General features: G+C 34.9%; 1 protein-coding gene across 1 annotated transcript; it reads left to right on the top strand.

Annotated features, from left to right (window-relative positions):
• Positions 1–108,739: 108,739 nt before the first annotated feature.
• On the top strand, positions 108,740–264,499 carry LOC148951783 (uncharacterized). The gene is made up of 4 exons (XM_089088715.1): positions 108,740–108,762; positions 190,951–191,271; positions 215,118–215,289; positions 263,929–264,499. Coding segments are annotated over exons 1-4 (747 nt in total). The 5' UTR covers positions 108,740–108,760; the 3' UTR covers positions 264,181–264,499.
• The last annotated feature ends 23,859 nt before the right edge of the window (positions 264,500–288,358 follow it).

Here is a 288,358-nt window from a genome sequence, read left to right as displayed (position 1 = left end):
TAGGGCTTGCTCCCTCCATGACAACCAGATATAATCCATACATGGAATATGATCTAGATGCAAAGAGCACTTTGAAAATAAACTAAATTCAACTGTCCTCCCTAACCCAGCTGAGCTATCCAGTTTCCCCATATATGCTACCAACCCAATCCTACCCCCTTTGCTCTGAAACAGAAGTAGCCATCAGAGATGTGAGGACTAACACAGGTAAGTAGGGAGGCCTCTGTAGACGCGGTACCGACACATGTGCTGCCATCTATAATCAAGTCTATCGCCGACAGGTTATAATTTATTCAAGGATTATTGATCCACTAACGGGTCAATGACTCCTTTTTCAAGGTCGATTTATTTATTGTTTCTAAGTGTATTGACTCCGGGGCGAAGTTTGCACATGCGCATTGAATTCTAAAGGGGCAATTTATTGATCCACAAGAGGGGAACTAGTTTTCTGAGAAATTGATTTACATAATCGGCGGGGAATTATTAATCAACGAAGGGGAATTAAGAAACAATATGGCTTCATTGATATTTAGGTCTGAGAGATAAATGGTCTTTAGTGACATAGATAAATTAATATTCTATTTTTAAATATGGCTTCTCTGGTCTTTTGGCTTAGCGATAAATTCAGGAATTAATATTCTTTCGAAGTCTTAATAATGCAACTTGATTCTTGATTTCATCTCTTGGATAACATAGATTTAAGATGTTTCGAAGTGCAAGAGATACAGAGGGGAATGCATATGGCTTCACTTAGGGGAAGAGATGAACCATTTAGTTTGCAGTGCATATGCAATATTCAATTTAAAATTCTTTAGGTCAGAGATATAAATTAATATTCTATCGAAACCTTAATAGTGTAGCTAGGAACACCTTAGAGATGAAGACAAATTGAATATATTTTACGCGGGAAATGATTTCCTAGGAATTTCAATTGTGACAGCACAGGGATTTTTTTACTCATTTTTAGCGTGCTTTAGACATAGAAAGGCCCACCCCCTCCCTACAACTTTTTGGGCCCCCTCCCCCATTTTTTTTATACTTTTTAAAGTTTTTTTACTTTATTTTTATTTTTTTAACATGATATTTTTTTCAACTTTTGTTTACATGTCTTCGAATGAGATAAAACATACTTAAAATATAAAAAAATCACATTTAATATTTGTACAATTTGTTAGAATGATAACAATTTATCTGTTAGAAGTAATAAGTTTTCTGTCAATGATACCAAATTTTTCTTAGAAGTAATAATTTTTTCGTTTAGGATAGCAAGTTTTCTGTCAGAAGTAGCAAGATTTCCTTAACAGTAACAAATTTTCTTTTCGAAGTATCAACATTTTCCATTAATACTAACAAACTTTTACTTAAAACTATCAAATTTCTCTTAGAACTAAAATTTTTTTCCGTTCATGATAAAAAGTTTTCAGTCAAAAGTAGCAAGTTTTCCTTAACACTAACAAATTTTCTCATCAAAGTAACAATTTTTTCATCCACACTAACAGAGTTTTAGTTACAGCTATCAAATTTTCTTAGAAGTAACAATTTTTCGTCAGTGTTAACAAATTTTCTGTTAGAACTAACAAGTTTTCGGTCAAAGATACGAAATTTTGCTTAGAAGTAAATTCTTTCGTTTCTGTTAGCAAGTTTTCTTTCAGATGTAGCAAGTTTTTCTTTCACACTAACAAATTTTCTCTTCGAAATAAAAACTGTTTCCTCAATACTAATAAACTTTTACTTAATGTTATCGAATTTCTAACAATTTTTTCGTTTATGATAACAAGTTTTCTGTCAGAAGTAGGAAGTTAACAACTTTTTCGTCTAGGATAATAAGTTTTCTGTCAAAGATACCATATTTTTCTTGAAGTAACACTAACAAATTTTCTCATCGAAGTAACAATTTTTCGTCACTGATAACAAGTTTTCTATAAAAAGTAGCAAGTTTTGTGCCAAAGATACCAATTTTTTCTTAGAAGTAACAACTTTTTCGTTTATGATAACAAGTTTTCTGTCAGAAGTATCAAATTTTCCTTAACACTAAAAAATGTTCTTCTCGAGGTAACAACTTTTTCCTCAATACCAACAAACTTCTACTTAAAACTATCAAATATCTCTTAGAAGTAACAATTTTTCATCAGTGATAATAAGTTTTCTATAAAAAGTAGCAAGTTTTCTACCAAAGAGACCAATTTTTTCTTAGAAGTAACAAGTTTTTCGTTTATGATAACAAGTTTTCTGTCAGAAGTATCAAGTTTTCTTTAACACTCAAAAATTTTCTCTTCAAAGTAACGACTTTTTCATCAATACCAACAAACTTCTACTTAAAACCTTCAAATATCTCTTAGAAGTAACAATTTTTTCGTCATTGATAACAAGTTTTCTGTAAGAAGTATCAAGTTCCCTGTCAAATATACGAAATTTTTCTTAGAAGTAACAGCTTCTTCGTTTATGATAACAAGATTTTCTATAAGAAGAAGCAATTTTTCCTTAATGCTAAAAAAATTTCTTTTCGAAATAACAACTTCCACCTTAATACAAACAAACTTCTGCTTAACACTATCAATTTTCTTTTAGAAGTAACAATTTTTCGTCAGTGATAATAAGTTTTCTGTAAGAAGTAGCAATTTATCTGCCAAAGATACCAGATTTTTCTTAGAAGTAACAATTTTTTCGTTTATGATAGCAAGTTTTCTGTCAGAAGTAGCAAGTTTTCCTTAACACTAAAAAATGTTCTTCTCGAAGAAGCAACTTTTACCTTAATACTAACAAACTTTTACTTAACGCTATCAAATTTTTCTTAGAACTATAATTTTTTTCCGTTAATGATAAAGTTTCCTGTCAAAAGTAGCAAGTTTTCCTTAACACTAAAAAGTTTTCTAATCAAAGTAACAATTTTTTCCTTAACCCTAACAGAGTTTTAGTTACAACTATCAAATTTCTCTTAGAAGTAACAATTTTTCGTCAGTGATAACAAATTTTCTGCTAGAACTAACAAGTTTTCTGTCAAAGATACCAAATTTTTCCTAGAAGTAAAAATTTTTTCGTTTATGAGAGCAAGTTTTATGTCAGAAGTAGCAAGTTTTACTTTCACACTAACAAATTTTCTCATCAAAGAAACAATTTTTTCCTTAACACTAACAGAGTTTTTGTAACACTAACAAATTTTCTCATCGAATCAACAACTTTTTCCACACTACTAACAAACTTCTACTTAAAAATATCAAAAAGCATAATTATACTTAAAAAGCATAATTTATTTCCGTTCATGATAAAAAGTTTTTTGTCAAAAGTAGCAAGTTTTCCTTAACACTAACAAATTTTCTCATCAAAATAACAATTTTTTCCTTAACTCTAACAGTTTTAGTTACAGCTATCAAATATCTCTTAGAAGTAACAATTTTTGTCAGTGATAACAAATTTTCTGTTAGAACTAACACGTTTTCTGTAAAAGACAACAAATTTTGAATTAAACCGAAAATTTTTTCGTTGCTATTAACAAGGAATTGTTCAGAGGTGACTAGTCTTCCTTTGAATTTAACAGTTTTTCTTTTAGAAATAACCAATTTTTTCTCCATACTACCAAACTTTTACTTAATACTATCAAATGTCTCTTAGAAGTAAAAATTTTTTCGTTTATGATAACAAGTTTTTTGTCAAAAGTAGCAAGTTTTCCTTAACACTAACAAATTTTCTCATCCAAGTAATAATTTTTTCCTTAACACTAACAGAGTTTTAGTTACAACTATCAAATTTCTCTTAGAAGTAAAAATTTTTCGTCAGTTATAACAAATTTTCTGCTAGAACTAACAAGTTTTCTGTCAAAGATACCAAATTTTTCTTAGAAGTAACAATTTTTTCGTTTATGACAGTAAGTTTTCTGTCAGAAGTAGCAAGTTTTCCTTTCACACTAACAAATTTTCTCATCGAAGTAACAACTTTTTCCTCAATACTAACAAACTTGTACTTAAAACTATCAAATTTTTCTTAGAAGTAACAATTTTTTCGTTTATGATAAACCTACTGTCAAAAGTAACAAATTAAAAACTTTTTCGTCAATGATAATAAGTTTTCTGTCAAAGATACCATATTTTTCTTGAAGTAACACTAACAAATTTTCTCATCGAAGTAACAATTTTTCGTCAGTGGTAACAAGTTTTCTGTAAGTAGTAGCAAGTTTCCTGTAAGAAGTAGCAAGTTTTATGTCAAAGATGCCAAATTATTCTTAGAAGTAACACTAACAAATTTTCTCATAGAAGTAACAATTTTTCGACAGTGGTAACAAGTTTTCTGTCAAAAGTAGCAAGTTTTCTGCCAAAAAGACCAAATTTTTCTTAGAAGTAACGATTTTTTCGTTTATGATAACAAGTTTTCTATTAGAAGTAGCAAGTTTTTCTTAAAACTAAGAAATGTTCTCCTCGAAGTAGCAACTTTTACCTTAATACTAACAAACTTTTACTTAAAACTATCAAATTTCTCATAGAAGTAACAATTGTTTATCAGGGATAATAAGTTTTCTATAAATAGGAGCAAGTTTTCTGCCAAAGATACCAATTTTTTCTTAGAAGTAACAACTTTTCCGTTTATGATGACAAGTTTTCTTTCAGAAGTGTCAAGTTTTCCTTAACACTAAAAAATGTTCTTCTCGTAGTAACAAATTTTTCATCAGTGATAATAAGTTTTCTATAAAAACTAGCAAGTTTTCTACCAAAGAGACCAATTTTTTCTTAGAAGTAACAACTTTTTCGTTTATCATAACAAGTTTTCTGTCAGAAGTATCAAGTTTTCCTTCACTATAACAAATTTTCTCTTCGAAGTAACAACTTTTTCCTCAATACCAACAAACTACTACTTAAAACTATCAAATTTCTCTTAGAAGTAACAATTTTTCATCAGTGATAATAAGTTTTCTATAAATAGTAGCAAGTTTTCTACCAAAGAGACCAATTTTTTCTTAGAAGTAACAACTTTTTCGTTTATGATAACAAGTTTTCTGTGAGAAGTATCAAGTTTTCCTTCACTATAACAAATTTTCTCTTCGAAGTAACAACGTTTTCCTCAATACTAACAAACTTTTACTTAAAACTCAAATTTTTCTTAGAAGTATAATTTTTTTCAGTTCATAATAAAAAGTTTTCTGTCAAAAATAGATAGTTTTCCTTAACAATAAAAAATTTTCTCATCAAAGTAACAATTTTCTACTTAACACTAACAGTTTTAGTTACATCTATCAAATTTCTCTTAGAAGTAACAATTTTTCGTCAGTGATAACAAGTTTTCTGTAAGAAGTAGCAAGTTTTCTGCCAAAGATTCAAATTTTTCTTTTAAGTAACAATTTTTACGTTTATGATAACAAGTTTTTTTCATGATAAAAACTTCTGTCAAAAGTAGCAAGTTTTCCTTAACAATAACAAATTATTCTCATGAAAGTAAAAAAATTTCCTTAACACTAACAGTTTTAGTTACATCTATCAAATTTCTCTTAGAAATAACAATTTTTCGTCAGTGATAACAAGTTTTTTGTAAGAAGTAGCAAGTTTTCTGCCAAAGATTCCAAATTTTTCTTAGAAGTAACAATTTTTCGTTTATGATAACACGTTTTCTGTCAGAAGTATCAAGTTTTCCTTCACTATAACAAATTTTCTCTTCGAAGTAACAACTTTTTCTTCAATACTAACAAACTTCTACTGAAAACTATCAAATTCTAAGAGCTATTTGATAGTTTTAAGTAGAAGTTTGTTAGTATTGAGGAAAAAGTTGTTACTTCTAAGAGAAAATTTGTTATAGTGAAGGAAAAATTCATATCTCTGACACAAAGTTTGTTTTCATTAACAAAGAAATTATTATTTCAAACAAAAAACGTGAGTCTTTGGCAAAACTCTTACTACTTTTTACAGAAGAATTGTTATAACTGACCATACATTGTCAATTCTAAGGAATATTTGATAGATGTAACTAAAACTGTTAGTGTTAAGGAAAAAATTGTTACTTTGATGAGAAAATTTTTTATTGTTAAGGAAAACTTGCTATTTTTGACAGAAAACTTTTTATTATCAACAAAACTTGTTATTAAAAACGTAATAATTGTTACTTCTAAGAAAAATTTGGAATCTTTCGAAAAAAAACTTAGTACTTCTTACAGAAAACTTGTTATCACTGACCAAAAATTGTTACTTCTAAGAGAAATTTGATAGTTGTAACTAAAACTGTTAGTGTTAAGGAAAAAATTGTTACTTTGATGAGAAAATTTTTATTGTTAAGGAAAACTTGCTACTTTTGACAGAAAACTTTTTATCGTGAACGGAAAAAAATTATACTTTTAAGAAAAATTTGATAGTGTTAATTAGAATTTTGGTAGTATTAAAAAAAATACTGTTAGTTCAACGAGAATATCTAATATTGATAAGGAAAACTTGTCACTTCAAACTGAAAACTTGTTATCATAGACGCAAAAATTGTTACTTCTAAGAAACCTCTGGTATCTTTGGTAGAAAAATTACTATATATTACAGAAAAGTTGCTATCACTGACAAAAAAGTGTTCATTCTAATATAAATATGATATTTTTAAGTAAAGGTTTATTAGTATTAAGGTAAAATTTGTTACTTCAAGGAGAAAATTTTTTAGTGCTAAGGAAAAATTGTTACTTCTAACAGAAAACTTGTTATCATAAACGAAGAAATTGTTATTTTTAAGAAAAATTTGGTCTCTTTGACAGGGAACTTGATACTTCTTACAGAAAACTTGTTATCACTGACGAAAAAATTGTTACTTCTAAGGTATATTTGATAGTTTTATGTAGAAGTTTCTAAGTACTGAGGAAAAAGTTGTTACTTCGAAGAGAAAATTTGTTATAGTTAATGAAAACTTTATACTTCGGACAGAAAACTTGTTATCATAAACGAAAAAGTTGTTACTTATAAGAACAAATTGGTCTCTTTGGTAGAAAACTTGCTACTTCTTATAGAAAACTTATTATCACTGATGAAAAATTGTTACTTCTAAGAGAAATTTGATAGTTTTAAGTAGAAGTTTGTTGGCATTGAGAAAAAGTTGTTACTTCGAGAAGAACATTTTTTAGTGGTAAGGAAAACTTGATTTTTCTGACAGAAAACTTGTTATCATAAACGAAAAAGTTGTTACTTCTAAGAAAAAATTGGTCTCTTTGGTAGAAAACTTGCTACTTTTTATAGAAAACTTATTATCACTGATGAAAAATCGTTACTTCTAAGAGATATTTGATAGTTTTAAGTAGAAGTTTGTTGGTACTGAGGAAAAAGTTGTTACTTCGAAGAGAAAATTTGTTATAGTGAAGGAAAACTTGATACTTCGGACAGAAAACTTGTTATCATAAACGAAAAAGTTGTTACTTATAAGAACACATTGGTCTCTTTGGTAGAAAACTTGCTACTTTTTATAAAAAAAACTTATTATCACTGATGAAAAATTGTTACTTCTAAGAGAAATTTGATAGTCTTAAGTAGAAGTTTGTTGGAATTGCGGAAAAAGTTGTTACTTCGAGAAGAACATTTTTTAGTGTTAAGGAAAACTGGATTCGTCTGACAGAAAACTTGTTATCATAAACGAAAAAGTTGTTATTTCTAAGGAAAAACTGGTATCTTTGGCCAAAAACTTGCTACTTTTTATAGAAAACTTATTATCACTGATGAAAAATTGTTACTTCTAAAAGAAATTTGATAGCGTTAAGTAAAAGTTTGTTTGTATTAAGGTAAAAGATGCTACTTCGAGAAGAACATTTTTTAGTGTTAAGGAAAACTTGCTACTTCTGACAGAAAACTTGTTATCATAAACGAAGAAATTGTTACTTCTAAGTAAAATTTGGTTTCTTTGGCTGAAAACTCGCTACTTCTAACAGAAAACTTGTTATCACTGTCGAAAAATTGTTACTTCGATGAGAAAATTTGTTAGTGTTTCTTCTAAGAATAATATGGTATGTTTGACAGAAAACTTATTATCATAGACGAAAAAGTTGTTACTTCTAAAAATAATTTAGTATCTTTGACATAAAACTGGCTACTTCTTACAGAAAACTTGTTATCACTGACGAAAAATTGTTACTTCGATGAGAAAATTTGTTAGTGTTACTTCAAGAAAAATATGGTATCTTTGACAGACAATTTATAATCATAGACAAAAAAGTTGTTAACTTGCTACTTTGACAGAAAACTTGTAATCATAAACGAAACATTTGTTACTTCTAAGAAAAATTTGATAGTTTTAAGTAAAAGCTTGGTAGTATTGATGAAAAAGTTGTTACTTCGATGAGAAAACTTTTTAGTGTGAAAGGAAAACTTGCTACTTCTGAAAGAAAGCTTGCTACCATAAACGAAAAACTTGTTACTTCTAACAAAAATTCGGTATCTTTGACAGAAAACTTGTTAGTTGTAACAAAAAAGTTTTCATCACTGACGAAAATTTGCTACTTCTAAGAGAAATTTGATAGTTATAACAAAAACTCTGTTAGTGTTAAGGAAAAAATTGTTACTTTGATGAGAAAGTTTGTTAGTGTTAAGGAAAACTTGCTACTTTTGACTCAAAACTTTTTATCATCAACGGAAAAAAATTATGCTTCTAAGAAAAATTTGATATTTTTAAGTAGAAGTTTGTTAGTATTGTGGAAAAAGTTGTTACTTCGAAGAGAAAATTTGTTAGTGTGAAAGGAAAACTTGCTACTTCTGACAATAAACTTGCTATCCTAAACGAAAAACTTGATACTTCTAAGAAAAATGTTGTATCTTTGACATAAAACTTGTTAGTTCTAACAGAAAATTTGTTATCAGTGACGAAAAATTGTTACTTCTAAGAGAAATTTGATAGTTGTAACTAAAACTCTGTTAGTGTTAAGGAAAAAATTGTTATTTTGATGAGAAAGTTTGTAAGTGTTAAGGAAAACTTGCTACTTTTGACTGAAAACTTTTTATCATGAACGGAAAAAATTATGCTTCTAAGAAAAATTTGATATTTTTAAGTAGAAGTTTGTTAGTATTGAGGAAAAAGTTGTTGATTCGATGAGAAAATTTGTTAGTGTTACAAAAACTATGTTAGTGTTAAGGAAAAAATTGTTACTTTGATGAGAAAATTTGTTAGTGTGAAAGGAAAACTTGCTACTTCTGACAGAAAACTTGCTCTCATAAACGAAAAAATTGTTACTTCTAAGAAAATGGTATTTGACAGAAAGTTTGTTAGTTCTAGCAGAAATTTTTTTATCACTGACGAAAAATTGTTATTTCAAAGAGAATTTGATTGTTTTAAGTAAAATTTTGTTAGTGTTGAGGAAAAAATTGTTACTTTGATGAGAAAATTTTTTAGTGTTTAGGAAAACTTGCTACTTTAGACAGAAAACTTTTTATCATGAACGGAAAAAAATTATAGCTCTAAGAAAAATTTGATAGCGTTAAGTACAAGTTTGTTAGCATTAAGGTAAAAGTTGCTACTTTGAGAAGAACATTTTTCAGTGTTAAGGAAAACTTGCTACTTCTGACAGAAAACTTGCTATCATAAACGAAAAAATTGTTTCTTCTAAGAAAAATATGGTATCTTTGGTAGATAACTTGCTACTTTTTACAGAAAACTTGTTATCACTGACGAAAAAATTGTTACTTCTAAGAGAAATTTGAAATTTTTAATTAGAAGTTTGTTGGTATTGAGGAAAAAGTCGTTACTTCGAAGAGAAAATTTTTTAGTGTTAAAGAAAACTTGATACTTCTGACACAAAACTTGTTATCATAAATGAAAAATTTCTTACTTCTAAGAAAAAATTGGTCTCTTTGGTAGAAAACTTGCTACTTTTTATAGAAAACTTTTTATCACTGATGAAAAATTGTTACTTCTAAGAGATATTTGATATTTTTAAGTAGAAGTTTGTTGGTATTGAGGAAAAAGTTGTTACCTCGAGAAGAACATTTTTTAGTTTTAAGGAAAACTTGATACTTCTGACAGAAAACTTGTTATCATAAACGAAAAAGTTGTTACTTCTAAGAAAAATTGGTATCTTTGGCAGAAAACTTGCTACTTTTTATAGAAAACTTGTTATCACTGATGAAAAATTTTTACTTCGATGAGAAAATTTGTTAGTGTTACTTCAAGAAAAATATGGTGTCTATGACAGAAAACTTATTATCCTAGACGAAAAAGTTATTAACTTGCTACTTTTGACAGAAAACTTATCATAAACGAAAAAATTGTTACTTCTAAGAGAAATTTGATAGTATTAACTAAAAGTTTGTTAGTATTGAGGAAAAAGTTGTTATTTCGAAGAGAAAATTTGTTAGTGTGATAGAAAAGCTTGTTACTTCTGACAGATAACTTGCTATAAAGCACGAAAAAATTGTTACTTCTATGAGAAAGTTTGTATTATTGACCTAAAAGTGGTTTGTTCTAACAGGAATTGTTTTATCATTTACAAAAAATTCTTACTTCTAAGAGAAATTTGATAGCTGTAACTAAAACTCTGTTAGTGTTAATGAAAAAATTGTTACTTTGATGAGAAAATTTGTTAGTGTTAAGGAAAACTTGCTACTTTTGACTGAAAACTTTTTATCATGAACGGAAAAAAATATACCTCTAAGAAAAATTTGATAGTTTTAAGTAAAAGTTTGTTAGTTTTAATGGAAAATGTTGATACTTCGATGAGAAAATTTGTTAGTGTTAAGGAAATCTTGGTACTTCTGACAGAAAACTTGCTATTCTAAACGAAAAAATTGTTACTTCTAAGAAAAATTTGGTATCATTGACATAAAACTTATTACTTCTAACAGATAAATTGTTATCATTCTAACAAATTGTACAAATATGAAATGTGAATTTTTTGTTTTAAGTTTGTTTTATCTCATTCGAAGACAAGTAAAAAAAAGTTGAAAAAAATATCATGTTAAAAAGATAGAAAAAAAAGTTAAAAAAAACTTTAAAAAGTATAAAAAAAATGGGGGGAGGGGACCCAAAAAGTTTTAGGGAGAGGGATGGGCCCTTCTATGTTTCAAGCACGCAAAAACAAGTAAAAAAAATGGGAGGAGGGGCCTAAAAAAGTTGGGGGGGGGGCCTTGGGGTTGGGGTAGGGGACATCACAACACTGTTCAAATGGAACTTGTGTATTATAACGACCACAGAGTTTCACCCCAAATCATTTTCTAAATTGTCTCAAACTGTTTCGCCTAAATCATCTTCTTAAATGTCTTAAACTGTTTAGCATAAATCATCTTCTAAAATTTCTCAAACTGTTTCGCCAAAATAATCCCCTAAAAGTAATTTCTGCGTGTTCCTTTGTTTCGATATCCCAGCGTTGTCACATTTGAAATTCCTAGGAAACCATTTCCCGCGTAAAATATATTCAGTCTGTCTTCATCTCTAAGGTATTCCTAGCTATACTATTAAGGTTTCGATAGAATATTAATTTATATCTCTGATCTAAAGAATTTTAAATTACATATTTTATATACACTGCAAACTAAATGCTTCATCTCTTCCCCTAAGTGAAGCCATATGCATTCCCCTCTGTATCTGTTGCACTTAAAAACATCTTAAATCTATGTTATCCAAGAGATGACATCAAGAATCAAGTTGCATTATTAAGACTTCGAAAGAATATTAATTCCTGAATTTATCGCTAAGCCAAAAGACCAGAGAAGCCATATTTAAAAATAGAATATTAATTTAACTATGTCATTAAAGACCATTTATCTCTCAGACCTAAAGATCAAAGAAGCCATATTGTTTCTTAATTCCCCTTTGTTGATCAATAATTCCCCGCCGATTATGTAAATCAATTTCTCAGAAAACTAGTTTCCCTCTAGTGGTTCAATACATTGCCCCGTTAGAATTCAATGCGCATGTGAGTAGTAAGTTATATAAAGCCGCGACCAGTACATGCAAACGGTACAAGATAATAGTGTATACAATATGAACGGTACATTGGAATTGCGCAAGGAAAAGTCATGGCTGAGACACTACACTCACGCGTGACTATTTTAAAAGTTGGCACACTATAATGCATGTTCTGAAACTAAAGTCGAGGTTTTTTAAACTTGGCAATGTATAATGGGGTCATACATGTTTTGAGAGTATAGTCGTAATAATATAATGTGGTCAAACAGGTTTTTTTTTCTTCTGTTTTGTTGTCAATTGCACAATGAATGTACGTCATGAGATCACGTGTACATTCTTAAAAAAAGCTTTTGAATGGCCAAAGCGTTTAGAATTACACAAATCCTTGTCTTAATCATCAGCCTTTTGTTTTCATAACTCAGATAAGACACGTTTAAACTCTGATTACGAACACCTTCTTGCGTAAAAATAACAATGCAACCGTTGATTGTTGAAAGAATTTGAAGCAGTAGATGGTGGTATTGGGACCATAAGGTCCGTATGGGAGATGGCAGGCTCCCTCATGATGTTTGGTATTAGGTTTCTTCCGGTATTGGAAGGCGTGGACGGCAAAGAGCGTCACTTGGCCGATGCCTGGGGAGGGTAGCTACACTGGTGGGCACATCTTTGCTTCACCCGTGTCTGCAAGCTCTTCAGAGGTCACCGTAAAGAGGCACCTTTGTCACCTTATGCGCCAACCGACATGGGAGGAACTAAGTCTAAGTATGTGTACATTTAAGAAAACTAAAAACAGCAAGAATTAATTAAAAAAGATGGAGTTTTCCCGAAAGAAGTAAAAAGGGGTGCTGAAACTTGAAACCACAGTTTATATAATTAAGCAGTAAGTTTACCGCAGATGATTTCTGGATCTTCATTCTCAGTGCGAACAAAAAGCTCCTCCCACTTATTTCTGCACTTAGTGGGTTAGTGTGTATGCGTCAATCAATGAGAAATGGTTACGAAAGTGCATTATTCGTAATTGCGAAAGCACAAAAAAAAACTTGGTGAGTCGGCCAAGTGGTTTGCAACTGTTCCATCTCTACAGGTATGACTTAATTTATGTACAAATGATGACTTAATCTATTATTTATATATAGTGGGCTCAACTGATTGGCCTATTTAGGGTTTTATTAAAGAGGGGCGGGGGGTTGATGAAATTTATTAAAATAAGGAAATTTTTCTTCTTCTAATAACTGGTGGAATAGATGTGATGGTTTCAGGGGCGGATCCAGGATTTTTAGGGAGGTGCAAAATCCTACGATTTAATAAACTTGCTTTCGGAAATAGTTTAATTAATACAAAGTTGCATTAATAAGGTAAATTACACAAATTCCGAGAACTTTAGGGAGGCACCCATCGCCCCCCCCCCTCGAGTTCTACACCTGGGTGGTTCATAATTTTTTTTCCACGTTGTAATATCTATTTTCTACGATATTTGATTTTTAGATAAGACTAGTTTCGTTTTCAATCAGTGTTTTCGTATGAAATGGGCAGACCTTTCCTGAACTTTAAATAATGAACACCTCTGTTTGAAAATCTTTGCACTTTGTGAATTTAGATAGCGATAAGGGTTACTGATTGAGACCAATTTTAGGATTTGGGTTTTAATTATTGGTTGCTGTGGTAAAAGTTGCCACAATAGCCCTATCCAAGAAAATTTCAAACGTGAGTTAAGAAGTGTTTTTCGTAAAATTCTTAGGGAGTTTTCAGAAAATTGATAAAACTTAAAACTGAAATATCAATGCGAAGCACCAAATATCATAATCAAATGTTATCGCTTTATGGCATTGTTCACATAAAACTTATTTTTAACTTGATTATCGTTGTAAATTCATTCTTTGTCTTTCTTTCCATTCTTAAACCAATGTTATATTTACTTTTTGCATTATTACAGCCCACTATATATACATTTCTATAAATTTATATGCAGTGTTACAGCCATACCAATTATTCTCCTTTCTTTTTTATTCTTTAATAATAATTTCTGGTCCTTTTGAGTTTGAGTTATTGTAGGCTTCTATTTCTACTGATCTTAAGTTTAATATGGCCTTTACCTTTCTTTAAAAAACTTTCTTTTTCGTAAAGTTTTCGTAGTATTATATATATATATATATATATATATATATATATATATATATATATATATATATATATATATATATATATATATATATATATATATATATATATATATATATATATATATATATATATATATATATATATATATATATATATATATATATATATATATATATATATATATATATATATATATATATATATATATATATATATATATATATATATATATATATATATATATGTATATGTATATATGTATATATATATATATATATATATATATATATATAGTGTGTGTGTGTGTGTGTGTGTGTGTGTGTGTGTGTGTGTGTGTGTGTGTGTGTGCGTGTGTGTGTGTGTATATATATGTATATATATGTATATATATATATATATATATATATATATATATATATATATATATATATATATATATATATATATATATATATATATATATATATATATATATATATATATATATATATATATATATATATATATATATATATATATATAATAATAATAATAATTTAATTAACCACCATCTACAAAAAGATTATAGAGGAGCACAACAAAAAAGAAAAAAGATACGAAACTCAAACAAATGCAGGTGAAAAACGACGTCTCATCAATCTGACTTTGAACACTGAATTGTTCCGAATGGTCGACCATTGCTTGGATGGCTCCGGAAGTCCATATTTTTCCAGTCGAGGATTCCGGTATCGCTTTGATATATACAGTAAAAATTTTGCATACTTATAGTAGCACTTTAGGATTTTTTCGCAGTCTCTCACTGTCAGCACATGGGATGCACCGGCAAAGTAGATTACATGTGGCTGGCAAACTGAACGATAAATTGAGGCTAGAGATTTCCAGGAGTAGCGTCCGCGATTCGGCACTACAGACCCGTAAGCACGTTTAATGGCGGTAGTTGTTTGCTTGACGATGGATTGCCTGGTTTTACCGATCGTTTCTTCAATCATGATACCCAGATATCGTAGCTCAGACACTGCAGGGACTGCAAGATTGCTGAGGGTCAAAGATTCACTTTTAGGTGCGTTAAAGGTTAAAAGCTCGCACTTCTCTATATTGATAGATAGCCTGATAGAAAGAAAGTCACTGTGGTGTCGACTCAGGTTATCTTGTAAGTCAGCTTTCGATCTACTGAGCAGAAGGACGTCGTCAGCGTATGCAAGGTAAGACAGGTCGGTACCTTGAAGTAGAAGGGAGGGCAAGATGCGGTCCAGAATATTGGAAATCGCATGTTTGAAAATGAGAGGACTAAGAACGCTCCCTTGCATCACGCCTCTTTTCATTTTGGCGGGATCTGATGTTCTATCTTTCCATTTGGCAGAAACTATTGAATTTTCATACCAGAATTTCAACGTTTTCACTATGCTCGCACTTACACCACTCAGAAGTAGAGCATTCATTTCTTGCATCTTGTTGTAGTTTTCAAACGCTTTTGAAATATCTATAGTACACATATAGAGAGGCGACCTGCTTTTCTCTGAGTTCAAGTGTACGTTAGCAAGAAGGTGAGGATCCTCTAGACAACCGAGACCTTTCTGGAATCCAAGTTGATAATCCCCGAAATCTCCAGTATCCAGCTCGGAGAAGATCACATACTCAAACACTTTGCTCAGGATGCAAGAGACTGTTATGGTTCTGTAAGATTTACAGTCATTGGGATTCTTTTCCTTTCATGTTAGGCTGAAGCAGACATGAGATCCTTCGCAAGAAACGCATTTGGGGTCTTCGTTGCATGGCGTGTCTTTGTTACTAGTGTGAGGTCCAGCACATCTAGAGCATCTAGGACTGTTCTTGCAGTTTTCAATGAGATTATCGTAGCTTTGACATCTGAAACATCTTCTTGGGGCCTCCTTGTACTTCGTTACCCGGAAAAAGTCGTATCCAAGCTTGATTCCGTTAGACATGGCAAAGTTCATGGTCAGTTTATTTTGAAAGTCAGTCTGACCGTTTCAATTTGTCCGAAGCGGAGAGCTTCCTCTACAAGGCCTGGATATGCTTTACCAGTTCATTAGCATCAACATCAACGGAAAGTCCTCTTATTATGCCAAACGATTTTTCTTCCCTCAGTTTGCACTTTATGCTGTTTTGGCTGCCACTTGGCAATTTTGCGGAAAGGACGCTAGGGGCCTCACTACAAAAGCATTGGCTTTTAAAACGTCACTGAATTTGACTTGAAGCTTATTATTTCTCAGTTGCCTGACCCCTTGTATGCCATCTTCAGACTGCAGTTGACCAAATGTTTGTAGTCTAGTCAGGGGGTCCATACATGGAGCGTCTTCGACGATTACAGTACAAATTGGTTGCTCGTTGTTTCTTGCTGCTGTAGCGCCATACCTGGGGAGGTAGTCAATTTAACACCAGTCGTATACTGCTTGACCACGGACATAGAGCTCTTCAGATCCCGTATTTCTCCTAGCAGGATAGAGAAATTGCTCTCGAGGACCTGTGGGACTTGAGAAGGATGAGTGATGACAAAAGTTGGAAATCGGATGTTGTTCCGGTCGCATTCAGCTAGCAAATCCAGGATTTCTGATGTCGCTGAATCTTTTGTTCGGCTTTTCGTAGCTTTAGAGGCTCTTTCAGGGAATGTTATCTGAATGAGCTCCAATTTAGCGTCGCGTAATGCTGTTAACTCGAAGAAATCGCAAATCATTTTCGACAGCAATGCTAGATCCAGCTTTCTGTTTGACTGGAGAAAGTTCAGGATTGGGTTGAGATGTAAATTCGTCTGTGCCATATTCAGCGCCGATAAGCAAGGGAAGCGTAGGATTTTGCTACCTATTCCCCACAGTTTAAGGCAGACCCCACTCCCGGCAGGTACGACGGCACTTGCAACAAGAAACCTCCCCTCCTCTGCTTGCTTGTTCGGGAAATCGGCACTGTCGTCTTTTTTTGGGGGGCTTTGGACTTTTGTACCTTCACTACAGCACGTGGCAACACTGCACTTTAAAATTCGGGCACATCTTCAAAAGTTCAAAAATCAGTCTCTGACAACACTGCTCAACGGAGTAGCCATTTTGTTTGAAATGAAAGATCCAGGAGTGAGACGAGATGGAGGTTTGCAGTCGGGATTTTTATCACAGTCGATTCACTGAATTTTAGGGAGTCGGTTGATATGTGATTAACGCGAAATCGGTAGCTTTTACCGTTGACACAATATTATTTCGCAAAGAATAGCTCAGAGACGTAATCGCACCAGGATATATATATATATATATATATATATATATATTTTTTTTTTTTTTTTTTTTTTATATATATATATATATATATATATATATATATATATATATATATATATATATATTATATATATATATATATATATATATATATATATATTATATATATATATATATATATATATATATATATATATATATATATATATATATATATATATATATATATATATATATATATATATATATATATATATATATATATATATATATATATATATATATATATATATATATATATATATATATATATATATATATATATATATATATATATATATATATATATATATATATATATATATATATATATATATATATATATATATATATATATATATATATATATATATATATATATATATATATATATATATATCAGTTCCCATTGACAAGAATTGTCATGTTAAGTGGAAATCTTGCTTTATAAGACTTGCTATGTTAAGTAGAAATTTTGTGTGAATAATTACAGGCACTGGAATAGTCACTCGGATGCATTTGTGAGGCTCGGCCCTCAAAAAAAGATAAGTAATCTTTCTAATTATTATAACTATATTTCCGGATTAATTATGACTTCTGTTAATTTTTCTGAAACTTTAGAAGAAATTAATCGAAAATTGAACGGAATAGAAATAGTTTCATCGCAGGTTCAAGAACTGAGAAACGACTTTCTGCTATTTCGTCGCGAACTGATTCGACAGTAGACAAGATCTCGGAGGATACGTCACAATTGAAGAAAGATTACCTAAGTTTGCAAGCTGAAATGTCGGCTACTAACGTAAAATTGCAAAGACTAGAAAATGAGTCTAAAAAGTGTAACTTGGTCCTGTATAATTTCGATCCTACAAACAGAGGTTCTTCGTTACAAGAAGATGTAATGAGAGCACTCAACTTACATGTGCCAAATTTAGGGCTGAAAATGATGGACATTAGAGACATTTTTCGGCTAAACGCTAAACAAGGCACGCGACCGGTGCTGGTTAAGTTTACAAGTGGTTACATTCGTGATACAATATTGCGTTCAAGTGCGCACCTGAAAAGGGCGGGTCTTGGTGTTAGTCCCGATTATACAAAGCGTGAATTGTCTATTCGTAACCACCTAAAGCCTTTTCTTGAACGGGCTAGAGGAGAAAATAGAGAAGCAAAACCAAGAGGGACAAAGTTATATATTGGTCAACAGTGTTTTACGTATAGCTTTGATAAGCAGTCTGTAGTTGAGGTTACGAATTCCCCTAATATAGAGTCATCAGCGAGTACCATGACCCATATTAAGGAAAATTTTGGGCAAAAGTTTCTCCGTGAACCTGGGTCTTTATCAGTGCCACAAAAAAGTTTAGTAAAGAGTTTTGTTTCTGAAAATAATCGATTTAACCTGGAAGAACCTTGTAATTCAAGATCGCGTTCTGGATCTTCATCCTCAATTCAATCTTTCTTTAGTGTAGTGGAGGAGCTTAGTAGTGATAACGAAATAAATGGGGTAAACAGTGAAACTCCTGTTATTAAAAAAGGCTCCACATCAAATTTTGTCGGGCCTGTGGGGGCTCCCAAACGTAACAGCCAACAAATTATTAGCCCAGATGACCACCTAAGGCAGAAGAGCAAGTCGGTTAGAGCTGACGATCCTAATAAAATGGAGCCTAGGCAGCTATTTAACTCGTCACAACCCATTGACTCAAATAGTGGATAGGATAAGCAGGGCCATGGCGCAATTTACGAGTGTCATTTAGCGCATTGGAATGTTCAGGGCTTTTCGTATCTTAAATTAGAGTGTCTTCTTAAATGTTGTGATTTTTCCGTTGTATCATTAGTAGAAACGTGGCTGGAAAAACAGGATAGAATAGAAGGTTTTTCTTATTTTGGATCACAAAGAAAGCGACCACAGAATGGTAGAACTTATGGAGGAGTTGCATTATTGATAACGAAAAGATGGCGAAGTGTATTTCGGTTGAAAAGTATTTAATGTAATCTAGTAAGGGTGCGTGTATCCTTAGGTAGTAACTCGTTTATCTTTTGTTCAGTGTATTTACCGCCGAAAACTAGCACTTTTAGTGATGAGGATACCTGGGAGATATTAGAAAATGATATGGATCGTTTTTCAGAACAGTTTCCGTCCGATTATTTTATTTTTCTAAGGGATTTTAACGGATATACAGGGGAGGACGAAGGAGCCCGTGAGGAGGAGGTGGGTCTCGAACTAGGAAAAACTAATGGAGTTTATATGATTGAGCCGTCGGTTAGGAGGAGGACGAGTAAGGACGGTCATCGGAGAAAGAATAATTGGGGAAAAAAATTATTGGATTTTTGTGGTAAGCAGAATTTGGTTATTTCGAATGGCAGGACAGGAAAGGATAAAGGAGTGGGAGATTTTATATGCTTTTCGGGTAGATCTCCAAGTGTTATAGATTATGGGGTAGTTAGTCTGGGGCTTCTTTCTTGTTGTGTGGATTTTGAGGTGATGGCGCTGGCTGGGTTGGATCACGTGCCTATTAGGGTTGAATTAGGAGGGGGAGGATGGGCTGAGAGCCGGAAAAAGAAGTTTGGGGCTAAGGGAAAGATGGGTAATGAGCTTGATTGAAGGGAAGGTTTAAGGTTTGATAATGATAGTAAGGAGAAGTTGAAAAAGGTACTAGTTGAAGAAAGAGGGCTGGATTCATTTATTCAGAGGAGTGAGAATATGGCAGGGGAAGGGGATATAGCATGTTCTGTTGGTTTTTGTCGGGGGTTTTGTACAAGATTGGAACTAAGGTGGCATACAGGAGAAAAAATGGTAGAAGTACTGGTTTGATGAGTTTTTTTGATAAGGATTGTGAGGAAAAGAAGAAGGAGGTTTTAGTAGCTTTTAGGTTGCTTAAGGCTAGTAGTACAGTTGATCTGCAAAAAAATTTTCAGGTTATAGGGACAAGCGAAGGGGATATAAAAGGCTACTTAAGTTGAAGAAGAGACGTTCTGAAGAGGAAGAGAGCCAAAAATTACGGGAGAAATTTAGCGTGAATGATACAACGGAGTTCTGGAAGTTAATTAGGAAATCAACAGAAAATAGAAAGTTGACTGATTCAGTCCCTCACGCCGATACCTGGCGAGAATACTTAGAACAAAAATATAAAGAGATATACACCGAAGAGGACGAAGAGAGAGCTGATGAGAAGATGAATACTTTAGAAGGAACAGCCGATTTTGAGTTGGATTCAGAGGACGCTAAACTACTGGAACCGGTTGGACAGGAGGAAATATGGCATGCCTTGAAAAGCATGAGAGGAAATTCAGCACCTGGCATCGACGGAGTACCAACTAAGCTGCTGAAATGGTCAAGAGCATGGATACTGCCAGTGCTTGCATTGATATTCTCGGCAATTCTAAGTACACCTCTATGACCAAAAAATTGGCAGATATCGATTATGATCCCATTATTTAAGAAAGGAGAAAGAAACCTACACAAGAACTATAGGGGGATAAGTTTAGGAAGTTCTATCAGTAAGCTATTTTGTAGAGTCCTTTCTAATAGGATGGATAAATGGATGCATTATAAAGGTAAATTAATTGAATGTCAGGCAGGGTTTAGGGAAAACTATAGTACAATTGATCAAATATTTTGTTTACAGGCTTTAGCTAGTAAATATACGAGGCATAGGAAAAATAGGCTATATACGGCGTTTTTGGACATTAGGGGAGCATTTGACAAAGTTTCAAGGAGTTTGTTGAAAGTGGTGTTGGAGAAATTAGGATTGCCAATTAGGTTAGTAGAAGTTATAATAAAAATGTATGAGTTGGTTAAAGTAGTAGTGAAGGTAGGTATTTCTTATTCTAGGCCAGTTTTAAGTAATGTAGGCCTCAAACAGGGATGCACTCTATCACCGCGTTTGTTTTCTCTTTTTATTAATGATATTGAACAGTATTTTAGAAATAGAAATGTCCCTATGTTAAAACTAATGTCGCTGGAGCTGTTTTGTTTATTATTTGCGGATGACATAGTATTGCTTGCGAAATCGGCTCAGGATTTGCAAAAGATGTTAGAGATTTTGGATAGTTATCTGGAGAGTAAAAAATTAGTTTTAAATATTGAAAAATCAGTTATATTAGTTTTTGGAAATGATGAAAGGGAAAAGAATAAGTTTTATTTTAAAGGGAAAGAGATGAATGAATTTAAGGATTATATTTATTTGGGATGTAAGTTCACAAGTTCAGGGAAATGGAGTGATCAGGTGCAAATAGCGAGTTGGAAGGGTCAGAAGGCTTCATGGGCGTTATTGAAGAGTCCCCTTAGGCATCTAGGACCGGCATATATTAAGCTAAAGAAGAGAATTTTTGAGACGAAGGAAGGCCCAGCATTGAGTTACGGTGGGGAAGTTTGGGGTTTTGAAAAAGGGGAAAAAATAGAGAATTTATTTAGGACATTTCAGGAGACTTTTAGGGCTAAGCGGGAAATTTAATAATCTGGTGTTAAAGGGTGATCTAGGATTATTTTCATTGAGGGTAAAAAGATTGGTTAGAATGATAGGATACTGGGAAAAGGTGATTGGTTTACAGAATAATAGGTTAGTAAATGCAGCTTATCTGGAGGTGTTGCAGGATAGAAGGAAATGTTCTTGGGTTTCCCAGGTGAAATCAATCTTAAATAGTTGTGGGTTATCAGGTGTTTGGAATGAAGGGAAGGGGATAGGGCTGGAAGTAGGAAATGTAGCAAAACTAGTAAAGGGAATGCTTGAAGATCAGGAGATTCAGAAATGGCAGTGTGAAGTCGCAGCCTCGGTGTCCCTCGGCATTTACCGGCAATGGAAGGAGGTCTGGGGATAGGATAATTATTTTAAAGCGGGTTTAAATAGTGAAGAAATTAAGTGGTATATATTAGGGAGGGGTAATTTTCTAGAACTTGAGGAAAGGAGGAAATATTTAGGGAGGGTAAGGGTAAAGGAGGGTCCTTACTCATGCCCTATGTGCGGAGAAAATGATGAGGTTCTGCTTCACTTCATGGCCCTTTGTCCCGAACTACAGGATTTAAGGAAAGAATTATTTTTTGTTATATATATATATATATATATATATATATATATATATATATATATATATATATATATATATATATATATATATATATATATATATATATATATATATATATATATATATATAATATATATATATATATATATATATATATATATATATATATATATATATATATATATATATATATATAGCACCCAGTGGTGCTAGAATATCGTGGGAGGACTCATTGGATCGGAAATTAAAAGTTCTTGTGCCCTTTCTAAGTAACCAAAAAAAAAGAGGGCAACTAGGCCCCCTCCTGTACCATGAGTAAAATGCGATGTATTTAAAATACCAAAATAAAGTTCCTTCTTTCTAAAGATAATTCCGATTTCCTATATTTAAATTAAACCTAGTTTCAAAAATGAAGTCCTTAATCAGCAGAGAGAAACAGTGCAGTCACCCCCAGACAAAGAACGGCAGTATCCAGGCTTTAGATTTCACTAAGAGAGTGAGTAATAAAAATTATGCTAAGTACAATATTTCTAAGGAAGTTTAAACGATAGGAGTCGTGTGAAAGTCTAAATCATCAAAAATAGTTAAGAAAGATTACTGGACGACGGGTTCACATCCTTCTTCCACTCGGGCCAATGGTGAGCCAGTTTTCACGGCGCAGGACTGAAGAGCTTTGTTTGATAGTGGAGTAGAAGTGCTTTTGGGGCTTATTCGTAAATCAGAGTAAAAACCACTCAGACAAAATTCTTATATTCTTCCATCGTTGTCACCGTTATTGTCTTTTGAAGTGACCCATTGCTGTGCACCTAAGTATGTAAGTTCAGTAAATCTATTGCCTTTTTTATCTGTGTTTATTTCATTTTATATGTCTGCATCTAGTCTAATAATAGGTAATTAGCTCGCATGTCTCCAAGGTAAACGCTCCCAGGGAATCGGATCTCCAGATAGCTCGACAAAAAAAGAGGCCACATTTATATGTCTACATATTCAATTTTCTCCCATTAATTGAGGGCGGCGCTAGCCTAGTTGACACAATCTTTAGCGCTATAAGCCGCGCTATCGGAGTACCTATAAAGTGTAAGTCCACAGTTTAAGTTAAATTTGAAACTTGACGCGATCAACCTTCATTACCGCTATCAGGACGGCCAGAAAGCTTTTATTGCTACAAATGGCACAGTCGGAAATTGGAAGAAAAATTGGGAACTGATTACTCTATAAAATTTGTAATTTGAATTTAGTTATTAGAGAGACATATAAGACATATACAGACGTACAAGTAAAGTGATTAGGCCTATAGCCACTATAGGATAAGACAAGAAAACAATTTTATCTTATAGGATATAAAGGCCTCCCTCAAAATATTTTAAGTAAAAATAAATTTATTTTCATTAAATTCAAAAAAAAAAAATGGACAAACTTAATAATTTATTAATAGTGCAGAATTTGGTTAAGAAAAATATAGAAATGGCAAAGTCTATACCGGAATACAATGTTCAGTCAGATATTGACAAATTTAATATCCAATTGATCCAGTTAGTACAACTAACAAAAACAGACGTTGCAGCGTTAAAAGACATGCTCCTACTACGATTAAAAGGCCAGGCCTTAACATTTATAAAACAGATCGAAAAGACCATAGGCAATAACGCCAACTTGCCAATAAATACGGTTGATAACTTGTTAAAAGCATTCAAAGAGAGATTTATAGAAACCAGTTCCATAAATAAATTAAAAAACGGAACAGTGAGCTTTGACTTTTCACAGAACATAAGAGAATACCTTGATAATATACGCATTTCTGTAGAGGCAAAATACGGAAGTGGTTCGGGGCAACTGTATGAAAAAGTCATACTAAATACTTATTTGCAAGGGCTTCCCACAAAACTATATAGAGTGGTAATATCCAAAAATATTCAAACGTTGGATCTTGCAGTACAGGAGGTAGAGCCATTGATCGAAGTTGATACGATGGTTGCTAATCATAGTAAAGCAAAAATAAATAGCTTAAGCGATTCAAACGCGAACCTAATCTTCAAGGGCGATCAGGCATCCCCCAATTACTTTTCGAGGGATAACTCCCCAGTGCCACAAAGAAATAAAACGCAAGAACCCGCTAGGCAGAAAACAGTACGCTTTCAGCCTATCAAACAATCCAATTACGAAAATAACCCTACTATAATAAGGTGCTATAACTGTAATCGTGTTGGCCATATCGTGAGAGAGTGCCACTACGTCCCCAATCACATACCAAAAATTGCTTTTAGTAATACGAAAAATCACGGCCACTATTTTTTTGGCAGAACGAATTTTAATACAGGTAATACAATAGTTTATAATCAGGAAGGGTTACACTAGTCAGATATTTAAGACACGTAACACTCGAGCTTTTATAGCCCTCCCCCCAACAGACAAATTAATTACCGGTTTGAAAACCCAAATACTCGCCAAGGCCAATATAATTCGAAAATGCAATATAGAAATTACGAAAATTTGCCGATGAGAAATGAAAATTTTGCAAGCCAACGGCATTGGCAGTCAGCGCCAGTAAGCGGCACTGACACGAGACATCCACGTTACCATAATAACACATGGCGAAGACAGAAAGACGTAAATCAATTAAATATGCCCACGGAAATTCATATGTCTGAATATCTATTACAGGCACCAACAAATGAAATAAATCCTCAGGGAAACGTTTCAGGCCCCTCAGAAGTATAAATTGGACCCAGAGGGTGCCCGGAATATTTAATAGGTCCAAGACAATATTAGTGCCGTCTTGTAGTGATATTAATAACAAGTTACCTATTTTTAATGATTTCTGTGTAGAAAATATTTACTTTAAGGCTTTAGTTGACAGCGGAGCTACAGTAAACATTATAAGCTCATGCATATTTAATATGTTGCCTCTGCATATTAGGCGACAGAGGAACCCTAATAATCCCAATTTAAGTAGTGTGACAGGCCATAAATTAGACGCAAAAGGTTCAATTTGCCTAAGCGTAAAAAGAGACAATAGGACCTTTATAAAAAATTTTATAATATGCGATAACTTTCCATATGAGGCTATTATAGGCGCAAATTTTCTAAGGCCTAATAGAATACTATTAGACGTAGCAAATGAGAGGATTGTCTACCCAGCTAAGGTAGGGGAAGAAATTTCTACCCTAAGAAGTCGTAACAGAGGTTACGAAGACAACGTAACAGTAAACAGAATTTCTGGTGGTATAATGTCGCAGTATTTTGAACCTCATGTCTTGCAAAGACATGGCATAATTGGAAATTTGTTCAGTTACCCTGAAAGACATTGCAGAAATGAAGTTTATTTAAATAATAAAGGTATTGAATCTGCAAATATAAAAATAGAAGATGTGCGACAGTACAGATCAAACGAAATTAAGAAAATAGCAGAATTATGAAAAAACAAAGTAAAACCCAACGTGACGCCGCAAGATGACGAAATGGCGCAACATAGCGCCAGTATGAATCTAATAAACAATGAAAATAAAGAGAAATATTACGGATTCGCGATAAGGAAAACAAAAGTCCCTCCCAAAACGATGCAAAAAATTCAAATATCACAGATGATTGAGCCGGTGGTTAGCAAATCAGAAATATGGTTTGTAACCCCATCTGAAATACCCGAAAATCTGCAATGCGAGGAACAGATTATATCTTATGACAAAGGAGAAGGTTTTATTTGGGTAACCAATAACGATGAAAATGATACAATACAATTAAAAAGGAGACGTGTTTAGTTCAAATCCAGGTTTTAACGGAGAATGATTTAAATAGATGGGAAAATTCTAAAAGAAACCTAGTTAACGGTATCAAAACTTCAAATAACAAATATACTTTAACTAAATCGCAATTTTTAAACAAATTTAATATGGATCATATTACAGACTTGGAACGTAAGAAAAAATTGTGCGAAATATTATGGAATTTTAAGGATGTATTCTCTACATCTAAAGATGACATCGGGCTGATACAATTTTATGAACATTCAATTTTAACGACTGGTAATCCCGTAGCAAAACAGCCATATCGTGTGCCATATAAGCACAAAGAATGGTTAAAAAATAAAATCTATGAATTAGAAAAAAAATGAAATTATACGCCCAAGTATAAGTCCGTATAGTGCACCAGTGATCTTAATACCAAAAAAGAATGGAGATCTTAGACTCGTAGTAGATTATAGAGCCCTCAACAAACAAGTAGCTAGCAATAAATTTCCTCTACCAAGAATAGATGAAATTCTTGAATCAATTTCAAGCAAAAACAAATTTTTCACTTCTTTGGACCTTACCCAAGGCTACCACCAAGTGAAAATAGCCGAAAAGGATGTCCATAAAACTGCATTTTCAGCATCCGAATATGGTTCTTATGAATACTTGGGAGTACCATTTGGGCTTAAAACAAGTTCAAGCGTGCTTTGTAGACCCCTACTGCACCTGTTAAGAGGATTAAAGAATATAATTCATTTTGTCGACGATGTTATATGCGTGGGAGAAAACACTGAACAACACTTAGCAACGTTAGCTAAGGTGTTCGAGAAGTTCAGACGAGGTAATTTAAAATGTCGGCCTGAGAGAGTAAATTTATTTCAACCTGAAATTAAATTTTTAGGAGTAGTAGTAACCCAAGGAGAGATATCCCCAGACCCTGATAAAATAAAATGTGTTGAAAACCTCAAGCCCAGAACTATGAAAGAATTAAGGGGAATCTTAGGTCTTACTGGCTACTTTAGAAAATTCGTACGCAATTATGCCCAAATTGCGAAACCCCTCACGGAATTAACTAAAGGGAACTCCCAAAATGTTACCTGGTCCCAGGAAGCTCAAACTTCCCTAGACCGACTCAAAAAGGCACTCACTTCTGAACCAATATTGGCACTCCCTGATTTCGAAAACGGAAGATTTGAGGTTACAACAGATGCTAGTTCAAAAGGCATTGGCGCAATTCTTTCGCAAATAATCCCGGTAGAAAACCCTAATCCTCTAGAGGGAACGCCTAAACAAAAACAAATAGAAAAAGTTATATGCTATTCGAGTAGAACTTTATCAAAAGGCGAAAGTAGTTATTCAGCCACAAACTTAGAATTACTATCTATTATCTACCACTTTGAGAAGTTTAGACACTATTTAATTGGTAGAAAATTTATACTACGATCAGATCAAAAAAGCTTGCAGTACATGCGCAAAATTGGAAATCCAAAGGGCAATCTAGCTAGATGAATTATGAAAATCCATGACCTAGATTATGAATTTGAACATTTAAGGGGTAAAAAAATGCAGCTTGGGACTTTTTGAGTAGATACCCAGAAAATATTCCGTCGGGAGCCGAAGAAAATGAAGTTAACGCTATCAATGCTAAGAGCAAACACAAATGTAAGAAAAACAAAGTCAAAGACACAGTAAAAGAAAATAAGATTAACTATTGTCCCTTGTCTTTGGAAAATATAAAAAGAAAGCAAAAAAAGGACGAAATGTGTGTAGCACTAATTGATTATTTTTTGAATGATGATGCGTTACTAGATAAATTCAAAACTCTTAGAAAAGAGATAGATAATTTTTATTATGATCTTGATGAAGAAATACTATGTAGAATCGTGACTGCTGAGACAAATAGAAACCAAACCTCAATAATACCTGTATTACCAGAAAACGTAATAGGGCCTGCATTTGAATATTTTCATTCAGATACAGGTGGGCATTTAGAAGTTATGAAAACGTTCCATAAGTTAAAACAGTATTTCTACGTGCCGTCTGCAATAACAAAACTTAAAGAATTTGTAAGTACATGCGAAGCATGCAACTTAAGAAAAATCCCCCCAGCTTATCCTGCTCCTCCAATGGAAAGGGTCCCGGTAGCAAAATACCCTTTCGATGTCATCTCATTTGATTTAAGTGGAACATGTGAAGCCTTATCTATTTCTAGCAGAGGCCATACTTGTATGCTATTCGTTATAAATCCTTTTTCCGGATTTGCCTTTGTAAATGCATTTACGATTCAAGTCATTTGTGCCACGAGTAGGGCATTAGCGAAATTATTTTAACAATTTGGCATTTCTAATAAAACTTTGTGTGACAACAGGATCAATTTTTTTTAGAAGTAAACAAAGGAATCAATGAATCTTCTTAATATAGAAAAAATGGTGACATCTCCGTACCACTCACAGGCTATTGGTAAAATAAAATACAGCCATAAAATATTTTTGAACGTATTAATTATTTATACGAAAGACAACAGGAGCGACTGGGATAAATTCTTACCTTATTTAACTAACGTAATCAACACTGCTTATTCCGAAACAACCAAAGACAATTCATTTTATTTACTTTTTGGTCGTGATTTTCGAATCCCGTATAATGAGATTATTGAATCTCGGCATATAATAGCTCGGAAGATTACAAACAAGAATTCATAAATAGGATGAGGAAAACTTTTAAGATAGTTAGGCAAGAGTTGGAAAAATTTAAAATAAACCAAGAGCTAGGAAACCAACCCAAAGTCAAGGGGAGTATAAGTTTCAAAGTAGGAGACTTCGTTTACCTAAAGAACGAGGCAAAAACGGAAAGAAAAAAACTTTCCAACAAGTATTCTGGACCGTACAGAATAGTCAAAAGGTAAGATAACGATTATAATTTTAAAATGGAAAACCCCGATAGTGGAAGAACTTACAAGGCGCATGTTAGCCGAATAAAAAGAGCCAAATTTCCAGAGAGATGGGTATCACATCCCTCCTCTACCGAGTCGTCAGATGCAGAAAATGAGCCCCCTAGGTCAAGATTGGCAGAGCTAAAACCCTTTAATTTCAAGCAAGACTACTTCGAGAATGACAGTGATGAGGAGAATTTTGAAGAATTTTTAGCTATGAAAAATCTAGTTATCTCAGAAAAAAATCCCTAATACCAGTAAGAATAAAAACACCAAAAAGTCAAAAAAGTTATTCATCGGGAAGCGCAGGAGATTTAGATTATACAATATCTCCAAAACCCAATTTTTCCCCGATAGAATTTCGACCCCATGTCCCCCCAAAAGATTTCCAGAGGATATGGTTTCCCCTGCAACACCAATAGAAAGGCCCCTGTTATTGCAGGAAGAATTAAACAGAGCTGTAAAAACCCCCGGTATTACTGTAAAGAAAACTCCTCCCGAAGATTTAACTAAAACAAACCTGCGAGAAGCTATGGATTTCCTAAATTTTCCCATAAAAACGAGTCAAATTACATTGCCCGGGAATAAAACTCCAAAGGATGAACAGCAAGGTCAATACCATGATATAACTGTGTCCAAGGTCAAACCTAAACAGTGGACTTCATGGAGGGAAACCCTAGTGCAAAAAATGCCCCATCCTCCTGAGGACATGGCATTGAAACAATAGAGGAACCCCGCAAAAACTCTTGATTCCTCCCAAAGCTCTCAAGAATCTTTCAAATCTCCGGAGTTGAAAACTCAAGGCAAGGACTTAGAGAATAAACCTTCTACCTCTAGAGGAGTAAAAATTTACGAAGGAAGGGCAGGTGATACCTCAAAAAGTGCCACCTCTAAAAGTTCTAATCCGGATTCGTCGGAAACTAGCTCTGAAGAGTCTGACGGCGAATCAGACAATATAGTAGCTAAAGAAATAGGGAAATCAAGACCGACCTCAGCAGCCGCACACGGGAAACAAACGAAATTAAAAGGGCAATAATTTTTTAAAAAAAAATACAAAAAGTTTTACCTTATTTCGCTAGAAATACCGAAAAAGAAAAACCGCAGGAAACAGAGGAGAAAATAGCGACACAGTCAGGTAGAACGGTTAAAAAACCCAACAGATGGAAATATTCCTAACCAATGTAAATACAAATTTCAAATCCCTTATGATAATCAACTTGTGATCCACCATAATAAATTTAAAAGTGTGCAAGTAAAGTTAACAAAGTAAATATTAATGAAAATAAAATAATACTAATATGATTGATGTCAAAACGTTGGTAATCAGGGAGAAAGGCCCAAAGGTAGGAAGCTCGTGGTCGACTGAAAACGACAAGTGGTGTTGGACCACGTTTTGTGGGAAGCCTGGGGAGCCCATGCAGCCTTTAATATGTTGTGGGCGTGCTTGCTCTTATATTTTTCATGAAAAATCGACCCATGTCCCAACCAAGACGGATATTGTCCAAAAAAAAAAATTATCAGTACAGAAGTGTATAATTATATAAGCTGTTCTGTCTTAGTACAGATTATAATTATTTTGTGCCCACACATAACGTAGGATACCAGCGTAATTACGTGCAGCAAGTTTGCTGATTCATGTGTTTTTTACTCGAGAAATATAATGTAAAAATTAAATTGTATAGCGATTATCAGCTACGCTTTAAAGTTATATCTCAACCAGTCATAGAGGTACATCACAACCAGAATTAAGCTCGGAAGTCCTAACTTTACTTTCCCAACCTATCTCATCATAAAATATTTATTCTGTTTTACGTCTATAAATCAGTTTTCTTTGGCCAATGCCACAAAATGATTACATAATAAGAAACAACGTAAGTAAAAAATGAAAGTGCCTTTGAAAAAAAAAATATATATAATAATAACAAAGCAGTATAAAAAAGAATTTTGCAGAAAAATGGGTACAATTAATGATAAATTAATTCTAGAAACAAACAATAAGATGAGGCCTAAGAATATCATCCTAATCCTCGTTGTTCACGCAGTGGCCCAAGATATTGTAAAACATGGAGTAATATTCAAGCATGAAAATTCATTGCTATATAGCCATGACGCATGGAAAATCTTTATGAAATTGGACCCCAAACCTTTCGAGACCTTGTTTCAACAAGTAACAAGACTAGAAAGAAACACGAATGAACTCAAAGAATCGACCAATTCCTGGTGGAACATACTATTGGCCGTATGTTTCGTATTCGCAACGTCCCTGACCATAAGAACCCTATTGACTTTTAATTACGGAAAAATCCTAAGACTAAGAAGACGAAAACCAAGAGAAGAACACGGGGAAACAGCTGAAATGCAGAGGTTAAACCCGGAGCCCCATGAGAACGTCTAAGCCAAGAAAAAGGGAAGACATTAGAAAACGAGTGGGTATAGAGGTCTCCACTCGTCCCTGTTATGTCTTGTTCCCTCATTGTAGTATCGTTTACGTAAAACCGTGTGGTTATGACGCTGCAACATGCGTTTCTTAAACAGCACGGACGTGCGTGAACAATGCAGGCATGAAATATGTTGTAAAATTAGACCTCAAAATTAACCATGTAGCATAAACTCTGTTTAAATGATTATTTTAAATCTAATTTAAAATTAACTAAGTGTTGAAAGAAGTTAAAATAAAGTGTATGTAGTAGTGTATATTAGAAAGTATAATAAGAGACCACACTTAAAGTTGAAGAATTAATATTTTATGACATCGTTAGGCTCAAACAACTTAGAAGAAACTTCTATGTATTGAATTTCCCAATGGGAATCATTTCGTTTCATTATAACCGAATTAATACGTGACTTATTTGTACTATAAATATTTACTTTAAAGAACGTGTGATTCTGCCTCGTTATTTATATTACAGGAAGTGGATGGACAAATTGGATATTGAGCATTACAATGAGTTGCCCAGCACAGATACAACCTAGTAGCATCTATTTTCATCATATCTCAACCAACGAAGAGTACTCACCATAGACACCAGGAAATTTTCATCCCAGCTTCGTCTACGAAAACAACAGTTACCTTTGATCGTTGTTTCTTCGACCATGAACCATACTACGTATCAGGTAACTTTATATTTGAATCTCAGTATCCAGTGCCTTATCGAACTATATAATCAAATAATTGCAGAGAACCCCATCGGTCAGTACAAGATATAAACAAATAGATATCGCCTTTGATACTCATTATGGACCCCAGAATCATTTGACTGTATAGTGATGATATTTAAAGTTAAATGATATTTAACGATATTTGAAGTTAAATGATATTTAAAGATATTTGAAGATATTTGAAGTTGAAGTTAAAGACAATTTGAAGTTTAACTCTGAGAATCCCATCGATCAGTAGAAGATAAACTATGTTTAATGAAGTTTGAAGTTAAACGACATTTGAAAATGTTTGAAGTTGAATTTAAAGACAATATGTTAAAAGAGTCACTATAGTTTGATGACAACCCGTTCCAAATCCAAACTTCAATTACCCCGTGATTAACCTAGGAATCACCGCAAAGGCTAATCGACGCAAGCCATGAGCTAACAATTTTATAAAAGGCACAAATGAACAATTTTAAGCGAGAATACATTCTCTATGTGCCTCAAAATATCCTAAGAAGGATATGCTGAGAAGAAAATAAACGCACACCCAGCGTTCGACCCCATAATGATAAGGCACCCTATGAACTATCAAAAAAAAGGCAGGTGAGAATGAACCCTGATAGCATATGCCAACACCTGTAGTGGGAATCATCATTTTCCAGTTGACAATTAGAGAAAACTTGTCGTCTGAACACAATCAGGCTCGAACTGTTCCATGAAGAAACCATAACGTAAATGCTTCAAAATTTTTGCCAAGACAAAAGGAGTGAAGGACAATAATTTGCGACAGAAGGATGGAGTACACTAAGGACTCGAAGGAGATGAAATAGATGTGAATTTACGTATGTTACTTCCTAATAATTTTGATAACTCAAAAATCCTAATAGTGAAAGTGTTTTAATATTACCAGTGAATATGGTAAACCCAATATTGTTTGTTATAAATCATTCATGTATGTACCGCTAGACGTTCAAGTAGAATTAGGTGTAGTATTATCATGTCATTCATTTAACGTAGCGTAGATAGGATGTAGCATGCCATATAGACAGCAAAATAAAAAAAAAGCCTTGTAAAAAATTGAAAAAAAATCTTTAGTATAGTAGCTAGCCTAGAACCATGAATAATCTTAGTCTGGAAGACAAATTTTAGATAGGGATATAGAATAAAATAAGAAAAGTAATAGAGAAAATTTTTAGCACTCCTGATTAGGCCATAACATAAATATAAAATAATTATGTAGAAGAAACAGTTAATAAATGGTGAAAATTTTAAAAGCCCAAAGGCAAGCAATTACTAATGACGGGGCGTCATTAATTGATGGGAAGGGTAATATGTACCATGAGTAAAATGCGATGTATTTAAAATACCAAAATAAAGTTCCTTCTTTCTAAAGATAATTCCGATTTCCTATATTTAAATTAAACCTAGTTTAAAAAAATGAAGTCCTTAATCAGCAAAGAGAAAAAGTGCAGTCATCCCCAGACAAAGAACGGCAGTATCCAGGCTTTAGATTTCACTAAGAGAGTGATTAATAAAAATTATTCTACGTATAATATTTCTTAGGACGTTTAAACGATAGGAGTCGTGTGAACGTCTAAATCATGAAAAATAGTTCAGAAAGATTATTGGACGACGGGTTTACATCCCTGGTCCACTCGAGCCAATGGTGAGCCAGTTCTCATGGCGCAGGACAGAAGAGCTTTGTTTGATAGTGGAGTAGAAGTGCTTTTGGAGATTATTCGTAAATCAGAGTCAAAACCACTCAGGCAAAATTCTTATATTCTTCCATCGTTGTAATCGTTATAATCATTTTGAAGCGAGCTATTGCCGTACCCCCGATTATGTCAGTTTTATTGATATTTGGCCTTTTTATCTGTGTTTATTTCAATTTAGGTGTTCGCATCGAATATGTGAGTTGATAATTATTTTGTTTGCATCCTGGATAAACGCTCTCAGGAAATTAGATTTCCAGATTGCTAGAGAAAAAAAGGGGCCACATTTGCACGTCTATATATTCTACTTTCTCCCATTAATTGTGGGCGGTGCTAGCCTAGTGGACACAATCTCTAGCGCTATAAGCGGCGCTATCGGAGTACCTATGAAGTGTAAGTTCACAGTTTAAGGTATAATTTTAGACTTGACGCGATCAACCTTCATTACCGCTATCAGGACGGCCAGAAAGCTTTTATTGCTACAAAGAAAATTTTTATTGCTACACTACCACGCTCATTTTTTTACCTATGTTAACTGATCAAAATTTTGAGATTGCCATTTTGTTCAGCATGGTTGAAAATATGATAAAAATGCCCTTCAGGATGACTTAATCCCCCGAAGTCTCCGGGGGGAGGGTTGAAAGTTATGAACTTTGCCCAATATTAACATATAGCACTGGTTATTAGGAAGTATACAGACGTTTTCAGGGGGATTTTTTCTGGTAGCAGGGGGTTGGGTCGGTTGGGGGTTATGTGGGAGGATCTTTCCACGAAGGAAGTTTTCATGGGGGAAGGGACATTGCTATGAAGGGGGCGCCGGATTTCCCAGCATTATTTAAAAAAAAGATCAGAAATCAAATATAAAAAAAAACAAGTTTTCCAACTTAAAATAAGGAGTAACATCAAAACTTAAAACGAACAGAAAATATTACGTGTATGATTGGGTTCATCCCCTAGTCAGTACCTCGCTCTTAAGCCATAGATTTTTTAGTACTTTCATAAGAGCTATTTATTCTAAATAACGGCTTTTGTGATTAAGGGGTCATTTTTAAAGAATTGGAACAAAATTACAACTTTAGCTTAAAGAGCGAGGTATTGACTAGTAGGCGAGCGCCCTAATATACGTATTAAAAATATAAGAATATAGAATTTCGCTACGTAAGTTAATTCGTAAGTTACATGTATTTATTACTAATAAAACGTTCGTAAATAAAATTAAACAAGTTTCGAGAAAGCAATTAAATCAAATAAAATTAAAATTAATGTTAAAGTTCTATTTTAATTATTCATGTAGCCTACGGTGAGTCAAAATCAAAACCTGCATCAATTCTAAAACGTTCAAAAATTAAGTAAAAAAAAAGTTTTTTTTAATGAAAGTAAGGAACGACGTTTAAACTTAAACCGAGCAGAAATTATGCCGTATATGAAAGGGGCTGTTCCCTCCTCAACGCCTTGCTCTTTACTGTAAAGTTTGACTTTCTCACAACTCTATTTTTTTTAAACAATAAAAAACTCCGATCCCTTTTACTTATGAAAAGGGCAATAGAACATCAGGTGTTCTATTGCCTTTTTCATGAGTAAAAGGGATCAGAAGGCAGTCGCTTCCCCCTCCACGTCGTATTTTCCACAAATGCATCCGATAGGAATTTTGAGATAGCCGTTTGTTCAAAAATAGTCCAAAGATTATATAACAAGACCCTCGGGGTTGACACAATCCCCCAGAGTCTAGGGGTAAGGGTCGTAATCTATGACCCAGGGAAATATAAGGTGTTTATGAAAGGGGAGGTCGTTTGAAATGTAGAAGTGGCTCATTCGATTGGTAATGTATAGTTTTAGTTCCCTTTTAAGAGTCAAACATTATGGAGATAAACTAGCCCCCCTCCCTGACATCCTCTTTTCCTGGAACGCATTCAATTAAAATTATGAGAGCCATTTTGTTACCAATAGTTCAAAAATCGTATAATAATATCTTTAGGGTGGACACAATTCCCCAGAACCCATCGGCAAGAGTTTTAAGTTATGCCCAGGGGTATATAAGGTTTTTCTTATAAAAATAGCAATTAAAATTTCATCCAATTTCCAAAAGCTTTTTCTGAGTTTTTTCTTTTTTAATTTCAAACGTGAAATGAAGAGTTATGGTCTAGTTTACTTAAGTTTGCATTAACCGTAGAAGAATCCTTAAAATTTCTTTTGAGGCTTCAACGGGAAAGTGAACGCAAAAAAAGGTATTATTGTGTAAAAAACACAAGACAAGTTTGTTCTAAAATAAGATTAATAACTGATAATTAATATCTTACTTCGCATACGAATTGGCGCGAAAAATAAGCCAATTCGCAAAAATGTTTTAGTCAACAACTACTTTTAAATAGTCCAAGTAAGTAAGAAACTAGTACCAAACTTAGTAGTTGGCTATAAAAAAGACAAGAAAATAAGCTATAAAATAGGAATTAGAATTTAATCCAATTTTCAAAAGCTTTTTCCGAGTTTCTCCTTCCTTAATTTCAAGTTTGAAATCAAGAGTTCTGGTCTAGTTTAATTAAATTCACTTTAACCGTACAAGAAAGGATTAGAATGGATTTTGAGTCTTCAACAGGAAAGTGAACTCAAAACAGAAATTTGGTTAATAACAATTTTGTATATATGATAAAATGGCGTGAACACACTGAAGCTTTCTGATGAAAGACTTTGACAATAAAAGTAGTAAACTATCGTAGACAATTAAAATATCTCAGAAGGGCTTTTGAGTTATTCTTTAAATGTCACCCTGCAGAAACGTACTGGGCTTATAAAGAGAAAAAAAAACTATAAATATGTTTTTTTTTTCACATTTTTCATGTATGAAAAAAAATTAAGAAATTGAAAACCCTATTTTCAAAAGCTTTTTTCAAGTTTTTCGTTCTTTAGTTTCAAGCTCGAAAATGATTTTTTCGCTCCGGCCTAGTTTACTTAAATTTACTTTAACTTTAGAAGTTAGGCTTAGAAAGGCTTTTGAGCCTACATTAGGAAAGTAAACGCAAAATAAATATTTATGTTAATAGCGGTTTTTCATATATTAAACAGTTGGTGGTAACGAAATCTAAGTAAGGAGCGACCCGAGTCAACAGTAACCGAAACTCTAAAAACCGGAATTTTGATACCAATAGATACATCAATAGAATCATATTTTTATGCTTAATTCAAAATTTATAAGGTTCATTAAGTTTAGTCATACTCATCAAAAGTTAAGTGCCAGAAAAAATTTGCTTTATTTTTTGAAAAAAGGGAAAATAACCCCTAAGTAATAGAACTTTAATGAAAATTATAACATAAGATTCAGCGTATCAGAGAACCCTACTATAGAAGTTTCAAGTTCCTATATGCAAAAATGTGGAATTTTGTATTTTTTGTCAGAAAAAAGATAATGGATGTGTGTTTATTTGTTTGTTTTTTGGTTTCTTTTTACCAGGGGTGATCGTATAGATCCAGTAGTCCTAGAATATCATGAGAGGGCTCATTTGAACAGAAATTAGAACTCATAGTGTCCTTTTTAAGTGACCAAAAAAATTGGAGGCAACTTGGCCCCCTCCCACGCTCATTTTTTTCCCGAAGTCACCCAATCCAAATTTTTAGCTAACCATTTTGTTCAACATAGTCGAAAATTTAATAAATATGTCTTTGAGGATGACTTAATCCCCCACAGTTCCCGGGGAAAGGACTGCAAGTTTATAACTTTGCCCGTTGTTTACATATAGTATTGGTTAATGGGAAGTATACAGACGTTTCAGGAGGGATTCTTTTTGTGGGGGGGGGGTCAGAGGAAATGGTTGCAGGGAAGGATCTTTCCATGGAGGATATTTCCTTGGGGAAGGGACATTTCTATGATGGGGGTGTCGGATTTACCAGAGTTATTTGAAAAACAATCAGAAGTTAAATAAAAAAACCATGGATTTTTTCAAAGAAAAGTAAGGAGCGACAATAAAACTTAAAACGAACAGAAATTATTACTTAAATGAGGGGGTTCGCCCCCTAGTCAATACCTCACTCTTTACGCTAAAGCTTTTTTAGCACTCTCAAAAGAGTTATCTATTCTAATTCACCGGCCTTTGTGGTTCAGGGGCTTGTGATTCAACCCCAATTTGAACTTTAGTGTAAAGAGCGAGGTATTGACTTGGGGGCAAACTGCCTAATATACATGATAAAAACATACAAATATAGAAGTTCGCTACGCAAGTTAATTCATAAGTTACGTCAGAACAAGATTTCGAGAAAGCCATTTAGCCAAAAAAAGTAAAATTAATATGGAAATTTCGTTTCGATTATTCATGTACAGTGAGCCAAAATCAAAGCTGCATTATTTCAAAAACGTTCAGAAATTAAATTAAAAAAAAAAGTTTTTTAACTGAAAGTAAGGAGCGACATCATAACTTAAAACGAAGAGAAATTATTCCGTATATGAAAGGGGCTGTCCCCTCCTTAACGCCCCGCTCTTTACGCTAGGGTTTGACTCTTTCACACAATTTTATTTTTCAAAACATTAAAAAATTTAGCGTAAAGAGCGAGGCGTTGAGGAGGGGACAGCCCCTTTCATATACGGAATAATTTCTGTTCGTTTTAATTTTTAATGTCGCTCCTTACTTTCGGTAAAAGGAACTTGTTTTTTTTTTAATTTAATATTGAAAAAGTCTCAAAAACATTTAAGTTCTCTCATGAAAGACTTTTAAAGCTACAAAAAACTGACAATAAGACTGACAATACATGAAAGACAATAAAGCTATTAAACTATCTTAGATAATTAGAATACCTTAGAATTGAGTTTTGAGTCTTTCTTTAAATTTTATCCTTCAGAAACTTACCCCCCTCCCCCGCACACATCGTATTTTGGTGAAACTTTTAAGTATAAGGGTATTAAGGTGAAACTCTTAGGGAACGTTTAGCAGGAGTTACAATTAAACGAAAAAATTGTATGGGTGCAGGTTTTCAAAGAGCATATAAGCAATATCATAGGTAGCACAACTCCATACTAGAAATATTATTGAAACTTGTAAAGGAGCAAATCCGATTCAAGATTAAAAGTTCTAGTGCCCTTTTTAAGAGCAAAAAGAGATTGGAGGGCAAGCAGCTTTTCTCTCAAGCCCATTCATGTTCCAGACGCATCCAGTCAAAATTTTGAGACAACCATTTTGTTCTGCATAGTAGAACAGTCCAACAACTATGTCTTCTAGGATATGGGGCACGTCAACCTCCTACAACAATTATGCTTTAAAACTAAATTTTATTTTAAACTAAATCAAAATGTACTCCTCAGACATCCTCTTGCAAGTGCAGGTGTATTTAACTACTCATGCTTGTCATTCTCTAATCATATTTCTTACATCATAGCAATAAATTCGAGATAAATAGCTATGATTAACCGTGTGAATTGTTTTTTTCCTCTGGAGATCCTAGTTACCCTCTGTATTCCTTTATTTTTCCTTACTTTTCTTATTGCGGATCAGTTTGGGGAAATACAAATCGCTCCTTCACTAAAAAACTAAACATTGCCCGAAACCGTGCCATTAAAGCAGTTTTTCGGCTTCCCCGTCTATATCCAGCCCGTGATTTGTACTCAGATGTTAGTATAGCTCCACTAAATCAAATCATAAATAAAATTAAGCTTATCGCTTGCTTACTCAAGTTTCCGCAACAATCTTTCTCCTCAACTACTAACCTTTTATAATGTTAAAAATTCGGAAGCCCACTGTCTCCGTTCATCTTTTAGAGTCTTTGTAATCCCTAAATATATTTTTAGTGCTGATCAGCTATCTCCCATTTACAAATCTATTATTCAATGCAACAAAATACCCTCAAGTGTTGAACTAGCCATAACTTTCCGCACGCTCTACAATACTGTAACAAAACTTGATAATATAATTTAATCTTTCAACTCTCAACCACTTTGCTTCAATTACCAATGTTTTATTGTTCTTTCTTTCTTTTTTTTTTTCTTATCCAATTTCAGTGTCACTTAATTTTTTTTGTTATGGTCCTTAACAAGGTATCTTCTAGGATCTTTACTGTTATTGATTTTATGTTTTATTTTTAATTCGAATAAATTTATTGAATTGATAGATTGATAACCAACCGTTTCCAAGCCTTGCCTTTCCAAGACCATAACATAATTTGCGCTTTACTGAAAAGAAAATACATTTTAAATGTATTCAGTTTATTACTTTCATAAATAAAAAAAAATATCAAAACTGTAAGGATTACATATTAACATATGTCAATTAAACTGGCAATCCACGGTTGTTTTTTTTTCAGTAAACGCAAATTATGTACGGTCTTCAGAAGGCATGGGGGTTATCAGCCCTACTCATGTTAATTCCTGCTTGTCTTGAGTTTGACTCCGCTACTTATTGTAATGTCTGTTCATTTTGAGTTTCATTTACTTTTTGATAGTGGTTTGGGGTAGTTTCACGCTTGGAAAAGAATTTGACTTTAGCATATATTCCTTTTTTTTTGCTGTCACAAGGCCGTGGAGGTATTTCGTATAGGTTTTTGCAACATGCTTCTCACATGGTTCTTTTTCAATAAACGAGCCATGCGAAACGCTTTGCTTAGGCTAAAAAAAAAAAAAAAAAAAAAAAAAAAAAAAAAAACGCCAGAATCTCCGTCACCAATGTACCGAAGTTATTGTAACCCCTGTACCTCTTCACTAATGCGAAAACCTTCAACAAGAATGCCTGTCTCCATACTTTTAGACGGACCCTTATAGTTCATGAAGCATACATGACTGACGGAATTTTCCCCTTTTTTCACAGCTCTGAAGCAAATATAACAATAATTATTCTTTATCCCCACATTTAATAGTTTTTTAGTGAAAGCGTCAATAATGACCCCTACACATCCTTTGGCTGTGTAGTCATGGCTCTTGCTGCGTTTGTTCCATCCCCCGTCGCACACTACTGTAGTGCAATAGGAATTATTCAGAAACCTGTCTTCGTGAACTGCCATTTTCAGTGACTCCTCTCCGTTCTGCTGTAAAAATTTCCGTCAACGTTTCCATCCATACCGTGCCAACTGCCAATTCAGTTTTCATGAAAGTCTGAGCAATTCAATTCAGAGTTTGCTAAACACCCAAATAGATTAAAAACCTTCACCCCCCCCCCGAGTCCACTTACGATGTGTATGCCTTTGTCTATTATCGCTTTTACACGATTTTTCTTGTTCCTTATACACGACATGGAATATACTCTTTTAGACGTAATCTAAATAATATATCTAAAAGATTCAGATATAATCTAAATAAATTCAGTAATGACCTTATAAAAAAAACTATGTTGATCAATTTAAGAATCATTCATTATTAAAATAAAAAATAATAGACGCGACTGAGACCGGATCAGATGGCAATGTTTTTTTTTTACAAATGAAATAACGAACTGTTACAGAAGAATGAAGAGAGCGGGAAAGAAAGAGAAGAAAAGAGAGAAAGAATGTGGAGAGAGAGAGAGAAAGAGTTTGATAACTAGCCAAAGAGATTTAGAGCCCCACCCACCAAATTCCGACGCGTATGCCTTTGTCTGTTATCACTTTTACACGATCTTTCTTGTTCCATATACTATATTTGGATATGATCTTTACGCTTTTTAATGTATCTCGTTGCTTCTGCCAAATCGGTATTGAAAGCCATCTCTTATGAGCCCCGGGCCTCCTCCTTCAAGATTTTTCTGGCGCCCTCATTTCGCTTTTGCTGTTTTTTTTTAAATAAACGTGCTAATTCGGTGAATTATTGGTATTCCTGTGAAATTGACCCCCCCCTCTCCCTCAAGAAAAAAATGCTCTAGATCTGACTTTGCCATCAGTTGGCTTAGTACAGGGTAGGAACTTAATTTTTTCAGACCCATTACCCCTCTCCCACCCTCTCTGGTAGTAGTATTTTAGTAATACGTTTGACAAGAAAGTTCCCCATATTGCAACAGATTCAGAATTTCCACACTTGTTCAATGAAATTTATAATATAAAATAATATATGTAGCATATTCTTATGTTAATATTCTACATGTCGTTATTTCAATAGCAATATTTTATGCATTACTTTGTTCTGTTACCATTATTTTTATTGTACGCTAGCAGGTCAAGCGTTTAGAGTGTTTAATAAGAAGTCAGAGATGTAAGAAAACGAATTTTAGACATAGATAAAATTAGCAGGTTCATATAAGTTATATTAGAGTCTGAGATATGTTAACAGGGATTTTACCGAAGTCTGAGAGAGATTAAATGATCAAATATTTAAAAAATAATCAGATGTGAAAAATGCAAACACTTGCTCAAGCAAACACAGGCATAGTGAGAAATAGAGACAAAATAAACACCTACAATCACACAGTCAGACACGGAGAACATGCAAACATCCACTCAGACATAATAAGACATAATACGATTAAATTGTGGTTCTTAAAATGTTCCATTGACTGGATTTTGATGGAAAAATAATATATAAATCTAATTTAGGCTATAATGGTTCTCGCTGAATACGCCTTATTAGGTTTAAGCAAGACTTGTAATTAAAATTTTTTATATTTAATTCCAATGAAGTCTTGTGAAGAGACCAGACCAACATGTTTGCAAAGTTGGAGGTCAGTTCCTGTAGAATGTTAAAGAACTTTTCTTTCATAAACTTTTTGGTCTATGAATACATATTTTGTGTTTTATACCATATCCAGCCTCATAAACATTACACATTGTTAAAGGATAAGAAACAGTTCATTTGATTCTTTCTTCTGAACTAAATGCCATTATAATTTTTGTTTACTTCTCTATGTTAAGAGACTTTATATTTATGAGATTTTTAGTGTCATTTCCGGCTTAACTCATCCAATCCCCTCTCCCCTACTGTACTTATGTAGCCCTAGATCAGCATTACTGAAGTTTATTTTATTGAGGCTAACTACGAGATTTTAAAAATATTTGCACCCATTGTTTGATAAGAAAAATTTTGATTAAAAGCTCTAAAATTATAGAACTCAATTAATTTCTCACTCAGTTTGTGCAAAAAAAAAAAAAATAATTATGCCAGATTATAACAAAAACTCGAACCTGGCTGTGGCAACACATTACGAGGCTAATACAAGGTCCTTATTAGTCAAAGAGCGTCGTTAATCAAATACAATACAAATACAACAAGTAACTGAAAAATTAGTAGAATAGACAGCCAATGAGCTTAAAGAATACCTAGCTAACATTTTACAAACTTTCCTCTCTCTCTCTCTCAGAAAACCATCCAATCCCTGAAACTTAAAAATATTAAATCCCGAAAATTTCACTGAAGAAAATAATCGAAAAAAATACAAAAAATTAATAAACTAGAGCTTCTCCCACTGATATTTAAAACAATCTAATAAAAGCATTCCCCAACGAACTATCACTACCCCTTCTTAGTATTTTTAATGATATTAGTAATTCCAAATCATTAACTAAGATGATCTGTTTCTTCATTTTTAATTTTAACACAAGAAGAAAGATTGTTCGACAAATTTTTGAAGTAAAATTGGCAATACAATTCTTAAAATAGAATTTACGGTCGAAAAAATTTTCTGGGACTTGAAACTGATTTTGATTTTAGATATAAACCTCTGTGTTTTGTAGTTGGTGGGTGCTTTTTCAGGAAGAACTGCTCTTGATCAAAATCCAATTTTTTTTAAAGCCAATGTGCACTGCAAATATAAAAGCTGCTGCATTAATAATTTCACTGCTAACTTAATTAAAGGGAGACGGCATCTATTTTACTTTTTTTCCTAAGGTGACGCAAATAGCAGGCTGATGTTCCAACTAAAAGTTTGTTTTGGTTTTGAAATTAGCAAAATACCATCTTGATTTTAAATCAACCAGAACACCAACCCGCATACCTGACCTGAAACCAAAATTTTGGGAAAACCTTCAAAGCCCCCCCCCCCCAGGAAAATTTCTTAACTTTAAAGGACAAAAAACTGAGAAATTTTGTAGCCGATTCATTTTTAAAATTGTCCTATTTATTTTTAAAGACAATAAACACAAATTAGCCCGAATATTCTCGAATCCTTTTAATAAATTTGTCATGCAGCAGCCCTATTAATATTCAGTATATTATTATACCAAGTGAAACTAAAACTGGTGTGTTCAGAAAAGCGGACACCCTATCTCTTCTACGGAACTTTTAATATGGTATTTAAAGTAAATATAAATTATTTTGAAAAGACAAGTTTTTCGAAGTAAAGTCAAGCTATCATCTGTCAAACTCGCTTGTACTAATGCTTTTGTTATTTTTAGTCAAAACCTTAGTTTTGTCAATATATTCATTCCATTTTTTTTATTTTAGGCCATATTTACAGTATATATTTATTATATCATAGTTAAGCTGTTTAATCTCACTCCCTGTCTTATTAGCACAAATATCAAGGAGGCTTTAAGATTGTATCAATACAGTCGAGAACTCTAGATATGATATCAAAAAGGATGATGCCTTATATTAAAATTCATATTTATTAATTCTAAAATTATTGGCAACGTGCCATTTCCCCACACTGTCTCGAACTATAATTTTACTGTTTTATTTTGTATCTCAAATTAAACGTAGAATCTGGCATCAATTCATTGAGTTAATATATTAAGAAAACTATGATCTTTCTGTAAATACTTTATTTACTGTATTCCTATATTACTATATTTACTTTACATTATTATAAATACTTTATGTCATATTTAAATGTAAATACTAATTCATTTCTTCTCATATGTACAATCTGCAGAATCAAGGAGAATTTTGGAAATCATGTTGTACCTTATTCACTATAATGAGAATTCGAGTAAACGAGATTCTAGTTAAATTTTCTAGGTTTGACCTTTCGTAAGCAAAAACTAAAAAATACTGAAAAAAGGTCTTGCAAAATTTGATTAAAACATGAAAAACAAAAATCAGAAAGAAACATCTTGCGTAATTTAATTCCAGCTAACTGGCTATATTGCTGAAAACAAAAGTGAATGCAAAATCCTAGCTTAAAACATATAAAGAACAAAAATGGATGGAGCTCTACGAGATATTGGGTCCAAGAAAAGATAAAAAGGGGAAGAGGAATATTATTTTCTTTAATTTTGGGTATTTAAGTATTTAGTGGATTTAAATTTACTTCAATTGTTGATATGCTAGTCGTGATTTTTGCTATTAGAAAAATAGTGTTTGTAGTAACAGTGTTCTTTCTTTCAGTTAAAAGTTTTTGGACAGAATTTTTTATTATTATTTATGCAGCTGTAGCAGTGGTACCTTATGGTGGCTCATTGATACTGCACAGTTTATTGTATATTTTAAATGAGTATTCTTTTTACATTGGAAGGACAAACGCATCATATTTTTCTGAAAAAGTTGAAGAGGAAATATTCGAAGAAAGTGTGTGCAAATGATAAAGTCATCGTTGCGTTGAATGCTGACAGAGACGAATATTTGAACAATGAAACAAGTAATAGTGGGAATCTCATTGGAAATGTATGTCTGTGTTGTCATGACAGTGAGAGATTAAATTCATTTGGAATACCAAAATCCTTCTACTTTGCTGATGGTGGATTTGCGAGTTTGAGATATCCAGAAAAGATATCACTAAAAGGGAATGCCAACATAAAAACAATATTTGATAAAGAGGGGCAGCTTCTAGCTAATGGTTCTGGTAACATGTTACCCGTTGATAAGGTCCTATCGTCATCTTTCCCGTATTAGTATTCAAATGAAAGCAAAGGGAAAAAGAAAAGTCTACTGCTACACTAATATCATAAACAATATTTTATCGACGGGCCAGAACTTTTACCTGTGTAAAAACCATATGATAATAGACAGTGAAATCTACTGATGATATACCAAGGGATATATGGTAGTCAATGAACATAATAATATCAAAGACGAAACACATATTGAACCTGTAGCTGACACCACAATGAAAATTGAGAATGACTCAAAATGGATTAATGATTATTCTACTGATTATGAAGTAATAAAACAGAACACCTGCACTATCAAGCGAGAACATGATGAATTATCTTATGCAACAGATTCAGAATTTCCACACTTGTTCAATGAAATTAATAGTATATAATATTATATGTAACATATTCTTATGTTAATATTCTACATGTCGTTATTTCAATAGCAATATTTTATGCATTACTTTGTTCTGTTACCATTATTTTTATTGTACGCTAGCAGGTCTAACGTTTTGAGTGTTTAATAAGAAGTCAGAGATGTAAGAAAACGAATTTTTAGACATAGATACAATTAGCGGGTTCATATAAGTTATACTAGAGTCTGAGATATGTTAACAGGGATTTTAACGAAGTCTGAGAGAGATTAAATGATCAAATATTTAAAAAAAATCAGATGTGAAAAATGCAAACACTTGCTCAGGCAAACACAGGCATGGTGAGAAATAGAGACAAAATAAACACCTACAATTACACAGAGTCAGACACGGAAAACATGCAAACATCCACTCAGACACATAAGCATTGTGAGAGAGAGAGAGAGACTAAAAAACGTCTACAAACACATAGAGGCAGACACGGAAACATGCCAACACCCGGTCAGACACACAGACTTAGTGAGAGAGAGAGAGAGAGAGAGAGAGAGAGAGAGAGAGAGAGAGAGAGAGAGAGACAGAGAGAGAGAGAGAGAGAGAGAGAGAGAGAGAGAGAGAGAGAGAGAGAGAGAGAGAGAGAGAGAGAGAGAGAGAGAGAGAGAGAGAGAGAGAGAGAGAGAGAGAGAGAGAGAGAGAGAGAGAGAGAGAGAGAGAGAGAGAGAGAGAGAGAGAGAGAGAGAGAGAGAGAGAGAGAGAGAGAGAGAGAGAGAGAGAGAGAGAGAGAGAGAGAGAGAGAGAGAGAGAGAGAGAGAGAGAGAGAGAGAGAGAGAGAGAGAGAGAGAGAGAGAGAGAGAGAGAGAGAGAGAGAGAGAGAGAGAGAGAGAGAGAGAGAGAGAGAAAGAGAAAGAGAGAGAGAGAGAGAGAGAGAGTGAGAGAGAGAGAAGGAGAGAAAGAGAGAGAGAGAGAGAGAGAGAGAGAGAAACATCTATAATCACAAAGAGTCAAACACGGAAACATGCAAACACCCCCTCAGTCACACAGGCATAGTGAGAGAGAGAGAGAGGCAAACACACCTAAAATCAAACAGAGTTTGAAAAGGAAACATCTGCTCAGAGACACAGACATAGTGAGAAAGAGATAGAGAGAGAGAGAGAGAGAGAAAGAAAGACAAAAACCCCTACAATCACAAACAGTCAGTGTTCGTGGTGATAGCTACCTATCTTATACAGGTAGGCCACGATGCCATCAGTGTTATAGTGGTAAGCTACAACGCCACTGGCGTGGTAATATACGAGTGTCACCACTGATTGGAGGGGAAAGCCCCGACCCCAAATTATAATGTAATGCCCACATCTACCACACTTTTTCTGCAAATGTCGGGTTTGGTACTACCCTATTTACAGTATAACCTGTCCCAGGGTATGATAACGCAATCGAGGGTTCAAATGGCCACGTTCTAAAGCAAAATGTACCCTCCCTGGGGTCACCACTATAAATCTCTAACTCTCTCCTTGGAGGTAACAAACCCTCCTGTCAATATAATAATGACGGTATCTCGTAACTCTATTCCTACCCTGCCTGGGTTCCAGGAAAATTAGTAGACGGTTTGTAGAAAATATCTTCCAAACGGTCACAATAAACACATCTATAAATTCCCGTTACAGACTCCCTATACGGGGTCTCAAAGTAGACTAATTCAAAAATAATAATCTTTACAGCAATGTTCATAGGGATGGACCTTCGCTTGGCCCAGCCAATCATCTCAATCCCCATTCAAAACCCATTCTACTTTCCTATCTTTATCTTTCAATGACTCCAAACCAGGAAGTTCCAGATAGAATTTAGTTCAAAGCTTACTTATTGCAAAACCACTATAGCTTAGCAATAAGACTTTTAAATTGTCATTATAAATAATACTATAGGCAAATCCAAGCGAATGTAATTACTGAAGAAAAACAGGTCATTTATCTGAAACCAAAAGAAACAGGGGTGAAACCCCAACACCTCCCCCCGTAATATAAATGGCCGCCCACGCGCTACCTTGGTCCACCCTTACAAACATAAACACATAACTTCAACTTTACAAAATCCATTGGCCTCTCTCTTCCACCAGTGTCTGTGCTACTACATCCACCGCTTAGCTCTGGATCGGTCGTCATCAACACGTCTCTACTGTAGGACCACCATGGTCTAAATCGTATAGCGTCCGTATTAGGTTTTGAAAGTTGAAGTCCCCAAGATTCGCAGACAATGATTGTGCACAGCACAATCAAAAACAAAAAAAATTTCTCGCTCTCACGAGATTACATTTGAGAGGAGCAGAGAATCAGTTTCTGGTACATATTTGATCAGGCCAGCCATCATGAAAAATTGGCTTAATTAGCCTTTTAATTTCGATCTGTGGAAACAACCCCAGATCTCAATAAAAAAGTAAATTGCCCCTTGGCATAATTTCAAATAATCTAAGGCCGAAAATGCAAAGGCCTGTGAAAACGATAAGGGTACTGGAAATGAAGTAAAATTCTGAGCGAACCATGAATCGCCTTTTTTCTGGGTTTTATCCCATGGGATAGTTAAATGAAGAATATGCGTTGATGCTAATTGAAGATGAAACTTAAATACATCTCCCACTGAATACCATTTTCCGGCAGTAATTGTCGGTTCCCATGAAGAGTAAAAAATATGAATAGGGTTACTGGACAAAGGTTTGGGTGAAATTTGAAGTGACTGGGAGAGGGTATTCCCCAAGGACTCAAGATCAGAGTGAGGCAAAATCTCGGTAAAGGGATCACAACTTGCCCGCCAGTTGTGCATTGAGGAAAAGAGCTATATTTCCTGACTTCCTGCTGGGGATCTTCCCCAAGGGATTCCTCCCTCTCATAAAGGATCGACATATCTTTTGAGTTGTTAATACCAATCTCAGATTCCTTTCCAAGTTTTTCCAATCCGACTCGACATTCCATATCTCCCAACTTTCCCCCAACCCGTTGTAGGTCATTCATCTCTTCTTTGTAACCATCTTGTTTTATTCCCCATGGGTCTTGGACCTCTTTTTCCCCCCTATTATTTATGTTATCGAGGCACAGCCCATCCAACATTTTTTTAATCTTCTGCCATTTCAGGCTGAATCTCCACATTTTGTCTCTTTATTGCATTTATTTGTTCTTTTTCACTTTTCTCAATTTTGTCATTTGCGCAAAATAATAAATCATCGTAAAATCTGATTTGAACTCCAGTGTCCACCATCTTTGACTGCATTACTTCGTTGTAGCTCCGTTTAATATCTCTTTTCTCTCTTTTAGTCTTCTTTATTCTTACCACAGAAACAAATATTTCGTCATCAAATGGGAACTGAACTCTGACATTTTTATTTTCATTTTCTACTAAACCTTCTCGAAATTTCCGAGGAAAAGCGCGTACAATAAATTTCGTCTCTTTTTTCTTTGGTACAATCAGTGTTTCATTTTGGCCTGTACTTGTTAGCGTCTCATTTTCATTATAAGTGTTCTCAAGTTTTCAATTTTCTGCAAAGATAACTCCAAAGTTCTCCTCCTAGTAAAACATCCACTGCTAGCATAGTTACTAAGCCTACTTATAACGTTTTTCTCAGGACCGTACCGTCCTTCTATGCAATTTCTATTCTTACCCAAGCAGACGAGCATTGGTTCTTATCTCCATAATAACACACTGTTGTAATATTATTTTTATGATCTATTTTCGTCTTTTTAATTAGGTCCATTCGCACAAAAGTTTGCTCACTCCCTAAGTCAATTACTATTTCGGTGAATTTTCCATTTAATTTTCCTTCTATTTTATGTGATTTCACAAGCTCGTCAATGTTTCCTTCATTATGGGCTATAGCCCAATTTGTTCTGTTATAGGTCACTTTCTCATCTCTATTATGGCAATATTTATAAAAAAGGCTCTGAGGAATCAAATTTTACTAGATTAATAAACATTTTGAGTATCAAGCATTTCATCTTTCCGACAGGGCGGCGCAGCCTCCCAATTTGTTTTATGGGCCGGTCCACCTCCCCGCCTTGTCAACGAAGTAGCATGATTTTCCGTTTTAGCATTTAATGTGTAATAAATATCTGATAATCTCTCACTAATTGACATTCCCTTACGAGCTTTTTCCATACGAGTTTTTTCCATACGAGCCTGATGATATATTTCATTGGCTTGTCTATCTTTTTCAATTTTGTCCATACGGGCCTGATGACGTATTTTATTGGCTTGACTATCTTTTTCAATTTTGTCCAAACGGATCTAATGAAGTATTTCATTGGCTTGACTATCTTTTTCAATTTGATCTATCTCATCCTATAATTTTTTCATATACTCTAGGTACTTTCTCTCAAAATCCTCCATATTAGCCTTTCTCTCTATCTTCCTACTTTTTCTATGGGCTTCACTCGCTCTTCTCGGTCTTGAGTTAATCTTATCTCCGTCCGAAATTATTTCAAAGTTCTGTTAACTTCAAAATACCTCTTCAGTCTAAATGGAAATTCTTTTATCCTTGTAACTTCTGGTTTCTCGCGAAAAATTGCTGCGTGTCAATTAGCCTGTTATTTTTGCACACTAATTAGTTACATGATATATTGATTCGGAACTTTTCAATTATGATCCAAAAAGGCACAGCCCATAATAGATCTTCATAATTCTTTTAATTTATTCCGTATTTTTTTTTTCTTTATATGCAACCACAATCGGCTACTATATAGGCTAACTCAACTTGTCTCTTCGAAAACGCGGAATTCTTTTACTATCAGGTTTACTGATGGGACCTTTTCTTGCTGCCACCAATGTTCGTGTTGATAGCCACCAGTGTTATAGTGGTAAGCTACAATGCCACTGGTGTGGTAATATACGGGTGTCACCACTGATTGGAGGGGAAAGCCCCGGCCCCAAATTATAATGTGATGCCCGCGTCTGCCACACCGGTTTTACAAATGTTGGGTTTGGTTCTATAAAATCACCTTTTCTCAATTTTCTACCTTTTCTAAAAACTACAACTGCCGTCTTCTTCTTATTTAATTCTAATCCTTCCATATCCAAATATTCCTACATTATGTTTAATAGTAATAACAATAATAACTTAGTTTTGCACTCTGTCGATACACTATAAATGCACTAGAGGAGCACAAACAAAGAGATAAAAAAAGGAAAGAAAAGAAACACGATTAGCTAACAAATACAGTACCAACATGTCTAACGAGAAAATAAAAAGACAAACAAGAGGAAACTTAAATCAACACTAAAATACTGGACCTAACAATCTACCCAGCCGTATATAACAAAGGTTAAAAAGAAAGTCTAATAAATTCCAACATTGGTCTTCAAATGGCAAATAAATCGTAAGCCTCACAGAATAAATCCTATGGCTCATAATCCAATGGCTCATAATCCTATGGCTCATAATTCTATGGTTCAATAAATCCTATGGCTCTATGGCTCATAAAATACACATTATAAACAACGAGATGAGACATTAGAGGCCTTTTTTTCTATTGATTACTAGTTACGTCACGGCGACGTAGACAACTGGGCAATCTTGGGGTTTTCTTCTTCTTACTGTGTACATATATATACATATTTACATACATATCTACATTAGGGTGGTCACAAAAAATCAATGTTGGAATGTTTTGAGGGGACCCCCCTAAAAGCTGCCAATTGGCTAAGAATTGAGATTGGTGAAGTTTAAGCTCAATTGGATAAGGTTAACCCGTGCCTCATCAAGGTTGAATTTTTAAATTTTTATAAAAATGGATTTTTTTTAATAAAATACCTAACAATATTGCAAGATTTAATTACATCTGTTGTCCAAATTTTGCTTTATTTATTTTCTCAATTGGTACATAAAAAAGAGTGTAGTTAAAAATGTTTTCAAAGTAAATACAGCAACAATCCAAATTGAAAATGATGGATTTAGGAGATAAGAAAAGGAAAAAGGTATAAAGAGCAAGAAGAAATAATGTTCAAAATTTATTATTTACAATATAAAAAAGAAAGCATTACAAAAAGAAAGAAGCAAGTAAGTTCAAGTTCAATCATTTTATTATTAACATATACATGTATATAATTGATATAGGCCCATGGGGAGACAAGCTCGAAAAACTAGGCCTAGACAAAGATACAATAAAAATTTTTACGCTACAATACAAAGATAATTACGACGGCAAAGATACAATAATACAACAATAATATGAAAGTAGCAGCTAGTCCAGGATCCAAATATAAATATAAATATAAAAAAAAGAGAGATCAATATTATTAAATATAAATGCATACTAAAAGATAGCCGAGAGGCCCACATTCACTTAGAACAACAATCCAAACAAATAACTTAATCATATTAAAAAGACACTTAATTAAAAATAATCCTGAACTAAATGAAATTTAAGATTCCTTTTTAGTAAATGGATAGAAAAAATTTTATTAATAAAATCCTTGTGAGCATCCCAGCACCGGGCTATTGACACAAACGGGGCGAATTTAGATCTCTCAGTACTATACTTGTCAATGTAGATACTCTTTTTCTCGCGTGTTATAACGATGTAAATCTTGTGATCGGGAGAACAAACTTTGATTGAGGTAATATGTCGGTAATTTATTAATGTCATAATTAAATTTGAAAATAATTGCTCCAAAAGTAAATTGTTGAGAAACTGGAAGTATATCTAGATAAGTAGCCTATATAAAAATGCTGTAGAAGACTTATTTGGAAGTGCAATAGGCGATGAAATAAAAAGTTTGAGGATTCTTACTGCTTTATTTTGTAAAATCTATATTGGTTTAATATGGCTTTTAAATGTAGATAAATATACTAGAGAACAATAATTAATATTAGACTGAATCAGGGCAAAATAAATGCTTCGTAAAGCAGAGTAGGCCAAATAATGCTTCAACCTCCGCATTAAACCAACATACCTTGAAATCTTTAAGCGTATATTTTGAATGTGTGTTTTAAAAGATAATCTTTCATCAATCCTAAGTCCAAGGTACTTTATCACATTCACCCGAGATATTGATAATAGATACTTTGAAGAAGTAACTCGGGTAATACGAGGGCATATATTTGACTTCCTACCGTAAATTATAAAATTAGGTTTTGATAAATTCAAAGCAATAAAATTTGCAGAATATCATTCAAGAACATTAGAAAATGCAGCATCAAGTTTTTCCCCCAACTCCTCGTTCTCTCAGAAATTGAAACTGCCGTATCATCAGCAAAATGTGTGCTGAGACATGGGATTGCCAAAGAGCGGTGAAAATCATTTATATAAACTAGAAAACGCAGAGGACCTAGGACAGAGCCCTGAGGCACCCCAACCATCGAGGACTGAGGAGCAGGCGAAGAGAGAAAATTACCTCCATCAATTCGTTGCTTTCTCTTATCAAGTTAAGATTTAACTAGATCCAACGCCGTTCCGCACACTCCACAATTATCCAATTTACGAAAAAGAATACAATGGGATATTGTATCGAATCCTTTTTTTTAAAATCCAAATATATTGTAGCTGGAATTTCACCTCTATCTAAGCATTCATAAATATATTGGATGAGAGCAATGATAGCGTGCTCAGTATTGTGTCCAAACCTAAAACCAAACTGGGAATTTGTGAAAAAATTAAACGATTTAAGAAAGTCATAGATCCTCTTATAAATTGCCTTCTCAAATATTTCAGAAAATGCTGACAAAATAGAAATAGGGCGGTAATTTGATGGGTTTTCAGGAGAGTCACCTTTGTGAAGCGGAATTATCCTCGCTTTTTTAAAAGCAGACGGGAAAACTCCAGTTTTAAATGAAGGATTAATTATATGATGTAATGGTGAAATTACTGCAGACAATATTTCTTAACAATTATAGAACTAGACCCGTCAATTCCCGCTGAATTACATGGATTTACATCACACACTATTTTTGTTGTTTTAGACCGAGACATAGGTGCAAGAAAAATTGAATTACTTTGAGGAGATGGAAGGTATGAAGAAAAATGTTTATTACTACGTGAATCAAACTGGTTCTTTACTGATGAAACAATTTTCTCTCCTATACTAGCGAAATAAGTATTCAAAGCATCAGCCACTTTCTCCAATTTGTTAGTAGTCGATCCATCTTCTAAACTAATAACTTCAGGCAACTTAGAATTCCTTTTTTTTTTAATAATAGAATTAATTAAAGACCACGTTTTGCGAGGAGAATTTTGAGCTTCTTCGAAAGACTCTTTATAATACCTATGTTTCGACAATCGTATCAGTGCGGTTAATTTATTTTCGAAGATTTTAAAATTTTTAATATTATAATCAGTTGGATTCTTTAACTGCTTTTTAAATAACTGGTTTTTTTTATTAACTGATATCAAAATTCCAGACGTTAACCACGGCCTTATAGGAAATTTTTCTCTGCACATTTTCTTCGTAACAAATGGGCAACTAGAATCAAGGCAGCAATTAAAATTTCTTAGGAAGTATCAGTTGCCACATCTGTATCCTCCGTGGATATTACATCCTGCCAATCCAATAGACCAAGGATTTCATGCAGGTGCTTTAATGTTATTTTATTTATTAACCGTACTTGACGTTCCCTACTTACCTGCGGTATTTTATAAGTAAAAGCTAAATCTGAAACCAGCAGGGAATGACCCGATATATCACTTAAAACAGCAAAATGTGCTCTAATTGGCAAAGATTTAAAAATATTATAAAAGGGAGAAGTAGAACTAGGTGAATTTTGTGTATTTATCAGGCACGTAGGAAGCAGTTATGCAGAAAAGCAAGAAGACAACACACCGACAGACGATTTATTTGAAGCCTTTAGAAGGTCAATATCTAAATATATGGAAATGACAACATCTATAGTTTGAAAATGAGGTTGGTGCAAAAAATCATGGAGTTTAGAGAGGAAAGACTTGGCTGGAGAAGAAGGAGGTCGGTATACTACGCAAAAAACTACATCTTTTTTTCCAAGACTAATTTCAGTTACCATTACTTCAAAAAGCATTTCATCATGAGAACCTTCTAGATTTGCAAGGCGTCGAAAAGAGATACCATCTTTAACTAATACTGCCAAACTACCTTGGCGCCTTGTCAGTCGGTTTTTGAAAGTAAATTGATATCCAGGCAAAGCAATATGAGGAGCCGTGTCTATAAGAAAAGTCTCACAGAATCCAACGACATGACAAGATAGCTTATGAACTACATCGACAAGATCATCCTGTGAACTAAAAAAACCTCTACAATTTAAAAATCCTGTTCTCACAACCCCGGTTCTGGGAAGATCAGAAACCTCGGAAGGTAATTTATATCTACATTTTGAAAAATTAATTAGCCCACCATCATTTATCTCATTTCCAAAAAATTTATCATGGCTCTGGAAAATGGAAAAGTCAAAAGGGTTAGACTCTAGGTCTCTCAGTCTATCCCCAATACAATTATCATCCAATGTAAATAATCAGATTTATGATCAGGACTAGCAGAAACTTTCGCAAAATGCACACCGTCTGAGTCTTAACGTACCAAAAACAACTGAACCCGCGAAAACTATAAAATAATGATGAAAGAAAAAGAAACTGCTTGAAAATAAATAGAAACAAGAGAAAGAAACTGAACTCATTCATTTTAACATGAAATGCGGATACAGAAAAAAATATTGTACTCGATTACTTCATATAAATAGAAACACACAAAAAAGACAGAAAATAAACTTATAATAAGCTACAGAGGGACAAAAAACCTCAAAAGAAATAAAAATAATAGAAACACAAAAAAGACAGAAAATAAACTTATAATAAGTCTACAGAGGGGCAAAAAACCTCACAAGAAATAAAAATAATAGATCCTATGAACAGAGAAACATTACATAAAGTAATAAAAATAATCTCACCAAACGAATGTCATTATTAATCACCGTAACTAGTCAATCTTAGCCCACTGTGAAGACGGAGACTTTTAAAACTCGACCCATAATTTACTCCCTTTTGTTTAATACGCGTAAGATGAACCGAACCCGAATCACGCATGTCCTTTCCCTTGGACAATAGATCATTCCGTAGGAAATTTAGCTTTGGTGGGAGATCATTGCAAATGCGAATTCCACTACCCTTCAACTTATTCACCTCACTGAGAATCGCCTGAATGCTATGATCTCTGTCTAGCGATATAAAAACAGGGATCGGTCGAACACTAGTTTTCCTACTAGTGATGTTTCAACTGCTATTTCTCGCAAGGCGATAACACTTGATAAGAGAAATGTCCTTGGTAACTTGCAATTTGTCAGAAAGAAGAGACTTTACGTTGCTAGTCACTGATTGATTATGCTTTTCAGAAGGCAGACCATGAACAATCAAATTCAACTTTCTTTCTCTCACTTCAATGTCCAGAAGCTTACTCTCCAAATCGTTATTCCGCAATTTTTCTTGCTCTAGATCATTTCGAAGCTTTTTAGATTCCTCTCGTAGATTCGCATTTTCAGCTGATATTTGCCTAACTTCATCTTGAAGGGAAATTATTGAGACAGAAAAACTTCTCTGCTCTGCTAATATTTTATCCAGCAACGCCTGAATCCGTTTCATTCCTTCATCAAATTTTGCTTGAGTGACAGCCATAATGAATGCTATAATCCGCACGTATAAGTCTACACTTGCATCAAATTACGCAATGGCAAAGTCCAAAACAATATTAAATTTAATCCTTTTAACTTGAAAAAGTAATCCGATTATAGGACTTCACTCTTCAATAGCTAGATAAGTACAATTAATTATCAGATTAAGGTGGTAATGGCCTAGATAACGTGGCTTTTGAAGAGTCAGGAAAAATTTTTCGACATTCCGATACAACTTGTAACAGAAAGTGACGTTGTTCTTCGTCTTTTGTCAAACAGGAATTGAAGTCTTGGATTAATTTTACCCCTCTTTCAGCTGTGTCATTGACAACCTTAAAACAGTTCACTATTTTTTTGCTTTTAAGTAATTTGAATTTTCACACCGTGTATCAGGATCCGTATTTAAAAATTCTGTATCAATTTCAAATCTTTTGAAAAAATTCAGAGTTCGAGGAGAAACAAAAAAAATCAATATATTGGCCAATAAATTATCCACTTGATGGAGACTGAGTTTTGCTTTCACATCCCTATTATCACATGTTTTCTTCTTCAATTGGAATTAATTGTAGAATTTTTACAGCCATGCTTGTTTTCACACCTTTATCTACATTTTCATCGAAGAAAGAAAATGCGACTTGCTCAGAATTGAGGTACCACAAATGATTTATCATTTTAGACCGTGCCTGGTCTGCAAGTTCTTTATCGATTTCTCTATATTTTACAAGAGATTTTAAAAATTGTAGGTCTTGGTTGGGGGCCAAAGTGGACTTGGGGCGTTGAACCACGCTTTTACTTAAATGTTTATTAAAAATAAAGAAATGTCAATGATAGCTTTTTTCTTCTAAATTTGTTAATGTAAATTGATCCCTGAAAAGATATATTTTGATGCAATAAATGGCCTTTGCCATCAATCTTATATTATGAATGGCACCAGGTAGTTTGAAAAAAGTGTCTTTTGGGGGTGTACGTCCTAAAACAATTAACGAAAGTTGAATAAACACTTTTTAATCAACCCTTTACTGTCGGTTTTTTAATTGTTCCATAAGAAAAATTGATATTTCATCTGAATTCCCCATTTTATGTCTAATTTTCTTATCTTCAATAGCAGTTTTGAATTTTGTCTTGTCTAACTTCGACCGTCCAGTCTGAAACTTTTTAAAAATATTTGGGTGGGGGCCAGTTGTTGTGCCCATTTTTAAATCAAAAACTGATTTGAGAATAATTTCGAAAATATGGCTGCGACATGATAAATAGAGGATTTTTCTCTATTAATTGCTCCAACAAAACGCAGGCTCCGTTGAGGCGACCAGTATTTACCGCAGTGGTATCAAAACACATTGCCTGGATTTTCTCAACTGCCCCCCCACTGTTCAACTGCTGCAAATACAGCTTTTGCCTGAGTAATTCCCATACCATTTTCAAGCTGAGGAACTCCTATCAACTGTTCTTTATCATCACAACTACTCAAAACTGCTACCCCTTCTTCATTTTCTTGACCCAAAACATCTGGAAGTAGTTTTCCGTCCCAGTGCAAAACAGTTCCTTCTAAATTGGAATTTTTGAATCTACGTTTGATAAGTTCAGTCCTTTGTTTTCGGAATAGCTGTCTGCGAAGTCGTATTACACTTCTACTTACAATTAAACTCTGTGAGTCAAAACCTAACGCCTCTGCAGTAGCTGATATTATTCGAACTGCGTCTCTATCAGAAATACTACATCTATCTAACAATAAAGATAATTGTTTGGTTATAATCTCTTCACTTCCTCTAGCGTACTTTTTTTTCTTTATTTCTGGTTCTCCATCCTCTGTGTCGGGAAAATTCACCTCCATCTCTTGTTGTTCCTCTTCTGTTGATGTGCTGCTTGCTGAAGATTCCAGTTGTGCAATGAAATTTACATCTTCAAAAAAAGGAAAAAACTCATTAAACAGTTACAAGCAATAAGCAAAGCACTCACGGAATAGGTATCAAGTCAAAATCTCAAGAGAAAAATAATAGGAAAACGTGAAAGAAATAGAAAAAATCTCTACTAACCTAATTCGTTTTGTGATTTTTCCAATCTCGCCATATCAGCTGCTCGTCTCTTTTCTCTTCGTTTTTCTGCGTTCACAAAATCCATGTCAACGCCTCCCATTTAGCCAGGACGTCCTTTTTTCTCTGGAGTAACAAAAACTGCTTGTCTTCTTCAATAGTTTTTGTTCATGCATCCTGATGAGCAATATCAAAGAGGTCATCATGGGTTGACTTGAAAGCTTCTACGTTTTTATTTTAAGCTGTGCTTTTAGATCTGTTAGCGTTTTTTTGTAGTTTTCTCCACTCTTCGTACAGTTTTTCAAGCTTTACAACACAATCTTTAAAGTGTTTGGTTGGTATCTTAGCTTTCTCCCAAAAAATTGTAGCGATGGAATTCTTATGTGGCTATAAAAGAAAATGTGGCTATAAAGGGAAAGGGGCTGGGCTTAATTGTGGTCATAAATATTGACCGCGTCAAATCTAATATCGTACCCTGAAGCTGTAAACTTACACCTTATAAGTTCTCCGATAGTGCCGCTTATAGCACTAAAGATCTTGCCAACAAGGCCTAGGCCGCCCTCAATTAATGCGAGACAACAAAATGTGTAGCCATATAAATGTGAATTCTTCTCCTCGAGCTATCTGGAGATCAGATTCCCTGGGAACGACCTTTGATATTTGCGAACTAATTACCTGTTATTAGGCTAGCTCCAGACATATAAAATGAAATAAACACAGTTAAAAAAGCATTAGATTTATTGAAACTTACATATTTAGGTGAACAGCAGAGGGTCACTCCAAATGACAATAACGGTGACTGAGATACAATATGAAAGAATTGCCAAGCTTGAATGGCGAAAAAATTCTATCTGAATGGTCCTGATTTGAATTTACGAATACTTCCAAAAAGCACATTTACCCCACTATCAAACATAGTTCTTTTTTTCCTGCGCTGTAAGAACTGGCTCACAATTGGCTCAAGTGGCCCAAGGATACGAACCCTTCGTCCAATAAATTGTTTTAAATATTTCTGATGATTCAAACGTTCGCACGGTTCTTATCATTTAAACTTCCTTAGAAATATTGTGCGTAGTGCCTTTTTTATTGCTCACTGTCTTAGCGAAATCCAAAGCTTGGATAGCGCCGTTCTTTGTCTGAGACTAACTTCAGTTTTTTTCTTTGCTGACTAAGGACTTTTTATTTTGGAAACTAGGTTTAACTTAATTATAATAAGTCTGAATTACCTTTAGAAAGTAAAAAATTTATTTTGTTATTCTTAATACATCGCGTCTTACTCACGGTACATATTACACTTCCCATCAATTAATGACGTCCCGTCATTAGTACTTGCTTGCCTTTGGGCTTTTAAAATGTTCGCAATTTATTAACTATTTCTTCTACATAATTATTTTATATTTATGTTATGGCTTAATCAGGAGTGCTACAAATTCTCTCTATTACTTTTCTTATTTTATTCTACGTCCCTATCAAAAATTCATCTACCGGACTAAGATTATTCATGGTTCTAGCCTAGCTACTATACTAAAGATTTTTTTTTCTACATCTAACACTGATTACTTTTACATTTCCAACAAGGTTGGGGCTATTCTCCCTTCACATTTTTTAATTCACTTTTTACAAGGTTTTTTTTTAATTTTGCTGTTTATGTGGCACACTACTTTATATCTATGCTATATTAAATGAATAGATCGACAACGCTACACATAACTCTATCTGGACATCTAACATTACATACAAGAACGATTTAAAACACACAATAATGGGTTTACCATGTTCACTGGTAACATTAAAACACTTTCACTGGGGATGTTTGCTACGCAACGTTAATGATAGGATAATGGGATTTTTGAGTAATCAAAGTTATTAAGAAGTAACATATTTAAATTCACATCTAATTTATCACTATTCGAGTCTTTAGTGTACTCAATCCTTCTGTTGTAAATTATTGTCCTTCACTCTTTTCGTCTTGGCAAAATTTTTTAAAGCACTTACTTTATAGTTTCTTCATGGTGCAGGTCTAGCACGATTGTGTTCACACGCTAAGCTTTCTCTAATTCTCAACTGGGAAATGAAACTTCCAATTGCAGGTGTGGGAATATGCTATCAGGGATCACTCTCACCTGCTTTTTGATAGTTCATAGGGTTCCTTATCATTAATGGGTTTAACACTGAGAGTGCGTTTATTTTCTTCTCAGCATATAATTTTTGGCGTATTTTGAGGCACATAGAGAGTGTATTCTCGCACAAAATTGTTCATTTGTGTCTCTTATAAAATTGTTAGCTCAGGGCTTGCATCTATTAACCCTTGCCGTGATTCTTAGGTTAATCATGGGGGAATTGCAGTTTGGATTTCGAACTAGTTGACATCAAACTATAGTGACTCCTTCAACATATTGTCTTTAACTTGTGGGAGGGGTATATTGTCACTGAGGGGTTGGTCACTGGTGTTAATTTTGGTTTCCAGGTCCATTGTTCAGAAATTATCTCGTAACATTTATGGGATGATAGAGATACGAATTTTCCACACAGAGGGGATAGGATGGATTTCGAGTGACGGTCGAAAGGGATTTGACGCGTGAGTCTGTGACACATAAATAGTTTTTGGGGTAATCAAGTATCATGACTATACGGTCATATGGTATATGGGTCCATAATGATTATCAAAGGCGATATTTATGCACTTATATCTTGTACTGGTCGATGGGGTTCTCAGAATTTATATGATTACATAGTTCGATAAAGCACTGGATACTGAGATTCAAATATAATGTTACCTGGTACGTAATATGGTTTGTGGTCGAAGAAACAATGATCAAAGGTAACTGTTGTTTTCATAGACGAAGCTGAGATGAAAATTGCCTGGAGTGTATGGTGAGTACTCTTCGTTTGTTTAGGTATGATGGAAATAGATGCTACTAGGTTGTATCTGCACTGGGCAACTCATTGTAATGCTCGATATCCAATGTGTCAATCCACATCCTGTAATAAAAATAACGAGGCAGAATCACACATTCTTTAAAGTAAATACTCATAGTACAAATAAGTCACGTATCGATTGGGTACATGAATTTTACGCTATGAGACACAGTTAAACATATACACTAATAATGGTACACAAAACAAAATTTTTATCGTGTTATTTATAATAACACGACATAATCCCGCTTGGGAAAGTCCATAGATACAAGTTTCTTCTAAGTTGTCATAGCTTAACGACGATATAAAAGGTTAATTCTTTAACTTTAAGTGTGGTCTGTTATTATGCTTTCTAATATACACTACTACATACACTTTATTTTAACTTATTTAAACATTTAGTTAATTTTGCATTAGATTTAGAATAATCATTTAAACAGAGTTTATGCTACATGATTAATTTTTGAGGTCTAATTTTACAACATATTTCATGCCTGCATTGTTCACGCACGTCCGTGCTGTTTAAGAAACGCGTGTTGCAGCGTCATAGCCACACGGTTTTACGCAAACAACCTTACAACGAGGAAACAAGACATAGCAAGGACGAGTGGAGACCTCTATACCCACTCGTTTTCTCATGTCATCCCTTTTCTTGGCTTAGACGTTCTCATAGGGTTTCGGGTTTAACCTCTGCATTTCAGCCGTTTCCCCGTGTTCTTCTCTTGGTTTTCGCCTTCTTAGTCTCAGGATTTTTCCGTAATTACAAGTCAATAGGGTTCCTATGGTCAGGGAGGTCGCGAATACGAAACAATACGGCCAGTAGTATGTTCCACCAGAAATTGGATGAGAATAATCCATATCTATCATCCACATACGTTAATCTTTGGTCTTCATTTGTAAATGTTGCCCGCCCGCAACAAACCAAACGCTGCTTGAGGGTGAGCTCTCCCCCAGACTTCCCACAAAACGTGGTCCGTCCATTTAGATTTGATTACACAGCTTAATACTGAGTAGGGGATAGTTTCCCTAGTTCATTTGTAGAATATAAGTTGAATTCCATGGAGGAGTATAGGGACGGTATCTCCCACTTTGGGCCTTCCTCTCTGATCAGCAATGTTTTGACATTACTCGTATTATTTTTTTTTATTAATGTTGACATAGTTAACTTTACTTGTACACTGTTAAATTTATTTTGGTGGATCACAAGTTGATTTTCATAAGGGATTTGAAATTTGTCTTTACATTAATTAGGGTTTTTTCCATCTGTCAGGTTTTTTAACTGTTCTACCTGACTGTGTCGTTATTTTCTCTTCTGTTTCTTGCGGTTTTTTCTTTTTAGTTTTTGCTAGCGAGATGAGATCAAATTTTTTGTATTGTTTTTTCAAAAATTCTTGCCCTTTTAATTTCGTTTGTTTCGCGTGTGCAGCTGCTGAAGTCGGTCTTGATTTCCCTATTTCTTTAACTACCATATGGTCTGATTCGCCGTCAGACTCTTCGGAACTAGTTTCTGATGATTCTGTATCATATGTTTTAGAGGTTGCACCTTGAATTTTTGAGGTATCGCCTGCCCTTCCTTCGTAAATTTCGACTCATCTGAAAGTAGAATGTCTATTCTTTAAGTCATCGCCTTGAGTGTTCAACTCGGTAGATTTGAAAGATTCTTGCGAGTTTTGGGAGGAATCAAGATTTTTTGCGAGGTTCCTCCACTGTTTAAATGCCTTATCCTCAGGGGAATGGGGTATTTTTTGCACTAGGGTTTCTCTCCATGAAGTCCATTGTTTAGGCTTGACCTTGGACACAGTTATATCATGATATTGTCCTTGTTGGTCATCCTTGGGAGTTTTATTCTCGGGCAATGTACTTTGACTCGTTTTTATGGGGAAAGTTATTAAATCCATAGCTTCTCGCAGGTTTGTTTTAGTTAAATCTTTGGGAGGAGTTTTCTTTACAGTAATACCGGGGGTTTCTACAGCTCTGTTTAATTCCTCCTGTAAAGACAGGGGCCTTTCTATCAGTGTTGCAGGGGAAACCATATCGTCTGGAAATCTTTGGGGGGGACAAGGGGTCGAAATTCTATCGGGGAAAAATTGGGTTTTTGGAGACATTGTATTATCTAATTCTCCTGCGCTCGCCGATGAATAACTTTTTGGATCTTTTGGCGTTTTTATTTCAGGAAAAAATCCTGGTATTAGGTATTTTTCTTAGGAATAACAGATTTTTCATTGCTAAAAATTCTTCAAAGTTTTTCTCATCGCTCTCACCTTCAAAATAATCTTCTTTAAAATTCAAGGGTTTTAGCTCTGCCAATCTTGATTTAGGTGGCTCATTTTCCGAATCTGACGAATCAAAAGTAAATCCCGAAAAATGGTCTATAACTGAAAGAATACAAGTATGGCCTCTGCTAGAAACAGGCAAGCGTCCGCTCGTTCCGTATAAGTCCAATGAGATAATATAGAAGGGGTACTTTGCTACCGGGACCCTTCCCATTGGAGGATTAAGATAAGCTGGGGGGATTTTTCTTAAGTTACACGCTTCGCATGTGCTTACAAATTCTTTAAGTTTTGTCATTGCCGACGGCACGTAAAAATATTGTTTTAATTTATGAAAGTTTTCATTACTCCTAAATGTCCACCTATATCTGAATGAAAATATTCAAATGCAGGCACTATTAAGTTTTGTGGTAATACAGGTATTATTGAGGTTTGGTTTCTATTCGTCTCAGCAATCACGATTCTACATAGTATTTCTTCATCAAGATCATAGTAAACATTACTTATCTCTTTTCTAAGAGTTTTGAATTTATCCGGTAACGCATCGTCATTCGCAAAATAGTTAATAAGTGCCGAACACATCTCGTCCTTTTTTTGCTTTCTTTTTATATTTTCTAAAGATAAGGGGCCATGGTTAATCTTATTTTCTTTGACTGTGTCCTTGACTTTGTTTTTCTTACGTCCATGTTTGCTCTTAGCATTCATAGCGTTAACTTCATTTTCTTCAGCTTCCAACGGAATATTTTCTGGGTATCTACTGAAAAAGTCGCAAGCTGCGTTTTGTTTACCTTTTAAATGTTCAATTTCGTAATTTAGGCCTTGGATTTTCATAATCCATCTAGCTAGATTTGACAGAAAATTTACCTGAAAGTTTTTTACCTGACAGATGGAAAAATCCCTAATTAATGTAAAGACAAATTTCAAATCCCTTATGAAAATCAACTTGTGATCCACCAAAATAAATTTAACAGTGTACAAGTAAAGTTAACTATGTCAACATTAATAAAAAAAAATAATACGAGTAATGTCAAAACATTGCTGATCAGAGAGGAAGGCCCAAAGTGGGAGATACCGTCCCTATACTCCTCCATGGAATTCAACTTATATTCTACAAATGAACTAGGGAAACTATCCCCTACTCAGTATTAAGTTGTGTAATCAAATCTAAATAGACGGACCACGTTTTGTGGGAAGTCTGGGGGTGAGCTCACCCTCAAGCAGCGTTTGGTTTGTTGCGGGCGGGCAACATTTACAAATGAAGACCAAAGATTAACGTATGTGGATGATAGATATGGATTATTCTCATCCAATTTCTGGTGGAACATACTACTGGCCGTATTGTTTCGTATTCGCGACCTCCCTGACCATAGGAACCCTATTGACTTGTAATTACGGAAAAATCCTGAGACTAAGAAGGCGAAAACCAAGAGAAGAACACGGGGAAACGGCTGAAATGCAGAGGTTAAACCCGAAACCCTATGAGAACGTCTAAGCCAAGAAAAGGGATGACATGAGAAAACGAGTGGGTATAGAGGTCTCCACTCGTCCTTGCTATGTCTTGTTTCCTCGTTGTAAGGTTGTTTGCGTAAAACCGTGTGGCTATGACGCTGCAACACGCGTTTCTTAAACAGCACGGACGTGCGTGAACAATGCAGGCATGAAATATGTTGTAAAATTAGACCTCAAAATTAACCATGTAGCATAAACTCTGCTTAAATGATTATTTTAAATCTAATGTAAAATTAACTAAGTGTTGAAAGAAGTTAAAATAAAGCGTATATAGTAGTGTATATTAGAAAGCATAATAACAGACCAAACTTAAAGTTAAAGAATTAATCTTTTATATCGTCGTTAGGCTATAACAACTTGGAAGAAACTTCTATGTATTGAATTTCCCAAGCGGAATTATGTCGTTTTATTATAAACAACACGATAAAAAAAAATTTCGTTTTGTGTACCAATATTAGTGTATTTATTTAACCCTGTTTTATAGCGTAAAATTCATGTACCCAATCGATACGTGACTTATTTGTACAATGAGTATTTACTTTAAAGATTGTGTGATTCTGCCTCGTTATTTTTATTACAGGATGTGGATTGACACATTGGATATCGAGCATTACAATGAGTTGCCCAGTGCAGATACAACCTAGTAGCATCTATTTCCATCATACCTCAACCAACGAAGAGTACTCACCATACACTCCAGGCAATTTTCATCCCAGCTTCGTCTACAAAAACAACAGTTACCTTTGATCATTGTTTCTTCGACCACGAACCATATTACGTACCAGGTAACATTATATTTGAATCTCAGTATCCAGTGCTTTATCGAACTATATAATCACATAAATTCTGAGAACCCCATCGACCAGTAAAAGATATAAGTACATAAATATCGCCTTTGATAATCATTATGGACCCATATACCATATGACCGTATAGTCATGATACTTGATTACCCCAAAAACTATTTATGTGTCACAGACTCACGCGTCAAATCCCTTTCGACCGTCACTCGAAATCCATCCTATCCCCTCTGTGTGGAAAATTCGTATCTCTATCATCCCATAAATGTTACGAGATAATTTCTGAACAATGGACCTGGAAACCAAAATTAACACCAGTGACCAACCCCTCAGTGACAATATACCCCTCCCACAAGTTAAAGACAATATGTTGAAGGAGTCACTATAGTTTGATGTCCACCTGTTCGAAATCCAAACTGAAAGTCCCCAATGATTAACATAGGAATCACAACAAAGGTTAATAGATGCAAGCCATGAGCTAATAATTTAATAAGAGACACAAATGAACAATTTTGTGTGAGAATACTTTCTCTATGTGCTTGAGAATACGCCAAAAATTATATGCTGAGAAGAAAATAAACGCACTCCCAGTGTTCGACCACTTAATGATAAGGCACCCTATGAACTATCAATAAGCAGGTGAAAATGAACCCCTATAACATATTCCCACACCTGTAGTTGAAAGCATCGTTTCCTAGTTGACAATTAGAGAAAGCTCATGCTGTGAACACAATTGTTCTTGAACTACTCTATGAAGAAGCCATAACGTAAGTGCTTTAAAAATTTTTGCCAAGAAGAAAAGAGTAAAGAACAATAATTTACAACAGAAGGATTGAGTACCCTAAAGACTCGAATTGTGATGAATTAGATGTGAATTTACATATGATACTTCTTAATAACTTTGATAACTCAAAAATCCCATTATCCTATCATTAACGTTGCGTAGCAAACATCCCCAGTGAAAGTGTTTTAATGTTACAAGTGAACATGGTAAACCCAATATTGTGTGTTTTAAATCGTTCTTATATGTAATGTTAGATGTCCAGATAGAGTTATGTGTAGCGTTGTCGATCTATTCATTTAATATAGCATAGATATAAAGTAGTGTGCCACATAAACAGCAAAATTAAAAAAAACCTTGTAAAAAGTGAATTAAAAAATGTGAAGGTAGAATAGCCCCAACCTTGTTGGAAATGTAAAAGTAATCAGTGTTAGATGTAGAAAAAAAATCTTTAGTATAGTAGCTAGGCTAGTACCATGAATAATCTTAGTCCGGTAGATGAATTTTAGATAGGGACGTAGAATGAAATAAGAAAAGTAATAGAGAAAACTTTTAGCACTCCAGATCAAGCCATAACATAAATATAAAATAATTATGTAGAAGAAATAGTTAATAGATGGCGAACATTTTAAAAGCCCAAAGGCAATCAAGTACTAATGACGGGACGTCATTAAATGATGGGAAGGGTAATATGTACCGTGAGTAAAACGCAATGTATTTAAAATACCAAAATAAATTTCCTTCTTTCTAAAGATAATTCCGACTCCCTATAATTAAGTTAAACCTAGTTTCAAAAATAAAAAGTCCTTAATCAGCAAAGAAAAAAACTGCAGTTAGCCTCAGACAAAGAACGGCGCTACCCGAGCTTTGGATTTCGCTCAGACAGTGAGCAATAAAAAAGGCACTACGCACAATATTTCTAAGGAAGTTTAAATGATAAGAACCGTGTGAACGTTTGGATCAACAGAAATATTTAAAACAATTTATTGGACGAAGGGTTCGCATCCTTGGGCCTCTTGAGCCAATTGTGTGCCAGTTCTCACAGCGCAGGAAAAAAAAAACTATGTTTGATAGTGGGGTAAATGTGCTTTTTGGAAGTATTCGTAAATTCAAATCAGGACCATTCAGATAGAATTTTTTCGCCATTCAAGCTTGGCAATTCGTTCATATTGTATCTCGGTCACCGTTATTGTCATTTGGAGTGACCCACTGCTGTTCACCTAAATATGTAAGTTTCAATAAATCTAATGCTTTTTTTACCTGTGTTTATTTCATTTTATATGTCTGGAGCTAGCCTAATAACAGGTAATTAGTTCGCAAATCTCCAAGGTAACTTTCCCAGGGAATCTGATCTCCAGATAGATCGAGGAAAGAATTCACATTTATATGGCTACACATTTTGTTGTCTCGCATTAATTGAGGGCGGCATAGGCCTTGTTGGCAAGATCTTTAGTGCTATAAGCGGCACTATCGGAGAACTCATATGGTGAAAGTTCACAGCTTCAGGGTACGATATTAGATTTGACGCGGTCAATATTTATGACCACAATTAAGCCCAGCCCCTTTCCCTTTATAGCCACATTTTCTTTTATAGCCACATAAGAATTCCATCGCTACAATTTTTTGGGAGAAAGCTAAGATACCAACCAAACACTTTAAAGATTGTGTTGTAAAGCTTGAAAAACTGTACGAAGTGTGGAGAAAACTACAAAAAAACGCTAACAAATCTAATAGCACAGCTCAAAATAAAAAAGTAGAAGCTTTCAAGTCAACCCATGATGACCTCTTTGATATTGCTCATCAGGATGCATTAACAAAAACTATTGAAGAAGACAAGCAGTTTTTGTTACTCCAGAGAAAAAAGGACGTTCTGGCTGCATGGGAGGCGTTGACATGAATTTTGTGAACGCAGAACAACGAAGAGAAAAGAAACGAGCAGCTGAGATGGCGAGATTGGAAAAATCACAAAACGAATTAGGTTAGTAGAGTTTTTCTCTCTTTCTTTCACGTTTTCCTATTCTTTTTCTCTTCAGATTTTGACTTGATACCTATTCCGTGAGTGCTTTGCTTATTGCTTGTAACTGTTTAATGAGTTTTTTCCTTTTTTGAAGATGTAAATTTCATTGCACAACTGGAATCTTCAGCAAGCAGCACATCAACAGAAGAGGAACAACAAGAGATGGAGGTGAATTTTCCCGACACAGAGGATGGAGAACCAGAAATAAAGAAAAAAAGTACGCTAGAGGAAGTGAAGAGATTATAACCAAACAATTATCTTTATTGTTAGATAGATGTAGTATTTCTGATAGAGACGCAGTTCGAATAATATCAGCTACTGCAGAGGCGTTAGGTTTTGACTCACAGAATTTAATTGTAAGTAGAAGTGTAATACGACTTCGCAGACAGCTATTACGAAAACAAAGGATTGAACTTATCAAACGTAGATTCAAAAATTCCGATTTAGAAGGAGCTGTTTTGCACTGGGACGGAAAATTACTTCCAGATATTTTGGGTAAAGAAAATGTAGAAAGGGTAGCGGTTTTGATTAGTTGTGGGGATAAAGAACAGTTGATAGAAGGTCCTCAGCTTTGAAATGGTATGGGAATTACTCAAGCAAAATCTGTATTTGTAGCAGTTGGATAGTGGGGGGCAGTTGAGAAAATCCAGGCAATGTGTTTTGATACCACTGCGGTAAATACTGGTTGTGTCAAGGGAGTCTGTGTTTTGTTGGAGCAATTATTAGAGAAAAATCCTCTTTATTTAGCATGTCGCCACCATATTTTCGAAATTATTCTCAAATCAGTTTTTGATTTAAAAATGGGCACAACAACTGGTCCCCACCCAAATATTTTTAAAAAGTTTCAAACTGGATGGTCGAAGTTATACAAGACAAAATTCAAAACTGCTATTGAACATAAGAAAATTAGACTTAAAATGGGGAATTCAGATGAAATATCAATTTTTCTTATGGAACAATTAAAAATCCGACAGTAAAGGGTTGATTACAAAGTGTTTATTCAACTTTCGTAAATTGTTTTAGGACGTACGCCCCCAAAAGCCACTTTTTTCAAACTACCTGGTGCCATTCATAATACTAGATGGATGGCAAAGGCCATTTATTGCATCAAAATATATCTTTTCAGGGATCAATTTACATTAACAAATTTAGAAGAAAAAGCTATCATTGACATTTCTTTATTTTTAATAAACATTTAAGTAAAAGCGTGGTTCAACGCCCCAAGTCCACTTTGGCCCCCAACCAAGACCTACAATTTTTAAAATCTCTTGTAAAATATAGAGAAATCGATAAAGAACTTGCAGACCAGGCACGGTCTAAAATGATAAATCATTTGTGGTACCTCAATTCTGAGCAAGTCGCATTTTCTTTCTTCGATGAAAATGTAGATAAAGGTGTGAAAACAAGCATGGCTGTAAAAATTCTACAATTAATTCCAATTGAAGAAGAAAACATGTGATAATAGGGATGTGAAAGCAAAACTCAGTCTCCATCAAGTGGATAATTTATTGGCCAATATATTGATTTTTTTTGTTTCTCCTCGAACTCTGAATTTTTTCAAAAGATTTGAAATTGATACAGAATTTTTAAATACGGATCCTGATACACGGTGTAAAAATTCAAATTAATTAAAAGCAAAAAAAATAGTGAACGGTTTTAAGGTTGTCAATGACTCAGCTGAAAGAGGGGTAAAATTATTCCAAGACTTCAATTCCTGTTTGACAAAAGACGAAGAACAAAGTCACTTTCTGTTACAAGTTGTATCGGAATGTCGAAAAATATTTCCTGACTATTCAAAAGCCACGTTATCTAAGCCATTACCACCTTAATCTGATAATTAATTGTACTTATCTAGCTATTGAAGAGTGAACTCCTATAATCGGATTACTTTTTCAAGTTAAAAGGATTAAATTTGATATTGTTTTGGACTTTGCCATTGCGTAATTTGATGCAAGTGTAGACTTATACGTGCGGATTATAGCATTCATTATGGCTGTCACTCAAGCAAAATTTGATGAAGGAATGAAACGGATTCAGGCGTTGCTGGATAAAATATTAGCAGAGCAGAGAAGTTTTTCTGTCTCAATAATTTCCCTTCAAGATGAAGTTAGGCAAATATCAGCTGAAAATGCGAATCTACGAGATGAATCTAAAAAGCTTCGAAATGATATGGAGCAAGAAAAATTGCGGAATAACGATTTGGAGAGTAAGCTTTTGGACATCGAAGTGAGAGAAAGAAAGTTGAATTTGATTGTTCATGGTCTGCCTGCTGAAAAGCATAATCAATCAGTGACTAGCAACGTAAAGTCTCTTCTTTCTGACAAATTGCAAGTTACCAAGGACATTTCTCTTACCAAGTGTTATCGCCTTGCGAGAAATAGCAGTTGAAACATCACTAGTAGGAAAACTAGTGTTCGACCGGCCCCTGTTTTTATATCGCTAGACACATATCATAGCATTTAGGCGATTCTCAGTGAGGTGAATAAGTTGAAGGGTAGTGGAATTCGCATTTGCAATGATCTCCCACCAAAGCTAAATTTCCTACGGAATGATCTATTGTCCAAGGGAAAGGACATGCGTGATTCGGGTTCGGTTCATCTTACGCGTATTAAACAAAAGGGGAGTAAATTATGGGTCGAGTTTTAAAAGTCTCCGTCTTCACAGTGGGCTAAGATTGACTAGTTACGGTGATTAATAATGACATTCGTTTGGTGAGATTATTTTTATTACTTTATGTAATGTTTCTCTGTTCATAGGATCTATTATTTTTATTTCTTGTGAGGTTTTTTGCCCCTCTGTAGACTTATTATAAGTTTATTTTCTGTCTTTTTTGTGTTTCTATTATTTTTATTTCTTTTGAGGTTTTTTGTCCCTCTGTAGCTTATTATAAGTTTATTTTCTGTCTTTTTTGTGTGTTTCTATTTATATGAAGTAATCGAGTACAATATTTTTTTCTGTATCCGCATTTTATGTTACAATGAATAAGTTCAGTTTCTTTCTCTTGTTTCTATTTATTTTCAAGCAGTTTCTTTTTTTTCATCATTATTTTCGAGTACTCGCTGGTTCAGTTGTTTTTGCTACGTTAAGACTCAGACGGTGTGCATTTTGCGTAAGTTTCTGCTAGTCCTGATCATAAATCTGATTATTTACATTGGATGATAATTGTATTGGGGATAGACTGAGAGACCTAGAGTCTAACCCTTTTGACTTTTCCATTTTCCAGAGCCATGATAAATTTTTGGGAAATGAGATAAATGATGGTGGGCTAATTAATGAAAGCAATGAGCAACATCAAAACTTAAAACCATCAGAAATTTTTCCGTATATGAAAGGGGCTGTCCCCTCCTCAACGCCTTGCTCTTTACGCTAAAGTTACTCAATTTTTCACAACGCTATTTTATAAACAATAAAATACTTTAGCGTAAAGACCGAGGCGTTGAGGACAGGACAGCCCCTTTCATATACGGAATAATTTCTGTTCGTGTTAAGTTTTGTTGTTGCTCATTACTTTCAGTTAAAAAACTTGTTTTTTTTTTATTTATCTAAGTAAAGAGCGATATAACTACAAAGTATTATCTACATGGTCTTTGTTGTGTTTTGGAAGGGCCGCTCCCCATAAAACGAGGGGCTGCTGATACTTTAGAGAGGTTCGTTCCATTAAAAAATATAATTTGTAAGACATTTTTTAAACATCGGAAGTGACTGTGATAGTGTGCAAATAGCCCCCTCTAATGCCCTTTTCAGCTACTATTCCCCCTTCAAACTAAAAAAAACAGTAAGAAATTGTGAGATAGCCGTTGTGTTCAAAGCAGTCAAAAGGAAGGGGGTCTTGTTTATTCATGGGTATCAAAAAGGATTAAAGGTATTAAAGTGAAACTTTTAGGTAACGTTAAAATAAATTAAAATAAATTACCGTTAAAATAAATTACCATTTGCCTCCAAATTTCTTTGGTTTTTCGTTCCTTAAAAAAAATTTTTTATTAGGTTATGTGGTATTCTTTGTTTATATTATTCTTTTCCCAGGTTTATAAAAGATCGTATATGTAGCGTCTTAGGAAGGACTAAGGGTACAAATTTGAAACTTTCAGGACTTTTTAAAGGGGATGATGAAGGATGTTTACCGTAAGACGCTCTAAAAGGTGAATCCACAGTATCTTAGCAACAGCCAACGGCAACACATTTTGATTTTTATCGTGTGTTTTGCGGAATGTTGGACTAAATCGAATGGAAATACAGGTAATGTTTTGTTTTTTAAATTGAAAGTTTCAGGGCATGTTGACCAAAATATTGATTTGAAGTAAACGACTTTATGTACATTCTCGTTGTCTACAGCGTGTATCCATTGTTACCAAGATTCTGTTTCTTAGAGTTTAGGTTACTATTGAGCCGCATCGCTCCTTACTTACATTTCGTTGCCACGAACTGTTTGATCCAAGGAACATCTAAGGGTATTGAGGCGAGGTCTTAACGACAAGATAAGAGGATCGTTAAAATAGATCAAGATATACAAAGTGGATCTATGTAGTCAAAAGAGCGTATCTAGTATTTAAGCAAGGGTAAAAAAGGGTAAATATCTAGTATTTAAGCAATCTTGGATTTTCAAAAAGGCGTATGTAGAAAATGAAAGGAACTGTTAAATAAGAAAAAATTGAAACTTCCAGTCTATACTGATACCTAAATAAAAGCTAATTAAAAAAAAAGACACTCTGTGCATGCAGGTTGTCAGAAGAGCATTTCAAAAATATTTCAGAAACAGTTGTAGGTATTAAGTTAAAACTTCCAGGGAATGTTGAAGAGAATGTTGAACTAAATCAATAGACACTATGAGTACTAAATAGTAAAAAATGTATATGCAATGTTTCAAGAATAGTTGTAACTTCTAAAGAATGCTGAGCTGAGGAGAATTAATTACTAATGTTTTTTTTGGCTTTAGTAAACGTCTTAAAGTTACGTGAAAGTTACGTCATTAATGCTTATCAGATTTGACGTAGTTCATGCATGCAACTAGGTCTAGAGTCTGCCTATAACAAAAAATGTATATGCAATGTCTCAAGAATAGTTGTAACTTCTAAAGAATGCTGAGCCGAGGAGAATAAATTACTAATGTTTGTTTTTGGCTTTCGCAAGCGTCTTAAAGTTACCACCGTCTAATGTTTATCATATTTGACGTAGTTCATGCATGCAACTAGGTCTAGAGTCTGCTTATAACAAAATAAAATGCTTGAAATATGGCTGCCATGAAAACTAATTTTGTAACGGTAAAAAAAATGCACAATGAACTTTTAAGTAAAACAGCTTTTAAATATATTACGTTCTTTGTTTGTCCTCTTTTCGATCTTTCTTTCTTTAAAACTAAAGTGTTTATTTTATCATAGGGATACACCTCCTCAGTAGAAATCACTAGATGCATAAGAAAAGATAATGTTTAGTTATAATTGTCCATCACTAGCTTTACTACTGCTAACAACTCACCGCATCACCAAGCCGCCTGAGGCCAACACAGCTACGCACGCTCCTCCTCTACCCCAATCTATTCAAAGCCTCTTTTTTTACACCCGCCCACGAAGTTCCCATTTCCTTTAAATCTTTCTTTATGACGTCCTCCCAACCCAGACGGGGACGACCTGCTTTCCGTTTAGTCCTAGATGGTAGGCCGAAAAGAACAATCTTCGGCAATCTGTCATCCTTCATCTGCACAACGTGCCCTAGCCACCTCAACCTTTCTTTCATTATAGCCCTAGAAAGCGTTATTGAACCACATTTTTCGTTTAGCCTATTGTTTGAAATACGGTCAGTCAGCTGGGTACCCAGAACAATCCTTAAGCAATTTCTCTGGAAAACATCTAGCAAATCTTCATCCACTTTTCGGAGCGTCCCTGCTACAGAGCCATATTTGACCACTGTCATCACTGTAGATTCTAATATTCTAATCTTTGTTTGCAGACTTATCTTCCTATCCTTCCAAACTTTTTTTTAGCTGTGAAAAACACCCTGAGCCTTGGCTATTGTACTTTTGACATCTTCACTGCTCCCATCGTCTTTACTAATAATACTACCAAAGTAAGTGAAGCTGCCCACTTGATCAATTTTTTTCATTTCCCAACGTCACCTTTTCATCTTCCCGAGGCATTTTTTTTAAGTAAGTACCGTTTTGGAATTAAAAAAAGACGTGCAAAGATATTGCAATAATTTTATTTTTACATGAAAGCCTGTACCTTAATCTACTTTTCTAATTAATTTATGTGAATATTGAGGCACTTGTCATAACGTGGCACCAGTTTTTCAATACCCTCCTTATTAAATTCTGCTGCCTGATTTGTATCACAACTGTTTTGAGTTCGTTACCGTCTTGAAGACACTGACCACCCAGGTGTTTCTTCAAGTGCAGGAAAAAATGGTAGTCGCTGGGCGCCAGATCAGGGATGTATGGTGGATGATCCAGAGTTTCCCATTGAAAAGGTTTGATGAGATCTTTGGTCCGATTAGCCATATGTGGACGGGCATTGTCATGCGGCAAAACGACACCCTTACTCAACTTGCCACGTCTTTTGTTCTGGATTGCACGACGCAGATTGTTCAATGTCTCACAATAAGACGCTGCATTGATTGTCTCATTACGAGGCAGAAACTCCACTAGAGATACTCCTTTTTTTTGTCCCAAATTACTGTGCACATGATTTTCCGGGTAGAAATTGTTTGCTCAAACTTCACTTTTTTGGGTGATGATGAATGTCACCATTCCATGGATTGTTGTTTTGATTCTGGTGTGACGAAGGCCATCCATGTCACTCCTAATGTTTTTTCCGTATTTTTCACAGATCTCACGATGAATATCGATCAGTTTTACGCCTTTAGCGCTAAGAAATCTTATAACAGCCCGTACTTCACAATTGGCGGGATTCACGATTGTCGGAGGCATCTTAAACACTCAGTAAACAACGTATACAATGAAGAATAAGACTGTAATGGCGTCAGTGCGTAGACAAGAGATGTAGGTAACCAGCGCGCATGTGCAGAACGCCCACCGTAGCGCGGCGGCGGCGGAATCACACAACGGTACTTACTTAAAAAACTTGCCTTAGTACAAAATTGAGTTAGTACATTTGAGCAAAAGTAAATACAGCCTGGCTGATTGAATAAAACCTTGACTGAAGACTTTAGGAAATATAGTTGCGTCACTGTCAAAAGATACTTAAGAAGTGGCAATCCTTCAGATAAAATTAAATAAAAAGAACAAGTTTTCTTGACTGAAAGTAAGGATCAACATTAGAGCTTAAAACGAACAGAAATTATTACGTATAAAAAGGGGGTCACCACATCTCAACACCTCACTTTTTTACGCTAGAGTTTTTTAGTATGTATAAAAAAGTGTCTTATTGTTCTAATTAAACGAGCCTTGTGTTTCAGGAGTCATTCTTAAAGAATTGGGATAAAGTTCAAACTTTAGCGTAAGGAGTAATGTGTTGAGGAGGGGCGACCCCCTTTATATACGTAATAATTTCTGTTCGTTTTAAGTTTTAATGTTGCTCCTTACGTTTTTGGGGATGTTTCCTTTTTTTTCCGAAAATCAAAAAACTTTCTTAGGCCTATAATTTCGGACGGGTTTCAGACCCAGTGGTCCTAGAATATCGGGAGAGGGCTCACTCGAGCGGAAATTAAAAGTTCTAGTACCGTTTTTGAGTAACCAAGAGATTGGGTTGCAGTTAGGCCTCCTCAGCCTCCTCAGCCATTTTGTTCTCATAGTTTTTTTAAATAATGCCAGGAAATCTGGCCGTACCTCAACAGAAAAAACCCTTCCCCATGGAAATATCCTCTAGACCTATAAAAAGAATTTTGTATAGGAACTATGGCAAATTCCTCCAGCGCATAATTTCCCCTGACAAGTCCACTCCCTGGAAAATTCTCTCCCTATGGAAAATTCCACCGTGGAAAAACCACGGTTTTTCCACGAAATATATGCATACTTCACAATAGCAAATACTATGCGCAAACAATGGACAAATTTTACAACTTAAAAATCTTTCCCCTGGGGCTGTGGGGGGGGGGGGGTGGTGGGTCATGTTATACCCAAAGGCATAGCTATTGGGCCTTTCAACTATGATGAACAAAATGACTATCTCAAAAAATTTTGATCAGATGATTTTGGGGAAAAAGGGGTGGCTGAGGAGGCCTAACTACAACCCAATCTTTTGGTCACTTAAAAATGGTACTAAAACTTTTAATATCCGCTCGAATGAGCCCTCTCCCGAGATTCTAGGACCACTGGGTCGATACGGTCACCCCTGGTGAAAAAATAAATAAACACGCATCCGTAATATTTCTACTGGCAAAAAAATACAAAATTCCACATTTTTGCAGATAGAAGCTTGAAACCTATACAGTTGGGCTCTCTGATACGCAAAATCTGATACGCTGATCACTTGACTTTTAAGGGTGTTTCCCCCTTTTTTGGAAAATCAGAAAAATTATATATTTAAAAATCTATATATTTAAAATCAGCATTAAAAGGCAATTCTTTTGATAAATCTATTGGTATCAAAATTCCGTTATTTATAGTTTCGGTTACTATTGAGACGGGTCACTTCCTACTTACAGTTCGTTACCACGAACTGTTGGATCATAGATAAGACAGCTCTGCACTGTTGTGCTGGTGTCTGGTGGCTTTGAGGTGAAATTAATATTTTATTATATCAAACAGACCGTGGTGGGTACCGTGAGTAATTACTGATTTGGTCCAATAGAAACCAAAACTCTAAGAAACTGAATTTTGATAGCAATAGATAAGTCGAAAGAATATGCTCTTTACCCCGATTCTAAAAGTATATAATTTGTTAAGCTTAATGCTACCCGTCCGAAATTATAGGCCTGAGAATGTTTTCCTGATTTTCGGAAAAAGCAGGAAACATCCCCAAAAACTCAAGGAATCATTTTAAAAATTGAACCATCAGATTTATCGTATCTAAGAATCATATTCTAGAGGTTTCAAGGTCCAATCTGTAAAAATGTCGAATTATGTTTTTTTTTTGTCAGAAGAAAGATCACGAATGCGTGATTATTTTTATTTGTTATTATTATTATTTTTTTGTTCTTCCCAAGGGTGATTATAATGAACCAACAGTCATAGAAGATCAGAAAAGGAGTCATTGAAAGGAAATGAAGAGTTTTAGTGCAACTTTTAAGTGCATCAAAAGATTAAAGGTCAACTAGCTCTCCTCCCACACCCTTAATCCCCGAAGTCGCTTGATCAAAATTTTAAATGGTCATTTTGCTCAGCAGAGTTCAAAGATCCAATAACTATGCCTTTGGGGGTGAAAAGATCCACTTAAGTCTCCGGGGAAAGTATTTCAAGCTAATAAATTTGACAACTGTTTACATAAATAAAAAAAAAACTTTACAAAATAAAAACTTTTTCAAAACGACCAGACATTACTATTAAAGAATAAATGAAACCAAAAACCAGCATTAATTAAATAAACTTTTATTAAACAACCAGAAACTAAAATTGGCTACTGCCCCCTTCCCTAACGGTAAAATTATAAAACCTATTGCGTCATTGGCGCTTTACTGAAAACTAATAATATTGCGTATATAGGAGTATTATATTGGGAAACTAATATTGAAAACTAATTATATTATATTGGGTATACAGGAGTGCCGTTATTGATGGTAAGAGTAAAGATCACCATCTAGTAGTGTCAAGGGTTAATTTAAAGCTGAAATATCGGAAGGGTAACTACCTCCCGGGAAGTTATGGTGTTGGTAGACTACAGGATAAGAATTTGAGAGAAACTTTCCAGGAACAGTTGAATACTAAACTTAAGAGTTTAAAATTTGATAATGTGGGAGGTGGTTGAAATAATTTTAGAAAAATAATTTGTGAAGTTGCTGAAGGTGTCTTAGGGAAGAAAGCTAGAACTGCAGCTAAGAATATTACTGAAAAAACTTAATGTTTCATTGAAAGGAGAAAGGGCTTGTACAAGAAATATCTGAGTAATAGATCATATGAAAACAAAAGGAATGTCAAGAAAGTGGAGAAAGCATTAAAATATGGACTAAGGAGGTGTGAAGTAGAGGCCATGGATAAAATTACCGAAGATCTAGAAGATGCAGCTAGACGGCATAATAGTAAAATATTGTACTGGCATGTTAACAAATTGAGAGGGAGTAGTCAATGCGGACTTGGCCCAGTTAAAGATAGAAATGGTGCCGCAATGAGGAAAAAACTAAAGCGAGATGGGCCGAACATTTTGAGAATTTGCTTAACCGAAATAGAGTTGAAGGAAGAGATATAGAGGAAAATGAAAAAGTTAGTGATGCCTTGGACGTGAAGGAAGATTTGTTTTGTGAAGAGGAATTAGCAAGAGTACTAAAAGGATTAAAGAATAATAGGCCTCCAGGTGCTGATAGGGTGGTAAATTCGTTTCTTAAATATGGTGGCTCTGAGGTTAGAAGCAAGCTACTGAAGATTATGAGTATGATTTTTGTAAAAGGGGAAGTACCTAACGATTTTAGGAAAACTTTAGTTAACCCACTGTATAAGAAAGGTGATAAGAATGAGTGTGGTGGTTATCAAAGTATTAGTCTGGTCTCTGTAGGTAGTAAATTAAATGTAAAATTTTTTTTTTAAACTGAATGTAAGGAGCGACATTAAAACTTAAAACGAACAGAAATTATTCCGTATATGAAAGGGGCTGTCCCCTCCTCAACGCCTCGCTCTTTACGCTAAAGTTTTTTATTGTTTTAAAAAATGAAGTTGTGAGACAGTGTCAAACTTTAGCGTAAAGAGCGAGGTGTTGAGGAGGGGACAGCCCATTTCATATACGGAATAATTTCTGTTCGTTTTAAGTTTTAATGTCGCTCCTTACTTTCAGTTTAAAAAACTTGTTTTTTTTATTTAATTTCTGATCGTTTTTTAGTTAATTAAGCTTTTATTTTGGCTCACCGTCATTGAATAAGTAAAAAAAAATTACATAAAAATTTTACTTTTCTTTTGCTAAATGGCTGTCTCTAAATTTTGTTCTGATGTAATTTACAAATTAACTTACGTAACGAACTTCTATATTCGTATATTTTTCTTCTTGCAAAAAATACAAAGTTGCAGATTTTTGCAGATATGAGCTTGAAACCTATGTAATTGGGTTTTTTGATACGCTGAATATGACGGTGTGATTTTCATTAAAATCCTTTCACTTGTAGGGGATGTTTCCCCCCTCTTTAAAAAATCAGGTAAATTTTCTTAGGCTCGTAGCCTTTGATGAGTAATACTAAACTTAATAAAATTTATATATTTAGAATCAGCATTAAAAGCCCACTCTTTTGATACATTTATTGACATCAAAATTCCGTTTTTAAAAGTTTCGATTACAATTGAGCCGTATCGCTTGTTTTTTTTTATTTTCTTTTTTATTACGTATATGTTATTACGTATATGAGGGGGTTCTCCCCTTAGTCAATACCATGCTCTTTACGTCAACATTCAGAAATTTTTTTTTAAATTCAAAAACCCCTTAATCACATAGATCGTTTAATTAGAATAGATAGCTCTTTATAAAGCACTAAAAAAACTGTAGCGTAAAGAGCGAGGTATTGACTTGGGGGAGAACCCCCTCATATACATAATAATTTCTGTTCATTTTAAGCTCTAATGTTGCTTCTTACTTTCAGTTGAAAAAACTTGTTTTTTTATTTAATTTCTGATCATTTTTTTAAATAATGCTTGGAAATCCGGCGTCCCCTTCATAGAAATGGCCCTTACCCCAAAGAAACATCCTCCACGAAAAGATTCTCCTGAGTAAACCCCTACTCCAGCCCCCTCACCAGAAAACAATCCTTCCTGAAAATGTCTGTATGCTTCCCAATAACCAATACAATATATAAGCAATAAGCAAAGTTCATAACTTGCAGCCCCTCCCCTGGGAGCTGTGGGGGATTAAGTCATCCTAAAAGACATATTTATTAGATTTTCGACTATGCTGAATAAAATGGCTACCTTGGATAATATGTTAACTAGGATAGAGAGAGAGAGAGAGAGGAAATAAAAAAAAATAAAAAAAAATAAACACAAAAAAAACTTTTTCATCTCAAAATTTTAATTGGGTGGCTTTGAGAAAAAAATGAGCGTGGGAAGGGGCCTAGTTGCCTTCCATTTTTTTGGTCACTTAAAAAGGGAACTAGAACTTTTAATTTCCGTTCCAATGAGCCCTCCTACGATATTCTAGGACCACTGGGTCAATACGATTACCCCTGGGGAAAAAAAATAAATAAACACGCATCGGTGATCTTTCTTCTGAAAAAAAAAATGGAAAATTCCACATTTTTGTAGATAGGAGCTTGAAACCTCTACAGCAGGGTTCTCTGATACGCTGAATATGATGGTGTGATTTTCATTATAGTTCTATAATTTTTAGGGGGTTCTTCCCCCTTTTTTTGAAAATCAACCAAATTTTCTCAGGCACGTAACTTTTGATGGGTAAGACTAAACTTGATGAAACTTATATATTTGAAATTAGAATTAAAATCTGATTCTTTTGATGTATCTATTGGTATCAAAATTCCGTTTTTTAGAGTTTTGGTTGCCATTGAGCCGGGTCGCTCCTTACTTACAGCTCGTTACCACGAACTGTTTGATTACTTAGTAATATGATACTTTTTAGACTGAGAGATACCGTAGACAAAGTTTTAAGAGAAGAACAATGCGGTTTTAGAAAAGGTAGAGGATGTGTCGACCAAATTTTCACTCTTAGGTTAATAATTGAGAAGTGCCTGAGTTTTCAAACGCCTTTGGTCCTTAGTTTTATAGATTATGAGCAATCGTTCGATTCTGTTGATAGAAGAGCTTTAGTAAAGGTTTTATCTTTGTATGGTATACCAGACAAATATATTAAAGTGATTAGTGTTATGTACGAGAACAACATTGCTGCGGTTAAGGTAAGAAATGAGGTTATCAGCTGGTTTTGTATTAAATCAGGAGTTAAGTAGGGTTGTGTTCTATCCCCCTTTATATGGATTATTTTGATGGACTTTGTCTTAAGGAGCACAGAAAAGGCAATGGGAGACCACAGAATCAAATGGGGAGGAAAAAGTCTCCTGGACTGAGATTATGCTGATGATTTAAGCATCCTAGATGAAAGTGTGAACATATTGAATGAAGTTTTAGAGGTTTTGCGAGTTCAGGGTGCTAGAATAGGTTTTAAAATAAATGGTAAAAAGTCTAAGTCGCTAAGGCTAGGAATAAGTAATTATCAAAAAGTGAAGTTGGCTTACGAAAAAATTGTTCAGGCGGGCAGCTTCACTTACCTTGGTAGTATTATTAGTAAAGATGATTGGAGCAGTGAAGATGTCAAAAGTAGAATAGCCAAGGCTCCGGGTGTTTTTAACAGTTAAAAAAGTTTGGAAGAATAGGAAGATAAGTCTGCAAACCAAGATTAGAATATTGGAAGCTACAGTGATGACAGTGGTCAACTATGGTTCTGAAGCATGGGCGTTCCGAAAAGCAGATGAAGATTTGCTATATGTTTTCCAGCGAAATTGCTTAAGGATTGTTCTGGGTACCCGGCTGACTGACCGTATTTCAAACAATAGGCTATAGGAAAAATGTGGTTCAATACCGCTCTCTAGGGCTATAATGAGAGAAAGGTAGAGATAGCTAGGGCATGTTGTGTGGATGAAGGATGACAAATTTCCGAAGCTGGTTCTTTTAGGCCAACCGTCTAGGGCTAAACGGAAAGCAGGTCGTCCTCGTCTGGAGTGGGAGGACGTCATAAAGAAAGATTTAACGGAAATGGGGAACTTCATGGGAGGGTGTAAAAAGGGAGGCTTTAAATAGACTGGGATGGAGGAGGAGCCTGCGTAGCTGTGTTGGCCTCAGGCGGCTTGGTGCTGCGGTGAGTTGTTAGTAGTAGTATTAGTAGTAGTAATTATATTGCAATTAATTTCCTTTGAACTTATTACAACTTTGAAAATGAAATAGAAACTACAGTGAAGTACAATCTTGAATTGCTGAGCTTTCAGCAATTAATATCATTATATATCAAATATTCAGTTTCATTTTATCAGCTCTTTCCGAGACTGTTCAAGATAGATAGATAGATAGATTTAGGTAGATAGATAGATTTATTTTCCATATACCAGTAAAATAATTACATAACAATCTACAAATCCCCACAAAGGCTCCATGGCCTGTAGGAGGGGGATTATGAAAAGATCAAATAAACATTAAACATTTAAACGCTTAAGATTTAAACAATATAAACATAACATTAATATTTAAACATATAAACATAAGCATTTGAACTTTTAACATGTAAAGCATTTGCTTAATAAAACGAAAAGAAAAAAAAAATAAGGAGACACATATAATATTCATTAAAAACAAGAATTCGGCTATTGTCCGTTTTCCTAATAGAAGTCTAGAGCTTACTGCGTATTGGGGGCTTTACTAAATGAATTATATTACAAATAATTTATTTTGCACTTATTATAACATTGGAAATAGATGAAAATCACAGTGAAATAAAATATTGACCTGACAAGCTTTCAGCTATCAATATAAATATAGATATATGCAGATATATCAAAGATTTAGTTTAATTTTATTGGTTCGTTCCAAGATTCTTCAAGACACGCATAGTTTTCAGTAAAGCAACAATGACACAAGAAGGTTTATAATTTTACTGTTAGGGAAGGGGGATGTTGCCAAACTTTTGTTTGTAGTTTATTATTATTTTATTTTTAACCCACTTTAAAATAAATGTAAAATAGTGTAGTAATAAAAACAAAAAAAAAGAAAAAGAACAACGACAATCTAACCACAAATATAATCACTAATAAAAAAACGGATAAGACTGTGATGTGGGCCCAACCGAAAACTAGCATCCTGCCTGATCTTCGCTTGCACCGTTTCAAGGGAGGACAGAATTGCTGTTGCACCATAACGACCAACAAGGCGCCTATTGCGCACAGCAAGCGGCAAATACAATAGAAACTTACAGTATCTAAAATAATTAACCTTCATTTGTTTCAGATCATGCTTAGTAAAAAGCGGATACAGCCCAGAAGTGGATAAAATCGCATGGTCACAGAAACTACAGTAGAGTTTAGCAAGACCATGCCTATTAAAACGTCCACGGTTTGCAACTATCTTCGCATAACCAGCTTTAAGCTTATCCTTCGAATCACAAATAAATATACGCCGGATGCTTCCTACGGATTCACATATGGAAATACCAAGCCATTTGATAACAGGGACACTAGGTACCATAAAGGTGTTGCAACTAAGGGGAGTAGCAGGGGGATTAACAGCGTTAAAGAATAAATATTCACATTTCGAAGTATTTAATGATAGGCCTATTTCACTAAGCATAGATCCAACCATGCTAACATTCCGTTCAAGCCTCCTTTTGGAACGACTAACCAGGAGGAGGTCATCAGCATATGCTAAATAAGACACTTCTGAAAAACCAAAAAAACAACTGGAGGGAATCTTATTAATCACACTCGAAATACAAGCATTAAAAATATGAGGCGAAAGAACTCCTCCTTGCCTAACCCCGCATTTAACAGGAATATTTCCAAAAGCACATCCATTCGATTTCAATCTCACATATGAATTCGAATACCAAAAACGTAGCAGAGAAATAATCAATGGGTTTATACCAAGCTGATGTAAAGAATAAAAAGCCTGAGGGTGCACAACACTGTCGAAAGCTTTAGATATGTCTAAAGCACATATATGTAATGATTGACCTTTCGTTTGTGCATCCTTAAAAAGGAGAGCAAGCACCCGATGTGCATGTTGACAAGAAATCCCCTTTCTAAATCCAAACTGATTAGCATCATAATTCACAAAATCAATAATATAAGGAAGAAGCACATATTCAAAAAGTTTGCTAATATTGCTGGCGACAGTATTAGGCCTATAAGAATCACATTTATTTACGTCTTTTCCTCTCTTTACAATTGAGGTAACAGTACCACATAGGAAACTATCAGGCACTAAAGAACAGCAAAGACACATTTGAAAAAGTAGCTGCAAATGTTTTACAAGTTCCCGAGAAGCTTTCCGTAAATGAAAAACACTTATACCATCAATATCAATAGACTGAGACTTCAGCCGCCTGATCGAATCAGTAATTATCTCAGCTGACACAGGAGGGACGTGCTTTTGTTGCATTTTTTCGGGAAGGCACTTAGCAAGGAGTTGGGAATATCGGCTCTGTACAGAGAAATTAACACGGGAAAAAATATTAGTATAATGTTGGACCCAAGCTGATTGCGGAACATTATCACTCTTATAATCAGTAAACTTAGAAGAATTCGTCTCAAACTTCCAATCTTTTGAAGTGTTTGGAAAATTAACTTCAGCTTCACAGACAGGCCGTAGTTTTCTTTTTATAAGCCGTTTTCGTTTTACGTTTAATATCAAAACCAGTACCACGAGAGGGACGCCCACTAGCAATCCAAATACGTAACCATAGCTTGGCCTGATTTTTCACTTTTTTTAAAAGAGGGTCTTAATTCCAAACAAACTTTCGCGTGTTGAACCGAATACGTTCAATTGGGACAGCTACTTGTTCGGTTTTTTTCAAACGTGAAATGATTTGATGATAATACGTATCCAATTGCAAACAAGCACTGGGTGAGGTAACTCCGCAATAGAGGAGGTTATAAGGCACATTAATGGTACTCAGCAGGCTTGCAAGCGTGGCCACATATAGAGGCCAATCCCAACGATTCCAATTTCGCCGTTGAAACCACTTTTTTCTACGGATTGGGGAGCATTTATTACTAGTTTAGATGTGACTGACACACACAGAGTTATGGGTATGTGGTCATAATCTCTTACATCTTCATCAACGTGGACAGTTGAAGTTGTAACACCAGCAGAGCATACACAGTGGTCAAGGTTAGACCGGGAGCCGCTGGCATGTATGTAAGTAAATGGAAGATATTTTGTCAGAATCCGGAAACCAAGGGGGAGGCACTCGAGCAGTGAATCGGATTGGGGGGAGGACATTGTCATGTCACAGTTCATGTCACCCATTAGTAGCCAATCATAACCAAGTTTCTCAATACCCCATACCAAATTTTTCAATTTTTTGCACGCTTTAACAAAATGGGTGAATGACGCAAGATTATTCTTATTATGCGGCAAATAAACATTGACTAGTACAAGATCACCAATCCTGACGGCTAAATAAATATCATCAGATCCGTAACAGTGTGGGGAAAGGGAAGAGAGTTTCCGATTCAGCACGCAAGCCAACCCACCGGAGGAACGACCACGAGTTCTTCGGGCATTTGTAGAAAAAACAATGTGGTCGGGGCTACGTCGAAGGAAATTTACGCTCACAGCCAGGAATAAATGTTCTTGAAAAAGGACTACACCAAATGTATCAAGAAGATTATCAATACAAATGTCCTTATCTTTGGTCCCATTAATATTAAAAGAACAAATAGAGATAGGCAAAGATATCATTTGGCAATACCTTTGGTAGCAATAGCAAGCAACTTGGGAAATCGCAAACTATATGACACATGGTCTCCACCACAGTTAGCGCATTTAGGGGACAACTGACAGGAAGAGTCCTTTGATGATTCGTGGGGATCGGAGCATCGGGAGCATTTCAAGACTGGGCTTCTGCAATTGGCAACTACGTGGTCAGGAGAACGGCATCTATGGCAACAACGCGGGATCTGAAAATACTCAAAAACGTGCAAAAATTTATAATCAACTTTCAATCCAGTTTTAATGGCATTGATCTTAGTTGCAACATCTATAAACGAAATTCTGAGTGCATGGGAAGTTCCAAGCCTTGTTACGTCAGAGACTCCAGGGTATTCAGTAAGGCGAGAGATATCGTAATCAGTGCCTATACCCTTTAATAGACCAAAATATTTCTTTTCGATAAGTTTGGCTTTAGAATTCGCTAAAACTGAGGGCACACCCTTGCAAAAATCATTCACGACCACATTATCGATTCTTACAACAAGTTTATCGTTAGACGACCGTATGCTGCTAATTGCCTCTTGACTGGAGATCTTGTCAATTACCTCTCTATGCTTTGATGGGTTATTCAAAACCTTAGGCACATTCGAGATAACAACTGTGGCTAGATTATCATTCGCGGGGACAGTAGGTAATGCCGGGAAATTCGTATCATAATTTGTGAGCTTAGAATCAATAACTTCTAGAGTTCGGCCAATTTTCTTAATCTTGGTAGCTAAGCGTGAATATGCTACAGCCGGTATGGTAGGAACTTCGGTTGGAAGTCGGATCACATAAATAGGAATAGTTATGTTCTCAGAATCACATTTCCGGATTAAATCAATCATATCTCTGATATTGTTTGTAATTGCTTTATTGTCAACGCGCTTAGGACAACAGTCATCTGGGACTGTAGCTGAATAAAGTTCAATCTTTGCAGTTGAAACAGCCGAATTCTCGAAAAAATCAACCGCATGACTCACGATGATATCGTCGTCAATTCTCGCTTCAAAATTCACTTGGATAAAGTTCAAAACAGGCGAATAAACATACCTGTCATTATCGCTTGCAACACTCATAGTCCACTTTAAACCGGTTTATCTAGGCAGGCAATTCACATCACGTCTTGTCTTGGCAAGAGCTAAATGAATACTAATTAGTGATATTTGTTCGTTTTAAACTTGATTTCCAGATACAATTTAACTTTTACTCGTTTTAAGATTTATATATTCATTTATAGTAGTACCTTATGTATATTTGTTTGCTATGATTGTTTATTTAATTTTTGTTTGTTGTGAGTTTAATTCTTTCTTCATTAGTGAAATATTTTTCGTTAGGTTTAAGCTTGATTTGCATTTTCAATTTAACATTAACTCCTTTTAAGATTTGTTTATTCGATTACATGGTACCTGTTGTAAGTTTGTTTGCTATGATTTATTATTTACTTTCTGTTCGTTTTGGGTTTAATTTATTCTTCAATACTAAATTTTGGTCATTTTGAGACTGAATTATTACAGAAGTTTATTTCCGATGATCTTTCTTTTAATATATTCTTTACTTTTCCTTGGAAAACTTCTTCTTTGGAAATTTTTTTATTATTAATTTCTCTTCGGTTTCGATAGCCGAAGTTCCAAGTTTTTCAAAATTTCCTATTTCAAACCTTTGTTTTCTTTTCAACATCAAAGTTTCAGCAAAGTAACCAAACTAGGATCAAAGTAAAAATATAAATTGTTAAAAAATATCAAAGTAAACAAAGTATCAAAGTAAACAAAGTATCAAAGCAAACTAAGTATCAAAATAAAATAAGTTTCAAAGTACCAAAAAGTGATTTGCATAACTTACAAGTTATCCCGTAAATCAGTAAATCCAAGTATCAAAGTAAAGATACATAAAGATTAACAATAAGTAACTTGCATAACTCACAGCCTTTTCCCCTGGGCTGAGGGTGGAGGGCCAAACCCGGAACCGTAGTTTTTTTTTACATTTGGCCTATGCTGAACAAAATGGCTATCTCAAAATGTCAATCTGAAAAAAAATGAAGAAACAAGGTCGTGGGGGGGAGGGTAGTTTCCCTCCAATCACTTGAGAATCTTAAGAAGAAACTAGAACTGTCAATTTTCAATGAAATATGCTTGTTCCTTAGTTTATACGATCACCACTTCCATAAAAATTTGTTATGCTTCTGAGGCATAAATTACAACCCTTGTTCCGGGTTCTTCGGATTATTTCAATCCTGAAGTCATTGTTATATGATCTTTCGACTTTTTTGAACACAATAGCTATCTCAAGAGTTAGATTGGTTGTATTTGAGGACAAGAGGATGTGTAGGGAAGCTATTTGATCTCTTATCACCTTTGACTCTTTAAAACAGAAATACAACTTCAAATTTCCATTTAAATAAGCTTCCTTAAAAATTTATATGGCCGCCTTTTCCATAATGGCCTTTGTTACTCCAGGGGAACAGCTTACAGCCCTTTCCCCGGGGCTCGGGGGATCTTATCAACTCCAAAGGCATTGTTATATAATCTTTGGACTAAATTAAACACAGTGGCTATGGCAAATTTTCAATCCGATGCATTTGAGAAAAAAAGGGCATGGTAGGTCTGTTGCCCTCTGATCACTTTTGGATCTTAAAATGGAGATCTATAACTTTTATTTTCCAATCATATGAGCCTCCTCCAAAGTTTATAAGACCATTCCTCTCCATAAGACCCTAAATGTCTTGGAACAAATTACCACCTTGGAACCTTAGAATAACTTACAACCTCAGGCTTTGTGGGGCTACCAATGGCATTGTCATATTATACAAAAACTGTTTTGAATAAATAGCTATCAAAAAATTTTGGCCGAATCTATTTGGGGGAAAAGGGTGTAGGAAGACTATTTGGCCTTCGATCACTTTTGACTCTTAAAATGGAAGTAGAATTTTCACTTTCTTAACAAATAAGCTCCCATAAAATTTCAAACAACCAGCCCCTCCATAAGAATACTCGTATTACATGCCCCTGGGGAAGAACTTCAACATTTACCTCCTGGGTATGATTTACAACACTTGCCCCTGGGCTCTGGGGGATTGTGTTTTCCCAGAACTTATTTTATATCATCTTTAGTCTATTTTGAACAAAATAGCTATCTCAAGCATTTGATTGGATGCATTTGGGGAAAGAAGGAATGGGGAAGGGGTTTTTCCCCTCCGGTCCCTTTTGACTCTTAAAAAGAGAACAAAAATTTCTAATTTCCAATCAAATGAGCGCACTCTGAAGTTTACAAAACTGAACATTCTTAAGAACTCACATGCCCTTGGACATAACACTTGCCTCCGGGTTCTGGGGCGGGGGGGGGGGTCTGTAAGCCCCAGAGTTTTTGTTACATAATATTTAGCTTATTTGAACAATAAATTATTATCTCAAAAATCCGATCAGAGCCATTTGGGGAAAAGAGGGTGTGTTGACTAGTTGCCATGCGATTGCTTTTGAGTCCTAAAGAGAACTAGAACTTTCAATTCCTAATCTTTTGAGACCCCTTCGATGTTTAAACAACCACTTCTTCCAGAACCTTTTATACACTAGAGGCATAACTTACAACCCATCTCCTAAGCTCTGGGGGGGGGGGAGTGTTAACTCCGAAGTTTTTGTTACTTGATCTTTCAACTATTTTGAAGGAAATTGCTATCTCAAAATTTTGATCGGATGAATTAGGGAAAAAGAAGGTGTGGAAGTACAGATGCTCTCCGATCAATTCCGACTCTTAAGGTTAATCTACTTAAATTCTTAACATTGAAGACACAGACCAGACGAATTTGAAACACGCCCATTTACAACCCGCTCACTAATAGATTCACCACTTAGGGTGATTTATTCCTTGATTGTATTATGAGTTTGTTGACTAAATGCTTGATCGGGAGATAATGCGAGTAAGCTTTATGACTTTAAGTGGCCCTCAAATATTTAAGAAGCCCCTGGTAATTTTTTGAGGGGGGGAGAGCTTTAGTTATTAGCACAATTTTACACGGCCTCTTTTGAATCCATCACTGTAGCAACAAAAGAACATGCATTGCACCAATCTATTACCCATGGTCACTAACGTGACTATTCCGTCCTCCCTCCTAGGAGCCAAGATATAGCCCTAAGTTATATACAAAGTTAGTGATATTCTTTTTCAAAATACATTTTTTGTGCTATGAAGCCAAAGATGATGAGAAAGGCGACAAAAAATCATGCCAGCCAGCAAAAGAAGTAACAGTTTTGTATAGAAATTAAATTAAAAAAAAGTTTTTTCAACTGAAAGTAAGGAGCAACATTAAAACTTAAAACGAAAAGAAATTATTACGTATATTATTACGTATACGAAATTATTACGTATACGTATAGTCCTTAAAACCTCGCTCTTCACGCTAGTTTTTTAGAACTTAAAAAAAAGCTTCTTATTGTTCTAATTAAACGAACAGTGTTTCGGGAGTCGTTCCTAAAGAATTTGGACAAACTTTAGTGTAAAGAATGAGGTGTTGAGGAGGAGTAACCCTTCTCATATACGCATTAATTTGTGTTCGTTTTAAGTTTTAACGTTGCTCCTTACTTTCAGTTGAAAAAGCTTTTTTTTTTAATTTAATTTCTGATCGTTTTTAAGTAATGCCAGGAAATCTGGCTACAACTCCACGGATAAACCCCTCTTGCTCACAGATTTATTTTCTAGATAATTCAATCCTGGTGAAAATTTACCTCGGACAAGTACCCTTAACAACTCCACGCGTAAAATTGAGTCGGCAATAAGAAAGCAATAACTAAGAAGAATTTTCGCAAAGGAATTCTGGCAAATTCCCCTAGTTTAAAATTTCCCCTGAAAAATTTATCGCCTTGAAACTACCCTCCCCATGGAAAATTATACCCGTGAAGAATCCCACCAGCAGAAACCCCCCCCCCCCTCCCCCTGAAAAATGCATGCAAACTTCCCAATAACAAATACTGTACGTGAATAATGGGCAAATTTAGTAACGTAAAGACCTTTCCCCACGGGCTGTGGGGGGCCAAGATATCTCCAAAGGCATAGTTATTTGGCCTTTCAACAGTGGCGTCGTTTGGGGGTTTCAAGGGGGGCCGTTTCCCCCCCCCCCCCTAATAAATTGAAAAAAGCTATTATATAGCCCGTGCTCCTTGACTCTCTGGATGTGGAACTTGTTTGCCCACTCAATAAAAATGCTGGAGCTACGCCCCTGCCTTTCACCTATGCTGAAGAAAATGGATATCTCAAAATTTTGTTTGGACCGTTCTGCGATAAAAGGGGCGTGTAAAGGGACCTAGTTCCCCTCCAATTTTTTTGGTTACTTAAAAAGGGCACTAGAACTTTTAATTTCCGTTTTAATGAGCCCGCTCAAGATCTTCTAAGACCAATGAGTCGATACGATCACCAGCAGGTAAGACTAAACTTAATGAAACCTACATATTTAAAATAAGCATAAAAATTCAACTTCTGATATATCTACTGGTATCAAAACTCTCTTTTTTAGAGTTTTGGTTGCTATTGAGCCGGGTCGCTCCTTACTTAAAGTTCGTTGCCACGAACTGTTTGAAAAGGGCTATATCGAACCATATTTGTGAGGGGATCTGGGATACGGTATTATCACGGTAGCAGCCATTGCATATGGGAATAGTGTTGAATGCGGATCTATGGGTCCCATATTTTTGCTAGTATAATATCTAGTCCAGAAAGCAATAATTCCAGAAATCAGATCAAAGCAATGATAAATTGTAGGACAGTCATTGAAAACCAGATAATAGCAACAGACTGCCAATGAAAATATAGTCGTCATTCAGGTATCTAGTTTATAAATTAGCAAGGGTGCGGAAACCTCTTGTTCACTTTATATTTGAAATTGAAGTTCCATTTAAATGTTTCTGAATTATAATCCACTCAAATCTCTTGACCCAATATAATTTTTATCCTGTTGGTTCAATATCATTAAGTCATGTATGCAGAATCAATCATTAAGCAACCATACTTGTTCGGCTAATTAGCGAACCATACTTGTTCGGCTAATTTCTAAGTTCTATTATGCACCCCCCCCCATCATATGTAGATTTAGTCAAATCAGGTTGGTAATTTAACTTTTTTAGTGAGAAGGATTTGTGCATGAATATTTCTCAGGGAAGGCTCTAAAATAAAATACAAAAATATGATAATTTGAATAATAAAAATGTAGAAATTTCCGGAAAAAAAAGGATATAAGGCCTCGGATAGAGTAGTATTTCATCATCCTGGTTCCGAGACCACTTGCATCCGTAAAGTTTTAGTAAAGAGTCTAGAGATAAAAACTTAACTGAATCGTCTTTACGAAAAGAAAAACAATTCTGGAAAGTAAAAAAAAGAAAGACATAAAAAATAAGATTATTACTGTTACACAGATTGAGACTAATTTTTGGCTGTGTCAATTCATGAACCCCAAAATTAATTCAATCTCAAATAGTCTGGAAACTTACAGTGTTTGTGAAACAGGGTCAATTAGATCCTAATAGAGACATAACATTTTAGAAGTTCGGTTTTATCAGTATTAAACACCTAAAACTGCCTAAAAAACCTTTCCCAATTGCCTTAAACTTACAGGGACCAATGGAGGCCCCCTTTTATCAGCGTATAAAGATAAAGAAAGTATGAATAAAAACTAGTTACATCAAGTGGGGACACACAAATTTCTAAAAACCTTAAATTTTCCTTTTTTTGGCTTGAAACTTACAGGGCATAAGAAAGGGACGAAGGGAGATAAATCAAAACCCCTATGCTTTCTAAAAGCCAGAATATTCAGAAATTCAGTACTTAACTGAAAAAAAATTATTTTAAATGTTTTCATTTTTATAACTTTGAGAAATCAAAATTAATTAAGATTTTAAGGAATAAATATAAGCATATGTATACTAAACTGACAACACACATTTTTTTCATTAAATTCATTTGAATTTTTCCATTAAAGTACAAATTATGTTCTGGTCTTTAGAAATCTTAGCGATTTAGAACCCTGATCATAATAATTCCTGCTCCTTTTGAGTTTGACTCCGTGATTTATGTTAATTTTTGTTTGTTTTGTGTTTCAGTTGCTTATTGATGCTTATTTGTGGTAGTTTTACGGATGGTAGATTATTTGACTCTATTTTTGTTAATTTTTGGTTTAATGGATTAATTTTTTTTGAAAAAAACTTATTTTGTGGAAAAAGTTTTTTAAATTAATTTTTGAAAAAGTCAGTTGTTGTGTATTGATTTGCCAAACCCCTAAATGGGACAGACATGATTTTTCTTCTGTCAACTTAACTGATATTGATCAAACAGTCAATAAGACCGGGCCAAGACAAAATTAAATAAAAATAACGAATTTTAGAAGAAAAAAATCGGCTATATCGATTCGTAGTGAGACAAAGTTTAGCATTCTTCCTAGCTAATTCGTTTGAAAACTCCAAAACAACTGAACGTAAATGATAAGATGGAAACCTCAATAGAAAAATAAGTCAAGAAACAATAGTTTGAATTTTTTGTGAATTTCGAATTCTTTATTTTATCTAAATACAACAAAACAGAATTTTTTATAAATCACATTGTCATGCATCTATTAAAAAAACAAAAACTAATAGTTCTGACGAAACAGTACATGAAACAATTCTCTTGATAAATAGTGGAAAAAGATAAAAGTATATTCAAGGCAGGGCCGTATCCAGGATTTTTGTTCGGGGGGGGGGGGTTACCCGATTTTTTACCGTGGACTTTGTCTAAAATCCACGAGCAACATTACGTTAGCTCGAGACCGTTAGTCCGCCCCTTGCGACCGAGGACGCGTCACTAGGCATACTTTCGTATCTATAAGGGGCATTTTTTTTTTTTTTTTTTTTTTTTTTTTTTTTTTTTTTAGTAACGCAAAAACAAGACAAGTATTTACATACAGTTAAATACTACAAGCTATTTGTTTTTTGCGCAAAAAGAAGCCAAATAGTAGAAGTAGTCTATATATTTTTTAGTTTTTTTTAGCTAAAAGTAAGGGCGAATATCTATAAAACGAAATCCAGGCGACGATTTTTCTTCCCTGCAAAAATGTCGATGACCTTGTCAGGGCAGATGTCAACGTCCCTATGGACTGCAAGGAGGGCTAAGCCACTCAATCGTTCTTCTCTGTTGAATTTCTCAGCCAGGTTTTGAGCCTTCTGAGCGTTGAGAGACTTCTTTCCGGAGTAGCAGTGCTAACAGGTAACGTCGCAAGAACAACGAGAAGAAGAAAAACATTTGGAAAAAAGGTAGCGTCACATGCCTGAAGCGAAGACACAGCACAAGTAGGCCTCTCTGATACCGGAACATCCTCCCACTTGATAAGGTTTTGTCTTTACAGGTATTTTTTAGACTAATTTTCGACTCGGTCAAAAATTTCGGTGGGGTTCAGACCGGTTACCCCCCCCCCCCCTTGGATACGGCCCTGATTCAAGGGTTTCTACTAGCTAAGGGTCGAAACGGCAAAAGGGATAGACTGAAAATTATAATACTCAATCCATATAATTATAAATCCTCCTACTCATCCACCCCATGCCAAATATATTATTGAACAGTTATTACAAAAAGCTACAGTCTAAAGGAAATTTTTAAATAATGTTTGAACTTTTATATTTTTATAAATCTATGTTGCATTCCATTAAATTTCGATTAAAAAAAAAACAAAAAACAACTGACAAACACAGCTGTGGAAAACTCTACCAACACTTCGACAATTCACCCTCAATGAAACTCTTTCAATTAGTGCGAATGCTAGGATAATTAACAAAAAAAACCTGTTCAAATAGATTTTTAAACGAAAAACAGAGCCATAATATAACCTGAAACGACCCGAAATAAAATTATATAAAAAGTCAAAACTTAATATTAACACAAATTGCTATTATACAATAAATGGAACATAAAACGAATATTAATTAAAATTAATAATTATATCAAAACTTGGAAAAAACACATTTTCCAAAAAGCTTTTCAGCGAAAAGTAAAGAGCCATAATATATCCTGAAATGACCCGAAATAAATTCGTATAAAAAGTCAAACTTAATATGAACACAAATTCCTATGATCGAATAAATGAAATATAAAACAAATATCAATTAAATGAATAATTAAATCAAAAATAAATATAAGAGATGCTACTTTGGATGAATAGACGGAACCCATAAGGTCCAAGCATTAAAATGAAAAGTCAGGTCTTATCACAAATAAGACATTGACCGCCTGCCTTTTTCTGCCTTCTACTAGCCAAGGGTCGAAACGGCCTCAGTGCCAGACTGAAAATATAATATTCAATCCGTATAATTAAAAGCCTCCCCATCCTCCCCGTGCAAAAAATATTAGTAAAAAGGTATTGCACAAAACTACGGATGATCGAAAATTTTGACAAAATGTTAAAATTTTTTAATTTTGAAAATCTTTGTTGCATTCAAATATTTTTGGTAAAAAAATGACAATCCAGTAGTGGAAAACTCTACAAGCACTTTGACGATTAACCTTCAGTGAAACTCTTTCAATAAATGCGACTAAGAAAACAACACATTTTCCAATAAGCTATCCAAAGAAAAGCAGAGAGCCATAATATAACATGAAATGACCCGAAATTAAGTCATATAAAAAGTCAAACTTAATATGACCATAAATTGATATGATCAAATAAATGAACCATAAAAGAAGGAACCCATAAAGTCCAAGCATTAAAATGAAAAGTCAGGTCTTATCAAAAATCAGACCTTGACCGCCTGTCTTCTTAACCCATCTAAGGCCAGAGCGTCCTTTGGGTATGTCTTTACCGTAACAAATCAACCAAGAATCATTAATATGATAAGCCTTAAATTTTCATCAAAGATTTTTTTCTTTTCATCAAATTTGACTCAAAACCAAATTAAATAAACTGAAAAATGATTTATATGCTCGTCGCCTAACAAATTGTAATAAAAATAAATATAGAAATACAAGCAAAAACTACGGCTCAGGTTCAGAGTCAGGCCAAATAATTGGCAAAAATTCTTCAGCTGCTAATTCTTCTTCTTTTTTTTCTTCTTTTCTCTGTTTTTTTATTGTTTGTGTTATTTGCCTTCAAAATCTGCCTCTTACCGCTATTATAGCCCAACGTTTACATAGCTGTTCCAATAGATATTGGTTCTCTGGGCTCTAGATTCCTGAGAAGGCACGAATCAACTATTTCTGGTAAAAGACTTTCCTTCCAGAAGCTTAAAAGGCTCGGGAATACTCGGGCCCAATGCTCTTTATTGCGTTCAATTGTAAGGACTTCCCAATCCTTCTCGTTATTATAGACAAGTAGGCAACATTTTTCTTGATTTGAAATTTCAAAATGTCCTTGAATTTGGCTATAATACTTGTGAGTAGCTTTGAGCTTAATATCTAAGCGGATACTCTGCAGAAAGAAGTCTTTGATAAGGCCTTTCGTACGAGCTGCATCAATTATAGTTTTGTTCTCTGGAATATTGTGGACAGTCTTAACCTCTATTGGTGTCCCATCTGGCAAAATCCCGTCTAATGAAGTACCAAGAAACTGGTGTGCCGAGTGAAAGAAAAGACCAATATCCTCACCTTTCGTAATTTGCGCGCCAATGTTTTCTTCGTTTGCTTTTAAAGCAGCAGGTTTCAACCGACTACCTTTCAGAATAGCAGTTGAGCGGTAAACACAACCTCCACTTCTAATATATTTCACAATCGGTGCAGTTTTAGTTGATTGTTTGTGTGTAGCTATTCTGCGAAAGTACGTGCTGGTGGAAAATACTTCTTTCATATATCCAGTTTTCATTGGAAGATTGGCCTTTGGTTCTCTCGTAAAGTTCTTTCAAAGCGGTGTCACTATTCTTTAGATAGGACTCCTCAAATGTAACCAAATGTAGCTCAAATGTAGCTATTTTTAGCTATTTTTAGCTCCTCTTCTTTCATATCAAGCCTATTGCAGCTCGGTCCATAGTCAGAGTTACCCAGAGAGAGTTGTTGATTGCATTTTCTTGTGGCCTGAAATCTACCTCCATTATTACTATAGCACCGTGTCAGATTTCGCTTGGATTTAGCTCGGTGGTTTGCGGTTTTACTACAGAATTTCTTCATTATATTTGTTGGACTGTGATTAAATATTTTTTCCCATGTATAGGCATGCCACTTTGGACCAAGTGCGTAGGACAAGCTTGCACCACCAATTCGGGCATGATATAACCATCGCTTTGACCTACTAATTTGCTTGCCTCCGCAAAACTTGGCAGCTACTGACATGTAATTTTCGGCAAGGTTCGTTGTTACATCGGTAAGGAGGAAATCTGCTTTCTTGCACACATTCTCAACCCCATCTCTCAAATCGTGGAGAACCTGTTCTGGCAAGTTGTACCAACGATCCTCTATAAAGCTTATTGGGTAGTTGACTTTTTTTGGGGCAAGTATCATTACACTTTACATGATTTCCAAAGACATGATCGAGGCCTTTGTGGAGCAAACTTTTTAAATTATTGGCTGTACACTCCTCTTCTGCATTTTTTTTTATTACCCACGAAGGTATTTTGTAAGTCTTTGTATAATCTCTCTTATTAGAAATTTTGCATGTGCACCTTTCTTCATTTTCACTAGATTATATAGATACGAAGTGTAGTTTTTCGTAACATGGTTTGCACACTCTTATTTTTAAATTAGAGGACCTTATGAGATGTTCTGTTTCAATTTGTATAAAACACTCGAGTCTCCATCTCCAATAAAACGACGGTACTGCAGTCCATGCTTTTCATCGCTCATTCTAAAACCTTCAATGAGAATATCCCCCTCCATACTCTTTGACGGGCCATCATAATTCATAAAACACAAATGTTGTAGAGGAGTTTTTACCTCTTTTTTCGCCCGAAAACAAAAAAAGCAATATTTATTTTTTATGTCCACGTACAGCAATTTTTTTGTGTAAGCGTCAATGATTACAGCCACACAACCCTTAGCTTTATAATCATGCCCCTTACTCCGTTTGTTCCACCCACCATCACAAACCACTTTGGTCTAGTATGTATCATCGACATATTGATCTTCGTGAATTGCACGCTGTAGGGATTCTTTTCCATTCTCCAGTAAAATATCTGTCAAAGTATCCATCCATACTTTCCCTACAGAAAGTTGAGTTTTCAAAAATAAATTTTGTGACATGACTTGCACACCTAGAATCTCACAAAGTGTTGCGTAGCCTCCTCCTGAGCCCATGACACCCCACGTGCCCTTCAAATTGAGGTCTTTTTCTTCGGAAAAAGATGTTAAATAATCTTTGATCTTTATCACGGGTGGGTCAGTTTCATTTTTCACTAGTTTTTTTCCACTTACAGGCAGTACATTCTGTCACTAGTGTGATTTTTAAGCCAACATTATATACACGAACGATGCGGATATCGGGGCTTTCTTCTCTACATTGAAATTTGTGCAGTAAAAATTCTGCGAGCTCTTGAACGAAAAATGGAAGGTTCACTATGCAGCTGAGATTCGGAATGTTCCCTAAATCAACACCCTCCAGAATTTTCTTCTGTTTCTCAATGAGAGCTGGTCCTGCATCTGATACTGAATCCCTAGTATCATCTGTAGATTCATTAGCAATATAATTTTGCCTTGGAAGGAAGGACCTGAAATACGAAAAGTAAGTTAGTAATCGAAGCAGGCAGTGAGAGAACAAGCAATTTTAAAAGAAATTAAGTATGCTATGTTTTTCCGAAAACCATATTTAAAGGGGTACAACTCTAGCTAAACTTTTTACCGCGCAAAATGTATTTAGAATAGTGTAATTATCAGTAATCATTTATGTGTAAAAGAGGGAAAGGAGAACTAAAAAGCTTGTAAGTGAATCTAGTTGGCTCTTCTTGTTTCAAATCAGGGTTGTCAAATGCGTTCTTGCCAACTTTTATTTGATTATTTCAGGGATAACACCATACATCATTTGTTATTTTTGTGACTGGGATCAGGCACTCTTAAGAGGAATTCCGATTAAAAAATAAAATAAAGTCTCTATAAGACAGTAGTAAAGTAGAGCACATTTGCAACCACTTCCAAAACAAAACCTACCAGAGGCAAAAATAAGAAAAATAACTAGAAGATAACCATTTTCCTCTTGAAAAGAAATGAAAGTATTCATTTTGTTTATCTAGGCCAGCTGAATTGTAAATATAGTTCACTCTTGTCCAGAGGCAGACTGAACCGCTGGTCCTCCTGCCATCTGGTAGTTGAGTCCTCAATAAAAATGGCACTTGACCCTTAGGATAAAAACCAAAAAAAGATTGAGGAAAAAGTTGAAAAACAAATAATATTAAACTTAACGAGTATTATATATATGGAATAAGCATAAAAATTGACTTTTTTATGGGTCTATTGTTATAAAAATTCTACTTTTTAGAGCTTCGATTACTATTGGGCCGAGTCGCTCTGTTTTTCAGATCCATTATCCCTCCCCTACTCTCCTCGGTTACTGTTTGTCCTCTTCAACCGTTTCAAGTATGATTATGTTTAGGAAAATGATTGTGTCGTTTTGTAATTTATATACATTGCTACTCATACATTACACGTTGCATACCACCCATATAAGTCTAATTTAACCTTGAATCAGGTTTTGGTTAGTTCCTTCCATTCAAGGCTGCTCATCGCAAAATGAGTACTATAACCTTCGATTTCCTTGGATCTACTATAACCTTGGATTAACATTGGATTTATAGTTAAAGGGAACTATAACCTTGAATTTCTGATCAAATGAGCCACCTCTAAAGCTTGTAAGACTACCCATTACATGAGAACCTTTTACATCCCATAGGTATAACTTACAACACTTACCCCTGGGCTCAAGGGGGTTGTGTTGACCCTAGATTTTTTTTTATTATATGCTTGAACAACCTGAAAAAAATATTTTCCTTATAAATTTTCATCTGAGATATTTGGTAAAAATTGGCTTGGGGGAGGGTTAATTGCCCTCCGATTACTCTTGACTCTTGAAAAGAGCACAAGAACTTCTATTTACCAATCGAATGAGCCCGCTCTGAAGTATAATGACCATCCCTTCCGTAAAAACCATATATGCCCTCAAAGAATATCACTCAACAATTGCCCCAGAGCTCTAAGGGGTTGTGTTGACCCCAGAGTTTTTTATATGTAATCTTTGAACTATTTTTAAGAAAAAGGCTATCTCAAAATTTTTATCAGACAGATTTTGGAAGAAAATATTGTCCTCTAATCACTCTTGACCGTTAAAAAGGGCACTAGAACTTCCAATTCCCAATTGAATGGGCCCCTCTGAAGTTTATGCGACCACTCTTTCCATAAAAATCTTATATGCCCCTAGGGTTTTACCTACAGTACCTGTCCTCGGGCTCTGTGGGATTGTGTCGACCCTGGAGTTTTCGTTATCTGATCTTGTAACTTTTCCAACAAAATGGCTATCTCAAAATTTTTATCGGATGCAATTGGGGAAAAAAGGGCTTGGGAGAGAGCAAGTAGTCCTCTGATCACTTTTTACTCTTTAAAGATGAATTATAGCTTTCAGTTTTCTAATCAAATGATTCCTTTCTGCAGTTTATACAGAAACCTTTTCCATAATTACCTTATGTACCCCTGGGGCAAAAATTATAACACCTGCCCTAGGGCTCAGGGGGGTTGTTTCGACCCCGGAGTTTTCGTTATTTTATCTTTTACTGTTTTCGTCAAAATGGCTAATTTATAGTGGAAGCATTTGAGAGGAAAAGGGCAATATAAATTCCAATTTTCAATCAAACGAGCCTCATTTGAAGTTTCAAACAGTTCGTGGTAACGAACTGTAAGTAAGGAGCGACCCGGCTCAATGGTAACCGAAACTCTAAAAAACGGAATTTTGATACCAATAGATACATCAAAAGAATTAGATTTTAATTCTGATTTCAAAAATATAAGTTTCATCAAGATTAAGATTACCAATCAAAAGTTAATCGCCTGAGAAAATTTGGCTGATTTTCGAGAAAAGGGGGAAAGACCACCTAAAAGTTATAGAAACTTAATGAAATTCACAGCATCATATTCAGTGTATCAGAGAGCCCTACTGTAGAGGTTTCAAGCTCCTATCTACAAAAATGTGAAATTTTGCATTTTTTGCCAGAAGAAAGATCACGGGTGCGTGTTTATTTGTTTTTTTTTTCCCCAGGGGTAATCGTATTGACCCAGTGGTCCTAGAATATCGTAAGAGGGCTCATTGGAACAGAAATTAAAAGTTCTAGTGCCCTTTTTAAGTGACCAAAAAAAATGGAGGGCAACTAGGCCCCCTCCCACTCTCATTTTTTCTCAAAGTCACCCAATTAAAATTTTGAGATAGCTATTTTGTTTAGCCTAGTCGAAAATCTAATAAATATGTCTTTTACGATGACTTAATCCCCCACAGTTCCCAGGGGAAGGGCTGCAAGTTATGGACTCTGCCCATTGCTTACATATTGTATTGGTTATTGGGAAGTATACAGATATTTTCAGGAAGAATTTTTTTCTGGTGGGGGGGGGGGGGGGGCTGGAGGTGGGGGTTAATCGGGAGAATCATTCCGTGGAGGATGTTTGTTTGGGGTAAGGGACATTTCTATGACGGGGGCGCCGGATTTCCAAGCATTATTTAAAATAAGATCAGAAATTAAATTAAAAAAAAACTAGTTTTTTCAACTGAAAGTAAGAAGCAACATTAGAACTTCAAATGAACAGAAATTATTACGTATATGAGGGGGTCCTCCCCCAAGTCAATACCTCGCTCTTTACGGTACAGTTTTTTTTAGTGCTTTCAAAAGAGCTATCTATTCTAATTAAACGGCCTTTGTGATTCAGGGTTGTGTGAATTAAATTTTTCTTTTACTTTAAACGTAAAGAGTGTGGTATAGACTAAGGGGAGAACCCCCACATATACATAATAATATATACGTAATAAAAAAAAAAACAAAAAAAAAACAAGCGATACGGCTCAATAGCAAGCCAAACTTTTAAAAACGGAAATTTGGTGTCAAAAAATTTATAAAAAGAATGAGCTTATAATTGATTATTCTAAATATATAAATTTTGTTAATTTTAGCATTACTCATCAAAGTCAACGAGTGTAAGAAAACCAACCTATTACTGTAAAGAGAGGGGAGAAATCCCCCCTCTTTCCAAGTGAAAAAATTTTAATAGAACTCACACCGTCAGATTCAACGCATCAGAAAACCCTATTATAAAGGTTTCAACCTCATATCTGCAAAAATCTACCACTTCGTATTTTTCTTCCAGAAGAAAAATATACGAATATAGAAGTTCGTTACGTAAGTTAATTTGTAAATTACGTCAGAACCAAATTTGGAGACAGCCATTTAGCAAAAGAAAAGTAAAATTTTTATGCAAATTTGGTTTACTTATTCAATGACGGCGAGCCAAAATAAAAGCTGCATTAACTAAAAAACGATCAGAAATTAAATAAAAAAAACAAGTTTTTTTAACTGAAAGTAAGGAGCGACATTAAAACTTAAAACGAACAGAAATTATTCCGTATATGAAAGGGGCTGTCCCCTCCTCAACGCCTCGCTCTTTACGCTAAAGTTTTTTATTGTTTTAAAAAATTAAGTTGTGAGACATAGTTTAGGAGCCTGTTTGCTGGATTTTTTACAGGAGATTTTTCCCTATCCGATAAAAGGCTATAATGTGATGAACTTAACAATTTTGAACAGAAAAAAACAGGGAACAGAAGAAGGGCTCAGCATAAAAAAGCTGTTTAGGTTCAGGTAGGTTCAGGTTCATTTATTTTTCCATCATACATAATCACACTGAATACATAACTATACCTTGCACAGAGACAAGTTTGTAGTTATAACTGTAACAAATTAAGTTGCCATTACTAAATTCTCTGAAGAATTGGAAAAAATGCCATTGAAACAGTTTCATTTGTGTCGGTACGACTAACTGATTGCAGGTTATAGGACTTAAAAAATCTTAACAAAATAGGCTGCAAAAGCGGGGGTTTGGGGGCGGCGGCCCCCCAACTGTACCTCCTAAAGAAAAGTAAAATTTTTATGAAAATAAAAGCTGCATTAAATAAAAAACGATCAGAAATTAAATAAAAAAAACAAGTTTTTTAAACTGAAAGTAAGGAGCGACATTAAAACTTAAAACGAACAGAAATATTCCGTATGTGAAAGGGGCTGTCCCCTCTTCAACGCCTCGCTCTTTACGCTTAAGTTTGACTCTGTCTTACAACTTTATTTTACAAGACAATAAAGAACTTTAGCGGAAAGAGCGAGGAGTTGAAAAGGGGATAGCCCCTTTCATATACGGAATAATTTCTGTTCGTTTTAAGTTTTAATGTCGCTCCTTACTTTCAGTTTAAAAAACTTGTTTTTTTTTATTCAATATCCAAAAGCATCAGTCGGAAACATTTGAAGTATAGTCCTCCAGGGCATAACTCAAAACCCTTGCCCGAAGAATCTAGGGGTTTTTATCGACTCTGGAGGCATTTCTTTTTGTTCTATGGACTATTTTAAACGAAATGACAAATGCGTTTTGGGAAAAGAGGGCGTTAACAGGGAGGAGGGTACTATATGCCTTCCAAGACTTTTGACTTTCAAAAGGGATCTAGATCTTTAAATTTTCAATTATTTGAACATCCTCTAAAATTTATACAGCCACCCTTTCCATAAAAACTATATAACCCCAGGGCGTAGCTCAAAACCCTTGCCCCTAGGTCCTGTGGGGTTGTTTCAGCCCCGAAGGCCTTTTTATATGAGCTTTAGACGATTTTGAACAAAATAGTTATCTTAAATTTTTATTACATACATTCGGGGAAACGAGGACGATATTGAGGGGGGGGGCAGATACCCTTCGACCACTTTTGACTTTTAAAGAGGAACTAACACTTCCGAATTTCAGTCCAATCAGCCTTCACAGAAGCTTATACGACTACCCATTCCATAATACTCCTGAAAAACCTAATATGATAATAATGGGCACCTTTTAAATCCTTTAGTCCTTGCCCTACGAATACAAGGGGGCTGTTACCTTAAGTGACGCAATTACTAAGCCTCTCAGCTAAGCTGAACCTGGTAAGTACGCAGCATGGGGGGGGGGGGGGTGTTCCGGGTCCTGCCCGCCAGAAATCTCATGATTTTTTCCAATAATTTTCTGATACCTCTTTTGGAATAAGGGATTTGAAGTAATTGCCCTCCCCCCCCCCCCCGAAATAGATTGCTGCATACGTGCCAGAGCTGAACAGCATGGTTATCTAAAATTTTGATTGGAAATGTTAGGGGAAATGATGAGCGTGGGGGAGAGGGTGGCTGGTTAGCCTTCAGCGACATTTGCTTATTTAAATGGGGACTAGAACTTTCTATTTCCGATCGAATGAACCCCTTTTATAGTTTCTAAGACGAATCCTTCTATACCAAGTGTCCTGGTCAGAAAAAAAAAATACATTTTACCATATCGCTCTTTGCTTATACTGCCTATGATACTCTTAGCTTTACTAGTAGTTGCAGTTGATGTAGAAGTTGAAGTGGCTTATTAGCAGTAGTAGTAGTAATATTAGTAGCAGTATAAGCAGCAGTGATGATGGTAGTAAAAGTAGCATTTACATATTACTTTTTGGTCAATTGATCTCTCCCTTTAAGTATTTTCTGAAAGTTCCAACTTAATACACAGATCCATTCATTAGATACGTCAATTTGGTCATCTGCATGCACATACTGTGTTTTGATTTAGTTCAAATTCCATCTCAATATTCTGTCAACTTTTCACCTTCGTACGCGTAGGCTTAATAGTACTAGTATCATAGTAATAGTGGTAGTAGTAGGAGCACTTGTAGCAGTAAGTGTGTTGTATCAGTAGTAGCAATAACAGTAGTAGCAGCAGCACTAATGGGAGTAGTTGCATGTACATGCCGTCTTTTGGTCAGCTGAACATCTCACTGATGATAACCTAGAAGTTTTATCTTGATACAGTAAGCCGTTCCAAAAATATTGCTGATACCCCTGTATCAGCAATCTCTGAGCATATTGTATGTTTTATTATAATTCAAATTTCCCGTCGGTCTCCACAAATGTTTATTTCAGTAGCCTTTAACCTTTGCCTCAGCCTTTGTTGTACTCGCTACAGAATCAGTAAATTTAGTGGCAGTAGTGGTAGCAGCAATAGTAGCAGCAGTAGTGGTAGCAGTGATAGTAGTTGTAGTTATAGTAGTAGTAGCAGTAGTAGCCTGCAAATATTGCTTTTTTGGTCAATTGATCATCTCCTTTATCATTTCTTGAAAGTTCAAAAGTAATTTACTCTGTCATTTCTGAATTACGCTCTTTTGACAACCCGTATGCACACAACGTGTTTTAATTTAGTTCAACACTCCTCTCAACCTTTTCTGAAAGGCTCACCTGAACGCGGCTAATTGGAAAGTTAAGGTCAAACATATCAACTTTTCTAAAAACACATACTGTATGCAAACAATGAACGAATTGCCTAACTTGCAGCCTCTGCTCTGAGGGCTGTGGGGGTGTTAACATACCCAAAGTCATAATTACTGGAGATTTCAACATTGCTGAACAAAATAGCTGTCTCAAAATTTTGGTTGGATGTATTTTGGGAAATAGTGAGCGCGGCGGAGCCCGGGTTGCCCTCCAATCCCTTCTGACTGTTAAAAAAGACACAAGAACATTCTATTTTTAATCAAATGAGCCCCACTCAAAGTTTATATGACCAACCATTCCATAGCTTCCCTGTATGCCCACATGGAATAACTTAAGACCTTGCCCCTGGGCTCTGGGAGTTTGTTTCAACCCTAGAGGTATTGTTATATATTCCTTAAACAATTTTGCACGAAATAGCTGTCTCAGAACTTCAATTAGATGTGTTTGGTGAAAAGCGGGCGTCGGGGGGGGGGGGGGTGGATGTTCTAATTGCCATCCATAACTTTTAACTATTAAAACGGAACTAGAACTTCCAACTTCCAATCAAATAAGCCTCCTCTAAAGTTTATAAGACCCCCCCTTCCATATAAACTTTATATGCCTCCGGGGCATAACTTACAGCCCTTGGACCCAGGCTCTAGGGGGGTTGTGTCAGCCCCGAAGACCTTTTTATATGATTGTTGGACAATTTTGAACAAAACGGCAAAATTTCAAAATCTCAGTCGAACGCATTTGGGAAAAAGAGGACATGGAGAGAGGGGGGGGGGCTTGTTGCCCTCTGACTACTTTTGACTCTTAGAGAGGACACTAGAACTTGTGATTTACAATCGAATGAGCTCCTTCGAAGTTTATACAACCACCTCTTCCATAAAAGTCTTGTATGTTATTAATGGACAACTAATAAAACTCATAGCCCTTGTCCTGAGGGCTGTGGGTGGGGAGTTGTCATCCTCAAAGACAAAACTACTGGATCTTTCACTTATGCTGAAAAAATGAACAATTCAAAGTTATACTTGGATGTGTTTAAGGAAATGATGAGTGTGGGGGTGGGGGGCTGGCTGCGCTCAAAATACTTTTGGCTCTTAAAAAGGGAACCAGAACGTTCAGTTTTCAATTGAATGAGCCCCTTTTGAAGTTTCTATGATAACTCCTTCACTACGAAGTGCCTTGGGAAAAAAATAATACATTATGCCCACATTGCTTTTTACTTAGTCAGCACTATTGCGGTGTCTACGATGAACATCTATTATTTTTATGTAACGATTTATTCTAATTTCTGTTGGTTTAATAAAATTCGGCTTTCACTCTGAGTTATTACTAGACTTTATTTTTGGTCGTCTTAAATTTATTGCGGCTCTTTATTGTTCGTTTTTTTCTTCTTCTTCAACTAATCATTGTGTAGTAACGGACTGTAAGTAAGGAGCGACTTGGCTCAAAAATAACCGAAAATGTAAGAACGATATCAATAGAAATTTTATATTAATAGATACATCAAAAGAATCAGCTTATTATTTTGATTCCAAATGTAAAGATTTATATATAAAAAAATATATATAAGATTAATCAACTTCGGTTACACTCATCAAAAGGTACAAGTCGGAAAAAATTTGCCTGATTTTCAAAAAGGATAGAAACCCCCTAAAAATCAAGAAATCTCAATAAGAATCCCACCATGAGATTTAGCGTATCAAAAAACTCCTATATGGCCTATATGAAAATATGTTCAGCGCATCAGATAACTCCAGAATGCTCCTATATGCAAAAATGTGGAATTTTATATTTTTTTCCAGAAGAAAGATCAAGGATATGCGTTTATATATTTTTTTTTTCCAGAAAGGGTCGTTTTCCCCTAGGACTATCTAAATAATAGTCCTAGAAGATCGGGAGGGGTTGTATTCAATCAATAATTATAAGTTCTAGTGCTCTTTATAAATGACCAAAAAGATTGAAGTGCAAATAGCCCCCCTCCCATGCCTCTTTTTCAACCAAAATTGTCCAATCAAAATTTTGATACGGTCATTTGGTTTACAATAGTTGAACTACTCATTAAATATGTCCTTAGGGGTAACATGACATCCCACAGTCCGTGGGGAGAGATCTGTAAGCTATAAAATATGCCCACTCTTTGTGTAAATATTTGTAATTCAAAAGTATACAGAAATTTATAAAGGGGGTGGGGTTGCTTGGGGCGGTATTCCTTTGGGAGAATTTTCGTGGGGTGGAAAATTTCTGATGGGGTGAACTCTCAAGAGGATATTTTACGCTTGGGAGATTTGACAGAATTCCTATACGAAATTATTTTTATTTTTCTTACTTTCTCTTTGCCAACTCAGTTTTGCATGTGGAGATGTTCTGGGGGTAATATCCGGGTTTCTTTCATTGTGTTTGGATTCCGAGGAAAAGTTTCCACTGAAGGGGGAATTACCGGAGTGATCAATAAAACGAATATAAATTAGTCTGTTTGGATTGAAAGTATGCTAAGGAGAATTTTTAAGGCTGAATCGTCCCTCAGAAAATTTGCGTGGGGGGATTTTAAGCGAGAATGAAACTCTCCGCGGGGATTTTAACAGGGGGGGCTATTTTACTTGGGAGGAAATTTCAACAGAGGAGTTTCCAATAAGGGGGAATCTTTTCATGGAGGGTGATTAGTTGAAAGTGAGGAGCAACCCCCTTCTCAATACCTTGTTCTTTACGCTAAGGTTTGACTGTTGTCCCAATTTCTTAAGAATAGCTCCTGAAACACAAGGGCCGTTGAATTAGAACAGTAAGCTTTTTTAAAAGGGCTTAAAGCTTTAGCGTAAAGAGCAAGGTATAGAGGAGGGGGAAACTCCTTCAAAACAATTTCTGTTTATTTTGAGGTTTAATATTGCTCTTTATTTTCAGTTAAAAACAAACTTATTTGTTTGTTGTTCAATAACAGTTTAAGTCCAACAAAGCCCAAGGTATTAAATTACTGAAAATGTCAGGTACACCATAATTTGCATCTTTAGTTTGATAGTTAATTGCTTTTGGTCAGAGTAATGTTCTGGGCGGAGTTAAGTAATAAAAACTTGGTGCCTGTATAGGATTATATATTAGGTCCCCACCGTTAATCGATATTCAAAAGGAGAATTACAGTCGGATAGTTAAAATGTATGTAGTCTTAACTTGCTATTTAACCCGTTTCTGAAAGGATCCGTTTCAAAGAAAGCTAATCAAGGGGGATTTATTGATCAGTGTCATAGGTATTTAAAGAATTTCAAACTTCGAATACTTTTTGATATGATTTCTTTTACACTAACCAATACGAAAAGTCAAAATTCTTTCCCCTCTTAATATAAAAAAAAAAAAAAACTAAGTTAAACATACTTAATTTTGTACAGATAGTTAAGGAATGCCAGAATGTTCTTTGTTTTTTCTTATAAGAAAAATTTTCTTTTGTTGTACTTGAGCTCTAGAGAATTCAACCTTTTAATGCATTACAGTGGTACAGTGATAATATAGTATTTTTAGTGACAATATAGCATTTCAATATTGAATTTTGAGCATGAGCAAAACTATTTTCCCTATTTACTCTTATGCCACTTTTAATCAATTAAAAATTGCATTCCTAACTAAAACACTGTGGCTGCATCGAATTTTCAGGATTTCGGAGGATTTGGAAGATAATAATCTACAGTCCCCTCTTTTTTAATTTTATGTTTTACCAATCTATCAGGGTTCTAAAGAATTTGAATAGTTTGCACCTTTCGTTAACTGCTGCAAAATATGCAACAGTAGCTTATGATTTGTATGGACAACATGAATTTCCTACTGGGTAAATTGAGATGTCGTTCGATTTAACTGTAGGTGGAAACGAGGTTTGATCAATAAGAAATCATAAAATCAAGATTTTTTTTTTCTTTTTTTTTTTTTATTTCCTCCACAAACCCTGCTCTATTTAAGTAACATTTTTAATCCAAAATCTTACCAAAACTTCATTAAACAATCAAGAAAATTATCAAGTATTAATTTATTATTTGCTTGGCAAATTCATAATATACTTTGTTCCATGTTAAGCTTTGCAGCTGTAGAGAAAGTGATGCTGCACAAAGGCGCACGAAGTCCTCAATTGTCAAATAATCAGAAAATTCGTGGTAACGCATTGTGAGTAAGAAGCAATTCAGCCAGATAGTAACCAAAATTCAAAAATAAAACGGTATTTTAAAAGCGACAGATACATCAAAACAATTAGCGTTTTATCCTGAATCCAAATTTACAAAATTTATCAACTTTAATGCTACCCATCAAAAGCCATGAGCTTGAGATTTTTTTTGTAATTTTAAAATATGGGGTAACACGCCTCTAAAGAGTCAGGGAATGTTAATGCAAATCATGCCTTAAGATTCATTGTACCACAGAAAACTGCTGTAGAGGTAATAAGCTACCATATGAAAAAATGTGGAATTTTGTATTTTCTGCCCCGGAGCCCAATTTGTTAATTTTTTCCCGGGGACGATCTTATCAAACGAATGGTTCTAAAAGATATTTCGAACAGATATCCTCATTCGAACAGAAATTTAAGATTAAAGTGCCTTTTTCAAGTGGTCAAAAAAGACTGGAGGGCAACTAGCCCTCCTTTCAAGCCCCCCTTTTTTTATCAAAGTTATCTGATAGCAATTTTGAGTTAGCCATCTGGTTCAAAATAGTTGGCAGATCCAATAACTGCGTCTATGAAGATGAAATAACCCCGCAGTGCCTCTGGGAAAAGCGCTGTAATTTACGAAATTTTCTCTTTTGTTTACATATAGTATCTGTTATTGGGGTGTTTACAGACATATATCAGGAGAAGGGGGTTGGGCGAATTTGCATCGGAGAGTTTTTTGAGGAGAGAGACATTTCTGGAGATGAACTATCCAGGGGAAAACTTTAATTGGGGAAGTTTGCCAGAAATCTTATGCAAAATTATTTTATTTGTTTCACTTTCTTTTTTTGCGATTTTTTTTATCTGTAGAGAGGTTCCAGAAGAGTCGCCCGGGGAGAATTTTCATCGGAGTTAGAAATTTCTTGGGGATTGTTCGTGGGAGAGAGATTTTCTTGGTCCTTACGTTCCAGAAACCAAGTTGTAATTGGGAATTTGCTTGTAAGAATCGTGTCCGGGGGAGGGGGGGGTCAGAAATCGTCATCAAGGGGTCCGGGGGCGGTCCATGGTCGTCATCAGGTTGCATATTTGATATCATGTGGTTCTCGCTGAACGTTTCTGTAGCAAGGCTTTTTTTTCCGGAGACAGGTTGCTGGTCTACCACCCAACCCTCATCCTTTATCCAGGCTTTGGACTGGCTGTATATCTACAGGCAGAATTACAAAAAAGCTACAGGCGGAGTAAACCAAAATGAGTTAAAATAAAATGAAACAATCTATCAAGCCTAAAACTATCACAAATCAGCACCAGTAAATAAACGAAACCCAAAAAAACACAAATTAAAATAAATAACCAAGTCAAACTAAAACGAGAAGAAATTGACATGAGCAGGGCTCAGAACCCCTACGCCTTCCCAAGGTCAGAACATAATTTGCACTTTACTGAAAAAAATAAAAATGAATTTGCATTCTCAGTGTAATATACATATGCTGATATCTATTCCTTGAAATGTTAACAGGATTGAAATATTAAAACTATAAGAGTAAAAACATTCAAATTTAATTTTTTTCAGTAAAGTGCAATTATATTTCGGCCTTGGGAAGGCATAGGGGGTTTTGAAACCTACTCATTTCAAAATCTGTTTGTTTTTGAGCTTGAAACGGTTATTTATTATAATTTCAGTTCATTTTGGGTTTCATTGATTTATGGATGTTGATTTGTGGTAGTTTTACGCTTGGTGGATGTTTGGACTTTATTTTTGCTCATTTTTGGCTTAATGGAGTTATTTACTTTTCTCTGAAAAACTTATTTTGTGGACATTTTTTTTTTAAATTAATCTCTGTTCGTTTTATATTGACATAGTTTTTTTTTTCAGGAAAAAAAGAAAACAATAATTTAAATCTTTTCGGTTTTTGTTCAACAATTTGTAATTTGACCTGTTAGTTGTATGCTTGACAAAATTTGTCAACGATTTTTGACAGCATAAAGCCTTTTAAAAATCTGGACACAAATAGTAGTGTTTCATTTAGTTTTAAACCTCCTCTAGTTGACCCGAAAAACAAAACTTGATACCATTCGCCAAAAAAATCTATCTATGCACTTTGAAAGCTTGAATACACTTACACTCTTTTGATTTAGAGAAATTTTAAGAAATTTTACAGTAACTGTAGAAGTAGTATCAAAGTATACACATAGTGTCTTCTGGCTAGTTCAAAATCTGTCACAACTTACCCTAAAAGGTTTAAATTAATATTGTAAGCCGTTGTTGTGATACTGCTTTGTCTTCCTGCTGACAATCTATGTGATCATAGTTCGTTTTGATATAGTTCAGCATCCGCCAAAATATTCCTTAAAAGCTTCACCTTAATACCCTAAGCTTGTGTAGTAGTAATAGTTGCAGTAGCATTAATAGCAATATACACATAGCACCTTTTTTTAAGGATCCACTTCAATACACGATGAAATTTTTAAATTAATACCATCAGCCAGTCCTGAAGTATTGCTGATACGTATTCTTGAAAACCTGTGTTGGCATAGTGTGTTTTGATTTATTTTAATACAGTTACAATATTGCTCAAAATGTTCACCTTAATACCCTTAGGTTTATATGTTGTAGTAGTAGCATTACCAGTTATAGTAGTAGCAGTAGGAATGGAGTCAATAGTAGTAGTCTTAACTTTAGTAGCAGTAGTAGTAGTTATGGAAGCAGTAGTATTGTGATGCAGATATTGTCTTTTGCTTATTTCAACATCCCCAGTAGCAAACATTGTAAGTTTTACTTTTACATTCGAAGCTGTTCTTAAGATACTGATGATAAGTCCTTTTGATAACTTGCATACGGTTGGCTGGTTGTCATCCGTATGCAGGTTTTCTGCAACAGAAATCTTCAAAAATATTCTCTGAAAATTGCCCCTTCATACCCTTAGGTACAGCTGTAACAGAAGTCACAGCAGTAGTAGAACTACTCAACTTAATACAATTAGCCATTTCTATCATATTGTCGACTTACTCTTTTGATAACCTGTATATTCATTTACTTCTTGAAATTATCATCTTAATATTCTTACCCTTAGAAGTAGTTACGATAGAAGTAGTAGTTGGAGCAATAGTAATGATAGTAGTAGAACTAGGAAATGTTGCAGCAGAAGAAGCATTGGTATTAGCGTGCACATATTGATTTTTGGTCAATTGATCTTCCCCTTTAAGTATTCTCTGAGAGTTCTAACTTAATACACAAATCAATTCTTAACATACGCTTTTTTGACAATCTAAATGCCCATAGTGTCTTTTGTTAGTTCAAATTTACCATCAACATTCTCTCATCTTTTTCCTTCATAGACTTACCTTAACAGTAATATTATCACGGTAGTTTCGTTGGTAGTAAAAGTAGTTGTAGTGTTAGTGCTATATTAGCAGCAATAGCAGCAATATTAGCAGCAGTATCAGTGGCGGTAGTAGCATGTGCATATTGCCTTTTGGTCAGTTGAGCATTGCTTTCATGATACCACAGAAGTTTCACCTTGACACCTTAAGCTGTTCCAAAAATACTTTTGATGTGCACTTTTGACACCCTATGGACGCCCTTTTCACCTTAATACTCTAAGCCTCACAAATTGAATTCTTCAATTGAAGAAATAGTTGGAGCAGTTTAATAGCAGTAGCAGCATAAGTAAAAGTAGCAGTGGAATTCTGTTAGTAGTGACATGCATATTTTACCTTTTTATTAATTGCCCCTTAAGTATTCTCCGAAGGTTTCACCTTAATACCCAAATCAATTCTTGAGATACGCCCTTTTGACAATCTGCATACGCATAGTGAGTTTGGATTTAGTTCACATTCTCCCTTAATATTCTTACAAATTTTTGCCATCATACGTGCTTCCTTAATTGTACTAGTATCATAGTAGTAGTGGTAGCATTAGGAACAGTAGTAACAGTAATAGTGTATAATTATTAGTATTAACAGTAGTATCAGCAGTATTAATAGCAGTAGTGACAGGTGTATTTTGCCTTTTGGTCAACTAAACATCCCACTCATGATGTCCCTGAAGTTTCCTATGATATGATAAGCCGTTTCCTAAAATATTACCGATACGCCCGTATCAGCAATCTGTATACACATAGTATGTTTTGATTTAATTCAACTTTATCAGCAATCTGTATAGACATAGTATGTTTTGATTCAATTCAATTTTCCCTTCAATGTTTCCTTATATTTTTTTTCAGTATCCCCAGCCTTAGTAGTACTTGCTACAGAAATAGTATTTTTAGTTATAGTGCTTGTGGTAGCAGTCGAAGCAGCAGTAATTTTAGTAGTAGTATTTGCGTGCAAATATTGCCTTTTAATTTGACTCTTAAAAAAGGCAAAATTATTTCCAGTTTTAAATCAAATGAGCTCACTCTGAAGTTTATACGGCCGCTTATTCCATAAGAATCTTATATGCCCTTATGGGAAAACTTATAACCCTATCCCCAGGAAGTAGGAGGGTTGTGTAAACAATAGAGGCATTATGGTGTGTCTTTGAACTATTTTAAACAAAATTGTTATCTCATATTTTTTGTTATCTCAAAGTTGTTATCATATCTCATAATGAGTCCCCTCCGTAGTAGGCACGACCAACTTTTCTATAAAAACCTTATTTGCCCCCGGGGCATAGCTTACAACCCTTGCCCTGAGAGCTATAGGGGGCTTGTCTTCCTCAAAGACATAATTTCCAGACCCTTTATCTAAAATGGACAAAATTACTACGGGGGAGGGGGCCTACTTACCCTCTAATTTTTTCGGTTGCTTAAAAAGGGCGATTGACCTTTTAATTTTATTTACGAACGTTTTTATTCGTAATGAATATACGTATCTTATGGATTAAATAAAGTTTCTAACTTCTATATTAGTATAATTTCATAACGAATATGAGGGGGTTCGTCCCCTCATCAATACCTCGCTCTTTTCGCTAAAGTTCGAATTCTGTTCCAGATCATTTAGAATGACCCTTGAATCATAAAGGCCGTTTAATTAGAATAAATAGCTCTTTTGAAATTATTAAAAATACTTTAGCGTAAAGAGCAAGGTATTGAGGAGGAGACGAACCCCTTCATATACCTAATAATTTCTGTTTGTTTTGAGTTTTAATGTTGCTCCTTACTTTGAGTTGTATAAACTTGTTTTTTTTATTTAATTTGTGATTGTTTTTTAAATAATGTTGGAAATTCCAGCGCCTCCTGAATGGAAATTCTCTTCCCCCATGAAACATTCCTCCATGGAAAGATCCTACCACGTAACACTTCAACATAAAACTTGGGTACATCATTTCAAAGTACATACAGGTCTATGAATCACACGGGCAGAGATTGCGCTCAACAAATCCGATAGCAATGTTACCGCACTAACATAATCACAAGGGTTGAGAGCAAAATTAAGCAAAATTAAAACTTAAAATGAACAGAAATTATTACCTAAATGAAGGGGGTTGCCCTCTCCTCAACACCTCATTCTTTACGCTAAATTTTTAGTACTTAAAAAAAGCTTCTTATTAATCTTATTAAACGACCGTTGTGTTTCAGGATTCATTCTTAAAGAACCGGGACAAAACTCAAACTTTAGCGTAAAGAGCGAGGTGTTGAGGAGGGGACAGCCCCCTTCATATACGTAATAATTTCTCTTCGTTTTAAGTTTTATTGTTGCTCCTTATTTTCAGTTGAAAAAACTTGATTTTTCTATTTAATTTCTGATCGTTTTTAAAATAATGGTAGGGTATCTGGCCCAAAATCCACGGAGAAATTCCCTCCCCAAGGATATATCCTGTAGACAATTAAATCTCGGTGAAAATTTAATGCGTAAAATTGAGACAGAAAAGAAAAACCAAGACATGTAAAAAGAATTTTGTATGGAATTCTGGCAAATTTCCCAAGTGTATAATTTGCCCTGACAAGTTCCACCCCTGAAAACTTCCCTCCCATGGAAAATTTTACCGTAGAAAAACTCTCAGCACAAAATTCGCCCCCACCTCTTACCCAAAAATGTATGCATATTTCCCAATAACAAATACTATGTGCAAACAATGGGCAAATTTATAATTAAAAGACCTTTCCCTGCGGCTGTGAAGGGTCATGTTATATCCAAAGGCATGGTTATTGGGCCTTTCAATTATGTTAAACAAAAGAGCTTTTTCAAAATTTTTATTGGACGATTTCGGCGAAAAAGGGGGTGGGCGAGGGGGCCTAGTTGCCCTACCATCTTTTTGGTCGCTTAAAAAAGGTAGTAGAACTTTTAATTTCCGATAAAAAAAAGCTCTCTTACGATGTTATTAAATAAAAAAAAACAAGTTATTTTAACTGAAAGTAAGGAACGACGTTAAAACTTAAAACGAACAGAAATTATTCCGTATATGAAGGGGGCTGTCCCCTCCTCAACGCCTCGCTCTTTACGCTAAAGTTTTTTTATTGTTTAAAAAAATATAGTTGTGAGTAAGCCAAACTTTAGCGGAAATAGCGAGGCGGTGTGGAGGGGACAGCCCCCTTCAGATGCGGCCTCAGTGATGTTCGTGGTTAGTCTTAACGTCGTTCCTTACTTTCAGTTAAAAAAACTTGTTTTTTTTATTTAATTTTTGAACGTTTTTGAATTAATGCAGGTTTTGATTTTGGCTCACCGTACATGAATAATTAAAACAAAATTTGCATATTATATTTGGTTAAATGGCTTTCTCGAAACTTGTTTAATTTTATTTACGAACGTTTTTATTAGTAATAAATATACGTAACTTAGAATTAACTTACGTAACGAACTTCTATATTCATAAATTTTTCACACGTATATTAGGGGGTTCGCCCCCTAGTCAATACCCTGCTCTTTAAACTATAGTTAAATTTTTTTTTTTCCAGTACTTTAAAAATGACCTCTTAATCACAATCAGTTGATCAGTTGAAAAATTTGTTTTTTTTTTATTTAATTCCTGATCTTTCTATTTAATAAGGCTGGGAAATCCGGCGCCCCCTTCATAGCCCTGTCCCTTCCCCCATGAAAACTTCCTTCATGGACAGATCCTTCCATATAGCCCCCGACCCTCTCCTTCCCCCACCTACCAGAAAAAATCTCCTCTGAAAAAGTCTGTATACTTCCCAATAACCAATACTATATGTTAACATTGAGTAAAGTTCATAACTTTCAGCCCTCCCCCTGGGGACTTTGGGGGATCAAGTCATCCTAAAAGACATTTTTATCATATTTTCGACCATGCTGAACAAAATGGCTATCTCAAAATTTTGATCGGGTGACTCTGGGAAAAAAATGAGCGTGGGAGGGGGCCTAGTTGCCCTCCATTTTTTGGTCACTTAAAAAGGGCACTAGAACTTTTAATTTCCGTTACAATGAGGCCTCCCACGATATTCTAGGACCACTGGGTCGTTACGATCACCCATGGAAAAAAAACAAAACAAAAAACAAACAAACAAATAAACACGCATCCGTGATCTTTCTTCTGGCAAAAAATGGAAAATTCCACATTTTTGCAGATAGGAGCTTGAAACCTCTACAGTAGGGTTCTCTGATACGCTGAATCAGATGGTGTGATTTTCATTAAGGTTCTATAACTTTTAGGGGGTCTTTCCTCCTTTTTTCGAAAATAATCCAAATTTTCTCAGGCGCGTAACTATTGATGGGTATGACTAAAGTTGATGAAAGTTATATATTTGAAATCAGCATCAGAATCTGACTCTTCTTATGTATATATTGATATCAAAATTCCGTTTTTTAGAGTTTCGTTTACCATTGAGCCGGGTCGCTCCTTACTTACAGTTCGTTACCACGAACTGTTTGATAGGACCAGATGTTATATAGGATGTTATATCACCCTTAGGAAAAAAAAAACAAACATAAAAACAAACAAAAAACAAACAAATAAACACGCATCAGTTATCCTTCTTCTGAAAAAAATACAAAATTTCTCATTTTTGCAGATGGGAGCTTAAAACCTCTACAGTAGGGTTCTCTGATGCGCTGAATCTGATGTTTCAATGACTTTTAAGGGACGTTTCCCCCTTTTTTCGAAAATCAGGGAAATTTTATCAGGCTCGTAGCTTTAATGGATACGAGCCTTTAATGGATAATGGAACTTATTTAAATTAACACATTTGACTTACTTAGACTTAGACTTAGTTCCTCCCACGCAGCCTGACGCAAAAGGCGACAACGGTGCCTCTCCATAACAACCTCTGAAGAGCTTGAGACCACAGATCTTCCAAAGATGTCCTCGCCAAAGTAGCCTTTTTCGCTAGGGATTGGCCAAGTGTCGTTCTCTGTCGTCCACGTCTTCTAATGCCTGGGGGGGACACAATACCAGAAGTCATGGGGGAGCCTGCCATCACCTAATTAGGCGATGGCTAATTAGGCAATCTACTAATTAGGATTTTTTCAACTATTAACGGTTGTTCCGTCCTTTCACGTATGGCGGCGCTCGTAATTCTTTCGGACCAGTGGAACCCAGGATGTGCCGAAGACAGTTATTTTCGAAACATTGTATTCGTTTCCCAAGCTGTTTCGTCGGTTCCCATGTCTCGCATCCATAAGTCGGTACAGAGAGGACATTGCTATTTAGGAGTCGGAGTTTGAGCTTCAGAGAGTACGCACCGTTTTTCCAAACTATTCTTAATTTGGTAAAAGCATAGCCTGCACAAGCGATGCGTGCAGTAATTTCACGCTCGGGACTTCCGTCAGATTTGATGAGGCTTCCCAGATACTTAAATTCTGCAACCTCATCTAGGTCATCTAAACCAACATTCAGTGGCCTGGACGGGGTTGTATTTACGTTATTACGCATGACCTTCATCTTTTGAGTACTAATGGATAATCCAACTCGCCCAGCTTTATTCGAGAACTCGGTGATGTTCTGTTGCAGGTCTACTCGTAGATGAGAGAGGAGCACAGTGTCATCAGCAAAATCAACGTCAAAGACACTAAGCCTCTCAATCAATTGTATCCCTCCAACAAAATGACAGGACCGCAGTACATAGTCAATGAGAATCGTGAAGAGTAAAGGAGAGAGGATATAACCTTGTCTTACACCAGACTTGATCTGGAACCATTTCGTCAGGTCTCCTTCGTCGGTTCGTATGGCGGCTAGCTGGTCATAATATAAAGCAAAAATAATACTAATAATATTGTCTGGGAGTCCATAATATCGTATTATATCTCCATAATTATCCTCTATGTACTGAATTGAACGCTTTTAAGAAATCAATAAACGCTATTAATCCTCCAGTTTACTACTCGTTCGATTCTTCAATTAGAATTCTTAGGCTGATTATCAGATCAGAACAAGATCTACCTGACCGCAAACCGTGTTGCTCATCTCTCATATATTTGAAAGCAACATAATAATAAAGTTCTTTTGATATATCTATGGGTATCAAAATTTCGTTTTTTAGAGATTTGATTACTATTATACCGGGACGGTCCTTACTTACAGTTCGTTACCACGAACCGTTTGATAATTGAAGTCACCAAGAGTGACTTGGGTAATATCAGGACTTCCTCAAGTTTTACTGATACAAGACTTTGTGCTGATCCAAGGCTAACTAAAATTGGCCTTTTATTTAGATTAATTAAAAAAAACTTTTTCCACGAAATAATTTTTTCAAAGAAAATTAAAGAACTCCATTAAGCAAAAAATGAGCAGAAATAAAATCAAACAACATACCAAGCGTGAAACTACCACAAATCAGCATCGTTAAATAAATTAAACCCCTAAACGAACAGAAATTACAATAAATAACCGAGTACAACTCAAAACGAGCAGAAATTAACATGAGTAGGGCTCAAAACCCCTATGCCTTCCAACGGCCAGAACATAATTTGCACTTTACTGAAAAAATATAAATATTTTTACTTTTATAACTTTAATAAATCAAATAATATTAATATTTTGATTAACAAATATAAGTATATGCATATTAAACTGACAATGCACATTCATTTGTATTTTTTTTTCAGTAAAGTACAAGTTATGTTCTGGCCTTGGGAAATCATAGGGGTTTTCAGCCCTACCCATGTTAATTTCAGCTCGTTTTGAGTTTGAATTGGTTATTTATTGTAATTTCTGTTCGTTTTGGGTTCTAATTATTTATCGATGGTGATTTGTGGTAGTTTCACACTTGGTAGATTATTTGATTTTTGTTTTGCTCATTTTGGTTTAATGGAGTTCTTTACTTTTCTTTGAAAAATTAATTTTCCGGAAAAAGTTTTTTAATTAATTTCTGTTCGTTTTATATTGGCATAGTCTTTTCATGGAAAAAGAAAATTATAGTTTAAATTTTTTAAGACTTTAAAGTTTGGCCTGCTATTTGTATACTAGAGAGCATATTTCAGCAATTTTTAACAACATACGCCCTTTTAAAAATCTGGACACAAATAGTAGTCTTTAAATTAGTTTCATGACTCCTCTAGTTGACCTGAAATAGAAATCTGTTTACCTTCTTTGATAGCTTGGATATTCTTACTCTATTTTGATTTGGTTAAATTTTAAGAGCAGAAGTAGCCCTAAAAGTTTAATCATAATATCCTCAGTCGTTCTTGGGATACTGCTGAGATGCCATATTGGGAATTATCATTAACACATTTCATTTTGATTTAATCTTAAGGCAGCATTTAGCTTTTAAAAACAATTGGAAAATGGGAGGGTGGGTGTGGAAGAGGGATTAGTTGCCCTCCAGTCGCATTCAGCTATTAAAAAGGACGCTAGCCCTTTCTATTTTCAATTGAATGAGCCCTTTTCGAAGTTTCTAGAACTCCTTCGATACGAAGTGCCCTGGTCTAAACAAAAAAAAAAATAAATAATAAATTGTACCCACAATTTATTCGCCAATTTGTTCAACGTAGATGAAAGGTCTGGAAATTATGTCTTTGCTGATGAACACAGCCCTCAGGACAAGGGTTGTAAGTCTTGCCCTGGATCATATAAAGTATTTATATGATATCGTAGAACCTTCAAAAAGGGCTCATTCAGTTGGAAATTTAAAGGTGTAGTGCCATTTTTAATAGTCAAAAGTGATTGGAGAGCAACCAACCCCCCTCTGACGCCCACCATTTCCCCAAACACATCCAATCATAATTTTGAGACAGCCATTTTGTTCAACGTTGTAAAAAGTTCTGGAAATTAGGTCTTTGAGAATGAAAATCCCCCTCAGAGCCCTCAGGGCAAGGGTTGTGAGTTATACCCTGGGGGTATATAAGGTTTTTATAGACAGCGTTGTTGTAGAAACTTGAAAAAGGGCTCATTCGAATGGAAATTGAAAGGACTAGTGCCATTTTTAATAATTGAAGTGGTTAGAGGGCAACTAACCCCCCTCTCACACCCACCATTTCCTCAAACACATCCAATCAAAATTTAGAGATAGCCATTTTGTTCAACGTAATTAAGAGTTCTTTAAATTAGGTCTTTGAGGATTACAACCCCCCTCACAGCTCTCATGGCAAGGGTTGTAATTTATTCCCTGGGGGCTTATAAGGTGTTTATAGAAAATTTTGAGGTAGAAACTCAAAAAGGGCTCATTCGATTGGAAATTGGAAATTGACATTTGATTGGAAAAGGGCAAGTGCCCTTTTTTACAGTCGAAAGTTATTGGAAGGCATTTTCATTTCCAATTGAATGAGCCATTTCTGAAGTTTCTACGACAGCGCTTTCTATAAAAAAACTCATATGCCCCTGGGGCATAACTTACAATCCTTGCCCTGAGGGCTCTGGGGGGAGTGTCATCTTCAAAAACATAAACTCCAGAATTTTTAACTACTTTGAACAAAATGGATATTCCAAAATTTTGACTGGATATGTTTGGGGAAATATGGGTGTGAGGGGTATTAGTTATCCTTCATTTGCTATCGACTATCAAAAAGGGGACAAGCCCTTCTAATGTCAATCAAATGAATCTTTTTTGAAGTTCCTACAACATCGCTATCTATAAAAACCTTATATGCCCCCAGGCTATAACTTACAAACCTTGCCCTGAGGGCTCTGAGAAGGTTATCATCCTCAAAGACCTAATTTCTAAAACTTTGAACTAAGTTACATAAAATAACTATCTAAAAATTTTGATGGTATGTGTTTGGGGATGAGGTCTTCGTGAGGGGAGGGGGGGGGGTATTTGTCCTCCAATCACTTTTGACTATTAAAAGGGGCACTAGCCCTTTGAATTTACAATCAAATGAGCCCTTTTTTAAGTTTCTACGACAAAGATTTCAATAAAAACCTTATATGCCCCCAGGGCATAACTTACAACCCTTACCCTGAGGGCTATGGGGGGAGTGTCATCCTCAAAAATATAATTTGCGGACCTTTCAACTATTTTGAACAAAATTACTATCTCAAATTTTGATTGGATGTGTCTGGATAAATGGTGGGCGTGGAAGTCACTTTTCCCCCACGGACTGTTCGCCTTCCAATAACTTTCGACTATCAAAAAGGGCATTAACAGTTTCAATTTCCAGTCAAATGAACCCTTTTGCTCATTTGAAAAAAAAGTTTTTTTCAAAAAAAAGTTGAAAAAAATATCATGTAAAAAAAAAATGGGAGGGGGGGGGGCAAAAAATTGGAGGCGAGGGGGCGCCCTTCGAGTTTGGGGATAGGGGACCTATGGGGGAGGGGGTTGAGATCTCTGGTGGTTAGGGTCGTTGGTGCTTATGATCCTTGATGGTTCGTACGCACACACACCTTACTACTTGATTTGCAAGGATTTCTAAGGTTTGTTCTGAATTTCATTATTAAAATTCTTTTCTTGCCATCTACATCTCTCTTAGTATCAAATTTTTAGTATACTATAACGTTAGACCCTATTTTAAATTGACAACACTGTTCAAACACCACTTGTGTATTATACAGAACACATCGGAGAGGTAAAGCTAGGTCAACTCACAATGTCATTCTATCATTATTAATCATTTTCATAGATTGATGTTGTCTCAAATTTATAACAAATTTCCTGAGTTAACAAGCCCTTTGGGGTTAGCATAACTGCTAATCAGTTTAACCATTTTTTTTCTCCACCTTCATACGATCCAATTCGCTAATGCTATCTAGCTCTGTTTTTTCCCTTATTATTCGAATAAGATCGTTCATACAGTCCAATTCGCGAATCCCTTATCCCTTTTTGCAAATGTTAATCAAACAATTCTGATTATAGCATCTACTTTTTAATTAGCAACGATGCATTAATAATAAACTACTCTCGAGTTAAGGCAATTGTCCAAGAAATCAGAAAAACCAGTCTGATAGCACATACTTCAAAGAAATGGAACAGGTGTGAGGGGGTACTCACTCTCTTTGAAAAGGTGTAGAGCTTCTATAGAATAGCATGGGATGGAACATAAACTCCTAGAATAGCATAAGAAGGAACATGGCGCTATAGAATAGCATGGGAGGGAACATAAACTCCTAGAATAGCATGGGAGGGAACATAAACTCCTAGAATAGCATAGGAAGGAACATAAACTCCTAGAATAGCATGGGAGGGAGCATAAGCCCTTATAATAGCATGAGATGGAATATAAACTCCTAGAATAGCATAGGAAGGAACATAGTGTCCCGAAATTGCATTGGAAGGAACATAACTCTTAGAATAGCATAGGAAGAAACATAGTGTCCTCAAATAGCATTGGAAGCAACATAGCGTCCCCAAATAGCATGGGAAGGAATATAGTGTCCCCAAAGTATAAGTTAGCACTCTACTAATTTTCATGCTGATTTCAAATATATAAGTTTAATTTAATTTTAAGTTTAGTCTTACCCATTAAAAGTTATGCGCCTGAGAGAATTTGCCTTATTTTCGAAAAAAGGGGGAGACAACCCTTAAAAATCATAGAACTTTAATGAAAATCACCCTATCAGATTCAGCATATCAGAGAACCCTAGTATAGAAGTTTCAAGCTCCTCTCCGCAAAAATGTGGTTTTTTGTATTTTGTTGCCAGAAGAAAGACCCCGGATGTGTGTTTTATTTGTTTTTTTTCCAGGGGTGATCGTATCGATACAAAAGTCTTAGAATATCGTGAGAGGGCTCATTTGAACGGAGAAAAAAGTTCTAGTGCCCTTTTTAAGTGACTTAAAAATTGGAGGGCAACATGACCCTCTCCCACGCTTGTTTTTTTCACGAAATCACCCAATCATAATTTTTAGATAGCCATTTTGTTCAGCATAGTCGAAAATCTAATAAATATGTCTTTGAGGATGACTTGTTTACATATATTATTGGTTAATGGGAAGTATTCAGACGTTTTAGGAGGGATTTTTGTCGGGTTGGGGGTCGGAGGAGGGGGGCAGGGGGAGGATCTTGCCATGGAGGATATTTTCTTGGGGGAAAGGGCATTTCTATGAAGGGGCCGCCGGATTTCCCAGCATTATTAAAAAAAGATCAGAAATTAAATAAAAAAACAAGTTTTTTTAACTGAAAGTAAGGAGAAACATAAAAACTAAAAAGGAACAAAAATTATTACGTATATGAGGGGGTTAGCTCCCTAGACAATACCTTGCCCTTTGCGCTAAAGTTTTTTTTAGTACTTTCAAAAGAGCTATGTATTTTAATTAATCGACCTTTATGATTCAGGGGTTTGTGATTCGAACAAAATTCAAACTTTAGCGTAAAGAGCGAGATTTTGACTAGGGGACAAACTCCCTAATATACGTAATAAAAACATACGAATATAGAAGATCATTACGTAAGTTAATTCGTAAGTTATGTCAGAACACAATTTCGAGAAAGGCATTTAGCCAAAAAAAAAGAAAAAAAATATACAAATTTCATTTTTAATTATTCTTGTACGGTGAGCCAAAATCCAAGCTGTATTAATTCAAAAATGTTCAGAAGTTAAACAAAAAAAAATATGTTTTTTATAACTGAAAGTAAAGAGCGACATTTAAATTAAAAACGAAAGTAGAATGCTAATAATGAATTCTGGACCTTTACGTTCCTTCCGGTGCTATTCTGGACCTTTACGTTCCATCCTGTGCTATTTGAGATTGTGTAATATGTTATGAAGGACAGGTTTCCAAGGTAGATTACCAGACCGGTTATTTGGCAAGGTATAATGTTGTCAAACATGTTTTGAGAGTATGCAGTTTGTTATTAAAACATTGGACACTACAATCATAATTGTTTGATTGACATTTAAAAAGGGGTAATGAGATTTGCGAATTGGAGTGTAGGATTTTGCGAATTTGATCCTGTTAAGGATTGACTTGAAATAAAATTTTTTAACAAGAAATGGCTGAAAAGTGTTTTGGGGGGAGATGGGGATGATTGTGTACTGTATAATACACAAGTGATGTTTGGACAGTTTTGTCAATTTAAAAACAATTGGAATTCATTGATTGACATTTGCAAAAAAGGGGTAATTAGTGATTGGATAATTTTTTAACATGAAATCTCTAAATAAAATATTTTTGGAGCATGTACTTGACGATGGAGAAAAAAGGTTAAAGTGATTAGCAATTACAAGCGAGGATTCCAACTTCTGCAGTAGGGTTCTCTGATACGCTGAATCTGATAGTGTGATTTTTATTAAAGTTTTACGACTTTTAGAGGGTATTTCCCACTTTTTTCGAAAATGTTGCAAATTTTCTCAGGCGTCTATCTTTTGACGGGTATAACTAAACTTGGTGCAACTTATATATTTGAAATCAAAACACAAATCTAATTCTTTTGCTGTATCTTTTGGTATCAAAATTCCGTTTTTTTAGAGTTTCGGTTACTATTGAGCTGGGTCGCTCCTTACTCTCTTTTGATAGTACTAAAGAACTGTCAACAGAGAACTTTCAAAACTTTAGATATATCTTTGGATAGTACTAAAGAACTTTCAACAGAGAACTTTCAAAACTTTAGATATCTCTTTTGAAAGTACTAAAAAACTTTAGCGTAAAGAGTGGGGATTTTCCTTCATGGACAATCCCCTTCTTCCATACAAAATCCCTCCCTGGAAAGATATTCCCACGTAAATCCCAACAACCAATACTATATGTAAACATTGGACAAAGTTCATAACTTGCAGACCTTTCCCTGGGGACTGTCGGGGGATTAAGTCATCCTCAAAGACATAGTTATTGTATTTTTTACAATGCTGAAGAATATGGCTATCTCAAAATTTTAATCGAGTGACTTCGGAAAAAAAATGAGCGTGGGAGGGGGCCTAGTTGCCCTCCCTTTTTTGGTCCTTTAAAAAGCACACTAGAACTTTCAATTTCCGTTTGAATGAGCCCTCCCACGATATTCTTGGACCACTGGTTCGATACGATCACCCCTGGGGAAAAAAAATAAAATAAACACGCATCAGGGCAAAAAAATACAAAATTCAACATTTTTGCAGATAGGAACTTAAAACTCCTGCAGTAGGGTTCTCTGATATGCTGAATCTGATAGTGTGATTTTTATTAAAGTTTTACGACTTTTAGAGGGTATTTCCCACTTTTTTCGAAAATGTAGCAAATTTTCTCAGGCGCCTAACTTTTGACGAGTATAACTAAACTTGGTGCAACTTATATATTTGAAATCAACACACAAATCTAATTCTTTTGCTGTATCTTTTGGTATCAAAATTCAGTTTTTTAGAGTTTCGGTTACTATTGAGCTGGGCCGCCCTGAAAACATCTGTATACTTCCGAATAATGAAAACTATATGTAAACAATGGGCAAAGTTCATAACTTGCAGCCCTTCCCCTGGAGACTGTGGGGGGATTAAGTCATCCTCAAAGACATATTTATTAGATATTTCGACTATGCTGAACAAAATGGCTTTATAAAAATTTGGATCGTGTAACTTTGGGAAAATTGAGCATTAAATGGGGCCTAGTTGCCCCTTCAGTTTTTTGGTCACTTAAACAGGGCACTAGAACTTTTAAGTGTCGTTCAAATGAGTCCTACAGTAGGGTGTCCGCTACAATCCTAAGCTTCTGCTGAAGCTAGCTTCAAATATTGAACCTAATAGATTCATATTACCATGGTTACGAAGTGTTTATAGAATTGGTGGTCTTTAAAAAGACCGTTGGGTAGACATGGGTGTGGTGACTATTGTAAAAATACATCATTGTTTGTCATCCACTCACTGTGATTCCAACCTATATCACGGTTTTGTTTGTTCTTCTTCTTCTTAGGATATCTCACACACATATTCCGAGAAGGAATATCTATTGGTACTCATTTGCTAAAAAATCGAACCTCGTCCTCTGGGTTGTGTATTTTACTCGGAAATACCTCACAATTAAAATCTTCCAAGTTGAATATTGGTATATCTGATTTGCATTTGTCGATTAAAAGTTTATCAGTGGGCACATTCCCTTTTGTGTACAGTGCTGTTACGCCAAAAACAGCATATCTCTCTAACTTCCTCTTGTACATAAGATAAATCCTTCCCTTTGTTATAGGATGGAAGTATCATTCTATTATATAAACCTATTTTGTTTATAACGTATAGTGTATTGCGTCACCTGTCTTCATTGTAGTCATATATATTGTAGTTTATATACCAGTGGTAACAAGAGACTTCTTGATGATCTGTAGTCAACAGTAGAAACGCACATTCAAAAATCACTCCACATGCCGATTTCTTCAAGCCAATGTATTCGCAATCGAAAACACCATACATCCTTGAAGTTATATCGATAGAATGGATATTCAAACTGTATAAAGTTCCAAATTGAAACTAGATTTTATACTAAAGAAACTGAATATATTAACACATACCCAAGACGCCCTGGTTTATATTTAATAAAAACTATTTTTATTATTAAGGCCTCAGAATATTTATCTTCGCGAATGACAAGTAACGATTTTCCTTAAATTAGAATATTAGATAGATATCACATGTAAACAAGAAACTGCCGGTGTTTTAGATGTAAATTTCTCACACCTAGAAGAGACTCACATCTCATTACCTCAAATATACACGCTAATTCGGTTTCATCTCGTGACATATTTTTACATGTCAATTGCTAAAGAACTTTATTCGTCTCAAACATAGAAATCAGACCTAGGTTTTTTAGATTTTCGTTGGTGTTTGTTTCCTGGGGTTTATTATTTGAGAAGTTAACTTTAGTATTTCGTGATTTGACGTGCCTGAAATCATGAATTATAATAGTTAATTAGCTGTTTGGGTTTTCAGTCCTAGTTTTTTTAGATTTTCATGGGTGTTGGTTTACTATGATTTATTATTTTAGAAGTTAAATTTAGTATTTCGTGGTTTGACTTGACTGAAATCATGAATTAGAATATTTAATTGGCTGTTTGGGGATTTTCAGACCTAGGTTTTTTAGATTTTCCTGGGTGTTTGTTTCCTGGAGTTTATTATTTGAGAAGTTAACTTTAGTATTTCATGGTTTGACATGCCTGAAATCATGAATTAGAATAGTTAATTCGCTGTTTGGGTTTTCAGACCTAGTTTTTTAGATTTTCGTGGGTGTTAGGTTCCTGGGGTTTATTATTTGAGAAGTTAACTTTAGTATTTCGTACTTTGACGTGCCTGAAATCATGAATTAGAATAGTTAATTAACTGTTTGGGTTTTCAGACCTAGGTTTTTTAGATTTTCGTGGGTGTTTGGTTCCCAGGGTTTATTATTTGAGAAGTTAACTTTAGTATTTTCTGATTTGACGTTCCTGAAATCATGAATTAGAATAGTTAATCAGCTGTTTGGGTTTTCAGACATAGTTTTTTAGATTTTCGTGGGGGTTAGGTTCCTGGGGTTTATTATTTGAGAAGTTAACTTTAGTATTTCGTGGTTTGACTTGCCTGAAATCATGAATTAGAATATTTAATTAGCTGTTTGGGGATTTTCAGACCTAGGTTTCTTAGGTTTTCGTGTGTGTTTGACACCTGGGGTTTTTATTATTTGAGTATTTTGTGGTTTTACGTGCCTGAAATCATTAATTAGAATAGTTAATTAACTGTTTAGGGTTTTCAGACCTAGGTTTTTTAGATTTTCGAGGGTGTTTGTTTCCTGGAGTTTATTATTTGAGAAGTTAACTTTAGTATCTCGTGGTTTGACTTGCCTGAAATCATGGATTAAAGTGGTTAATTGGTTGTTTGAGGTTTTCAGACTTAGTATTTTTTTATTTCCATGTGTGTTTGGCTCCTGGAGTTTATTAGCTGTTTAGGGTTTTCAGACCTAGGTTTTTTAGATTTTCGTGGGTGTTTGTTTCCTGGAGTTTATTATTTGAGAAGTTAACTTTAGTATCTCGTGGTTTGACTTGCCTGAAATCATGGATTAAAGTGGTTAATTGGTTGTTTGAGGTTTTCAGACTTAGTTTTTTTTATTTCAATGTGTGTTTGGCTCCTGGAGTTTATTATTTTGAGAAGTTAACTTTAGTATTTCGTGTTTTTTTTACTTGCCTGAAATCATGAATTAGAAAATTGAATATGCTGTTTGGGATTTGCAGACTTAGATTTTTTAGATTTTCATGGGTGTTTGGTTCCTGGGGTTTATTATCTGAGAAGTTAACTTTAGTATTTCGTGGTTTGACGTGCCTGAAATCATTAATTAGAATAGTTAATTAGCTGTTTGAGGTTTTCAGACCTAGGTTTTTTAGATTTTCGTGGGCGTATCTGATGACATAATTTAGGTCGTATGATCAATTTAATTTATTTTTTAATGCAGTAGTTTTTCAGTAAGGACATTCGATATCCTAAAAGTGTTTAATTCAAGCTTTTACCTTGACCATCGATGTTGTTAGCAGAATTTCAAAATGATCATTTATGAGTGCTGGTGTATCTGATGAAATAATTTAGATCGTATGATCAATTTAATTTATTTTTTAATGCAGTAGTTTTTCAGTAGGGACACTCGATATCCTAAAAGTGTTTGATTCAAACTTTTACATTGAGCATCGATGTTGTTAGCAGAATTTCAAAAGGATCGTTTATGAATGCTAGCGTATCTGATGAAATAATTTAGGTCGTATGATAAATTTAATATTAACTGTTTGGGTTTTCAGACCTAGGTTTTTTAGATTTTTGTGGGTGTTAGGTTCCCAGGGTTTATTATTTGAGAAGTTAACTTTAGTATTTTGTGGTTTTACGTGCCTGAAATCATGAATTAGAATATTTAATTGGCTGTTTAGGGTTTTCAGACCTAGGTTTTTTAGATTTTCGTGGGTGTTTGTTTCCTGGAGTTTATTATTTGAGAAGTTAACTTTAGTATTTCGTGATTTGACGTGCCTGAAATCATGAATTAGAATAGTTAATTAGCTGTTTGGGTTTTCAGACCTAGTTTTTTAGATTTTCGTGGGTTTTAGGTTCCTGGGGTTTATTATTTGAGAAGTTAACTTTAGTATTTCGTGATTTGACGTGCCTGAAATCATGAATTAGAATAGTTAATTAGCTGTTTGGGTTTTCAGACTTAGTTTTTTTTATTTCCATGTGTGTTTGGCTCCTGGAGTTTATTATTTTGAGAAGTTAACTTTAGTATTTCGTGTTTTTTTCACTTGCCTGAAATCATGAATTAGAAAATTTAATATGCTGTTTGGGGTTTGCAGACTTAGATTTTTTAGATTTTCATGGGTGTATGGTTCCTGGGGTTTATTATCTGAGAAGTTAACTTTAGTATTTCGTGGTTTGACGTGCCTAAAATCATTAATTAGAATAGTTAATTAGCTATTTGATGTTTTGAGACCTAGGTTTTTTAGATTTTCGTGGGCGTATCTGATGACATAATTTAGGTCGTATGATCAATTTAATTTATTTTTTAATGCAGTAGTTTTTCAGTAAGGACATTCGATATCCTAAAAGTGTTTAATTCAAACTTTTACCTTGACCATCGATGTTGTTAGCAGAATTTCAAAAGGATCATTTATGAGTGCTTGCGTATCTGATGAAATAATTTAGGTCGTATGATCAATTTAATTTATTTTTTAATGCAGTAGTTTTTCAGTAAGAACACTCGATATCCTAAAAGTGTTTGATTCAAACTTTTACATTGAGCATCGATGTTGTTAGCAGAATTTCAAAAGGATCGTTTATGAGTGCTAGCGTATCTGATGAAATAATTTAGGTCGTATGACAAATTTAATATTAACTGTTTGGGTTTTCAGACCTAGGTTTTTTAGATTTTCGTGGGTGTTTGGTTCCAAGGGTTTATTATTTGAGAAGTTAACTTTAGTATTTCGTGATTTGACGTGTCTGAAATCATGAATTAGAATAGTTAATTAGCTGTTTGGGTTTTCAGACCTAGTTTTTTTAGATTTTCGTGGGTGTTAGGTTCCTGGGGTTTATTATTTGAGAAGTTTTAACTTTAGTATTTCGTGGTTTGACTTGCCTGAAATCATTAATTAGAATAATTAATTGGCTGTTTGTGGATTTTCAGACCTAGGTTTTTTAGGTTTTCGTGTGTGTTTGACTCCTGGGGTTTATTATTTGAGAAGTTAACTTTAGTATTTTGTGGTTTTACGTGCCTGAAATCATGAATTAGAATAGTTAATTAGCTGTTTAAGGTTTTTAGACCTAGGTTTTTTAGATTTTCGTAGGTGTTTGTTTCCTGGAGTTTATTATTTGAGAAGTTAACTTTAGTATTTCGTAGTTTGACGTGCCTGAAATTATGAATTAGAATAGTTAATCAACTGTTTGGGTTTTCAGACCTAGTTTTTTAGATTTTCGTGGGTGTTAGGTTCCTGTTGTTTATTATTTGAGAAGTTAAGTTTAGTATTTCGTGGTTTGACTTGCCTGAAATCATGAATTAGAATATTTAATTGGCAGTTTGGGGATTTTCAGACCTAGGGTTTTTAGGTTTTCGTGTGTGTTTGACTCCTGGGGTTTATTATTTGAGAAGTTAACTTTATAATTTTGTGGTTTTACGTGCCTGAAATCATGAATTAGAATAGTTAATTAGCTGCTTAGGGTTTTCAGACCTAGGTTTTTTAGATTTTCGTGGGTGTTTGGTTCCCGGGGTTTTATTATTTGAGAAGTTAACTTTAGTATTTCGTGATTTGACGCGCCTGAAATCATGAATTAGAATAGTTAATTAGCTGTTTGGGTTTTCAAACCTAGTTTTTTAGATTTTCGTGGGTGTTAGGTTCCTGGGGTTTATTATTTGAGAAGTTAACTTTAGTATTTCGTGGTTTGACATGCCTGAAATCATGAATTAGAATATTTAATTGGCTGTTTGGGGATTTTCAGACCTAGGTTTTTTAGGTTTTCGCGTGTGTTTGACTCCTGAGGTTTATTATTTGAGAAGTTAACTTTAGTATTTTGTGGTTTTACGTGCCTGAAATCATTAATTAGAATAGTTAATTAGCTGTTTAGGGTTTTCAGACCTAGTTTTTTTAGATTTTCGTGGGTGTTTGTTTCCTGGAGTTTATTATTTGAAATGCATCGTTGATAATTAAAAAATCGGATGCTAAACTCAGACAAACAAAAGGATTGTAACACCTGATTGCCTCGTATATTTTGCATGATATTTCTAAAGTCAATTAAGATGAATTAATTTTCGGAGTGTAGGTTTTACATCACCAGGCACGTGCGAGGGTAATTTTTTGTTGGAGGGGGGGCTTAAAAAGGCAAAAATCGGTGAACTACATGAGTTTATAAGACGGTTCGTGAAAATCCCAAGGTTTTTTTCTGATTTTATATATATATATATATATATATATATATATATATATATATATATATATATATATATATATATATATATATATATATATATATATATATATATATTTTATATATATATATATATATATATATATATATATATATATATATATATATATATATATATATATATATATATACATATATATATATATATATACACACATATATATATATATATATATATATATATATATATATATATATATATATATATATATATAATATATATATATATATATATATATATATATATTTATATATACGACACACGCACAGACACGACACACAAACAGAGTCATAGTGAGAGAGATATCCAAAAAGTTGGGTTGATCTAGGTTCACTTAGAGTGGCGTGCCACTCTAAGTGAGTGGCACGCCACTATATATATATATATATATATATATATATAATATATATATATATATATATATATATATATATATATATATATATATATATATATATATATATAAATATATATATATATATATATATATATATATATATATATATATATATATATATATATATATATATATATATATATATATATATATATATATATATATATATATATATATATATATATATATATATATATATATATATATATATATAATCAGAAAAAACCTTGGGATTTTCACGAACCGTCTTATAAACTCATGTAGTTCACCCATTTTTGCCTTTTTAAGCCCCCCTCCAACAAAAAATTTCCCTCGCACGTGCCTGATGAAGTAAAACCTACACTCCGACATTTCTCCATCTTAATTGACTTTAGAAATATCATGCAAAATATACGAGGCAATCAGATGTTACAATCCTTTTGTTTGTCTGAGTTTAGCATCCGATTTTTGAATTCTCAACGACGCATTTCAAATAATAAACTCCAGGAAACAAACACCCACGAAAATCTAATAAACCTAGGTCTGAAAACCCTAAACAGCTAATTAACTATTCTAATTAATGATTTCAGGCACGTAAAACCACAAAATACTAAAGTTAACTTCTCAAATAATAAACCCCAGGAGTCAAACACACACGAAAACCTAAGAAACCTAGGTCTGAAAATCCCCAAACAGCCAAATAAATATTCTAATTCATGATTTTAGGCATGTCAAACCACGAAATACTAAAGTTAACTTCTCAATTAATAAACCCCAGGAACCTAACACCCACGAAAATCTAAAAAACTAGGTCTGAAAACCCAAACAGCTAATTAACTATTCTAATTCATGATTTCAGGCACGTCAAATCACGAAATACTAAAGTTAGCTTCTCAAATAATAAACCCCGGGAGCCAAACACGAAAACCTAAGAAACCTAGGTCTGAAAATCCCCAAACTGCCAATTAAATATTCTAATTCATGATTTCAGGCAAGTCAAACCACGAAATACTAAAGTTAACTTCTCAAATAATAAACCCCAGGAACCTAACACCCACGAAAATCCAAAAAACTAGGTCTGAAAACCCAAACAGCTAATTAACTATTCTAATTCATGATTTCAGGCACGTCAAACTACGAAATGCTAAAGTTAACTTCTCAAATAATAAACTCCAGGAAACAAACAGCTACGAAAATCTAAAAAAACTAGGTCTGAAAACCCCAAACTGTTAATTAACTAATCTAATTAATGATTTCAGACACTTAAAAGAGGAAAATAATAAAGTTAACTTCTCAAATAGTAAACATCAGGAGTAAAACACACACGAAAACCTAAGAAACCTAGGTCTGAAAATCCCCAAACAGCCAATTAAATATTCTAATTCATTATTTGAGGCTTGTAAAACCATAAAATACTAAGGTTAACTTCTCATATAATAAACCCCAGGAACCTAACACCCACGAAAATCTAAAAAACTAGGTCTGAAAACCCAAAAAGCTAATTAACTGTTCTAATTCGTGATCTCAGACACGTCAAATCACGAAATACTAAAGTTAACTTCTCAAATAATAAACCCTGGGAACCAAACACCCACGAAAATCTAAAAAACCTAGGTCTGAAAACCCAAACAGTTAATATTAAATTTATCATACAACCTAAATTATTTCCTCAGATACGCGAGCATTCATAAACGATCCTTTTGATATCCTGTTAACAACATAGATGCTCAAGGTAAAAGTTTGAATCAAACACTGTTACGATATCGAGTGTCCTTACTAAAAAACTACTGCATTAAAAAATAAATTAAATTGATCATACGATCTAAATTATTTCATCAGATACGCCAGCACTCAAAAATGATCCTTTTGAAATTCTGCTAACAACATTGATGGTCAAGGTAAAAGTTTTAATTAAACACTTTTAGGATATCGAATGTCCTTACTGAAAAACTACTGCATTAAAAAATAAATTAAATTGATCATACCACCTAAATTATTTCATCAGATACGCCCAGGAAAATCTAAAAAACCTAGGTCTGAAAACCTCAAATAGCTAATTAACTATTCTAATTAATGATTTCAGGCCCGTCAAACCACGAAATACTAAAGTTAACTTCTCAGATAATGAACCCCAGGAACCAAACACCCATGAATATCTAAAAAATCTAAGTCTGCAAACCCCAAACAGCATATTAAATATTCTAATTCATGATTTCAGGCAAGTAAAAAAAACACGAAATACTAAAGCTAACTTCTCCAAATAATAAACTCCAGGAGCCAAACACACATGTAAATAAAAAAAACTAAGTCTAAAAACCTCAAACAAACAATAAACCACTTTAATCCATGATTTCAGGTAAGTCAAACCACGAGATACTAAAGATAACTTCTCAAATAATAAATTACAGGAAACGAACACCCACGACAATCTAAAAAACATAGTTCTGAAAACCCTAAACAGCTAATTAACTATTCTAATTAATGATTTCAGGCACGTAAAACCACAAAATACTAAAGTTAACTTCTCAAATAATAAACCCCAGGAGTCAAACACACACGAAAACATAAAAAACCTAGGTCTGAAAATCCCCAAACAGCCAATTAAATATTCTAATTCATGATTTCAGGCATGTCAAACCACGAAATACTAAAGTTAACTTCTCAAATAATAAACCCCAGGAACCTAACACTCACGAAAATCTAAAAAACTAGGTCTGAAAACCCTAAACAGCCAGTTAAATATTCCAATTCATGATTTCAGGCACGTAAAACCACAAAATACTAAAGTTAACTTCTCAAATAATAAACCCCAGGAGTCAAACACACACGAAAACCTAAAAAACAAAGGTCTGAAACATCCCCAAACAGCTAATTAAATATTCTAATTCATGATTTCAGGCAAGTCAAACCACGAAATACTAAAGTTAACTTCTCAAATAATAAACCCCAGGAACCTAACACCAACGAAAATCTAAAAAATTATGTCTGAAAACCCAAACATCTAATTAACTATTCTAATTCATGATTTCAGGCACGTCAAATCACGAATTACTAAAGTTAACTTCTCAAATAATAAACCCCGGGAACCAAACACCCACGAAAATCTAAAAAACCTAGGTCTGAAAACCCAAACAGTTAATTAACTATTCTAATTCATGATTTCAAGCACGTCAAACTACGAAATACTAAAGTTAACTTCTCAAATAATAAACCCCAGGAACCTAACACCCACGAAAATCTTAAAAACTAGGTCTGAAAACCCAAACAGCTAATTAACTATTCTAATTCATGATTTCAGGCACGTCAAACCACGAAATACTAAAGTTAATTTCTCAAATAATAAACTCCAGGAAACAAACACCAACGAAAATCTAAAAAACCTGGGTCTGAAAATCCCCAAACAGCCAATTAAATATTCTAATTCATGATTTCAGGCAAGTCAAACCACGAAATACTAAAGTTAACTTCTCAAATAATAAGCCCCAGGAACCTAACACCCACGAAAATCTAAAAAACTATGTCTGAAAACCCAAACAGCTAATTAACTATTGTAATTCATGATTTCAGGCACGTCAAATCACGAAATACTAAAGTTAACTTCTCAAATAATAAACCCCGGGAACCAAACACCCACGAAAATCTAAAAAACGTAGGTCTGAAAACCCAAACAGTTAATTAACTATTCTAATTCATGATTTCAGGCACGTCAAACCACGAAATACTATAGTTAACTTCTCAAATAATAAACTCCAGGAAACAAACACCCACGAAAATCTAAAAAACCTAGGTATGATTTCTATGTTTGAGATGAATAAAGTTCTTTAGCAATTGACATGTAAAAATATGTCACGAGATGAAACCGAATTAGCGTGTATATTTGAGGTAATGAGATGTGAGTCTCTTCTAGTTGTGAGAAATTTACGTCTAAAACACCGACAGTTTCTTGTTTACATGTGATATCTATCTAATATTCTAATTTAAGGAAAACCGTTACTTGTCATTCGCGAAGATAAATGTTCTGAGGCCTTAATAATAAAAATAGTTTTTATTAAATATAAACCAGGGCGTCTTGGGTAAGTTTTGATATATTCAGTTTCTTTAGTATAAAATCTAGTTTCAACTTGGGACTTTATACAGTTTGAATATCCAATCTATCGATATAACTTCAAGGATGTATGGGTTTTCGATTGCGAATACATTGGCTTGAAGAAATCGGCAAGTGGAGTGATTTTTGAACGTGCGTTTCTACTGTTGACTACAGATCATCAAGAAGTCTCTTGTTACCACTGGTATATAAACTACAATATGTATGACTACAATGAAGACAGGTGGCGTAATACACTATATGTTATAAACAAAATAGGTTTATATAATAGAATGATACTTCCATCCTATAACAAAGGGAAGGATTTATCCTATGTACAAGAGGAAGTTAGAGAGATATGCTGTTTTTTTGGCGTAACAGCACTGTACACAAAAGGGAATGTGCCCACTGATAAACTTTTAATCGACAAATGCAAATCAGATATACCAATATTCAACTTGGAAGATTTTAATTGTGAGGTATTTCCGAGTAAAATACACAACCCAGAGGACGAGGTTCAATTTTTTAGCAAATGGGTACCAATAGATATTCCTTCTCGGGATATGTGTGTGAGATATCCTAGGAAGAAGAAGAACAAACAAATCCGTGATATAGATTGGAATCACAGTGAGTGGATGACAAACAATGATGTATTTTTACAATAGTCACCACACCCATGACTACCCAACGGTCTTTTTAAAGACCACCAATTCTATAAACACTTCGTAACCATGGTAATATGAATCTTTTAGGTTCAATATTTGAAGCTAGCTTCAGTAGAATCTTAGAATAGTAGCGGACACCCTACTGTAGGGCTCATTTGAACGACAATTAAAAGTTCTAGTGTTCTGTTTAAGTGACCAAAAAACTGAAGGGGCAACTATGCCCCATTCAATGCTCAATTTTCCCAAAGTTACACGATCCAAATTTTTAGAAAGCCATTTTGTTCAGCATAGTAGAAATATCTAATAACTTTGTCTTTGAGGATGACTTAATCCCCCACAGTCTCCAGGGGAAGGGCTGCAAGTTATGAACTTTGCCCATTGGTTACATATAGTTTTCGTTATTGGGAAGTATACAGATGTTTTCAGGGCGGACTTTTTCTGATGGGGAAGGGGGTCGGGGGGGGGGGGGAGAATTTAAGTGGGAACATCTTTCCATGGAGGGATTTTGTATGGAAGAAGGGGATTGTCCATGAAGGAAAATCCCCACTCTTTGCGATAAAGTTCTTTAGAACTTTCAAAAGAGATATCTAAAGTATTGAAAGTTCTCTGTTGAAAGTTCTTTAGTACTATCAAAAGAGAGTAAGGAGCGACCCAGCTCAATAGTAATCGAAACTCTAAAAAAAGGAATTTTGATACCAAAAGATACAGCAAAAGAATTAGATTTGTGTGTTGATTTTAAATATATAAGTTGCACGAAGTTTAGTTATACTCGTCAAAAGTTAGGCGCCTGAGAAAATTTGCTACATTTTCGAAAAAAGTGGGAAATACCCTCTAAAAGTCGTAAAACTTTAATAAAAATCACACTATCAGATTCAGCATATCAGAGAACCCCACTGCAGAAGTTTTAAGTTCCTATCTGCAAAAATGTGGAATTTTGTATTTTTTTGCCAGAAGAAAGATCACTGATGCGTGTTTATTTTATTTTTTTTTCCCAGGGGTGATCGTATCAAACCAGTGGTCCAAGAATATTGTGGGAGGGCTCATTCAAACGGAAATTGAAAGTTCTAGTGTGCTTTTTAAAGGACCTAAAAAGGGAGGGCAACTAGGCCCCCTCCCACGCTCATTTTTTTCCGAAGTCACTCGATTAAAATTTTGAGATAGCCATATTCTTCAGCATGGTCGAAAATACAATAAGTATGTCTTTGAGGATGACTTAATCTCCCCACAGTCCCCAGGGAAAGGTCTGCAAGTTATGAACTTTGTCCAATGTTTACATATAGTATTGGTTATTGGGAAGTATACAGAAGTTTTCAGGGCGGACTTTTTCTGAGGGGGGAGGGGGTCGGGGGAGGACTTTACGTGGGAATATCTTTCCATGGAGGGATTTTGTATCGAAGAAGGGGATTGTCCATGAAGGAAAATCCCCACTCTTTATGCTAAAGTTCTTTAGTACTTTCAAAAGAGATATCTAAAGTTTTGAAAGTTCTCTGTTGAAAGTTCTTTAGTACTATCAAAAGAGATATCTAAAGTTTTGAAAGTTCTCTGTTGAAAGTTCTTTAGTACTATCAAAAGAGAGTAAGGAGTGACCCAGCTCAATAGTAACCGAAACTCTAAAAAAACGGAATTTTGATACCAAAAGATAAAGCAAAAGAATTAGATTTGTGTGTTGATTTCAAATATATAAGTTGCACCAAGTTTAGTTATACCCGTCATAAGTTAGGCGCCTGAGAAAATTATTCCGTATATGAAAGGGGCTTTACCCTCCTCAACGCCTCGCTCTTTACACTAAAGTTTGACTCTGTCTCACAACTTAATTTTTTAAAACAATAAAACACTTTAGCGTAAAGAGCGGGGTGTTGAGGAGGGGACAGCCCCTTTCATATACAAAATAATTTCTGTTCGTTTTAAGTTTTAATAAGTTTTAATGTCGCTCCTAACTTTCAGTTAAAAAAAAAAACTTGCTTTTTTAATTTAATTCTCAATAAAGCTTTAGGTCCTTGCTTTAGGTGACCTTGTGTTCAGGTCTCTACTCCTATCTATTCACCTATTGAAACTTGTGGGAATTACAAAATTGAATTCTTTCAAGCCTGTTTTACACGTTAATAGCCTTCTACCTAAATTTATTTCAATCGTGCAAAAGGCGCTAAGTAGCCTTTTGGCATTTTTTTTTACAATTCTTATAATAACACCATTCCTAATTTAATTTTTTTTGGTTACGTGCCTTGGAATTCAAAAATCAAAAATGCACTATAATATTTTTATTAATAGTTAAGTTTTATTTATGTTAGCAAACATTATTTCATTAACAGTCTTTAATAATCATTTATTTTTATTCACGCTAGCAAACATTTTATCATTAATAGCCAGATAAATTTCTCTTTACTAAGTTCAAACACGCTCCAACATTGAATCCAATTCTCATTATTTTCATTAATAGCTGAATAAAATTCTTCTACAATCGATGCAAAACGACAGTTCTAATATTGTGATTTTCAACGGAACTCATCGTATAATGAACTCTAGTCTTAATGGGTATTATTGAAAGTGAAACTAAAGCTTATTCTATTTCCGCCGTAATCACGCGGGCCACGATGAAAACGAGCGCGGAAGTCCCACTAACCTTCATTTAAAAAAGACTAGCATTTGAGAGTGTTTATATTTTGTCTCAATTTCTAATTATGCTACAATGAGCCCCATCTGAAGTTTATACGACCCCCCATTCCATAAATAGCTCATATGTGGCCAGGAATTGACTGACAACCTTGTCCTCAGGACACTGAGGGGTTAGGTCAAGCCAGCCGGCACTATTATATGTTCTTGTGACTATTTTGAGCAAAATCGCTATCTCACAATTTTAATAAAATTCGCTTGGTGAAGAGGGATAGTTGGGGAGGAGGGGGAGGGCTAGCAGTCCTCCATCACGTTCGACTCTTAAAAGATTAAATAAAAAAACAAGTTTTTTTTAACTGAAAGTAAGGAACGACAGTAAAACTTTAACGAACAGAAATTATTCCGTATATGAAAGGGGCTGTCCCCTCCTCAACGCCTCGCTCTTTCCGCTAAAGTTTGACTCTGTCTCACAATTTTATTTTTTAAAACAATAAAACACTTTAGCGTAAAGAGCGAGGCGTTGAGGAGGGGACAGCTCCTTTCATATGCGAAATAATTTCTATTCGTTTTAATGTCGCTCCTTACTTTCAGTTAAAAAAAATCTTTTAAAATTTAATTCTCAATAAAGCTTTAGGTCCTTGTTGACCTTGTCTTTTTTAACTGAAATTAAATAAAAAAAAAAAGTTTTTTTTTAACTTAAAGTAAGAAACGACGGTAAAACTTAAAACGAACAGAAATCATTCGGTTTATGAAGGGGGCTGTCCCCTCCTCAACGCCTCGCTCTTTTCGCTTAGTTTTTTTATTGTTAAAAAAAATAGAGTTGTGAGAAAGTCAAGCTTTAGCGTAAAGAGCGAGGCGTTGAGGAGGGGACAGCTCCCTTCATATACGGAATAATTTCCGTTCGTTTTAAGTTTTACTGTCGTTCAATACTTTCAGTTAAAGAAAACTTGTTATTTTTATTTAATTTTTTAAAATTTTTGAATTAATGCAGGTTTTGATTTTGTCTCATGATTTTGTGTCATATGAAAGGGGCTGTCCCCTCCTCAACGTCTCGCTCTTTACGCTGAGGTTTTTTGTTCCTTTAAAAGTAGAGTTGAGAGAAAGAGTCAAACTTTAGCGTAAAGAGTGAGGCGTTGAGGAGGGGACAGTCGCTCTTTTCTTTTAGAAAAAAAAACTTTTTTTTATTTAATTTCTGAAAGTTTTTTAATTAATGCAGGTTTTAATTTTGGCTCATTGTACATGAATAATTAAAACGAAATTTGCATATTAATTTTACTTTTTTTGGTTAAATAGCTTTCTCGAAAGTTGTTTAATTTTACTTACAAACATCTTTATTAGTAATAAATATACGTAACTTACGAATTAACTTACGTAACGAACTTCTATAGGTATATATTTTTAATACGTATATTATGGGGTTGACCACCTAGTCAACATCTCGTTCTTTACGCTAAAGTCCGAATTTTGTTCCAATTCTTTAAAAATGACTCATTAATCACAAAAACCGTTAATTAGAATAAATAACTCTTATGAAAGTACTAAAGACACTTTAGCGTAAAGAGTGATGTATTGACTAGGGGGCAAACCGAAACATATGCTTAATAATTTCTGTTCGTTTTAAGTTTTGATGTTGCTCCTAGCTTTCAGACTTTGAGACAGCCATTTTGTTCAGCATGGTCAAAAATATGATAACAATGTCTTTTAGGATGACTTAATCCCCTGAAGTCCCCGGGGGGAGGGCTGAAAGTTATGAACTTTACCCAATATTAACATATAATATTAGTTATTGGGAAGTATACAAACGTTTTCAAGGGGGATTTTTGCTGGTAGGGGGGCGGGGGGTGGGGGATTATATGGGAGGATCTTTCCATGAAGAAAGTTTTCATGGGAGAAGGGACATTGCTATACAGGGGGCGCCGTATTTCCCTGCATTATTAAGGGAACTTTAACTTAAAGCGCAAGGTATTGACTTGGGGGTGAGCCCCCTAATATACGTATTAAAAATCTATGAATATAGAAGTTCGTTACGTAAGTTAATTCGTAAGCTACGTATATTTATTACTAATAAACACGTTCGTAAATAAAATTAAACAAGTTTCGAGAAAACCATTTAACCAAATAAAAGTAAAATTAATACTCATATTTTTTTTTAAATATTCATGTACGGTGAGACAAAATCAAAACCTGCATTAATTCAAAAATGTTAAAAAATTAAATAAAAATAACAAGTTTTCTTTAACTGAAAGTATTGAACGACAATAAAACTTAAAATGAACGGAAAGTATTCCGTATATGAAGGGGGCTGTCCCCTCCTCAACGCCTCGCTCTTTACGCTAAAGCTTGACTTTCTGACAACTCTATTTTTTTTAACAATAAAAAAACTTAGCGAAAAGAGCGAGGCGTTGAGGAGGGGACAGCCCCCTTCATAAACCGAATAATTTCTGTTCGTTTTAAGTTTTACCGTCGTTTATTACTTTTAGTTAAAAAAAAAAATGTTTTTTTTATTTAATTTCAGTTAAAAAAGACAAGGTCAACAAGGACCTAAAGCTTTATTGAGAATTAGATTTTAAAAGATTTTTTTAACTGAAAGTAAGGAGCGACATTAAAACGAATAGAAATTATTTCGCATATGAAAGGAGCTGTCCCCTCCTCAACGCCGCACTCTTTACGCTAAAGGGTTTTATTGTTTTAAAAAATAAAATTGTGAGACAGAGTCAAACTTTAGCGGACAGAGCGAGGCGTTGAGGAGGGGACAGCCCCTTTCATATACGGAATAATTTCTGTTCGTTTTAAGTTTTACTGTCGTTCCTTACTTTCAGTTAAAAAAAAAACTTGTTTTTTTATTTAATCTTTTAAGAGTCGAACGTGATGGAGGGCTGCTAGCCCTCCCCCTCCTGCCCAACTATCCCACTTCACCAAGCAAATTTTATTAAAATTGTGAGATAGAGATTTTGCTCAAAATAGTCCAAAGAACATATAATAGTGCCGGCTGGCTTGACCTAACCCCTCAGTGTCCTGAGGACAAGGTTGTCAGTCATTTCCTGGCCACATATGAGCTATTTATGGAATGGGGGGTCGTATAAACTTCACTCGCTCGTAATTGCTAATCACTTTAACGGAATAATTTACGTTCGTTTAAATTTTAATGTCACTCCTTACTTACAGTTAAAAAAAACTTGTTTATTTTTTATTTTTGTAGGCAGGAGAGAGAGGGAGCTGATGCCTCACAGAGTGTATTTAAATCTCATTATATCATAACTGTCATTGAGCCTTACATTAATTATCGAACGTGTTTTGGGGAGGGGCAGGGGATGAGAGGTCAACAACAATATCTAATGCCTCTTAAATCCGTGGAATATTTTGTTCTACGTCTTCATTATTGGAACTGGGAGGGGGATTATAGTGCTCCTCCTTTTGTTACAATTCTTCTACATAGCAAAAAGCGTTATAGTAATGTGCCTACAGGAACAGAGGTGATGGAAAAGGCGAGACGGGCGTCTTGAGCCTAGCCAGAAACTTTCTTCGGTCTGGGAAAGGGGCGGGTGAGTTCCACTAGAAGCTTTGTTTTCTGTTATTTTAACTGGTGATACTTTTGTTTTCCTATTTTTAGCCTTTCAAAATGTTTCAATATGTTTACACAAAAGCGTACAATGAATTTTAAAATTAGAGAACAACATTTTAGTGATTTTGATGGCTTCAGTCGCATAGAATATCGAAAGTCAAAAAGAATTTAGACATGTCTTAGCAATAATAGGCAACCCCCCTTCTTTCCTTCCCATGCTTTGTTATTTTTTGAAACTTTCAAATTTTGTAAAATTTGCATTAAGAAAGTATTCACCGAAATGACTCTTCGTCGAAAATTTTGACGAAGCATTCAAATTTTGTTCAAAATTATAATTAAACAGCAATGTTTGAAGTCTTGGCCAAAAAAAAGAAAAGGAAAATTAACATGGGAAAATAATTAACAACTTATAATTATTAATTTATCACTAAAAAATTGCAAATTTATGGGGCTGGTGTCCGACATTAAATTTTGATCAGGCCTGGGCTTGATTTGAAAACAATCAAAACTTAAATAGCAATAAAACATTTTTTCAAAGCCAAAAGTAAGAACTCTTTGTCGATCTGGTTCTATTTTGATGCGTAGACCTTGCAATATTGATGCCTTAAGCCTTTTTGATCTTTCTATACCAGTTTCTGAAGGTAAAAGAATAAAAATCCGCTCGGTTCTCTGACCTCTTGTTCTCTTTTTATCTGATCTGAGACTTTATCTGATCTAGGAGATCAAATTTCTGCTGGAACACATAATCATAGAAAATATTTACCAAATAAAGTAGATAAGACTATATTTATGTACCCTATCCGGTTCTCGGAATAGCAAATTATATATTTGCTATATTATATAGCGAAATTATATATTTCCATTATATATTTAATTTCTGTTCGTTTTAAGTTTTGATGTTGCTCCTAGCTTTCAGTTGAAAAAATTGCTGTTTTTTTTTTTTTTTTTTTTAAATTTCTGATCGTTTTTTTAAATAATTCTAGGAAATTCGGCGACCCCTTCATAGGAATGTCCCTTCCCCCATAAGAACTTCATCCATGGAAAGATCTTTCCACTTTACCTCCGACCCACCCATCCCCACTACCATAAAAAATCCCCCCTGAAAATGTCTGCATACTTCCCAATAACCAAGACTATATGTAAACATTGGGCAAAGTTCATAACTTTTAGTCCTTCTTTCGGGGACTTTGAGGGATTAAGTCATCCTCTAAGACGTAAATATTATAATTTTTGACCATGCTGAACAAAATGGCTACCTAAAAATTTTGATCCGGTGACTTTGGGAAAAAAATTAATGTGGGAGGGGGCCTAGTTGCCCTCCATTTTTTGGTAACTTAAAAAGGGCACCAGAACTTTTAATTTTAGTTCTAATGAGCCCTCCCGCCATATTCTGGGACCACTGGGTCGGTACGATCACCCCTGGGGAAAAAAAATAAATAAACACGCATCCGTGATCTTTCTTCTGGCAAAAAATACAGAGTTCTACATTTTTGCAGATAGGAGCTTGAAACCTACAGTAGGGTTCTCTAATACGCTGAATCTGATGGTGTGATTTTCATTATGGTTATATGACTTTAAGAAGGCGTTCCTCCTTTTTTTCGAAAATCATACAAATTCTCTCAGGCGCGTAACTTTTGATGGGTATGACTAAACTTGATGAAACTTATATATTTTACATCAGCATACAAATCTGATTCTTTTGATGTATCTATTGTTATCAAAATTTTGTTTTTTAGAGTTAAAGTTACTATTGAGCCGGGGCACTCTTTACTTACAGTTTGTTACCGCGAACTGTTTGATTAAAGGCAGCGCAACAGCACTGTCTAAGTAAAGAACGATGTTGGCGAATATATTATAATTTTTTGGTTTGTCTTAGACCAGGGCTTTTCGTATAAAAGAAGTTGTCGTAGAAACTTGGAAAAGGGCTCATTCGGTTCGAAATTAAAAGGGCTAGTGCCCTTTTTAATAGTCAAAAGTGATTGGAGGGCAACAAACCACCCTTCCAAGCTCACCAGTTTCCAAAAAACATATAATCAAATTTTTAGATAGCCGTTTTGTTCAACGTAGTTTAATGGTCCACAAATTATGTGTTTTAGGATGACAACGTAAGTGAAGCTGCCCACCTGATCAATCTTTTCATTACCCAACGTCACCTTTTCATCTTCACTTATTCCTAGCCTTTGTGACTTATTCTTCCTAACATTAATGTTCAAACCAAATCTAGCACCCTGAACTCGCAAAACCTCTAAAACTTCATTCATTTTGCTCACACTTTCATCTAGGATGCTTAAATCATCAGCATAATCCAAGTCCAGGTGACCTTTTCCTCCCCATTTGATTCAGTGGTCTTCCATTGCCTTTCCTGTGCTCCTTAAAACAAAGTCCATCAAAATAATCCATACAAAGGGGGATAGAACACAACCCTGCTTAACTCTTGATTTAATACAAAACCAGCTGCTAACCTCATTTCCTATCTTAACCTTAGCAGTGTTATTCTCGTACATAGCACTAATCGCTTTAATGTATTTGTCTGGTATACCATACAAGGATAATACCTTTACTAAAGCTCTTCTATCAACAGAATCGAACGCTTGCTCATTATCTATAAAACTGAGGACCAAAGGTGTTTGAAAACTCAGGCACTTCTCAATTATTAGCCTAAGAGTAAAAATTTGGTCGACACATCCTCTATCTTTTCTAAAAAACCGCACTGATGACGGAGAAGACGAAGAACGAAGAACAGAGATGATGAAGAAGTGGGGAATTTTACTTGTTTTTCTGGGTACTTTACTTGTTTGTCTGGATCACCAAGTGTGGTAGATTATTATTGTTTGGTTGGGTTGAATCTGTGGCCAATGTGTTACAAGTTTAGAGTGATGGGTTGTGTAGGGTCGGACTACGTCCTAATTGCTCTTAATCTGGGTTTTACTGGGTCCCAGAGGTCTATATGCGAGATAAGGGTTAGGGGTTGGCAAAGAGAAGGGGAGATAAGTAGATTTACAAAGAATGATCTTTATATTAGAAAACCGATAAAAATAGTTAAGGAGACAGAAGGGATAGTAAACCAAGGGATAATAAGAGGTAGTAGTCAGGAGCTAATAGAAGGGTGTGAGAAATTTTGTAAAATTGGTAAGGTGGAGGAGAGTATAACGAGACTGAACAAGGCAGTGTGTGATATATCCGTAGAAGTAGGAGGAATTGATAAAATTAGGGTGAGGAGGTCAGAGGAGAGGGAAGGGAATGTGGAAAGGAAAAAGTTAAAAGCTAGGCTACAAGAAGCGTAAAATTTGGTCAGGCTCCAGAGACAATGGACTTTTGATAATATTTTAGTGACATACCAAAGAATTAGGAGAGAGTATAAGAAAGTGTAAGAAGATGAAAGAATAAGAAGATATTAAGGAGATAGAGCAGGTATAAAAGGATAAGGATAGCAAAGTTTTTTGGAAGAAGGTTTTCAAGTTCTACCAGAAGAGAGACAAGCCAAGATATGGGGAGACACCTGGTAGAGTGAATTAAAGAGGCAGGAGACAACGGAAAATGAGTGTGTATTGGAAGATAAATGGAAGGAGAGTATCAAATATCAAGTTTATGGCACTATGAAGGAAGAAGATGATGCTTTAATCGAGCCAGTTAGGGTAGAAGAAGCATGGAAAAGTTGAAAAGAGATGAAGGGATGTTCAGCACCTAGTCCTGATGGTATTCCAGCAGTTCTATGGAAGTATAGTAGAAGTGTGACATTATATATTACTACTTTGATATTTACAGTAGTTCTTCGAAACTCTAAAAAACGGAATTTTGATACCAATAGATACATTAAAAGAATCAGATTTTAATGCTAATTTTAAATATATAAGTTTCATCAAGTTTAATCTTACCCATAAAAAGTTAAGTGCCTGAGAAAATTTGCCTGATTTTCAAAAAAGTGGGAAAGAATCCCTAAAAATTATAGAACATTAATAAAAATCATCAAAATAAAAACCTGCATTAATTCAAAAACATTCAAAAATTAAATAAAAAAAACAAGTTTTTTTTTAACTGAAAGTAAGGAGCGATATTAAAACTTAATACGAACAGAAATTATTCCGTACATGAAAAGGGCTGTCTCCTCCTCAACGCCTCGCTCTTTACGCTAAAGTTTTTTATTGTTAAGAAAAAGTTGTGAGAAAGAGTCAAACTTTAGCGTAAAGAGCGAGGTGTTAAGGAGGGGACCGCCCCTTTCATATACGGAATAAATTCTGTTCGTTTTAAGTTTTAATGTCGCTCCATACTTTTCAAACAGTTCGTGGTAATGAACTGTAAGTAAGGAGTGACTCGGCTCAATGGTAACCGAAACTCTAAAAAACCGAATTTTGATACCAATAGATACATCAAAAGAATCAAATTTTAATGCTCATTTCAAATATATAAGTTTCATCAAGTTTAGTCTTCATCAAAAGATACGCACCTGTGGATATTTGGCTGATTTTAGAGAAAAGGGGGAAAGACCCCCTAAAAGTTATAGAACCTTGATGATAATCATACCGTCATATTCAGCGTATCAGAGAACCCTACTGTAGAGGTGTCAAGCACTTATCTACAAAAATATGGAATTTTGCATTTTTGCCAGAAGAAAGATCACGGATGCGTGTTAATTTGTTTTTGTTTTTTTTTCCAGGGGTGATCGTATTGATCCAATGGTCCTAGAATATCGTGGGAGGGCTCATTGGAACGGAAATTAAAAGTTCTATTGCCTTTTTTAAGTGACAAAAAAAAATTGAGGGAAACTAGGCCACCTCACACGCTCATTTTTCCCCCAAAGTCACCCGATCAAAACTTTGAGACAGCCATTTTGTTCAGCATGGTCAAAAATATGATAACAATGTCTTTTAGGATGACTTAATCCCCTGAAGTCCCCGGGGGGAGGGCTGAAAGTTATGAACTTTACCCAATATTAACATATAATATTAGTTATTGGGAAGTATACAAACGTTTTCATGGGGGATTTTTTCTGGTAGGTGGGCGGGGGGTTGGGGGTTATATGGGAGGATCTTTCCATGAAGAAAGTTTTCATGGGAGAAGGGACATTGCTATACAGGGGGCGCCGTATTTCCCTGCATTATTAAGGGAACTTTAGCTTAAAGAGCAAGGTATTGACTGGGGGGCGAACCCTCTTATATACGCATTAAAAATCAATGAATATAGAAGTTCGTTACGTAAGTTAATTCGTAAGCTACGTATATTTATTACAAATAAAAACGTTCGTAAATGAAATTAAACAGGTTTCGAGAACACCATTTAACTAAAAAAATTAAAATTAATATGCAAATTTTGTTTTATATTCATGTACGGTGAGACAAAATCAAAACCTGCATTAATTCAAAAATGTTAAAAAATTAAATAAAAATAACAAGTTTTCTTTAACTGAAAGTATTGAACGACAATAAAACTTAAAATGAACGGAAAGTATTCCGTATATGAAGGGGCTGTCCCCTCCTCAACGCCTCGCTCTTTACGCTAAAGCTTGACTTTCTGACAACTCTATTTTTTTTAACAATAAAAAAACTTAGCGAAAAGAGCGAGGCGTTGAGGAGGGGACAGCCCCCTTCATAAACCGAATGATTTCTGTTCGTTTTAAGTTTTACCATCGTTTCTTACTTTAAGTTAAAAAAAAACTTGTTTTTTTTATTTAATTTCAGTTAAAAAAGACAAGGTCAACAAGGACCTAAAGCTTTATTGAGAATTAGATTTTAAAAGATTTTTTTAACTGAAAGTAAGGAGCGACATTAAAAAGAATAGAAATTATTTCGCATATGAAAGGAGCTGTCCCCTCCTCAACGCCGCGCTCTTTTCGCGCAAGTGTTTTTTTGTTTTAAAAAATAAAATTGTGAGACAGAGTCAAACTTTAGCGTACAGAGCGAGGCGTTGAGGAGGGGACAGCCCCTTTCATATACGGAATAATTTCTGTTCTTTTTAAGTTTTACTGTCGTTCCTTAATTTCAGTTAAAAAAAAAACTTGTTTTTTTATTTAATCTTTTAAGAGTCGAACGTGATGGAGGGCTGCTAGCCCTCCCCCTCCTGCCCAACTATCCCACTTCACCAAGCAAATTTTATTAAAATTGTGAGATAGAGATTTTGCTCAAAATAGTCCAAAGAACATATAATAGTGCCGGCTGGCTTGACCTAACCCCTCAGTGTCCTGAGGACAAGGTTGTCAGTCATTTCCTGGCCACATATGAGCTATTTATGGAATGGGGGGTCGTATAAACTTCACTCGCTCGTAATTGCTAATCACTTTAACGGAATAATTTACGTTCGTTTAAATTTTAATGTCACTCCTTACTTACAGTTAAAAAAAACTTGTTTATTTTTTATTTTTGTAGGCAGGAGAGAGAGGGAGCTGATGCCTAGAGTGTGATTTTGATGGCTTCAGTCAAATAGAATATCGAAAGTCAAAAAGAATTTAGACATGTCTTAGCAATAATAGGCGACCCCCCTTCTTTCCTTCCCATGCTTTGTTATTTTTTGAAACTTTCAAATTTTGTAAAATTTGCATTAAGAAAGTATTCACCGAAATGACTCTTCGTCGAAAATTTTGACGAAGCATTCAAATTTTGTTCAAAATTATAATTAAACAGCAATGTTTGAAGTCTTGGCCAAAAAAAAGAAAAGGAAAATTAACATGGGAAAATAATTAACAACTTATAATTATTAATTTATCACTAAAAAATTGCAAATTTATGGGGCTGGTGTCCGAGATTAAATTTTGATCAGGCCTGGGCTTGATTTGAAAACAATCAAAACTTAAATAGCAGTAAAACATTTTTTCAAAGCCAAAAGTAAGAAGCAATATCGAAATATAAGCAATTGAAATATGCCATTTATGTGGGCAAGTCCCTCCCTCTCAACTCCTCACTCCTTACACACGTTGGCTTTAATTTCTGTGAACTATTCTGAATTATTTCTAGCTCGGGATTAAAAAACTTAACTACTGTATTGCACCTCCATTGTTGAAAAAATACTGGAGGGGTACCCTCTTTTAACCGATTTGCTTTATAAAATAATGAAATTTAAATTTGGCACGTATATTCTCTCTAATTATTAGTATAGAATAAATTCCTATGAAAATAACGGAATATTATGCCGTAAGACTGCAACGTTCTGTTTTCAATATAAATAAAAGGAAACTATTTTTTAACAGAAGTAAAACGCAAAGTTGAAGCTTAAAACCTACATTAATTATTGTTTTGCAGTTAATGCACCCTGTATATACAAAACAAATAATACGACTCATCACATTACTTAATTAATTCATAAAAATAGGATGTTTTTTGGAAAAAGCAAACCCATCCCAAGAAAAGCATGTTCTTTTAGTAATAGGAATATTATTAACTAACCACCAGATAATAAACGGCTATAATAAGGCTTTCGATGGATTAAATTAAATTATTTTAAATCAAAACTCGATGGGTTTTACACCGTCAATGAAATAAGTAACTTTTAGTGTGCAATTTAAATTCTCTCAGAAACTCAAGTAATTTCATTTAGAAAAAAAAAATATTGTCTTAAAGCTCCTTTCCTTTCTCCGTTGAAAGTTTTTTTTTTTTTTATTTAGCTCGTTAAACAGGACTAACGATGCTACACCTATGTTATTAGGCATCCCGTCACCTAGACATATTTTTTTTTTTTTTTTTTAGCCCCTCGGCTAGTATCTAACAAAAAGAATTTGAAGGGACTGTTTGCTTACACTCTTTTTATAGATTGCAGTCAAGGATCAGAATTTTAAAATATTTCATGTGTTAAAATATTAAGACTGTTTCAAAACATCAACAATTGTATAGAATCAAATACCGTTCGGCCAAAAGGTCCAAAAGACGGAGAGTCAGACTCTCCGAGCCTAAGCGGTAAAATTATGTCCAAAGTAGAAGCATCGCCGACCTGTTCAGTCCAAATTTGGCACATTTCATATTCATAGGGTTTTTCTCCTTTGCGTGTTCCGATATGCACAGTCAAGCTTTTATTCTGAGAAAAATTCTTTTGGCCTCCCCCAGGCTACTCAACGCGTCCCCAGGTGGCAATAGGGAAACACCCTACAGATATGTAGGGTATCTCCATAGAAGGCACGGACAAAGGGGGGGGGGCTTGTCCCTGGGATCCAAAATAGAAACCGGGACACCCTCGCCCGGGGCCGTCAATACAGGTGGAGGAGAAAGAAGGCCCGTCAAATGTACACTCAGTAGGACCCACCGGTGTGTGCACTCGTCCTGTGAGTTACAAACTCTCTCCCAGTAGTAGGTTAAATTGCATGATGACGCAGAATGGTGACGCAGAACACCATCGTTGGAGGATCCTCTATAGGAGAACGACTGCGGCAGGGCGTAAAATCCAGTTCCAATGACAACAGCCTCTGCGAAGGGATTTCTCGACACTTTTGGGGTACCTGCAAGACTGGGGACCTTGACGTTAACTCTATTCTCCCTTGAAGAGTGGCACCTCTCAAGGAAATTACAGCCTAGTAAAGGACAAAGCATTCGCAAAGGATTTCGATAAATGGATACTCTTTCTGGGTTTGGTCAATTTTGGCGGGCATTTTCATGCCGCAAAATCTCTTTCTACCATGGGCTGCCTCCCTGTAGTAGCATAATATTTGTAGGCATGAATATATAATGAGTTGAAGGTATAGTCTTCAGATTGTCTGTGCAGGATTTCGACTCTTGTTGATAGAAGAGCATCGCCAAGAACTGAATTTTTTTTTTTTTTTACCAAGATGGGCCTAGGATTGCAGAAATCCTCCTTTCATGCTGGAGGTCCCAGGGACTTTTTTCTGTCTGGTTCTAAGCCGACTTAAGCACTTCAATGTAAACAGGAGAAGATGTGTTGGCCCCCATCTTGCACTGGTATACGGAACCATTACTTTTCCTGAGGCAAAAATAATTTTATTTATTTAGAGAATATGAAAATTGGAACTTGGAATATTACGACGTTAAAAATGACTATCGTATGGACATTTTGAAACAGGATGCTGAAATGGATACTGAAAAAGGAATTAAAAATATAAAAAGAATTTTCAAGGGAGCAGGTTAAAAACACTAGAGGGAATTGTTAGTATTTTCAGTGAGAAAATCAAAGGAAATAACAGCCTTTGGCCTGTCATATTGCATACACTCTCTCAACCGTACAATATAGAAATTGGAGCCTCTCCCACCGCTTTAGTCTCTTCTTTCAAAGCATCACTTAGAGAAAACAAAGGAGCAGTTTCCATGAACTGTCTGTCATTCCTCAGCCACATAAACGGAATCTCTTTGCCAAACCCATGTAGAAGGAAAGTTGTGTAACAGACAAGATTTGGGTGAGCAAAAGGAAGCAGTTTGTTGGTTTTAGTCCCAATCTTATAAACAATGGCTTCGATGTCCCAAGTTGCACTTGGAATGGTTGGCTTAGACTCTCTGTGCAGGTAGACCTTGTGGTGCTCAGGAATACAATGATAAAGTAAAAACACTAACATGTCAGTACCGTCACTGATAACAACAGTGCCCCAAGTCTTCAAAACCTCAACAGCTGTAGGCACAATAAGCATGTCAGCATCAGCTTTAGCTTGGATGAATCTCTGACCTTTGCCTCGAAAAAAATCAGAACGTAAATTGACGAAACGAGCTTCATTCTTTTTGCACGAAAGAAATTCATCTTTTTTGGTGGTCAGTCTCATTTCTGGGCTAAAGAATACTTGCCGTCAAGTAAGACGGTTTTGCTTTATATGAAATATATCTTATGTCGAAGCAGCAGTGTCGTAGCCATCAAAGACAATAATGGTGTCTGGATGTTTGGCCAAAATGTGGTTCTAGTATCGGTTTAAAATGTCCATATATGTTTCTCTCTTCGCCCAGGGAATCCTGTGAGGCATAGCGCCCAAGTCGAAAACGTATTTGTAATCCAGACTATGGTTTTCCTCAATAGTATTAATTTCTGGAAGTCTCTTGATAGCTTTTGGTAGCTCTGATTTACTTAGCTTTCGGGACGTGCCAGAATCATCAAAAAGCAACGCAGGATAGGAGCATAGTTCATATTTAAATGAAAATTCTTCGTCCATATACCGTCTTTTGGATACAGTTAGGAGACGCTGAAGCAGCAATGAAGGGTCTAAACGGTGGATTTCTCCCCTATTTTTTGCTTCGTAATCATAAGGGTTACCAGATCCTTTCGTTTAAACAAAAGCTACTTCAGAAATATCCCTAGCATTATGTCAAGAATCTTTTTACCGACTTCTGCTTCTTTGTTGGGGGTTCATATTTTCTGCAGCAGCCATGCCAGTAGCAAAGCTTTGAAGCAATAGCGGATCACCATCGAAAAGAGACGACTGCTTGAGAAAGTCAGTAGCTATTTTTGTGTATTTACAGTCCCTCTGCTGCCTTGAAATACCAGATTTTTTGTGTTCGTCGATTGTGTAATAGAAAACATCCGTCAGTTTTTACATCAGAAGATTAACTTGAGAACAGGCTGGACGTCACATTATCCTCTGAAGTCTCTGTACTTTCGTCATTCCTCTACTTCAAGTCAATCTGGTTACCGTTTTTAAACTTCTCATCAGTCCTTGTTCTATGATCAAATCTGTAGATATCCCCCCCCCCCTCCAAAAAAAATCTATCTGATCTTCTCACAATGTGTATGTCGTTTTCGAAAGACTGGACAAGTGATGGGATTCTATGTTCAAGTCTATTCATCTGCTGTAGCTACAGCCTCACCGACTTCGTATAGTTGTTGTAACCAACCACTACGAGGTAAGAGCATGTCGGAAATTTTTTACAAATGAAGATTCCAAACACCAATGTTCAAGGTGCCAACAAAAATGACGTACCTAAAACAGCTTTTGCGGTTCAACTTTTGAGACGATCAATCAATCCAACCAGGAATTTTCCCTCGAGTAATGAAGGCTAGATTTCCCTCTAACTAATTTTTCTGAAATTTTTCCCCAAAGGGGGTCTGATCAATTGGGAGTGTCCAGTTCAACCACTGTCCGGTTCCACCCCGACCTCCCCTGTGTAAAACCGGGTTTCACGTGCATTAGAAGCTGATCACTCTAGTGTTTCAATAACCACAATCCGTTCAGATGCTTTTAACAGCGTCACAAGACATTCTTGTCATATCGTACGTATAATTATAAAGTTACGGTTATAAACCGCAAATCTCAGTAATTCTAGTAGGGAAGCAGTATTTTTGATGGCTAATAGTAAAACACACCCTTCACGTCCTTTCACTATTTAGCTATGATCCGATTTCAGCTTGGCAAAACCTACTTTGAATCTTAAATGTAACTAAAAAGCTAACTAGAAGCCAAAATTGAATAGTAAGCTTATTGCTTATATTGTTCTTTCTAACTCAAATGTCGGCAAAATGGGTCAGATTGTTCTTGCACGAGATCCATAATCTTTCTTCTGGCAAAAAAAAATGCATAATTCCCCATTTCTCAGACGGAGGCTTGAAACCTATCCAATAGGGTTCTCTGATACGCTGAATCTGATGGTACGATTTTATTAAGATTCATTGACTTTTTGAAGGTTTTTTTCCCCTTTTTTGATATTCAGGTAAATTCTCTCAAGCTCGCAGTTTTCGATGGGTAAGACTAAACTTAATGCATCTTTTATGTTGGGTATCAGCATAAAAAGCCAATCGGATTGATGCATTAAAATAATCTGTTTTTTTAGTTTCGGTTACTCTAAATCCTATTCACTTCTTACTCAAAATTCTTTACCATGTACTGTTTGATTAATGTTGACCCCGATTAGGCTATATTTATCGAAAATCTAAGCAGTTTCAGAATAAAGAAAAAGCTTCAAAAGAGGATCGTAATTAAAAGTATGTGCTTCAAATTAAACATTTCAGAGAGCTCTGTATCAGAGTTTATAATGTTATAACTGCGAAAATGTATATTCTAGTAATTTTTCTGAGAAGGGTGATCACAGATCTGTGCTTTTTCAGGTTGATAAGTGGTTTTAGAATACCATCTTCACAAACTGTTAATGTTTTTATTCATTTTGTATAATTTCACTTTCTATTACGGGTCTTTCATGTAAACACGGAAATGGAACTATCATTTGAGCTCATCTTTATTCGGAGAAATGTGATTTAACTAAGTTTGCAATATAGATGTTATGGGTAAACAGTCCGCCTCTTATTTCAGAATATTTAATTTTTAATAGTAATTATACTGTATATACTTCTCGGTAGGGGCCTCAACCAGGCCACTCAAAGTGTCCCCAGATGGTGGATAGGAGAACGCCCACAAATACGTACGGTACCTCCAAAGAAGGTGCGGACAAAAGGAGAAAAAGTGTCTTGTTATCCATAATATAAACTGGGGTAGCCTCACCCGAGGGCCATAAACACAGGTGAAGGAGGCAGAAGGCCCCTCAAATACAAACTCAGCAGGGCCAACCAATGTGTGCATATGTTCTGTGAGTTACAAATCTTCTCCCTGTAAGGACTAAATTGCATGATGACGCAAAAAACAATCGTGAGTGGATCCTCTATAGGAGGACAATTGCGGCAGGGTGAAGATCCAGATCTATGTACATTGGCCTCTGCAAATGGCTGTCTCAACCCTGTCAGGGTATCCGCAAGACCGGGGACCTTTTTGAAAAATTGGTGCCTTCCGAGGAAACTATAGCCCAGTAACCGACACAGCATTCCCACGGAATTCTGGTTAATTAATAGATTTTTTCTGGTCTTGGTCTAATTGGAAGGGGGTTTATAGGCTGAAAAACTTTTTTTTAGCTAATTTTTTTGCTATGGGTTACCTCCCCGTAGTAGCAATATACATGTAGGCATGAATATATAATGAGTCAGAGGTAATAAAGCATGATATTGTCTCTGCAGGATTTCGACTCTTGTTTATAGAAGAGCATCACCAAGTGCTGAAACCCATGTTGCGACTAAGATGGGCCCAAGAAGGCAAAAAACTTCCATTCAACTAAATGTCCCAGGGACTTCTTGTTGTTTGGATCTAAACCGGCTTAAACACTTCGTTGTAGACCCGAGAAGATGTGTTGGTCCATGTCCTGCAGTGGTTTCTGGGACCATTGCTTTTCCTGAGGCCAAAATAATGTCGATGATTTAAAGAAATGTCAATGATATGATAATGTCATTTATATTTGCATCCTGGAATATTCCGAAGTTAAGAAAAATCTGTTGTATCTACATTTTGACTGACAAATTCAGACCCTTCGAACTACAATTATTGGGAGTTTCAGGAAGTTATATCCCAGGGGTAAGAAACATGAAGTTATGTGATGTAGAATTTATTTACTCAGACAGGAAGGATGGGGTACATAGATAGGGAGTAGGTCTCATGATGAATAAGGAAGTTGCTAAGTTCTATTTAGGCAAGGAGGGTATTAGTAATACAATACTAATCGCTTATTTTATGAATAACAAGTGCAGGATATCAGTCACAGTAGTATATGACCCTGTAGAATCGACGACGGAGATACTAGTAACTCATACCAATTTTACTGATAGTTATAGGGACAAATAGACAGGGTCCAAGGTAAAATATGGAGTTTTTAGTAGGAGATTTTAACACCCAGGTTGGTAGAAAAAGCAATAGATGATGTTCTAGTCTATGTAAATTTGGTGTAGGGAAAGAAAACAGTAGTGGCTACAGACAGCTACAATTTTCTTGGTATAACAATCTAGCTATAACAAATACAGTATTTGGTCATAAAATGGATCAAAAGTTAACATTGTTCTCACTTGATGGTAAGACAGCTAAAATTATTGATTATGTTCTTGTAAACCGACGACTGGCAGGTATAGTTGGAGCGTTATTATTGAAGTGAAAAGTACAGATTGCCATCTAGTGGTGTCTAAGGTTAATTTAAAGCTTAATTATTAGAAGGATAGCAACCTTCCGGGAAGCTATGAGGTTGGTGGACTCTAGGATGAGAATTTTATATGCATTTTCCAGGAGCAGTTGAATGTTGTACTGGGGGGTTTAAAATTTGTCAATGTAAAAGATGGATGGAATAATTTTAGGAAAATAATTTGTGAAATGGCTGATGGTGTCTTAGGGAAGAAAGTTAAGAACACAGTAAGGAGCATTATTGAAAAGGTTTTACATTTGATAGAAAGTAGAAGGGGCTTGTGCAAGAATTATCTGAGTAATAGATCATATAAAAATAAGAGGAATGTAAAGAAATTGGGGAAAATCATTATTACCGAGGATCTGGAAGATGTAATTAGACGTCATAATTGTAAAATATTGTAGTGACATGTTAATAAATTAAGATGGAGTAGTCAATCTGGACTTTTCCTAGTTAAAGACAGGAGTGGGGCCACAATTAGTGATCAGGAAAGAGTTAAATAGAGATGGGCAGAAAATTTTGGGAATATGCTAAACCGGCCTCCCCCAGGCCATTCAGCGTGTCCCCAGGTGGGGGGACCTTGTTGTACCATTGAAGAAATATTTGTAGTAATAGAAAAGATTTGCTCGTGGCGATAGAGATTTCTCCTATAGCGCCACTTATAGCGCTGGAGATTGTGTCAACTAGGCTAGCACCGCTCTCAATTAATGAGAGAAAATTGAATATGTAGACATACAAATGTGGCTTCTTCTTTCTTGAACTATCTGGAGATCAGATTCCTTTGGGAGCATTTACCTTGGAGACTGGCAAACTAATTACCTATTATCGGACTAGACTCAGACATATAGGTTACACAAACACATATAAAAAGACAAGAGATTTATTTAAATTACCTGCTTAGTTGTACAACAACAGGTCACTTCAATGACAATAAATGATGACTAAGATTATATGCAGTACTAATCGTCTTAAGTCTGACATCATAGTCAAATTAAAAAACACATTTACACCACTCCCAAACGCAGTTCTTTTGTCCTGCGCTCTAGGGACTGCCTGCCATTGGGTCACGTGCCCCCAGGACGCGAATCCTCGTCCAATAATCTCTTAAAGATTTTTCAGATGATTCAGGAGTTCACACAGTTTTTTGCCTTTTAAACTTCCTTATAAATGTTATGCATTGCATTTTTTTTGCTACAATTTTCTTAGCGAAATTCGAACGACTAGCGCCGTTGTCTGACTGAAGCTAGAAATGCAATTTCTCTTTTTGCTGATTAAGGACTTTTCATTTTTGCGACTAGATTTAGCTTAATTATAAGAAATCGGAATTATCTTTAGAAAGGAACTTTATTTTGGTATTTTAAATACATCGCATCTTACTCATGGTACATATCACCCTTCCCATGAAATAATGACGTCCCGTCATTAGTTACTGCCCATTAGGAGTTTTGAAATTTTTCAATTATTTTTCTTATTTTATTCTACATCCCTATCTAAAATTCATCTACCGGACTAAGATTATTATTGGTGCCAGGTTAGCTACTATACTAAAGATTTTTTTTTCTATATCTAACACTGATTACTTTTACTTTTCCAATAAGGTTGGGACTATTCTACTCTTACATTAGTTTTTTTTTTGATTTTGCTGTCTATATGACGTACTACATACTACCTACGCAACGTTAAATGAATAACACAATAATATTACACCTAATTCTACTTGTGGTACATACATGAATGATTTATAACATACAATATTTGGTTCAACATATTCACTGATGACATTAAAACACTTTCACTATTGGGATTTTTGAATTGTCAACGTTATTAGGAAGTAACACATGTAGCTTCACATCTATTCATCATTTTTCGTGTCCTTAGTGTACTACACCCTTCTGTTGTAAATTACTGTCCTTCACTCCTTTTGTCGTGGGAAAAATTTCGAAGCACTTACGTTATGGTTTCTTCATGGAACAGTTCGAGTCTAGTTGTCTTTACATGGTAAGTTTTCCCTAATAATCAACTGGGAAATGACCGTTAAATATCCTTCTAATAGTCAACTGAGAAATGATTCTTCCCACTATAGGTGTTTGTGTTTTTCTTCTCAGCATATCCTTTTTTTAGGATTTTTGGGGCACATAGAGAATGTATTCTTGCGTAAAATTGTTCATTTGTGCCTTTTGAAACTGGTTGTCGTCATATTATGGGGAATCTCTTAATATATTGTCTTCAAATTCAACTTCAAACATCTTCAAATATCATTTGACTTCTAACATCGTTTATCTTGTACTGCTCGATGGGGTTCTCAGAATTAAACTTCAAATTGTCTTTAACTTCTGCTTCAAATATCTTAGAATGTCTTTAAGTGTCATCTAACTTCAAATATCGTTTAATATCGTTTAGCTTCAAATATCATCACTATACTGTCAAATTATTCTGGGGTCCATAGTGAGTATCAACAGCGATATCTACGTATTTATATCTTGTACTGGCCGATGGGTTTCTCAGCGTTTATGCGATTATATAGTTCTTTAAAGCACTTTATACTGTGGTTAAAATATAGTTTTACCTTATACATAATTTGTTTCATAGTCGAAGAAACGACGATCGAAGGTAACTGTTGTTTTCGTAGACGAAGCTGGGATGATAGTTGCCTGGAGTTATGGTGAGTACTCTTCGTTGGTTGAGATATGAGGAAAATAGATGCTAATGGGTCGTTTCTGCACTAGGTAGCTCATTGTAATACTGAATAACCAATTTGTCATTTACTTCCTGTAATAAAAATAGCGAGGCAGAATCGCACGTTCTTTAAAGTAAACACTCATAGTACAAATAAGTCACGTATTAATTGGGTATATTAATTTCTAAGCTATGAGACATAATTAAATAAATACACTAATATTAGTATTCTCAACAAAAATCTAAAAATTTAAAATAGAGATGTCTTCAAATTTGTTTTGAGAACGGAAATATCGATATTAAATAAACATAATTTACCCTACGTTATTAAGTTTGAGATCTAATTTTACGATATTTTTCATGCCTGCATTGTTCACGCAAGTCCGTGCTGTTTAAGAAACGCATGTTGCAGCGTCATGACCGCACGGTTTTACGCAAACGATACTACAATGGGGGGGCAAGACATAGCAAGGACTAGTGGAGACCTCTATACCCACTAGTTTTCCTATGTCTTCCTTATTTATTTGCTTAGACGTTTTCATGGGGCTCGGGGTTTAACCGCTGAAAAACAGAGGTTTTCTTCTTTGTCTCCCCGTGTTCTTCTCTTGGATTTTTTGTAATTACAAGTCAACGTTGGTGCATCATATTCGCTTTTCGAATGAGGTCATTAGTTGCAGGATTCCAAGCTTGCCTTCGTAGATTCCAGTTAATGCTTGGCAAAGAATATAAGCATAATGAAGAACTGACATCAATATCTTTTTAGAAGGCTATTGTTTGAGCAAATCCTTCAGCACTAAATAAATCAATATTATATTAAAGTCTTATTAGAATCCGTTAAGCGAGAAACACCTTCACATTAATAGGGAATTCCTTGTGGGTTTTACTTAGTCGCCATTGGACATTCACAGGGTTTCAATCCATATATTTTAACTGATCAAATGGTTTTAAAATTTTCCATATTATTATCGAGATATAATTTCACATCCGCCGTGAAATTCTACATATAAACGTATCAATAGGTTGTTTGGTTATAGTTACCAATAGTTGGCTATTGGTACATATATTGCTCGAGTAAGAAACACATGAATGAGCAAAGTGTACGCCTAAAATAATTATAATTTGCACTAAGATAAAATATTTCATATAATTAGACGCTTCTGTACTGGTAGTTTTTTTTTTGATTTTATAAAGCTGCCAGATATAAGGGTATAGCCTACTGAATTGCATAGTTTAAAAACTAAACTTCTTTTCAAAATACCCGACGCTCCGAATTAGTCGTGCTTACTTCAGCTAATAAAAACAAATTCGCTCTATCAAAATATACTGAAAACTGGCTGAAATTTGTACGGGTATAATGGGGGTGAAGAAATATAAGTATCAAGAGGAAATATTTTTGGTAGTCACTATATCAGAATTGCATAATTTAATATACATGTTGCTCAAATAAATTTCGCATAAACTAAAATAAGGGGAAACGGGGGAAAAAAATTGACAAAAATAAACGTTTTTCACTAAATTAAGCACAGTCTTTTCAAGTTAAACATAAGCCCTAGTCTAACTTAAATAAATTATCAGGTTCTAATTAGTTTAATTGAGATAATTGAATTTTAATTAATAACTTATTGAGAGATTATATTTTAATAAATAATTAAAGTGAAAACTGAGTACGAATTGATTATTAGAATAGTTAAATAAGAAATTGACTGATATTTTAAGCAAGAAAAACGAACAAAACGGCAAGTAAAAAAAAAAGGAAGATTAAACACTAAAAACCCAAAAATAGAGCAAAACACGATTCAGATCAAGTTCCAGCTATGAATAGTGTCAGATTATGAAATTTTTAAGTCAAGTTAGGCTTATTTGATTTATTTTTGATTAAAATTTTTTTTTTCAATCTTCACGTGGAAGGCAATAGATATATAGATATAATATAAGATATAATAGATATAATATAATGAAATTAAAAAGCTTTTTTTTTTGCCTCGGAGCTATAAGAAAGTAAACTCTCTGTTTTTCTTTCAAAGCATTCTGATCCAAAAAACGAAAACTTAGCTCACAGAAGTTTCTATTCAACCTTTAAGTATTGTTTTGACTGGCCCTGATTGGCATAAAAATACTTATTTCTTACACTTGAAGGACTGAGAAATATCCCTTCCTACGTTCATTTACACACAAAAAAATTACAAAACAATCATGGGCCGTGAGGTCCTCCTTGGGAGTCCCACAAGACGTCGTCCAACGCCAGTTGTCGTGTTCGGTAGACCACTAGCTTCCTACCGCTGGTTATTTTCTGTGATCGTCAACGTTTTGACCTTACTCGGGTTATTTTATTTAATTTTTTTTTTCATTAATATTGACTTGGTTAACTTTACTTGAACACTTTTGAATTTATTATTGTGTTAAATTCATATCTTTGAAATTTGTATTTTCATTAATTAGGGATATTTCCATCTGTCAGGTTTTTTAACCGTTTTACCTGACTGTGTCGTTATTTTCTCCTCTGTTTCTTGTGGTTTTTTTCTTTTTCGGTTTGTCTAGCGAAATAAGGTCAAATTTTTTGTATTGTTTTTTTCAAAAATTCTTGCCCTTTTAATTTCGTTTGTTTCAGTGTGCGGCTGCTGAGGTCGGCCTTGATTTCCCTATTTCTTTAGCTACTATATGGTCTGATTCGACTTCAGATTCTTCAGAACTGGCTGCCGACGAATCTGGATTGGAACTTTTAGAGGTGGCACTTTTTGTGGTATCACCTGCCATTCCTTCGTAAATTTCTACTCCTCTGGAAGTAGAAGGTTTATTCCCTAAGTCCTCGCCTTGAGTTTTCAAATCGGGAGATTTGACAGATTCTTGAGAGCTTTGGGAGGAATCAATAGTTTTTGCGGGGTTCCTCCAGTGTTTGAAGGCCATGTCTTCAGGGGGATGGGTCATTCTTTGCAATAGGGATTCCCTCCGTGAAGTCCACGTCCAGTCGTGTTTAGGTTTGACCTTGGACACAGTTATATCATGATATTGACCTTGCTGGTCATCCTTTGGAGTTTTATTCCCGGTCAATGTACTTTGACTCGTTTTTATGGGAAAATTTATTAAATACATATCTTCTCGCAGGCTTGTTTTAGTTGAATATTTGGGGGGAGTTTTCTTTACAGTAATACCGGGGGTTTCTACAGCTCTGTTTAATTCTTCTTGTAAAGACAGGGTCTTTCTATTGGTGTTGCAGGGGAAACCATATCGTCTGGAAATCTTTTGGGGGGACATGGGGTCGAGATTCTATCGGGGAAAAATTGGGTTTTTGGAGATATTGTATAATCTAAATCTCCCGCGCTCACCGATGAATAACTTTTTGGACTTTGTGTCGTTTTTATTTCATGAAAAAATCCGGGTATTAGGGATTTTTTCTTAGGAACAACTAGATTTTCCATTGCTAAAAATTCTTCAAAGTTTTGTTCATCACTTTCATTTTCAAAATAATCTTGTTTGAAATTAAAGGGTTTTAGCTCTGCCAGTCTTGACCTGGGGGCTCATTTTCCGACTCTGACGAATCAGTCGAAGAGTGATTTGAGTTCCATCTCTCTGGATATTTGGCTGTTTTTATTTGGCTTCAGCTCGCCTGGTAAGTTCTCCCGCTCTGATGGTTTTCCATTTTAAATGTCTATTCGGGCTATTACTTTTTGACTATTATGCGCGGTCCATACTCTTTATTAGAAAGTTTTTTTCCTTCCGTTTTCGCCTCGTTCTTTAGGTAAACAAAGTCTCCTACTTTGAAATCTATATTCCCCTTAACTTTGGGTTGGTTTCTTAGCTCTTGGTTTATTTTACATTTTTCCAACTCTTGCCTAACTATTTTATAAGTTTTCCTCATTCTATTTATGAATTCTTGTTTATAATCTTCTGAGTCGTTATAATATTTCTGAGATTAAATAATATAATAATACGGGATTCTAAAATATCGACCAAAAATTTAAAAAAATGGATTGTCTTTGGTTGTTTAGGAATAAGCAGTGTTGTTTACGTTGGTTAAATAAGGTAAGAATTTATCCCAGTCGCTCCTATTTTCTTTCGTATAAATACTTAGAAAGTTCGAAAATATTTTATGTCTTTTTTCTATTTTTCCAATAGCTTGTGGATGGTAAGGCGCTGTCACCAATTTCTCTATATTAAGGAAACTCATTAAATCTTTTGTTACTTTTGCAACAAAATTGCTCCCGTTGTCGCTCAAAATTTTATCAGGAATGCCAAATTGTAAAAATAATTTTGCTAATGCCTTACTTGTGGCATAAGCACCTTGATTTTTTAATGCTTTTGCAAAAGTAAATCCGGAAAAATGATCAACAACCGAAAGAATACACGTATGGCCTCTGCTCGAACCAGGTAAGCCTCCATTTGTCCCGGACAGGTCAAATGAGATAATATCGACGTGGTATTGTGCTACTGGGACCCTTCCCATTGGAGGATTTTGATAAGCTGGGGGGATTTTTCTCAAATTACATGCTTCAAATGCACTCACAAATTCTGTAAGTTATGTCATTGCCGATGGTACATAAAATTATTGTTTTAACTTATGGAATGTTTCCACGACTCCTAAATGTCCACCTGTGTCTGAATGAAAATATTCAAATGCAGGCCCTATCAAGTTTTGTGGTAATACAGGGATTATCGAGGTTTGGTTTCTATTTGTCTCTGCAGTCACAATTCTACACACTACTTCTTCATCAAGGTCATAGTAAAAATTATCTATCTCTTTTCTAAGAGTTTTGAATTTATCCGGTAAAGCCTCATTATTCAAAAAATAATCAATTAGTGGTACAAACATTTCGTCCTTTTTTTTATTTTCTTTTTGTATTTTCCAAAGATAAGGGACAATAGTCAGTCTTATTCTCTTTTAACGAGTCTGTGACTTTGTTTTTCCCACATACATGTTTGCTTTTAGCATTGATAGCATTAACTTCATTTTCTTCAGTTTCCGACGGATCATTTTCTGGATATCTACTCAAAAAGTCGCAAGCTGCGTTTTGTTTTCCCTTTAAATGTTCAAATTCATAATCTAGGTCTTGGATTTTCATAATCCATCTAGCTAGAATGCGCGTGGGGTTTTTAAATGTGCACAGGTACTGCAATCTTTTATGGTCTGATCGTAATATAAATTTTCTACCAATTAAATAATGTCTAAATTTGTCCAAGTGGTAGATAATAGATAACAATTCTAAGTTTGGGGCGAAATAACTATTTTCTCCTTTTTATGAACTTTTACTTGAATAGCATATATCTTTTTCTATTTGTTGAGGCGATCTCTGTAGAGTGTGAGGTTCTTCTGTCGGAAGTGTTCGAGAAAGGATAGCACCAATGTCTTTTAAACTAGAATCAGTGGTAACCACAAATTTTCCCTTTTTGAAGTCAGTGAGTGATAAACTTGGTTCGGACATGAGCGCCGGTTTGATTTGGTCTAAGGGACGTTTGAGCCTCCTGTGACCAGGTAACATTATGGGAGTTTCCTTTGGTGAATTCTATGAGGGGTTTTGCAATTTGGGCGTAATTGCGTACGAATTTTCTAAAGTAGCCAGTAAGTCCTAAAATTCCCCTTAATTCTTTCATAGTTCTGGGGGGCTTGAGGTTTTCAACACATTTTATTTTATCAGGGTCTGGGGATATCTTTCCCTGGGTTACTACTACCCCTAAAAATTTAATTTTGGATTGAAATAAATTTACTTTCTCAGGTCGGCATTTTAAATTGCATTGACTGAGCTTCTCGAACACCTTAGCTAAAGTTGCCAAGTGTTGCTCAGTGTTTTCCCCCACGCATATAATATCATCGACAAAATGAATTATATTCTTTAACCCTCTTAACAGGTGCAATAGGGGTCTACATAACGCGCTTGAACTTGTTTTAAGCCCAAATGGTACTCTCAAGTATTCATAAGAACCATATTCGGATGCTGAAAATGCAGTTTTATGGACATCCTTTTCGGCTATTTTCACTTGGTGGTAGCCTTGGGTAAGATCCAAAGAAGTAAAAATTTTGTTTTTGCTTGAAATTGAGTCAAGAATTTCATCTATTCTTGGTAGAGGAAATTTATCGCTAACTACTTGTTTGTTGAGAGCTCTATAATCTACTACGAGTCTAAGATCTCAATTCTTTTTTGGTACTGAGATCACTGGTGCGCTAGATTGGCTTATGTTTGTGCTTATGATCTCATTCTTGTATCAGAAATTTATTTTATTTTTTTAACATCTCTGGGGTCCTGTATGGTACACTGTCTGGCGGTATCTATGTATTGTGAAAATTCGTTAAAAAATAGTGCACGAAGCAATTGCAACGAATGATGGACTTAAAGTATTATTTGAAAAAAAAAAGAAATTTAACTAGTAACTCGCATAATTTTTGCTTAATTTAAAAATAATTAAAATGATCAATGTTGAATTGGTTTAAAACCTTAGATTTAGTTAAGGGATATTCGTTATTTGAAGTTTTAATGACGTTAACTAGGTTTCGTTTAGAATTTTCCCATTTATTTAAATCATTTTCCGTTAAAACCTCGATTTGGACTAAACAAGTCCCCTTTTTAATTTTAATTGTATCATTTTCATGGTTGTTTGTTATCCGAATAAAACCTTTCCGGGTGTCATGGTGTATAATATAGTCCTTGCATGACATATTTTCGGTTATTTCCGACGGTGTCGCAAAACATATTTCTGACTTGCTAATTATTGCCTCGATCAGCTGGTATATTTGGATTTTTTGCGTCGGGGTGTGAGGAGCTTCTTTTTTCATTATCTAACCTCCGTTATATTTCTCTTCATTTTTCTTGTTAATTAGGTTCATGCTGGTGCGATGTTGCACCATTGTGGCATCTTGTGGCGTTGCATTTGGTTTTATTATGTTTTTCCACACGTCCACTACATTCTTAATTTCATTTTATCTGTACTTGAGCATATCTCCTATTTTTATTTTCGCAGATTCTATACTGTTATTATTTAAATTTACTTCATTTCTGCGATATCTCTCAGGATAATTGAACAAATTTCCAATTAAGCCATGTCTTTGCGAGACATGGGGCTCAAAATACTTCGACATTATACCACTAGAAAATTTGTTTACTGTTATGTTATCTTCGTAGCCTCTGTTACGATTTCTTAAGGTAGAAATTTGTTCCCCCACCTTAGCTGGGTATACAAGCTTCTCATGGGCTACGTCTAATAGTATTCTATTAGACCTTAGAAAATTTGCCCTTATAATAGCTTCATATGGGAGATTATCACATATAATAAAATTTGTCATGAAGGTTCTGTTGTCTTTTTTTACGTTTAGGCAAATTGACCCTTTTGCATTTAATTTATGGCCTGTAACACTTGTTAAATTCGGATTATTAGGGATCTTTTGTCGCCTAATGTGCAGAGGCAACGTATTAAATACGCAAGAGTTTATGATATTTACAGTAGCACCACTGTCAATTAAGGCCGTAAAGTAAACGTTTTCTACATAAAAATCATTAAATATAGGTAACTTGTTAATAATATCACTACAAGAAGGCACTAGTCTTGTTTTGGACCTATTAAATATTCCTGGCACCCTCTGGGTCCAACTTATGTTTCTGAGGGGCCTGAAGCGTTTCCCTGAGAATTTATTTCATTTGTCGGTGCCTGTAGTAGATATTCAGACGTATTGGGTTCCGCAGGCATATTTAAATGATTTACGTCTGCCTGTCTTCGCCATGTATTATTATGGTAACGTGGATGTCTCGTGTCAGTGCCGTTTGCTGGCGCTGTTTGCCAGTGCTGTTGGATTGTAAAATTTTCATTTCTAATCGGCAAATTTTCATGATTCTCATAGTGCATTCTCGTCTTAGATTGACCTTGGCGAGTATTTTTGTTTTCAAGCCGGAGATTAATTGGCCTGTTCGGAACAGGGTTATACACATTAGGTTGGTATGCAGTTTAAGTTACTGATTGTCGCGATTCTCCTATACTAGAGCCTCTAACATTACCAATAGAAAGATTTGTTCTTCTGAACAAATGGTTACCGAAATATTGCGTATTACCGACAGCATTTCTTGGTATGGGATTGGTGACGTAGTGGCACTCTCTTGCTATGTGGCCAACACGATTGCAGTTATAGCAACTTATTATTGTAGGGTTAATGGGCTGAAAACGTACTGTTTTCTGCCTAGCGGGTTCTGGCGTTTTGTTTCTTTGTGCTGCTGGGGAGTTATCCCTTTAAAAGAAATTGGGGGATGTCTGATCGCCCTTGAAGATTAGGTTCGCGTTTGAGTCGCCTAGGCTGTTTATTTTTGCATTACTATGATTAGCAACCATTTTATCAACTTCGATTAGTCGCTCTACCTCTTGGACTGCAAGATCCAACGTCTGAATATTCTTGGATATTACTACTCTATATAGTTTTGGGGGTAGCCCTTGCAAAAAGGTATTTAGTATGACTTTTTCATACAGTTGGCCAAAACCACTTCCGTATTTTGCTTCTACAGAAATGCGTATATTATCCAGATATTCCCTTATATTTTGTGACAAATCAAAGTTCACTACTCCATGTTTTAATTTATTTATTGAACTGGTTTCTATAAATCTCTCTTTGAATGCTTTTAACAAGTCATCGACCGTATTTATTGGCAAGCTGGCGTTATTTCCTATGGTATGCTCGACCTGTTTTAGAAAGGTTAAGACCTGGCCTCTTAATCGTTGAAGCAGCATGTTTTTTAACGCTCCAACGTCTGTTTTTGTTAGTTGTACAAAATGGGTCAATTGGATATTGAATTCGTCAATATCTGACTGACCACTGTATTCCGGGATAGATTTTGCAATCTCTATATTTTTTGCGACTAACTTTTGCACTATTAATAATTCATTCAGATCGTCCATGTTTTTTTTTTTTTGCGTTTATATCAATTTAAAATTTTAATTAACCTATTTTGGGGTAGGCTATTATCTCCTATGAGATATAAGGGGTTTCCTATCGTAGCCTAGCGGTTATAGGCCTAATCAATTTTCTTATATGTCTGTATCCTCCCGAAAATTAAATATGAAATACAAAGTTTAAACGGAATAACTAGTTAGCAGTTTTCCTCCAAGTTCCTACACGCGCCATTTGTAACATTTAAGAAATATTCGTAGTAATGGGAACGGTTTGCTCTCGGGGATAGAAACCTATCCGATCGCGCCGCTTATAATAATGGAGATTGTATCAACTAGGCTCGCATCGCCCTCAAGTAATGAGAGAAAATTGAATATGTAGACATACAAATGTGGCTTCTTCTTTCTTGAACTATCTGGAGATCAGATTCCTTTGGGAGCATTTACCTTGGAGACTGGCGAACTAATTACCTATTATCGGACTAGACTCAGACATATATAGACTCAGACTAGAAACAAACACATATAAAAAGACAATAGATTTATTTAACTTACATGCTTAGTTGTACAGCAACGGGTCACTTCAATGACAATAATGGTGACCGAGATTATTTGCAGTACTCACCGTTTTAAGTCTGACTTCATATTAAAATTAAAAAACACATTTACCCCACTCCCAAACGCAGTTCTTTCGTCCTGCGCTCTAGGGACTGCCTGCCATTGGCTCACGTGCCCCAAGGACGCGAATCCTCGTCCAATAATCTCTTAAAGATATTTCAGATGATTCAGGAGTTCACACAGTTTTTTGCCTTTTAAACTTCCTTATAATTGTTATGCATTGCATTTTTTTTGCTACAATTTTCTTAGCGAAATTCGAACGACTAGCGCCGATGTCTGACTGAAGCTAGAAATGCAATTTCTCTTTTTGCTGATTAAGGACTTTTCATTTTTGCGACTAGATTTAGCTTAATTATAAGAAATCGGAATTATCTTTAGAAAGGAACTTTATTTTGGTATTTTAAATACATCGCATCTTACTCATGGTACATTGTCCCTGTGGGTTCATAATAGAAACTGGGGCACCCTAGCCCGGGGTCATGAATACAGGTGGAGGAGGAGAAAGGCCCCTCAAATGTAGAATAGGGCCCACTGATTCGTCCACAAGTCCCATGAGTTGCAAACCTTCGCCCAGTAATGGGTTAAATTGCATGGTGATGCAGAACACCATCGCGGGAGGATCCTCTATAGGAGGACAACTTTGGAAGGATGTAAGATCGAGATCTATGAACAACGGCCTCTGCAAAGGTCCGCCTCAACCCGTTCAGGGTAACTGCAAGACTGGGGACCTTGCGGTCAACTCTATTCCCACTTGAGTAGTAGCGCCCCTCGAGGAAATTATAGCCTAGTAAACTACACAGTATTCGCACGGGATTCTGACTAATGGACAATTCTTCTGGGCTTGGTATGTTTTGATGGGCCTATTTGGGCTGAAAAACCTCTTCCTAGATAATTTATCTATTATGGGTTGCCTTTTTTATTCCCCATAGTAGCATAATATTTATAGTCATGAATATATAATGAGTCGGAGGTAATAGGCTTGAGACTGTCTGTGCAGGATTTCGACTCTTGTTGATAGAAGAGCATCGCCAAGTGCTGAAAACAATGTTTTGACCAAGATGGGCCCAGGATTGGACAAAGCGTCCATTCATGGAGGTCCCAGGGACTTCTTGCTTTCCGGTTCTAATCCTGCTTAAGCACTTCGGTGTATAATTGAGAAGATATGTGATCCCCGTCCTTCACTGGTATCCCGGATCATTGCTTTTTCTGAGGCGAAAATAATTTCAATGATTTAAAGAATATGAAAATTGGAACTTGGAATGTTACAAGGTTAAAAAATGACCATCGTATCGACATTTTGACTGACAAATTCAGAGGATTCGAACTGTATTTATTAGGAGTTTCAGAAACTCATATCCCAGGGGTAGGAAGCATGAAATTAGGAGATATACAATTTGTTTACTCAGGCAGGAAGGATGGGGTAAATAGACAGGGAGTAGGGCTCATGATGAATAAGGAAGCTGCTAAGTCTTGTTTAGGCTGGGAAGGTATTAATAATAAAATACTAATTTCTCATTTCATGACTAGAAAATTCAGGGTATCAGTTATAGTAGTATACGCCCCTGTAGAACCGACTGACGGAGATACTAGTGACTCAGATGAATTTTATTTACAGTTACAGGAGCAAAAAGACAGGGTCCTAGGTAGAAATATGATCTTATTACTGGGAGATTTTAACGACCAGGTTAGTAGAAATAGGGTTTATGGTATCCCAGCCTAGGTAAATTTTGCGTAGGAAAAGAAAACAGTAATGGATACAGACTTTTGCAATTTTGTAGGTATAACAATCTAGTTACAACCAATACAGTGTTTGGTCATAAAATGGCCCATAAGTTGACATGGTATTTACGTTATGGTAAGACAGCAAACCTTATTGATTATGTTATAGTAAACGGCAGACTGGCAGGATCAATACAAGATACTAGGGTATATAGGAGTGCCGTTATTGATATTAAAAGTAAAGATTACCATCTAGTAAGCGTCAAGGGTTAATTAGAAGCTTAAATTCCTGAGGGGTAACAACTTCCCGAGAAGTTATGATATTGGAACATTCCAGGATGAGAATTTTAGATGAACTTTCCAGGAACAGTTGAGCACTAAACTTAAGAATTTAAAAGTTGACAATGTGGAAGATGGTTGGAATAATTTTAGAAAAATAAATTATGAAGCTGCTGAAGGTGTATTAGCGAAGAAAGCTAGAACTGCAGCTAAGAATATCAGAGCCAACGCTGCAGCGTTGCCTATAGTAAAGGTCATACGGCTCCAATGTTTTGTTATAATAATTATTATTTTTTTCCCCAGAGGCACTTCAAATGGAACGGGTCGTCGAAGAAACTTCAAAGGGGGCTCATTTGATTGGAAATTGAGAGTTCTAGTGCCGTTTTTAATAGTAAAAAATGATTGGAGGGCAACTAGCCCCCCCCCCGCCCATCATTCCCCCAAAAACATCCAATCAAAATTTTGAGATAGCCGTTTTGTTCAGCGTAGTTGACTTCCAGATAGGAAATATATTTTTGAGGAGAACATTCCCCAACAACCCTCAGGGCAAGGGTTTTAAGTTATGCCCTTGGGGCATATAAGGTTTTTATAGAAGGCGTTGTCGTAGAAACTTCAATACAGGCTCATTCGATTGGAAATTAAAGGGGTAGTGCCCTTTTTAATAGTCGAAAGTGATTGGAGTGCAACTAGCCTCCCCCCCCACGCCCATCATTTCCCAAAACACATCCAATCAAAATTTTGAGATTTCCATTTTGTTCAGCGTAGTTGATTTACAGATAGAAAATATATTTATGAGGAGGACACTCCCCAACAACCCACAGGGCAAGGGTTTTAAGTTATGCCCTGGGGGCATATAAGGTTGTTATAGAAGGCGTTGTCGTAGAAACTTCCAAACAGGCTCATTCGATTGGAAATTAAAGCGCTAGTTTCCTTTTTAATAGTCGAAAGTGATTGGAGTGCAGCTAGCCCACCCACGCCCATCATTTCCCAAACACATCCAATCAAAAATTTTGATAGCCATTTGGTCCAGCGTAGTTAATTTCCAGATAGAAAATACCTTTTTTGAGGAGAATACTCCCCCACAACCCTCAGGGCAAGGGTTTTAAGTTATGCCCTGGGGGCATATAAGGTTTTTATAGAAGGCGTTGTCGTAGGAACTTCAAAAAAGGCTCATTCGATTGGAAATTCAAAGGGATAGTGCCCTTTTTCCATATTCGAAAGTGATTGGAGGGCAACTAGCCCCCCTCCCACGCCCATCATTCCTCCAAACACATCCAATCAAAATTTTGAGATAGTCATTTTTTTCAGCGTAGTTGATTCTCAGATAGAAAATATGTTTTTGAGGAGGACAATCCCCCACAACCCTCAGGGCAAGGGTTTTAAGTTATGACCTGAGGGCATATAAGGTTTTTATAGAAGGCGTTGTCGTAGAAAGTTCAAAAAAGGCTCATTCGATTAGAAATTCATAGGGCTAGTGCCCTTTTTAATAGCCGAAAGTGATTGAAGGGCAACCGGCCCCCCCCCCCCCTACGCTAATCATTCCCCCAAACACATCCAATCAAAATTTTGAGATAGCCATTTTGTTCAGCGTAGTTGATTTCCAAATATAAAATATATTTTTGAGGAGGACACTCCCCCACAACCCTCAGGGCAAGGGTTTTAAGTTATGTCCTGAGGGCATATAAGGTTTTTATACAAGGCGTTGTCGTAGAAACTTCAAAAAAGGCTCATTCGTTTGGAGATTCAAAGGGCTAGTGCTCTTTTTAATATTCGAAAGTGATTGGAGGGCAACTAGCCCCCCCCCCACGCCCAACATTCCCCCAAACACATCCAATAACAATTTTGAGATAATCATTTTGTTCAGCGTAGTTGATTCTCAGATAGAAAATATGTTTTTGAGGATGACAACTCCCTCACAACCCTCAGGGCAAGGGTTTTAAGTTATGACCTGGGGCATATAAGGTTTTTATAGAAGGCGTTGTCATAGAAAGTTCAAAAAAGGCTCATTCGTTTGGAAATTCATAGGGCTAGTGCCCTTTTTAATAGTCGAAAGTGATTGGAGGGCAACTAGCCCCCCCATCCCTACGCTAATCATTCCCCCAAACACATCCAATCAAAATTTTGAGATAGCTAATTTGTTTAGCGTTGTTGATTTCCAAATAGAAAATATGTTTTTGAGGAGGAAACTCCCCCACAACCTTCAGGGCACGGATTTTAAGTTATGTCCTGAGGGCATATAAGGTTTTTATAGAATGTATCGTTATAGAAACTTCAAAAAAGGTTCATTCGATTGGAAATTCAAAGGGCTAGCGCCCTTTTAATAGTCGAAAGTGTTTGGATGGCAACTAGCCCCCCCCCCCCAAACACATCCAATGAAAATTTTTAGATAGCCATTTTGTTCAGCTTAGTTGATTTCCAGATAGAAAATATGTTTTTGAGGAGGACACTCCCCCACATCCCTCAGGGCAAGGGTTTTAAGTTATGCCCTTTGGGAATATAAGGTTTTTGTAGAAGGCGTTGTCGTAGAAACTTAAAAAAATGGCTCATTCGATTGGAAATTCAAAGGGCTAGTACACTTTTCAATAGTCGAAAGTGATTGGAGGGCAACTAGCCCTCCCCACGCCCATCAGTCCCCACAACACATCCAATCAACATTTTGAGATAGCCATTTTCTTCAGCGTAGTTGATTTTCAGATAGAAAATATGTTTTTGAGGAGGACACTCCCCCACAACCCTTAGGGCAAGGGTTTTAAGTTATGCCCTGGAGCATATAAGGTTTTTGTAGAAGGCGTTGTCGTAGAAACTTCAAAAAAGGCTCATTCGATTGAAAATTCAAAGGACTAGTGCCCTTTTTAACAGTCGAAAAGGTTTGGAGGGCAACTAGCCCCCCTCCCACGCACATCATTCCCCCGAACAAATACAATCAAAATTTTGAGAAAGCCATTTTGTTAAACCTAGTTGATTTTCAGATAGAAAATATGTTTTTGAGGAGGACACTCCCCCACAACCCTCAAGGCAAGGGTTTTAAGTTATACCCTGGGGGCATATACGGTTTTTATAGAAGGTGGTGTCGTAAAAACTTCAAAAACGGCTCATTCGATTGCAAATTCAAAGGGCTAGTGCTCTTTTTAATAGTCGAAAGTGATTTGAGGGCAACTAACCCCCCGCTCAGGCCCACCTTTTCTCCAAACACATCCAATCAAAATTTTTAGACAGCAATTTTATTAAACGTAGTTTTAAGGTCTGGAAATTAAGTCTTTGAGGATGAAAACTACCCCACAGCCCTCAGGGCAAGGGTTGTAATTTAAGGATTCTTCGAATCCTTCATATTATTTTCTATGGAAGGGATACTCGTATAAACTATAGAGAGGACTCATTTGATTGGAAATTGAAAGTTCTTGTTCAATTTTTAAGAGTCAAAAGAGATTGGAGGGCAACTAGGCCCCCCTCCTCAACGCCCTAAATGTATCAAATAAAAATTTTGTTAAAAATGGTTGAAAGGCTAAGTAACAAAACTCTGGTGTCGACAAAACCCCCAAGGGTCCGGGGGCAGGCAGAGATTCTCGTATAAACTTCAGAGAGGGCTCATTTGATTGGAAATTGGAAGTTCTAGTCCAGCTCTTACGATTCAAAATCGATCAAAGGGCAAATACCCCCACGCCCTTTTTCCCCACCCCTCCCTTTGAACTAATTCTGTTTATACCTGAAGGCCCAATGAGAGTTATGATGTTTTGGTATTAAAACACACCTATTAGGCATCTGCTCTCCTCCCTAAAAAGGAAAGAAACAGAGAGTGTAAGGCAGTGGCGGATCGGGGGAGCGGCAAGGGGGGCGTCCCCCCCCTAACGTAGTCTAAAGTAATGTAATTTACTTAATAAACCCAAGATTGCGTTAATTAAACTTTCTCCTAACGCAAGTTTATCGGATCAACCTATTTTGCGCCCCCCCCGTACAAAATCCAGGATACACCCCTGGTGTAAGGGCACTATAAATTTTAATTTTTAATTCAATGAACCCCGTTCCAAAGTTTATGCGACCACCTCTTCCTCATAAAGTGTCCCTGGAAAAAAAGTATTAATTCATTAAACCCTTATGGCTCTTTACTTAGGTAACGCTATAGCATTGCTTCTGACCTAAAAAGTTGAGTAGAAATTTCAGCTTACATTTTTATGAATATCCAAAATTATCTGAGGGGAATATTTTTTGGGAGCATATTCCACGGCTGGGAAATTTCTGTTGGGTGGAATTTAACGCGGGGGAATTATCAGCAGGAAAAGAAAATGTTCTTTGAGGAGGGAGGAATTTCCTAGGGGTGGGTTTTCCAAATGTGAATTATTCAGGGAGGGGACGACTAAACCCATTCGATATTATTCTAAATTTTACATCTGAAAGTAACGGGAACAAAGAGTCAACGGAAATGTCCGAGATAGCACTTCAGGTTCCTTTAGACGATTTTGTTCGTGTCTTTTGAAAAAAGACATTTTCAAAAGACAGATTAATTTCATTAGTTTTACTTTCTCTGTGGCTGCTCAATTGTGCATGTGAGGGGGGAGACTTCCCCCCACCACTGTCTCCGCTAAGGTTTCAGTTCTTATCTCAAGCTTTAAAAATGAACGCAATTCGATAAAAGTATAACTAAAAAAAACATATATAGAATAATATATGCACATAACAAGGAACAATTAATCAAAATTGCATATTATGAGTTGAGGTTCACCCAAATGATGGGCCAGGGGGCTGACTATTCCACAATCTATGAAACCAATCCTGCAATAACTGAAAATATAAAGTATTTTTAGTATTTTAACGTCTTCCACAACTCAAACGCTCCAAAATTATACAGCCCAATGAGTCTGTCTAATCTCCTAAAGCAGGAACGGAGGAGATAATTGAAGTTCCGCCCCGCATTGGATGAGTCTCCAGCCTCACCCTCCTCTTCTCCTACTGTCTACGCTAAAGTTTTCTTCCTTCTGCCAACTACGCCGCCCCCCCCCCCAAAGACTTTAATAAGGTAAAGTTTTGTATGGGAAGAGCACATAGTAAATCTATTGTAACTATCCAATTATAAGGTTAAAATACATACTTTGTGATAAATGCAAAATTGCTTTGGCACACAAAATCCTATTAAGGTCAAGTCCAAACAGTCGTGATCCTTTTGTGTCAGCAAGTGAAATGGTCAAAACACCCTTATTGGAGCTATTTTTTCAATCCATTCATTGTTGCTAATCGCTGTCCACAAGTTATGCAAGCTGTCTATTGTTCATATAGAAGGTTTTTATCAAAGAGGTAATCGTATAGACTTTAAAATAAGCCTCATTCGATTTAAATTGAAAGTTCTAGATCCGTTTTTTAAAGTCAAGAATAATAGGACAGTAAGCAACCCCCCCCCCATGCAATAAAAACTTGAAACTTTTTGCAATCAAAAACGAACAAAAATTAATTAAAAAAAAACTTTCCAAAAAATAAGTTTTTCAAAGAAAAGTAAAGGCCATTTTAAACTTAAGATCAGAAGATATGAATACTGTTAAAATTCAAACTCAAAACCATAAGAAATTACTATTAAAGAATAATGAAACCCAAAACGAAAAGAAATTAAATAAACAATCATAGCAAAAAAACATACAACAAGTAATAATATAAATGAATAAATAGATATTAAAGTGAGTAATTCTTAGATTTAATATGAAAATAAAGCTTAAAACGAAAAAAAAAAAAATAGTTTGCTATTAAAGTATAAATGAAACTTCAGACGAACAGAAATTAAATAAAAAATTAATGCGAACAAACATACAATATATATTAATGTAAATGAATAAATAAATCTTAAAACGAGTGAAACTTAAATTGAATATGCAAATCAAGTTTGAATCAAATAAAAATAACTACAAACAAGAGCTTAGGTATCGCCTCACTGCAGAAGCCTAAAACCTACTGCGTCATTGGCGCTTTACTGGAAACGAATTATATTACAAATATTTCCTTTTGTACTTAATATTGAAAATGAATATTAAAATCACAGTAAAATTTTGAACTGATGAGCTTTCAGCAATTAACATCATTGTACATCAAATATTCAGTTTAATTTATTAGTTCTTTCCAAGATTGGTCAAGACAAATATAGTTTCTCTACAAACAAAATTTGTATACTGCCCCCTTCTTTAACTGCAAAAACCTAAAGCCTTCTGCATCATTGGCGCTTCACTGAAAACGAATTACGCTTATATTAAAAATTTATTATTTTCCAGTTCTTAGAGCATTGAAAATGAAAATAAAAATTACAGTGGAAAAAAATCTTGAACTGATGGATCTTTCAACAGTTAATATCATTATATATCTAATATTCAATTTGATTTTTTTTATACTTTCCAAGACTGTTCAAGACTCATATAGTTTTCTGAGGCGATATCCAAACTCTTGTTTGTAGTTATTTTTATTCGATTCAAACTTGGTTTGCATATTTAATTTAAGTTTCACTCGTTTTAAGATTTATTTATTAATTTAAATTAATATATATTGTAAGTTTGTTCCCATTGATTGTTTATTTAATTTCTGTTCGTTTTAAGTTTCATTTATACTTTAATAGCAAACAATTTTTTTTCGTTTTAAGCTTGATTTTTATATTCAATCTATGGCATTACTCGCTTTAAAATCTATTTATTCATTTATATTATTACTTGTTGTATGTTTTTTGCTATGGTCGTTTATTTAATTTCTGTTCGTTTTGGGTTTCATTTATTATTTAATAGTAATTTCTTGTCGTTTTGAGTTTTTATTTTTACAGGTATTCATATCTCCTGAGATTAATTTTAAGATGGCCTTTACTTTTCTTTGAAAAACTTATTTTTCGGAAAGTTTTTTTTTTAATTAATTAGTGAAAAAGCTTTCTGTTTAATAGAAAGAAGAAAGGACTTGTACAAGAATTATCTGAGTGATAGATCATATGAAAACGAAAGAAATGTAAAGAAATTGGAGAAAGCATTAAAATATGAACTGAAGAGGTGTGAAGTGCAGGCCATGGATAGAATTGCCGAGGATCTGGAAGATGCCACTAGAAGGCATAATAGTAAAATATTGTACTGGCACGTTAACAAACTGAGAGGGAGTAGTCAATCCGGACTTGGCCCAGTTAAAGATAGGAACAGGGTTGCAATTAGCAATAAGGAAAAAACTAAAGAGAGATGGGCCGAACATTTTGAGAATTTGCTTAACCAAGACAGAGTTGCAAGAAATAATACAGAGGAAAATGAAAAAATTTTTGATACCTTGAATGTGAAGGAAGATTTGTTTTGTGAGGAGGAATTAGCAAGAGTACTAAAAGGATTAAAGAATGATAGGCCTCCAGGTGCTGGTAGGGTGGTAAATGAGTTTCTTAAATATGGTGGCTCTGAGGTTATAAATAAGTTACTGAAGATTATGAAGATGATTTTTGAAAAAGGGGAAGTACCCAACGATTTTAGGGAAGCCTTAATTAAGCCACTTTATTAGAAAGGTGATAAAAGTGAGTGTGGTAATTATCGAGGACTTAGTCTGGTATCTGTAGGTAGTAAATTAATTGATAATATGATGGTTTTTAGACTGAGAGATGCTGTACACGAAGTTTTAAGAGAAGAAAAGTATGGTTTTCAAAAAGGTCGAGGATGCTTCGACCAAATTTTAACTCTTAGGTTAATAATTGAGAAGTGACTGAATTTTCAAACACCTTTGGTCCTCAGTTTTATCGATTACGAGCAAGCGTTTGATTCTGTTGATAGAAGAGCTTTAATAAAGGTCTTATCCTTGTAAATTTCACCAGACAAATACACTAAAGTTATTAGCGCTGTGCATGAGAACAGCACTACTGCGGTCAAGATAGAAAACTAAGTGAGCAGCTGGTTTAGTATTGACTTAGGGATTAGGCACGATTGTGTTCTATCCCCTTTTATATGGATCATTTGGATGGACTTTGTCTTCAGGAGCACAGGAAAGGCAATGGGAAACCACGGAATCAAATGGGGAGGAAAAAGTCGCCTGGATTGGATTATGCTGATGATTTAAGCATCTTAGATGAAAGTGTGAGCAAAATGAATGAAGTTTTAGAGGTTTTGCGAGTTCAGGGTGCTAGAATTAGCTTGAAAATTAATGTTAGGAAGACTAAGTCACTAAGACTAGGAATAAGTGAAGACAAAAAGGTAACGTTGGGTAATGAAAATATTGATCAGGTGGGCAGCTTCATTTACCTTGGTAGTATTATTAGTAAAGATGGTGGGAACAGTGAAGATGTTAAAAATAGAATAGCCAAGGCTCAGGGTGTTTTTTCACAGTTAAAAAAAAGTCTGGAATAATAGGAAGATAAGTCTGCAAACCAAGATTAGAATATTAGAAGCTGTAATGATGATAGGGGTCAATATGGCTCTGAAGCATGGGCGCACCGAAAAGCGGAGGAAGATTTGCTATATGTTTTCCAGACAAATTGCTTACGGATTGTTTTGGGTATCCGGCTGACTGACCGTATTTCAAACAATAGGCTATACCAAAAATGTTGTTAAATACCGCACTCTAGGGCTATAATGAAAGAAATGTTGAGGTGGCTAGGGCACGTTGTGCGGATGAAGGATGACAGATTGCCGAAGATTATTCTTTTCGGCTAACCATCTAGGGCTAAACGGAAAGCAGGTCGTCCCCGTCTAGGGTGGGAGGACGTCATACAGAAAGATTTAAAGGAAATGGGAACTTCGGGGACGGGTGTAAAAACGGAGACTTTGAATAGATTGGGGTGGAGGATGAGCATGCGTAGCTGTGTTGGCCTCAGGCGGCTTGGTGCTGCGGTGAGTTGTTAGTAGTAGTAGTAGTAGTATGCTAAACCGGGATAGAGTTAGAGGAAAAGATATGAAGGGAAATGAAAGAGTTTGTGACACCTTGGATGTGAAGGAAGATTTGTTTTGTGATGAGGAATTAGCGACAGTACTAAAAGGACTAAAAAATAATAAGGCTCCAGGTGCTGATAGGGTGGTGAATTAGTTTCTTAAACATGGTGGCTCTGAGGTTAAAAATAATTTACTGAAGATTATGAATATGATTTTTGAAAAAGGGGAAGTACCTAATGATTTTAGGAAAACCTTAGTTAAACCACTGTATAAGAAAGGTGATAAGAGTGAGTGTGATAATTATCGAGGGATTAGTCTGGTCTCTGTAGGTAGTAAATAACTTAGTAATATGATACTTTTTAGACTAAGAGATGCCGTAGACAAAGTTTTAAGAGAAGAACAGTGCGGTTTTAGAAAAGGTAGAAAATGTGTCGACCAAATTTTCACTCTTAGGTTAATAATTGAGGAGTGCCTGAGTTTTCAAACACCTTTGGTCCTCAGTTTTATAGATTATGAGCAAGCGGTCGATTTTGTTGATAGAAGAGCTTTAGTAAAGGTTTTATCCTTGTATGGTATACCAGACAAACATATTAAAGTGATTAGTGCTATGCACGAAATATGGTGGGAGCAGTGAAGATGTTAAAAATAGAATAGCCAAGGCTCAGGGTGTTTTTTCACAGTTAAAAAAAAGTCTGGAAGAATAGGAAGATAAGTCTGCAAACCAGGATTAGAATATTAGAAGCTAAAGGGATGACAGTGGTCAAATATGGCTCTAAAGCATGGGCACTCCGGAAATTGGATGAAGATTTGCTAGATGTTTTCCAGAGAAATTGCTTAAGGATTGTTCTGGGTACCCGGCTGACTGAGGCGTATTTCAAACAGTAGGCTGTAGGAAAATTGTGGTTCAATACCGCTCTCTAGGGCTATAATGAAAGAAAAGTTGAGGTGGTTAGGGCACGTTGTGTGGATGAAGGATGACAGATTGCCGAAGATTGTTCTTTTCGGCCAACCATCTAGGGCTAAACGGAAAGCAGGTCGTCCCCGTCTGGGGTGGGAGGACGTCATAAAGAAAGATTTAAAGGAAATGGGAACTTCGTGGGTGGGTGTAAAAAGGGAGGCTTTCAATAGATTGGGGTGGAGGAGGATCGTGCGTAGCAGTGTTGGCCTCAGGCGGCTTGTTGCTGCGATGAGTTGTTAGTAGTAGTAGTAGTAGTAATGCTATGCACGAGAATAAAACTGCTGCGGTGAAGGTAGGAAATTAGGTTAGCAGCTGGTTTTGTATTAAATCAGGAGTTAAGCAGGGTTGTGTTCTATCCCCCTTTATTTGGATTATTTTGATGTACTTTGTCTTAATGAGCACAAAAAAGGCAATGGGAGACCACGGAAGGAAATTGAGAGGAAAAAGTATCCTGGACTTAGATTATGCTGATGATTTAAGCATCCTAGATGAAAGTATGAGCATATTGAATGAAGAATGAGGTTTTGCGAGTTCAGGGTGCTAGAATTGGTTTGAAAATTAATGTTAAAAAGACTAAGAAACTAAGGCTAGGAATAGGTGAAGATGAAAAGGTGAAGTTGGGTAATGAAAAGATTGATCAGGTGGACAGCTTCACTTAGCTTAGTAGTATTATTAGTAAAGATGGTTGGAGCAGCGAAGATGTGAAAAGTAGATTAACAAAGATTTAAGGTTTTTTCTCTTAGTTGAAAACAAGTTTGGAAGAATGCAAGGACCAGTATCCAAACTAATATTAGAATATTAGAAGCTGCAGCAATAATACTGGTCAAATATGGTTCTGAAGCATGGGCGCTCCGAAAAGCAGATGAAGATTTGCTAGATCTTTTCCAGAGAAATGGCTTAAGGATTGTTCAGGGTACCCGGCTGACTGACCGTATTTCAAACAATTGGCTATGCGAAAAATGTGGTTCAATCCCAACTTCTTGGGCTATAATGAAAGAAAGGTTGAGGTGGCTAGGACACATTGTGCGGATGAAGGATGACAGATTGCCGAAGATTGTTCTTTTTGACCAACCGTCTAGGGCTAAACGGAAAGCAGGTCGTCCTCGTCTTGGGTGGGAGAAAGTCATAAAGAAAGATTTAAAGGAAATGGGAACTTCATGGGCGGGTGTAAAATGGGAGGCTTTGAATAGGTTGGGATTAAGGAGGAGCGTGCGTAGCTGTGTTGGCCTCAGGCGACTAGGTGCTGCGGTGAGTTGTTAGTAGTAGTAGTAGTAGTAATTATATTTCAATTGTTTTCCTTTGAACTTATTACAACATTGAAAATGAAATACAAACTACAGTGAAGTACAATCTTGATCTGATTAGCTTTCAGCAATTAATGTTATTATATATCAAATATTCAATTTCATTTTATCAGCTCTTCCTATACTGTTCAAGACACATATAGTATTCATTACAAAAAAGAATTCGGCTATTGTTGGTTTTCCTAATAGAAGTCTAGAGCTTACTGCGTATTGGGGGCTTTAATAAAACGAATAATATTACAAATAATTTATTTTGCACTTATTATAACATTGAAAATAAATGAAATCACAGTGAAATAAAATCTTGACCTGATAAGCTTTCAGCTATTAATAAAAATATAGATATATGCAGATATATCAAAGCTTTAGTTTAATTTTATTGGTTTAATCCAAGACTCTTGAAGACACGCATAGTTTTCAATAAAGCAACAATGACACAAGAGGGTTTATAATTTTACTGTTAGGGAAGGGGGATGCTGCTAAACTCTTGTTTGTAGTGATATTTGTTCATTTTAAACTTGATTTCCAGATACAATTTAACTTTTACTCCTTTTAAGATTTATTTATTCATTTATAGTAGTACCTTATGTATATTTGTTTGCTATGATTGTTTATTTAATTTGTGTTTGTTGTGAGTTTAATTTTTTCTTCATTAGTGAAATATTTTTTGTTCGTTTTAAGCTTGATTTGCATTTTTCAATTTAACACTAACTCCTTTTAAGATTTGTTGATTCGATTATATGGTACCTGTTGTAAGTTCGTTTGCTATGATTTATTATTTACTTTCTGTTCGTTTTGGGTTTCATTTATTCTTTCAATACTAGCGTTTGGTCATTTTGAGACTGAACTATTACAGAAGTTTATTTCTGATGATCTTTCTTTTAATATGTTCTTTACTTTTCCTTGGAAAACTTCTTCTTTGGAAATTTTTGTATTATCAATTTCTCCTCGGTTTCGATTGCCAAAGTTTCAAGTTTTTCAAAATTTCCTATTTCAAAAATAAGTTTTCTTTTCAACATCAAAGTTTCAGCAAAGTAACAAAACTAGGATCAAAGTAACACTATAAATTGTTAAAAAATAACAAAGTAAACAAAGTATCAAAGTAAACAAAGTATCAAAATAAACAAAGTTTCAAAATAGCAAAAAGCGATTTGCATAACTTACAAGTTATCCCATAAATCAGTAAATCCAAGTATCAAAGTAAAGATACATAACAATTAACAATAAGTAACTTGTATAACTCGCAGCCTTTTCCCCGGGGTTGAGGGTGGAGGGCCAAACCCGGAACCTTAGTTATTTTACATTTGGCCTATGTTGAACGAAATTGCTATCTCAAAATATCAATCTGAAAAAAATGAAGAAACAAGGTCGTTGGGGGGAGGAGGTAGTTTCCCTTCAATCACTTGAGAATCTTATGAAGAAACTAGAACTTTCAATTTTCAATAAAACATGCTTCTTCCTAAGTTTATTCGACCGCCACTTCCATAAAAATTTGATATGCTTCTAAGGCATAAATTACAACCCTTGTTCCGGGTTCTTGGAATTATTTCAATCCTGAGCCATTGTTATATGATCTTTGGACTTTTTTGAACACAATAGCTATCTCAAGAGTTAGATTGGTTGTATTTGGGGACAAGAGAATGTGTAGGGAAGCTATTTGATCTCTTATCACCTTTGACTCTTTAAAACGGAAATGCAACTTCAAATTTCCATTTAAATAAGCTTCCTTAAAAATTTATAAGGCCGCCTTTTCCATAATGGCCTTAGTTACTCCTGGGGAATAGCTTACAGCCCTTTCCCCAGGGCTCGGGGGATCTTATCAACTCCAAAAACATTGTTATATAATGCTTGGACTAAATTAAACACAGTGGCTATGGCAAATTTTCAATCCGATGCATTTGAGAAAAAAAGGGCATGGAGGGTCTGTTGCCCTCTGATCACTTTTGGATCTTAAAATGAAGATCTATAACTTTCAATTTCCAATCAAATGAACCTCCTTCAAAGTTTATACGACCATTCCTATCCATAAGACCCTACATGACCCCTTGGAACAAATTACCACCTTGGAACCTTAGAATAACTTACAACCTCAGGCTTTGTGGGGCTCTGTCAACGCCAATGGCATTGTAATATTATACATAAACTGTTTTGAATAAATAGCTATAACAAAATTTGGCCGAATCTCTTTGGGGAAAAGGGTGTAGGAAGACTTTTTGCTCTTCGATCACTTTTGACTCTTAAAATGGAAGTAGAATTTTCACTTTCTTAACAAATAAGCTCCCTTAAAATTTCAAATGACCAGCCCCTCCATAAGAATCTTACATGCCCCTGGGGAAGAACTTACAACATTTGTCCCCGGGGTATGATTTAGAATACTTGCCCCTGGGCTCTGGGGGGTTGTGTTATCCCAGAACGTTTTTTTTATATCATCTTTAGTCTATTTTGAACAAAATAGCTATCTCAGTCATTTGGTTGGATGCATTTGGGGAAAGAAGGAATAGGAAGGGGTTTTTCCCCTCCGATCCCTTTTAACTCTTAAAAAGGGAACTAAAATTTCTAATTTCCGATCAAATGAGCCCATTCTGAAGTTTACAACACTGAACATTCTTAAGAACTCATATGCCCCTGGACATGACACTTGCCTCCGGGTTCTGGGGGGGGGGGGGGTGGTCTGTAAGCCCCAGAGTTTTTGTTACATAATCTTTAGCTTATTTGAACAACAAATTATTATCTCAAAAATCCGATCAGAGCCATTTGGGGAAAAGAGGGTGTGTTTACTAGTCGCCATGCGATTGCTTTTAAATCCTAAAGAGAACTAGAACTTTCAATTCCTAATCTTTTGAGACCCCTTCGATGTTTAAACAACCACTTCTTCCATAAGAACCTTATATACACTAGAGGCATAACTTACAACCCATCTCCTAAGCTCTGGGGGGGGGATAGTGTTAACCCCTTAGTTTTTGTTACTTGATCTTTCAACTTTTTTTTAAAGAAATTGCTATCTCCAAATTTTACTACTGCTAATAACAGAAACTCATGGCAGCACCAAGCCACCTGAGGCCAACACAGCTATGCATGCTCCCATTCCACTCCAATCTATTCAAAGCCTCCTTTTTTACACCCGCGCACGAAATTCTCGTTTGTTTTAAATCTTCCTTTATGGCGTCCTCCCACCCCAGACGGGGACGACCTGCTTTCCGTTTAGCCCTAGATGGTTGGCCGAAAAGAACAAACACTTACCCCTGGGCTCATGGGGGTTGTGTTGACCCTAGATTTTTTATTATCATATGCTTGAACAATTTGAGCAAAATATTTACCTTATAAATTTTCATCTGAGATGTTTGGTAAAAATTGGCTTGGGGGAGGGTTAGTTGCCCTCCGATTACTCTTGACTCTTGAAAAGAGCACTAGAACTTCTAATTACCAATCGAAAGAGCCCTCTCTGAAGTTTAATGACCATCCCTTCCATAAAAACCATATATATACCCTCAAAGCATATCACTCAACACTTGCCCCAGAGCTCTAAGGGGGTGTGTTGACCCGAGGTTTTTTTTTTTATATGTAATCTTTGAACTATTTTTAAGAAAAAGGCTATCTCAAAATTTTTATCTCAAATTTTATATTATTTTAAATCTAAAAATTTATATTGTTTTAATTTAATATGTAAGGAAGAATTACTGACAGGGATAAGAGGATTAAAAAGTAATAAGGCTCCAGGAGCTAATAGTGTAGTAAATGAGTTTCTTAAATATATTGGCCGTGAGGTTAGACATAAGCTACTGAAGATTATGAATATGATTTTCGAAAAAGGTGAAGTACCCAGGGATTTTAGGAAAACCCTAATTAAACCCTGAATATGAAAGGTGATAGTAGTGAGTGTGGTAGTTATAGAGGGATTAGCCTTTATTCTATAGGTAGCAAATTACTTGGTAGGATGATACTTTTCGACTGAGAGATGCTGTAGACAAAGTTTTAAGAGAAGAACAGTGTAGTTTTATGGAGGGTTGAGGATGTTTTGACCAAATTTTCATTCTCAGGTTAATTAAATACAAAAAATAAGTTTTTCAGCTGAAAGTAAAGAACAACGTTAAAACTTAAAACGAACAGAAATTATTTCGTATATGAAAGGGGCTGTCCCCTCCTCAACGCCTCGCTCTTTACGCTAAAGCTTTTTATTGTTTAAAAAAAAGAGTTCTGAGAAAGTCGAACTTTAGCGTAAAGGGTGAGGCGTGGAGGAGGGGACAGCCCCTTTCATATACGGAATAATTCCTGTTCGTTTTAAGTTTTAACGTCGTTCCTTACTCTTAGTTTAAAAAACTGCTTTTTTTATTTAATTTTTGAACGTTTTTGAATTAATGCAGGTTTTGATTTTGGCTCATCGTAAATGAACAATTAAAATAAAATTTGTATTTTAATTTTACTTTTATTTGGTTAAATGGATTTTCCGAAACTTGTTTAGTTTTATATACGAACGTTTTTTATTAGTAGGCCTAATAAATATACGTGGCTTTCAAATTAAATTACGTAACAAACTTTTATATTCATATGGTTTTAATAAGTATATTAGGGGGTTCGCCCCCTTGTCAATACCTTGCTCTTTAAGCTAAATTTCGAATTGTGTTGCAATTCTTTAAAAATGACCTCTTAATCACAAAGGCCGTTAATTAGAATAAATAGCTCTTATGAGAGTACTAAAAAATCTTTGGCTTTAAGAGCGACGTATTGACTAGGCGATGAACACAATCATATAAGTAATATTTTCTGTTCGTTTTAAGTTTTGATGTTGCTCCTTACTTTCAGTTGAAAAACTGGTTGTTTTTTATTTAATTTCTGATCTTTTTTTTAAATAATGCTGTAAAATCCGGCGCCCCCTTCATAGCAATGTCCCTTCCCCCATGAAAACTTCATCCATGGAAAGATCCTCCCACAGAACCCACGATCCCCCCCACTACCAGAAAAAAATCCCCCCTGAAAACTTCTGTATACTTCCCAATAACCAATAATATATGTTAACATTAGGTAATTATTATTAGCCCTCCCCCCGGGGACTGTGGGGGAGTAAGTCATCATAAAAGACATTATTTTATCATATTTTAGACCATGTTCAACACAATGGCTATCTCATAATTTCGATCTGGTGACTTTGGGAAAAAATGAGCGTGGGAGGGGGCCTAGCTGCCCTCCATTTTTTTGGTTACTTAAAAAAGGAACTAGAACTTTTAATTTTAGTTCCAATGATCCCTCCCACGATATTCTAGGGCCGCTGGGTCGATACGATCACCCCTGAAAAAAAAACCCAAAAAACAAATAAACACGCATCCGTGATCTTTCTTCTGGCAAAAAAAAATGCAAAATTCCAAGTTTTTGTAGATAGGTGCTTGAAACCTCTACAGTAGGGTTCTCTAAAATGCTGAATATGATGGTGACATTTTCATTAAGGTTCTGCAACTTTTAGGGGGTCTTTCCCCTTTTTTCTAAAATCAGCCAAAGTTTCTAAGGCATGTAACTTTTGATGGGTAGGACTAAACTTGATGAAACTTACATATTTGAAATGATCATTAAAATCTGATTTTTGATGTATCTACTGGTATTAAAATCCCGTTTTCTAGAGTTTCGGTTACCATTGAGCCGGGTCGCTCCTTACTTACAGTTCGTTACCACGAACTGTTTGATAATTATTAAGCGTCTGAGTCATTAAAATCTTTTGTGATTAGTCTTATAGATTACGAGCAAGCGTTCAATTCAGCTTATAGAGGAGCTTTAGCGAAAGTCTTATCTTTGTTTGGTATACCAGTCAAACACATTAAAGTTATTAGGGCTATGTACGAGAATAACACTGCTGCAGTTAAGGTAGGAAATGAGGTTAGTAGCTGGTGTCTCATTATATCTGGTGTCTAGCAGGGTTTTGATCTATCCCCATTTATATGGATCATTTTAGTGAACATTGTCTTAAGAAGTACAGGAAAAGGAATGGGAGAACATTGAATCAGATGGAGAAGAAAGACTTATACTGATGATTTAAGCATCTTAGATGGAAGTTTGAGTAAAATGAATAAACTTTTAGAGATTTTGCGAGTTTATGGGGCTAGAATGGATTTGAAAATTAATGTTAAGAAGACTAGGTTTCTAAGGCTTGGAAAAGGCGACGTTGGGTAATTAAAAGATCAATCAAGTTGACAGTTTGACATACCTTAGTAGCTTTATTTGTAAAGACGGTGGGAGCAGTAAAGATGTTTTACATAGGATGTTGTACAAGGCTCAAGGTGTTTTTTCACAGTTGAAAAAAGTTTGGAAGAATAGGAAGACAAGTCTACAAACACAGATTAGAATATTGAAAATTACAGTGATGATAATGGTTAAATATGGCTCTCAAGCACGGGCTCTCCATAAAAAAAAAACAGAGGAAGATATGCTAGATGTTTTCCAGAAAAATTACCCACGGATTGTTTTAGGTACCTGACTGACTGACCGTATTTCAAATAGTAGGCTGTATGAAAACTGTGGTTCAATCTCACTTTCTAGGGCTATAATGAGAGAAAGTTAGGGATGGATAGGTCGCGCTCTATGAATGAAGGCTGACACGTTGCCAAAGATTTTCCTTTTTTTGAACTGTCTTGGGCTAAACGAAAAGAAGGTCGTCCACGGTTGGGGTGGTAGGATATCGTAAAGAAAAATTTAAGGGAAATGGAACCTCCAGAGAGGTTGTATAAAGAGGCTTTGAATAGATTGGGATGAATGAGGAGTTCACATAGCTGTGTTTGTCTCAAGCAGCTTGTTGCTGCGATGAGATGTCTAGCAGCAAATGTCCTGAATTGGGTCAAATCACTATCCAGTAGAAGTTTCAGATAGCCAATCTTTTTGAATTACCCGAAAATTATTTGTATTAACTCCTATCTTCAGACGCCATACACCTTTACGGTGGAGCATTTATTGCCAATAATTAACAATATACACGGTTGAAAAATATCCCTATTCATGCAGTGTCAATAACGGCTCCGTAGTATTGCATAGCCTCAAACAAACTGTTAGACACATTACTTTAGAATTTTTCTTTAGGGGGAGAGCAGTCTTGATCATCTGATGGTTAATTTTTATAGCCAGTTTTCAAATTTTTAATAAGCACTCCTTAGAAGAGGGGTGGGGGAGTAGCCCATAATCTCCCTTTATTTCAAGGAATTTATTTAGATGAGGATATTAAATGAAAGATGAAGTGGTGACACTTCCATTCTTACTCTAAGCATATACTGTTAAATGGAAAGCGGTATTTTTGTTCAATATTCGAAATTTTTAAAACTCTTGAAGTGAAGTGAGAGGGAAATTTAAAATCAAATGTTTCAAATAAAAGCCGGAAATAAAGTCGCAGCTTAAACTAATAGGAATTATCAACTAGTCATAACTAAATGATTCCAGAATAATTTCGCTTTCAAAGCACTGACGTTATAAGACGTTTAGATTTTACCATAATTTTAAAAATGAAATAAAAAAAGATTCATTTATTTATACTTGCTTAGATCTGCACCATTATTGATTGAAATGCAATAATAAATAATCCGTAAATTGATTATTACTTATACACATTCAAAATAAAGATTCAAAATTTTACAGAAATCTACTAGCCAAAATGAAAAAGTGGCTAATGGGCACTTAAAAAAAAAAGAAGCAGAGTATGGGATTTGGAAACCAACAATAAAAGCACTGGTCGGGTCTGTTTTTCATTAAATAAATACGGAAAATTGAATTAAAAGTTCATGGGGATACATTTGGTATTAGTAGACTTGAAACAGCAAGTAAGATACATCCGAAATGTTAAAATCTTTTTATTCTTCTCCTCAGCCTCTGTTATCTGTTCATTTTTATAAAGTTCTTAGTAGCTAGGGTTTGTGAGCCAATAAATTCACTAAGTTGTAGCACTGCCGTTTAACCCAACAATTCAAAATTATTTTGATATTTCTCTCTTTGAATAGATTAGGATTTAAAAGGAGTGTGTGTAGCCGTGTTGGCCCCAGGTGGCTTTGTGTGGCGGTGAGGTGTTAGTAGTAGTAGTAAAAGAACTGTTTAAGGATTTAATGATTGTTCATATTATTTTTCAGTTGAATTTTAAACATTCAAATTCCATACGCTAATTTTTCTTTCAATTTAATAGAGTTTATTTTCCTTCCATTTCTTATTACCTCACTTCACAGTCGAGTTAAGTGTCAATTAGTCCTTACTTTGTTTCAGGCTGCGATTGGCCTGTGTTTTCCTTCCTCTTTTATTCTTTGTCTTAACGGAAGGATACTTCCCAGTGAGAGACCAACGATTCCTACTGGGTGATGTGTTTAGACGCAATACAAACATTATCCTTAAGTCATATACTACAACCACAACAACAACAGTAAATCCAACCTGCTTTCAGCTTTTGGCTAAAGAAATTCCAGTTTGTCAGAGAAAGAAGAGACAATCATTCTGGGATGTTCATTCAAAAGCGGAAAATTTTCAATATAGGGGAAAATCTGATGAGCTTTACACCATACCCTACCCGTTGGCTGTTCAATATATCAGGTTTGACTAAATGCTATTTAACACTAAAGGCTTATATTAATTTTACGGGGGTTTCCATTAATTGATAAAGAATAGTGACAAGGATCATCCATTTTACTGGCAATAGTGTTAAAAGCCTCCCTAACCCATTATTCTTTACACTAAAGTTTTTTGTCGCTTTAAAAAGTTTCTTATTCTAATTCAACGACATTTGGGTTTCAGCAGTTGTCCAGAACGAATTGGGACAAAAATTCAAACTTCAGCATAAAAATCAAGGGGTTAAGAAGGGGGCAGTCACACAAGAGAATCAAAATCAGAATAATGAAAACAGCTGTCATAGACAAATTAATAAATAATGCACTGAAAGGCGCTGTTTTTTACATGAAAAACACTACACTACATGAAAAACACTTCACTACAATTTATCAAAAGCACTTGTAAAGAAAGGTACAAAGGAGTTACTGGGTCTGTTTGAGCAGCACGAGACGGGCATAAGCTTGCTCTTGCTTCTGATATTAGCGGGGACAGGCATTTCAGGTGGTACTATAGTCCGATGTACAGGACTAAACAATAAAAACTTGCCAAAAGGAATCATCAGCTGAAATTGGCGATCACGAAGGCTTGGTATTTCAAGTAACTTCAGAGCGGAGCTATAATCTACATATTTGTCACAAAGAATGACCTTTACAGTTCGTTTCTAGATCCCCTCCAAATCCTCAATTAAATAATCTATGTGATGAACATGCGGGCTCCAGACGGGACATGTATATTCAAGGTGGTTCGAATAAAAGTGAGGTACGCCTTTTTCATTTGATATATTGGAAAACCTAGGCGGCGCATCGCCACTAGTGTTTGCATATCATAATGCCCCATCTTTACCAGCTCTTGTATGTGAATAGAGAACGAACAGTCCACACTAAAGGTGACGCACAAGATAGTCGCACACGAAGCGGAAGGGAACAATGTCGCGGGGCAGGTAAAATTGCGTTTAAGTGGGTTAAACCTCAAAGCCTTTGATTTATTCTCGTTGATTTGAAGACTGTTAGCAGTACACTGTGATTTAAACTGATCGGCAAAACTTGGGTCAAACTGGGCTACAGCTTGCAAATCCTTTATGTTGTATTTAAGAAGCGCTGACAAATCATCGACTAAAAATGTAAAGAGTAAGGGCTTAAGGAGGGGGCAGAGCAACTCATATACAAAAGGTCTTCTGATTGGTTTAACTTTTGATACTGCATTTCACTTCCAGTTGAAAAGCCTTTTTTTAACATCTTGTTTTTCAAGTAATGCCAAGACCTAGAAAAGATATAATGCGTGATACCGACTTAACTAGCCGACTATTTCTTGCTTTTAAATTGTGTATATTAGCAATTGTATATTGACTGGTAGCGCTCTGTTTTCAATTTTTCTATTTACGAATTAAATGTTGGAGAAAAGTTAACAATTTTGTGCAAATTTTCGACGAAGAGTAGCTTTGTTGAATAAGTATTTAATAATGTTTTTACTACAGAATTTCGGGTGACAAAGAAGAGTGAAACAATTCAAATGGGTAGAAATTCTTCGTGACTTTTGATCTTTTATTTGGTCAAAGCTATCGCGATCTATAGAGTAGGATTCTATAATTTTTAGCTAACTTGTGATTCTCTATGGAAGATTAAATATACTGAAACATTGAATATAAAAAGAAAACAGAGACACACTACCATTTATGTGGTTGATAACAAAGTTTGTAGCAGCATTTCTCAAAAGAAGTTCCTTTTCAATACTCTTCACCCCACACCCTTGCCTTTTTCACCCTTGCCAAATATAATTGCCGCAATTTTATGTAACTTTGCGACAGGAACCCATGGGGGAATCTCCTCTTATAACGTAACGGGAGCACATACCTTTCGTAATTATTGTGCAACACTCTCAGGTAATACTTTTTTTCGCCCAAAACCCCCAAAACTTTTTTTTATTAACTTAATGGTGGCACACACTTTATGTAAGGGCACGTAATGATTATACAACACTGTCACGTAATACTTTTTTTCGACCAAAAGCCTGAATACATTTTCTTTATTATGACATTTAATTTTTTTGATGGAAACACTTTTCATATTTTGTTTCATTTTTTCTATAGTTCTTGACCCCGCCAGGATACGATAGGTGAATTCCCTTCCAATGGTTTTTGTGCCTTAACTGGAAGGACTAGACTGCTATTGTCAGTGTTTTGTACCTGGAACCATATTCCAAAATTAACCTATTGCATGACAGTTAAGATTCCCCATTTTTGGCAAACACTACAATGACGTATTACTCTCCCAATTTGACTTACTCCAGGAGACATTTACTCTCAAAATATTAATAAAGGAAAGTGCATGTCTTACTTGTGCTAAGAAATACATCTTAAAAACATGGACATTATTTATAAAAGTTATATTATTTCAAACAAATTGACAAACAATATTAAAAACATGAAAAAATGCACTTAAAAAACACAATAAAAATAAAGGCTGGAAAAGGCGTTATTCCCCTAGTTTCAAATCAATGATACGTTTTAGAAACGAATGTGCATTATATGGCATTCCAGCCTCTGAAACAGTAGATACAATATCTATATAGATTTATCGTAATTCTAAAACCTTTAACTTTTAGCTTTTTGTCATTCCGTTGGCTAGAATGCTAGGTTTATGCTTTAATATTATAATTAAGAGCGGTGTACTGATCGCGACACTCGCATAAAGCGAGAAAATGAAATATTCAATTATATAAACGTAACCTCCTTTCCTTGGATTATCTTGAAATCAATTACCTGTTATAGTATGTAAAAATCAGATCCCTGGGAGCGCTACCTTGGAAGTATGCGAAGTAATTATCTGTCGTGCGACTAGACACAGACATATAAAATAAAATAAACACAAATAGAAAAGCAATAGATTTATTGTGACTTACATTTTAGGTGTACAACAATGCTCACTTCAATTGACGACAAATAGGAGCAGAGATAATAATAATGACTGAATTGCAAAGCCTAAACGTTGAAATTATTCTGATCCTAATAATCTTGAATCTGACTTACGAATCCCCCAAAAAAGCACTTTTATAAAGCTATACAACATAGTTTTTGTCCTGCGCTCTAAGAGCTGACTCACAGTTGGCCCAAGTCCTGAGGCGGGCCAAACTCCTCGTCCAATAGTTTGTCTTAAATATTTCTGATGATTCAAACGTTCACAACGCTCTTATAATTTAAACTTTCTGAGAAACATTGTATCTATCATTTTTCTTATTAGTGAAGATCTTTGCAAAATTCAAAACTGTCTAGCGTCATTGTTTGACTGAAGCTAAAATGCAATTTTTCTTTTTAATGATTAAGAACTTAGGCTTTTGGAAACGGTATTTGAACTTAATTAGGGGACCTTTAATTTCAGTCGGATTTATCTTTAGAAAAACGGATTTATTTTTTGTATTTTAAACATATCACATTTTACTGATGGTAAATATTACCCTTCCCATTATTTAATAACTTCCCGTCATTAGGATTTGCTTGCCCTTAGGCTTTTGAAATATTTGCAATTAACTATTTATTCCGAATATTTTTGATTCATATTGTATTATTTTCTATCTTTACTTTGGCTTAATCAAGCTCGCTAAAAATTTCATCTATTGCTTTTATTATTTTATTATAATACCCTATTTTATATTTATAGATCATACTAATATACTGCATGGTTCTAAGTAATCTACTATACTAAGGATTTTTTTTTCTAAATCTAACACTGATTACTTTTACATTTTCAATAAGGTTGGGGCTATTCTATCTTTACATAAGATTTTTTTTGAGAATTTACCATTTACAAGTTTTTTTTATTTTGCTGTCTATAGGGCACACTGATTTCTAACTACGCTACATTAAATGAATAGCACGACAACGCACACATAACTCTATCTGAATATCTAACACTATATACAAGAACGATTTAAAACACACTATATTGGGTTTACCACGTTCACTGGTAACATTAGAACACTTTCACTGGGGATGTTTGCTACGTAATATTAATGATAGGATATCGGAATTTTTGAGTTATCAAAGTTATTAAGAGGTAACATATGTAAATTCACACCTATTTCAGCACCTTCGAGTCTCTTTAGCGTACTCAATCCTTCTGTTGTAAATTATGGTCCTTCACTCCTTTCGTCTTGGCAAAATTTTTAAAGCACCTACGATATAGTTTCTTCATGGAACAGTTCGAGCATGATTGTGTTCACACGACAAGCTTTCTCTAATTGTCAACTAGGAAATAATACTTCCAACTACAGGTGTGGGAATATGCTATCAGAGTTCATTCTCACCTGCTTTTTGACAGTTCATAGGGTGCCTTATCATTAAGGGGTTGAACACTGGGAGTGCGTTTATTTTCTTCTCAGCATATCATTTTTGGGATATTTTAAGGCACTTAGGGATCACAGTTCTCTTATAAAATTGTTAGTTCATGGCATGCGTCTATTAACCTTTGTTGTGATTCCTGGGTTAATCACAGGGGAATTTAAGTTTGGATCTGGAATACGTCGACATCAAACTATAGTGAATACTTCAACATATTGTCTTTAACTTGTGGAAGGGGCATACTGTCACTGAGGGGTTGGTCAATGGGGTTAATTTTGGTTTCTGTAATTCAATGGTTGATTTCCATGTCCATTTTTCAGAAATTATCTCGTAATATTATGGGATAACAGAGATATGAACTCTTCATACAGAAGGGATAGGATGGATTCCGAGAGATGGTCGAAAGGGATTCGACGCGTGAATATGCGTCATATAAATAATTTTTGGGATCATCAAATATCATGACTATACAGTCAAATGGTTCATGTGTCCATAAGGATTATCATGGGTGATATTTAGGTACTTATATCTTGTACTGGTCGATGGGGTTCTCAGGATTTATGTGATTATATAGTTCGATAATGCACTGGATACTGAGATTAAAATATAGTGTTACCTGATACGTAATATGGTTCGTGTCGAGGAAACAACGATCAAAGGTAACTATTATTTTCATAGACGAAGCTGGGATGATAATTGCCTGGAGTTTATGGTGAGTACTCTTCGTTGGTTGAGGTATGATGAAAATTGATGCTACTTGGTTGTATCTGCACTGGACTACGCATTGTAATGATCGATTTCAAATATGTTACACCACTCTCTATAATAAAAAGAACGATGCAAAATCACACGTTATTTATAACAAAGTCATACTACATTACGGACAATATGATTGGGTTATTTTAATGTTTATGTTTGCCATGCACTATAATATAAAAAGATAAACTGATTTTAATACATAACATTGGTTTTAATAAAACGAGATTATTGTCATGCTGGTATCATATACGTGCAATTTCCATTAGAAACTCTAATACGGAGATGTCTTTAAAATTGTTCTAAGTACAGACACACCAATCCAAGGTTTATCTAATTATTCAACGCTTATTTAATTCCCTCTTAGATTTAAAACAATCCGTTAAACATAATTTACTCTACATTATTAAGTTTTAGGTCTAATTTTACAACATATTTCATGCCTGCATTGTTCACGCACGTCCATGCTGTTGAAGAAACGCATGTTGCAGCGTCATAGCCACACGGTTTTACGTAAACAACCTTACAATGAGGGAACAAGACATAGCAAGGACGAGTGGAGACCTCTATACCCACTCGTTTTCTAATGTGTTCCCTTTTTCTTGGCTTAGACGTTCTCAAGGGGTTCCGGGTTTAACTTCTGCATTTCGGCCGGTTCCCCGTGTTTTTCTCCTGGTTTTTGCCTTCTTAGTCACAGGATTTTCCCGTAATTAAAAGTCAATAAGGTTCTTATGGTCAGGGAAGTCGCGAATACGAAACATACGGTCAGTAGTATGTTCCACCAGCAATTGGTTGAGAATAATCCGTATCTATCGTCCACGTACGTTCGTTAGTCTTTGGTCTTCATTTGTAAATAGGGGAATCTGGGAGTCTAATGCTTCTCTTATTTTTGTAAGCTTTACTGTCCCTTTATTTTTTTCTATTTTGAACCATATTGAGGTTTCCATTTCCTCATTTTCTATATTGGGAATAGTGTACGACAGGTTAATTGCCTTGAAATTGATTATTTTGGGACTTATTATCTTTGTGCTCGTGGTAATTAATGGCGTTCGAACAGTTGACTCTTTAGTTACAAGTCAACATCCTTGTTTTATAGTTATCGTACCCACATTTTGTAACAGTAATTCCGTTTTGTAACTTGGGTCTATTCTTTCTGTATTATTGTAACAAGACAAAGTTCCAACAGTTTCTCTTGGAACAGAAAATAACCAAAGATCATTTCTAATGTGTATGAATATTTCTCGCTTAGTACTTCCTATCACGGCTTCTTTCAGTTAGACTGGATGCATCGTACTGGAATGGTACGGGTAGACTTTTTATATTAAAGGAAATTATTCAAATTAATTATATGCAATGTTACTTTTTAATTAGAACTTTTTTTCGGGAATTGATATATGTTGAACAGACGGTATCAGACGGTTTTGATTCATCCGAAGCCTTAATATATGTTGAACGAAATTTTTCTACAGCGTTTTTATAGTTTTATAATTTTTACTTGTGAGCTAAAAGTTTTTAAATTATTATTCCTTTATGATGCCTATCCATAAGAATCTTTTAATCCTATACTGATTAAGTGTAGTTCCATCTATCGGGTTTTTTAAACCGTTCTACTCGATTGTGTCGTTACTTTCTCCTCGACTTCTTGCGGTGTTTTCTTTTTCGGTTTTTCTAGCGAAATAAGATCAAAGTTTTTGTATTGTTTTCTTCAAAAATTCTTGGCCTTTTAATTTTGTTTCCTTCGCGTGTGCGGCTGCTGAAGTCGGTTTTGATTTTCCTATTTCTTTAACTACTATATGGTCTGATTCGCCGTCAGACTCTTCGGAACTAGTTTCCGATGATTCTGTATCATAAATTTTAGAAGTTGCACCTCGCATTTTTGAGGTATCACCTCCCTTTCCTTCGTAAATTCTGATTCCTCTTTAAGTACAAGGTCTATTATCTAAGTCATCGGCTTGAGATTTGAATTCGGGGGATTAGATAAATTCTTGAGAGCTGTGAGAGGAATCAAGAGTTTTTGCGGGGTTCCTCCACTGTTTAAATGCCATGTCTTCAGTGGGTGGGGCATTCTTTGCACTAGTGTTTCTCTCCATGAAGTCCATTGTTTAGGTTTGACCTTGGACACAGTTATATCATGATATTGTCCTTGCTGGTCATCCTTGGGAGTTTTATTCTCGGGCAATGTACTTTGATTCTATCGTAATGGGAATTTTATTAAACCCATAGCTTCTCGCAGATTTGTCTTAGTCGAATCTCAGGTAGGAGTTTTTTTAAAGTAATACCGGGAGTTTCTAGAGCTCTGTGTAACTCTTCCTGCTATGACAAGGGCTCCGTTATTGGTGTCGCCGGGAAAACCATATCATTTGGAAATCTTTTGGGGGGACAAGGGGTTGAAATTCTATCAGGGAAAAATTGGGTTTTTGGAGATATCGTATAATCTAATTCTCCTGCGCTCTCCGATGATGAACTTTTCGGACCTTTTGGCGTTTTTATTCTTACTGGTATTAGGGAATTTTTTGGGAATAACTCGATTTTTCATAGCTAAAAATTCTTCCAAGTTTTCCTCATCCCTCTCATCCTCGAAATAGTCTTGCTTGAAATTAAAGGGTTTTAGCTCTGCCAATCTTGATTTAGGGGGCTCATTTTCTGCATCTGACGACTCAGTAGAGGAGGGACGTGATACCCATCTCTCTGGAAATTTTGCTTTTTATATTCGGCTAATATGCGCCTTGTAAGTTCTTCCACTATCGGGGTTCTCCATTTTAAAAGTTTGATCGTTATCGTACTTTTTGACTATTCTGTACGGTCCAGTACATTTGTTGGAAAGTTTTTTGCCTTCCGTCTTTGCCTCGTTCTTTAGGTAGACGCAATCTCCCGTCTTGAAATCTATGCTCCCCTTGACTTTGGGTTGGTTTCTTAGCTTTTGGTTTATTTTACATTTTTCCAACTCTTCCCTAACTATTTTATAAGTTTTACTCATCCTATTTATGAATTCTTGTTTGTAATCCTCCGAGTTATTATAATACTGCCGAGATTCAATAATCTCGTCATAGGGGATTCTAAAATCACGACCAAAAAGTAAATAAAATGGATTGTCTTTAGTGTCGCTTAAAACCTTATTTGGAATGCCAAATTTTAAAAATAATTTCGCTAACGCCTTACTTATGGCGTAAGCGCTTTGATTTTTTAATGCTTTTGTAAAAGTAAATCCGGAAAAATGGTCTATATTAAGGTCTTATTAAGTTTGTGGTAACATAGGTATTATTGATGTTTGGTTTCTATTTGCCTCAGTAGTCACGATTCTGCATAGTATTTCTTCATCAATATCATAGTAAAAATTATCTATTTCTTTTCTAAGAGTTTTGAATTTATTTGGTAACGCATCATCATTCACAAAATAATTAATAAGTGCTAAACACATCTCGTCCTTTTTTTGCTTTCTTTTTATATTTTCTAAAGACAGGGGACAATAGTTACCCTTATTTTCCTTTACTGTGTCTTTATCTTTGTTTTTCTCACTTTTATGTTTGCTTTTAGCATGGATAGCTTTAAATTCATTTTCCTCAGTTTCCGACGGAATATTTTCTGGGTATCTACTCAAAAAGTCACAAGCTGCATTTTGTTTACCTTTTAAATATTCAAATTCGTAATCTAGATCTTGGATTTTCATAATCCATCTAGCTAGAATTCCCGGGGTTTTTAAATGTGCGCAGGTACTGCAAGCTGTTATGGTCTGATCGTAGTATAAATTTTCTACCAATTAAATAGTGTCTAAATTTGTCCAAGTGGTGGATTATAGATAATAATTCTAAGTTTGTGGCGGAATAACTACTTTCACCTTTTGATAAAGTTCTACTCGAATAGCATATAACTTTTTCTATTTTTTTTTGTTTAGGCGTTCCCTCTAGAGGATTAGGGTTTTCTACCGGGATTATTTGCGAAAGAATAGCGCCAATGCCCTTTGAACTAGCATCGGTTGTGACCACAAATTGTCCGTTTTCAAAATCAGGAAGTGATAATATTGGTTCAGAAGTGAGTGCCTTTTTGAGACGGTCTAGGGAAGTTTGAGCTTCCTGGGACCAGGTAACATTTTGGGAGTTCCTTTTAGTTAACTCTGTGAGCAGTTTTGCAATTTGGGCGTAATTGCGCACGAATTTTCTAAAGTATCCAGTAAGACCTAAAATTCCTCTTAATTCTTTGATAGTTCTTGGGGGTTTGAGGTTTTCAACACATTTTATTTTATCTGGGTCTGAGGATATCTCTCCTTGCGTCACTAATACTCCTAAAAATTTAATCCTAGGTTGAAATAGATTTACTTTTTCAGGCCGGCATTTTAAGTTACCCGGTCTGAAATTATCGAACACCTTAGCTATTGTTGCTTAGTGTTGTTCAGCGTTTTCTCCCACACATATGATATCATCAACAAAATGATTGATATTTTTTAATCCTCTTAATAGATGTAATAAGGGTCTACAGAGCACGCTTGAACTTGTTTTAAGTCCAAAAGGTACTCTTAAGTATTCATATGAACAACATTCATCTGTTGAAAACGCAGATTTATGGACATCTTTTTTGGCTATTTTCACTTGGTGGTAGCCTTGGGTGAGGTCCAAAGAAGTAAAAATTTTGTTGTTGCTTGAAATAGAGTCAAGAATTTCATCTATTCTCGGTAAAGGATATTTATCCTAACTACTTGTTTGTTAAGGGCTCTATAATCTACTACATGTCTAAGGTCGCCATTCTTTTTTGGTACCAAGATCACTGGTGCGCTATACGGACTTATACTTGGGCGTATAATTTCATTTTTTTCTAATTCATGGATTTTATTTTTTAACCATTCTTTGTGCTTATACGGCACACGATATGGCTGTTTCGCGACAGGACCACCAGTCGTTAAAATTGAATGTTCATAAAATGGTATCAGTCCGATGTCATCTTCAGATGCGGAAAATACATCTTTCAAATTCCATAATAATTCGCATAATTTTTTCTTAAGTTCCAAGTCCGTAATATGATCCATATTAAATTTGATTAAAAATTGCGATTTAATTTGAGGGTATTTGCTATTTGATTTTTTAATGCCATTAACAAGGTTTCTTTTGGAATTTTCCCATCTATTTAAATCATCCTCCGATAAAACTTGGAGGTGAACTAAACAAGTCCCCTTTTTTATCGTAATTGTATCATTTTCGGGGTTATTAGTTGCCCAAATAAAACCTTCTACTTTTTCTAAGATATGATCTGTTCCTCGCATAACATCTTTTTGGGAATATCATTTGACGGGGTTGCAAACCATATTTTAGATTTGCTTTCCACTGGTTCCATCATCTGTGATATTAGAATTCTTTGCATCGTTTTAGGAGGGACTTCTGATTTCCTTATCGGGAATCCGTAATATATCTCTTTATTTTCATTGTCTATTAGATTCATACTGGCATTATGTTGCGTCATTGCGGCATCTTGCAGCGTCACGTTGGGTTTTACTATGTTTTTCCAAAATTCCGCTATTTTCTTAATTTCGTTTGATCTATACTTTCGCATATCTCCCATTTTTATTTTCGCAAATTCAATCCACTTATTATTTAAACTTGCATCATCTTTGCAATGTCTCTCATAAAAATTGAACAAATTTCTGGTTATGCCATGTCCTCGTTGAGACATGAGGTTCAAAAGATTGTGAAATTATACTGCCAGATATTTTATTTACTGTTACGTCCTCTTCGTAACCTCTGTTGCAATTTCTTAAGGTATAATTTCCTTCTCCTACCTTAGCCGGGTAGACAAGCTTTTCGTTTGCTACGTCTAATAGTACTCTATTAGACCTTAAAAAATTTGCGCCGATAATGGCTTCATACGGAAAGTTATCGTATATTATAAAATTCGTCGGAAAAATTCTCTTATCCCTTTTTACGTCCAGGCGAATTGAACCTCTTGCATCCAATTTGTGCCCTGTCACGCTAGTTAAATTGGGATTATTAAAATTTCTTTGTTGCCTAATATGCGGAGGCAACATATTAAATACGCATGAGCTCATGATATTAACCGTGGCACCACTGTCAACTAAAGCCTTAAAGTAAACGTTTGCTACATAAAAATCATAAATATAGGTAACTTGTTATTACTATCACTACAAGACGGTACCACTATCAGTTTGGACCTATTAAATATTCTGGGCACCCTCTGGGTCAAATTTATATTCTGAGGGGCCTGAAACGTTTCCTGCGGATTTATTTCATGCGTCGGTGCCTGCAATAGATATTCAGACATATGAGATTCCGTACGCATATCTAATTGATTTACATCTGTCCGCCTTCGCCATGTATTATTACGGTAACTTGGATGTCTTGCGTCAGTGCCGCTTGCTGGCGCTGACTGCCAATGCCGTTGGCTTGCAAAATTTTCATTTCCCGTCGGCAAGTTTTCGTCATTTCTATATAGCATTCTCGCATTAAATTAGCTTTGACGAGTATTTGGGTTTTCAAGTAGTTAATTAATTTGTCTATTGGGGGGAGGATTATACATGTTTGGTTGATACGCATTGTAAGGTACTGATTACCGCAATCTTCCCTGGCTATAGCCTAGTGCACCACTGGCGCTAAAATTTGTTCTTCCGAACAAATGGTTGCCATAATTTTTCGTACTACCGACAGCAATTCTTGGTGTTCGATTGAGGACATAACGGCACTCCCTCGCGATGTGCCCAGATCGATTACGAATATGGCATCTTATAATTGTAGGGTTATTTTCATAACTAAATTGTTTGACAGGCTGAAAACGTACTGTTTTCTGCCCAGCGGGTTTTTGCGTTTTATTTCTTTGTGGCACTGGGGAGTTATCCCTTGAAAAGAAATTGGGAGACGCCTGATCGCCCTTGAAGGTTAGGCTTGCGTTTGATTCGCCTAGGCTATTTATTTTTACTTTTCTGTGATTAGCCACCATTGTATCAACTTCGATCAATCGCTCTACCTCCTGAACTGCAAGATCCAACGTCTGAATATTTTTGGATATTACCATTCTATATAGTTTCGGGGGTAGCCCTTGCAAAAAGGTATTTAGTATGACTTTTTCATACAGTTCTCCTGAACCTTTTCCGTATTTTGCTTCTACTGAAATCTGTATATTATCAAGATATTCTCTTATATTTTGTGAATGGTCAAAGCCTACCATTCCGTGTTTCAATTTATTTGTAGAACTGGTTTCGATAAATCTATCTTTAAATGCCGTTAACAATTTGTCCAACGTATTTATTGGCAAGTTGACGTCATCACCTATAGTACGTTCAATCTGCTTTAGAAAGGTTAAGGCCTGGCCTTTTAATCTTAATAGAAGCATGCCAACTAACGTTTCTAGCTCTGTTTTTGGTAATTCTACAAACTGGGCCAATTGGATATTAAATTCGTCGATATCTGATTTTCCATTGTACTGTGGAATAGAATTTGCTATTTCTACATTTTTCGCGACCAACTTTTGCGCCTTTAATTGTTCGTCTAATTCTTCTGACATTTTTTCTGCGTTTGAATAACTCACAATACATTTATTTTTTCACTTAACCTCTTTTGGGAGAGACTATTATCTCCTATGAGATATTTTAAAGGGTTTCTCTGTTATAGGCTATCGGTTATAGGCCTAATCACTTTTCTTATATGTCTGTATCTCTCCAATAATTAAATTTAAATTACAAAGTTTATAGCCTAATTAGTTCGCATGATTTTCTCCAATTTCCGACCGTGCCATTTGTAGCGATAAAAATTTTTTAGATTGGCCTTAATTGTGGTAATAAAGATTGACAGCGTCAAATGTAATTTTATGCTTTAAAGCTACTTCACCTTATAAGTTCTCCGATAGCACCACTTCTAGCGCTAAAGACAGTGCCATATGTAATATTATGATTAAGAGCGGTGTACCGATCGCGCCACTCGCAGAAAGCGAGAAAATGAAATATGCAATTATATAAATGTAACCTCCTTTCCTTGGATTATCTCAAAATCAATTACCTGTTATAGTATGTAGAAATCAGATCTCTGGGAGCGCTACCTTGGAAGTATGCGAACTAATTCTCTGTCGTGCGACTAGATACAGACATATAAAATAAAATAAACACAAATAGAAAGGCAATAGATTTGTTGTAACTTACATTTTAGGTGTACAGCAATGCTCACTTCAATTGACGACAAATAGGAGCAGAGATAATAATAATGACTGAATCGCAAAGCCTGAACGCTGAAATTGTTCTGGTCATAATAATCTTGAATCTGATTTACGAATCCCCCAAAAAAACACTTTTACCACACTATACAATATAGTTTTTGTTCTGCGCTCTAAGAGCTTACTCAAAATGGGCCCAAGTCCTGAGGCGGGCCAAACTCCTCGTCCAATAGTTTGTTTTAAATATTTCTGATGATTCAAACGTTCACACCGCTCTTATAATTTAAACTTCCTGAGAAACATCGTATCTATCATTTTTCTTATTAGCAAAGATCTTAGCGAAATTCAAAACCGTCTAGCGTCATTGTTTGACTGAAGCTAAAATACAATTTCTCGTTTTGCTGATTAAGAATTTGGACTCTTGGAAACGGTATTTGAACTCAATTAGGGGACGTTTAATTTCTGTCGGAATAGTCTTTAGAAAAAGGAATTTTATTTTTTGTATTTTAAATATATCACATTTTACTCACGGTACAATGCCACAATTTGCTTGGAAACACCTGTACTGAAGAGACACAGTCCTTTTTGGCTAAAATGAATGTCTATGTTATTAGCTTATTTTATACCATTAGCAGTACATTTTAGAAACGAGTGTGCCTCATGCAGCATTCCCGCCTCTGAAACAAGATATTTAATATCTGTATAGATTTATCCTAGTTCTAAAACATTTAACTTATTGCTTTTCGGCATTCGGTTGGCTAGATTGCTAGTTTTATGCCACAGTTCGCTTGAAAACCCCTGTACTGAAGAGACACATTCAGTTTTGGCTAAAACAAATGTCTATATAATCAGTTTATTTTATAGCATTAGCAGTACCGTTTAGAAACAAACGTACCTCATATGGCATCCCCGTCTCTGAAACAGGAAATTCAATATCTGTATAGATTTATGCTAGTTCTGAAATATTTAAATTTTAGCTTTTCGGCATTCCGTTAGCTAGAATGCTTGTTTTATATCACAATTCGCTTGAAAACAACTGTACTGAAGAGACACACTTTTTTCGGCTAGAATAAATGTCTATGTTAACAGTCAATTTTATAGGACTAGCAGTACCTTTTAGAAACAAACGTGCCTCATGCGGCATTCCCGCCTCTGAAACAGGAGATTAAATATTTTTTTAGATTTTTAGAAATTCTAAGAACATTTAACTTTTTTATTGGACTCTCAATAAATCCAAAGAGGAGGCATGTTGTATTTATACCCACAAGTGTATCAACCCTAGTACAATATATCCCATTTAACTTATCCCCCGATCAACTAAACCTCTGTTTAACCCCACCCTTTCAATATAGATGTAAATGTGACCCAACTTTATAACCGCGCATCTTAGCCCGTTTAACTAAATCCACGTTCAACAGAATCTCTGATTTTTGCATGACCTCCCTTTGTTTCAGCGCTCATGCAACCCAGGGGACATTCTTCAGCAAAAATATCAAAACACACGCACACACACACATACGCACCAAAAACAGACACACACAAAAACAGACAAGCACAAAAACATAAATACATACAAAACATGCACACACAAAAACAACCACAAAAACACAAACACAAAGACACACAAACACACAAACACACACACACGCACAAACACATAACAAGTTTTCTGTCAGAAGTAGCAAGTTTTCCTTAACACTAACAAATTTTCTCATCGAAGTAACAACTTTTTCCTTAAAACAAAAAATTTTTTACCTAACACTATCAAATTTCTCTTAGAAGTAACAGGTTTTCTTAACAGTAACAAATTTTTTCTATAAGCACCAAGTTTTCCGCCAAAGATAGCAAATTTCTCTGAGACTTCTCAGAGAAACTTGCTACTTCCAGCAGATAAATTGTATCACTGATGAAAAAATTGTTACTTAACAGTGTTTTCATCAGTGATAACAAGTTATCTGCTAGAAGTAGCAAGTTTTCCTTAACACTAAAAAATTTTTTCATCGAAGTAAACATTTTTCGTTTATGATAACAAGTTTTCTTAAAGAAGAAACAAGTTTTCCTTAACACCAACAAATTTTCTTTTTGAAGTAAAAACTCTTTCCTTAATATTAACATTTTTTTCGTTTATGATAACAAATTTCTCTTAGAAGTAACAATGTTTTATCAGTGATAACAAAATTTCGGTTAGAAGTAGCAAGTTTTCCATCAAAGAGACCAAATTTTCTTAGAATTAACAATTTTATGTTTATGATAACAAGTTTTCTGTCAGAGGTAGCAAGTTTTACTTAACACTAACAGATTTTCTCTTCGAAGTAACAACTTGTTCCTTCATATTAACAAAGTTTTACTTAAAACTATCAAATTTGTCTTAAAAGTAACAGATTGCTTTTCTTAATAATAACAATTTTTTCCAAGAACACTATGTTTTCTGTCAAAGATGACAAAGTTTTCTTGGAAGTAGCAATTGTTTCGTCAGTGATAACAATTTTTCCGTTAGAAGTAGGAAATTATCTGTCAAAGATGACAATTTTTTCCTAAAACAATTTCTTAACAATTTTTTGTTTCTCTTCGGAGTAAAAACTTTTTTCTTAATAATAATTAAGTTTTACTTAACACTATTAAATTTCTCTTAAACATAACAGATTTTTACTTAACAGTAAAAAAAATTCTAATACCACCAAGTTTTCCGTCAAAGATAACAAATTTCCCTTATAAGTAACAATTTTTTCGTCAGTGATAATAAGTTAACTGTAAAAAGTAGCAAGTTTTCTTTCAAAGATACCAGATTTTTCTTAGAAGAACAATTTTTTTGTTTATGATAACAAGTCTTCTGTCAGAAGTAGCAAATTTTGCTTAACACTAACAAATTTTCTCTTCGAAGTAACAACCTTTCCCTTAATACTAACAAAGTTGTCTTAAACTAATAAAGTCAAATTTGTCTTAGAAATAACAATTTTTCGTGAGTTATAACAAATTTTCTGTTAGAACTAGCAAGTTTTTCATCAAAGATACCAAATTTTTCTTAGAAGTAACAATTTTATGTTTATGATAACAGGTTTACTGTTTGAGGTAGGAGGTTTTTCTTAACAATAACAAATTTTCTCATCGATATTACAAATTTTTTTCTTAATACTATCAAACTTTTACTTAACACCATCAAATTGCTCTTAGAAGTAACAGGTGTTTTTCTTAGCAGGAACAAATTTTGCTAATAGCACCAAGCTTTCCGTTAAAGATAACCAATTTCTTTTAAAAATAAATTTTTTTCGAGAGTGATAACAAGTTATCTGTTAGAAGTAGCAAATTTTCTGTCGAAGATACCAGATTTTTCTTAGAAGAAAACCTTTTTCGTTTAGGATAACACGTTTCCTGTCAGAAGTAGCAAGTTTTCCTTAACACTATCAAATTTTTCTTTTAAGTAACAATTTTCGTCAATGATAACAAGTTGTCTTTTAAAACTAGCAAGTTTTCCATCAAAGATACTAAATCTGTCATAGAAGTAACAATTTATGTTAATGCTATCAAGTTTTCTGTCAGAGGTAGCAAGTTTCCTTAACAGTAACACATCGACATAACAAATTTTTTCCTTTATACTATCAAACTTTTACTTAACACCATCAAATTGCTCTTAGAAGTAACAATTTTTTTCTTAGCAGTCAAAAATTTTGCAAATACAACCAATTTTTCCGTCAAAGATAACGAATTTCTCTTTCGTTCTAAAGTAACAAACTTTTTTAGAGTAATAACAATTTATCTCTTAGAAGTAGCAAGTTTTCTGTCGAATGTACCAGATTTTCTTAGAAGTAACAATTTTTTCTTTTACAATAACAAGTTTTCTTTCAGAATTGGCAAGTTTTCCTTAACGCTAAAAAATTTCATCTTTGACGTAACAACTTTTTCCTTAATACTAACAAACTTTAACTTAACACTATCGAATTTCTCTTAGAAGTAATAATTTTTCGTCGGTTATAACAAGTTTTCTGTTAGAACTAGCAAGTTTTCTGTCAAAGATACCAAATTTTTCTTAGAAGTAACAATTTTTTCATTTATGATAACAAGTTTTCTGTCAGAAGTAGCAAGTTTTACTTAATATTAACAAATTTTCTGTACGAAGTAACAGCTTTTCCTTAATACTAACAAAGTTTTACTTAACATTATCAACTTTTCTCTTAAAAGTAGAAAGTTTTCTTAACACTAAAAATTTTCTCTTCGAAGTAACAACTTTTTCCCCACCTAATACTTACAACGTTTTACTTAACACTATCAAATTATTCGTAGAGGTATCAATTTTCTCTACGTTTAAGTTAAGTTCATTTAAGTTAGGTTAAAATGAGCGCTTACTTTTTACTCTCGAACGAGGGGTTTTTCACTCTGTTATCACTCTCTAAAAAATTTTTACTTCTAAGAGAAACTCTTTATCTTTGACGGAAAAACAAGGTTCTATTAAGAAAGTTTGTTGCAGCCAAGAAAAAAAAACCTGTTACTTCTAAAAGAAATTTGATGGTGCTATGTAAAATTTGATAGTATTAAGGAAAAAAGTTTGTACGTCGATGAGAAACTTTGCTACTGTTAAGAAAAACTTCCTAGCTCTGACAGAAAACTTTTAATTGTAAATATAAAATTGTTACTTCTAAGAAAAAAATGGGTATCTTTGATCGAAAATTTACTAGTTCTAACAGAAAACTTGTTATCACTGACGAAAAAGTGTTATTTCTAAAACAAACTTGATAGTATTAAGTTAAACTATGTTAGTATTAAGGAAAAAGTTGTTACTTCGAAGATAAATTTGTTAGTGTTAAGGAAAACTTGCTACTTCTGACAAAAAACTTGTTATCATAAACGAAAAAAGTAGTTACTAATAGAAAAATCTGGTATCTTTGACGCAAAATTTGCTAGTTCTAACAGATAACTTCTAATCACTGAATAAAAAATTGTTACTTCTAAGGGAAATTTGTTATCATTGACAGAAAACTTAGTGCTATTAGAAAAAATTTGTTACTGTTAGGAAAAAACCAGTTACTTCTAAGAGAAGTTTAATATTGTCAAGTAAAACTTAGTATTAAGACTTAGTGCTAGTATTAAGAAAAAAGTTGTTACTTCGAAGAGAAAATTTGTTAGTGCTAAGTAAAACTTGCTACTACTGACAGAAAACTTGATATCATAAACCAAAAAATTATTACTTCTAAGAAAGATTTGTTATCTTTAACAGATAACTTGTTACTTCTTACAGAAAAATTAGTATCACTGACAAAAAATTGCTACTTCTAAAAGAAATTTGTGATCTTTGACAGAAAACATGGTGCTATTAGAATAAAATTTTGTTACTGTTAAGAAAAAAACCTGTTACTTCTAAGAGAAATTTAATAGTGTTAAGTAAAACTTTGTTAGTATAAAGGAAAAAGCTTTTACTTCGAAGAAAAAATTTGTTAGTTTTAAGAAAAACTTGCCACTTCTGACAGAAAAATTGTTATCATAAACATAAAATTGTTACTTCTAAAAAAATTGGTATCTTTGATAGAAAACTTGTTACTTCTAACAGAAAAATTGTTATCACTGACAAAAAATTGTTACTTCTAAGAGAACTTTGAAATCATAAACGAAAAAAATATTTCTTCGAAGAGAAAATTTGTCCATGTTAAGGAAAACTTGGTACTTCTAGTGAATAACATGTTATCACCGACGAAAAAACTTTTACTTCTAAGAGAAATTTTTCATCTTTGACGTAAAACTTGGTGGTATTAAAAAAGATTTGCTACTGTTACGAAAAAAACCTGTTACTTCTAAGAGAAATTTAATAGTGTTAAGTAAAACATTGTTAGTATAAAGGAAAAAGTTTTTACTTCGAAATAAAATTTGTTAGTTTTAAGAAAAACTTGTTACTTCTGACAGAAAACTTGTTGTCATAAATGAAAAACTGTTAACTCGATGAGAAAATTCGTTAGTGCTATGGAAAACTTGCTAATTCTAACAGATAGCTTGTTATCACTAATGAAAAAATTGTTACTTCTCAGAGAGATTTGTTGTCTTTGACAGAAAACTTGGTGCTATTAGAAAAAATATATTAATGTTAAGAAAAACCTGTTACTTCTAAGAGAAATTTGATAGTATTGAGTAAAAGTTTGTTAGTATTATGGAAAAAGTTGTTACTTCGATTAGAAAATTGGTTAGTGTTACGGATATCTTGGTAATTCTAACAAAAAACTTGTTATGTGTGTGTTTGTGTGTGAGTAGGTATTAGTATGTGTGTCTTTGTGTGTGCGTGTTTTGTGTGTTTTTGTGTGTGTGTTTTTGTGAGTGTCTGTTTATATGTGTGTCTGTTTTTGTGCGTGTGTGTATGTGTGTTTTTGTGCGTGTGTGTGTGTGTGTGTTTTTGTGCGTGTTTGTGTTTTGTGTGTGCGTGTTTGTTTCAATCGTTAGCAGATGCTAACGATGATGATGACGGGTGTCGTAGAGGTAGCAAAATGTGTGTAGCGGTAGCGGTTTGGGCACCTTCTCTTCTCGAAACATGATTTTCAAACCTCTCCCATTAGGTATCATTGCTTAAGATATGCACTGCCGTTATTAAGCCGTACCCGTATCTTTGTGCCATGCTGGGGGGATTTCCCCATGGGGTCCTTTTAGTCTAGTTTGTAAGATACACTAGCGTCATTCATATTAGACCTGGCTATGGAAATTAGGGAGGTCTTCCAGAAAAAATGGCTAGGAATCATGCCAATATATAAGAAATAATAGAACGTGTGCAATCTCAGGTGGGCTGCGAAGGATTGGAATCTTGCTAGCTGAGCGCTAGAGACAGGGATGATATGACGTTTAAGGTGGGCATGCTCTAGAAATTCTACGATAATTTCCCTATTATTACTACTTTTTAAGTTATCTCGAGCGAGAGCATTTTTTAACCACCTCTATCGCCTAGCAAAAGTCCGGATTCCAACCCCCAGAATGAGTACACACTGACCAAACTCCTTCGCAGTGCGCAGGATAGGCAGGAACAAGAATTTCTCGAAATATAATTTTCCCGCTTTTCCGTGTTTTGATATTTTTGCTGAAAAATGTCCCCTGGGTAGCATAAGGGCTGAGACAAAGGGAGATTATGCAAAAATCAGAGATTTTGTTGAACGTGGATTCAGTTAAACGGGTTATATATATATATATATATATATATATATATATATATATATATATATATATATATATATATATATATATATATATATATATATATATATATATATATATATAACGGCAGTTTAATATAATTTAATATAATTTTCATATAATATAATTGAAATATATTTTCATATATTACATATAATTTAATATAATTAAAGTCAGTTTAATATAATTTTCAAAATGCTTTGGAAAATCGGCTTCCTGGGATTTTCTGGCCGCCGAAAACGATCTACATAGATCTTGATTTGAGAAAATTTGTATTGAGCTGTAATTTTCGAACATAAATTTATCCAAGTGCCGTCGTATTTAAGAGCACATTTCAAGAAAATAAACTACATCATTCCCCTCCCCGGAGTGATCGTACAGTTTCGTGTTATATCAGAACATAGCTAAAAGTAAAATATACTAAGTGTAATGAGTCTATATATATATATATATATATATATATATATATATATATATATATATATATATATATATATATATATATATATATATTAACGGCAGTTTAATATAATTTAATATAATTTTCATATAATATAATTGAAATATATTTTCATATATTTCATATAATTTAATATAATTAAAGTCAGTTTAATATAATTTTCAAAATGCTTTGGAAAATCGGCTTCCTGGGATTTTCTGGCCGCCGAAAACGATCTACATAGATCTTGATTTTGAGAAAATTTGTATTGAGCTGTAATTTTCGAATATAAATTTATCCAAGTGCCGTCGTATTTAAGAGCACATTTCAAGAAAATAAACTACATCATTCCCCTCCCCCGGAGTGATCGTACAGTTTCGTGTTATATCAGAACATAGCTAAAAGTAAAATATACTAAGTGTAATGAGTCTATATATATATATATATATATATATATATATATATATATATATATATATATATATATATATATATATATATATATATATATATATATATATATATATATATATATAGACTCATTACACTTAGTATATTTTACTTTTAGCTATGTTCTGATATAACACGAAACTGTACGATCACTCCGGGGAGGGAATGATGTAGTTTATTTTCTTGAAATGTGCTCTTAAATACGACGGCACTTGGATAAATTTATATTCGAAAATTACAGCTCAATACAAATTTTCTCAAAATCAAGATCTATGTAGATCGTTTTCGGCGGCCAGAAAATCCCAGGAAGCCGATTTTCCAAAGCATTTTGAAACTTTCTAATTCTTGCTGTCGCCTATAATTCTCACTGCCATCGCAAGTCATGTTAACTTTTGTCTTAAATTGTTTTAATTCTTGCTAACTGGACATTGTTTTTTTTTGGTTCTTCACTTTCAGTTTTGCCAAGTTGTACTTTCCGTTATCGCAAGTATTCTAACCATACATTTCTTTTTTCTTAATGGTCTTGGTTATTCATTTGTCCTCTGGCTATTATGGAACTGCTTAAAACGCCTTCATTTTCAGATTGCTTTCTTTAATAAGTTGTGTTATTTCATAGTTATTGTTAGGTATTATTTCTCTGGTGACATATGTTAGTTTGATAAATTGTGGAGCATCCGGTGTTTCCGTGTGTGTTTGCAATCTCTTTTATGTGTATTTTCTTGTATTGAGATGAGAAGGTTGAATTTTACTAAAGAGACTTCATATTTCTCTCTTCAATCACTTATGTAGTCTTAAGAATTTTTAACCCCTCTGCTTTGTTAGTTTTCTGGTAATATTTATGGTGTGATAAATTGAGATGGATCTAATTTTTTCTTATATATATGCTAACTTTCTCGTGCTGAGATTCCTGTATTGAGACTTGATGATTAAATTTCACTGTTATGAGTTTTCAGAGTACTCTCCAAAATAAATTATGTTTCATAAATTTTTTAACTCTGTATTTGACTTGAAAATATTTGATTTTTTATTAATAAGGTAGGAAAGTTGCCGACACTTTCTAGAAAGGTAGTTATCCAATTCTTTTGATTATTCTTGCTTCAAAAGAGGGGAGAGGGTCTGGTCAATGAAGATTTATCTCCAGTTGCCTTTTTTAAGTCATCTATCTATAGTCTTGCAGTTATCTATTTTTCTGTACGATGGTTGGAAAGGCAATGGGAGACCACGGAATCAAATGTGGAGGAAAACGTCTCCTGGACTTAGATTAGTCCAGTGTTAGACTAAGTGTGAGCAAAATGAATGAAGTTTTAGATGTTTTGCGAGTTCTGGGCGCTAGAATAGATTTGAAAATTAATGTTAAGAAGACTAAGTCACTAAGGCTAGGAATAAGTTAAGATGAAAAGGTGACGCTGGTCAATGAAAAGATTGATCAGGTGGGCAGTTTCACGTACCTTGGTAATATTGTTAGTAAAGTTGATGGGAGCAGTGAAGATGTTAAAAGTAGAATAGCCAAGACTAAGGGTGTTTTTTTGCAGTTAAAAAAAGTTTGAAAGAATAGGCAGATAAGTCTGCAAACAAAGATTAGAATATTAGAAGCTACATTGATGACAGTTGTCAAATATGGCTCTGAAGCATGGACGCTCCGAAAAGCGGATGAAGATTTGCTAGATGTTTTCCAGAGAAATTTCTTAAGGATTGATTGGGGTACCCGGCTGACTGACCGTATTTCAAACAATAGGCTATACGAAAAATGTGGTTCAATACCACTCTTTAGGGCTATAATAAAAGAAAGGTTGAGGTGGTTAGGTCACGTTGTGCAGATGAAAGATGACATATTGCAGAAGATTGTTCTTTTCGGCCAACCGTCTAGGGCTAAACGGAAAAGCAGGTCGTCCTCGTCTGGGGTGGGACGACGTCATAAAGAAAGATTTAAAGGAAATGGGAACTTAGTGGGAGGGTGTAAAAAGGGAGGCTCTGAATAGATTGGGATGGAGAAGGAGCGTGCGTAGTTGTGTTGGCCTCAGGTGGCTTGGTGCTGCGGTGAGTTGTTAGTAGTAATAGTAGTATATTCTTGTAACAACCTGTATGCATAGAGACACTATAGTTCCTTTCGCATCGCGATACTGGTAACTTGAGCACCGAAACCAATAAAAGACAATCAGGCTCTTCGATACTTTTAGACTTCTTTTGTACCAAAATACTTAACAGTTGCATGAGACTCACACCTAAAGAGACCCAATCGAGGTACCGATGAACCCACTTAAGCTTTACCAGTTAAAACAGAGAATAATTCAAGACTGATTTTCAATGCTAGCTGATGTTACTCAGAATCTTCATAGAAACCTCATGTTAGGTTTCTATGATTTTTCCTGTGCACTTTTATTGCTTTTCAAAATCAACCATCTTTGCCTGTTTTGTTGTCTGTGTATTTTCTGTACTGTTAACATATTTTTTTACCTTTTAAGTAATTATTAGTTTAAGGATATAAGAAACACTGTTCCAAAGTTTGTTAATAAATGAGATGTTTTTGAATTTTGCTTTTAAAGAGTATTCTTCTAGGCCAATTGAGTATTTTGCAAATCAGCCGTCTTACACTCCATACACTCAAAGGGAATACCTAGACTATAAAGAAACTGACCCCATTGAGCCTAGTATTAGGGCTCCAGGTGCTGTAGAGGGAAGATTTTTCTTGAAAAAAGAATCTCTTACTCTGACAACCGAAACCATTACCGTAAGTGTTTATATTTTTTTTTTTCTTAGAAATTGATGGTTTAAGAACATAAAAAAACAATTCCAAACTTTGTTTATGATTGAAATGGTTATGAATTTCTCCTTTGAAGACAATTTTCTTGACCACTTGAAAATTTGGGAATCAGCCACTTGGCCACCTGGTACTCTCTTCGTACTCAAAACCCCTATGCCTTTCAAAGGCCAGAACATAATTTGCACTTTACTGAAAAAATATAAATATTTTTACTTTTATATTTTAATAAATCAAATAATATTAACATTTTGATAACTAAACATCAGTATGCGTATATTAAACTGACAATGCACATTCAATTATATTTTTTTCAGTAAAGTGGAAATTATATTCTGGCCTTGGGAAGGCATAGGGGTTTTGAGCTCAACTTATGTTAATTTCTGCTCGTTTTGAGTTTGATCGGTTATTTGTTGTAATTCTGTTCGTTTTGGGTTTCATTTATTTATCGATGTTGATTTGTGGTAGTTTCACGCTTTGTAAATTATTTGAATTTATTTTTGCTCATTATTGGTTTAATGGAGTTCTTTACTTTTCTTTGAAAAACTTGTTTTGTGGAAAAAGTTTTTTTTAATAAATTTCTGTTCCTTTTATATTGATAGTCTTTTCAGGGAAATAGAAAATAATTTTTTAAATCTTTTCGTTTTTTTAAGCCTTTATAGTTTCACCTGCTATTTTTATGCTGGATAAAATTTTTAAGCAATTTTTAACAACATACACCCTTTTAAAAATCTGGACACAAATAGTAGTGTTTAATTTAGTTTCATACATTCTATAGTTGACCTGAAATAGAAAACTTGATACCATTTGCCAAAAAAATCTGTTTACTTTCTTTGATAGCATGGATACACTTACGCTATTTTGATTTGGTTAAATTTTAGGCACAGAAGCAGCCCCGAAAGTTTGAACATAACCCCCTCAGTCGTTCTCGGGATACTGCTGAGATTCCTTATTGGAAATTAGCATTAACAGAGTGCATTTTGATTTAATCTTAAGGCAACATTTAGTTTCTAAATATAATAATGGGCAAATAGGAGGGTTGGCGTGGGATAGGAACTAGTTGCCCTCTAATTACTTTTGACTATTAAAAAGAGCATTAGCCCTTTCCATTTTTAATCGAATGAGCCCGTTTCAAAGCTCCTAAGACAACTCCTTCTATACAAAGTGCCCTAGTCTAAAAAAAAAAAAAAATAATAATAATAATAATACATTGTACCCACATCGATCTTTACTATAAAAATTTCGAGCCTTCCATTCACTTTCGACTATTAAAAAGGTCAGTAGCCCTTTCAATTTCCAATCGAATGAGCCATTTTTGAGTTTCTACGACAAAGCTTTCTATAAACACCTTATATGTCCCCAGGGCATAAATTACAACCCTTGCCCTAAGGGATGTGAGGGGTTGTCATCCTCCAAGACCTAACTTCCAGAACTTTCAAATATTTTAAAAAAATGGCTATCCCAAATTTTTGATTGGATGTGTTTGGGGATTGGTGGGCGTTGGTGGCTCTCCAACCAGGGGTGTATTCAGTATTTTCGTAGCCAGAGGCGAAAAATCGGCTCAACTGAAAAATTTCGGGGGGGGGGGGACGTAAAATAGGGTGATCCGATAAACTTGCGTTATGAGCAAGTTTAATTAACACAAAATTGAGTTAATTAAGTAAATTACACTACTTTAGACTACACTAGGGGGGGGGAACCTCTCGCCCCTCCCCTGGAACCGCCACTGTCTCTAATCACTTTCAACTATGAAAAAAGGCACTAGCCCTTTCAATTTCTACTCGAATGAGCCCTTTTGAAGTTTATACGACAAAGCTTTGAATAAAAAACATTACAAATCCAAGGGAATAACTTAAAATCCTTGCCCTGGTGGCTGGGGGGGGGGGGTTTCATCCTCAAACACCTAATTTACAGAACTTTCAACTACGTTTAAGAACATTACTATCTCAAAATTTTGATTGGATGTGTTTAGGATAAAGGTGGGCGTGAGAGGAGGGTTAAATGCCCTCCAATCACTTCCGATTATTAAAAAGGGAACTAGCCCTTTAAATTTCCAATCGAATGAGCCCTTTTTGCAATTTCTACGACAACAGTCTCTATAAAACCTTAAATGTCGCAGGGCATAATTTACAAGCCTTGACCTGAAGGCTGTGAGGGGGTTGTCATCTTCAAAGACATAATTTCCGGACCGTTCAACTACCATGAACATACTAGCGCTCTCAAAATTTTGGATTGGATGTGTTTGGGGAAATAGTGGGCGTGAGAGGGGGGTTACTTGCCATCCAATAACTTTCGACTGTTAAAAAGGGCATTTGCCGTTTCAATTTCCAATTGAATGATTCCTTTTTGAAGTTTCTACGACAATGCCTTGTATAAAAAAACTTATATGCCCCCCGGGCATAACTCAAAACCCTTGCCCTGAGGGGTGTGGGTGGAGTGTCATCCTCAAAAACATAATTTCCAGACTTTTTAACTACATCGGACAAAATGGCTATCTCAAAATTTTGACTGGATTTGTTGTGGGAAATGGTGGGTGTGACAGGAATGGTAGTTATCTTCCAATCACTTTCGACTATTAAACAGGGCACAAGCCCTTCTAATTTCCAATCGAATGAGCCCTTTTTGAAGTTTATACAGCATCACTCTCTATAAACATCATAAACCCCCAGGGCAGATCTTACCACTATGATTCCGGGGACTATGAGGGGGTTACTATTCTCAGGCACCAGATTTCCAGGACTTTTAACTACATTGACCAAAATAGTCCCATTAAGATTTTGATTGGATGTTTTTGGGGAGATTGTGTTCGGAAGAGGGGGTTAGTTGCCCTCAAATCACTTTCGTCTATTAAAAAGGGGACTTGCCCTTTAAAGTTCCAATTGAATGAGCCCTTTTTCAAGTGTCTAAGACAAAGCTTTTATTAAAAACCTTATATACCCCCAGGGCACAACTTACAACCCTTACCCTGAGGTCTGGGGGGGTTTCATCCTCTTAGATATAATTTCTGGACTTTTAAACTACTTTGAACAAAATAGTTATCTCAAAATTTTGATTGGATGTGTTTGGATAAATGGTGGGCGTGGAAGGGGTGTTAGTTGCCTTCTAATGACTTTAGACTATTAAAAAGGGCACTAGCCATTTCAATTTCCAATCAAATGTGCCCTACTTGAAGTTTCTAGGACAACGCTTTCTATAAAAAAAAACCTTATATGCTCCAGAAGATAACTTACAACGCTCGCCCTGAGGGCGGTGGGGGGGGGGGTTGTCATCTTCAAAGACCGAAGTTCACGAACTGTCAACGAAGTCGAACAAAATGGCTATCTCAAAATTTTTATTGGATGGGTTTGGGGAAAAGGTGGGCGTGAGAGGGGGGTTAATGGCCCTCCAATTACTTTCGACTATTAATAAGGGCACTAGCATTTTGAATTTCTAATCGAACGAGCCTTTTTTGAAGTTTCTACGATAATACTTTCTATAAAAAACATTATATACCCCCAGGTGATAACTTACAACCCTTGCCCTGAGGGCTGTGGGGGATTGTCCTCCTCAAAAACTTAATTTCTTTCGGGAAATCAACTACACTTAACAAAATGGCTATCTCAAAATTTTTATTGGATGTGTTTGTTAAATTGGTGGGCGTGTAAGTAGTTTTAGTTGCCTTCAAATCACTCTCGACTATCAAAAAGGGCAAAAGCCACTCCAATTCCAGATTGAATGAGCCCTTTTTGAAGTTTCTACGACAACTCCTTCGATACAACGTGCCCTGGTCTAAGACCAAGAAACCAAAAAATAAATAATACATTGTGTCAACATCGCTCTCTACTTAGGTAGCGCTATTGCGCTGCCTATGATTAAAGCACGTTTTGTGTACGTGGGTTACTAGAGTGGTATATTAAATATATCTCAGTCAAAAGTGAACCTTAGGGTTTTAAGGTAAAACTTTCTGGGCTACTAGTATTACTGCTACTCTTGTTACTACTTCTACTACTACTACTGCTGCTTTCAAATAAATCGAAATAGTTTAAGTGCATCCAGATGGTCAAAATGGCATAGACAGGATACCTTAGCGCTAAAATAGGCTATAAATCAGAAACTTTCAAGCAGGGCCGTATCCAGGGGGGGTACCCAGTTTGAACCCCCCTTCGCCCCGACATGGGTGGCTGTATCGTAAAATCTAAAAACAACGGATCTAAACAAATTTTGTAGGCGTTTCTGAGGTCTTTTTATGCAACCCCCCCCCCGAGCTTTTTTTTAGTAAAATCTCTTCCGAAAAAAATCCTGGGTACGGCCTTGCGTTCAAGCAAAGGGTATGCTGGCATAAAATTAAATCAAAAGGCAGTGTATGCAAGTAGGTAGTCAATTAGACACATCAGCAATATCTCAAGAACGAACTACGCTATTAAGTTGAAAAATGGAGGGCCACTGCTATTGCTACTTCTGCAGCTATTGATGAAATAAATCGAAAGGATTGAAGTGCATCTAGATTGTCAATACAGCATAGATACAATGTCTTACAAATAGAATATTATATTAAGTTATATTTTTCAGGGAAAGGTGAGGAAATGTACAAGTAAATCAAAAGATACTACGGGTATTCATATTCTCAAAAGATCTATATGAAATATCTCAGTAACAGCAAGGGATGTTATATTATAGCTTTCAGAGCATTTTGTTTGAAACGTTGAATTAAATCAAAATACACAATGTGTATTTAAGTTTGTCGTAAGGATGTATTAGCGACATGTTACGGACGAATAAAGGTATTAAGTCTTAGCTTTCAGGGTATCTTGAGGGATATATGTAATTAAATATAGATATTAAAAGGATGTATCTGCAATATATCTCGATTGGCCAAGGGTATAAAGGTGAAACTTTCAGCTAATGTTGGGGTATATGGTGAACAAAATGAAATCTCCCAATATGCATTCAGTTTGTCAAAAAACCTTATGAGCAATATCTCAAGAATCAGGAACGGCTGAGTGTACCATATTGAACCTTTCATGGCTACTACAGTGACTGCTGTAGTTGCGGCTATTGCTACTTCTTCTACTGTTACTACTACTACTTCTACAACTACTAACTATGCTACTACTACTACTACTACTGTTACTTTGAGTGCTTGTGTTTGTGATTACTTGCGACTACAAAACTTGTGACTGGGACTCCGACTTCTTGTGACTGCGACTCCAATTGCTTGTGCAACTCTGACTACTTGAAACTGGGATTGTTACTCTCGGCAACAATGAAGGCAGCAACTGCTTACGTCTGCAGCTACTTGCGACTGCAACCGCAGCTATTTGTGACTGCTACTACTACTGCTACTACTGACACTCACTACTACTATACTCACTACTACTATTTCAACTTTAACAACTGATATTGAAATAAATGAAAAGAGTTTAAGCACAGTCAGGTTGTAAAAATTGAACAGATAAAAAAAAAACAGGGTATCACGTCGAGCTTTTAGAGAGTAATTTTGGGGTTGTTGAGCTAAATCAAAAGACACTATCTGCATTTAGTTTTTTTCAGGTGGCATATCTATGGTATCTTAGGAATAGCTAAGATTATAAAGTTAAAATTGCCAGATTACGTTCAGTAGGAAATTTAACTTAATGAAAATGCACTATGTGCATCCAAAGCTGTAAAAAGAGTGTATCTGCAATGCTTCAGGAAAAGTTAAAGAAATTTTGTTGAAACATCCAAGATATATGGAGACAGAAAAGCTGCTTCATATTTGTCTATTCTCAAGGTTGTAAAGTGCTGAAGGTTAGAATTCTGTCAGCCCCAAAGATCATGGAAATTTTCAACCAATACATTTGAATTTATTATCCTCGTATCCATCAGTCCAAAGATTTTTGAATTGTTGATTATTGATCATATTCGTCAACAGTGTGTCATGCCTCCCTTTCAGTTTGGGTTTCAACCGTGTTTTGGTTGCTACCACGCTTTAAGGAGCTTATGTACAATATTAAAGGAGCTGAAAGGTCAGATAGTCCTTTGGCTATTGGCGAATATGACATTAGTAATGTTTTTGGATCTCTAACTCATTCTCAGGCTATGCTTGAGTTATTAAAACAAAAAGGGGGAGGGTATCTTTTGATGTAGTTCGACCTCTTTATTATATGTATAGACACCTCCGTGTATTTTTAAAGATTGGATCCTCGCTTCTTCTTTTTGAACTCCGTGTGAATATTGGAATTAAACAAAGGGCCATTACCTCTCCTACTATTTGTAATAACTCGACCCTACGAGCCCAAGGGGATTTATCGCCTAGATGTATATTGAACGGTGTTAGTGTGTCTTTTTTATGTTACGGATGACGTTCTTAACCTAAGTAGTATTGTGCTTAATTTGGAAAAAAGTTTTAGGGAGATTGCTAAGAATTATAATGAGATTGGTCTTTCTTTAAATATCGGCTAAGTCTCAAGTCTTATTATTTAATTTTATTCGTTCTGAAACCCCTGACAAAGTAAATCTTGGTGATTCTGATATTGTACCAATGCAGGAACTTGGGTACCTTGGTTTGCCTATTGGTACATCCCTAAAGTCAACTCGGATATTACTTATTGCCCGAACCGTACGTAAGGTCCGTAATGAGTATGCGGGGGCAGTTGAATCACAGCTGAATCTTGGTAAACGCCACCTTACGAAAGTATATAATGCTGTTTCTCTCCCTCATGTTCTATACCTGGTTCCTTTCTGGGACATTTTTAACCAGTCGGATAAAGAAGAAATCAGGAGGGCCTATTTTAAATGTTTAAAGTTCCTTATCCTGGTTCCTCCTTGGACTATGAATGGTGGACTCCGGGAGAGATACAGCTTGTCAAATTCTCTTGATGCTGCAAATAAGCTTTTTTCCAAGCTTAAGGGTTATCCGTCGAACAACCCAAGGAAGGATTTCTTGTTTTAATGCTAGTTTCCTTTTTTTATTTATTTATTTATTTATTTTTTGCTAGGTTACTATTATTTTTTTATATATTTTATTGTTTATTTGTATGATAAATTTAAAGAGGTTTACCACCCTTGGAGTGGCTTACTTTTCTTAATTTTTTGCCTTATTTAGTTTCAGTTTTCACATATTTGTTCTTGCTTTTGTATGTTTTTTTTTTCATTTTCTTTCTTTTTGTTATACTCCATCGTCATTCTTTTGGATTTTTGATGGGTTATAAAATATATATATATATATATATATATATATATATATATATATATATATATATATATATATATATATATATATATATATATATATATATATATATATATATATATATATATATATATATATATATATATATATATATATATATATAATAATAATAATAATAATACATTGTACCCACATCGATCTTTACTATAAAAATTTCGAGCCTTCCATTCACTTTCGACTATTAAAAAGGTCAGTAGCCCTTTCAATTTCCAATCGAATGAGCCATTTTTGAGTTTCTACGACAAAGCTTTCTATAAACACCTTATATGTCCCCAGGGCATAAATTACAACCCTTGCCCTAAGGGATGTGAGGTGTTGTCATCCTCCAAGACCTAAATTCCAGAACTGTCAAATATGTTAAAAAAATGGCTATCCCAAATTTTTGATTGGATGTGTTTGGGGATTGGTGGGCGTTGGTTGCTCTCCAATCAGGGGTGGTTTCAGTATTTTCTTAGGCAGAGGCGAAAAATAGGCTTATCTGAAAAATTTAGGGGGGGGGTGGACGTAAAATAGGGTGATCCGATAAACTTGCGTTATGAGCAAGTTTAATTAACACAAAATTGCGTTAATTAATTAAATTACACTACTTTAGACTACACTAGGGGGGGGGGGGGGAAACCTCACGCCCCTCCCCGGGAACCGCCACTGTCTCTAATCACTTTCAACTATGAAAAAAGGCACTAGCCCTTTCAATTTATACTCGAATGAGCCCTTTTGAAGTTTCTACGACAAAGCTTTGAATAAAAAACCTTACAAATCCCAGGGAATAACTTAAAATCCTTGCCCTGGGGGCTGGGGGGGGGGGGTTTCATCCTCAAAAACCTAATTTCCAGAACTTTCAACTACGTTTAAGAACATTACTATCTCAAAATTTTGATTGGATGTGTTTAGGATAAAGGTGGGCGTGAGAGGAGGGTTAAATGCCCTCCAATCACTTCCGATTATTAAAAAGGGAACTAGCCCTTTAAATTTCCAATCGAATGAGCCCTTTTTGCAATTTCTACGACAACAGTCTCTATAAAACCTTAAATGTCGCAGGGCATAATTTACAAGCCTTGACCTGAAGGCTGTGAGGGGGTTGTCATCTTCAAAGACATAATTTCCGGACCTTTCAACGACCATGAACATAATAGCTATCTCAAAATTTTGGATTGGATGTGTTTGGGGAAATAGTGGGCGTGAGAGGGGGGTTACTTGCCATCCAATAACTTTCGACTGTTAAAAAGGGCATTTGCCGTTTCAATTTCCAATTGAATGATTCCTTTTTGAAGTTTCTACGACAATGCCTTGTATAAAAAAACTTATATGCCCCCCGGGCATAACTCAAAACCCTTGCCCTGAGGGTTGTGGGTGGAGTGTCATCCTCAAAAACATAATTTCAAGACTTTTTAACTACATCGGACAAAATGGCTATCTCACAATTTTGACTGGATGTGTTGTGGGACATGGTGGGTGTGACAGGAATGGTAGTTATCTTCCAATCACTTTCGACTATTAAAAAGGGCACAAGCCCTTCTAATTTCCAATCGAATGAGCCCTTTTCGACGTTTATACAACATTACTCTCTATAAAAACCTAATATGCTCCCAGGACATAACTTACAACCCTTGCCCCGAGGGCTCTGAGGGGGTTATCATCCATAAAGACATGATTTCTAAAATTTTTAACTATGTTGAATAAAATGGCTATCTAAAAGTTTTTATCGGATATGTTTGGGGAAAAGGTCGGCGTGAGAGGGGGGTTAGTTGCCCTCAAATTAATTTCGACTATTAAAAAGGGGACTTGCCCTTTGAAGTTCCAATTGAATGAGCCCTTTTTCAAGTTTCTAAGACAAAGCTTTTATTAAAAACATTAGATGCCCCCAGGGCATAACTTACAACCCTTACCCTGAGGTCTGGGGGGGGTTTCATCCTCTTAGATATAATTTCTGGACTTTTAAACTACTTTGAACAAAATAGTTATCTCAAAATTTTGATTGGATGTGTTTGGATAAATGGTGGGCGTGGAAGGGGTGTTAGTTGCCTTCTAATGACTTTAGACTATTAAAAAGGGCACTAGCCATTTCAATTTCAAATCAAATGTGCCCTACTTGAAGTTTCTAGGACAACGCTTTCAATAAAAAAAAAACTTACATGCTCCAGAAGATACCTTACAACGCTTGCCCTGAGGGGGATGGGGGGGGGTTGTCAACTTCAAATACCGAAGTTCACGAACTTTCAACTACGGCGAACAAACGTGCTATCTCAAAATTTTGATTGGATGTGTTTGGGGAAAAGGTGGGCGTGAGAGGGGGGTTAATGGCCCTCCAATTACTTTCGACTATTAATAAGGGCACTAGCATTTTGAATTTCTAATCGAACGAGCCTTTTTTGAAGTTTCTACGATAATACTTTCTATAAAAAACATTATATACCCCCAGGTGATAACTTACAACCCTTGCCCTGAGGGCTGTGGGGGATTGTCCTCCTCAAAAACTTAATTTCTTTCGGTAAATCAACTACACTTAACCAAATGGCTATCTCCAAATTTTTATTGGATGTTTTTGGTAAAATGGTGGGCGTGGAAGTATTATTTGTTGCCTTCAAATCACTCTCGACTAACAAAAAGGGCAAAAGCCACTCCAATTCCAGATTGAATGAGCCCTTTTTGAAGTTTCTACGACAACGCCTTCGATACGAAGTGCCCTGGTCTAAGAGCAAGAAACCAAAAAATAAAAATAATAATACATTGCGTCAACATCGTTCTCTAGTCATTATCATAGGCAGCGCTATTGCGCTGCCTATGATTAAAGCACGTTTTGTGTACGTGGGTTACTAGAGTGGTATATTAAATATATCTCAGTCAAAAGTGAACCTTAGGGTTTTAAGGTAAAACTTTCTGGGCTACTAGTATTACTGCTACTCTTGTTACTACTTCTACTACTACTACTGCTGCTTTCAAATAAATCGAAATAGTTTAAGTGCATCCAGATGGTCAAAATGGCATAGACAGGATACCTTAGCGCTAAAATAGGCTATAAATCAGAAACTTTCAAGCAGGGCCGTATCCAGGGGGGGTACCCAGTTTGAACCCCCCTTCTCCCCGAAATGGGTGGCTGTCTCGTAAAATCTAAACACAACGGATCTAAACAAATTTTGTAGGGGTTTCTGAGTTATTTTTATGCAACCCCCCCCCCGAGCTTTTTTTTAGTAAAATCTCTTCCGAAAAAAATCCTGGGTACGGCCTTGCTTTCAAGCAAATGTTATGCTGCCTTAAAATTAAATCAAAAGGCAGTGTATGCATGTAGGTAGTCAATTAGACACATCAGCAATATCTCAAGAACGAACTACGCTATTAAGTTGAAAAATGGAGGGCCACTGCTATTGCTACTTCTGCAGCTATTGATGAAATAAATCGAAAGGATTGAAGTGCATCTAGATTGTCAATACAGCATAGATACAATGTCTTACAAATAGAATATTATATTAAGTTATATTTTTCAGGGAAAGGTGAGGAAATGTACAAGTAAATCAAAAGATACTACGGGTATTCATATTCTCAAAAGATCTATATGAAATATCTCAGTAACAGCAAGGGATGTTATATTATAGCTTTCAGAGCATTTTGTTTGAAACGTTGAATTAAATCAAAATACACAATGTGTATTTAAGTTTGTCGTAAGGATGTATTAGCGACATGTTACGGACGAATAAAGGTATTAAGTCTTAGGTTTCAGGGTATCTTGAGGGATATATGTAATTAAATATAGATATTAAAAGGATGTATCTGCAATATATCTCGATTGGCCAAGGGTATAAAGGTGAAACTTTCAGCTAATGTTGGGGTATATGGTGAACAAAATGAAATCTCCCAATATGCATTCAGTTTGTCAAAAAACCTTATGAGCAATATCTCAAGAATCAGGAACGGCTGAGTGTACCATATTGAACCTTTCATGGCTACTACAGTGACTGCTGTAGTTGCGGCTATTGCTACTTCTTCTACTGTTACTACTACTACTTCTACAACTACTAACTATGCTACTACTACTACTACTACTGTTACTTTGAGTGCTTGTGTTTGTGATTACTTGCGACTACAAAACTTGTGACTGGGACTCCAACTTCTTGTGACTGCGACTCCAATTGCTTGTGCAACTCTGACTACTTGAAACTGGGATTGTTACTCTCGGCAACAATGAAGGCAGCAACTGCTTACGTCTGCAGCTACTTGCGACTGCAACCGCAGCTATTTGTGACTGCTACTACTACTGCTACTACTGACACTCACTACTACTATACTCACTACTACTATTTCAACTTTAACAACTGATATTGAAATAAATGAAAAGAGTTTAAGCACAGTCAGGTTGTAAAAATTGAACAGATAAAAAAAAAACAGGGTATCACGTCGAGCTTTTAGAGAGTAATTTTGTGGTTGTTGAGCTAAATCAAAAGACACTATCTTCATTTAGTTTTTTTCAGGTGGCATATCTATGGTATCTTAGGAATAGCTAAGATTATAAAGTTAAAATTGCCAGATTACGTTCAGTAGGAAATTTAACTTAATGAAAATGCACTATGTGCATCCAAAGCTGTAAAAAGAGTGTATCTGCAATGCTTCAGGAAAAGTTAAAGAAATTTTGTTGAAACATCCAAGATATATGGAGACAGAAAAGCTGCTTCATATTTGTCTATTCTCAAGGTTGTAAAGTGCTGAAGGTTAGAATTCTGTCAGCCCCAAAGATCATGGAAATTTTCAACCAATACATTTGAATTTATTATCCTCGTATCCATCAGTCCAAAGATTTTTGAATTGTTGATTATTGATCATATTCGTCAACAGTGTGTCATGCCTCCCTTTCAGTTTGGGTTTCAACCGTGTTTTGGTTGCTACCACGCTTTAAGGAGCTTATGTACAATATTAAAGGAGCTGAAAGGTCAGATAGTCCTTTGGCTATTGGCGAATATGACATTAGTAATGTTTTTGGATCTCTAACTCATTCTCAGGCTATGCTTGAGTTATTAAAACAAAAAGGGGGAGGGTATCTTTTGATGTAGTTCGACCTCTTTATTATATGTATAGACACCTCCGTGTATTTTTAAAGATTGGATCCTCGCTTCTTCTTTTTGAACTCCGTGTGAATATTGGAATTAAACAAAGGGCCATTACCTCTCCTACTATTTGTAATAACGCGACCCTAAGAGCCCAAGGGGATTTATCGCCTTGTTGTATATTCAACGGTGTTAGTGTGTCTGTTTTATGTTATGCGGATGACGTTCTTAACCTAAGTAGGGCTGTATTTAGTTTGGAAAAAAGTTTTAGAGAGATTGCTAAGAATTATAATGAGATTGGTCTTTCTTTAAATATCGGCTAAGTCTCAAGTCTTATTATTTAATTTTATTCGTTCTGAAACCCCTGACAAAGTAAATCTGGGTGATTCTGATATTGTACCAATGCAGGAACTTGGGTACCTTGGTTTGCCTATTGGTACATCCCTAAAGTCAACTCGGAAATTACTTATTGCCCGAACCGTAGGTAAGGTCCGTAATGCGTATGCGGGGGCAGTTGAATCACAGCTGAATCCTGGTAAACACCACCTTGCAAAAGTTTATAATGCTGTTTCTCTCCCTCATGTTCTCTACCTGGTTCCTTTCTGGGACATTTTTAACCAGTCGGATAAAGAAGAAATCAGGAGGGCCTATTTTAAATGTTTAAAGTTCCTTATCCTGGTTCCTCCTTGGACTATGAATGGTGGACTCCGGGAGAGATACAGCTTGTCAAATTCTCTTGATGCTGCAAATAAGCTTTTTTCCAAGCTTAAGGGTTATCCGTCGAACAACCCAAGGAAGGATTTCTTGTTTTAATGCTAGTTTCCTTTTTTTTATTTATTTATTTATTTATTTTTTGCTAGGTTACTATTATTTTTTTATATATTGTATTATTTATTTGTATGATACACTTAAAGAGGTTTACAACCCTTGGAGTGGCTTAATTTTCTGAATTTTTTGGTTTATTGAGTTTTAATTTTCACGTATTTACTCCTGTTTTTGTATGTTTTTTTTTTCATTTTCTTTCTTTTTGTTATACTCCATCGTCATTCTTTTGGATTTTTGATGGGTTATAAAATATATATATATATATATATATATATATATATATTTATATATATATATATATATGTATATATATATATATATATATATATATATATATATATATATATATATATATATATATATATATATATATATATATATATATATATAAAAAAAAAAAAAAAAAAAAAAAAATATATATATATATATATATATATATATATATATATATATATATATATATATATATATATATATATATATATATATATATATATATATATATATATATATATATATATATATATATATATATATATATATATATATATATATATATATATATATATATATATATATATATATATATATATATATATATATATATATATATATATATATATATATATATATATATATATATATATATATATATATATATATATATATATATATATATATATATATATATATATATATATATATATATATATATATATATATATATATATATATATATATATATATATATATATATATATATATATATATATATATATATATATATATATATATATATATATATATATATATATATATATATATATATATATATATATATATATATATATATATATATATATATATATATATATATATATATATATATATATATATATATATATATATATATATATATTATACAATTACAAGAACGTAGTTCAAGGGTCTGGAAATTGTGTTTTTGAATGTAACAACCCCCCTTCCATAACCCTCAGGGCTAAGATTGTTAGTTATGCCCTGGGGGCATATAAGGTTTTTATAGAATGCGTTGTCGTAGAAACTTCAAAAAGGATTCATTCAATTGGGAATTCAGATGGTTAGTGCCGTAATTAATAGCCAAAAGCGATCAGAGGGCGAATTAACCCCCCCCCCCCCGGCCATAATTTTCCCAAACACTTCTGATTAACATTTTGATATAGCCATTATTTTTAACGTAGTTGAAGGGTCCGGAAATTATGTTTTTGAGCATGACAATCCCCTTCCACAGCCCTTAGGGGTAAGATTGTAAGCTTGTAAGCGTTGTCGTAAAAACTTCAAAAAGAGGTCATTAGATTAGAAATTTAGAGGGCTATTGTCTTTTTTAATCGTCGAAAGTAATCGGAGGGAGAATTACCCCCGCCCCATGTCCATCATTTCCCCGAACATTTCCTACCCATTTTGATATGACCATTTCTCCAACGTAGTTGAAAGATCTGGAAATTATGTCTTTGAGGATGACAACCCTCCCCCCATAGCCCTCAGGACAAGGGTCATAAGTTATGCCCTTGGGACATATAAGGTTTTTATAGAAATTTTTGTCGTAGAAGCTTTAGAAAGGCCCCATTTGGTTGCAAATTGAGAGGACTAGTGCCTTCTTTATTAGTCGAAAGTGGTCAGAGGGCAAATGCCCCTCCCGCCCCCCCCCATGCCCCTCATCTCTCCAAACACTTACAATCAAAATTCTGAGATAGCGATTTTGTTCAGTGTATCAGAAAGGTCTGGAAATTTTGTTTTTGTGGATAAGAAATTCCCCCAGCCCTCAGGGCAAGGGTTGTAAGTCATGCCCTGGGGACATATAAGGTTTTTATAAAAAGTGTGGTCCAATAAACTTCGGAGGGGGCTCATTGGATTGGTGATCAGACGCTCTAGTGCTCTTTTTAAGAATGAAAGTGATCAGAGGGCAGCTACCCCCCTCCCCCTCACCCACATCGTATTGTCCCGAAATGCATCTAATAGAAATTTTTAGATGGCCATTTTTTCAAAATAGTCTAAATATCATATAACAAGGCTTTTGGGGTTGAAACAAACCCCAGAGATTAGGGGCAAGGGTTGTAATTTATGTCCAGGGGGAATTTAAGGTTTTTATGGAAGGTGTGGTTGTTTAACTTTAGAAGAGGCTCATCTTTCTTCCAAAAAAAGACTATGTCAATCTAAAACGAACAGAAATTAATTAAAAAGAACTTTTTCCACAAAACAAGTTTTTCAAAAAAAAAATAAAGAACTCCATTAAACCAAAAATAAACAACAATAGAATCAAATAATCTACCAAGCATACAATTACAACAAATCAGCATCAATAAATAAATGAAACCAGAACAAACAGAAATTAAAATAAATAACATAGTCAAACTCAAAAAGAGCAGAAATTAATATGAGTAGGGTTCTAAACCCCATGCTATCTAAAAGTCAGAATGTAGTTTGTATGTTTTCACTTTTATATATTTTCACTTTTATAACTTTAAGAAATCCAAAATTAATTAAGATTTTAAGGAATAAATATGAGCATATGTATATCAAACTGACAATGTACATTTTATTTCAGCATATTTATTTGAATTTTTTCAGTAAAGTACAAGTTATATTCTGGCCTTTAGAAAGCATGGGGTTTAGAACCCTACTCATATTAATTACTGCTTGTTTTGAGTTTGACTCTGTTATTTATTTTAATTTCTATTTGTTTTGGGTTTCATTTATTTATTGATACTGATTTGTGGTAGTTGTATGCTTGGTAGATTATTTGATTCTATTTTGTTCATTTTTGGTTTAATGGAGTTCTTTACTTTTCTTTGTAAAACTTATTTTGTTGAAAAAGTTTTCTTAATTGATTACAATAAATAACTATGCCAATCTTGTAACAAGCAGATAATACGAGGAGTAGGGTTGACGCCCACCGTGCCCTTTAAACACCAAAAGACCTCGTTATTCGTATGATTTGGGTGTCTATCGTAATTATTGTTTGTCTTATGTTTTATCTATTTATTGAGGATTTTCTTATGGTAGTTTTAGGCTTGAAAATTACTTTACTGCACTTTGTCCCGTCAATGATTTATCGCGGCTTTATACTTTTTTTTTGAAAAACTTCAACTGAAGAATTTTTTCCCAACAAACTTCTATTCTTTTTCAGTTGATATTGTCTTTTTCATTCGTTAAGAAATAATATTTATAATCAATTCAGTATTTATTCTATGAGATTCAAGGTTTTTGCTTACAATTTGTATGTTACTCTACATTTTGCGAAAAGTTTTAACAAAATGGCTATATAAAAATGTTGATCAGAAGTGTTTGGGAAAATGATTGGCGTGCGGGGGGGGGCCATTTACCCTCCAATCGCTTTTGACTATTAATAAGGTCACTAGCCCTCTCAATTTCCAACTTATTGATCCCTTTTTTAAGTTTCTATTACAATGCTTTCTATAAAAACCTTATACATCCCCAAAGGAATGACTTAAAACCTTTGCCCTGGGGGCTGTGGTGGGGGCGGGGGTTTCATCCTCAAAGACATATTTTATTGACCTTTGAACTACGTTGAACAAAACTGCTATCTCAAAATTTTGATTGAACGTGTTCGGAAAGATGGTGGGCGTGAGAGGGGGTTAGTTGTCCTCCAATAACTTTCGACTATTAAAAAGGGCATTAGCCCTTTCAATTTTCAATCAAATAAAACCCTTTTCGAAGTTTTTAGACAAATTTTTCAAAAAAAAACCTTAAAAACCCCCTTTGAAATGGAGGGGGGGGGGGTGTGTTATCCTCAGAGGACCATTTACCAGACATTTAGAAAACGTTGAATAAAGTGGATATCTCAAATTTTGATTGGATGTAGTTGGGCAAATAGTGGGCGTAAGAGGGGGGTTTGTTGCCTTTCAATCACATTTGGCTATTAAAAAGGGCACTGCCTATCTCAATTAACAATCAAATGAACTTTTTTTAGTTTCTACAACACCGCTTTCTGTAAAAACCTTATATGCCCCAGGGCTTAATTTACAATCCTTACTCAGAGGGCTTGGGGGTTGTCATCCTTAAAGACCCGATTTCTTTAACTCTCAGCTATGTTGAAAAGAATGGTTATCTCAAAATTTTGATTGGATGTGCTTGGGAAAATGGTGGGCGTGAGAGGGGGGCTAGTTGCCCTCCAATCACTTTCATTATTAAAAAGGGCACCAGCCCTTTCAATTTCGAATCAAATGAGCCCTTTTTGAAGGTTTTACGACAACACCTTCTATAAGAACCTTATATGCCCCATAGGCATAACTTACAACCCTCGCCCTGAGGGCTCTGGGGGGTTTGTCATCTTTAATGACCCAATTCCCAGAACTTTCAACTACGCCAAACAAAATGGCTATCTCAAAATTTTGATTGGATGTGTTTTGGAGAAATAGTTGACGTGAGAGGGGGGTTAGTTGTCCTCTACTTGCTTCTAACTACTAAAAAAGACGCTGGTTCTTGCAATCTCTATCTAAATGAAACTTTTTTGAAGTTTTTACGACAGCACTTTCAATAAAAACTTCATATGTCTCCAGAGTGTACCTCACATCTAATACCCTGAGGACTGTGGGAGGAGTGGCCTCCTCAAAGACATAATTTCTAGATCTTTCAACTACGTTGAACAAAATGGCTATTTCAAAATTTTGATTGGATTTGTTTGGGAAAATTGCCTTCCAATCACTTTCCACTATTAAAAAGGGCACAAGTTTCTCCAATTTCCAATCGAATGACCCCTTTTCGAAGTTTCGGCGACAACTGCTTCGATACGAACTGCCCTGGTCTAAGACCAACCAAAAAAATAAAATATATAAATAATACATTCTTCCAACCTCGTTCTTTACTTAGGCAGCTCTATTGCGCTGCCTGTGATTTTGTTCGTTTTTGGTTTCATTTATTTATTGATGGGGGCTTTTGGTAGTTTTATATTTAAAAATTATTTGACTATATTTTGGTAGTTTTACATTTAAAAATTATTTGACTATATTTTTCTGTATCTTTGGTATAATGTAGCTCTTAGTTTTGTTTGAAAAACCTCTTTTGCGGAATAAGTTTTTTTTCTAATTAACTACTGAAAAGGAAGATTTACTGAAAAACAAAGGATTCTCTCTAAACAAGCATCTATTGTTTTTTTATTTGCATTTCTTCTAAAAAAACGGCTCAATATTTTGGTCACAAGCTTGAAAATTCGCTTACAGCGTTAATTATGGCAAAAACATTCATATGAGTGACGTCATATTTATGAGCCAGTTTCATTAGCTTAGATAACATCATTTCCCCCATCGTTTTTTAGTATCTATGACCCAAGCAAAATTACAAAAGAAACATAGCTAATTATGAAATACCAAGTATAATAAGTCTATTTGTAAAAGGCATTTATAGTAGTTCCATAATGCCTAGAGGATGAAAACATAAACTAACAGTTGCTTAGAATGAACAAACTGGACCATTAAATAAGACTAGATCAAAAGGATTACTCAAGAAATGTAAATTTACAATGGGTGAAAATGAACAAATTAAAATATCAAAAGTGACAAGACCAAGTCGAGCAGCTAAGGCAAAGGGAATTGAAAAAACGTTTGAGGTAATGATAAGCGAAAACGAAGAACAAGGAAAAATGGGACTGGAACACATGCGAGAGCGGCAATTATAACTAATAAAGCACAAAAGTAAAGAAAAAGGAACTATGCGGTTAGAAAATAAACCCGCAGCGAGAATTTGAACAAGTGAAAAACGAAAGCGAAGAACAAAGAAATATGCAGTTGAAAGATATGCTACAGTGAGGATCAGAACATATCGAAAACTAAATTAAAGAACTAAGAAATATACTTTCAAAATATATGTGACAGCGAGAATAACAAATATTCAAAAATGAAAATGAAGAACGAAGAAGTATGCGGTTAGAATATTTGCGACAACGACAATTTCAGCGAATTAATAGTGAAAGTGTAACCTCGTGGCTTAGAACAAAAGAATAAATGATTATTATGCTAATGCATAATTAGAGGATCAAATAAATAAAAGCATGCTGCATACCGAGTGTAGGGACCTAGAAAGGTCCACGGATGCTTAAACCGTAAATGGTAAAACAGTAGTTCAAGTGGTAAAAATGTGCTACACCTCTGTCAAAGGGATTATCATTTTGTTGGAGTCAAATATCACCCATATTGACCAGTTTAATCATAAAAACATAATTTTTTGATTGTTATTCCCCTCATATGAGGTCTGTAGACTATCATTATTGTTTCGCTTTTAATTTTTTAGTTAATTATAAAATATAATGCAGACACTTTCGACCAGATCACTCAGTCAAACTGCTATGATGGTTAAATCCACTTGCCTTCCCCTCTTTTCATGGTTAGACCAAATGTTGGACCAATTACTGGGCCAAACACTTGCTTAGCTTTAAAGAATAAGTAAGAAGTGACAGTTTTGATCTGCTATAACTTGACCACGAATTGGTGTAACTAATACGAGCCTTGCCATGATAACGATAAAAACAAAACAAACCAAACAAGCCGTAGAGGACATGAAATACACATGGGCTCTCTTATCTTAGGTCCCCGCTGGCTTGCAAGCTACCATGTCTCGATGTTTAAATTCTACTCTTTTCAACTGAGTAAAGCTAAACAGATGCAAGGGTGCTTAAACTGAGAATGCTAAGTTCGTTGCTCAAGCGGTAACCATTAAATTTTCAATCAATTATGAAAACACAATGCAGACACTTTTCGACCAAACCCCTCAGTCAAACAGCTAGGGTGGTAATCTTGGATGTTGTCGCCCACTTCAACGACGCATAGTAGGTTTTTATCTAGTAATCAATTAAAAAAACTATTTCCACAAAATAAGTTTTTCAAAGAAAAGTAAATAACAATATTAAACAAAAAATGAGCAAAAATAAAATCAAATAATCTACCAAGTGTGAAACTACCACAAATCAGCATCGATAAATAAATGAAACTCAAAACGAACAGAAATTACAATAAATAACTGAATCAAACTCCAAAACGAGCAGAAATTAACATAAGTTGGTCTTATAACCCCTATGCCTTCCCAAAGCCAGAACATAATTTGCACTTTACTGAAAAAAATACAAATGAATGTGCATTGTCAGTTTTTAATATTTAATATTTTAATATTATAATTTTGATATTATTTGATCTATTAAAGTTATAAAAGTAAAAACATTTATATTTTTTCAGTTAAGTGCAAATTATGTTCTGGCCTTGGGAAGGCATAGGGGTTTTGTGCCCAAATTATGGTAATTTCTGCTACTGAACTTACCAGAACTTAACTTATGTTAAGTTCTGGAATGCATAATTTCCAGAACTTTCAACTACGTTGAACAAAATGGCTATCTCTAAACTTTGATTGAATGTGTTTAGGGAAATAGTGGGTATGAAAGGGGGTTAGTAATTCTCACATCATTTTTGCACATTAAAAAGGAATTTTTTAATTCCCAGTTAAATGAGCACCTTTTGAAATATTTACAACTTTCTATATATATCTTATATGCCCCCAGGGCATAACTTAATACCCTTGCACTGAAAGCTCTGATTGGGTTAACATCCTAAAAGACGTAATTTCCAGACCTTTCGAATACGTTGAACAAAATGGATATCTCAAAATTTTGATTGGAAGTGTTTGGGGAAATGGTCGGCGTGAGACGGGGGTTAGTTGCCCTTCAATCACTTTCGACTATTAAAAGGGTAATAGCCCTTTCAATTTTCAATTAAGTGAGCCCTTTTGGATGTTTTTATAACATTAATTTCAATAAAATGTTAAATGCTCCCAGGGGATAACTTAAAACCCTTTCCCTGAGGGTGGTGGGGGGGTGGGTTGTCAACCTTACAGACTGTCTGTTCAAATTGTTTACCAATGTTGTATAAAAGGGCTGTCTAAAAATTTTGATTGGATGGTTTTGGGGGAAAGGTGGGCGTGAGAGGGGGGTTAAATGCTCCCCCGCAGCTTTTGGCTAGGACAATGTGTACCAGCCCTTAGTATTTCAATTCTAATGAAGCCTTTTTCAAGCTTCCACGCCACAGATTTCAACAAAAACCTTATATTCCCCCACGGCATAACTTATAACCCTTGCCCTGAAGACAGTGGGAGGGAGTGTCCTGCTCAAAGAAATAACGTCCTGAACTTTAAACTGCATGGAACAAAATGACTATCTAAAAATTTTGATTGGATTTTTTGGGGAAATGATGGGCGTGGAAGGGGTGTTAGTTGCCTTCCAATCACTTTCGAACTTTTGAGTCTTGAAAAGGGCAGTAGCCATTTCAATTTCCAATAGAATGAGCCCTTTTTGAAGCTTCTACGACGACGCGTCCAATAAAAAAACTTATGCGCCCCCAGGGCATAACTTACAACCCTTGCCCTGAGGGCTGCGGGGGAGTGTCTTCCTCAAAAACATAATTTCTATCTGGAAATCCACAACACTGAACAAAATGGCTATCTAAAAATTTTTATTGGATTTGTTTGAGGAAAAGTGGACGAGAGAGGGGGGCTAGTTGCCCTCGAATCACTTTCGACTATTAAAAAGGGCACTAGAACTTTGAATTTCCAATCAAATGAGCCCTTTTCCAAGTTTTTACGACAAAGATTGTAATAAAAACTTATATTCCCATAGGGAATAACTTATAACCCTTGCTCTGAAGACTGTGAGCGGAGTATCCTGCTCAAAAGTATAATTTCCTGAACTTTAACTGCGTGGAACGAAATGGCTATCTCAAAATTTTGATTGGATGTGTTTGGGGAAATGGTGGGCGTGGAAGGGGTGTTAGTTGCCTTTCAATTACTTTCGACCATTAAAAAGGGCACAAGCCATTTCAATTTCTAATCCAATGAGCCCTTTTTGAAGTTTCTACGACAACGCTTTCTATAAAAACTTTATATGCCCCCCAGGGCATAACTTACAATCCTTGTCCTGAGGGATGTGAGGGGGTTGTCATCCTTAGTAGAAAGGGAGGTACCAGCGCGACGAGAACACCCTGCTGCCATATACAACTTTTTTACATAATTTATGCATGTTTTTATGTCTGTTCATTGTCAGTGAGAATTTGAAAAACAGGAATTTTGTCATATTTATGTCTGTTTTCATGGATGGTTATGTGTGTTGGTCGATTTATTTGATGTTTTTCATGGATGGTTATGGATGATTTATGGTATTTGTCAGTAAGAATTTGAATAACAGGAACTTTCTCACATTTATGTCTGTTTTTATGGTTTTTGTCAGTGAGAATGGAAAAACAGGAAATTTCTCACATTTATGGATGTCAACAGCAATTTATGTTCCTGTTTTATGTCTGTTCGTTGTCAGTGACAATGGACATGCTCAACGTGAATGTTATGAGATTGTTTGGCTAACCTAACCTGAGAACTTGATTTACATAATCGACGGGGAAATTATTGATTCACGAAGGGGGAATTAAGAAACATTATGGTTTCTTTGATCTTTAGGCGAACCTAACCTGACAACTTGATTTACATAATCGGCGGGGAAATTATTGATTCACGAAGGGGGAATTAAGAAACATTATGATTTCTTTGATCTTTAGGCGAACCTAACCTGAGAACTTGATTTACATAGGCTTCACTGAGCTTTAAGTCGGAGAGATAAATTGATATTCTAACGAAACCTTAATAGTTTAGCTAGGAAAATTTATGAGATGAAGAGATTAACGTAGGAAAGGGTTTCCTAGAAATTTGAAATGTGAAAGCACAGAGATGCCAAAAAACAAAAGGAACACACAGAAATTACTTTTAGGGGATTATTTGGGCGAAACGGTTTTAGACAGCTTATGGAAATATTTCGGCGAAACAGTTAGAGACATTTTAAAAGATGATTTAAAAGATGATTTTAGAAGAGGTTTTGAGTGTGGTCGTTATAATACACAAGTTGTATTTTAACAGTGTTGTGAGGTCCCCTACCTCAACCCCAAAGGGCCCCGATCTCCCTACCCCGATCCAAAGGGTTCCAATCCCCATACCCCAATCCAGAAGGCCCTCCCCCAGTCCCCAAAGGTTCCCAGGGCTCCCAAAGGGTCACCCAGCCCCCAAGGGCCACCGGCCCCCCCAAGGCCCACCCCCGGCCCCCAAGACCCTCCCCGGGCCCCCAAGGCCCTCCCCCAGTCACCAAAGGTCCACAGGGCTCCCAAAGGGCCACCCCGCCCTCAAGGGCCCCCCGATCACCAACCGCCCTCCCGGGTCCCCAAAGAGCCACATCCCCATTTTTAATACTTTTTTATGGCTTTATTATATCTTTTCAGAACAAGTTATTTTTTTAATGTCCATCCTAAGCCCATTTTACAAGTTGAAGTACCCATCCCTTTCACCCACAACTTTACTATACTGATTTTTGAATGCTCCAACACCAAGCAATACTTTTCAATGGCATTTCAGAACAAGATCTTTTCTTAATGTCCCTCCTAAACCCATTTTACAAATTGAAGTACCCATCCTTTACACCCACAACTTTACTTTACAGCTTTTTGAATGCTCCAACACCAAAAATACTTTTCAAAGGGCATTTCAGAACAAGTTCTTTTCATAATGTCCATCCTAAACCCATTTTACAAGTTGAAGTACCCATCCGTTTCACCCACAACTTTACTTTACAGCTTTTTGAATTCACAACACCAAGCAATACTTTTCAAATGTCATTTCAGAACAGGTTCTTTTCTTAGTGACCGTCCTAAACCCATTTTACAAATTGAAGTACCCATCCTTTTCACCCACAACTTAGTTATAGGTAAGAGTTTGAAGTTTTACCTTAGAGACATAGCTTAGAGTTTTAGTTTAGTTTAGTTTTAGTTAAGAGTTAAGAGTTTTAGCTTAGACTCTTAGCTTAGAGTTTTTGTTAGTGTTCTAGTTTAGTTTAGTTTTAGTTAAGAGTTTAGAGTTTTAGCTTAGAGTCTTATCTTAAATTTTTAGTTTGGTTTATTTTTAGTTAGAATTTTAGAGTTTTTTTTTAGCTTAGAGTCTTAGCTTATAGTTTTTGTTAAAATTCTATTTTAGTTTAGTTTTAGTTAAGAGTTTTGAGTTTTTAGCTTAGAGTCGTAGCTTAGAGTTTTATTCATATTTATAATTTAGTTTAGTTTAGTTACAGTTCGGAATTTAGAGTTTTAGCTTAGAGTCATAGCTTATAATTTTACTTAAAATTGTAGTTTGGTTAAGTTTTAGTTAAGAGTTTCGAATTTTAGCTTAGAGTCTTAGCTTAGAGTTTTTGTTAGAGTTGAAGTTTAGTTTAATTTTAGTTAAGAATTTGATGTTTTACCTTTGAGTTTCAGTTTAGAGTTATAGTTTAATTTAGTTTTATTTAAGAGTTTAGAGTTTTTAGCTTAGATTCTTAGCTTAAAGTTTTAGTTTGGTTTAGTTTTAATTCAAAGTTTAGAGTTTTTTTTGCTTATAATCTTAGCTCATAGTTTTTGTTATAGTTATAGTTTAGTTTAGTTTTAGTTAAGAGTTTAGAGTTTTTAGCTTAGAGTCTTAGCTTAGAGTTTGGTTAAGTTTTAGTTAAGAGTTTCGAGTTTTAGCTTAGAGTCTTAGCTCAGAGTTTTTGTTAGAGTTCTAGTTTAGTTTTAGTTAAGAGTTTAGTTTTACCATAGAGTCTTAGCTTAGAGTTTTAGTTAGAGTTGAAGTTTAGTTTAGTTATTGTTAAGAATTTAGAGTTTTAGCTTAGAGTCACAGCTTAGAGTTTTACTTAAACTTGTAGTTTGGCTAAGTTTTAGTTAAGAGTTTCGAGTTTTAGCTTAGAGTCTTATCTTAGAGTTTTTTGTTAGAGTTCTAGTTTAGTTTAATTTTAGCTAAGAGTTTGATGTTTTACCTTTGAGTTTCAGTTAGAGTTCTAGTTTAGTTTAGTTTTAGTTAAGAGTTTGGTGTTTTACCTTATAGTCTTATCTTAGAGTTCTAGTTTAGTTTAGTTTTACTTAAGAGTTTAGAGTTTTAGCTTATAGTCTCATCTTAGAGTTTTTGATAGAGTTCTAGTTTATTTTAGTTTTAGTTAAGAGTTTAGTGTTTTTAGCTTAGAGTCTTAGCTTAGAGTTTATGTTGAAGTTCTAGTATAGTTTAGTTTTAGTTTAGAGTTTTAGCTTAGAGTCTTAGCTTAGAGTTTCTGTTAGAGTTGAAGTTTAGTTTAGTTTTAGTTAAGAGTTTAGAGTTTTTTTGTTAGAGTTATAATTTAGTTTAATTTTAGTTAAGAGTTTGTTTTTTTACCTTTGAGTTACAGTTAGAGCTCTAGTTTAGTTTCATTTAAGAGTTTAGTGTTTATAATAGAGTATTATCTTATAGTTTTAGTGAGAGTTATATTTTATTTTATTTTTATTTAAATTTAATAAATTATATTTTTAGATTAGAGTCATAGATTATAGTTTTACTTAAAGTTATAGTTTGGTTAAGTTTTATTTAAGAGTTTAGAGTTTTTAGTTTAGAGTTTTTGTTGAAGTTCTAGTTTAGTTTATTTTTATTTAATAGTTTAGAGTTTTATCTTATAGTCTTATCTTAGAGTTTTTGTTTTATTTGAAGTTTATTTTATTTTTATTTAATAATTTTATGTTTTAACTTTTAGTTTAAGTTATATTTCTATTATAGTTTACTTTTATTTTAGAGTTTATAGTTTTTTAGCTTAGAGTCTTAGCTTAGAGTTTTAGTTAGAGTTCTAGTTTAGTTTAGTTTTAGTTAAGAGTTTAGAATTTTAGCTTAAAGTCTTAGCTTAGAGTTTTTGTTAGAGTTCTAGTTTATTTTAGTTTTGAGTTCTAGTTTAGTTTGCATATAGTTAAGAGTTTGGAGTTTTACCTTAGAGACTTAGCATAGAGTTTTAGTTTAGTTTAATTTTAGTTAAGAGTTTAGAGTTTTTTAGCTTAGAGTTTTAGCTTAGAGTTTTTGTTAGAGTTCTAGTTTAGTTTAGTTTTAGTTAAGAGTTTGGTGTTTTACCTTCGAGTCTTTGTTTAGAGTTTTAGTTATAGTTGTATTTTAGTTTCGTTTTATTTAAGAGTTTATATTTTTTTATAATATATTATTATCTTAGATTTTTTTTTATATTTAGAATTTATTTTATTTTTATTTTATATTTTATAGTTTTTATCTTAGAGTATTAGCTTAGAGTTTGTGTTGAAGTTTTAGTTTAGTTTAGTTTTAGTTAATAGTTTAGAATTTTAGCTTAGAGTCTTAGCTTATAGTTTTTGTTAGAGTTGAAGTTTAGTTTAGTAATAGCTAGGAGTTTAGAGTTTTAGCTTAGAGTCTTAGCTTAGAGTTTTTGTTAGAGTTCTAGTTTAGTTTAGATATAGTTAAGAGTTTGGAGTTTTAACTTAGAGACTTAGCTTAGAGTTTTAGTTTAGTTTAGTTTTAGTTAAGAGTTTGGAGTTTTTAGCTTAGAGTACTAGCTTAGATTTTTTATTAGAGTTATAGTTGAGTTTATTTTTAGTTAAAAGTTTGGTGTTTTACCTTATAGTCATATCTTAGACATTTAGTTAGAGTTCTAGTTTAGTGTAGTTTTAGTTATGAGTTTAGAATTTTAGCTTAGAGTCTTATCTTAGAGTTTTTGTTAGAGTTCTAGTTTAGTTTAGTTTTAGTTAAGAGTTTAGAGTTTTTAGCTTAGAGTCTTAGCTTAGAGTTTTTGTTGGAGTTCTAGTTTAGTTTAGTAATAGTTAAGAGTTTAGAGTTTTAGCTTAGAGTTTTTGTTAGAGTTGAAGTTTAGTTTAGTAATATTTAATAGTTTAGAGTTTTAGCTTAGATTCATATCTTAGAGTTTTAGTTAAAGTTGAGGTTTAGTTTATTAATAGTTAAGAGTTTAGAGTTTTAGATTAGAGTCTTATCCTTAGAGTTTTAGTTTAGTTTAGTTTTAGTTAAGAGTTTAGAGTTTTTTAGCATAGAGTCTTAGCTTAGAGTTTTTGTTAGAGTTCTAGTTTAGTTTAGTTATAGTTAATAGTGTAGATTTTTTAGCTTAGATTCTTAGCTTAGAGTTTTAGTTTAGTTTAATTTTAGTTAAGAGTTTAGAGTTTTACCATAGAGTCTTATCTTAGGGTTTTTTTAGAGTTCTAGTTTAGTTTAGTTTTAGTTAAGAGTTTAGAGTTTTTAGCTTAGAGTCTTAGTTTAGAGTTTTTTCTTGCAGTTCTAGTTTAGTTTAGAGTTTTAGCTTAGACATGGAGTTTTAATTAGAGTTCTAGTTTACTTTAGTTTTAGTTAAGAGTTTAGAGTTTTAGCTTAGAGTCTTAGCTTAGCGGGTTTGTTAGAGTTCTAGTTTATTTTAGTTTTAGTTAAGAGTTTAGAGTTTTAGCTTAGAGTCCTAGCTTAGAGTTTTTGTTAGAGTCCTAGTTAAGTTTAGTTATAGTTAAGAGTTTGGAGTTTTACCTTAGAGACTTAGCTTAGAGTTTTAGTTAAGTTTAGTTTTACTTAAGAGCATAGAATTTTAGCTTAGAGTCTCAGCTTAGAGTTTTTGTTAGAGTTCTAGTTTATTTTAGTTTTAGTTAAGAGTTTAGTGTTTTTAGCTGAGAGTTTTTGTTAAAGTTCTAGTTTAGTTTAGTTTTAGTTTAGAGTTTTATATTAGACTTCGATTTTTAATTAGAGTTTTAGTTAAGTTTTAGTTAAGAGTTTAGAGTTATTAGATTAGAGTCTTAGCTTAGTTATATTTAGAGTTCTAGTTTTATTTAGTTTTAGTAAAGAGTTTAGAGTTTTACCATAGAGTCTTAGCTTAGAGTTTTAATTAGAGTTAAAGTTTAGTTTATTTACAGTTATGAATTTAGATTCTTAGCTTAGAGTCATAGCTTAGAGTTTTACTTAAAGTTACACCTTGGTTAAGATTTAGTTAAGAGTTTCGAGTTTTAGCTGAGTCTTAGCTTAAAGTTTTTTTTAGAGTTCTAGTTTAGCTTACTTTTAGTTAAGAGTTTAGAGTTTTACCTTAGAGTCTTAGCTTAGAGTTTTTGTTACAGTTCTAGTTTAGTTTAATTTTAGTTAAGAATTTGATGTTTCACCTTGGAGTTTCAGTTATAGTTCTAGTTTACTTTACTTTTAGTTAAGAGTTTATATTTTTAAAATATATTCTTATAATAGAGTTTTATTTATTGTTATAGTTTAGTTTAGTTTTAGTTAAGAGTTAAGAATTTTAGCTTAGAGTCTTAGCTTAGAGTTTTTGTTAGAGTTCTAGTTTAGTTTAATTTTAGTTAAGAGTTTAGAGTTTTTGGCTTAGAGTCTTTTGCTTAGAGTTTTTATTGAAGTTCTAGTTTAGTTTAGGTTTAGTTAATAGTTTAGAGTTTTAGCTTAGAGTCGTAGCTTAGAGTTTTTGTTAAAGTTCCAGTTTAGTTTAGATATAGTTAATCGTCTGGAGTTTTACCTTCGAGACTTACCATAGAGTTTTAGTTTAGTGTATTTTTAGTTATGAGTTTAGATTTTTAGACTAGATTCCTATCTTAGTGTTATATTATTTCTTGAAGTATAGTTTTGTTTTACTTAGGAATTGAGTGTTTCTAGCTTAGAGTCATAGTTTAGAGTACTTGTTATAGTTATGGTTTATTGGTCATCGGTTTTAAGAGCTTTATCATAGGATCATTTCTTAGAGCTGTTTTCTAAGTTTTAGTTTAGTTTAGTTTTAGTTGCGATTTTAGTGTTTTTTAGCTTAGAGTCCTATACCAAATTGTTTTATATTTATATATTTTATTTTAGTTTTATTTAAGAGTTTTTTGTTTTAACTTATATTCATGGCTTATAGTTTTTGTTAGATTTATATTTTATTTTAGTTTTATTTATGAGTTTAGAGTTTTAGATTATAGTCTTAGCTTATAGTTTTTGTTATAATTATAGTTTAGTTTTGTTTTAGTTAAGATTTTATAGTTTTTAGCTTAGAGTCTTAGCTTAGAGTTTTTGTTAGAGTTCTAGCTTATTTCAATTTTAGTTTAGAGTTTTGAGTTTTACCTTAAAGTCTTAGATTAGAGTTTTAGTTAGGGTTGAAGTTTCGTTTAGTTTAGTTATAAATAAGAGTTTATAGTTTTAGCTTAGAGTCTTAGCTTAGAGTTTTAGTTAGAGTTATTGTTTATTTTAGTTTTACTTAAGAGTTATAGCTTAGAGGTTTAGCCTAGAATCTTAGCCTAGAGATTTAGTTACAGTTGAAGTTTAGTCCAAACTAGCATAACCACAAAAATACACAATACTGCATAGAAATACCAAAACCATAGGTTAGATTAGGTTAGGTTAGAGGTTAGGTTTCTCCACGTTTAAGTTAGGTTAGGTTAGGTTAGCTTATCATGAGCACTCATGATAAGCTAACCTAATCTAACCTAACTTAAACATGGAGAAATTAAAACTCCAAGTCTAAGCTCCAAATTAAAACTCCAAACTAATTAAAACAACAATTCTAATATAAAACTTTAAAATACAACAGAACAGAAACAAAAAACTTTAAACTATCACTCGAATCTAAAAAACTAGAAACTCTTAACTAAAACTAAACTAAACTAGAACTCTAAAAAAAACCCTAATATAACACTCTTTGGTAAAACTCTAAACTCTTAACTAAAATTAAACTAAAATAAAAATCTAATATAATAATCTAATATAAAAAACTATAAAATATTAACTAAAACTAAACTAAACTAGAACTCCAACAAAAATTCTAAACTAAGACTCTGCTAAAAAACTCTAAACTCTTAACTAAAATTAAACTAAACAAGAACTCTAAAGCTAAGACTCTAAGATAAAACTCTAAACTCTTAACTATTACTAAACTAAACCTCAACACTAACTAAAACTCTAAGCTAAGACTCTAAGCTAAAACTCTAAACTCTTAACTATTACTAAACTACAACTTTAACAAAAACTCTAAGCTAAAACTCTAAAATCTTAACTATTACTAAACTAAACTAGAACTTCGACAAAAACTATGCTAAGACTCTAAGCTAAAAACTCTAAACTCTTAACTAAAACTAAACTAAACTACATCTCTAACAAAAACTCTAAGCTAAGAATCTAAGCTAAAATTCTAAACTCATAACTAAAACTAAACTAAACTAGAACTCTTAACTAAATGTCTAAGCTATGACTCTAAGGTAAAACACCAAACTCTTAACTAAAACTAAACTAAACTAGAACTCTAACAAAAACTCTAAGCTAGGACTCTAAGCTAAAAACTCCGAACTCTTAACTAAAACTAAACTAAACTAAAACTCTAAGCTAAGTCTCTAAGGTAAAACTCCAAACTCTTAACTATATCTAAACTAAACTAGAACTCTAACAAAAACACTAAGCTAAGATTCTAAGCTAAAATTCTAAACTCCTAGCTATTACTAAACTAAACTTCAACTCTAACAAAAACTATAAGCTAAGACTCTAAGCTAAAATTCCAAAATATTAACTAAAACTAAACTAAACTAGAACTTCAACAAAAACTCTAAGCTAAGACTCTAAGCTAAAAAATCTAAAATCTTAAATAAAATTAAAATAAACTAGAAATCTAACAAAAAATCTAAGCCAATACTATAATCTAAAAAACTCTAAACTCTTAACTAAAACTAAACTAAACTAGAACTCTAACTAAAACTCTAAACTAAGACTCGAAGGTAAAACACCAAATTCTTAACTAAAACTAAACTAAACTAGAACTCTAACAAAAACTCTAAGCTAAAACTCTAATCTAAAAAACTATTAACTATTAACTAAAACTAAACTAGACTAAAACTCTAAGCTAAGTCTCTAACTTAAAACTCCAAAAACTTAACTATATGTAAACTAAACTAGAACTCAAAACTAAAATAAACTATAACTCTAACAAAAACTCTAAGCTAATACTCTAATCAAAAACTATAAACTATTAACTAAAACTAAACTAAACTAGAGCTCTAACAAAAACTCTAAGATAAGACTCTAAGCTAAAAAAAACTCTAAACTTTTAACTAAAACTAAACCAAACTAAAACCTTAAGCTAAGACTCTAAGCTAAAAACTCTAAACTCTTAACTAAAAGTAAACTAAACTAGAACTCTAACTGAAACTCAAAGGTAAAACATCAAATTCTTAACTAAAATTAAACTAAACTTCAACTCTAACAAAAACTCTAAGCTAAGACTCTAAGCTAAAACTCGAAACTCTTAACTGAAACTTAACCAAACTACAACTTTAAGTAAAATTATAAGCTATGACTCTAAGCTAAAACTCTAAACTCTTAACTAAAACTAAACTAAACTAGAACTCTAACAAAAACTCTAAGCTAAGACTCTAAGCAAAAAAAAACCTCTAAACTTTTAACTAAAACTAAACCAAACTAAAACTTTAAGCTAAGACTCTAAGCTAAAACTCTAAACTCTTAACTAAAACTAAACTAAACTAGTACACTAACAAAAACTCTAAGCTAAGAGTCTAAGCTAAAACTCTAAACTAAAACTAAACTAAACTAAAACTCTAAGCTATGTCTCTAAGGTAAAACTTCAAACTCTTACCTATAACTAAGTTGTGTGTGAAAAGGATGGGTACTTCAATTTGTAAAATGGGTTTAGGACGGTCACTAAGAAAAGGAACTTGTTCTGAAATGCCTTTTGAAAAGTATTGCTTTATGTTGTGCATTCAAAAAGCTGTAAAGTAAAGATGTGGGTGAAACGGATGGGTACTTCAACTTGTAAAATGGGTTTAGGATGGACATTAAGAAAAGAACTTGTTGTGAAATGTCATTTTAAAAGTATTTTTGGTGTTGGAGCATTCAAAAAGCTGTAAAGTAAAGTTGTTGGTGTAAAGGATGGGTACTTCAATTTGTAAAATGGGTTTAGGAGGGACATTAAGAAAAGATCTTGTTCTGAAATGCCATTGAAAAGTATTGCTTGGTGTTGGAGCATTCAAAAATCAGTATAGTAAAGTTGTGGGTGAAAGGAATGGGTACTTCAACTTGTAAAATGGGTTTAGGATGGACATTAAGAAAATAACTTGTTCTGAAAAGATATAATAAAGCCATAAAAAAGTATTAAAAAATGGGGATGGGGCTCTTTGGGGACCCGGGAGGGCGTTTGGGGATCCGGGGGCCCTTGAGGGCTGGGTGGCCCTTTGGGAGCCCTGTGGACCTTTGGGGACTGGGGGAGGGCCTTTGGGTCCGGGGGCGGGTGTTGGGGGGTCCGGGGGCCCTTTGGGGCTGGGTGACCCTTTGGGAGCCCTGGGAACCTTTGGGGACTGGGGGAGGGCCTTCTGGATTGGGGTATGGGGATTGGAACCCTTTGGATCGGGGTAGGGAGATCGGGGCCCTTTGGGGTTGAGGTAGGGGACCTCACAACACTGTTAAAATACAACTTGTGTATTATAACGACCACACTCAAAACTTCTTCTAAAATCATCTTTTAAATCATCTTTTAAAATGTCTCTAACTGTTTCGCCGAAATAATTCCATAAGCTGTCTAAAACCGTTTCGCCCAAATAATCCCCTAAAAGTAATTTCTGCGTGTTCCTTTTGTTTTTTGGCATCTCTGTGCTTTCGCATTTCAAATTTCTAGGAAACCCTTTCCTACGTTAATCTCTTCATCTCATAAATTTTCCTAGCTAAACTATTAAGGTTTCGTTAGAATATCAATTTATCTCTCCGACTTAAAGCTCAGTGAAGCCGTATTCAAAAATAGAATTTCTATCTCTTTAGACTCCCGCATAATTCCAAGATATCAAGTGATGTCATTTATAATTCCTGACACTAAAGATCAATGAAGCCCTATTTAAAAATAGAATATTAATTTTTCTCTCTGACCTAAAGCACGTTTACCCTTCAGACCTAAGATTAAAGAAGCCATAATGTTTCTTAATTCCCCCTTTCGTGAATCAATAATTTCCCCGCCGATTATGTAAATCAAGTTCTCAGGTTAGGTTCGCCTAAAGATCAAAGAAACCATAATGTTTCTTAATTCCCCCTTCGTGAATAAATAATTTCCCCGCCGATTATGTAAATCAAGTTCTCAGGTTAGGTTCGCCTAAAGATCAAAGAAACCATAATGTTTCTTAATTCCCCCTTCGTGAATCAATAATTTCCCCGTTGATTATGTAAATCAAGTTCTCAGATTAGGTTAGCCAAACAATCTCATAACATTCGCGTCGAGCATGTCCATTCTCACTGACAACGAACAGACATAAAACAGGAACATATATTGCTGTTGACATGCATAAATGTGAGAAAGTTCCTGTTTTTCCATTCTCACTGACAAAAACCATAAAAACAGACATAAACGTGAGAAAGTTCCTGTTATTCAAATTATCACTGACAAAAACCATAAATCATCCATAACCATCCATGAAAAACATCAAATAAATCGACCAACACACATAACCATCCATGAAAACAGACATAAATATGACAAAATTCCTGTTTTTCAAATTCTCACTGACAATGAACAGACATAAAAACATGCATAAATTATGTAAAAAAGTTGTAGGTGGCAGCAGGGTGTTCTCGTCGCGCTGGTACCCCCCTTTCTACTATCCTTAAAGACCTAATTTCCAGAACTTTAAACTACGTTGAACAAAATGGCTATCTCAAAATGTAGATTGGATGTGTTTGGGGAAAAGGTGGGCTATATAAAGTAGAAAAGGAGTTTGGGGAAAAAGGAGGGTTGTGGGGGATTGTCCTCCTCAAAAACATATTTTCTATCTGAAAATCAACTACGCTGAAAAAAATGGCTATTTCAAAATTTTGATTGGATTGGTTTGGGGGAATGATGGGCGGGGGGGGGGCTAGTTGCCCTCCAATTGCTTTTTTTACTATTAAAAAGGGCACTTGCCCTTTGAATTTCCAATCGAATGAACCTTTCTTGAAGTTTCTACGACAGCGCCTTCTATAAAAACCTTATATGCCCCCAGGGCATAACTTAAAACCCTTGCCCTCAGGATTGTAGGGGAGGGTCCTCCTCAAAAATATATTTTCTATCTGGAAATCAATTACGCTGAACAAAATGATTTTCTCATAATTTAGAGTGGATGTATTTGGGGGAATGATGGAAGTGGGGGGGGGGCTAGTTGTCCTCCAATCACTTTTGACTATTAAAACAGGAACTAGCCCTTTAAATTTCCAATCGAATGAGCCTTTTTTTAAGTTTCTACGACAACACCTTCTATAAAAACCTTATATGCCCCCAGGGCATAACTTAGAACCCTTTCCCCGAGGGTTTTGGGGGAGTGTCCTCCTCAAAAACATATTTTCTATCTTGAAATCAACTACGCTGAACAAAATGGCTATCTAAAGATTTTGATTGGATGTGTTTGGGGAAATGATGGGCGTGGGGAAGGGGGCTAGTTGCCCTACAAATCCCTTTCGACTAGTAAAAAGGGCATTACCCTTTTTATATAACAATTAAATGAGCCTCTTTAGAAGTGTTTAAGACAATACTTTGTATTAAAAACTCATGTGTCCCCTGGGCATAACTTAAAACCCTTTCCCCGAGGATTTTGGGGGAGTGTCCTCCTCAAAAACATATTTTCTATCTGAAAATCTTCTACGCTGAATAAAATGGCTGTCTCAAAATTTGGATTGGACGTGTTTGGAGGATGATGGGCGTGGGGGGGGGGGGCTAGTTTTCCTCCAATCCCTTTCGACTATTAAAAAGGCCACTAGCCACTCCAATTTCCAATCGAATGAGCCCTTTTCGAAGTTTCTACGACAACTCCTTCGATACGAAGTGCCCGGGTATGAAGAACCCAAAAACAACACATTGTGCCCACATCGTTCTTAACTTAGGCAGCGCTAGCGCGCTGCCTATGATATGCAGATAATGCTGTTTGGTTTTTCAACATATCTCCTAAACATGCCTGAAAGTTTGGACTTAATATTCTATCCTGTTCTTAAGGATATTGCTGATTTACCCTTTGTATAATCTGCATGCCCAGATCCTTTGTGATATTAGTTTCACCAGTAGGAAAAGTTATTTGTAGCAGCAATATGTACCTAGTCCGTTTTTGTTATTTTAACATTCCCCCCCCCCCTATGATATCCCGAAAGTTACAACTTAATTCTCTAAGAATTTACTGAGAAATTGCTGACGCATCCTTTTGTAAGCCTTCATGCGCATGGTGTGTTTGGAGTAACAATGTGTCTAGGGATAATGGGTGTGTAAAACCCCCACGAATATGCAATGGCATGCTTATGCTTGAAAACTAAATGTTGCTTTAAAACTAAATCAAAAGGTACAGCTTGTGTGGTGGCCAATATGACACCTTAGCAATATATCGAGTAGGACTGGGGGTATTAATTTGAAACTTTTGGGGCTACTATTATTACTACTTCTGCTGTTAAGTTTAAATAAATCAAAAAAGTTCAAGTGTATCTAGTTTACTAAAGACCATATATAAAATATTTTGAAAACGATGCCTGTTTTTATTTTTCAGGCCACCTTGAAGAGGAAAAATTAAACTAGGCAATACTATTTGTGTTTGGATGAAGAATTTCAGAAAAAGTTTCTCCCATATACAAATAGCAAACCAAACTATGGATAACCATAGAAAAAATATATAAGTTTAAACATCAAAAATATTAATTTTTTTTCGATAAAAAAAACTTTGTTGATGAAAAACAAGCAGAAAGTAATTTTAAAAACTTTCTCCCCAAAATAAGTTTTTCAGTGAATATTAAAGACCTTCATTAAGCCAAAAATGAGAAGAAATAAAGTCAAATAATCCTCTCAGCACAGAACTACTGCAAATCACCATCAATAAATAAATGTACCCCAAAACGAAAAAAAAATACAATAAATCAAACAGTTCGTGGTAACGAACTGTAAGTAAGGAGCGACCCGGCTCAATGGTAACCGAAACTCTAAAAAACGGAATTTTGGTACCAATAGGTGTATCAAAAGAATCAAACTTTTATTCAGATTTCAAATATATAAGTTTTATCGAGTTTAATTAGACCCATCAAAAGTTATACATATGACACACCTGAGACAATTTTTCTGATTTTTGAAAAAAGAGGGTAAGACCCCTTAAGAGGTATAGAAACTTAGTGAAATTCACACAATCATATTCAGCGTATCAGATAACCCTACTACAGCGGTTTTAAGCTCCTATCTACAAAAATGTGGAATTTTGCATTTTTTCCCATAAGAAAGATCACGGATGCGTGTTCATTTGTTTTGTTTTTTTTCCAGGGGTAATCGTATTGACCAAGTGGTCCAAGAATATCGTAAGAGGGCTCATTGGAACGGAAATTGAAAGTTCTAGTGCCCTTTTTAAGTGACCAAAAAAAATAGAGGGCAACTAGGCCCCCTCCCACGCTCATTTTTTTCTCAAAGTCACCCAATTAAAATTTTGAGATAGCCACTTTGTTTAGCATAGTCGAAAATCTAATAAATATGTCTTTTAAGATGACTTAATCCCCCGCAGTTCCCAGGGGAAGGGCTGCAAGTTATGAACTTTGCCCATTGCTTACATATTGTATTGGTTATTGGGAAGTTAACAGACATTTTCAGGAAGAATTTTTTTTCTGGTGGGGGGGAGGGGGCTGGAGGAGGGGGTTACTCGGGAGAATCTTTCCGTGGAGGATGTTTCTTTGGGGTAAGGGACATTTCTATGAAGGGGGCGCCTGATTCCCAAGCATTATTTAAAAAACGATCAGAAATTAAATTAAAAAAAACAAGTACTTTCAACTGAAAGTAAGAAGCAACATTAGAACTTAAAATGAACAGAAATTATTACGTATATGAGGGGGTTCTCCCCCAAGTCAATACTTCGCTCTTTACGCTACAGTTTTTTTTTTAGTGCTTTCAAAAGAACTATCTATTCTAATTAAACGTCCTTTGTTTTTCTGTGTTTTTTTAATTAAATTTTTTTTGAAATTTTTACGCAAATATTGTTTTTTTTAATTCGGGTAGAAACCACTAACATACTTAATAAAATAAACTTAATAAAAAAAAAAAAAAACAATAAAAAAAAAACAAGCGATACGGCTCAATAGTAATCGAAACTTTTTGAAACGGAAATTTGATTTCAATAAATGTATCAAAAGAATGGGCTTATAATGCTGATTATAAATATATGAATTATATTAAGTTTAGTATTACTCATCAAAGGCTACGAGCCTCAGAAAACTCACCTGATTTTTTAAAGAGGGGGGAAACATCCCTTAAAGTGAAAAATTTTTAATGAAAATCACACCGTCAGATTCAGCGTATCAGAAAACCCTATAACATAGTTTTCAAGCTCATATCTGCAAAAATCTGCAACTTTGTAATTTTTGCCAGAAGAAAAATATACGAATATAGAAGTTCGTTACGTAAGTTAATTTGTAAATTACGTCAGAACCAAATTTAAAGACAGCCATTTAGCAAAATAAAAGTAAAATTTTTATGCAAATTTTGTTTACTTATTCAATGACGGCGAGCCAAAATAAAAGCTGCATTAGCTGAAAAACGATCAGAAATTAAATTAAAAAAAAAAGTTTTTTAAACTGAAAGTAAGGAACAACATTAAAACTTAAAACGAACAGAAATTATTCCGTATATGAAAGGGGCTGTCCCCTCCTCAACGCTGCGCTCTGTACGCTAAAGTTTGACTCTGTCTCAAAACTCTATTTTTTAAAACAATAGAAAACTTTAGCGTAAAGAGCGATGCGTTGAGGAGGGGACAACCCCTTTCATATACGGAATAATTTCTGTTTGTTTTAAGTTTTAATGTCGCTCCTTACTTTCAGTTTAAAAAACTTGTTTTTTTTATTTAATAGCCCAGTCAAGCTCACAACGAGTAAAAATTAACATAAGGCAGGCAGAAAGATTCCGTACCTTCTCAAGACCAGAACATAATTTGCAATTTATAAAAAAAAAATACATTGAAAGATCTGAAGTTGAACTGGCCAGCAATGACAAAAAAAAACAAAGAGAAAGAGAAATATTTACAGTACGTGGTAACGAACTGTAAGTAAGGAGCGAACCGAATCAATAGTAACCGAAGCTCTAAAAAACGGAATTTTGATACCAGTAGATACATCAAAAGAATTGGATTTTTATGCTGATTTCAAATGTATAAGTCATCAACTTTAGTCTAACCCATCAAAACTTACTAGCCTGAAAGAATTTGTCTTATTTTTGAAGAAAGGGAGAAACATCCCCTAAAAGTGATAGAATCTTAATGAAAATCAAACCATCAGATTCAGCGTAACAGAAAACTCTACTGTAGATGTTTCAAGCTCCTATCTGCTAAAATGTGGAATTTTGTATTTTTTGCCAGAAGAAAGATCACGGATACGTGTTTATTTGTTTGCTTTTTTCCCAGGGGTGATCGTATCGATCCGTTAGTCCTATAATGTCGTGAAAGGGTTCATAAGAACGGAAATAAAAGTTCTAGTGGCCTTTTTAAGTAACCAAAAAATGGGAGGGTAACTTGGCCCCCTCCCACGCTCATTTTTTTCTCAAAATCACCCAATCAAAATTTTGAGATAGCCATATTGTTCAGCATAGTCGAAAATTTAATAAATATGTCTTTGAGGATGACTTAGTCCCCCATAGTTCCCGGGGGAAGGGCAGCAAGTTATGATCTTTGCCCAATTTTTCCATATAGTATTGGTTATTGGGAAGTATACACACGTTTTCAGGCGGGATTTTTTCTAGGGGGCGGGGGGTTTTGGATGAAGGGGTTACGTGGGAGGATTGTCCATTGAGGATGTTTCCTTGGGGGAAGGGACATTTCTATGAAAGGGGCGCCGGACTTCCCAGCATTATTTAAAAAAAAAGATCAGAAATTAAATTAAAAAACAGGTTTTTTCGACTAAAAGCAAGGAGCGGAATGAAACTGAAACCCAACATAAATTATTACGTACTTGAGGGGGGGTTCACCCCATCGTCAAAACCTAGCACCTTATCCTAATATTTTTTTTAGTACTTTAAATACAGCCATCTACTCGAATTAAATGGTCTTTGTGATTCAGAGATTTGTGATTCGAACAGAATTCGAACTTTAGCGTAAAGAGCGAGGTATTGACTAGGGGGCGTACCCCCTGATATACGTAATAATTTCTGTTCGTTTTAAATTTTTTAGTATTGCTCCTTAATTTCAGTTGAAAAAAACTTTTTTTTCTTATTTAATGTCACACTGAAGAAACATGCAGGACTACGGCCAGTTGAAAGAAAAGATAAAACTAAAGGCGATCTGTCCTCGTTTCACCTGTATGAAACGAGGCATCTTCAACACTTTTATTTATTGGTTTTGGATTTTATTGGTTTTGGAGTTATTTTAGTTTTTATCTTTGTTTTCTCAGCGTTAAAGACACCTCTTTTCATACAGGCGATCTGTCCGCGTCATATAAATTTTATCTTTTCCTTCTAATGGCTTAGTACCGTTTATTTCTTCGTCGTGAGATTTCTCTCTCTTTCTTTGTCGTGTTTTGACGAAATACATTTTAAGTGTTTTTTCTTTTTTACTTTAAAAAGTAAAAAATTATTAAAACTTTAAGGAATAAATATTAGTATATGTATTAAACTGACAATCCACGGTCACTTAATTTTTTTTTGTTTTTTTTTTAATCGGAAGTTATATTTTAGTCTTGAAAAGGTATATGGTTTGTCAGCCTAAATCGTGCTAATTTTTGCTTGTTTTGAGTTTTATTCGGTTATTTATTCAAATTTCTGCTCGTTTTGGGTTTCATTTATTCATTGATGGCGATTCGTGGTAGTTCTACGCTTGGAAAATTATTTGACTTTATTTCTGCTCATTTTGGTTTAAAGGAGAACTTTACTATTCTTTGAAAAAATCGTTTGGTGGAAAAAGCTCATAAGATTAATTAAAGAATAAATTAAACTAAAAATGAACAGAAATTAAATAAACAATCATAGCAAACAAACAATAGATACCATATAAATAAATAAACAAATTTTGAAACAAGTAAAACTTAAGTCAAACACGAAAATCAAGCTTAAAATGAAAAAAAAATATTTTACTTTAAAGAAAAAAATAAAACCCAAAACCAAGAGAAATTAAAGAAAGAGTCATGGCAAACAAACAAAGAGTTACTAATTTAAATGATTAAGTAAATCTTAAAACGAGTAAAACTTAAATTGAATATGCAAATCAAACTTAAAACGAGCAAAAATCACTACCAACAAGAGTTTGGCTACTGCTCCCTACCCTAACCTTAAAAGTAGAGAGACATTACGTCATTGGCACTAGAGACATTACGTCATTGGCACTTCACTGAAAACAATTTATATCACAAATACCTTCTTTTGTACTTATTACAAAATTGAAAATAAAATGAAAATTACAATGAAGTAAAATTTTCAACTGATCAGCGTTTACCAGTTAAATTAATTATATATCAATTATTCAGTTTAATTTTACTAGTTCTTTCCAAGATTGTTCGAGATACATTTAATTATCAGTAAAGAGCTAATGGCACAGTAGGCTTTATACTTTTACAGGCAGGGAAGGTGGCAGCAGCCAGACTCTTGTTTGTAATAATTTTTTGTTTTTGTTTTAAGCTCAATTTGCATGTTCAATTTAAATTTTACACGCTTTAAGGTTTTTTTTTTTCATTTATATGGTACCTATTGTATGTTTATTTGCTATGGTTGTTTGTTTAACTTCTATTCGTTTTGTGTTTCATTTATTTCTTAGTAGTAATTCCTCATAGTTTTGAGTTTGAATTGTTTTGATTTTTGTTTTCACTGATCTTATGTTTAATATTGCCTTTATTTTTTTTGGAGAAACTTATATTTGGATTTTTTTTTTTAATAATCCCCATTAACATTTCCTTGAAACTTCATCGATTTGCATGTTAAAACTTCATTCCCTTAGTCTTGTTAGCAGTAATAATACGAGTAGAATTACGAGTAGCTCGTCCATAGCATTAACATTGGTAACATGTACATTGTTCCTTTTGGGTAGTTCAACACCCCCCTCAACGTGCTCAGACAGTTTCAACTTAATAATCTAGGCTGCTCCTAAGATATTGGTAATATTTCCATTTAACAACCCACATACAAAGAAAGTGTTTTGATTTAGTTGAAACTCCCCCTTCATTCCCTGAAAATGTCAACTTAATAACATTAGCCCCAGTAGCTGCAGGAATCGTAGCAGCAATAGCAGAGTAGAAGTAGTATGCGCATAGAGGAACTATGCACATACTATACTAGACTGCTATACTTGAGTGACAGGGTCACTGCTACTACATCTTCCTCAGAATAACCCGAAAGTTTCAACTCAATGCTCTAAGTCGTTCCTGAGATATTGGTGATACGTCCTTTTGACAACCTGCATGTACATAATATGCAATTCAACATCCCATTGACAGTCCCTAAAATTTTCACTTGAATATCCTTGTCTTAAATAGTAGTAGCAGTTGTAATAACAGTAAAAATAGTTGGATTAGTGGTAGCCTAACAGAAGCAGTATTAGTAATAGCCTGCAAATTTATTAGCCTGCAAATTTTCCCTTATGGTTCGTTCAATATCTCCCACAACATGTCAGTTAAGTTTTACTCTTACCTGACAATACTCTAATCCAAGATTTTTCTTATAACCCATGTCCTGTTGACAACCTTCATACACATAGTTTGTTTCAAACAGTTCGTGGTAGCGAACTGTAAGTAAGAAGCAACCCGGCTCAATAGTAACCGAAACTCTAAAAAAAGAATTATGATACCTGTAGACACATCAAAAGAATTGTATTTTTATGCTGATCCCAAATATTTAAGTTTCATCAAGTTTAGTTTTACCCTTTAAAAGTTGCGAGCCTGAAAATATTTGCCTTATTTTCAGAAAAAGGGGAAAACTTTCTCTAAAACTGATAGAATCTTAATGAAAATCAAACCATCATGTTCAGCGTATCAGAAAACCCTACTGTGGAGGTTTCAAGCTCCTATCTGCAAAAATGTAGAAATTTGTATTTTTTGCCAGAAGAAAGATCACGGATGCGTGTTTATTTATTTATTTTTTTTCCAGGGGCGATCGTATCGATCCAGTGGTTATCAAATATCCCAGGAGGATTTATTTGAATGGAAATTAAAAGTTCTAGTGCCCTTTTTAAGTAACCAAAAAATTGGAGGGCAACTAGGCCCCCTCCCACGCTCATTTTTTCCCAAAGTCACCGGATAAAAATTTCGAGATAGCTATTTTGTTAATCATAGTCTAAAACCTAATAAATATGTCTTTGAGGATTACTTAATCCCCCACAGTCAACGGGGGAAGGGCTGCAAGCTATGAATTTTGCCCATTGTTTACATTTAGTATTTGTTATGTTATTTGGAAGTATGCTGACGTGTTCAAGAGGGATTTTTTCTTATTGGGAAGGATGTCGGAGGAGGGGTATACATAGGAGGATCTTTCCTTGGAGGATATTGTCATGGGGGAAGGGATATTTCAATGAGGGGGGTCCTGCATTTCTCAGCATTATTTAAAAAAACAATCAGAAATTATTTAAAAAAACAAGTTTTTTCATCTGAAAGTAAGGAGCAACATTAAAACTTAAAATGAACAGAAATTACTACATATATTAGGGGTTCTCCCCCTAGTCAATACCTCGCTCTTTACGCTAAAGTTTGTTTAGTACTTTCAAAAAAGCTATCTATTCTAATTAAACGGATTTTGTGATTCAGAGCTCATTCTTAAAGAATTGGAACAAAATTCGAACTTTAGCGTAAAGAGCACGGTATTGACTAGGGGATAACCCCTGATTTACGTAATAAAAATATACGAATATAGAAGTTCGTTACGTAAGGTATTTCGTAAGTTACGTCAGATCAAAATTCCGAGAAAGCCATTTAGCCAAAAAAAGTAAGATTAGTATGAAGATTTCATTTTAATTATTCATGTACGGCGAACCAAAATAAAAGCTGCATTAATTCAAAAACATTCAGAAATTAAATAAAAAGAACAAGTTTTTTAACTGAAAGTAAGGAGCGACATTAAAATTTAGAACGAACAGAAATTATTCCGTATATGAACGGGGCTGTCCCCTCCTCAACACTTTGGTCTTTAAGCTAAAGTTTTTTATTGTTTTAAAAAATAGACTTGTCAGAAAGAGTCAAACTTTAGCTAAAAGAGCAAGGCGTTGAGGAGGGGACAGCCCCTTTCATATACGGAATAATTTCAGTTCGTCTTAAGTTTTAATGTCGCTCCACACTTCCATATAAAAAAACCAGTTTTTTTTTTATTTTATTTATCTTAAGAATGACTAATATCACAAGAACAACTGAAGTTTTTAATTTGAACTTTCAGGGCTACTACTAATACTACTTCTGCTCTTACAATTTGCTCTTACTGTTGAATTAAATAAAAAAAACAAGTTTTTTAAACTGAAAGTAAGGAGCGACATTAAAACTTAAAACGAACAGAAATTATTCCGTATATGAAAGGGGTTGTCCCCTCCTCAACGCCTCGCTCTTTAAGCTAAATGTTTTTATTGTTTTTAAGAATAAAGTTGTGAGACAGAGTAAAACTTTGGCGTAAAGAGAGTGGCTTTGAGTTGGGGACCGCCCCTTTCATATACGGACTAGTTTCTGTTCGTTTTAAGTTTTAATGTCGCTCCTTACTTTCAGTTTAAAAAACTTGTTTTTTTTATTTAATTTCTGATCGTTTTTTAGTTAATGCAGCTTTTATTTGCATAAAAATTTTACTTTTCTTTTGCTAAATGGATGTCTTTACAAATTAACTTACGTAACTAACTTCTATATTCGTATATTTTTCTTCTGGCAAAAAATACAAAGTTGCAGATTTTTGTAGATATGAGCTTCAAACCTATGCAATAGGGTTTTCTGATACGCTGAATCTGACGGTGTGATTTTTATTAAAATTCTTTCACTTGTAGGGGGTGTTTCCCCCCTCTTTAAAAAATCGAGTAAATTTTCTCAGGCTCGTAGCCTTTGATGAGTAATACTAAACTTAATAAAATTTATATATTTAGGATCAGCATTATAAACACATTCTGTTGATACATTTATTGACATCAAAATTCCGTTTTTAAAAGTTTCGATTACTATTGAGCCGTATCGCTTCTTTTTTTATTGTTTTTTTTATTACGTATATGTTATAACGTATATGAAGGGGTTCTCCCCTTAGTCAATACCACGCTCTTTACGTTAAAAGTTAAAAAAAAATTTAATTCACAAACCCCTAAATCACAAAGGCCGTTTAATTAGAATAGATAGCTCTTTTGGAAGCACTAAAAAAAAACTGTAGCGTAAAGAGCGAGGTATTGACCTGGGGGAGAACCCCCTCACATACGTTATAATTTCTGTTCGTTTTAAGTTCTAATATTCCTTCTTACATTTCAGTTGAAAAAACTTGTTTTTTTTTATTTAATTTCTGATCGTTTTTTAAATAATGCTTGGAAATCCGGCACCCCTTCATAGAAATGTCCCTTACCCCAAAGAAACATCCTCCACGGAAATATTCTCCAGAGTAACCCCCTCCTTTAGCCCCCCCCCCTCCAGAAAAAATCCTTCCTGAAAATGGTTGTATACTTCCCAATAACCAATAAATAATGCTGGCAAGTCCAGCGCCCCCTTCATGGCAATTTCCCTTCCCCCATGAAAACTTCCTTCATGAACAGATCCTCCAACATAGTCACCGACCCACCCTTCCCTCCCACTACCAGAAAAAAACCGCCTGACAGCTTCTGTATACTTCCCAATAACCAATACTATATGTTAACATTGGGTAAAGTTCATAACTTTTAGCCCTCCCTCTGGGAACTTCGGGGGATTAAGTCATCCTAAACGACATATTTATCATATTTTGGACCATGCTGAACAAAATGGCCATCTCAAAATTTTGATAGGGTGACTTTGGGAAAAAAATAAGCGTGGGAGGGGGCCTAGTTGCCCTCCATTTTTTTTGGTCACTTAAAAAGGGCAGTAGAACTTTTAATTCCCGATCCAATGAGTCCTCTCACGATATTTTAGGACCACTGGGTCGATATGATCACCCCTGGGAAAAAAAAACAAAAAAACATAAAAACAAATAAACACGCATCCGTGATCTTTCTTCTGGTAAAAAATGTAAAATTCCACATTTTTGAAGATAGGAGCTTGAAACCTCTACAGTAGGGTTCTCTGATACGCTGAATCTAATGGTGTGATTTTCATTAAGGTTCTATAATTTTTAGGGGTCTTTCCCCCTTTTTTTGAAAATCAGCCAAATTTTCTCAGGCGCGTAACTTTTGATGGGTAGCACTAAACTTGATGAAATATATATATTTGAAATCAGCATTGAAATATGATTCTTTTGATATATCTATTGGTATCAAAAACCCGTTTTCTAGAGTTTCGGTTACCATTGAGCCGGGTCGCTCCTTACTTACAGTTCGTTACCACGAACTGTTTGACTAAATCAGAAGAGCGTACCTGAATTCAGTTTGTCAAAATAGTATTTGGCTATTTGTCTGCGTTACCCAATTATCTTCAGAGTCCAGTCGACATGGTCAGTCATAAAACTTTGGAAACCTTTTATTTGGGCTCTTCAATTGCCTTCTAATGACTTATAGAAACTCATAGACTATTTGAATTACCCTCATTCCATGACTATCTACCTTAGTTCTTCCACTAGGATGGGTGAATGATAGACTATCTAACAACAAGTGAAATGCCATAATTCTATACAATTCTGAAAAATGATTATGTCAGCTTTGCCTCTCGCTCGGACTATCTGTCTTGGCCTTTTCTCCAATTAGCTATTGCTCTTTACTTTTTAATTAAATAAAAAACACGTTTTTTTAACTGAAAGTAAAGAGTTTTTGAAAGGGACCCGTCCCTTTCATGTACGGAATAATTTTTGTTTGTTTTAAGTTTTAATGTCACTCCTTGCTTTCAGTTGAAAAAACTTTTTTTTTTATTTAATTTCTTAAAGTTTTTGGAATAATGCAGCTTTGATTTTGGCTCACCGTACATGAATAATCAAACTGAAATTTGGATATTAATTTTACGTTTTTTGGCTAAATGACTTTCTCGAAATTTTGTTCTGATGTAATTTACGAATTACCTTACATAACGAACTTCTATGTTCATATGTTTTAATTACGCATATTTGGGAGTTCTCCCCCCTAGCCAATACCTCATTCTTTACGCTACAGTTCGAATTTTTTCCAAATCAAAAACCCTTGAATCACAATGGCCGGTGAATTAGAATAGATAGCTCTTTTGAAAGTACTAAAAAGACTTTAGCGTAAAGAGCGAGGCATTGACTAGGGGGAAAACCCCCTCATACACGTAATAATTTCTGTTTGTTTTTGAGTTTTAATGCTGTTCCTTACTTTCAGTTGAAAAAATTTGGTTTTTATTTATTTAATTTCTGATCGTTTTTTAAATAAGGCTGGGAAATCCAGCGCTCCTTCATAGAAATCTCCTTTCCCCCAAGGAAAAATCCTCCATGGAAAGATCCTCCCCCGTAACCCCCTCCTCCGACCCCCTCCCCACCGGAAGAAAATCCCTTCTGAAATCGTCAGTATGCTTCCCAGGAACCAATACTATATGTAAACAATGGGCAAAGTTCATAAATTGTAGCCCTTCCCCTGAGAACTTTGGGGTATTAGGTTATCCTCAAAGACAGATTTATTAAATTTTTACTATGCTGAACAAAATGGCTATCTCAAAATTTTGATTAGATGACTTCGGTAGAAAAATGAGCGTGGGAGGGGGCCAAGTTGCCCTCCAGTTTTTTGTCACTTAAAAAGGGCACTAGAACTTTTTATGTCCATTTGAATGAGCCCTCTCACAATTTTCTATGACTACTGTATCGATACGATCACCCCTGGGGAAAAAAACACAAATAAACACGCATCTGCAATCTTTCGTCTGGCAAAAAATACAAAATTCCACATTTTTGCAGATAGAAGGTTGTACCTTCTATAGTATAGGGTTTTCTGATACGCTGAATCTGGTGGTGTAATTTTCATTGAAGTTCTATGACCTTTAGCAGTTGTTTCCCCCTTTTTTCGAAAACAAGGCAAATATTCTCAGGCGCGTAACTTCTGATGGGTAAGATTAAACTTGATGAAACTTATATATTTGAAATCAGCATAAAAATTTCATTCTTTTGATTATCTATTGGTATCAAAACTCCATTTTTTAGAGCTTCAGCTACTATCGAGCCGGTTCGCTCCTTACTTACAGTTACCACGAACTGTTTGATCACAGTCCACCAACTTAATTTTCAATCATATCAAAATAGAATTTGTGACTGATATTAAGTTTTATTTTTCAGAAAAACTTGAGGAGGTTTAAAACTAAACTAAACAATACTGTGTGTGTCCAGATTTTAAAAAGGGTGTGGGCTATTATAAATTGTTGGAAAAGTTTTTCCAACGTATAAATAGTAAACCAAACCATGGATTTATATAGAAAAAACAAAAAATATTTAAATATTCTTTTCTTTTCACATGCAAAAGACCATGACAAAAAACGAACAATAATTAATTTTCAAACTTTTTACATAAGATAAGTTTTTCAAAGAAAAATACAGACCTACGTTAAATCAAAAGTATTTGGAAATAAAATCAAAAAAATTTCTAAGGGTAAAGCTACGGTGCCACAAATCACCATCAATAGATAAATGAAACCCAAAGTAAACAGAAATTAAAATAAACAACATAATCAATTTCAAAAATAGCCAAAACGGAGACGAGCAGGGCTAACGCCTCCATGCCTCCTAAAGGACCCGAACACAAGTTGCACTTAACTGAAAACAAAACACATTTTAGATTTTTTTAATTTTTTATCTTTAATAAATCCAAAATTATTAAAAATTGAAGGAATAATAAAATAAAAATTCAAAATAGGGGTAAAATCCTTTTTAATAGACAGTGTATCATAAATTTCACAAAAAATACTAGATATTTCGGTCACATATACAGTGACCGTCATTAGTAATTAAAGTTTTACTACTAATGACAGTCGCTGTATATGTGACCGAAATATCTGGTATTTTTTGTAAAATTTATTATACACTGTCTATTAAAATGGATTTTATCCCTACTTTGAACTTTTATTTTATCGTCATGGAAAGGCAGCGTGGTCTCCGAAATTATTTAAGGAATATTCACCAGATTATTTATATTAAACTGTAAATCCATATTCATTAGTTGTTGTTTTTTTTACAGTTATCTTGGTTATGACGGGTTTTTCTATATTATGAAAAAAAAAACATTTTGCTCAAAATAGGGAATATTTTCAGTATAGTACAAATTATGTCCTATTCTTATAAATATAAGGGGTGTCATCCCTACTAATATTAGTTTCTGCTCATCTCGAGTTTAACTAGACTATTTACTACAATTTCTATTTTTGGGCGGTTTCATTTATTTATTGATATATTTTGTGTAGAAAGTTTTTTTTAATCAATAGCCTACTATGTAAAGCCCAATCCGTATGCGTTTCGCGTTTTCATTTATGTTCATAGGTTCTTGAGGAAAAAACAAATCTACCTTTCATTTCATTTTAAAGCAAGTTTTTAATCTATTTTCATTTAAGATTATCAACATCAAAAATTTTTATCGTTCCAGTTTTATCTCTTTTTCGTGAAAATTGGCTGGAATAGCTTTATCCTACCCTTTGTCTGCTTCCAAAAAATAGCCATTGAATTATCGGATGCACTCCTTTTTTCAGATTACAGTGACACAAATGGCAGGAGTAACAGTGACAAATATACTCCCGTGCTTTCCACCTTCTGGAGTAAACAAGCCTTTGTGCAACCCTTCTGTTTACCCTGAACCAGAAAAACCGTCAACTGAAGCACAGCCATCGTCACCTAATAATCCATCAAGTACTATTCCAGGAGCATCAACTAAAAATCCATCATCGACAACACCGACAACACCACCAGGGACATCCAGTGACAGCAGCAAAATAAAAGAATAATTAAAACTGGCTTTTTAATATCTGCACACATAAACATGCTTAGCAACAATTTGTAAAGGCCTTGTGTAATTCTGGGAATGCGATTTATGTTAAAATATACATCCATGGTATTGAAAATCAAATGTTGTGTTTCTGTTCAGAATTTTAAGTGTTTAATTTGACTCAAAATTCAGTTGATTCATTTTAGTAGAAGTTAAGAGGAATTAATTGCACCTTGTGTGATGTTTCTTGGAAACTTAACTTGTTAATTTATGTTTATTATATTGCTTACTGATCCAAAGCGAAAAAATTGTTGTTGAAATAAATCCTTATGTTGCATTGGCAAATTTGAATTGATTAGGGTATATGCAGTATTTTTATTACTACATTAAATTACATGAAATCAAGCAAGTAGTATTGGACTATGAACCAGAACAAATACAGTAGCTTTAAAGAATACAAATCACTTTCAACTATTAAAAATGGCACAAGCCACTCCAATTTCCAATTGAATGAGCCCTTTTCGAAGTTTCTACGACAATTTCTTCGATACGAAGTGCCCATCTCTAAAGGAAAAAAATAATAGATAATACATTGTGCCAACATCTTTCTTATATGCCCTCAGGGCATAACTTAAAACCCTTGCCCCGAGGGTTGTGGGGGAGTTTCCCCCTCAAAAACCTATTTTCTATCTGGTAAACAACTACGCTGAACAAAATGGCTATCTCAAAATTTTGATTGGATGTGTTTGGGGAAATGGTGGGTGCGGAAGGGGTGTTAGTTGCCCTCCAATCACTTTTGACTATTAAAAAGGGCACTAGCCATTCCAATTTCCAATCGAATGAGCCCTTTTTCAAGTTTCTACGACAATTCCTTCGATACGAAGTACCTTGGTATGGAGAAAAAAAATTATACATTGTGCCCATCATTACGTATATATATATATATATATATATATATATATATATATATATATATATATATATATATATATATATATATATATATATATATATATATATATATATATATATATATATATATATATATATATATATATATATATATATATATATATATATATATATATAAGTATATATATTTTTCACTGGTGCGTAGTCCAGTCGGATCAGTTTCCAGGATACAATCTCCATGGAAAACATACTCACCCCGCATGCATCTCTCTATAAGTAAGTGCTGATCCATGCCGGTGCTCGGACCTATTTTTTCATCCCTAATTTTAAGAATTATATTCATCACGAGACGAGGAGTTGAAAATTTATGCCCAAAATCTAACAAAAATTCCATGTAAATTTTTTAATTGTTTTTACTGGCAATATCAAACAACGTCAATGCATGACTGGCCAGTTAAATTTTACAATAGTCCCCTCCATTTTAACACCCTCCCTTAGCCCAAACTTTTTTAGTAAATTCATAATCGGCAGTGATGCATTGACGATCGTGAAGTGAATCATAAAACTCTTGAATGGGTGGTAATTTTTCCCCACGTAGCCTCGAGGCGTAGTTGCTGTAAACACACGGATATCTGCCCTTACATGTTAATAAATCAGACATTTCATCATTTGCAAAGAGGTTTTTAAGGAAGTGGAAGCTATTGAAACCGTCGCTTTTTTGTACTTGGATGAGTTGACGAAGGAATTCGAGGAAAAACTATAGGAATCTAAAAAAAAGATTTTATTCGAGCACCTAATACAATTTTCAATCATTTTATATTTGAATTCTAAGAGCAGCAACTTTTCAGATGATTTAGGTTTAATGTTATAAGAAAAAGACCCTTCTACCCATGCGCCATCTTCTACTTCATCTTTCAACAAACGTGCTGACGCTGGTAACATGAATGTCAAATCATAGTTGGAATTGTGCATGTAAACCGGTAGAAAGTATTACCGTCTAAAATTTACATTAAAAGATTTATGTGCCATCCCCCGAAATTTACTCCCTTCTTATAAAGTAGTTTCTCCCTTCTCAACAAATTTTTTCTAGCAAACTAAGCACATATATTTATCTTAATTGCCGAATCGTATTCTGGTGATAGAGTCATTGGATAATTTGTATTGTGCAGCCGTGAAATTGACTTATTAGCTGTTTTATTAAGTGCAACCTTAGCTGCGCCTACATAATCTTCCCCACCCAATGTCTCAAATACATCTACAATTGCATGGCAGTACTCGATTCTCTTTGCGTGTCTGCATAAGAGATCGCAATAGCTTCATGCTCTTTAACGTGACTCGAGTTTGATAGATCCCGCACATTTATGAGTTTGGCTTCGATGTCTAATCCCACCTTGTTGCTCTGCAAGAACGAATTCTGAAAATTTTTGAATCGCAAGATGGCATTGTCACCTGAAACTGTCTCCCTTAGGAGGGGTGAGGGGGCTCCTCATATCCCTCTTCTTAGAGGCGAGAGTAAAACGCTACTAAAATATTTTTCATATACTTGGGCTTTCTTGAAAAAAAAAAACTATTGGAAAACACCACTCAAACCTCCTTCTTAAGGGCAACAGTAGAATACAGGATCTTAAAATCACGATATTTTCAAAACACTAATACTAGATAAAAGTATGCTGAAACTTCCATTTCCCTTAGGGCCGAGGAAGCTCTCAGAACTATCAATAAGGTTCGTATAGTAAACTAAAAGGAATACATAAGTAATTAAGGATCGGAGATATCATCAATATTCTTAATAGTTTCCAGAAGATTTAGTTTTTAGCGAAAAACCCTTAAAAGAATGGATCATTTTTAGGAAGGGGCAATAGCATTAACCCATTCCTCCCCCCCCCAAAAAAAACCATTCAGTTTCTCCTGCTAATAAATAACCTTTTCGAGAAATATCAATAAATTTACACTTATATTAAGATTAGCTGCTTACATGCTTAGGGCCGAAGGGGGCACATCATGGCCTTCCATGTTGGGCATAGAAGGGCTAGCAACTTCACTAGCATGGACGCAGGTCTTGAAGACTCAGCAACCTCACCTTCTTGCACGCAGAGGGCCCTGCATCGTGACCGTGTTGGGAGGGGGCATTCCTATCTTGTTTGGAGGGCGTAGAATAACCGTAAACTCGATCTCACACGGGGATGGCTGGCCCTGAAGGACCCATGTAGGTGGTATAGCTTCGTTCGCCCTCGCCTTATTCACTGGTGAGGGATATTGGTCCAAATTTTCCTGAAAAAGAAATTAAATTTTAGTTTTCCATGCAGTGAAAAACTGTAGTGAAAAAAATAATTCGCCCCTATCGCATCCCCTCTATATCGATGCAAGAAAACCAAAGTTTTCACTGGCCACGACAATAAGGAAAAGTAAAGAATTCGATCTACCTATGTATTTTATATTCCTCAATTAAATTATTTGCTCTTTCTTGCTATAATAAATGTTTTATACAAAGTTGTTTTAATATTTAAAACACGTTCCCCCTTCTTTATCATTGTCAGAAACCCTCCCTCTCAAACTTAAATTGTCATGCAAGCTATTTTTTCAAGAAAAAGCAATAAAAATATGCCATTATTCACCCGTCTGAGAATTTTAAGGCTCTCAATTCCAAGCCAATAATTCAAAATTCAGGCCACAATTGAGATACAGGGCTTATTTAACGGGTGATAAAATAAGCCTGGTAAGTGCTCCAAAATACCTTCTCAGGGTATACGTTACCCAGTCTCATTTTCCAAACCCCCTTTTTCAAGATATCGAAAAGTAGCTAAACTAGAATTTTATGAGAAATATATATCTTAGAATATGCTAGACAATCACTGTAGTTCAGGGTTACAACTAGGGAGGTAGGGTGGTCTCATTATTATTGGAAAAAGAAGCTTGTTTGCTTTTTTGAGCATAATTAATTAGAAAAACTTTTTCCACAAAATTAGTTTTTCAAAGAAAAGTAAAGAACTCCACTAAACAAAAATGAGAAAAAAATAAAATCAAATAATCTACCAAGCTCGAAACTACCACAAATCAGCATCGATAAATAAATGAAACCCAAAACGAACAGAAATTTCATTAAACAACTGAGTCAAACTCAAAACGAGCAGAAATTAACATAAGTTGGGCGCAAAACCCCTATGCCTTCCCAAGGCAAGAACTAAATTTGCACTTTACTGAAAAATAAATTTTTTTTTACTTTTATAACTTTAATAAATCAAATAATTTTAACATTTTGATTACTAAATATCAGTAAATGTATATTAAACTGACAATGCAAATTCACTTGTATTTTTTCAGTAAAGTGCAAATTTTGTTCTGGCCTTGGGAAGGCATAAGGCTTTTGTGCCCAACTTATGTTATTTTCTGCTCGTTTTGAGTTTGACTCAGTTATTTATTGGATTTTCAGCTCGTTTTGGGTTTCATTTATTTATCGATGCTGATTTGTGGTAGTTTCGAGCTTGGTAGATTATTTTATTTTATTTTTGCTCATTTCTTGTTTAATGGAGTTCTTTACTTTTATTTTAAAAACTTATTTTGTGGAAAATAGTTTTTTTAATTAATTTCTGTTCGTTTTATATTTACATAGCCTTTTCAGGGAAAAAGAAAACAACACTTTAAATCTTTTTGTTTTTTAAGACTTTATGGTTTGGCCTGCTATTTGTATGCTGGAGAAAAATTTTCAGCAATTTTTAACATCATACACCCTTTTGAAAATCTGGACACAAATAGTACTGTTTAACTTAGTTTTATACCTCCTCTAGTTGACCTGAAATGGAAAACTTGATACCATTCGCAAAAAAATTTGTTTTTTTTTTTGATAGCTTGGATACACTTACACTAGTTCGATTTGGTTAAATTTTAAGAGCAGAAGTAGTTTCGAAAGTTTGAACATAATACCCTCAGTCGTTCTTGGGATACTGCTGAGATGCCTAATTGGGAATTAGCATTATCACAGTGCATTTTGATTTAATCTTAAGGCAACATTTAGTTTTCAAACTTAATGGGCAAATGGGATTGTGGGAGTGGAAGGGGGATTAGTTGCCCTCCAACAACTTTCGACTATTAAAAAGAGCATCAGCCCTATCTATTTTCAATTGAATTAGCCCCTTTGGAAGTTCCCACGACAACTCCTTCGATAAGAGATTCCCTGGTCTAAACAACAACAACAACAAAAATATTACTAATCACTTTCGACTATTAAAAAGCGCACTAGCCCTATGAATTTCAAATCAAATGAGCCCTTTTCTGAAGTTTCTACGACAACGCCTTCTATAAGACCTTATATGCCCCCAAGGCATAGCTTAAAACCCTTGCCCTAAGGCCTGTGGCGGAGTATTCTCCTCAAAAACATATTTTATATCTGTAAATCAACAACGCTGAACAAAATGGTTATCTCAAATTTTTTTGGGGATGTTTTAGGGGGAAAATGGGCGTGGGGGGGGGGGGCTAGTTAACCTCCAATCACTTTCGACTATTAAAAAGAGCACTAGCCCTTTGAATTTCCAATTGAATGAGCTGTTTTTGAAGTTTCTACAACAACACCTTCTATAAAAACATTATATGCCCCCTGGGCATAACTTAAAACCCTTGCCCCCAGTGTTGTGGGGGATTGTCCTTCTTGAAAACTTACTTTCTATGTGGAAATCAACCACGCTGAACAACATGGCAATCTCAAAATTTTTATTGGATGTATTTGGGGGAAAGCGGGGCGCGGGGGGGGCTAGTTGCCCTCCATTCACTTTTGACTATTAAAAAGGGCACTAGCCCTGTGAATTTCCAATCGAATTAGCCTTTTTTGAAGTTTTTATGACAACGCCTTCTATAAAAACCGTTTATCCCCCCAGGGCATAACTTAAAACCCTTGACCTGAGGGTTGTGGGGGAGTGTCCTTCTCAAAAACCTATTTTCTATCTGGAAATCAACTAGCCTACGCTAAACAAAATGCCTATATCAAAATTTTGATTGCATGTGTTTGGGCGAATGAAGGACGTGGGGGGCTAGTTGCCCTCCAATCACTTTTGACTATTAAAAAGGGCACTAGCCCTTTGAATTTCCAATCAAATGAGCCCCTTTTGAAGTTTCTATGACAGCGCCTTCTATAAAAACTTTATATACCCCAGGACATAACTTAAAACCCTTGCCCTGAGGTTTGTTGGGGAGTGTCCTCCTCAAAAACATATTTTCTATCAGGAAATCAACTACGCTGAACAAAATGGCTATATCAAAATTTTGATTGGATGTGTTTAGGGGAATGATGGGCGTGGGGGAGGGGCTACTTCCCCTCCAATTACTTTCGACTATTAAGAAGGGGACTAGCCCTTGGAATTTCCAATTGAATAAGCGTGTTTTGAAGTTTCTACGACAAGGCCTTCTAGTAAACCTTATATGCCCCCAGGGCATAACTTAATACCATTGCCCTGAGGGTTGTGGGGGAGTGTCCTCCTAAAAAACATATTTTCTATTTGGAAATCAACTAGCCTGAACAAAATGGCTATCTCAAAATTCTGATTGGATGTGTTTGGGTAATGATGGGCGTGGGGGGCTAGTTACCCTCCAATCACTTTCAACTATTGAAAATGGAACTAGCCCTTTGAATTGCAAATTGAATGAGCCTGTTTTGAAGTTTCTACGACAACGCCTTCTATAGAACCTTATATGCCCCCAGTGCATAACTTAAAAGCTTTGCACTGAGGGTTGTGGGGGATTGTCCTCCTCAAAAACATATTTTCTATCTGAAAATCAACTACGCTGAACAAAATAGCTATCTCAAAGTTTTGATTGGATGTGTGTGGGGGAATGATGGGCGTGGGGGGCTAGTTACCCTCCAATCACTTTCAACTATTGAAAAGGGCACTAGCCCTTTGAATTGCAAATTGAATGAGCCTGTTTTGAAGTTTCTACGACAACGCCTTCTATAGAACCTTATATGCCCCCAGTGCATAACTTAAAAGCTTTGCCCTGAGGGTTGTGGGGGAGTTTCCTCCTCAAAAAAATGTTCTCTATCTGGAAATCAACTACGCCGAACAAAATGGCTATCTAAAAGTTTTTATTGTATTTGTTCGGGGAAATAACGGGAGTGGGGGGGGGGGCTATTTGCACTCCAATTACTTTTGAAGGTTAAATAGGGCACTATCCCTTTGAATTTCCAATGGAATGAGCCTGTTTTGAAGTTTCTAAGACAACGCCTTCTATAGAAACCTTATATGGCCCCCGGGCATAACTTAAAACCCTTTCCTTGAGGGTTATGGGGGAGTGTCCTCCTCAAAAACCTATTTTCTATCTGGAAATCAACTACGTTGAACAAATTGGCTGTCTTAAATTTTGATTGGATGTGTTTGGGGGAACGAGGGGCGTGGGGGGGGCTAGTCGCCCTCCAATCACTTTCGACTATTAAAAAGAGCACTAGCCCTCTGAATTTCCAATCGAATGAGGCTTTTTTGAAGTTTCTACGACAACAACTTCTATAAAAACCTTAAATACCCCCAGGGGATAACTTAAAACCCTTTCCCTGTGGGTTTTGGGGGAGTCTCCTCCTCAAAAACACATTTCTCATTTTGCAATCAACTACGCTGAACAAAATGGCTATCTCAAAATTTTGATTGGATGTGTTTGAGGGAAGGATTGGCGTGGGGGGGGGGGGGCTAGCTGCCCTCCAATCACTTTCGACTATTTAAAAGGGCACTAGCCCTTTAAATTTCCAATCGAATTATCCTTTTTTGAAGTTTTTATGACAACGCCTTCAATAAAAAGCTTATATGCCCCCTGGGCATAACTTAAAACCCATGCCCTGAGGGTTGTGGGGGTTGTCCTCCTCAAGAACATATTTTCTATCTGGAAATAAACTACGCTGAACAAAATGGCCATCTCAAAATTTTGATTGGATGTGTTTGGGGGAAGGATTGGCGTGGGGGGGGGCTAGCTGCCCTCCAATCACTTTCGACTATTTAAAAGGGCACTAGCCTTTTAAATTTCCAATCGAATTAGCCTTTTTTGAAGTTTTTATGACAACACCTTCTATAAAACCTTATATGCCCCCAAGGCATAACTTAAAACCCTTGCCCTGAGGGTTGTGGTGGAGTGTCCTTCTCAAAAACATATTTCCTATCTGGAAATCAACTAGCCAACGCTAAACAAAATGTCTATCTCAAAATTTTGATTGAATGTGTTTGGGGGAAGGATTGGAGTGGGGGGGGGGGCTAGCTGCCCTCCAATCGCTTTCGACTATTTAAGAAGGCACTAGCCCTTTAAATTTCCAATTGAATTAGCCTGTTTTGAAGTTTCTACGACAACGCCTTCTTATAAAAACCTTATATGCCCCCAGGGCATAAGTTAATACCCTTGCCCTGAGGGTTGTGGGGGAGTGTCCTCCTAAAAAACATATTTTCTATTTGGAAATCAACTAGCCTGAACAAAATGGCTATCTCAAAATTCTGATTGGATGTGTTTGGGTAATGATGGGCGTGGGGAGGCTAGTTACCCTCCAATCGCTTTCAACTATTAAAAAGGGCACTAGCCATTTGAAGTTTTTTTAGCCTTTTTTGAAGTTGTGAAGTTTTTGAAGCCCTTTTAGCCTTTTTTGAAGTTTTTATGACAACGCCTTCTATAAAACCTTATATGGCCCCAAGGCATAACTTAAAACCCTTGCCCTGGGGGTTGTGGGGGAGTGTCCTTCTCAAAAACATATTCCCTATCTGGAAATCAACTAGCCTACGCTAAACAAAATGGCTATATCAAAATTTTGATTGGATGTGTTTGGGTGAATGATGGACGTGGGCGGGGGGGGGGGCTAGTTGCCCTCCAATCACTTTCGACTATTAAAAAGGGCACTAGCCCTTTGAATTTCCAATCGAATTAGCCCCTTTGGAACTTACTATGACAACGCCTTCCATTGAAACTTTACATACCCCAGGAAATAACTTAAAACCCTTGCCCTTAGGGTTGTTAGGGAGTGTCCTCCTCAGAAACATATTTTCTATGTGGAAATCAACTACGTTGAACAAAATGGATACATCTAAATTTTGATTGGATGTATTTGGGGGAATGATTGGCCTGGGGGAGGGGCTAGTTCCCCTCCAATCACTTTCGACTATTAAGAAGGGAATTAGCCCTTTGATTTCCAATCGAATGAGCCTGTTTTGAAGTTTCTACGACAACGCCTTCTTATAAAAACCTTATATGTCCCCAGGGCATAACTTAAAACCATTGCCATTTGGGGTGTGGGGGAGTGTCCTCCTAAAAAACATATTTTCTATCTGGAAATCAACAAGCCTACGCTGAACAGAATGGCTATCTCAAAATTCTTTTAGGCTGTGTTTGGGGAATGATGGGTGTGGGGGGGTCTAGTTGCCCTCCAATCACTTTCGACTATTAACAAGGGCACTAACCCTTTGAATTTCCAATCGAATGAGCCTGTTTTGAAGTTTCTAAAACAACGCCTTCTATAAAAACCTTATATGGCCCCAGGGCATAACTTTAAACCCTTGCCCCGAGGGTTGTGGGGGAGTGTCCTCCTCAAAAAGATGTTTTCTATCTGGAAATCAGCTACATTAGAAGTGCTTTAGTAAAGGTTTTATCCTTGTATGGTATACCAGACAAATACATTAAAGTGATTAGTGCTATGTAAGAGAATAACACTGCTGCAGTTAAGGTAGGAAATAAGGTAAGCAGCTGGTTTTGTATTGAATCAAGAGTTAAGCATGGTTGTGTTCTATCCCCCCTTATATGGATTATTTTGATGGACTTTGTCTTAAGGAGCACAGGAAAGGCAATGGGAGACCACGGAATCAACTGGGGAGGAAAATGTCTCCTGGACTTAGATTCTGCTGATGATTTAAGCATCCTAGATGGAAATTTGAGCAAAATGAATGAAGTTTTAGAGGTTTTGCGAGTTCAAGGTGCTAGAATAGGTTTGAAAATTAATGTTAAAAAGACTAAGTCACTAAGGCTAGGAATAAGTGAAGATGAAAAGGTGAAGTTGGGTAATGAAACATTGATCTGGTGGACAGCTTCACTTACCTTATCTTCGTAGTATTGTCAGTAAAGAAGGTGGGAGCAGTGAAGATTTGAATAGTAGAAAAGTCAAGGCTCAGGGTGTTTTTTCACTGTTGAAAAAAGTTTGGAAAAATAGGAAGAAAAGTCTGCAAACCAAGATTAGAATATTAGAAGCTACAGTGATTACAATGGTCAAACATGGCTCTGAAGCATGGGCGCTCCAAAAAGCGGATGAAGATTTGCTAGATGTTTTCCAGAGAAATTGCTACAGGATTGTTCTGGGTACACGGCTGAATGATCGTATTTCAAACAATAGGCTATACCAAAAATGTGGTTCAATACCGCTCTCTAGGGCTATAACGATAGAAAGGTTGAAGTGGCTAGGGCACGTTTTGCAGATGAAGGATAACAGATTGCGGAAGATTATTCTTTTTGGCCAACCGTCTAGGGCTAAACGGAAACCAGGTCGTCCTCGTCTGGGGTGGGAGGACTTCATAAAGAAAGATTTAAATGAAATGGAAACTTCCTGGGCGGGCGTAAAAAGGGAGGCTTTGAATAGATTGGGATGGAGGAGGAGCGTGCGTAGCTGTGTTGGTCTCAGGCGGCTTGGTGCTGCGGTGAGTTGTTAGTAGTAGTAGTAGTAGTAGTAAATCAGCTACACTGACAAAATGCCTATCTCAAAGTTTTGATTGGATGTATTTGGGGGAATGATGGGCTTTGGGGGGGGCTAGTTGCCCTCCAATCACTTTCGACTATTAGAAAGGGTACTAGCCCTTTGAATTTCCAATCGAATGAGCCTGTTTTGAAGTTTCTACGACAGCGCCTTCTATAAAAACCTTATATGCACCCAGGGCATAACTTAAAACCCTTGCCCCGAGGGCTGTGGGGGAGTGTCCTCCTCAAAAACTTATTTTCAATCTGGAAATCAACTACGCTGAACAAAAAAGCTATATCCCAATTTTGATTGGATGTGTTTGGGGCAATGATTGGCGTGAGAGGGGGGCTAGTTGCCCCCCCCCCCCACCCCCATTGAATTTCCAATCGAATGAGCCGGTTTTGAAATTTCCACAACAAACCCTTCTATAAAAAACTTATATGCCCCCAGGGTACAACTTAAAACCCTTGCCCTGAGGGTTGTGGGTGAGTGTCTTCCTCAAAAACACATTTTCTATCTGCAAATCAACTATGCTGAACAAAATGGCTATCTCAAAATTTCGATTGGATGTGTTTTGGGGAATGATTGGCGTGAGGGGGGGCTAGTGTCCCTCCAATCACTTTCAACTATTAAAAAGGGCACTAGAACTCTCGATTTCTAATTTAATGAACCATTTTTGAAGTCTCTACGACGACCCCTTCTATATGAAGTGCCCTGTTTAAAAAAAAAAAAAAAAAATAAACTGTACATTGTGTCAACATTGATCTTAAATACCCTCAGGGTATAACTTAAAACCCATTCCCTGAAGGTTGTGGGGGAGTGTCCTACTCAAAAAGATATTTTCTATCTGGAAATCAACTACGATGAACAAAATGGCTATTTCAAAATTTTGATTGGATGTGTTTGGGGGAATGATGGGCGTAAGGGGGGCTAGTTGCCCTCCAATCACTTTCGACTATTAAAAAGGGCACTAGCCACTCCAATTTCCAATCGAATGAGCCATTTTCGAAGTTTCTACGACAACTCCTTCGATACGAGGTGCCTGGGTATGGAAAAAAAACACATTGTGCCCACATCGTTCTTTACTTAGGCAGCGCTAGCGCGCTGCCTATGATGAATCCACTCCTTTCATTAATAAAATACATTTAATATTTTTTAATATTTTAATATTATTATTAAGATTATTATTATTTAATATTATTAAAATTAATAATATTATTATTAATATTATTATTAATATTTTTCATTTTTTAATATTAAAAATACATTCTGGATATTTTCCAGAAGAAAGCAGCTGGTTTTAAGTGCGTCTATATTCAGGGATTATTTGGATCTGTCTGACTGCATGAATTTAGCAGATAACAGGATGCCCCCTCCTATATAATAGCCGCTATTGACTTTGCAATATAGCTTGCCCTTGTATAGCATGCCTTTTCACCATTAAGGGTTTAACCAAGCTTATGTCTTGTTTAGCAGCCAGCTAGAATATACTATGATCAGTGGAAGAGTACATCTAAATTACAGACAGGGGTAAAAGCGTATATTTTGCGAGAAAATAAGGTTATTCTATCACTGAGAGAAATATGCATTAGCAGGAGGGGGATGGGTTTTTTAGATAATTATATAATATAGAGAGTTATGTCAGCTCAAATTTGGGTATGCTTATCTTTTTGGTGGGGGAAGGGGTATATAGAAAAAGAGGGTTTGCAGGGGCTTTTTTTATTTTAACAACTGCTTGAAAGCACTTTTAATTAATTTTTGCGAGAAAATTAGGTTATTCCATCATTGTGAGAACCAAGAAATAGCAGGAGGTTTTTTTTAATGATATCCAATGTAGGGGGTTATGTCAGCTCAAATTTGGATATACAAACCTTATTTTTTGGTGGGGGAGGGTATAGAAAAACAGACTCACCAGTATATAAGCAGATGTTCAATCCCTTTTCAAATTTATATAGAAATCTGTTTTAGAATGATGCGTCAAGTTCAAAATCTTATGGAAGACTAATGAAATTCCTGTTTTAATTTCCGTTTTTACAGCCCCCAGGGACAATGGAAAAGCATTTATTTATAACTCATAAAGTTAACCCTCAGGTTTCTTTTCATTATCTGTCTAGTTTTGGGTTACGTGCAAGTTTGGCATAAAACTTGGCCTCAAAATTGTGTTAAGATTATTTAAAATTATTTAATTATTCTAGCTACCAAGTTTATTGTCAGCTGCTAATCGACTTTGTTTTTTCCAGGGAATGTTTGGAGCTTGAAGGAGGAGGTATGGTCCCTCACTAGATCCACTTCTGACCTTGCTTTTATGATTTGCTGTAGCTTAATTATTAAGCTTTAATATGATATAGCAAAAAACTTTTGGTACTTTTCAATTAGATGATACCAACGCGATATATTGTATAGGGAAGATGGTAAAGGAAACTAGTTAAACGGGTATCTGTCAATAGGGGATTGGATCGGAAACTGTGGCTTGTCATTGCGTTTACAATATTTTGCGTTTACAATTGTTTTTTTGGGGTTTAGGGGGGAAAAAGTTACCTAGGTTAGGGTAGTTTACGTGTTTAATATATGCTATGTTTTCCCCCTACCCCCCTAATGTACGAATATATAGCCCAAATTTGTTTCTAAACTATTATATTTTCATGACATTTTGTTTTATTTCATTAGCATTAACCAAACTTGACTTTTCGCGTGGGTACCAGCTAATTATAAAGAACCAAGACTTTTAAAAATGCCAAAATAGATGATTTTAGTCATACTTATTTCTAGGATTTTCTTTTTTGGAGGAAGGGAGGAGGTTGATTTTTTGTTTTTTGTTGAGATTTTTTCGCAAACGTGCATATTACAAAGTAAAATTTAAGGATCGTGAAATCAGCAGAAATACCAACCAAGTAATTATTTTAGTTGTATTAGTTTAAATATTTGACTATATCCTTGTCTCAGCAAAGAGGCAAAATTTTTAAAAACTTGTATTTGATTATCTCATTAAAACATTCCTCAGTACTACAGACAATAAAAATCAGACCAACATCAATAAATAAATGTGATAAAAGGAAGTGACTAAATTTAATTTAGCTGCGAGTCTACATTCATGCCGACCATATAATTTCCCTTTGAGAAAAAAATTTATAAAATAATGGAACTGAAAAATCACTGCGAAACACCAAACTTCCTAATCAAATGTTATGGTATTATTCAAATAAAACTTATTTTTACCTTGATTATCGTTATAAATTCATTCTTAGTTTTCCTTTATATTCTCAAGCCAATGTCATCTTTGCCTTATACATTATTACAATCAGACCAATAATTTTACTTTTTTGTCTTTATCTCTTCAACGTATTTTATTCTTCCTTATCCTCTATACGCTGAATTCGTCTTATTTCTTTTCCTATTCTCAAGGCTGTGAATACCGATGCCACTCGAGTGCCTCCTCATAAAAAATCTAATATTTGTTTGTCGCTTATTTTTCTCTTGGTTTAAGTGTCCTCTAGAGGAGCTGCGTCGTGGCCCGGCTTTGTCTAGTGGTTGAGATAGGAGATTATCGTACAGTCTAGATATATGCACTGTGTACCGTAGAATCCAGAACACACTCGAGAAGTTTGCTCTGTTGAATCAGCTTAGTTCTGGGTTGCCACCGAAGTTACGTTCGTACCATTTTTGGTACGTTTTAAATATATCGGTGTTTTACGTTACGGTCTTAAAAACGTTACATTTTTGTTACGTTTTTGAATTTATGTTACGCTTTTGAATAATGAGTAAGTCTCATATTTTCTGAGTAATCTATTTTTTCCCCCGTGAAAAAATCTGCTGTTCCCATTTTAATTACACTGACATGAGTATCGACATTCTTTCACATCGCGGACATTTAATCTTATCACACAATCACTCAGTCATTAGGATGAGAAAATACCTGCTTCGCTGACTCGCATAGTAAGTTAAGATAACATTCTCTCTCATGAGCATACAACTATCATTTGTTTAGTGACAAGTGACAACAGTCAGTTAGTCACCTCAGCAAATTTCAATTTCATCAGTGACTTTGAATCTTGTTCCGTCAAAAGTCACACTAAAATTATATGGAGAAGGAGCTAGTTTCATTAGTTAATGCTTATGAAATAAAACAAAATATGATGAAAATATAAAAGTTTAGGACCAAATTTGGGCTATATATTTGCACATTAGGGTGGGGGGGGGTATATTTGCACATAGTATATATCAAATACGTAATCTAATCTAGGTACTTTCCCCCCCTTAACCCCAAAAAACAATAGTTTAAATATAGTAAACGCAATGACAACCCACGCTTTGCGATCCAATTCTCTACTGACCCGTTTGACCAGTTTCCTTTAGCATTCATCTTGCGTGTGTATCAGCTAATTGACAAGTACCGGTGATATATGTATTATTCTTTCCATAAAAACCTCATCCCCCCTTCTGAATGGTTTGACATAATATCAGGTTATTTACAAAAGTTGGTATTGACAAAATATATGAAACTGTAAAAATGAGCCATTTTTTGGTTATATCTAAGCATTGAGGAGGGGGGTGGGTTAGTTGAGCCGGAATTTTAGATTTTATGCTAAACTTTTTCCAAATATCATGGTTACCTTTTTGACATTATACCCCCCTCCCCATCTATGATCCCATATATAACAGTTTAAATACAGGAAATCTGTTTGCTTAACCTGGGTTGTAAAGTAAGTATCTGGAAAGTCGACGTGGTAATATAAAATAGCACATAGAGAATTGATGGTTGTTATTTTTTTTTTAAATATATTCAGCTTGATGTATCACGGACAATTAGGGGGGGGGGGTGTATTTTAATAAAAGGGGCCATTATATTTGGAAATAGTATAAAATAAATAATTTAATGGTACTGCTTGTGTGTTTAGCATGTTTTCTTCAGAAAAGAACTATCAATAAAAATTTGGCTTTAGAAAAGACAACTATGCCCATTTTTATGAAGAAGATAAACAGTCGTGTATCTGTATAGGCTTACAGTTTACTTAAAAACTGATTCATAGGGACCATGCAGGCTGGTTAGGGTCCAAATCCCCTGAAAATGTAAATTTCTCGCCATTTCCTTATTAAATTATAGGTTTTTTATTATCCCCCTTATTTTTTTTAAATTAAATCCTTTCCAGTTCATTTTTATTAACTCACTGATCTTTTTTTTCCATCCTCCTTTTATTTCTTTGTCACACAATTTTTTTTTAATTTGTGAACTATTTTTCAACCACTTCCGAATGTTCAGTTACTTCCCACGTTTTTCAGTATAGCACAATGGTAAGAGCATATCCCGAGGCTGTGTCAACTTAGATTGCAATCTTGGAAGAGATATTATATTTTTTTTAAATTTGAAAATTAAAAATGTGAAAATATTAGATATAAGTGAAAATTTGGGGCAAAAATTCGATTCGTTTTTTCATAATTTGAACTATTTCAATTGTTTTCCTCAACTGATCGACTTTTTCCGTTTATGCATTCAAAACCTAGATACATTTCGTGTTTATGCTATGTAAAACCAATGCTTTTTGTGCCCCTCATGTTCGTTTATATTCATATATTCTTGTGAAAAAAATAATAATTCTCTACTTTTTGGCTCATTTTGAAAATGATTTTAAGTTTTTTTTTATTGTTTGACCTCCTCCCCTAAAAATTCTTTGTACGTGATTGGACTTGTGAGACCCATCAAAACAGCTTTAGGGTAACATTCTTGGGAATGAATTGTGTGAACTCTTCTTTTATTTCTTACTTTCTTTTGGTTGGGAGTTACGATTCAAATTACAAATGGAAAAATGCATATTATGCAAAATAACTTTTGTTTTGTATACGAACTGAAGACAATGATTGAAATATTTTTTGTTCGATAAAATAAAAATACAACAAAAACTCTGTCACTCGGGATTGCTTAAATATTCATGTTGGAGCGATGCAAATTTGAAGCTAGAGGAGATGAGACTGAGACCTAGCCAATCTGTAATATTAGACGGGTAGGGAGCGATTAAGATGATTTTTGGGTCTTTTTAAGAAGCTGGATTTATTAAGATCGTTTTTACTGAAATTTAACAATAAATAAAAAAAAAAATCTAGTTGGTTTTATTCTTTTTTTCAAAACTCTAAAGTGTCCTGTTTTTATTGATTTGCCTTTTATTTTGTCCGTATTACTTATCAACCTTTGGTTTAAAACACTAATAATGGCAATTAAAAACAACAACAACAAGATAAGCAAAATAGTAGCCTGGGGTTTTATATATGCATCGAGGGGGGGTGTCTTTCTGTTGTGCAGGTAAACTGGAAGCAGCACTTACAGCTGAATAAATAAGAATTTCCTGAAGGTAAAGAAGCATGAATTTTTATTATTGTATACTTTTTAGGCACCTTTTAAAAGTTGGAAGGAGGATTTTTAATGAGATTACGTAATAATATATTTTTCAAATTATACAGGCAACGAAATGTCCCCTCTCCCCTTTAAGTACCGCTCTTGATAGCGAAATTAAGGCACCCTGCCTTGAAAAGAGACTTCACTATCAAAAATTACGAAAAAGTTACGTTTTTAAGAGTTGGACGTTAAGAAATTTTTTGGTATGGTGGTAACCCTGGCTCAATTTTCAACCAGACTTCGTCCAGTTAAGATCAGTGTTGAAAGAGACTATAGTTTGAACTATTCAGATAGTGATGTCAGTGTTACGAAGTTAAATTTATCTGAATACATTCGGACAGGTAGTTTCGATTGCATCATAGCCTAGCTATTGCGTGCTTTCAAGTGTTAATGACAAAAACTGCGGATAATAGCAGCAGGACAATCATTTATCTAGAGAGGAGAATTGGCAAATTAGGAAAGGAATGTTCGAGATTTAAGCTGTTTGCCGTGGCTCAATTAAAGGCCGATTAAGCAAATTGCACGTTTCGCTCTACGTGGGTAAAATAAGAAGCTTTCAAGGTGAGCATATTCTTTTGTGTACCTTAAATTTGTTGGCATGGTTCCATTAGAGATGACAAAAAAACGAAAGAAGCAACAAGAACTTGACAGTTCAAACATTTCAAATGCTTCTTCAGGGACATCGGTTGAAGAATTGTCAATCAAATCGTTAGCTGACAACATAGCTATAATTTTAGCAACAGTGAAGGACAACTCAACTGCTGTACAAGGTCTAACTGATAGTATGAAAACAGTGGAAAACCGATTACTGGAAGTGAAAAAATCTGTGATGGATTCAAATAAGGAAATAGGTGAATTAAAGGCGCGAATTTCTGCCATAGAAGATGAGGCTTCAAATCTGAAGTTGCAAATTTCGGTTTTGGCTAATGAAAATGTGAGGTTAACAACCGAGTTGTCTGCAGTTAAGCATAATCTCCAGCAAGTAGAAAGTAAAGAAACTCGCAAGAACGTGATTTTATGGAATGATTCGGCAAGCGATGTGGAATCAGCCAAAAATGTGTTTGAGAAGGTTGTTAAAGACGGGTTGGAATATGAACAGAACTGCGATTATTCGGTTTTGGAATATGAAAAGGAGAAAAATTTATGAAGATTGATGTACATAGTACAAGTAGGGAAGGGGGTACCAGTCGTGACACCACACCATATATGGGCATGTTTTATGGTTTTTCTCACTGAGGATGAAAAAAAATGGTTTTTCTCACTGTTTGATGGATGTAAACACAAGTTCACATCAACAATTGATGGATGTTTCTTGAATGTCAACAGCAATTTATGTATGTTTTCATGTTTTTTTCTAACTTTGATGGTTATTTTCTTGGATGTCAACAACAATTACTGGGTGTTTCTTGGATGTCAACAGCAATTTATGTATGTTTTTATGGTTTTTCTCACTTTGATGGTTGTTTCTTGAATGTCAATAACAATTTATGTATGTTTTCATGGGTTTTCTCACTTTGATGGTTGTTTTCTTGGATGTCAACAATAATTGCTGGGTACAGCAATTTATGTATGTTTTTATGGTTTTTCTCACTGTTTGATGGATGTTTCTTGGATGTCAGTAACAATTTATGTATGTTTTCATGGTTTTTCTTACTTTGATGATTGTTTTCTTGGATGTCAACAACAATTGCTGGGTGTTTCTTGGATGTCAACACCAATTTATGTATGTTTTTATGGTTTTTCTCGCTGAAAATGTTTTTTCATGGTATTTTTCACTGTTTGATGGATTTCAAAATAACTTCAACAACATTGCTGAATGTAGACATCTGGTTATTGGATGATGGTTATGGGTATTGGTCAATTTATTTATTGTTTTTTCCGGTGGTTAAAATAAGTTCAACAACAACTTGGATGTAGACATCTGGTTATTGAATGATGGTTATGTGTGTTGCTCAATTTATTTGTTGTTTTCTTGGATGTTAACATAAGTTCACGACAACAATTGCCGGATTATCGAGTTTAACGGGTCAATGACACCTCTTTCAAGGTCAATTTGTTTATTGTTTCCAAGCGTATTGAACGAGCCTAACGAGACAGGGTCATGTGTCTCTTTCTAAGCCAATCAGGAAGTCGGAAATATTAAAGGGATAGGATTGCAGTGAATATAAGAAAGGATTTTTGCTATAGTTGTTATTAGTGTGTGAATAGAAGTTCACTAAGTCTATAATTAGCAGTGTGATAACATGAGCGAACAAATTGAGTTAGAAATATCCTTTTATTGCAACTGTTCTATATGTAAAGAACATTATCATGATTTTGAACATTCTCATGAACCTACTACACGTTTAGACAATGTGGACGCAGGGATAGAGGAGAAAAATCTGGAGGAAATAAGGAGAAAAATCATACATGATAAGGAGAGAAATTTATACAGATTGCAAGCAAACTCGTAAAAAACATGGTTTGATATGACAGAAAAGGAAGATCAAAAGAAGAGACTGGGAAAAGAGTGCTTTCTCTACAGAGATACCTCAAAATATAGTATAAAAGACAATGATGAAAACTCGAAAAAAAACGTGCATAGTGCAAGATATAACAGTGAATATTATAATGAATATGATCGAAGAGAAGGGTAAAACTGGCCCTTTAAGAGACAGCATAATAGTTTATTCAATAGAATGGATTTTAAACATCAAAAATCGTTCAGAAAGAGTTCTCATATATCATTTTACAATAAATCTCATTATTGATTTGATTGATAAGTTATGTATCGTAACCTTGCAATAAATTTGTTTGTACTATATTAATTTTCTCCTACTTGATAAGCCTAGAGTGCGAATACCAACAGAGTCTTCTGTACATGAATAGTTCAGATTGAATAGATCATCATATAGAGTGTTATCAATCCCCAGTAAAGTTTACTATCAAAGATAAAAAATAAATCATTCTTCTAATCTTTATTCCTTTGATATATAAATATTTACAATATTTTTATATACACGATCTCGGATTCAATTACTTGAACCTCATCTTCTTCAATTACCATTAAATCTACCAGAGGGGGTGGTATACATTCAATCTCGGGTTCAAGTAATTGAACCCCGTCTTCTTCAATTACCATTATATCTATAAAAGGGGGCATCTCCTGAAATAAATCCTCTCGTATTCTTAAGGGAAAACTAACAGCCAACCGCTCATCAACCTCTATACAGGCTCAGCCCGAAGGTCCCCACCGTACCAAGTCCTCAGGTGTATATGATAGTCCATCATCTGCATTATGAAATTCTAGCACGTCGTCATCATCATCTATACTTTCAATCTCGGCTTTATTCAAAAGAAGCTCCTCCCTTTCCGTGAGCACCCACTCGTTCCATATATCCTAGAAAGGTCGAGAACACTATGATTAAAAAATCTCAGTGGAATGGTATGGTCTTCTTTAATATACTGAGGGGTGTTCTATAAATGTAATAAACAGGGTTACTTAATATTTTTCATTATATCCATTATTTTCATGTCTAAAATTCATCAATTAGCCGGATCTGGTTTTTTTTACATACGGAACGAGATTTAATGTCCTCGATAAAAGCCTGTATGAGATTTAATGTCTATGATAAAACCTGGAAAAAACCTGGTAAATTTCTACCAAATCATATTATTGACTTAAGCATAAAGTGAATATACCACTCGACCTAACCTAACCTAATCCTGAATTGGCATATATCGGGGGGGGGATGAAATTCATGTCCGATAGAGATGATTGTTATATTAGTAATCAGCATAAAAATAGGCATCGAATGGTGTATTCACTTTATTCCTAACTCAATAATATAATTTGGTAGAACTTTACCTCAACTTCCGTTAAACCACCCTCAAGTCGTATTAACACTTTGCGTTTCAAGAAAACTGTAAGATTTTAAATATCCTAACATAAAATATGTTCTTGTATTCAAGATAGGCTACATGCCAAAATTCACTTCTTCTCCTTTATTTCTACGTTTGTTTTGACTTTTAAAAGCATTGTTTCTAGTTTTATTTTCAATCAATAACAGCGTCGGTGATTTTTGGTATAAAAGCAATGAATGGGCCACAGAGTCTGGTAAAAATTTTCAGGAAAACTGTTTTTCATTTTATGTTCTGGCTTTGGAGACGAGTAACTTTCAGTTTTAAGAGTTCAGAGATCGGATCAACAAGAACGAGATGCAATTCCGGACAGAAAGACTAGATATTGTAAAAGATTACCATAAAGTAATATTTTCAAGAGGTTCAGAATCTGACGTAGGTTCATGATAGTTTTGTGTGTTTTGCTTATACGTCCATTTTACAATCTGGATGTACGCTAATGTATTTTGATCACATTCGGCATCCCCCCCCCCAATTTTCTATGAAAGTCTCAATTTGATATCCCTAACTATCGTGAGATACTGCAAACATCCCATTTTAACAACCAAGATGCATATGGTGTCCTTTGATTAAATCCTGAAAGTTTTAACTCAATATTCTTAGCAATTCATGAGATATTACAGCTACACCCAAAGATAACTGGAAGGGACACAGAGTCTTAAGGTTCAACATTACTTTCAACATTCTCTGAATGTTTCAACTTTATGTCTTTTCCTAAATGCTCATAAACAAATAAAAATTGGATCCATATAGTGTCTTTAGATTTTGTTTAACATCCCTCTTAGCATTTTCTCAAATTTTCAACTCAATACACATGACCTAAGGTAGTTCCTAAGGTAATACGTCATTATAAGATAACTTCGATGCACAACTTGTTGCCTTTTGATTTATTGCAAAATGCCCCACAACATTCCTGGAAATTTTTAACTTAATAGCCTTAAATTTTTAAGATATTAGGAATAAGCCCAATTGGCAACCTGAATGCACGAAGCCACTTTGACAAGCAGGATGCAGCTAAACCCTTTCGATTTAGTCCAATAATTCTAGTTTGTAGTAGTAGAAATACCAGTAGTGTTTTCAGTCACAATCGTAGTAGTAGTGTGGTAGCAGTAATAGTATAAGTAGTAGTAGTTATTGTTGTTGTATTTGTGGTCATAGTTGGAAGTAGTAGCAATTGTAGTCACCAGTCGCCATATTCAAAAAAACAATTTGTCAAACTCGTATTCGCAAGTAGTCTTACTCGCAGTTGCAAGCAGTAATAGTTGAAAGGAGTAGTCAATATGCTTTCATATTCCCAGTCTCAAGAAGTTGCGGTCATAGTTAAATGTTTTCAAAGTCGCAAGTAGCCACAACCACAAGTATTCTTAGTTTTAGGTAGTCACAAGTTGTCCTTGTCACAATTAGTCGTGGTTGCAAGTTGTTGCAGTTGCAAATAATCATAGTCATGAGTAGTCAAAATGGCAAATAGCTATAGTCACAATCGCAGGTAGCCTTATTCACAGTCACAAGTAGTTACGGTCACAAGTAGTCAAAATTAAAAGTAGTTGAAATTACCAGTATTCACGGCATTGGTCGAAAGTAGTCACAGTCAAAAGCAGTTGTAATTGCAGTCGCAAGTAGTCGCAGTCACGAATTGTCCCAATCCCAGTCACAAGTATTCGTAGTCGAAGTCGCAAGTAGTCACACTTGCAAGCTTATGCACGTAGTCATAGTCGCTGTCACAATTGGTCACAGTCGCAGCCACAGTAAAAGTAGTAATTGTTGTCCTAAAAGTTAGAAGGCACTTTTATTAGGCACTATAATGATATCTCGAACATGTCCTTTCTATTATCTGGATATACATAGTCTTATGACTTAATTTAACATCCCTTCAACATTATATGAAGTTTTACCTTATTACTTTTAGTCCTTTCTGACCCACCCAGAATAAAACATCCTCTTTCTACCCAATGATAAATCCTGCAAGTAAATAATGGGAAGATTGCATAATTTGCAGTTCTTTCCCTCAGGACTGTGAGGGGTATGCCATCCCCAGGAACAGAATTATTAGACCTTTTGACTATTTTGAAAAAAGGGGCTATCACAGAATTTTTATCAGTATTGAAGCGGGGCTGAGCATTGAGCTCATGAAATACTGCTTATGGGTTCTTTTGAGAACCAGCATGCACATAGTGGGTTTCGATTTTGTTAGACATCCCCCACAACACTTTCTGAGAGTAGTCGTAAGCAAAAGCAGTAATATTAGTAAGTAGTCACAGTCACAGTTGCAGCCGCAACCAGTTGCAGTTGCAGCCACAATAGTAGGCTATTAGTAGTGGTTCTGAAAGTTTTTAGTTAATACCCTTAGCCGTTCGAAAAATATTGCACATAAACCTTTTTGATAAAGTGCATGCACAAAGTGTCTTTTGATTTGATTCAGCAGCCCCCTCAAAATTCCCTGAAGTTTAACCTTAACACCTTTAGCCTTTTCGGACACACCCAAGATCAAACATTCTTACTTTCCGAATACAACCCTTGCCCCGGGGGCTGTGAGAGGCTTGACATCTCTCGAGCCATAGGTATTAGGCTTTTTGACTGTTTTTAAAAAATATTTTTTAACAATATTGATCAGTGTTGTGGAGCAGGCATGTAAATACGCCAAGTGAAGGAGGTTACTGGCTGCCGTCCAATCGTTTTCGAATATCAATGTTAAGATACCTGGAAAGTTTCAAGTTACAATCATCAGCCGCCAATGAGATTTTGCTGATAAACCTTTTTGACAGCCAGATTGTGCACTGTGTGGTTTGATTTCGTTCAATATTCTTCCCAGCATTTCCTTAAAGTAGACGCAAATAAAAAATTGTCACAGTTGCAAGAAAATGCAATCACAGGGGCGGTAAATGCAGACACAGTCGTAAGTAGTCGCAGTTGGAGACACAAATAGTCATAATTGCAAGTCATCGCTGGTACAAGTAGTTTTAGCTCAGTGGCAAGCAGTCACATATGCATTGACAGTAACAACAGCAGCATAAGGGGCCCAGAACGTTTCAAGTTAATACATTTACCTGTTCATAAGTAGAGATGACCCTATTGATACAAACGGGAGTCCATATATGGGCATAGCCTCCCTAGGGAGAACACGTGGTTAATGGGGTCAATGACCTCTTTCTCCATGGCCTCTTTCTCCAGGTGTGTTTTTGGCAAGCTCTCAGCGAATATTATGATCCAGAAATAGTATTTGTTGTTGTTTCCGAGGCAAATGTCAAGGTCAATTTTGTTGTTGTTGCTGTAAGTGCACGCTCTCAGCGAATGTTATGAGTTTCCAGAAATTTGGAACACCTGTGCTGTTGA

Source organism: Artemia sp. Qi Xiang Cuo, chromosome 5 (genome assembly GCF_049724085.1).
Source record: "Artemia sp. Qi Xiang Cuo chromosome 5, ASM4972408v1, whole genome shotgun sequence".
NCBI lineage: Eukaryota > Metazoa > Arthropoda > Branchiopoda > Anostraca > Artemiidae > Artemia > Artemia sp. Qi Xiang Cuo.
Note: the sequence above shows the minus strand (reverse complement) of the source record. Positions and strands in the feature narration are given on the sequence as shown.

Bases quoted from the DNA above. Each gene is read 5' to 3' on its own strand.
- LOC148951783 (XM_089088715.1), top strand. The intron at 191,272-215,117 runs GTTTGACTAAAT...GTATTCTTCTAG, and splicing joins TTGGCTGTTCAATATATCAG to GCCAATTGAGTATTTTGCAA. The intron at 215,290-263,928 runs GTAAGTGTTTAT...TCCTTTTTTCAG, and splicing joins TGACAACCGAAACCATTACC to ATTACAGTGACACAAATGGC.